At 41.3% G+C, this 288,358-nt stretch overlaps 1 protein-coding gene across 2 annotated transcripts; it reads right to left on the bottom strand.

Moving 5' to 3' along the window:
• Positions 1 to 48,436: 48,436 nt before the first annotated feature.
• On the bottom strand, positions 48,437 to 269,901 carry Etv6 (ETS variant transcription factor 6). Of its 2 annotated transcripts, none has more exons than XM_046435609.2 (8): positions 269,669 to 269,901; positions 177,350 to 177,479; positions 96,431 to 96,595; positions 84,488 to 84,622; positions 69,496 to 70,041; positions 56,546 to 56,688; positions 55,081 to 55,181; positions 48,437 to 51,330 (listed from the first exon to the last, which is right to left on the bottom strand). In XM_046435609.2, exons 1-8 carry the CDS (start codon positions 269,699 to 269,701, stop codon positions 51,225 to 51,227), a joined length of 1,359 nt encoding a protein of 452 aa, XP_046291565.1. In that variant the 5' UTR covers positions 269,702 to 269,901; the 3' UTR covers positions 48,437 to 51,224. The 2 variants fall into 2 exon arrangements, with proteins under 2 accessions (XP_046291565.1, XP_046291566.1); XM_046435610.2 differs by having other exon boundaries at positions 177,350 to 177,476.
• Positions 269,902 to 288,358: the final 18,457 nt, after the last annotated feature.

Raw genomic sequence — 288,358 nt, 5'->3', positions numbered from 1 at the left:
CCTTAGAGGAGCTCACAGGATGGCTGAGAAGTTTGTTCCGTAGGCAAAACTTGGCCACACAAGGAGGCAAGTACCATGTCAAAGGTGGGTTCAAAGAGTGATGACTTAAGAGACTGATCGCCTTTGGTAGGACAACCCTAGAGATGAACATTCCAGGGAAAGGGCACAGAGAAAGTCAGGAGTGGGAAGCACCAAAGAACTGCCCTCATGGGGGCCTGGGAGAACATCCATGTGGCCAGCATAGATGGTGAGTTTATACAGCAGGGGGACTTCAGGAGCTGGAAAACAGATTGGAGTAGATGATGAACCTGGCTCAGGGAGGTGGGAATGCAGGCAGTGAAGGGGTGGCAGCCTGGTCAGGTGGACTGAGGGCCAAGGGGAGTTAAGATGGGAGGAAGTGGGCTGGGGTTATAGCTTAGTTGGCAGAGCACTTGCCTGGCACATGTGAGGCACTGGGTTCGATCCTCAGCACCACATAAAAATAAAGGTATTGTGTCCATCTACTACAAAAGATATTTTAAAAAAGGATGGGAAGGAGTGAATATTAAGAATTTATGCAGAGCTGTTGATATTAATAGAAGCTAATATTATTGAATGCTTTCCAAGTGCTGAGTAGTGTGCTAGGTGATGCATTTATATTTTAAACTCATAGTTGTATGTATGATATGTCAATGCATTCTATCGTCATGTATAACTAAAAAGAACAAATGAAAGTTTTTTCTTTTTTATAATTTTTAGTTGCTGATGGACCTTTATTTTTAATTATTTATATGAAGTGCTAAGAATTGAACCTAGTGCCTTACACATGCTAAGCAAGTACTCTACCACTGAGCCACAACCCCAGCCCTAAATTTTTTAAAAATATTTTTTAGTTGTAGATGGACACAAAACCCTTATTTTATTTATTTATTTTTATGTGGTGCTGAGGACTGAACCCAGTACCTCACATGTGCTAGTCAAGCGTTCTACCACTGAGCCACAACCCCAACCCCATAAATAAGTTTAAAATTTTAAAAATAAAATTCATAGTTGCTAAAGAGATGGGTGCAGAATTATTTTTTATTTTATAGATAAAGAAACTGAGGCTTACAAAGGTAAAATAAATATAATGAATTGCATACATCACACAGTAAGAAGAGAGCTGAGGTTCCAACCCTGGAGTGAGAAGTATCTCAGAACAGGAAATGTGAAGAAAAGAGAAGAAAGTCACTTCACTCATCTTGAGTTATTTCTCTGACCATTTAATTGTACAGTAACCATTTTAAAATATTTTATTTTTCTTCGACAACCCTTCTTTTCCAAGTCTTTGGTAGAACTCTTTGCCTCTACCTTTTAGTATTTACCTCTCTCTGCAATCATTACTACATTTACATAGTTTATTGTGAAAATCCTTTTATGAGGCAATTGTATGAAAAGCATAATGCAAAATAAAAATTAGTCTATAAAATATATCAACACAGAAAGCAGTGGATATTTGTGGTTTTCTCTGTACAGGTAATTTGTTTTCAGTGCTGGGTTCAGGAAAGGATCTCATCCGGGGGTGTTGGGTGTCTGTTTTGTTTGTCCACATTTCCTCAACAGAATAGGGAGGTGTTTGGAACTCATGCGTATGCACTGATGTTTCAGTACTTAACTAGATACAAAGTGCTTGAATACGACAAAAGAAAGAAATGCTTTTTTTTTTTTTTTGAGTCAGATTTGTGTGTTCATGTGATTTGTAAGGATTATGAAATTTTATATATATACACACACTTTTTAGTGGATGGTGGATGGGGAGAGAGGTTGGGGATCAAAACATTCATTCATAGATGTTACAGCAAACCCCAACAAAGGTATGATTTCATGGGTAGAACGTGGTGTCTGAAAAGCTATCTTTGGCCCACCCTGTGGCTCTTCTACCCTACATCTCATCTGCCTGTGAGATGCATGGAAGTCAAGGGCCACACAAAGGTGGGGATTGTGGAGAGGGGTTATTGGTAATTTCCTCTTCTCTTACTTGGGAATATTTTCAAGGGATGGACAGCTCAACAGGAAGTTTATGCACCTCCTTAGGAGTTTCAGGGCCTCTAGACTGGGCATTGTTATATGTGCAAGGTTCTTCAGACTCTCACATAGCAGCAGATGCAGCCGAGTTGCCATCCCTCCTGAAGTGGGTCAATTCATGAAGGTACTCAACCTTTGTCACAGCACTCAGGACAGATGAACTGAGGCAGGCACTCTCAAGCTGTGGGGGGTCACAGAAACCACCACTGGGCTTCTCTTGGCTGCTCATGGGTCAGGGCAGGAATTCTCAAGAGGAAGGATTCTTTGCTATAATACCCAGGTCTCTTGCTATATGTAAAAGCTTAATGGAGTGGGTTGAGAGAGTTAGGAGAAATACCGAGTTGGGACAGCCCTTTCCAGGGAGTTGTACTGGGGGAAAAAATAAATAAAAGATGGCAGTAAATGGCTGGAAAAGTCAGTGGAAGGTTTTTTTTTTTTTTTCAATATGGAAGAAATGATAGCCATGACAGCCATTGGAATGTATGATTTAGAGTTCACACATCATGGGTGAATCTCAAAAGTGTAATGCAGAATGAAAAAAAAAAAACAAGCTCACAATAGGACATACAATATTACATAATTTATTTAAAATTTCAAAATAAAGAGCTGGGGCTGTAGCTCAGTGGCACAGTGCTTGCCTAGCACATATGAGGCACTGGGTTCAATCCTCAGCACCACATAAAAATAAACAAATAAAACAAAGGCATGCTGGCCATCTACAACTACAAAAAAAAATTAAATAAAATTCCTCTCTCTCCTTTCTTCCTATTTTTTTTCCCTCCTGGTACCAGGGATTAAGCCCAGGGGTCCTTAACCACTGAGTCACCTTCTCAGCCCTTTTAACTTTTTATTTTGAGACAGGGTCTCACTAAGTTAGCTAGGGCCTCACAAAGTTGCCGAGGCTGGCTTTGAACTCCCAATCCTCCTGCCTCAGCCCCCTGAGCTGCTGGAATTACAGGTGTATACCACCGTGCCTGGATCCATTGTTTCTTTAGGTGTATGTATGTAGTGATATTTAGGTATATATCTGGTGGCTCCCCCACTAGAAAGTTTATCATTATGGAATTTATTTTTTTCCCTAATAAGCATTTAGAAGGGGTCTGCCTCACATTCTGTGTGGTACATGTCACAGGCACATGGTACACACGCAAGATGGGAAGATGGGGAGCACGGGTGTGCTGCAAAAAGCTTTTTGTAATTTATCAAGATATGAGATCTAAGTGTCTTACTTTAAAAACAAGTCAGAAAACAAGCTAAAGTACCTCTTGGGATAGATTAGGAGGAAGGATCTAGAAAAGACAGAGTGAAGGCACCTGTTGCTCTCATGTTGACTGCCCTGTATTTTCTGAAGACATGATAGAAACATGGCCTATCATTGGGCTAGTTTCATTTCAATTTAAGGAATTTTTTTTCCCCCTTCAAATAATTAAATGTTTATCAGAGCAAGGGGCAACCTCATGCAGTGGTTGCTAAGGAGATTTAAAGGCAGCAAGCTGGGAGGCTCCGAATCAACGAGGTCGTGGTGGTTTGGGTCTGCCCTCGGGAGGGAGGTTTAACTTCAAGGGTGGAGCTTTCCCCACTGTCTTCACAGCTCTCTCTCCTCTCCTTACCGTCCCATAGACACCAGCTCAGGAGAGCATTCTCCCTGAGGATGGATAACATGAATATTCCTGTCTCCCCACCGTGACACAGTAAGGACATTACAGATGGAGATGAGCTGACTGCAAATGTCCTTGAGGTTTCCTCAAAATGTTATTGGATGCCCATCTCTGGACACCTGTAAGCAAATTACCTAAATTCCCCTTTACATGACTTGAGATCACTAAGAGGGAAGGCAAAAGTCACAGTGAAGGCAGTGTTTACACAGAACCCCAAACTGACCTTTCTGGGTTTGGCTGTGTTTCTTTTTGATAGGTACAAGAGTTTAGAGCAGAGCAAGTAAATCTGCCTGCTCACCTGTCATAACTGATCTAGTTGTTGAAAGAACTGAGCTAATAGCCCAACTCTTCATGACCCGTGTCATCTGGAGCGCAGCAGCTAGCTGCCAACAGCCTAGCACAGGGTCTTGGCCCAAGTCCACGTGGGAGTTAAAGTATTTGCCTGAGCATTGCTTAGGACGGGGCCCTTTGGAAGGTCACCAACCAGATGTCCAGGCATACACAGATGGTTGGAAGCTGCTGCTTTGTTATCCTATGATCTGTATCAGCGTTCCAGACCCTTGGAGCTCAGCGGTCAGGGCACTGTCATTCAGACATGGTGTCTGGCCTGCAGACAGGGCAGAATCACAGAGGGGATGGCAGCACCCCTACATAGCTTCAGTGCAGTAATATACTTCAGGACTTCCAGAAAAAAAAATATGAGCAGTTCTTTTCTTACTCATTGGAACTTTGATAATTGAAACTATGCAAGGGTCCAGCATGTGCTATACACATCTGTGCCCAAGAAGAAATGGAAAGAAGGAGCTGGCTTGGAAAGATGCTTGGCACTCATCTTTCTTTGCGGCTCTTCACGTTTTGCAGAACTGCACCACCCTCAAGGCAGAAGCATGCAACACAATTAATCCTTCCTGCAGAGAAGGAGAAGTTTGGAATATTCAAATATAGTATTTAATAGAGCCACACAGATTGCTCCAAATGCAAATTATCTGAGATTTTATTAGCAGGAATGTAAAGGAGAATAAAGACTAATATTTACTTGGCATTATTTTCAAAGCACTTTTGGGAAATTTCTCACCTGTGCCTCTTGACTAAAAATAATCATCATTTTGAGAATATTAAAGTAACTCAGCAGTTGAGGGGCTTACAGAAGGTCACAGATCTAGTGATGGTAAGGCCTGAACTGGACCCAGAGTCCTACTTTCAAATCCCCATTCTGTCATTTCCATGCCAGACTGCCTGGTGTCCCCCAGTTTCTGAACACTCAGTTCTGGTAGGGGGATGTTGGGGTGGTGACTGCATCTATGGACAGGCAAATGGCATGAACATGAGGGGATTCACCACCAGAAGCCATGGGGTAGCCCCTCAAGCCTCTTGCACTGGGCATCATGGAGATGACACTCTACTCATGGTTGCTCCCAAGAATAGGGATTCACTTCTCCCCTTGATAAAGGAGATCTCCAGCACCTTGAACATAGGCACCCCATGAAAGTGAATTAATCTTTTTCATCATCATTTCTCCTGGCAGATTGTAAGGGAAAGAGAGAGTGTTGTGGCCAATGTTGCAGTGGCCACATGAACTATGAAGGGGAATGTTATAGCGAATGTTTTGATGCTTTTTCAGAGATAATAAGTTTCAAATCCTGGCTCTATGCATTGGGATTTTGGGATAGTTAGAATATTGTGTGGATTAAGTGAGATAAGGTGCCTTGGATAATTGGCATTTATACATTAACCTTTTTGTTTCTGACCATGAACTTGAATCACATGGACTACAAGGCTGGTCCCTGGGGAGAAGAGTACTTCCACTTCCCATCCCTATTATCCTTCTGTATCTGGGGAGTTGGGACATTCTTGGCATTTATCTCTCAAGTCTGTCCAGGTTCTGTTGCACATGACACACTCTCAAATAGGGGACACAATAGTCTCTCCTGACCATGGTCACTTCCTGCCGTATGAATTGTTGGAATTCTAAAGGCACATTCCCATCAAACCAAATGTCATGTGGTGTCCTCTTTTCAAATGGACTGTCTCATTGATAAACCAGAGAAAAATAAAATGGTATTTGACAATTAAAGGTACATTTGTTTACCTCATGTAAGGCATCTAAGTTGAACCATTTAAGTTCTATTAGTAATTTCACATGATACAACCCAAACACCACACATGTTCTTTTCTACTTTTGTCTTTATCCTAATTTACTCAACCTGCCTTAATGTATATGCTGTTCAGATTCATTTATCTTTAATTCTATTTTTTGTGTTATAATTACTTGCATTTTCTATTTGTCTTCATAATTGCTGGATGTTTTTATTAACAAAATCTTGCTGAGTCCTTAGGACAATAATTAAGTAGTATTATCCCCATTTTATAGATGTAGAAATGGAGGCTTGCAGAGGGTTTGCCCAAGGTCACAGCCAAGAAGTAGCCAAGCTATTGAACTTTTCCCACTATTCTCCAGTGATCCCTCTCAGTCACCATCAAAGTCATCATCATCATCATCAGCCAAATGCAAAAATATTTGTATTGTTGAGTTATTTTATATTTCTATTTATTTCTGTTGTTTCCTGGTTTTCTCTAGTTTTCCCTGGCAAATTCAGCCATTTGTATACCCAAGGTTACCTCAAGCTGATTTATCTTACTTCATCCTAAAAAGGAAAAGACCTTGCTGTTTGGGTCCACTTCACCTATAACTTCTCCTAGTTTCTTCCCAGACATCTTGACTGTCATAACGACTTTATTTCAGCATTTAGAAGGTGCTCCTGGATTACCTGCTTTTCCCCTGGCACAGCTGACCCCCATCCATGAGGGTAGAGTGATTTTCGCCTCAGTTGTAATAAAAAATTTAATTATTCATCAGTACAGTTGCTGTTAGACAAATGCCCAATTATTATTCATCCATAGCTAAGTAACCTCCTGCTCTTTTTTGGAGCAGAGGCAAACACAGCCCTTTCAGAACTGGCGGAGTGCACCGATCAAAGAGCACGTTATGTCTTGCTTTAACTGGGAAAGGGAAAAAGAGCCAGCACTCCTGCTTGTCCCTCAGCCTCTTCTCTCTCCTGTTCTCCTCCCTTTCTCCCAGTCAACTCCTAGCCTACAGTTAGGAAAGTTGGGAGTGAGGGAAACTTCAAGTCCCCAGGCTTGCAACTGGCAGCTGTAGGACATCTTGCCGGGCCCTCTTCTTCACCTGGCAAAGGTTCTCAGGGCCAACAGCTGCCCCGGGCCTTTTGCCAAAGGAGCAACAGGATTGCCAATGAGAATACAGAGTGGCTCTTGATTAGATCTACCTTGTGGCTGATTCTCTTTCACCAATCCCTGGCCACCTCCCTGCCCTATCTCCTGTAGGCCCAGGTCACCAGGAGGACAGAGCCACAAAGGAGGAAGCTCCCGGGGCAATCCCTTGCTTTCCTGGTCTGCCTTCCCCCATGAGTACCTCTCATCTTGCCTGCTCTCCCTCCCTGATCCCCAGGCCATCAGAACCTGTGGACTGAGTCAGGTCTCATGGGGTGGGTTGGACAGGTTTCCACTTTTTTCAACTTTTCCTCTTGAAATTAACTACTAGGTAGTTGTTAACCAGAAGTTTCTTGGATCCTCTTCTCATCCGGGTGTGTGTGTGTGAAGGGGAGGGTGTCCTCACATTCTGAGAGGTTTCCTGCTGCCCCATGTGCCTCCAAACATCCTGAAACATTGTGAGAACTTGCCCCTTGGTTTCCACATTGGGCCTCAGCCCTAGCCTGGAGCAGGTCTCCTCACTCCACTAACCCGATTATCCCAATGTATTTATTTATTTTTTGTTTTCTGCTTCCTTCCACAAGAATATACACTCCATGAGCCGGGTGCAGTGGTGCACGCCTGTAATCCCAGCAGCTTGGAAAGCTGAGGTAGGAGGACTGACAGTTCAAAGCCAGCCTCAGCAATTTAGCAAGGCCCTAAGCAACTGAGCAAGACCCTGTCTCTAAAAAAAAGTATAGAAAAGGGCTAGGGATATGACTCAGTGATTAAGCACCCCTGAGTTCAAACCCTGGTACCACAAAAAAGAAAAAAAAAAAAGAATGTATGTTCCATGAGAATAGACTTTGTTTTATCCATAAATAATGGAGTGCTCTGAACTGATTAGTACCCCATCCTAGTTCATAGGTTAAAGTTCTAGTCCCCAAGGTGATGGTATTTGGAGGTGAGTGTGTTTAATGGGGGGCTGACAGTGGGGTCCTCATGACGGAGTTAGTGTCCTTAAAAGAAGAGATACCAGAGCACGTTTTTGTTTGCTCTTTCTGTTTTCACCATGTAAGGACACAGTGAGAAGTGGTTGTCTGCAGGCCACAAAGAGCTCTCACCAGGATCCAACCTTGCAGGCACCTGGTCTCAGACTTCCAGACTCTGGGACTGGGAGACATCAGTTTATGCTGTTTAATCCCTGGACCTTTGGTGTGGCAGCCTGAACCAACTAAGGCATGCAGATTCATTATTTGCTTGAATAAATACATTCATGTCCCATGTGGCAGGAGACTAAGGATGGGATTTCGCTGTTGTCATTATCTGTTTGCTCCCTGCTGCGACTGCCACCCTAGCATGAAGTCCTTCCTGTTTCAAGGTCACGGCCACCTGGCTTTACCTCCTCCTCCACCCACTGCCTCCTTGTAGCCCTCTCACTGAGAGCTTTGGGATCTGGCTTTCTTCCTCCTCTTGCTCCATACTGATTTTTAGCCTCCTTGTAGGTGATCTATCTCTCAAATGATTCCTTAACACTGCTACCCATCATCCCCTGGGAATTTGCTGGAGCCATACACACACACACACACACACACACACACACACACACACACACACACGAGCTCCCTGCCAGAACTCTAGACTCCTAGGCTTCCTGCTGTGACCATAATGCCTCTCCTCTGTCTCCCCCACCTCTCATTCCCACTACATGTGCCCTTTCACTGTGGAGACTCCAAGAGGCCAAGAGGCCAAGGGGCCTCCTAGCTCACCTCGGCTAATTATTTTGTATGCAAATTGTTTCTTTATATGTGAGGGGGTCAGTTCTTAAGATGAATGAAGGATTTATCTAAAAAGAGTGGGGGTCAAGTAAATCTTATTAGCACTTTTTTGGGGGTAAACTGATTAGCTAGCAGCTAACACAGATGGCCAGCCAGGGCCTCTTGTCCGTGAAGAGGTTAAAAAAGGAATGTCAAAGAAAACCATTTCAGGAGTTTATACATTCTCCAGAAAAGTCTGGGAGTCTGGCTGAGCAGGGAGGGAGGGGCTGAAATCGAAGTGGCCCTTTGCTCAGCAAGCTGTGCACCAGGGCTGGGTGGTGTCCTCTGGAACAAGGAACACTGTTTTCATCATAAATTACAGAGCTTGCAGAATCATGTGCCTATAGGATGGCGTCTGTTTTGCAGGACATTCTAAAAAATATTCAGGGAGCACAATGTAGGTGAGCAGCCGCCTTAATATACCCTTCAGTGGATGACTGTCTGGACTGTGTGAGCTCTTTCTATACTGTGATGCTTCTCCATGGTGCAGTGACAACCTCCCAGCTGGGGTGCAGAGGGGCAGGGGATAAAATGAACACACACACACACACACACAGTTAATTTCTCAGCCCTTCTTGCTGCCAGAAGCAGTTATGTGATTTAGGTTCCACTGACCTAATGCTCCTGCATGAGACTTTGACTCAATGCTGAGCTGCACAGGGAAGGCAGAGCGGGGCATCAGCTTACTGGGACAATGGTGGCATAAGGAGTTGATTCTAGAGCTGGCAGCTGTGGTGGTCCATCTCTGAATCAAAACTTCATAATTATGGTAGAGGCACAGCTCCTTTGATGGGCCAGTTCTACAGTGGGTGCTGGTGGTGGTGGGGAGTCATTCCTGGAAGCTCAGCCAAGAGTCTGTTTCTTTATATTTCTCAGTGATTTTCTCGAGCTATCTATATCCTTTTCTACTTAAACTAGCTGCAATGGACTCTGTTTTCTCTAACAAGCACATTGGCCCACAGGAGCACCTTCTTTGCCAAGAGACCTTCCCAGCCCAAGTTCTGCAGCCATCTGAACCACTCTCCTGTTGTCACCCTCAAGGTCTTTGCTTTCCCTCCCCATCTTTCTTCTGCACCCACTCAATGAGATCCCTTCCCCTCTTCTCCTTTCCTTTTACTCTTGGGCAATGTTTGCAGAAATCACAAAACCATGCACAGTGCCACCATCTATGTCTCAGCCTCAATTGGTCCTTCACGTAGACTCAGCAATTCTTTTACTCTCTTGTTATGTCTATCCTCTATTCTCCTCAACAACTCAAAACTTCCCCCTTTCCCTGCATATACAGCTTTCTTCACTCTATGCAGACAGCCCTTTAACCTCCTGCTCCAGTGGCCTCACACCCCCTCGGAACCCTCAACCCCACACCCAGTCTATCTGTGTGCTTACTTCCTAAATTTCCTGCAGACCAGAGCACGGGCATCTCCTGTGCAACCTTCTCCTCTGATCCTATTGCCTCCCACCTTCTTGGGGACCTTGCTTCCCTGGTCATTGCCATTGGTTCCTCTGTCTCCTGTGTTCTTTCTCTTGCCCAAAAATGATACAAAAACATTTAGCCTGCTTGACAGCTAATTATTTTGTATGCAAATTGTTTCCTCATTTGTGAGGGAGCCAGTTCTTAAGATGAATGAAGGATTTTATAAAAAGAGTGGGGATCAAGTAAATCTTATTAGCACTTTTTTTTTTTTTTTGCTGGGGGTGGTAAACTGATTAGCTAGCAGCTAACACAGGTGGCCAGCCAGGGCCTCTTGTCCATGAAGAGGTTAAAAAATGAATATCAAAGAACACCATTTCAGGTGTTTATAGATTCTCCAGAAAAGTCTGGGAGTATGGCTGGGCAGCTCTTGTCCTGGGCTCTCTTTGTGATGACTCCACCCACCTCCTGCTGGATCTTTCCTCTGAACCTCTCATCATGTTAATTTTTTTTTTCTTTTTTGCAGTCTTGGGGATGGAACTCAGAGTCCCACGCAGGCTAGGCAAGTGCTCTACCACTGAGTCACATTCCCAATCCCTCAATGGTTTTCATCTTGAAAACAGTTCTTCTCCCTTGACACCCTCCTCCCCCATTAGCAAGCCTCCAGCTTTGTATTCAGACTTCTCTAAACACTCACCTCTCCTCCCCATGTTCACTCACTTGCCTCCCTTTGGCTCCTTATTCCACACAGGTCTGTCTTCTGAACTTTCCAACTCTACCCAAACTCTTGTGCAAAAGTCACTCGTGGCCTATACACCAGGCACAAATGACACTTTTTCATCTTCTTCCTCAATTTCTCTGTTGCCTTTGACACTTGGGGGCTCCCAAGGTAACCAACAGTCCTGGTTTTCCCACGTATGTCCGTGATCACTGAAAGGTGGTCCTGTTCAGATGTCTTCTCCACATCACAACCTTAGAGGTTGTCTGGCATTCCACAGGATTTTTCTTGGACAATTCTCTTCCCTCTGGACTCTCAGCATCATCGAATACTATTTTTTTTCCAGCTAAAGACCACGTGCTAGTGATTCTAAAACCTGCCAAGTATTGCTTGAAAACGATACAGAGAAAAATTACAATCCAGGGGAGGGGAGAGGAGAGATTTGCTTTAACCTAAGACAGAAACACTAACATTGCATGCAGCTCTTACCATTTAGTATCCACCTTTCACTGGGTGGTTACTCAAATGTTTACCAGGAGGCCACCAAGTTTGTTCAGGTGACAATGGGCACCTCTTTGCTTGAATTTGCTCCTCCTTTACTGCAACAGGGACTTTGTGAGGACTGGGAAGTGGCTGTCTTTTGGTTCACCCCATCTATCTGTTCCCTGAGTCCCTCTGTAAATATTGACACTATTAGGCATATTATAGGCAGGAGAATGTTCTCTGCCCCTGGAGAGCTGCCACCACTCAGAGAGGCTTGTGGGGGAGGGGAGAGGCTGGGAATGGCAGCTGCTTCCTATGTCCATACTCTACCAGCAGCCAGGCCACCCGTGAGCCATTTTTTCTGCTATTAAAGCACTGTTAGGATGCCTCATTGTTGTAGCATCAAGAGATTTCAAGCTGGTGTTGCCATTTGGAATTTGGTACCCAGAATTTGTTCTGGGAGCGCTAGATTTCCATGGAGACAGCTAGAGAGACCTAGCTTTAGGATGGGTATCTTCTCTCCATGGAACTGTTACCCCTCTCAGGACAAACACCCTCTACTGTATATTCAGGCATTCAGTCCCCTTTGGCTTGGCATTCTCTTGTCCTCCATCATCTCGTGTTTGGGACTTGCTCCTTGAAAGCAGAAGCTATGGATGTTACATATGGCACACATGACGTGTTCCTAGTGAGGAGAAAGATACAGAGGAAAGAACCCAGCCCTGAAACAGAAAGAGCATGAACTCTGAGTTGGAAAATCTGTGTGTCAAGTCTCTGTTATTAACAAACTGTGAATCTGGGGCAATTACTTATCTGAGTTTGCACTTAGTTAACTACAATATGGAAACAATAATTTTGCTTTGTTACATGATTACAAAGATTAAATGAAAAATCACAGGTAAAGCACCCGGCATTTATTACATGCTCCCTAAAGTAGCTGTTAGTAGTATCATTAGCAGATGCTTTATAAACATTTTTTGCTCCTTTCTCCTGGAGAAATCACTCAATTCTTTATCCCACTGTGGATAATTCTCAGTTTTTGATTGTCTATATAGCACACCAGAGTATTTGCCATTAGTGGTGAATATATATTTCACACATATATTTTTATGTTTGTGTCCTAAAGTCTAATATAAGATTTCTGAAGTTAGAAACCCAATTCATAGTGTTTGAATATCTCCTGGCTCACATAGTGTACCAATCATAGTAGGTGGTCAGTAAATATTTGATGACACAGATGAATAATATTTCCTTTGTTCTGTATTCCCTTCACATTCTTTTATTTGGCTCTAACTCCAAGCAAGGGCCAAGAGTGGTAGTCCAAGCCAGGACAAATTACTGTGCAAATACTTTGCAAAGTAATAACCTACTTGAGGATGAGCAGAAATTGGCTGTATCCTTAGTAGAGTTATGAACAGTCACTACTGACACTCATGAACCTCTAGCACATGGTGGGTGGGCTGAATGGTTTTTCTGTTGGGCTTAGAAGGCATCTTACACTAAAAATGCCACGTCCGTCTATCTGACTGATATCAGCTCCATTGATTTTTTTTTTTTTTTGGTACCAGGGATTGAACCCAGGGATGCTTAACCACTGAGCTACATCCCCAGCCCATTTTATTTCTTATTTTGAGATAGGATCTCACTAAATTGCTGAAGCTGGCTTTGAACTTGTGATCCTCCTGCCTCAGCCTCAGGAGCCACTGGGATTATAGGCATGTACCACTGCCCAGCTGCTCCATAGATTTTTAAATGGAAAATTTCTCTTTCTTCATGACCAAAGAGGGAGGGGCCTTATGAAACTTCTGGAGACCACACGTGGCTGAGGTGTAATATCAATATGGGGTTTTATTTTTCATTTCAAGACTTCCAAGACAAGCTGTGGTATGATGGCAGAAGATAAGGAAAAAGATAAGAAAACCAACTCCTCCTATACTTCTACTTTCTAAGCCACATCTTTGATCTCATGTCCTAGAAATGGAAGCAGAAGGAACGGGATGGAGGAACAGAGGAGTGGAATGGTCCCTAAATCAGAGAAATTACAGCCCCAGAACCCTATACCTCGTTGGCTTTGCTGCTTCATGTCCACGTTACAAGTCTCTCACAAGTTTCTCTTGTGAACAGCTCTACTCAAGGAGACATGGGGAAGGGAATGCTGGGGATACATGACTCCAGCTTAGCTAAATTGACACAGCATAAAGCTACCACAGATACTATGCTTGGTTAGCATCCTAGGAAAGGGAAGTCTAGAAGAGAGAATATCACCTACAGTTCTCAATTGTACAAGTCATTTTCCCACTTTGTAATTAGTAATTTGTGGATAATATGGGGAGATTGTAAGAATATCCTGATTCCCAGTGAAGCTCACCCAGTGGTCCCAGCATCTTCTTTTACTTTCTACAATTTGCCCAAATTGACCAAACACAGTCAGTGTGAGTCCCTTCAGGCCTTGGTCTTTGTGTATTCCTTTACTTTGCAGGGAGGGGAGAGATCCCAGGCTCAGCTTATGTTTTCCAGCTCCAGACCTAAAAACAGATATTTCTCCAAGGAACACTTGTTCCTTTTAATAAAGAATGGTATTTAGAAGTCAAGTTCTGGTTGCTAGGTGTGCTCATTGCTATTGGCATATCTTTGTACCTAGGCCCTTTCAATGGAAGAGATAACAAATATATTTTTAAAAATTATGAGTTCAACTAAGAGCGGTGGCACATGCCTGTAATCCCAGCAACTCTGGAGGCTGAGGCAAGAGGACTGCAAATTCAAGGCCAGCCACAGCAACTTTGTGAGGTACTCAACAACTTAGCAAGAACCTATCTTAAAATAAAACATAAAAAGGACTGGGGATGTAGTTCAGAGGTAAAGAATCCCTGGGTTCAGTCCTTTGTATCAAAAATTTAAAAAATTAAAAATAAATGATGAGTTCATACTAGCATTTATCATTGAAATTTATCCTTACTTGTGTTTTAATTTTAAATTTTTGTTTCTTTTATCACAGTGAAAACTTGGTTCTCAAAGACACGTGAATAGTGAAAGGACTAAATTGAGAGCCCTTCTTCTTTCTTTCTTTTCTTTTTTCTTTTTTACATGTGGATTTCAGTAGTTCCAGCACTGTTTGGTGAAAAGATTATCTTTGCTTCAATGTACTTGTACTGATGTGTGTGTGTGTGTGTGTGTGTCTGTTTTATTTTTATTTATTTATTTGGGGCATTATAACTATACACGATAGTGGGATTTGTTGTTATATATTTCTACATGTACACAATATAATAATATAATTTGATCAGCATTGTATTGCTTTTGATCCTTTGTCAAAAATCATATGGGCCTATTTCTGGACTTTTAATTCTGCTCTATTGATCTGTTTGTCTATTATACCAGTACCAAATTGTGTTGATTGGTAAAAACTTACAGTCTAGAAGTCAGGTAATGTCAATTCTTTGATTTTGTTCTTCTTCATTATTGTAATGTTGACTGTTTTGGAATCTTTGCCTTTCTATATAAACTTTAGAATCAGTTTATCAATTGTCATGAAATAACCTACTTGGATATTTTAGAATTGTGTGTAATTTGTAGATCAAGTTGGAAAGAACTGACATCTTCACAATATTAAGTCTCCTATCCATGAATATGGAATATCTCTATTTAGTTCTTCTTTTATGTCTTTCATTAGTGCTTTGTGCTTTTCCTCTTACTGATCTTGTACATATTTTGTTTGATTTATATCTAAGAATTTCAGTTTTGGGGGGTGCTAATGTAAATGGTTATGTTTTTAATTTAAAATTCTACTTATGCATTTATGGCATATGGACAAACTGTTGAGTTTTGTATATTAACTTTGTTTATCACAACCTTGCTTTCTTGCTTATTTCTTTATCCATTTAGTCCTTCTTGGATATTTTGGATTTTCTACCTAGAAAATTGTGTCATCTCTTCATTTCTTTCTTTCCAATCACTATACATTTTATTTATTTCTCTATTTTACTAGTAGAACTTCCAGTATAATGTAAAAAGCATAATTTTTGGTATTTGCATTTGATCTTAGGCATTACTGAAAAAAAATCTCTATGCCTATCACTCTTTTTAAATTTTTTTTTTAGTTGTAGATAGACATCATACCTTTGTTTTATTTATTTAGTTTTATGTCGTGCTGAGGATTGAACCCAGTGCCTCACATGTGGTAGGCAAGCACTCTACAACTCTAGGTACCCATAACTCTTATTTTTTTATCCACCTTTCCTTGTCAATAATTTTTATTTATTTCTGACTTAATTTTCTATTTTTTTCCTTCCATTGGAGAAGTAAACAAATATATTTGCTCACACTTCTATTTCCCTGTTATTCTTTAAAAAATGGAAAACATGTCCTATATACTCTTTTGCCCTTTGCTTTATCCATTTAACAATATAACCTGGAAATTATTAAAACTATACAGCTCTTTCACATTTTTTATAGCTGCATAGTATTCTGTTGTGTGTGCTTACCCTAGTTTATTCAACCAGATTCCTTTGAGTAGGTATTTGTGGTATTTCCAGTACTTTGCTAATACAAATAACTGTTGTAATTGAATAGCCTCATACTTATGCTGTTTTGTATTTGTAAAAGTACAACTTCAGGGTAAATTCCTAAAAGCATGATTGTTTTTGTCATAGAGTAAGAACATGCATTGTTTATTGTGAATTGTTGAATTTTTCTCCACATCAATTGTACTATTTTGTACTCCAACCAACAAAATAGAAGAATGTCTGTTTTCTCACAGCCTTATCAACTGAATGTGTTCTCAAGAATTTGAACTTTTGTTATCTTGATAGATGAGAAATTATATTTTGGTGTCAACTGAGTTTTAATTTCTCCTATTATTGTATATTTCCATGTGCTAAGGCATACCCTCATTTCTTGACTGGGCTATTGCAGTAGCCTCCTGACTGATTTCCCTGAATTTATTCCTTTTTAATTTTCTGTAGCCCCACTAGAAAATTCTTTCTAACAAAATCAATCTGATTATGAAGCATACTTGGTAAATTATTTAATTATGCCCATTGTTTTTAGGGAAAAAATCTCAATTTTTCAGCATGGCGTACAAAACTCTTTTAATCAGTTCTTTGTCTGCCTTAAATCCAGTTTCTTGTTTGCAAGTACCCCTCTTCCACTCATTGCAAATATATCTTTATGCCTTTCTGTATGTCATTCCTTCTTTTTGGAATCCCCTTCCTCTTGTTTACTAGAAAAACCCCTATCCATACTTCAAAGCCCAGTTCCTTGATAAAGTCTTTCTTAATTCCCAAAGAAGAGCTACTGATTCTCCTGGGTTCTTACAGAACTTTATAATACTGACTTCTAAAACTGCATTCATCAGACTTGCTGTAATTGTTTATTTTAAAAACCATCTCCACTAGTCTTCAAACCCTTGTTTTACATATCTGCCCTCCTTTTCAGGCACTGGGTCAGTTTATACAATAAGAACTAAATAAAATTTGCTTAATGAGCAAATGAGAGTTCATCCTTTTTTGTTTCTGCTGATACAAAATTTGACATGTTCTCTTTATCTTCTCTGGACTTTCCTTTTTCAAAGATGCTAACCTATAGACTTAGCTGGTTAGTATGCATGACCAAGCTTATGAGTTTCACAGCTTAACACACTGCCAGATCTCCTAGGCTAACTTTTCTTAGCAAATGAGGTCATCTAATTATTGAATCTTAGAGGAATCATTTGGTCCCTCTTCTCCAGGCAGAACTGGGGCTTTTGGGCCATTGTAAGAGTGAGGGAAGAGAGGATTTCATGATTTCAGATCTCAGCATCATCTCAGTGTACATATTTCTTTTCAAATATGTGTGCAATAGTAAAAGTCACCATGGCTTGAACAGAAGGGGTTAAATTTTAAGGTAACAAAGTTATTATTTCTTCTCAGGTCAAATAAAGTGCAAATGCCTGATCAATAGAATTGTCTTCATTTACTGCAGATGTTTTTGTGAGGATTATGGTGTAGTCATGTCGACTAAAGTGCCTGAAGAACACAGCTGAGGGTGTTTAAACTGCCCATCTCTTTTTGTCATCTGCTTTGTGACTCCCTTGCGGTTCCACTGGTCATCATAGCAATGTGCTACTGAGCTATTATGGCCCCCATACTAATTTGATTCAAATGGAAATTATTTTATTACTATTCTGCAAAGATGGAGGCTCCACATTATTATCCAAGGAATGTTTTTGATCAAGTTTTTCATAAAACAGTTTCCGTGGCTGGAGTTGTGGCTCAGTGATAGAGCGCTTGCCTAGCATGCATGAGGCACTGGGTTCGATCCTCAGCACCATATAAAAATAAACAAATAAAATAAAAGAATTCTGTTCATCTACAACTACAAAAAAATTTTTTTAAAAAACACTAGTTTTCCTTCCCTGAATCAATGTCTGTATGTATTTTTACTGCTCTATTCTCCCTGCAATATAAATAGATAAACTGTTGCCCAAGCCCATCAGGGACAGGTGCTAGCAGTGTGGAGCGCTGCTCATGTTGTGTCACACATTAGGGAGCTGTTGCCATACATCCCTAATCCTTCACTAAGTTTGTTGTGCTTACTCTGAAAAATGTGCAACCTGGAAAACTGCCCAGAGAGATGCCAATGATCTTTGTATTCCCTTTAGGATGTAACTTATTCAAACAGGTACTGTGCCAGATCCTAGAGATAGAGCATGGTCCTTGCCCTCATGGAAATAATTATCTATGGGGGGAAAAGAAAAGTAAAACCAATGTTTTATCTATATAACACAGTAAAAACAACTTAAAATTTTATGAAGAAGAATCGCTCTCAGTGATGCACACCTATAATCCCAGCGGCTTGGGAGGCTGAGGCATAAGGATCGCAAGTTCAAAGCCAGCCTCAGCAACTTAGTGAGACCCTGTCTCAAAAATAAAATGGGCTGGGGATGTGGCTCAGTGGTTAAGCACCCCTGGGTTCGATCCCTAGTTCCAAAAATAAAATTTTATTGAGGAAGCAAGTAAATAAGTGAATTAGATAATGATAACAGTGACCTTTTGCTAGGTTGATTGAAGGTATCCTGGGGAGGCTGAGACCTGAAGAACTGGAAGGAACCAGCCAGATGAAGAACTGGACAAAAGACATCCCGGGATTGTGGAAGAACATAGGGGGCAGCAAGACCTTGGCTTTTTTCAGTAAGGACTTGTAGGAAAGGAAAATAATGAAGGTGGAACTTAATGAACAAGGAAGAGACTGAAGCAAGCAAGATGTGGTTAAAGGGGTAGCAAGGGTCCAAACAGACAGGGCCTGGAGGTTACCCTGGAGTCACCTTCCTGGAGAGATGAGAAGACATCCGAGGGTTTTTTTGGTGACCTGATTTATGCTTTCAAGACCACTTTTATTGCCCTGAGGTGAACTGTTTGGAGTGGGCAGGGTTGAAAAGAGGGTAACCAATAATGAGCTCTGAGCTGTGGGGAAGAGGTGTTGGTAGGCATGTTTGACAAGGGAAAGAAACCGGTGGATCAAGTAGTATTTTGGGGCTGGGGGCTGCGGTGCATGCCTCTTGGGAGGCTGAGGCAGGAGGATTGACAATTCAAAGCCAGCCTCAGCAACTTTGTGAGACCCTGTCTCAAAATAAGTAAATTTTTTAAAAAGGGCTGGGGATATGGCTTGGTGGTTAAGTGCCCCCGGGTTCAATCTCTAGTACTAAAAATGCAAAAAAAGAAAAAGAAAAGGTTGATGGGTCTTAGTTAATAAATCAAATATTGTAGGGTGAGAAAAAGGAAGTAATCAGAGAGAATTTCCAAATTTCTCCAGTCTCAAGCAAATTAATAGATGGTAGCACTTATATTTTCTTTTAAAATAAAATTATTTTCACTTGTGTGTACATGCTCGTGTACTATGTACACATATATGTTTAAAAATCAGGCAACATGTCAGTCAGCTTTCCATCACTATGAGGAATGCTTGAGATAAGTCAACTTATAGAAGAAAAATATTTAATTTGTCTCAAAGTTTTAGAGTTTTTCAGTCCAGGATTGAGTGGCCTCACTGTTTTTAGGCCTGTGGCCTGGTACCACATCATGGCAGGAGCACATGGAAGAGCAATAATAAAAAGAGCATCTTATGGACAAGATGCAAAAGAAGAAGAAGAAGCGGTAGGGTCTCAATATTCTCTTCAAAGTCATATTCCCAGTGACCAGAAGACCTCCGTCTAGTCCCCATCTATCCAAGGTTCCACCACTTCCCAGTAGTGTCACAGGCTGGAGACCAAGTCTTTGACACACGAGCCTTTGAGGGATACTGTAAACCATTGCATAGCACTAAAAGCATGTATAACCAAGCGTGTTGGTTTCTTTCTATCCAGTTCCCAGAGGCAACTATCTGCAATTCTTGTGGATATTTTCTTGGTATTTATTTCTCAGTTTCTAAATAATGTGTGTACATAGCTATTTTCCTTAAATGTCTGTTGATCCTTGGTCATGTACTTATATATAAAAGGTGGTGCATGGGTTAAAGCTTCATGTACACATCTGGGCCTCTTCCTGCTGACTAGGAGGCTTCTCAGGAGGGAGCAGGCAGTGAGTCAGCCCAGGTGCCACGTCTGAAGATCATTTCTGTGGGTTCATTAAGTTCTTCAAGGAGGAATATCCTAACTTCTTTCCTGGGCACATGCCCTGTTGTTCTGAGAGTACAGCTGGGGAGTCGGGCAGGGTCTGCTTCCTAGCATGATCTGTCCACACTTATTTCTGGTCCTTAATCCCACCCTCACTCCTTTCTATGCCTGCTGTCTGGAGTCCGAGAAGAAAGCTTCCCTTTCCCTTTGATCTCTCATCTGGCTCAGGGAAGGGTTCTGGTCACTTTTATCCTGAGCATGGATGGACAGGAAAAGTCAGGAACTCAAGGTTCGAACGTGTGATGAGATGTTTGTATAGTTGTTTTGAAGCATGTGGGTGGGTTGTTAGGTTTGGTCTTTGAGAAGACTTTGGAGAGATAAGCCTGGAGTCATCGCCCTGGAGGGCATTTAAGGCCATGGAAATGGAGGCCATCATTCCAGAGAGGGGAGGGAAGAGGGGAGGATGTGCAGGGTCCAGTTCTGAATATTTCCAGCACTGGAATAGGGGAGTCTGTGGGCTAGAAGCCAAGAGTAGAAGGAGGGAGGGTGTCCCTCCTCTGAGGTAAGTAGAGGAGAAAGGTCTCCCACACTTTGGAAAGAACTGGTAGCTGAAAAAACAAGTGTCCACTAATGGAAAAAAGGATGAACAAAACGTGGTGTATACATACAGGGGAATATTATTTAGCCTTAAAGAGGAAGGAAATCCTGACACAGGCTACAACACAGATGCACTTGTGGACATTGTGCTCAGAGAAGGACAAACACAGTATGATTCCATTATGTGAAGGACCTAACCTAGCCAAATTTAGAGATCTACAAAATGGAAATGTGGTTGCCAGCCCTGGGAGGAGAGGTAGGGAATGCAGAGTTGGTGTTTATGGACATGGAGTCTCAGTTTTGGAAAACGAATGAAGTTCTGGGAATGGAGGGTGGTGATAGTCATACAGCCACATGCATGGCCTTAAAGCCACTGGATTTTCTACTTTGAAATGGTTAAAGTGGTCATTTCATGTTCTGTATGTTTTACCATAGTAAAAAGAAAGGAAATCAAGAGGTATCAGGTGATGCAAAGATCAATGATGGAATAAAACAGAATGATAAAGAAACCAAAATGGGTTGCTGAGAAAGAGCAACAGAGCCCTGTCTGCTTATTGCATTAATTCTGTCTGGGTCTCCCCCCACGCCAGCCTCACCCGGCCATGGCACTCTGGGGCATCCCTATAAAGGTAGGTGTGGTGTGGGGAGGAAATAAAAGGCAAGGGTAGGAGAATGAGTCAGTTAAAGAAGAAGAATCTGAGGAGGGCAAACATGTGAGGAGAGAAGAAAGAACAAACACAGAAGGAGGGAGGGGGAAAAACCAGAGGGAGAAAAGTGTCCATTGAAGGCATAACAGCCAGGCACAAGGACAGGCCGGTCAGCTGCTCCTTGTCTTGGGCTTGCTTACAAGCATATGACAGGACCCCAGGTGTGGGTCCCCAAGAAAGCCACACAGCTGGAGAAGGTCCAGATAAAGCCAATGGAGGCAGCATTTCTCCACGCTTGCAGAACCGGATTCTCGTGTGAACGTGCCACCAATAAAAATTGCACTTTCACTCACTCAGTCATATGGAGTTATAACGCTTCTTCCATGATGCATCATGTGTAGAGGGAGTTCATGAGAAATAAATGGGCATATTTCCTAACTCTGTCACTGTTTCAAATTCATAAGGAAAATGCATGAAAAATATGGTTTGCTGTAACATACAGAAAAGAATCTTAAGAGAGACCCATGATTTTTCTAAAACACTAATAGTAGGTGGTACTTATTTAGAGAAATGAGGAAATAAAGGTAATAAAAAATGAAGAAAATGAAAACCATCCCCAAGTTCCACTTCCTAGAGTTATCAAGTTGATGTTATCAATTTCTATTTCTCTGTTCTCTGAATCCAGGCAGTCTGGGGACAACTTCAGCCAGTAGAGAAAGGGAGAAATGAGTTAGGCTCTGGACTTTCTGAGGCTGTTCCTTACGAGCAATAGCTTATTCATTGGAACACATGCTCTTGGGTGACATGTGAGAAGTCTGATTACTCCAAGGCCACCATGCTGTGAGGAAGCCCAAGATCACGTATAGGCACACCAAGTGCCAGATGAATCATCCTGGCCTCAGTGCCAGACATTCAAGAAACCTTCATGTTTTTCCAGCCCGCAGTCAGTTGAGTCACAAATTGCCAGTCAATCCCTGCTGGGACTCCAGACACCAAGGAGCAGAGATAGGCATCTTATTGTGTTCTGTACAAATTTTTTTTTTTTTTTTTGGTACTGAGGATTGAACCCAGGGGCACTAAAACACTGAGCCACATGCTCAGATCTTTTTGTATTTTATTTAGAGACAGGGTCTCACTGAGTTGATTAGGGCCTCGCTAATTTGCTGAGGCTGGCTTTGAACTCACAATCCTCCTGCCTCAGTCTCCCGAGCCACTGGGATTACAGGTGTGTGCCGTTGCACCTGGCTACAAATTCTTGATCTACAGAATCTGTGAGCATAAGAAAATGGATGTGGCTTTTTGCCACTAAGCTTTGGAGTGGTTCTTTTACAGAGAACTGAAATACCCAGCTATTAGTTCTTTTTCTTAGAGACAACCACCATTTGCCAGTTTCTTGTGTGTTCTACAGATGACACAATCACAGATTTTTCCTTTTGATGTATTTTTAGTACAACTGGTTGCATACTAAACAAATTGTTCTACGCTTAGATTTTTTTGTCATTTAACAACATACCTTGAAGATAGTTCTACAACCTGAATATATAGAAACCATTCTTTCTATGATTACACAGTATTTTACTATCTAATCATATCATAATTTAAATAACTAGCCCTATATTCAGGAACATTTAGGCGATTTTCAATCTTTAAATTTAATTAAGAGGTACTGGTATGGCCCTTGTAATTTTGGTGACATTGACATTTTTTTTTCTTTTCTGTTTTCTTCCTAACAGAAAGGCCTATGAGTATCAGTTTCTTCACACTGTATATTGTCAAATTTACTTTAAATATCTGCCCAACAAAGTCATAGAGTAATAAAAATATATTACTATAGTTTTAATTATTTTGTTATTTATTTTCAGTAAAGTTGAACATCTTTTCAGTATATTCATATCCAACAGGAGACTGGGTACAAGGCCCTAGGTTCAAGCCCCAACACCAAAAAGCAAGCAAACAAAAAAAGAACCATCTACATTTCTTTTTTGATCAATGCTATTTATAACCCTTTCCCATTTTCCTACTGGACTATGGTCTTTTAACTTTTTATTTATTGAGCTCTATATAGTAAAGATGTAAGCCTTTGAAGTAAAATTTAAAATTTCACACTTTTTTCTCCCCTTACCCCAAATTTTAAACATTTTCATGCTGTCAAATTGTTCAATCTTTTCCTTTTTGATTTTCTGAATTATATGGCATTCTTACTGTGTCACATAGCATTGCAAGTGTCATACAACTGTGAGAAACAAGACAGTGGCTGTGAAGCTTGATCTGGATCATTGGCCTGATTGACTGAGAGATGCCTAGGATTAACAGACTTCTGGGTGTGTCTATGAGAGTATTTCCAGAGATGATTGGCATGTGGGACAGCAAACTGAGGGGGGAGAACTTCCCGGAATGTGGGTAGCACTGTCTGATAGGTTGGGGACCTGGAAGGAACAAAAGGTGGAGAAAGGTGGAAGCTGTAGTGGACAGGATATTGAGGGGCTATGTCCATTGTGGCTGCCGTTGCCCATGGGCATCAGACTCCAGATCCTTTATTCTTCCAGTGTGGATTCTCACAGCAATTCTCCAGGGAGTTTCCAGGCCGTCAGCCATGGACTGGAGCCGCGTCATTGGTCTCTCTTGTTCTGAGACTCCAACTTCTTGGACTGAGCAGCTCTTGGTTCCTCCAGCTCTCCAGCCTGGAGATGGCCATTGTGGCCATTCAGCTTCTGATCATATAAGCCAACCTAACTTTATTTATAATCATACTTATATATACCCTGTTGGTCATGTTCCTCTAGAGAACCCTGACTAATGTTGTTGATCAAGGAAACAGGATTCTTTTTCACGTCATAAGGAGAAGTCTAACAATGGATGGTTGTTAGCATTGGTTCAGCAGCTCAACGATGTCAGTGTCCATGTCTCTTCTCCTACTCTCTCAGCCTTTCCCTTGAGTCCCAAGAGGATTCTACAGGACTAGCCTTTCAGGGAAGATGTGCGCCAGTGTGTCTGTCCATTTTTAGGGGAAAGCAAGAAAATTTCCCAGCACATTTCTACTAATGTCTTACTGGCCAAAATCAATCCACATAGACACCATAGCTTCAAGACAGCCTGGGGAAGTAGAGAACAAGATTGTTACCATGACCCATTTTTTGGGATTGGGTCTCTCGCCACCCTGAACAGAATTGGAGTTTCATTTAGTTGGGAGGAAGAGGGAGGTAAGTTATGGATATGATGAGCAGGCAACTCAAATCTTCTGGCATACTAGAAAGGGCTTTCCCCTCTATGAGATTATAAAAGCAATTTTCCCATGTTTTCATCCAGTATTTTTTTTCATACTTACAATATTGAGAGAAAAGTACCTCTTCATTTTGTTAAGTTACCAAAGATCTGGTTTGATGCAAAAACTGTTGGGAGTTTAGCTTTAGCATGTACGTTTTTTTTTTTTTTTTTTTTAAATACACTACAGCAGTTATTACACATATAGGGCACAGTTTTTCATACTATGTATATAAAGTATGTTCATGCCAATTTATGCCTTTATACATGTACTTTGTTATTTTCTTGCATTACAATTCTTAATACACATATATATCACAATTTTTCATATCTCTGTATATAAAGTACACAATTCAAGTCTTCATACATGTACTTTGTATAATGATGTCCATCACATTCCACCATCCTTGCTAATCCCCTGCCCCCTCCCTTTCCCTCCCACCCCTCTTCCCTATCTAGAATTCATCTATTCCTCCCATGCTCCCCCTCCTTACCCCACTATGAATCAGCCTCCTTATATCAGAGAAAACATTTGGCATTTGTTTTTTTGGGATGGGCTGACTTCACTTAGCATTATCTTCTCCAACACCATCCATTTACCTGCAAATGCCATGATTTTTTTTTAATGCTAAGTAAAATTCCATTGTGTATATATGCCACATTTTTTTATCCATTCATCCACTGAAGGACATCTAGGTTGTCTCCACAGTTTAGCTATTGTGAATTGTGCTGCATTTTTATGGTTTGATTTTTCACTCTTATATCTGTGATCCACTTATTAATTTTAGAACATAGATCCAAATTTTCCCTGAGAGGAAAACCCAGTTGTCTACACTATTTATAAAGTAATCTAGCTTGCCTTCACTTATGCAAAATTCCACCTTTAGCTTACACAAAATTCCTATATGAATTTGAGTACTTTTCTCTTCTATTGACATATTTATGAACCAGTACCACACTATTTTAGTCAGCTAAATTTTGTTAGAATAGTTTTTTTTTTTTTTTGCCCCAGAATTATCCTGGCATTTCTGGCATGTTTATTTTCCAAATAAACTTCTGAATAATTTTGTTTGGTTCAAAAAAATTCTGTTAATATTTTAAGAGAATGATATGCATTTTAGATTAATTTATTAATCTTTATGATGTCAAGTCTTTCCATTAAAGAACATATTTGCTCAAGATATGTTAGGGAGAGCAGGGTTTCCTGCATTGACATTTTATTATTTTCTTGCATTTTAAAATTTACTCCTAAGTGTATTATTATTTTATCTTTTTTTTTTACTATTGTCAACAGTATCTTTCCTTCCATTATAAATTCTAAACAGATATTGTTTGTGTACACAAAGACTTTTGATTTTTGAATATTGATTTTGTATTCAGATAGCTATTTCTTATTTTTTAAAAAAATTAGTGAATTTTGTTGTTCTGCAGGGAAACATCATAGTATTATCAATGATTTCATTTCTCATTGTTTCCTTCTTGTCTAATTGATTTGAATAAAACTTACAGAATAATATTAAACAGAAATCGAAATAATAGTTGAAGACCTTGTATTATTTATGATTAACAGAGAATAATTTTTGTATTTATTTTCCTTGTTATATATATGCAGTATATATGTATATGTATGTAACATTGTCAAGGAAGTACTCAATTATTCCTATTATGTTAAGAGTTTTATCTGATACCTTTTTAGAAGACTTACCGTGAAACATAAAATTGGTGTAAGTCTTTGCATTTTAGATTTATTGACCAGTTAGGGGAAAATACAAACAGTACATCTCTGTAGGTTAGTGAGAAAAAGAGATCTTATCTAGATTTTATCTTATAATAAAATAAAATTTGTAAAGGTGGATATTTTTACAACAAAGCATGTTTCAGGAAAATCATTTTTATTTACGGGAAAATGGGATCCATCCATTTCTGAATTTCTCTGATTCTTAATCATCAGGCTGAATTGCTGCTCATAATTGAAGATTAAATCCAACAAGGTATATTCTGAAATGGTCCTATATCCTTCTAGATGCCAACATTTCTCAGATCTTCCTAGAAGAGAATTTAGTTTTAGAAAGCAGTGTCTCCATTCATGTTTGCTTTCTTGCCAAAATCTTTAAAACCTGTTGACCCTTTCATAAAACCTCCTTTTTGATGTGAAAAATAACCAAACTCTTGAATTGGAGTTTATGAAGGAGAATAATTTGTAGAGAATGTAGAAGGGAAAAAATAATGCCTTTGCTTCTAGAAAGGTCAACGTAGGCACAACAATACTGACCAAAGCCTATTTGATGGTTTCCAGTTTGCAGAGTCAGCGAGTGCTATTTTTACTCCAGTGTTTGCAAAGAGACTTCATGCTTCACTGTGCCAGGTTGTATTTTGGAGCTCAGGAGGCTGAAATCGGTTTTTGTGTTAGTTTCTACTTCCTAGATTAAGCTTCTCTTGGACTTTGGACAAGCAACAACAACAAAGAATGAAGAATGACTGAACGAGGCTGAGAGACTGCACAGGGGATAAAGATGGCTGAGGATGACCCAAGAGAATTGGAGTTGATAAGGATCCCCCATGCTCTACTGTAGCATGAACTCTCCAGGGAGTTCAGAGGATGTGGCAGTGTGGTCTGATTTCCTCTCCCAGCAACTCTGGACCATAGGTAATGAGTAGAAAGGAAGCTCTCATCTTTGATAGTTAAATGCTAGAAATGGAACAATGAGAGCCCTGTTCTTGCATTCCCCGGGCACCGTGGAATGGAAACCCCAGTCATCTCTGTATTCTCTCTCCAGGTGAGGTGACACTGGCTAGGATTCCTTTTGCCCTCTTAGTTGAGTCAGCTTCTGTTTCCCTTGTATTAGAGAAAGTGAATCCCACACTCTTTTAAATCACAAGCAACAATACTGGCTTTGTGCACTCAGCTGTCCCTCTAAGTGCTGCTCCTGGTGAAGGGTGAAAAGTGATAAGCTGGAAACTGTACCCATTGAGCTGGGCTTGGCTTCGAATCAATGACCCCAGGCAAAGGAGTCTTATTAACTTTCAGCAGGTCAATTCTCATCCCTGAACTGTGTCATTTTCCCAAGCTACAGTCCTCCCCATCTCTCCAGATGCAGGTGTCTGGGTGAGGGTTTTGAGGAGGAATATGTCACTGATAGATGCAGGTTTTGGTGATTATCAATAGCAACATCTCCTAGATAAACTTAAAGGTGCTGAAGGAGCTTAAGTTGCTTACTTTTGTAAACACGAAGTGGGAGAAAGCTAAAGAGAAGAAGTTGTTGAAGAAGAGAGATCCAGTCAATATCTATGAGCTAGTTATTGCTGTCTTTGATATAGTTGTATCGGATCAGAGCTTCATATCCTGAAGTAGGGATTTGGGAACTGTAGCTGCCTAGATCTCTGAGTCCAGAACTTCTGTGGGTAAGTAAATCACCCCATAGAGGGTACACAAAATCCCCCTCAGGAACTCCAAGAGTGTGTATCTTAAAATTGAGTGTAGGACTGGGGATATAGCTCAATTAGTAGAGTGCTTGCCTTGCACGCACAAGGCCCTGGGTCTAATCCCTAGCACTACCAAAAAAAAAAAAAGAGAGAGAGAGAGAGAAGGAACTGGAGATAAGGAACAGAAAGAAGAGAAAAAGTAGAGAAAGCCGAATCACCAAAAGATAATGCAATTTAATATCATTTTTTTTGTGGGAGCAAAGAGCAATAAACATGTGTCCGAGTTATCAAAAAAAATTAAAAAATATAAACAGCTGTTCAGAAAGCTGGTAAAGTTTATATCTGAAAAGTTTTAATTAATTTTAAAAAGTTTTCCAGACAATGTAATATTGTACAAAGCTACAGTAATCAAGACAGCGTCCTATGGGTGAAAGAAAAGACAAATAGATCAATGGAACAGAATAGAGAGCCCAGAAATAGAGCCGCATAAAACATCCAACTGATGTTTGACAAAGGAACAAAGATAATACAATGGCAAAAGGATAGTTTTTTCAACAAATTGGCTCTGAAATAGCTGGACATTCTCATGCAAAAAACAAGGAAACTTGACACAGACATTCCACTCTTAACAAAATCACACAGCCCTACACGTAAAATGCAAAACCATAAAACTCCTAGAACATTAGCTAAGAGAAAAATTAGATGTCTTTCGGTTTGGTGGTGACTTTTTAGATATAACATTGAAAACACCATCTATGGAAGAAATGATAAAGTAGATTGCATTAAAATTAAAGCCTTCTGCTCTTGAAAGACACTTTTCAAGAGAATGAGAACACAGGCCACAGACAAGGAGAAAATGTGTGCAAAGTTTACATCAGATGAAAGACTGTTATCCAAAATATACAAAGAATTCATAAAACTCAACAGTAAAAAACAAAAAGCTTGATTAACAATGGGCAAAGACTTGGACATCTCACCAAAGAAGATATACACTTGGCAGATAAGCCTATGAAAAGATGCAGCATGTCATCAGGGAAATGCAAATTGAAACAAGATACACTACACTCCTATTAAGGTGGTGGCCAAATTCAAAGCACTGACTTCAAATGCTGGTGAGGATGCAAAGCAGTAGGGACACTTATTCATTTTTGCTAGGGGAAATGCAAAATGGTACAGCCACTTTGGAAAATAGTTTAGTGGTTTCACACAAAACTAAACATGCTCTTAGCATATGATTCAGCAACTGCAGTCATTAGTATTTACCCAAGACAGTTGAAGACCTATGTCCACACAAAAACTTACACCTGGAAATTTATAACAGCTTTATTCAAAATTGCAAAAACTTGAAAGCAACCAAGATAATTTTCAGCTGATGAAAAGATAAATAACTATGGGACGTCTAGATATCAAAATATTATTCAGCCTTAAAAAAATAAATGAGCCAGGTATGGTGGCGCACACCTGTAATCCCAGTGGCTCCAGAGGCTGAAGCAAGAGGATCATAATTTTGAGGCCAGGTCTCAGCAACTTAGCAAGGTCTTAAGCAACTCAGCAATACCCTGTCTCTAAATAAATTATAAACAGGGCTGGGGATGTGGCTTCAATCTCTGGTACCAAATAAATACATAAATAAACAAGTAAGCAAGCTGTCAACTGTGAAAAGATCTGGAAGAAACTGCAATCCATATTACTAAGTAGAATTCAATCTGAAAAGGCTACACATTAATTATTCTATGATATTTTGGAAAAGACAAATTTTGGAGATACTAAAAAGACCAGTGTGTGCCAAGGATTTGAGAGGAAAGAGAGATGAATAGGGGAACACAGAGGATTTCTAGGGCTGTGGAACTATTCCGTGTGATACCACATTGGTGTCATTAATACATTTGTTAAAACCCTTAGAATGTACACCACCAAGAGTGAAACCAAATGTAAACTATAGACTTCAGGTGGTAACAATGCATCAATAAAGGTTCATTAATTGTAACAAAAGCACCACTTTGGTTGTGGATGTTGACAACAGGAGTATGCATGTTTGGGACAAGGGGGTATATGAGAAATCTTTGTACCTTCTGCTCAAGGTTGTTGCACACCTAAAACTGCTCCAAAAATCCTTTGTTAGCCTCCTATCCATCAAAAGTCACTTAAGATTTTAAAATAGTAATTTATGTTTTCTGAAATTTTTTTTAAAGAGAGAGTGAGAGAGAGAGAATTTTTAATATTTATTTTTTAGTTTTTCGGCGGATACAACATCTTTGTTTGTACGTGGTGCTGAGGATCGAACCCGGGCCGCACGCATGTCAGGCGAGTGCGCTACTGCTTGAGCCACATCCCCAGCCCATGTTTTCTGAAATTTTATAAACATTCTATATCATCAATATGTGCAAAATTGAATGAGTTCTTTAACACAATTTCAATATTGGATTTCTAAATGTATTGGATTTCTAAAATATTAAGAATAGAACAAGTTTGGGGGTTTTACTAAATGTTCTAGTTCTGGGTTTCATGAAGGCTACAGAAATCCAATAGAGAATCTTATGAATATGAGGTGAGAGACTCAGAAAATTCTTCTTGAGTTATTGCCTTATTGGAGCCAGGGAATATGTATCTTCCTTTTTTAGAGAAAAGAAGCATATTCTCTGACTCTCTGCTTCCTAGATCCTCCCACTGCTACAGATTTCTACTATGCAAAAGTGAGAGTGGAGTGGCTACCCCAGGAGCTGAACTTAATTGGTGATTGGTGTGAAGAAGCAAAGGCCTTGCATTAGAAGACGGAGATGTTACCACAAGGAGCTCCACAGGGGCTGCATTTAGATAGCTCATTCTGCCCTGTTTGTTACCTGGGCAGTGTCTCCACTAAAGGCTTTGGTGGGATCTGGGATGAGTCTTTGTATAGCCAGGGCTAAGAATATGGGTTCATTGGTAAAGGTTGAGTTTGGCAGAGGCTGGAGGTCACCCCAGTGGAAGACCTAGTTGTGAAGAGTGAGACCATGGAAGAAAGTAGAGAAGCAAGGTGGAAGAAAGAAGATTCCAGTAGATGACTTGTAATTAAAACTGTAAGTGGGTTTCAGAGACAGAGACTGACACAGGTGTTTCTTCTGCAAAGCTGAACATATTATTGCCACTTGAGCTGGATTCCATGGTAGCATTTGCACCTGACACTCTATCTCTGTTTCTAAAGGGAGAAAATGACAGGGAGGAACAAAGATGGCTGTGGGGCTACAGGGTCTACCCACCCACCTGATGAGGCTGGTGGACTGCTTTAGTCATTGTGGAACCAGTCAGTCCAATAAGTAGCTGAACAACTTGATTGGTTGGGGTCAACTCTTGCTTTTTCTCAGGTACCATGTAGGTAAATCTTTCCAGTAGAAAGTCCTCCTAGATGGATCAGGAATAATAAAAGTGGCCTTTAAAGACACCATGTTTACATTTCATTCATTCCATCTACCAAGTATTTATTCAGTTTTAAGAGAAGGTCCTGGGTCTAACGGGATTTCTTAATTGGGATGACTTTGATTTTTCATTTCTTTAAGTTTCTACAATCAGAGAGAACTGCCCTACAAAAAAGACCTCAGCAGTCACCCTGTGGTGATGTGGAGGAACATAAACCTTTGGGGAGCATCCCTCCTCCTTTCTGATCTTACCAACCAGGAATGATTTCTTGTATATTGATTCATGCACAGCTTGGGTCCCAGAATACCACTCTCCTTCTAAACTTGGTGATTTGGATGATCAGATCAGACTTTCTGCCCCAATTCATTCCCCTAGAGCTCCCACAGGGATTTTTTTTTACTGAAATTTTAATTGGCACATAATAATTGTACATATTTATGGATATAGTGTGATAATTGGATACATGTATGCAATGCACAATGATCAAATCAGGATATTAGCATTTTCACCTCTTTAAACATTTATAATTTATTTTCATAGGGAAACTTCAAACTCCTCTTTAAATGATACATAACAAATTATTGTAAACTAGAGTTACCTTACTGTGCTGTAGAAAACCAGAATTTATTCTTCCTATCTAATTATATTTTGGTACCTGTTGGTCAACCTTCTTCTATCCTCCCTCCCTGCTATCTTCCTATCTCCTAGTGACCACTGTTCTACTCTTTACTTCTATGAAATCAACTTCTATAACTTCCACATATGAGTGACAGCATGCAAAACTTATCTATTAGTTCCTAACTTGTTTTTCATATGTATACATATATCTTATATTTTCTTTATCCATTCTTCTGTTGATGAACACCTCATTGATCCCATATTGTGGCTATTGTGAATAGTAACAGCCAAATCTTTTTAATTTTTTTGTAGTTGTAGATTGACAGAATGCCTTTATTTGTTTATTTTTTAAACGTGGTGCTGAGAATTGAATGCAGTGCCTCACACATGCTAGGCAAGCGCTTTGCCACTGAGCTATAGCCCGAGCTTGTAACAGCCAAATCTTGATCCTTCTTTCCTGAGAATATTTTAAAGCTCTCAGGGCAATAAAGCATAGATGACATGAGCTGTTCATAATCCCATCTTTAAGAAATTGAGGTGGGATGAAGAGCAGCTAAGAAGTGCATAATTCAGTAGATGTCAAGTCAGAAACCATTGAGAACGGATATTAATAGAAAGAAATGATTATTCATTCAATCACTATTTATCAGGACTGATTTGAGGCTTAGTTGTGGTTTGGAATCTAGTTTCTGGGTATGTACTAAAAAAAGATGTTGTTTCTTTGTGGCTGGTGCACTTTCATGGAGTGTCTGCTATAACGGGAAGAGCTATAGGAAAAGATGAGCAGTCACTTCCTGTGAGGTGACGTACACCTCACCATGGAAATGGATTCTTGTGCTAAGTGCTTAGCTATGTCAGATGCTCCCAGTTCACTCCATTGTTTCCCCTCTACTACAGAATGGAAAGTAGGGGACTAAACACAGAGGGCTCAAAAAGGCACCAAGTATGCTTGTCTAAACTGTGAAACAGACAGAGCTCTTTTTGAGTGGAGAAATCTGGTTTTTCTTTTGGATGATACTTGTCCAACTCTAAATTTTGAACACCCAAGATGTCAAATGTTAGGTGGTGCCAGTACTATCCCAGAATACTTGAAAAAAAGAGTTTTATTTTAACTCATGGTTCTGGAGGCTGGGAAGTTCAAGACTGGGCAACTGCATCTGGCAAGGGCCTCATGCTGCATCATAATAAGGCAGAAAAAGAGCAGAAGGGCAAGAAGACACACAAAAAAGAAACAGAACAGGAGGAGTAACCTTGCTTTATAGCAACCTGTTTTTGCAGTAACTAATCTTGCCCCACAAAACAACTCATGCCACCTGCAGCAGCGCATGCTTGCAGTCCCAGCAGCTCAGAATGTCGAGGCAGGAGGATTCATGAGTTCAAAGGCAGCCTCAGCAATGTGAGGTGCTAAGCAACTCAGTGAGACCCTGTCTCTAAATAAAATACAAAATAGGACTGGGGATGTGGCTCAGCCTCCCCCACAAAAAGAAACAGTGACTCACTACAAGATACCACTAATCCATTAGTGAAGAATGGCCTCCATGCCCCAAATAACTCCCCTGAGGCCCTACCTCCCATCACTGTGGCACAGAGGAATTACACCTCAACATGAGTATTGATGGGAACAAACCATATTCACACCATGGCAGATGGTTTTGGTACAGACTTAATGATAACTGAGATGAATCAAGGAGTGACCTTAAAGAGATGCCCTTTAAGAGCAGTCTGTTTACATTGGTTCATTCAATCTAGTGAATATTTATTGAGTAATTGAGAGAAAGTCTGTGGATAGTGTTGTTGGATAGAAGCAGTTAAGATTTTTAAAAGAAAGAGATTGTTCATAGGGTATAAAAAGGACTGACCAGACGTTATTCAGACTTTATTTGGGAGTAAATAAAATTAAGCCCATGATTGACACCTGCCTCTCAAAGTATGTTTCAGCATCTGGTTTATTATATAATTTATAACTCACTGAGATTTTATACCCTCCCTCTCTGTACTCCTGAAAGATCAACAAACTTAGAAGATAAGCAAAACTTCCCTTCTACAGACAGAAAAAAAGAGGGTAAATTCTGGCTACGTGTCATAGTAGACATCTACCATGCATCAATTATTTCATTCAGTCATCCCACAACAGCTGAAAGAATTAGGTTTTATAAAGAAGTGATATAGTGAATAAAAGGTCAACCTCAACCCCCAAATCTTTCCCCAATTTGAAAAACGGTAGGAGCATTCATGGTGAGATTGTGGGCTAGGGATAGGAAAAGCAGCAGGTTAGGTTCCAAAGGCAAAGTTTACCTGTTTACAAATTTGCATAGGGCCAACTCTCTTCTGCAATATGAAATCTGAAAACTGGATGTTTCCAGGACTGCAAGAACTGCGCATTACAAGCTTGTTTGCATCTTAGTCAGTTGCAAATGTTCCAGCATTATGAAAAGCAACAGTGAATTGTTTTGCCAGTATTCAAAGATGCTTTGGGCTATTTCATAATACTTCCTGGAGCTCACATCAGTATTATTATTATTTACTGGATTTGGGATTTTTATATACATTTAATGAGTGAGATTATCTCATAGTTCCCCTTTAAAAAATCATCCTTGTGTGGTTTTGGTATTGAGGTTATGTTAGCCTTGTAAATGAGTAAGAAAATAAGCATATTTTTCTATTTTCTGGACAAATTTATATAAGATTGGATTTTATGTTCCTGGAAGGCTTGGTAGAACTTTCCCACAGGATTTAATCCTTGTTTGCCTTCCTCTGGACTCCTGCCAGTATGGCCATATTTCAGTCCCTTAAAAACACTCGAGCTCTTTCTTCCCTGGGGCTTTGTACATACTATTCCCTTGACCTCCCCACTCTCCTTACCCCCCAGACAGGCTCTTCCTAAATGTCACCTCACCTGAAACCTGACTCTGATCTTTTATCTCAGCCAAGGCTCCCTCTTGTTCATCCTTCTCTATCTCAACATCATGAATGTTTTCTTGAATTTGCTGTGCTTTGGGTATATCTCCCAATGGTCTATGTATTAAAGGCGGGACCCAGCCTACTGTGCCACTGGGAGGAGGTGGAACATTTAGGAAGTGGAGCCTGGCAATGTGGAAGGTCTCCCGGTCCTTATGGACATGCCCTCAACAGGGACTGTGAGACCTCCATCTCTTTCTCTTTCTCTCTCTGGCTTCCCAGCCATGAGATGCTACCTTACCACATGACAAATCCAACAGGCCAACTGATCATGGACTAAATCTTCAAAACCGAACCAAAATAACCTTTTTCTCTTTATAAGTTGGTTGCCTTAGGTATTTGTTAACTGTAGCAAAAGCTCGACTCACACAATGGTTCTTACTATTTCTAACTGGTATTGTGATGTGTGGATTTTTAAATTTGTTTTATCGATACATGTTTCCATCCTTTACAAAAACCTTAGTTCAGTGCCTGGCACATGGAAAGAACTTAATAAATAGTCATTAAACAAATGATTTGTATTACCCATTCATTTCAATCACACATAAAGCTGGAGAGGACACATAACTCAGCGCTCACGAGGTTCTTTGAGGAGAGGAGCCTATTTGAATTATTGAGAAGTTTTCTTTTATCTTTCCTAGTGAGAACCAGTAAATTTGAGTGTGCTCGAACCAAGATGTCTTATTTTCAAGTGGGAATTCAGGGACTAGATGTGCATGCTCTGTCCTTGACTTTTGACTTTTTATGCACTCTAGGTTCTATGTGGATAGGAAACTGATGACTATTTCTAGGGGTTCCCATTTTGTTTATCTTATTAATACATTTTCCCTTGAAGTCTACTTTATCTAATATGAACATAACCACTTCAGATTCCTTTTGTCTACTGTTTTTTCATGGGACTGTTTCCCTATCCATTTATTTTTAACCTTTTCATGTCCTTATAGTTAAAGCAGATCTCTTATAGAAAACATATAGTTGAATCTTGCTTTTTCACCCATTCTGAAAATTTCTAATTTTTTATTTGGGATATTGGATCCTTTTACATATACTATACTTATTGATTTGATTGCCTTCAAGTCTAAGGTTTATTATTTTATTTATTTTAAAAAATCTTTAGATGTTGATGGACCTTTATTTTATTCTTTTATTTATATGCAGTGGTGAGAATCAAACCCAGTGCCTCACACATGCTAGGCAAGTGCTGTACCACTGAGTCACAACCCCAGCTCCTACAGTTTATTATTTATTATCTGTTTGTCCTCTTCTTTTACTCTATTATTCCTATCTTGACTTCTTTAGGATCAGTTGAATAGGTTTTTAAATTCCATTTAAGTTTATCTATTAGTCTTTCTGTATTTTTCATTTAATTAATTTACTTGTTTATTTTGCAGCCCTGGGGGCTTGACCCAGGGCTTCTGCATGCTAGGCAAGCACTGTGCCACTTAGCTACAATTTCAGCAAAGATTTTTGTATTTTAAAAATTGCTTAAACTTTACAATATATATCCCTAACATTTTAGGGTCATTAGAATTAGTATTTGTATTACTTCGTGTAAAAAATAAGACCCTGTTAACCACACAGGATCCTTTGCCACCATCCCTGTGTCATTTATGCCCTGGTTGTCATATGTGTTACATGTTTGTATGTTACGAAACTCACACCACAGTGTTGTAACTTTTGCTCTCTAATCTCATTTTGAGTTTTGCAATTTTGGTCACTAGTCTACTGAACAATTTCTGGGATAAGAGTGAAAACCAAGGCCTAGTTTATAGCCCCAGTGGACTCCTTGTTTCTGAAACTGTCTACATGTATTTATAAATCACTGAGAAGCCTGCAGGAAGCCACTTTGTTGGAATAGCCAATTGCAGGCTTTCACCTAATAAACTATTTTTATTCATCCTCTTTTTAAATTTAAATTGCAGTGAGCATCAAGCCTTCTTTCTCTCATACAAACCGGTTCTCTGTATTTCTTTGTGCAAGATCAAATATTTATGGCATCTACTTCCTTATAACACTCTGGCATCAAGTGGTCCACAAAATTAACCTTTTTGGTTTTTGTACTCGTTTCTGAGACAGCATCTTACGCCTTTTCTACTTTCTGTGTGTTTTTCCTAAGTCCTCTCATGTGTGATAATTTTCATATCTGGACTTGTGATTTCAGAATATTGACCTCTCTTCCTTTTGCCTTCATATTTATGCTGTTGGTTGGTAGCTTTTGAGGATTTTTTTATTCTTTGCCTGTAATTCCTTGCTGAGGTATTTTCCTTCCTGACTCTGACCAAAGCTGATGAACCATACTGAAGCAAGACAGCAATGCCACTGAGCAGCTATGTGACTAGGTCAGTTGCTTGATCCCTGTGATCTCCAGTTCACATAAAACGATTCAAGACTATTTCTAGGCCCAACACATTGTGTTCCTACAACCTGAACCGCACCTTGCAAGGCACACCAACTCTCTCCATCAGCAAGTGGGGCTGGAGTTGCTGTCGCACATGTATGCACATGCAGGTGCAAACATATACACGTGCCCTCCTCTTTTTTTTATCCTCTGACACTTCTGGCTTTGATCACTCTCCCTCTTAGAAACTGTTTTCATAAATCTCTTGATTCTCACCTGCATCTCATTGTCTGTCCCTCGTTTCACATACTTCATGGCTTATGTTCTTGAATCTGTCTTGTCCTCATTTCAGCTACCTGCTAACCCTCACAGTTCTGCTCCTGGTCTTGGATCCACTTTTACCTGATGAGTCACCAGATTTTCCTTCTTCGTCCCTTCCCTACACTTTCTTTTACCAGACAGCCTCACCTAGCCCAGAGGACTTGCTTTCTGCTGTTCCCTAGCCATTTCCAGGGTAGGAATGAACTGGACTACATTCTTGAGGCTGACAAGATTCCTGAGAAAAGGCTGTGGCAATTGTCACAAAGGTTTATGAAGTCATTGTGGTCAAGAAGAGAGGTGGAACTGGCCAAGACCAAATGGCAACGCAGGGGAAGTTTATTTTTGAGAACTCTTCCATGTGCCTTTCCTTCTTTTGGCATCCCACACTCCACAATGTCCAGTGCTCCCCTGCTGCCCGCCTTCCTAGTAGACACTGCCTGCACCCCGGTACCCACATCTATTCTCAGGACTGTCATGTCCACTCTCCCCTCAGTCAGACTGGCCAGCCTGTGATCACTGCTCAAGACCCTCTCTATTCTTTGCCAGGCAATCAAGAAACATCTGTATCAAAGGCTGACAATGGTTTGAAGTTTCTGCTCCTGGATAATATGACAGAATATGAAAAAGAAAAAAGAAACCAGAAAAATTTGGTTTGAAACGAAGCTTTCTTGCTTTCTCTCTATGTGAATTTGACCAGGTAACTTACCATCTCTAGAGCTGACTCAGTTTTCCTTTTCTTAAAATGAGAGAGGACATGTTTCCATGGGGTTTTTGGATAGAGTGTGAGCAAACACTCTTGGTAAGTACTGCCCAAGTGTAAAAGTTGTTTACTTGGGATTTAAAAAAAAATGCTTCTCAGCTTAACCACACACACTATTTGGGAAAGAGATCAGGTTATTTGGAAAAAGATAGATCAGGGGTGTGGGCTGTGGTGCACACTTGTAATCTCAGCCACTTGGGAGGCTGAAGCAGGAGAGTCACAAGTTCAAGGCCAGTCTGGGCAACTTAGAGAGATGCTGTCTCAAAATGAAAAATAAAAAAGGGGATGTAGCTCAGGTAGAGTATCACTGGGTTGACTCTCTAATACTGCAAAAACAAAAACAAAACAACAACAAAAAGTTACATTAGAATAGTTTCTATATATTTTTTTCCCTTGAGCAATAAGAGGGAGAAAACAAACTGAACAGAGAAGCTGGTAAGATTTGATGAGTGTAAAACAATTTTCTTGGATAGAAGATTTCTAATTCAGCTATGCATCCTGTCTGGAGAAAGGACCCACCCAGTTGAATAACAATGAGCACTATTTATTGAATGTCTACTCTGCCAGGTGCTTTGCATACAGTGCCTCTACTTTTCAAGAACACCCAACCTTTTGGAACTATAGAGAAGGAAATAGCCACTGACAGAAGATGAGTAATTCTTACAAGATCATATTCCTGCAGGTGGAAGAGTCAAGGTCCAAAGTCAGTTTTGTCTGATCCCAAGGCCTGTGCTCCCTTCACCAGATGGCTCTATTTTTACTTCCCCAAGAAGTGATCCATCCCAGGAGCCATATGCCACCAGGGCACCTGGGTCTCCTTCGAAGTACATTCAAGAAGCAAAGGGCAGGTGTGTTCCCAAGTAATTTGAAAGTGACTGGTGTGAAGGCCTTTGGCAGGACCTGTTAGAACCGTGCTGTTAGCTAAGAAGTGGCCTCAGAACTGGGTCCTGTATGGAGCACCCAATAGAAAAGGCACTGTGCTCTGGCAAGTCGGAGCCCATCCAAAGGTTGGCACTCAAGATTATAAAGTGTGGGAGACTAAAGAAGCAGCTATATCATGACACTATGTAATTATTTTATATTGGTGAAATTCCTGTTTGACTGCTGGTTAAAGGCCACCCTACATAACTGAAGTGGAAGACTTTGTAGGTAATCATAGAACTGAAGGAGGTGTTTTTCATGGCAGATATCCCAGCCAGGTGACCTGGCCCAGAAGCCCCTTAAGTAGCCACCTCTTCCTCAGTCCTCACTCTTCATGAGGAAGGCTCGTGACCCATAAGGGTAGATTTCTCTTGCACATGTCATCATTGGCACCAAAGCAATATTGAAGATGACCATGATGGTGAACCCTGGAATCAGAATTAAATATCTATTATAAGGGAGATATTTTTAATATACTCTAAATCTTAATTTTTTTATTAAAGCATTTTTTTCTGACTTTTATTCCAGTTTCCAGATACTTAAAATCAAATATAAGTTAATAAAGTGAAGCTAGAGTTGGTAAATTAAATTTTGGTGTTTGGAGTTTCTAACAATTCCTACGTGAGATATGGTGCAATTTTTATTTGCCAAAATGTCAACTTCAGTCTCTCCACCCTGTTTCCCCTGTTTTCCAGTCTAACCTCCTGCAATTAAAGAAATCCTTAGAAAACTCCTTTACTTTAGAATTCTCAATCAATTTGTTTACATTTTCCATATATTTATGATGCATTATAATTATACATATAGCGGGCTTTGTGTTACGTTTTTGTACACGCGCACACTATAACAATATAACAATGTAATTTGGTCGATATTGTTCCCCAGTATTTCCCCTTTACCTTTCCTCTTCTCTACTCTGGTCCCTTGCCTCTACTGAACTGGTAAGGGAGATTTGTTTGATTGCTTCAAACACTGATTATACCTCAAAAGGCTAAACCAAAAACAAAACTTCTCATTAAATGGAAAATCTTTGGTTGGGGGATACAGCCATCTCTGGGGTTTGCCCTCATGTCTTAGGTTTACCTCAGCCAGGGAGTCCAGAGTTTGAGGCTGCAGGGAAGGGAAAGGAAAGAACTCCAAACCCAACTGCCTAAAGCTGATTTCAAATTCCTTAGAGATTTGCATTCAGGTACTGATTTGACTAACCAGCTCCAAGCTGATGCAAATGGCACACACAGATTTTCACTAGAGGGGAGAGGCTGGGGAGAAGAGTCTTGGGGGGAGATTCTTCCTCTGGAAGGATATTCTGACTTTAATGTCATGTTGAAAGGTAACCTGCCAGATATTAGTGAAAGTCTTGGAGTAAGTGTCTTCAGGGCAAAGTATTTAGGTGACTAGAAACAAACGGCGTGAGATAGCTCAGCAGTTGTCATTGGTGATTTTCTCACTTATTCTATAGAATCAGAATGACAGAATTGGGGCTGGAAGGACAGTGGGCATGGGCTAGGGGAGGAGCAAGCAGGGGTAGTAAGGAGGGAAGGGAGCTAGGTGCTAGGATTCCTATACATTTTCTTCTTGAATCTTCTACATGGTGCTTTGAAGAAAATAATTCCATGAGAAACCAGGGCTCCAACCCTAGGTGTGAATTGTCTGAGATAGAGTTGACGTGGGACTAGAACCCAGTAGGACTGCTGTTCTTCCTACTGGTGCATAGGGCGCTTCATCTCCAACTGGAAAGAGAGGAGTCAACCTGCCCCAGGGCACCTTTACCTTTTCTAGCCAAACAGTAGGAGCCCAACAGGTAGCAAGATGGTCAGGAGATTTGTTGGCCCAACCTCCTCCTTCCCCCAACATTCAGAGTTCTAGGGTTTTCTGTAGTCATTCCCTCATGCTGTTCTTAAAAGTAATGTTCTTATTAACTAGTCCCCAGATGGAACCCCACTAACATTGTTTTGTGCATAGGAATGCTGAGCCAGGACATCCTTTAAAAGAAAGAGAAAACAAAATCAAAGAACCCAGAAAACTCATTTAAAGTGGAACGAAACCTACACATTTCCTAAAGCTATTGAACTAGAACGAAACCAGATCAAAATATTCTCAGTAAACCTGAATTGAACCAATATTTCCGTTGGGTAGAGTCCATCACCAAAAGTAAACATCCCCGCCTGCCCAGGTGTTTCTTGAGGCAGAGACCTTGGCCCCAGAAGGGGACAGTGAGCGCCAGGTGGGGCCTGGGCTCAGTCTCCAGAGGGCGTGGGAGGCTCAGGCAGGCCCTCCGGGTGGGCCTCAGACTGCTCATCTGTAAAGTGAGGGGGTTGCAATGGTTCCGTGATGTTCACACCAAAACAAAATGAAACAAAAACAGTGGAAACTTTTTTTTTAGAAGGCATCTTGGGGAATCCCAAAAGGTAGAAATAATAAAAGCAGAGCTGCTCTGAGTGAAGTGGCAGTTGGTAGCTCAGAAGATCCAGAATAAAGTGTAGAAATAATAACAGTTGATAGTTATCACAGTTGCACTTCTCCATGTCCTTTTTCTGGAATCTCTCTGTGATGCTCACAGCCTGCCATTATCACCGTCATCCTGAGTTTACATAATTAAGAGGCTCAGAGGGGTTACGTAAATCTCTCAAAATCACACAGCCCATGAGAGGGGTTGTGGGTTTGGATCCAGGTGCTCAGGCCATGGATAGAACGGGCTTCTCCATTCTGTTCTGTAGCTTTCTGGGGCCAGCCTGTCAGCTGTGCAGGGTACCAAGCTAGACAAGGGACACTGAATTAGAAAGGAACAAATCAGAAACTTGGTGCCCTTGAACTCAGGGCTGTCTAAAATTCCTGATGTAACTGGTGAAGTAGGAGTGGGATATGAAAGCCCAAGAAGACAGGCTTCTCTCAACTGAACAAAATAAAGCACCTTCCTCAAGTATTGTCCCATCTCTGGTGACAGTTTTAGTCCCCACAGAGCCAGTCACACATGTGGACACTGCAGGCTGCTTCCTCAACCTCCAGGCCTCCTCTCGAAAAACGTTACTTTGCTTATAGTTGCAATCAGTGAAATTCCGAGACTGAATGATTCAGTATGCAGTGTCCTTTACCAGGAATGAATGCTTGATTCTTATTGTCTAATTCTAGGATACTTTTCTGTGCTTCCCCAAGAGGCTTTCCGGTTCAGACATCCACAAAGAGAAGGGAAGAAGGCAATGAACTACAGAACATGAGCAGTGTTTTGCCAACATGACAGAAGAAATAATTTTAAAATACATTTTGAAGATGGTTTTCACTACAATAGACATGTAGTGTATCTCTTTTATGCGTGAGTGACTGACACTACCCCATTTTGAATGGAAAGATAGTTATCTTTCAAGATAGTTTTTACATAAAGTAAAAATGTGGAGGTATGTTCAGTGCATGTGATGAACCTTTTATGGGCAAAGAAGAGTTGCATCTTTTTATTAGAAAATTATTTTCTCTCCATCCCAAGTAAATAAATGTTAAACAGTTGAATATTAATGGTTCAAAGGTGTGCCAACTCATTCTCCTTATGGAGTTCAACCATTTGATTCCAGACAGGTCCTTAGCTTTCCGGCTTCATTTCTGAGACATTCTTCTTCCCCAGTCCCTGTGGGAAGTCCCCTGCCCACACGCAATATAGCTAACAGCCAACTGAGTCCAAGACCTTGATGTTGCCATCTAGTGCCACGAATCCATAATCTGAAATTTCAGTACCAAATGACCTTCAATGTCCAAAGCCACCTGTTCAAGTTAGCACCACTGTCTATATGCTGCTGGAGTCACTTCATGATGGCCAAGAGTGAATTGAGGACTGTGTGCTGCTGGGGTTCCTTTTGGGGTATCAATAGTTTGAAAGGTTTCTGAGAGAATTGCAGACTGTTGAAACTCACAGATCTGGGGATTTTGCTGGATGAACAGGATGTGGACAATGATTCCCTTCTGTAATGATGATCTCTCAATGTTGCATTTTTACATTATTAATGTATTTTTTCCCAGTGTTTCTTTGAGTCCTATGTCTCACTGTTGAAGGCAGCCCCATTGTTATGGTTTGCATATGTAATGTGCCCCAACAGCTCATATGTGAGACACTACAAGGACATTCAGAGATGAGATGACTAGATTATGAGAGCTGTGACTTAATAGTGGATTAATCCACTGAAAAGTATTAACTAGATGATACCTGTAGGTAGGTACAATGTGGCTCGGGGAGGGAGGTCACTGGGGACATGCCTTTGGGGTATATATTTTATCCATGGTGAGCAGGTCGGCTTCTTGGTTGTCATGTCCTGAACCTCTTTCCTCTGCCACACCTTTCTGCCATGATCTTCTGTTAGGGAGTCGGTCGACTGTGGACTGAATCTATGAAAACATGAACCAAAATAAACTTTTCTCCTTTACATTTTTCTTGTCAGGTCTTTTGCTCAGAGCAACAAAAAAGCTAAAATATCCATCTACTATAGAACCAGCATGAATTGATTAGATTCATTTTTCTTTTTTCTTTTTTGCATTTTCACAGCTTTTTTGAAGTGAAATTATAACCATAAAGCATAGTCTTTATAAAACTATACTTCAATGAATGTCAGTGGATTTCTAGATTCCTGCAACTGTCATAAACCATAATCTCCAAAAGTTCCCGCCTGCTAGTTTCTGTTCAATCCCCACTCCAACCTCTATCCCCATGCAGATGCTCTTCTGCTTTTTGTCCCTGCTCTTTGCCTTCTTTGGAAATTTTATATAAATTGGATTATGCAACATGTGGTGTTTTTTGCATCTGATTTCTCTTAACCTAGCATAGTGTATTTGAGGCTTCTTCATATTAATGCATGTACAAAGAGTTTGTTCCATTTTTGTTGCTAAATAGTATTCCATTTCATGGATATACTCTATTTTATTTATGCACTTAACAGTGGACATCTGGACTGTTTCCAGTTGTTGTGTTTATAAACATTTGTGTATGAGTCTTTGTGTGGACATATGTTTTCATGTCTCTTAGAAAGATACTTAGGAGTGGAATTTCTGGATCATGTGGTAAATTTATGTTTGACTTTTTAAGAAGCTGCCAAACTTCTTAAATGAAAGTTTTCTGAAATGACTACCATTTTATCTTGCTACTAGCAGTAGAGGAGGGTTTCAGGGTCTCCATATCCTAGCCAACGCTTGGTACTGACGGTCTTTTATTATAGTCATTTTTGTGTGTGGTGTCATCTCATTGTGGTTTTTATAACTAGTGATGTTGAGCATCTTTTTTTGTGTACTAGTAGCCTTTCCAATACCTTCTTTTGTGAAATATCTATTCAAATCTTTTGATCGTTTTTAATTGGATTGTCCATTTTACTATTGAATTGTAGTTCTTTATAAATCCTCCACAAAAGTTCTTTAACACATGACTTAGACAACTATTTTCTCCCTGTCTATGCTTGTATTCTCATTTTCTTAAAAGTGTCCCTTATTTTGATGAAGTCCAGTTTATTATCTTTTTTTTTTTTCCTTTCATGGATTACCTCTTTGGTGTCATATCCACGAAATCTTTGTCTGACTCAGGGTCACAGTGTCTGTAACTTCATTCCCTTATTCAAAGCACTTAATAAGATGTAACCTGTGCCAGGTGCCATGGGAGGAGGGGGCTGATGGTTGAACAAGTGTATTGAGTGCTCCCCCTGCCTGAGGAGCTCTGGCAGGGTTAGAGGCACAAGCGAGGAAGCATTTGGTTGCTTTTACAGAAATGTTTGTAGTTGGAGCAAAAATGAGGGCTCAGAGGAAAAGCAAAGGTCAGCTTGGGTGGATGGTCTGATAAAGTTCTGGTTGAGTCCTCAGAGATCAGACAGGTTAAAATAGTGTTCTGTGGCCTCAGAAGACATTATGCAGAATTACCTAGTGGTTTTTACTAGGAGTGATTGCTGTCTTCAATCTAGTGGGCTGAGCGCCTTCATTTTAATGAGACACACACACACACACAGTGAGAGACAGAGAGAGGAAGAGAGAGAGAATCTGTAACTTTTGACAGTGTGGGCATTGACACAAGATCATCTTCTTTTAACGTTATCATCTTCTACAGTTTGTGTGGGAGACCTGCTCATCCCCTCCCCATGCCTTTTGAAACATCACGGGTGGCACATCTGGATTCTCATTCTTATTTAAAGTTGGTGACCGTGAGGCATCTGGTGATGAGCCTCCAGTATTAAGGTTCAGTTGTGAACGTGAACGGCTGCTCCTTATTTGGCAAAGATTTTAACTGTGGCATTTACTCGTTTCTATCCTAAATAAGAATAAGCAAACTTGTCGGACAGCAAGATTGACCCTAAGGACTATTCTAAGAAGGCATTTTTAAGAAACTACAGCAAAGAGAAAGGCTTACGTTTTGCCTTGGTGTCAGAATCTCAGGGCTTGACGGGAGGTTATTTGCTCTTGCCACTTGCATTCACACCACCTGAACTTATTGGGAATGTAGACTCTCGAGCCCCACCCAGAGAGTAGGGTAGAAGAACAGATCTTCTGGCCATACTTTCTCAAGAGGAGAAGCAAAATCTACTTTGCACCTAGATCCCCAGGTGATTTGCAAGCACTTTTAGGCTTGCAAAATGCTGATCTCCTCTAGTGGTTTTGGAGTCCTTTGCAAATACGCTGGCTAAATGTTCATCCAAGCTCTGCTTAATAATTCCTGGGACAGATAGTCAAGGTCATTCAGCAGATGAGAATGGTCCTTTTAGTTTTTTTTTTAGATCAGGCTGGTTAGGCAGATAAGTGGGCATAAGTGGATAAATTGCTGCGCTGTAATTTGCAAGGGCAGGTCAGCTGTTTGAGTTACACTTTAAAACAGCTCATCTTTATAGCAAACTGCTTAAAAGGTTTGGAGGAAACAAGATGAAGTGTGATTCCCTGTCTGCTTACCTTCATTCTACAGAGTATCTACTTTTAGGAAAATGTAGCATTATTGTCTGTGGGTGGGATTAATGCAAATTGGTTGTCATCCATTATTCTGAGTACTTGTTTAAAATGCCACATGCTTTTTTTTTTTTTTTCATACTAATATGAGCAGATTGATAGCAGTGGCTCTTAAACTCCAGTGTGTGTCTGAATCACCTGGAGATCTTGTTAAAACAGACTGGTAACAATCTGTTATTGTTAAAATCAGATTTGCCCCACTTTTAAAGTTTTTAAAATTTTCTTATTTATTTATGTATTTGAATTAATTATACATAAACTTTTAAAGTTTTTGATTTAGTTTATGGGGTGGGAACTGACAATTTGCATTTCTAGTAATCCCCAGGTGATTGATTCTAATGATGAATTATTAGAAATAGTACCTTCAAATGCATTTTTGGCACCACAGGATCTAGACTCTTCTTTGGCACTGTGTTCTGATGATGCAGAATAGAAGGCCAAATTTCAGCAATCTGTTGTCAAGGGATACAGAGTACCTGGGGCCATTTATAGGAATAATCTAACAACATTTTCTGAGACCATTGATTTCAAACCCTTCTGTTCCAAAGTTACATCTAAGGTGCTAAAAAGCAATGTAGTTTTTCTTCCTTTCCTACTCTGCTCGTTTCTGCCTACCTCTGATGGCAGATGGATAGTTCTGGATAGTTGATCACACCGTGTTTGATCTTGAAATCCTAAGTGCCCACTGGTTGGCTGATCAGTGGCCTCTGTGGCTGAGACCTTCAGCATAGGGCTGGCTCTGAACTAGTGACTTTCAGGTCATTGTAATTACATTTACACCCTTGGTACCTTGTAGGCTCAGACCCTAAGGGGAGAATGCTACCATGTGAGGACCAAGTTCTTGTAAGTCCTGGTACCACCTTAATGAACATCTTCCACACAGCACAGGGCCCAGGCATCTCTGATCCGGGTTTCTTTGGGTGAAATTTTTCCACCTGTGGCAGCTGCTGAGCTTTGAATGATCTTCTCTGACCTTTTTGGTGCCACTTGTCTAGAGATAGTCTGCAGACTGCTAGGTAACAGAGGCTTCCTGCCAGTGCAAACCCGTGACTGCCCTTTACACTGTAATTGAGCGGAGACAGGATTTACCTCATCAGAGCACCTTGCCTGACTCCATTTCATATTATCAAAAACAGAGACCCAGGACTATTTTTTTTTATAAAAAATTTATTGAGATGATGTAATTATAGGCTTTTCTTTAAAAATTATTTGCAACTCACTGGCCCTGAGAAAAGGCATTTTTTTTTCTTTTTTTGTTACATTCATTTGATTCAGTCCCTTATAAACCCCACACCTCATAAACAAGAGATTAGAAACTAGACCAAAAAAAAAAATTCATTCTAGATTCGTTCTGGTTTGCAGGTGGGTGTAGTCACAGAGAATGTTCACTTGACATGTGTGAAAGACGCAGGGAGTTTGCAGTTGTTTAGTGTTGATGCAGATGGGGCCAAAAGAGTATCAGGTTAGTCTTTTGTGGTTCTGACAACACAGGGATTATTGGGTGTCCCTCCCTCCCCCATCCCTCTGGCTTCCTTGTATCACTTCCTTTACTCTAGGTTTATGCTCAGAAAAGGAGCAGACTGAGTGAATGAAAGCTTCTGACTAGCACCGAATGCTTAGGGAAAGAAAACTACCCTTTGTTCTTTGTCTGTTTTTCCAAATCTCTTATCTTCAGTTTCCTGGGTGATAATGGGTCAAATGGGGGAGTGGTCAAGCTGGATCCCAATCCTAATTCTGTCCCTGCCATATTATCTGCTCCAATGGTGACATTACCTCTCTGATACTCAGGCTTCCTTTCTGCAAATGGCAGTTAATGGTTCAAAAACATATCCAGGGCTGGAGCCTAGGCAGGGAAGGATGGACATGGGGGTTATTTAGTCATTTTGACCAATTCTGTTGTAGCCACTTAAATTTCAGCTAAAGGGACATTTTTAGTTGGATAAGGTATCAGCCCTTGATCAGAGGATTTTAAAGAGATGGTTGAAAGGAGAAAATCCCTCAGTTCCTCTTTTCTTGTGGGGGACCTCCAAATGGGATTTGGAACATTGGCAATGCTGCCTAAGGGCAAGACCAAGTGGCCTTGGATCAAGCATATCTGAGAGACATGTTATTACCTTCGACAGGACCCATGTAGCCAGCTACCACTGCTCTCTTCTGACAGAAGGAGACAGCTCAGTGAACTCATGATTTGGGGAAAGGGAATTCCAAGACACGAGCGAGAGTGTCCACCTTTCACACAGCAGTGCCCCTCTGCATTTTCCTTTCCTGACTTCAGATTTTGTGGGCTACGAGTTCCCATGACGGCCACAGAGAAAGGCCAACTATTCAGATGATACATGAACTTTTAATTTAGTCTGGGGTGAAATTCTCATCACTGCTAGTCCTTAGTGTTGAACTGAGAAATTTCACGCTGGACGATCCTGTAGGTAGAATCTAAACTCTCAGGGGAGGGATTGTGCCTGGTTCATCTTTGAATCCCTCACAATGTCTGTTAGGCGATTCCCTGAGGTTTGATAAATTGAATGTGAAATCTTCAGGATCTGCAGTACATCAATACTGTAACTCTGGTATCGGACTGTCCAGCTCTTCTCTCAAAGAACAAGGACTTTTGAAGTGAAGGGAATCAAGAGAAAACATCATTATTGGCAATGTTGGAATGGGAAATTAAGATTATATTGGAATTAGCATCTCTACTTCAAGTGGCTGGAGAAGTCATCCTAAGTCTTACATATTTATAAGATATTGCCTTGAATACAGAAATCCTAGGGGGCAAAAAGGCATTTCCCTCCGTTTTTCATCTGTAAGACTTGGAATGGTAAGAGACTGAGTTCAGAAACTTGGGTAAAGTGGCCAGAATGAGATGTTCTCATCTCAGGGAAGAGGAACATCATGCCCTGGTCTGTTTTCATATTCATATAAGAACCTCGGTAAAAAGTCCATCCTTTCTCTCCAGTTCTTAAACTTGGTGACTTTCAGATCACACCAGGTATTCGGCTTAATCTCTCCATTTGAGATATAGTACCAGTCATCTTAGAGGCTGAAAATATATCACCTGAACACTCTTGAAAGACATTCACAGCTGCTGGAATCCAGCAGAATCACACCCCCCTTCAAGCAGATTGAGACTGAACCCTTCACAATGAGGCCCTCTAGGCTCACACAGAAAGCAGAATGGGGGAAGGAAGTGACAGTAAGAGGAGGCTGGCCGCCACCTGTGGTCTGGTAAGAGGCAGGGACAGAGCGAGACTAATGAGCCCAGATCGGCTCCTCAATTCCAGTGTCTGTGAACCATAGTTCATCTATTGCCCCCCACCCCAGGCTGGTATCCTTTTCAGTAAGGCCCAGGGGGAATTCCTCTTGCTTGTGTGCCCCCAACTCAACTCAGAAATGGCAGGAGGACAAGCCTGGGGCCTGCCAGCTTCACAGGGAACTGCTGCTGGTGGAGCATATAAGTACCTCAGAGAGCTGAGAGACGCTAACCCAATGGAGGAGCCAAGGAAACAGGGAGGAATGGGGAGGGGGTGCTTTTCAAGGCAGGTCTAATTTTCTGAATTAAAAAAGACGGTATTCCCCAAATTGGATATTCGAATCTATAATGGAAGAGTTAATGTGGATGGCTAGAAAAGGAAGAAAAAAATCTAAAAACAGTTTTCTGAAAAATCTGTTATCAACAGAAGTACTAAGATGGCACGACCCTCCTTTTGTAAGACACTACCAACCTTATTTTGAGAGGTGAAAAAGAGCCAGGAATGGATCCGTTCTGAAATACAACGGTGAAGGAAGGAGAAAGTAATGGATCTGAGGAACTTGCTTTCTGCCCAGGCCGGGCAGACCCTGGCTGCATCTGGGACTCCATTCTGGAGTACTCCCCTCACAAATGTTCTGTGTTCAGTGGGGACCAGGAAACTTTAAAAAGGCTAGGAAGTGGGGGTGGGCGGTGGGGAGATCAGGTGCTGTGGGAAACTGACCACAAGATGGCCTCTGGAATGGAGCAGAGAGGAGCTTGTCTTTTTCAATAACCTGTTTCACAAAAACAAATCTCCACTGTAGAAATATTTTTGCCCAGTCTCTGGACTGCCAGGCCTGTGTGGTCTTTTTGTATTTGCAGCACTTGCAAAGCTAATCCCAAGCAGCCGGGGGGGGGGGGGGGGGGGGCCTTCCAAACAACTTGCCTTATCTGACGCTGTAGCTGGTTGGTTCTCACCGTCATCTCAGGGACGGCCTGCTGGAATAGCACTTATCTTTCTGGAGTACAGCAGCATCTGTGAGGGTTCTGGCCTCCCTCAGATGGGTGGCCAGATGCTGGCATAGGGGTCTAATTTTGGCTGCTGGACACAAAGCACCCAGGTCACTGATTCTATTTAGGTGCCAAGAATCCCCAAGATTCTGCAGGAGACTGAACTCGGCTGAAAGGCATGTGAAGTGCAACAGCAGGCGGAGGGGTTGGGGGGGGCGGGACACAGGGGAGCCAGAAAAGGAAGGTGAGCAAGAATGAAAAAGAGAGCTCTCCTTCTCGTGTGATCATTTTTTAAAAGCATCTTTTTTTTTTTTTTCTTTTTTCAGCCAAGACCCAACTGCAACAGAAACAAACCTGATCCACGTGGCAGGAAAAAGAGGAACCTGATCCCTTCTGCAAGTATTCTTTCCTGACCAGCTGGGCTGGCTGTACTTTGTGAGATTTGCAAAAAATATATATATAATAGATATATATTTCCATAGGAAAACAACCTCCGATGTCTTCCCTTATATGAACGATGAAAAGTCAAACTGCAGGTTCTTAAAAAAAAAAACAAAAAACAAAAACACCATAAGACTAACAACAGGTGGAAGGGTGAGGGTGAGGAATTACAGGTGGACAGATTCCAAAGAAGGAAATGTGACTCGCGAGTCCCAGGCTCGTGCCCTCCGCCAGAATTCCAGCCCCGCCTTTGCCGGGTGGTTTGTCTAAGGTGCTCTGGGGTCCCTCTTGGTCTGCAAGAGAAGTGTTCCTGCCATCGCTGGGTCTCTTCCTTTCCAGCCGGCCTCAGCCCACCAGCTTTATCAAGCCTCCAGTGATCCTGGTGGGCAGGGGCTCCCTCGCCCTCAGCCCGCCCAGGTGGCGTGTGGCTGCCTTCAGCACTCGTCCTCCTGGTATATTTGTTCATCCAGCTCCTGGGACTCAAGGTGCTCCAGTCGATCTGTTCGGCCACTCATGATTTCATCTGGGGTTTTCATAAACCTTTGGGAGAGAAAATGGAGGAGTCAAGAGAGCACATTTCTTCAAAGCTATCTTTACACTTCTGAATTCCAACCTATAAAGCGAGGCCCTGTCATCTTACAGTAGCTGGAGAGGTGCTGATCCCAAACGCTAATGCCAACATGGTGCAAATTAGCAAAAGGTACCCCTTCCTCTGATTGCCTAAAAAGTGGCAAAATGACTATAACGTCTAGTGTGACTATGGTGGGGTAGACAGCACCCTTCAGATCTATGGGGCATGTTACTGCAGGACCACGGGGAAACTTAGGTACAGCTCATGTATCTGTGTTTCTGATTTTTTAGAGAATTAGGTTTTACAAAGACCCACAAGAGTCATATATCCATTTTATTACAGACCATGGGGCCAGGGAATGGTATCCAAAACTTGAATTTAACATGAAGGATACAACTGAATATTAAATTAAAAAATGGCTCACTTGGAAATACCATCAGTGACCTGTGTCAACTATGATTGACATGGTTCAGGAAGGTGGCCTGGTTATAAATGTCCTTTCAGTGGGAGTGCTCCTTCTATAGCCCCAGCATGTCTGCATGCTGTTCCCTTTCCATACACTGCCTGCAGCAGACAAACTACCTTAAAACACACATTTTCTCTCATCATCTTTGTTCAAAAAGCCTAAGATGTATCAAGTCAAAGATGTACTCTCTGGCCTGCCTATCTGGGTCTTCTATCATTCCTACCCAGGAAATTCTTATCGTCCACTGCTCACTTCCATGAACCCTCCATTCCAGTCTGCCAGTCTTTTTCTTATATAGACCATCGTTCAGGTCTTCCCATAAATCTTTAGCTTTGTCCTTATCTGGAACCCTATTCACTCCTTTCGATACTCATTCTTTGTGTTTTGCTTTATCATCAAAGAGCTGCTTAATGTGTCAGTCCATACTGAAATCTACCTTCACTCAAAACCTAAACTTCTTTTTCTTTGATTCATTTTTAATTTTTTTAAAAATTTTTTTTGGTTCTTTTGGGATTAAACCCAAGGCCTTGAACATGCTAAGAAAGTGCTCTACTGAGCCACACCCCAAATCCCTTTAATATCTAAAAATCTTATAAAGAAGCCATCATTTTATAGCAAGTTTGGCTTTCAACACTCATTTCCTCAAAAATAACTAATGGCTCCCTCACTAATAGCACTATTCTTTTTTCTTGCTGAAAATCTTTTACTGGAAGCCTATGAACCTTCCAATTACTACTGATTTTCTTCTCTACCCACTATTGCTAAACTTCTGAAGCAGTGTGATGTGTAGCATCAGTCTTCTGCTTTTATCCCTTAGCTAAAACTTCTCCCTCAACATCCCGAAGTCACTAACGATCCCTCTAGGCCAACTCCACAGATAGACTGTACTTGGTTCTCGAAACTACCGCCTTCTCCTTTGGACTACTTTGTCATAGTAATCTTCTGGTCTTTTATACCAAGTTTGTCATGAAATATTTATTGAAACCCTCCCTAAGGTATAAAACAGAGTTATATAAAGTACAATCCTGGGGCTGGGGATGTGGCTCAAGCGGTAGCACGCTCGCCTGGCATGCGTGCGGCCCGGGTTCGATCCTCAGCACCACATACAAACAAAGATATTGTGTCCGCTGAAAATAAATAAATAAATAAATATTTAAAAAAAAATAAAGTACAATCCTCTACCTTCTGGGAACTTATGATCCAGTTGTGGGGAGAAGGATTTCATACATACACCTATTAAAAATAGGAATCAAGGTGTGTTTAAGGGCCAAGGGAACTCAAGAAATGATGGAGGAAGAGCATTTGGGAGAGCTGAAGAAGGCTTTGTAAAGGTAGGAGAACTGAGGCGGGCCTTGAGGGCATGTGTACTTTAAAGGTAAAGGATATGTACTTGAAGCAAAAGGAATCATATCAGTGTCACAGGAACACCAGAAGTGTGTATTATGAATTCAGGAGGCAGGGGAATGGTGGACCAGACATAGAAGGAGATTGCTGAATTAATCCTGGTGGGAACGTTCAAAGCACAGACATCAGCTTTCTTTGCCAGGGAAGCAGGAACAATGCTTTTGCCTTTCCTCTACCTTCCCAATCTCGTGCAAGAGCCTGTCATTGGTAGTAGACTCCAACCTGGCACCATGTGGCATCAAATCCTGGGAAATGTGGTTCCCAGGCTTCTAAGCCTCGGTAACACAGAATGGACAATTCAGTACCATGCCTCACTTAGACACAGGAATTAAAAATAGTTCTAGTTTCAAGACCAATTAAGAATGGTGATGCGGATGATGAATAGCAAGAATTCTGGGAGGAATTTCTAGTTCTTTCTTAATATGTCTGAAAATCTAATGTGATATTTAAGTGGGAGTCCTTAAAGTGTTAAAAGAAGCTCTTGAACATGCACATTTGGAATTTCAAGGAAATTTTTAGAGCTTGATCTAAATTTGGTGACAAAATGGAGGTGACAAATGAAGTCGTATAATGGGATCAATTCATTCAGGAAAAAAAGTGTAGAGTAGGAAGAACAGGGACCCAAGGATTAAGTTTAGGATGAAAGATGGAGAGAAGACATCAACAGAGCCAGAGTTAGGAGGGTTCTTTTGTATTTATTCCATTCTTCCATTATTCATTTCTTGAATAGCCTTTTCTGTTTTTGTGGAAGACTGCAATTATTTTTACTATTCCTTAATTTCCACTCCTTCTCAAAGCTAAAGCCTAATTGCTCTTTCCAATAATTACCACCATCCCAGAGAGCTCATGTGTTCATCCATAGTGTTATTTTCTACCTGTATACAGACAACTCCAAATCCATATCTCTAGTCCCAACTGTGGCTCTTTTCTTTGTCCACTTGCCCAAACTCTTAACCTAAGGTCATATTTGTTGCTCGCATATTCTCCCACATCTTTGATGCCACTGCATCAATTACTAACCATGTCGGGGGACTACTTCTATCTTTCCTGAGTGGTCCTTTATATACCTTCTTTTTCTTTTCTAATTCTTGAAATCATAATATATATGGTAGGATAAATGGCTGGAACTCATTAGCTGTGGGAATTCTGAAAAGAAGAATATCTAGTGCAGGGGCTTTCACACTTTTTTGACTGTGAAGCATTAGAAGAAATATATTTTACATCATGATTCATCACACACACACACACCCACCCCCACACCCCCCACACACACACATACACGGCTGAAACCAAATCTTTGTGAATCAACAGTCACTCTTCATGTGATGCAGTCTGTTATTTTCATCTCTATCTTATCCTGTTTTCTATTGCATTAAAAAAAAACAAAAAAAAGAAAGAAACAGAGACTGACCCATTAAGCCTATTTCATGACTCACTCTGGGTCATGACCTGCAGTTTGACAAACCCTGGTTTATGAGGCTGAGAACCTGGAAGTTCAGGTTTAATTCCTTACTTTGACATTGACAATGGCTACTCTGATTGTTCCCTTTACCTATACTGGACTTTAAAGCCAGACAATACTATTTGGCCACTGCATTATTTTAAAGGTGAGTCAGACTGTGTTTATATTTAGTTTTGGCTTTACTAGAGGCCAGACATCAATATAAAAAGTTTTTTCCCCCCTTCAATCTCAACAAACCATCACCTGGTATCCAATTTGTAATATTTGCAATAATGGCTTTGGGGATCAGATAGGCAGGTAGAGATCTTAACAATCTCCCTCCTCCCCCTTATTTAAAGAAGACAATATCCTCCTAAAAGAAGGAAAGGAAGAAAACGGAAGTGCTACCTGAACAAAAGCCTTTGTCCTGGCTCCTTCCTGATAATGTTTAGTTTGTAGTAGTGGCGCAGGGCTCTGGACATTTTCTCATAGGTCATGTTTGTTCTGTTCTGTTTGTTCAAAGGAGGAAGAGAGAAAAAAAGCACAAAGACACAATGAAATGAACCTCAGGAAAGGAACTGGGGGAGCTATTAAAATAAAAGCTCCTCAGCTGGTCCACGTGGCCCTGCCAGCTTGGGAACACTACCTGCTAACGTGCCACCTTCCAGACCCCTTCGTTCCTCTTCCTTCCCTTTGGCTTTCACATACACTGAGGCCAAGGTTTTCCTTTAGGGTGAACCACCCTTTGTCACAAGGCCTGAAGCTCTGGCCAATAAAACCCCAGCCACCTCCCTCAGGTCCTTCCTCCAAGACTGCTCTCTGCTATGCCCCAGCGATTTCCTGAAGATTCCCACAATCTGGGTCCTCCTTCACCTCCTGACCCATACAGAATTTCTTTTTTTGTTGCCACGACCTTTCTTAAATGTGTTTCTGGTCTGTCATTTTAAGGAAGAGATTTTTGTTGTTGTTGTTTAAATTCCTATTGTGGCAGCAAGAATACAGTGGTTGTGAGCCCTTGAGCCACGGTACAATCTGGGAGTTGCAGAAAGTATTTCTCAGTGACTCACACACTGAAGTGTCTGTCAGTGAGGCCTGGCCATATTTGGTCATGGCCTGCATCAGGTCCTTCTCAACCCAGTCAGAGCATGGACTGCCTTCTTAGGAGGCTGCAGGCCTGGCAGGGCTCAGCTGTGCATCCCTGCCCTTTCAGTCCCTGAGCTGAGGCTGTGCCACCCGGTGCCATCAGGGTACCTCCAGCTTGACCTCAGATCTACCTATGTATTGTCTGACCTGGATCATGATTCTCCACTTATTATATCTGCACATTGGAACAGTCTCCCTTTCTATAAAAGACTTCCTTTGTAAATTCCATTTCCTCCTAGTTTGGAAAACTGTGGGGCAAACTTGCTGCACTGTTTTCTTGTAAAAACAAGGTTTTACAGTCCAGAGACATATTTTTCCATGTAGAAATGGACTTCTGTGAACATGGGAGTTTCCAACTGAGCAGGACAGAAGTGACACTTCCCAAAGGTCCCCCATGAGTCATAGAGCTCATAACACTTCCCTGTCACTCAGTTCCTATGACAGCAGGGGTGGCAGGGCCAGGTGGAGGGCAGTGGCACTGAGGGATACTTACAATGCAGTCTATCAAACTGAGATTTACTGAGTTAGTGGGCATTTGGCATAAGTAACATGGAAAGAGGCATCTTTAATTATTTCCTTCCTTTGTGACGGTCTTCCAATGAGGAATAAACTAAATGATAATGGGCAGACTTAGGAAGTAGAACAGACAATGACCCTCCAATCCAGAGATGCACTTTTTTTTTGGGGGGGGGGCACTAGTTCATAGAGCAAGGATCTGCTGCCCTTTTACCTTATGGTTTCCCCACAGTCGAGCCAGTCCATTGGGATCCACTATCCGGAATATTTTGGATTCTTTGTCCTCCCATCGGATGAAGTTTTCGTACCGGCTGTCAGAAAGCAACTGATAGACGTAATCCCAAAGCAGTCTACAGTCTACAGAGGAAAATGAAGGGAAAATAGCATTGAAAATGTTTCCTGTTGAGGCATGAACAACGAGAATCAGAAAAGAATTCAGTAATCACTTTTGCCAGGTGTGAACTACAGTGAAGAATCTAAGGTCCAGAGAGAGCGAGGGAGACTATGCTGGAGAAGTATGATCTTTGACCTGTGGAGGCTTCGAGATCCTCTGGGCCCACCACCCCCTTTCACAGATGAGGACATCATGACCCAGAATGAGGGAAAGACTTATCCTTGGTCATGGCCAGAACTTGAACTTGAACACAGTTCATTGAAAGATAGAACAAGCTCTACCTGGGAATGAGTTGGCTTTGGTGGACGCCTGCAAACGGGCTAGCAGGGTGAAAGGTGGAAAGAATGTTTTAAAGTTCCAGAGAAAGTGGTGTGTTAAAAAATGGTGGGGTTAAAAGATTCTTTTGATGTTGGTGGAGACACTGAATGGATAAACATGAGAAGACTGGGCTGGGCCAAAACACGGCCCCAAAGCAATGCAAACCTATGTAGTGAAAACCTATGTAGCTTGGTGATGCTGACAGTGGTAACCGTGGCTAGCAGGGTTTTTAAAAAGAAATAGATAACTCTCATGATATCATGCTTTGGAGACCTTTAAAATTGCTTTACTCTACTAGAATCATGGTAGAGAGGAACCTGGTGCAGAAAATCCTTTCTCTACTGGCAGAACCAATGTTTTATTATATAGTCAGGCAACAAATATTTATTAAGTGACTTAGAACAGCCCTGGTTCTGTGCTAAGCCAAAGCTTTTGGCTGTGGATTGGCAAATTAAAAGAGAAGACATGGGATGTACACCCCTCCCCTATTCTGTTTCTTTTTGGGTTTGTGCTGTACAGAGCCTTGATAGGTAGGTGGACATAGATATGTACCTTCTAGGTTTAGATGACACAGGACTGGCCTCCAGATGAGAATTAGAGGTGCCATTTCCAGGTGGTCATTGTATGATTTTGGCCCTAGCCAGAATAGCTGGTAATGGAAGATCACTGAATGACAAATATGTGTTTGGCATGTATAGGTATTATTTCTAATCTTCAAAGAGGTCACAAGAGCTTGCCTGAGGTCACTGGGATTTGAATTCCTGGCTCCTGCACTATAATGTGCTATCTGGTACACTGGGAAGGGCCTGGCCTGGCGCACCTGGGAAGGGCATGTCCAGTTGAGACTTGGAATATCTTATAGTCGGCACATTCACATGCCAGAGACAGGAAGTCACTCTTCTTTGGAGAGAGTATATTTACAAGGGGAATTTAGTCAGGCAACCACTAATCTCCCTGAGATTCTATTTCCTCATTTATGAAATGAGAATCGCAACACTTACTTTACAGGATTATTGTATTAGTGATAATGTGGGTGAAAGGAAAGTAATAAAAATAACAGCAATATTTATTGGGTGCTGTTTGCAGGCACTGTACTGTATCTTCTGCGAGCGTGGTTCCACTTGGCCCTTACACTACCATGAGGCAGGTGCTGTTGCTATTCCTATTTAATAGGCCAGGAAGCTGGGGCCAAGAGGGCTTGGTAATTTACTCACTCAGGGTACATCATGATGCTAGGCTCTGATTGTCTGTAAAGCCTGTGCCATGCCACAGTTTCGGATTCGACTTCTATTCTCAGAGACACTGTACAATGGGTACATATCTGTAAAAACCTAAGGACTTTCTAGGGCAAAGTTTAACCACGTAGTGCATCCTTTGTGAAATCCAGCTTTCTCTCTGAAGGGCAGAAGGAACTGGCAAAAAAATATGGGGTTTTCCAGGAAGCTTGATCCTTTAAGGAACTACCATGAAGCTTAAATTGACCCTAAATCTTTTTAGTATCCCTTAGTGTATCATTTCTTTTGTATTGTCTCTGCCTAAAAATTAATGTAATGTGTGATTTGTTGTGTTTTGGAAAAAGACAAGTGGCATCCTTCTTGAAACAATGATTCCACAATCCTGGAATTTGAACCCCATTCTAACATCAGAAGCTGCTGGGCCCCTTCTTCTGTTCACACCCCTTCTTGAGGGTTCATTTGTTATTGCCCCAGTGTGGGCTGAGGTGGGGGAAGCAAGCGGGCCACCAACCCTAGTGTCAGTGTAAGTACCCTGAGAAGTTGGTACCACACTATTGCAGACAGAATAATCTAGCTCGTTTTAAAAACACTTGGAGAGGATGACTCCAGTTTCTAAGCAAAGCAGAGAAGTAGACTGTGTCTTTACCCCTCAGCTACCTCCCTGTCCTGCCTCACTTTCATTACAAAGGGAACAGGGAACTACTATGGTCTGAATGTCAAATGCACCCTGCCATTCACATGCTGAATCCTATCCCCCAAGGTAATAGTATCAAGAGGTGGGTCTTTGGGAGGGGGTTAAGCCATGGGGCTCCATCCTCATGAGACGGATTAGTGCCCTTATAGAAGGGGTCTGAGAGAGGTCCCATGCCCTCTCATCATGAGAGGACACAGCAAGAAGGTGCTCTCTGTGAACTAAAAGGTGGGTCCTCACCAGACCTCTAATCTACCTGCACCTTGATCTTGGACTTACCAGTCTCCAGAAGTGTGAGCAATGTATTTTTGTTATCTATGAGCCACCCAGTTTCTGGTGTTTTGTTACAGTACCCTCAATGGACTAAGACAAGAACTGAGCTGTGGTTCAATTATCCACTCTTTGTCCCGCCATCAAATGGCAGGCACATTTTCATTTTCCATAGTTTCTTCCAACTGGAAAACATCTGACAAAATCAAATATTATCATAAAAATGTCAGTAAGTCAGGAAGGACAAAGGTGGTTTGCATCTAACCCCTCCCAGGTCTCCTCATACAGTTAGGATCACCTTTACTACAAAGAGTTGAGGATACCTGGATGCCTCTGGAATGAGAATGAATTCTCCAGTGCATTCATTTTAACACAATTTTACATAAAGAAATTACCCAGTTGTGTGTGTGTGTGTATGTGTAAAGAAATTTTACCCATAAGAAAGGTGAGTGAGATGCTCTGGGCTCTGGGCAGAAGGCTTTGCACCCTAGAGGCCTACTGTGAGCTGAAACCCATTGCTGATGGTTCTAACATCCATTACCATCTGCACAGGGTTTCCACTGCTTTGTTTCTATTCTCTCTTTTACATTATAGTGCTTACTAGTTCTCATAAAATAGTAAAATGTCAAGCAGACGATTTCTCCAAGCCAGGGCGACCCAGCACTGGGGTATCATGTTGGATTTTCAGAGGCATCGAACGTGGGTCTTGTTATCATGTTATCTGCTCTTTGGGTGACAAATAAAGGACAAAGCTTACCAGAAAACGAACTTTACCTATAAGTTTCATGGACATTTGTATATTACACACTTTTTTCTTTCATAGACATGGGGGAAAGAAAACCCAAAAAACTAAAACGGAGCAAGCTTCCAATTGATCACTTTAAATGACATTTAATCCAGCAAAGCCAACATTGGTTGAGTAATAAAAAATATGTTGACATTCAAGACATATTGAATTATGCTGTCACTAATGGAGGTAGCAACAGGAATTTTGTGGCATAAAGAAGTTGTTTCAAGCTCAGAGTATAAATGGCTTTTACAACACTATCTGTTTTTTTTAGTTAAAAATTATGTCCAGATGTTAAAAATATCTGCCTAATCACACAACCACCCCCCCAACTCTTTTTTTTTTAAACTACTGAAGTTAAAGCCATGCAAGTTATTTTGGTTTTAAGATTTCTACTAAATAAAAGGTATGCCCTCTTTCGCTCCCTGGATCCTTTGGAAGCTGTTATCAGGGTCTACCTGGACTCTTCTATGTCTGTACAGATACAATTTTCTTTGATCATCAATGAAAATATTTAATACAATTTAATAAAACTCACCTCACTATAAAACAACTGAATATGCATGTGTAAGACTTTTTAAAAAATCACATAGTATTCACTAATTTTAAATGCATTTCTCTTAAACTAAAGGGCTGCCTTCTATATCAAGACATGGTTATTTAGAGAAACGTCCATTACTTGGATTGTCTCTTCCAGGAGAGGAAGCTTATGAAAGGGTTTAGCTAGAATAAAGTTCTACTTTCCAATTGCAAAAAGAGAGTTCTCTCTGTTTCCTGCTGGGTGAGGTACCCTAGGCATCCGCTGCTAAAAGGCATTGTAAAAAAATCCCTTCCTGTGGTTAAAGGAGAAATATTTTCACTCCCACGTCTGTCTCCTACCAGAGACTCATTGTATAAACTCATTGAGCAGAGACCGTAAAAAAGATGGGCAATTTTCACATAACCAACATAGTTTAAAAAAAATATATGCTAGACAAAGCTGATGTTTAAAAATTTTGAGTAGGTCAAGTTATGGACAGAGGGAATGTATAAGGACAATGGCTAATTGAACTTTCAGCAAAGCTTCTAAGAAAATCATTTTATGTTGTTTTAATGGCCCAAATAAAATTTTAGAAAAAGGCTTATAAACCAGAGTACCATGAATATAATCACAAATAGGGTGAGGCTGAGGATCTCTATGTTTTTAAAATTTATTACCTAAGAATTGATAAATTTATTTCCAGTTCAGCAACAAAACAGGTAAAGTAGCATACAAAATTTAAAAACTTGCTACTATGCTTTAAACCAGTGATTCTAAACCAGAGGGGCAATTATGCTCTCAAGGGGGTATTCGGCAAATGTTTGGAGACATTTTTGCTTAAGCTGACAGAGATGGAGAGAACTTCTGGCATCCAGTGGGAAGAGGCCAGAGATGCTGCTAAAATATCTTCTAACGCACAGGATAAGCCCCCACATCAAAATTATTTGGCCCAAATATCAAGAGTGCTAAGATTGGGAAATTGCTTGTAGAAACAGTTTTATAACATTCAGGGGACCATCTGCTACCTAGTCCTTTTTTTCCCTTTTCCATTCTAGATTGGCTATTACCTAGAAGCAGAAAGTTGATAAATCCAGTGCAGCCAACTCTGTGTTGATACGTAGAGGTGTGTTTACAATGGGCAATTGCTTGTGTTTTGCTGTAGCTTAGGAAAACAGAAACCATATGTGCACAGTGGCATGCTGGGGGCGGGAGAAGTAGAAGCAAAGAATACAAATCCATGGTTCCCCGTTTTCACAGAGCAGCAGGTCTGCAGCTGCATACAGGCTGGACCATCCCACCTCAGCTGACACGTGGTGTGGGGCAGGCTGGGGACACAGGCCTCAAACTCAGGTTCCAGTTGAGATTCAGCCACAGCTGGAATCTAACAATACACCAGCCTCTGCTTTGTTCAGGGGTGGGTGCAGCCTGGGATTTCACATCCAGGGACTGCAGAGAGGTGGGGACACTGTTACAGACACATGTACCCTTAAACAAACTGGAATTTCCAGTCTCCTCAGGCCCCTTCTGTTATTTTCCACCCAGCCACAGTTCTGTTGCTGTTTTATCTTTTAAAAACATTGTCCTGAAATTTCCTTCTCTTTAGGGCTCTTTGATTTTTTCAGTCATTCACGCTGATAATACAGTGCTGTGACTCAGCTAGGGTGTGAGAAGTCCGAGCGCCAAGGCATATTCCAGCTGGAATGAAGGATCCTCCCCTCCCCAGTCCTCATCAGATCCCAGTCACATTTTATGCATCTCCAATAGGGACAATAAGCAAAGCCTCAGAGGAGGGGAGGGAGGAGCACTTGACGCTCCAAGGGAATTAGGGGGCTAAGGTGACCCCCAAGGGGCATGCTTTGCAGGTTAGAGTTGCTTGAAATAAATGTGCCACATACAGACCTTGCCTGTCAATGCCCCTGCCAGTTGGGGGATGGGAAGTGGGGCAAGGACCCCTCTGAGATCCACAGCATGGTAGCTCTGTAGTGAGGCAGAGGCGCACTAAACTGCAGAGCCCAGACTTTCCCACAGGCCACTGCTTCCATAGGCACACCCAAGGCCAGTTCAACTAAACGCCAGCTCAAGAGGACTCTGGATTGAGGGGTCTCCAGAGGGTTAAGTTCCCTGGGATAGTAGGGAAACAGCTCTTTCAGCAGATACTAAAAACCTGGAATTCTTTTGGTTGATGGAGGCATCCCATAATATTATCCTTTATTTCCCCCAAACAGAGATATTTACACATATACACAATTGTGCAAAGGTATGCACACCCCCACATCTTACTACTAAGGAACATCCTCCTCTCTTTCATACAATTGCTTTAGACTTCTCTTTTATGACATCCTTTTGTCTTCAAGTCTACTCCTAAGATTCATTTACAAAAGGTAAAAAAAAAAAAAAAAAAAAAAATCCAGTATTTGACCTGAAGCTAATTTTCACCAGCACTAAATCCTGCTGGGGAGGAAGTAGAGATGGAAGCAAGAAGTCAGAGTAGGGCGTGATATCCCCTGACCCTGGACGCCCTTGAGGACAAGTCTCCCACTGTTTTCCCTAGTCCCATCCTTCGGGTTTCTTCATCTGATTTAAGATTAGAGGCTTCCAGGATGGAGTTTTTGTGCATACATACCTTATCTAGTCAAAATAAAACCAAATCACGAAAGCTCATTGAGTCAGGTGGTGAATGAGCATTAGGAGCTCATGTCTCCCTGCTTAGAAGCTTCTGTGCCTATTAAAGATGTACACTTGGTGGATCATAAACATGTTTAAAGGTTTCCTGTAAGGATTGACATGAAGTATAAGAGGGTTGGGATCACGAACCAGGAGGGAGTTCTATATCTTATCTGCTGTAGGATCAATTAACCAACCAACTAATATATGATATTCTCACAAAGCATGAAGAAGTTCAAGTTTTCCAAGAAGGATTTAGAGACTTCAGCAAAAGTTGTGAGATAAACACAAGGAAGGAGATACTGTCTATTTGGGCGGGTCATGGTCTTTGAACAACCAAATTTGTGAGGACATTTAAAATCTCCACTTTCATGAAGCACACATAGGGCTGAGAATGGATTATATGACAATTCTCAGTTTACCAATAATTTTTTTTTCTTCCTGAGTCATTGTTTGGGCCAAGGAACGGACGGACAATCAGACAAGAAGTCTGGTAGCTCAGGTTTTAAGGGAATGGAAGAAATTTATTTAAAAGAAAACCAAAATGACTTAAAATTTTTCTTTTTAAGATTTAGCTTCTAGGAAGGGCAGCAGAATAGAATAGACATTATGATTGCTGTATGTATATAGGTGACTCTATGACCAGTGTGATTCTGCAATCTGTACAATCAGAAAAATGAGAAATTATACCCCAATTGATTCAAATGCATGAATTGCCAAGATCATTGTAATGTCATGTGTAGCTAAAAAAAAAAAAAAAAAAAGATTTAGCTTCTATAGTTAAAACCAAAGTAGGAGCTTGGTTTATTTGATGGCATAAAGCAAGAGGGATACTGCCTTATGTAGGCAAAGACACACAATTTGGCATTTGGTGACAGACACCATATCTCTCTATGGCCTAGAACAATGCCTGGCACATAGTGGATCCATGATTATTTTTTAATAAATGAAAGAATGAATAACTACATAACTCAAAAGTGCAAAGACATGATTTCTTTTATTTAGCCATATTTTATTTATGTTAATGATGCTACTGCAACTATTCTGGATTGTTCTGCAAATGTAGCCTGCAGTCCAGAACTTGTCTACTCTCTGACATCATTTGTTATTGTTCCCTTGACATGTCTTAGACATGTCTCATCATCCAAAGTGCAAGTCATTCCTTGAGAGCAGGGACAGGGTTTCCTATATACGCGTCCTGCACTATGCCTGTGATTCGCAGCCTACTCACCATTCAGGTAAACAACGCTGTAGCACAGGAGCAGCCTTTTGTGTAGAGCTAATTAGTGAACACTTGAGGCTTTGTGGCCACACAATCTCTGGAACTACTCAATTCTACTCCCAGTGCAGCATGAAAGTGGACACACACCTACTATTTTCTACTAACACCTAATTTATAAAAACAGGTGGTGTTTGGATTTAGCCAGACCTTTAATCCTTGCTCCAAGGAATGGACAAGAGACCCAGGGCAGAAAGAAACAGCATTTTGGGAAAAGCAATAGACAGAGGCTGGAGGGTGCAATACTAATGTGTCTGAATGTCAGTTCCTTCATGTGTAAAGGATGCTTCTAGCTTTGAAATTATCTAATCTTAAGAAGGAATTTCAATACAAGTAGTTCCCCTTATCCATGCAGAATAAATTCTGAGACCCCCAGTGGATGACGCCTGAAACTAATACAGGATACCATAGATATGCTGCTTTTCCCTACACATGCATACTTAAGATAATGTTTAGTTTATAAATTAGGCACAGTAAGAGGTTACAATGCTAACAATAAAATAGAACAATTATACTGATATACTATAATAAGTTATTTAAAACTTGTAACTTTCTGGAAGTTTCCATTAATATTTTTAGATTTTGATTGACCACGGGTAACTGAAACCGTGGGCTAGGGGAAACTGCTGTGCATACTGAAAATGTGACTCCCAGCATTACTAGGGTCACAGCTCATCAATCTGTGGTTGCTCATGGCCAGTTAGTCCCTTTGCCTATGAAACACAGGTGGGACACAGTCTACAGTAAGACTTTTGTAGATAGAGAAATGTTCTAGTAGATAGTTATGCTTCCCACTCCTCCACTAACCCTCCAGCAATCCTTTCCTGAAGATAATAAATAGAAAATATCACAGGAAGAAGCAGGTTACTCATTGATACATACATCATTGGTTATTCAATAAAAAAACAGATCCCAGGGAACTTGTCTCTCTCTCTTGCCAGTCACTCCAACTTGTTAAGCTCTTAATAATAGTCCTTATCCTCTCGGGAAAAAAAAAGCTACATGTTATATTTAACTAGATCTAATTTGTGATCTGTCAACCATCTACTGAATTTCCTTTATTAATTACTTTGTTTTTTTCCACATGGTAAATACCCAGGTAAACTGTCACAGCTTTGCATATAGTCTTTTAACTGTACAATGCATCATAATTTCAGAAATATTAAAACATTACAAGAAAGAGAATGTTATGAAAACTGATCCTTTTAATTGACCAGGTTAAATGGTAAATTTAAATCTCTACCTGAAGTAGGAAAAAAAAAATACACAGGGCCTTAGGTTGTGTTTGCTCCTGGGAGTTTTCTCTAGCTGGAGTGACCTCTTCTTCTCTAATCTCCTCTTGTCTATATTTTCAGTGTTCTTCCAAGCCCAGCTAAAGGCTGCCCTCTAAGCGGCCGCCCTGACCTCCTCCAGTACTAAGACACGCATCACCGCTTTACTGTTACAGCTAACTCTGCTCAGCTCTTTCATGATAGAGCTTGTGCCTTACACCTTCATGAACTCCCACCTCACAGGAGCGCAGTACAGTCCCATAAACACAGAAGGTGTCTGAATGTTGAAGTCCTAGTGTATTGAGGCAAATGATATGTGAATGGTGGGAATCCGACTTTGTTTTTGACCCACATCCATGAGTAATGTTGCCATCTATACCCTCCAGCTGTGGCACTCATCAGTGTGACATTTGGCAGTATCTTCATTTCTTTCTGTGCTCTGCTCATTTAAAGAGCCTTAAGGAACTAAGTTTTCTCATCTAACAGCTGCTTTATAGAGATTTAAAGGCTTCTTGTGGCTGCTCAGTCATGACAGAACCTTAAGTTGTACATAGAGATCACTCAAGGAATTCGACCTCCAATAGATGGATCAGTTTTTCAAGGATCTGAGTTGTCCAGAAAGACATCAGGGGCATGGGGTAGGGAGGCAGGGGTACCTGGAGATACCTAACACTGTGACAAGACCTCTTCAGAGGGTTATGGAATAAAGACAGTGTTAGATTGCCGACTTGCAGAGTGGGAAGGAACTTCAGAGCTCTCCCTCTCCAAATCTGTCATTTGACCTCTGAGAAAAACAATGCCTTGCAGTTAAATTCGTTCATCTTGGATTTGGTTCAATTAGTTAATGCATATATTTGGAGATTTTAAAACTTTTGAATATATCATTAGAATAATGTTAATAATCTGTCTTACTGAAGGAGTTAATGCATTGCCCCATATGATCTGGCTCCAGGATTATTTTACATGAACATTCTGACTTCCAAGATCCATAAAGAAAATCAGAGGCTCTTCCTCTCTGTGTGTTCTCAAAGAGAGAGGACATCAGAGATACCACGGCTCATTGCTTGGGTGGTACAAAGTTTGATGAGTGTGCATCCATCAACAAACAATGCTGTGTCCAGGAATGAGATTAAACAAACAAACAAACAAACAAACAAAACAAAAACAAAAAAAGTGACATGGACATTATTACCCTAGGTACATGTATGACTGCACATATGGTGAGATGCTACATCATGTACAACCATAGAAATGTAAAGTTGGCTGCAATTGTACAATGAATCAAAATGCATTCTGCTGTCATATATACCTAATTAAAATAAGTTAATTAATTAAAAAAAAAACAGTGGAATGATTTTAAGGGACAGATGATTTAAAGTTGACAAACCTATTAAACAAGGGGAAACAACTCCTTAAGTCTAAACAGTATATCTTTCCGAATATATGGGCTAATCTTAGATTCCTAAGAAGTCTGTGGTTAAGATGGGGTCACAGAGGAGGTGGACATAACAGATCTTGACTCTTGATGAGGAAGTCAGACCTCTCGAGGGCAGCACTATGGACAGCCACCAATGGGGCAGCAGGCCACCTGTCCTGGGCAAAGGATGTTGCCTCTCTGGGTCTCAATTCCTTCTGTGGTTCAATTCTCTCTGCGGTTTCCCCTGTACAAAGAACCTTTCCACATAAAATGAATATAGCAGTAAAAATCTACCTCAAAGAGCTGCCCTGAGAATAATAAATGAGTAAAGAAGATGTGAAAATATCAAGTAGTACAGACCGTATGAGAAGGGTTTATGTAAACAAAAGGGGTCTTACCTGGAAAGCACAAGAGAGGTCTTTATATTATTCATAGCAATACTCTGAACCCCCCTCTGTCTCCAATATCTGAGGAAATTCATGTGTTTTTTCCCAGGCTCTTTGCTTCTTTATCTCCTGTTCCTTTTTTCCCCCCTACATAGTTTCTTTTTATATTATTAAAAAATCAATGTAGGGCTGGGGGTATAGCTCAGTTGGTAGAGAGCTTGCCTTGTGTGTACAAGGCCCTGGGTTCAATACCCAGCACCACACACACAAAAATTAATATATGTGTAAAAGTGGAGAGAACAATAATGAGAACCCCTGTGCATCCATCACCATGAAACTATCAGCCAGCTCCTGGCTAACCTGTCCTGTTTACCCCATCCACTTCCCATCCCCCAAACCTGTGGGAGGATTTTCAGTTGAATCCCAAAAATATTCCAATTAAACAAAAAACCAAAAAAAAAAAAAAAAAAAAACTCTTTTCAACATATGAGCCATTTCTTGTAGGTTAACAGCCTCCAGGAGTGGTCCACGAGGACCCACTGACCTCCCTCATTTTCTTCCTTTCTGTTTTTTCTTAAGTGCTGGGGACGAAACCCAGAGCTTTCCACATGCTGGGCAAGTGCTCTACCATTGAGCTACGCCTCCAGCCTCTATTTTATTTTCTTGATTCAACATTCCTAATGTAAATCACTTATAACAACAAAAAGAGGCAACATGGGAGGTGTACTTGGGACCAGAGAAAACTCAAGAAACAAACAGCTTAAATAAAAAAGAGATAATGAGTCAAGGTGGAGGTGAAGCAGTCCTGCAGAAATGTCTATGCATCCATATGGCTAGCTGGAGCACCAGCTCATGGACAGAAGGACATGTCTTCTTCCTCCAGGCCTCCCTCCCACTACTGAAAGCATAATCACATCAGTATCTCCCATGCAAAGCCTTTTTTTGGTCCCTCTAGTCAAAATGTGCCTTCTTTCTGCTTTGCTTTATTATTCTGGCACACAGTAGGTATTCAATGAATGCTTGGCACCGAAAAAAATTAGATGTTGAACTTATTTCCTTTTGCCCTTGTATGTCAGTGTTTTTCCTGTTTTGCTTCTCTCACTAAGTTCTCAATTCCCTGAGCAAAAAGATACTGTGTGTTAACAATCAGCCCTGTATGCTGTGTACCTAATGCATTTATCTGTACATAGTAGGTGCTCAACAAATGTCCCATGAATGGACAGACATTCTGGGAAGAGTTTGCCTTGCCCAACAGAGCATGAGGCTTTTTGGAGAGTGATTGTATGTTAATTGTTAGCAGACTAGCAAAAAGGCAAGGCGTAGATTTTTTCTTTTCCCCCTACTGGTTTCCACTGGCTTCTTAGGTAAGCAAATTTGGGCTTGTCATCATAGAAGAAAAAGAATTTGGGAGTGGTTTCCTCTGCCCAAATGACCTAACAACACTAGCATCTACTACCACAATCCAGTTTTCCTCTCTTCCCTGCTCTCAAGGTGAAAGTTACACTGAGTCACTGCCTATAGGATGGAATTACGGCCATGACTCTGAGACAAAGGTTCTTTATGCTGTGTCTGGTCATTAATTAGCTGCTGGAAACTCCAGGACAGGGCCATTAGCATGCTCATAAACCTTTTATTTTAAATGTTTTCGCTTAGCCATGATTCTGGTGTGACTCTCCTTGTAAGCTGTGTGCAGGACATTTGTTTCTTAACATTTCTGAGGCTCATTAACTACGCCATCCCAGCGGCTCATTAACCAGGCCATTAGGGATCCTGCCTCATCTAGGCAGAAGCCTCCAGTTGCCCTCCCAGAGCCTTTGTGGGCACCTAATTGGGAATGGTGAGGCCAACTGTGAGACTCTCAGAGGGCAGCAGAGCTTTGTCAGGTGCCCCTGATGCTGGAGAGGCGTGGGAGGGATGGGCAAGCTCACTCACCTGCTATTCTCCCAATGGGCAGAGTGTGTTCTTCAGGCGGGGACACCGAGACCATGATGTGGTTCATGTAGGCCAGGTCTTCCCGATGAGAGAGGTTGATGGGTTTCCCTTCCCTGTGCAGCCCATCCTCAGAAAGCCTGGACTGTTTGAAATCCACGGAGTGCCGGGGGTTCAGGATCAAAGGGTGCATGATGGGACTGGGCATCAGCTGGATCACTCGGGTGCTCTCCTGCCGGGGGCTGGAGGGCTTTGGGTGGGACTCGGAGGATGGCGGGCAGTGATTATTCTCCATGGGAGACACTGACAAGGGGTAGGACTCCTGGTGGTTGTTCTCCTGGTGGAGCCTCGGTCCCTGGGCCCTCTCGGCTGGGGAGAGGCGGCGGATCATGTTGTCCAGGGGGGATCGAAGGGGCCGCTGCTCGGGGTCAGGAGAAGGCCGGTGGTTTGTCGTGATGGGTGACCTAGGGCGGTGCAAGAGTTCAATGGTGGGAGGGTTGTGGTGCACGCTCTCCACGGATGGCCTGGGGGTCCTCTGGACACAGTTATCTGTGGGGCAGAGGGAAACACAATCACAGACCCCAGTGAACGGGCAGGCCAGGGGTGGGTCTCATGGGGGATCTACAGGCAGCTGTGTATGTCAATGGGGCTGCTTTCTCCCCAGGATGCAGAGCATCCTTTCCATTGCTTAAATGAAATGCAAATACACATACCTGAAATTGTTTCCCCAATGTTAGACAAGTTAGGAATGTCTTCAAACATTCCAATTCCTCACCTAGAAGTAGCTGAGAGACACAATTGAGCCCAATTTCTATGCTTTACTTTTTTCTCACTTGACTCTTCCATGTAGGTTTCAGAGGTGACGGGTCCTTAGGGGTTTCTCTCTAGATGCTCTTACTGACTCACATTTTCATAACCCAATTTTTATACTCTCTCCAGGAACTATTGTTGCTAATAATAATGATGATGATTAACAATGACTAGGTCCTGGTCCTGGATTTTATTGTTTAAAACTTACAATGCTCCTCAGCGGGAAACATCACTATCACCCCTATTCTGCAGATGATAAAACCAAGATATAGGCAACTTACCCAAGGTCACACAGCCAGTTGGCAGATTAGAATCAGACTCTCTCATTACAATATCTGTCACTTTGTCACATAGAAACTAGGACACAAAGTCATAGCAAAACTTGCTCTCAGCATACACTGTGGCCCTAATTTACAGAATGACAATCTTGTTGCCCTTGAAAGAACTTTTAGTAGCACCTTTCCAAGTACATAGACCCCATAAATGCTCAGATTGGAAATCAGAAGGAGGAGGGGTGGATACCCCAAGGACACATGCACCCCATCCTACTTGAACTTATGAGCTGGTGAGGATAGCAGTGCACAGCTCATCAACAGGAGCAGCTCTGGGCACTGGGTTGAGGGATGGACCAGCACATGTGTGGTTTCGGAGCTCCTGCTAAGGCTCAGAAGGACAGGGATCCACCCATGAAAAATGGAGCTTTCTATAGAATCTCACATCCATCTCAATGAGGTCTCTGGCCACATGTGTTCCCAGAACTGTCTCACCAAAAGGCTGTGCCTACTTGCTGATTCCAATTCTGGTCAAAGACTTGCCTATGATTCTGAGTAAAGACAGAGATATCATCTTTTTCCACTAAGACAATCTGCGTAGGAAGAATGCATAAAAGGGATATGGGAATCAAATAGAGTCAGTAAACAGAGACAGAAGGGGGTATTTTCTTCATGTTTCCTACTGGATTATCAGGAAAATAAAGAATTTTTTTGCTTTTTAAGTTCTATTAGATCACATGAGACATAAACAAACGAAATATTGTTCATGATATTACAAGATCATCTTGAAGGCATTCAATGGAATAGCTATCACTATAAGATTTGTTTAATAAATTATAGTATATCTCTAAATAATGGAGTACTATAAAACTGTAAAAAAGAATTAGGAGCATCTCAATACATTGCTAAGGACTGATATCCATGGTAAATGGTGCCATGAAAAGCAGATCTTAGATCTGCTACCACTTATGTAATAAAGAGGAGTTTTAGTTTCAGTAATGCAGAGTGGCTTATATGAGACTACCCTTTCTTCAAAGAAATGTTTAAAAAAAGCATTTGAGCTGGGTGCAGTGGCACAAGCCTGGAATCCCAGCAGCTCGGGAGGCTGAGGAGGAAGGAGGAAGAAGATTGTGAATTCAAAGCCAGCCCCAGCAAAAGCGAGGTGCTAAGCAACTCAGTGAGACCCTGTCTCTAAATAAAATACAAAGTAGGGTTGGGGATGTGGCTCAGTGGTCGAGTGCCCCTGAGTTCAATCCCTGGTAACAAAACAAAACAAAACCAAAAAACCAAAAACCCATTTGAAGATATTAGTGAATGACCAAAAGCAGACAAAAACTGAAGAGGATTTTATTCTTGAGAGAAGGGATGTGCACAGAAGGAGATCAATATTAATACAGCTATTCCCCTGAGAGTACTTCAGTCCACGAAGCATAGGTACGTTAGAAGATGAACAGAAAGTTACTTGAGGTAGATCTGTAGAGGTTAAAATGGCAGAAAATTACAGAAGCAAATCTAATAAAGGAGGGAGACTCAGAGGGAAAGCTACTGAATTGGCATGTAAGAGTTCTAATTTTTGTCTGATTCCTAAACAGTATATGTGCAGGGTAGCTTTAAGGAGTTCACTCAAAAGCAATAGTTGTATGGTTGGTAGATATAAGCAGAAGTCTCAGCAACTGGCTATGACAATAGAAACAGAGTTCAGAGTTTGATTCTCATCAAGTGAGAAGGCTCTGTAAACACTTCTAGCTGTCTACTAGCCCAGAACCGCCATATCTTAGGAGTAGACTCTGCTCTAAGACAAAGGGATCTTGCTGAGGGCTAAAGCCAACAAAGAAACAGATTTGGCCCAATCAAACTTAAGACCAAGCCTCCACAACTCTGAAGTGACTGTTTAATAAATTAGCTGCCTGATAGGACAAAACAAAACAAAACAAAAAAAATTCTTCAGAGGAATATAACATAATCCAAAGTCTCTAAAATGTGTTTATCTATAATTTTCAGAATCCAATAAAAATCTTCTAGACATAAGAAGAAATGTGACCTATAATTAAGAAGAAAGGCAATCAACAGAAACAGATCTTGAGGTAATCTAGATGCTGGAATTAGCAAAAATGACGTAGCTATTATAAATAAGTTCACACACTTAAAGGAAAGGGTGGTCATAATGAGTGATGACAGAAGTTGTGAAAAGAGAAAACAGACCATTAAAAAACAAAATGAGCAGTTTGAAAGTAGCTGGGGAAGGACACAGGTGAGTGTGTGTGTGTGTGTGGGGGGGGGGGTTGGGGGAGGAGGGAGATTCATGTTGAGCATCAGTGTTAATTTCAGATGCTCCAAAATCTGTAACTATTTGAGCCTCAACATGACACCACATGTGGAAAATTCCATACCATGAAATTTTGCTTCATCAACAAAATTATTAAACATATTGTATAAAATAACCTTCAGGCTATTTAGACTTGCATCCCCTCACCAAGTTACCTCATTGTATATATGTACATATTCCAAAATCTGAAAAAAAAATCCCAAATCCCAAAAGACTTCTGGACCCAAGCATTTTAAGTTGGGGATACTCTCAATCTGTAATATATAATGAAAAAAGTTATGCCATTAATGGCTAGCTTAAAAAACAAAAAACCAAGGAAAGAAAGATCATAAGCATGCATGAGAGAGCTCTCAAAGGCTTGTACAAGAAGGATCCACTGTGGATTGAAAGAGACTTAAGAGACACATCAACCCCTTGCATTGTAAAAACTCTTGTATGGATTCTGATTCAAACGGTAAAAATCATTTACAAGATAGTTGGGAAAACTTAACCTCTAATAGGACATTTGGTAATACTGAGGAAATACTAGTTTTTGGTTGATGTGCTAGTTCTATGATTATGGTTTTATTGAGTCCTTTTCTTTTAAGACGTGCTGATGTTTCTACAGAGGAAAATATATACCTGGGATTTGCTTTAAAATAATCTGGGAAGGTAAGGAGAGAGTAAGTGGGGGGCAGAGGAAACAGGCTGGCTGTGATTGATAATCAAAACTGGTAATGGATATGTGGTGCTTCCTTATCCAAGTCTCTCTACTTTTGTATAGGTTTCATACTTTCCATTATGAAAGATTTCCTTTTTAAGTGCTTAATCAACCTCACAAAGACACAGGTTGGAATAACAAGCAGTAACTTTCTCATTTTACAGGATACTGACTATGCCAATGGAGTTAACTTGAATGGATAACTATCAGAATAATCTTATGATAGAAATGATCTGTAATCTTCTGGGGACAAAGTAAGGTTTTTTTTTTTTTTCTTTCTTTCCTTTTTTTTTTTTTTTATGGCTAACATGGACCTCTTTTAGATCTCAATTCTTCTTCCCATAAAAATGGATTTATCTTTTGTCCATGGTTCACTTTTCATCGGTCACAGAGTATGATCATTGTCAGTAACTAGAACTTTCATATATTTTCTTCTAATTGTCATTTACAGAATGTCTCTCTTTACTTAAAAGCTTATTAAGGTTTAAAAATACTTAAGGATGATGAAGACCATATATTGAAGAAAAGTCCCATTTCCTGAATCCATTTCCCGTCTTATAAATTTCAGAATGGACAAAGGCGTTGGTCAGTAATCTGGTTACCTGCAGGCTTTCTTTGATGTCCTGGGCTTCAAGGCTCAGTGTGTGGGCTGCACTCAGGGCAAGCCTTAGGAAGTCTGGGAGGACTATGAGAGGAAGAACTTTCATGCCGAGGGTAAAAGAGGAACTGATGTAATGTCCTGGAGAGATTTCACTCTCCGTTCCTGCCCAGATCTTTGGGAACAATGAGGGAGGGAGACAGTGCTCTAGATAATTCAACTCAGATTTTACCTCTGACTCAGGATCCGGGCAGGAACAGGACTTGGAGGAGCTTGATTTATTTATTTCTCTGCAGACACTGTTCAAAGAGGAAGTACTTGATGGAGTTGATAACATTAATGGTTGAGAACTGGATCTGAGGGTATTTAATTCCAGGCTCCTGGTGGTCTGGGTACAACCACTGTCAAGGCTTAAAGGCTTGCAACAAGACCTTCCAAGCTTTGTTTCAGTTTGCAAAGCATGCGCCCACATACAGAGTGGGCTATGACGTTCCTACCCGGCTGCCTGCTGCCTCTGTTATTATAAGTTGGCAGCAGGGTATGGAAACTTGCGAGACCAGAGCCGGCAGGCAGAGAAGCTCCGGACACAGGAAATGCGCTGCGCGGACAGTGGGTGCATTAAATCCCCCAGATGTAGGAGTCTTCTGTCTAAAACAAGAAGATTTTTTTGGTCTGGCCTTGATGTCTGGGTTTGTTCTTGGTGAGTTGCCCAGCTGGAAAAATGGGAAATGGTCCACGTTGCCCTCGATCTGAAGGTCTTGATATGGGAGGGAAATGCACAAGGAAGAGGGAGGGAAAGCCACACACGGTAGTCACTGTGGACACGGAAGGATGGAGGAAGAAAGCCCAAGGACTGGCAAGGGCTGTCATTCTGGCTAAAAGTGTTTTCCGATCCCAAACCTTTCTCTTTATAGACCTCTTTCAGACACAAATAATTCTCTTCTCACTGCCAAATAACTGGAAATAAATCAGGACTTTAATGTGGTCACTAAATAAAAATATTTGATTCCTTGTTTTCCTTTTACTTATTAGAAAAGTTTCTCTATTTGAAATTTGTCAAAATTTGACCTAATTGAATTATGTTATAGTGAATAACTAGTTAACATAAAACAAACAAACAAAAAAATATGTCATTGGTAAAAGTCCTGGGTTTTGACTGGGCAATGTACAAGGTAGAGCATAAGTTAAGCTCAAGTTTATATCTCACACACCAGGATTGCACTTCCACCTTCATGCTTTCCCTAGGCTACCAATGAAGCTCAGAGAAGGAGTGACACAGGGAGATGCTGTCCCCAGCCCAGCCAGTAACTCTCACTCACTAGCCTACTCCACTGTGTTTCACATTGTTCCAGAAGGGATCATGTCCCAGTGGTTTCATAGAAGACTAGTGGGAACAAGAATGATATAAAGAGCTAAATGAAAGCTAAAGGCTCCAGTTGAAGGCTCTTAAGTAGAATTAAAAAATTTATTTCACATGTACATTCAAGTTCTTTTACCCCCACTGTGGGTTGAATTATGGCCCTCCAAAAATCATATGTTGAAATCCTAACCCCAAGTATAATTCAGAATGTGGACTTATCTGGAAAGAGGGTTCGTGCAGATATAAGTTAGCTAAGGTCATTTTAACATCCAGTACCAATGGTGTCTCCATGAAAAGGGGACTTTGGACACAGGGATATGTACACAGGGATCATACTCTATGAAGGGGGTACAGATCTCCAAGCTAAGGAAAACCAATGATTGTCAATCATACAGAAGCTAAGAGAGCGGACTGGACCAGATCCTCCCCCTCAGCCCTCAGGAGAGACCAACCCAGCTGTACCTTGATCTTGGACTTCTGTCACCTAGTACTTTGTTATGGGCAGCCCTAGCAAACTAATAAATCCCTCTTCTTTGACTCATTTTCTCAAGACTCAACTTCTGATTGATTTGGGGACCTTCTACTGACTTTTTGCTGGCTCATTCTAACCTGTACATCTCAATAAGTTGCCAATGTCACTGAAATCCTTTGTAGGGCCTGAGAAGAAAACTGCCCTAAGTTTGGAGTGCCCGATTCATCTACGTTTATAAACAATAAACTCGTAGGTAAGCTCCTAGAATTCTGTAAGCATTTGATGAAATGGTGCTGAGGCTTAGTCTTCCTTTCTTCGGGCTGGGGGACTGCCTCCACACACACTGCCTCCCAGTGGGTCAGTGCAGACAGCATCTGCACATCTGCACTCAGAGATGGGGCTGGCTTCCAGCTCCTGGCTATAAATCGTCCTGCTCTTCACTGGCAGGATAGTTTCCTTCAATCTCAAGAAAGTAGCCGCAAGAAGTGAATAAAAAAAAAAAATCAAGGATCAGATTTCAAATGAGCCAATTAGGCCTGTGGGGGTAAACCTGTCAATCATTTATAGAGACTGAGGTCAGGGTGGCACAAAGATAAGGCCGAGAGTCTTGGAATGGGGAAGACCTCAACAGAGGTCTTCCTTCTCTGGAGATGAAATCAAACTGCCTGCAAGTTCCTTATCTCAAAGAGATCAGGTAACATTTCCCTATGTATTAAAGGAACTTTCTTGGAGACTTCCTGCCTATCTTGAGAGAGTTATTCATGCATGTAGAGATCTACTGCCCCTAAAACTTCAGGCTTAAAAGGGTAAGCAAGCCTTAGAGCTAATAGCAGCCTCCAGACCACTGGAGGAAGTTGGAGGAGGCAGGGAGGGTGAGCAGAAGACTGAAGGCTCGGATGAGACACCAATGCCCTCTGCACAATCCAGTGCTCTCCACTTTGATAAGGCAAACAAATGCTGCAGTAGGGACAAAGGTCAGAGGTAAAAGGTCATACTGCCTTAGGCCCTGAAACATAGGAAGAAGAGGCTCTTAGCCTTTATTTCCTTACCTACAGAGTAGGAATAGGAAGTCAAAATCTGGACCTGCTCTTAGCCTCTATTTCCTTATCTACAGAGTAGGAACAGGAAGTCAAGATCTGGACCTGTTCTTCTGGTGGAATTTCCCATTATCTGCTGCCAGAATCAAGAATCACAGAATGGAAGGGTTGGGTGGGGGAGAGGGGCAAAAAGGTTAATCTTGTCCTTGAATGTGAGAGGAACAGAAAGAAGATTACCAAAAAGGTTTCAAAAGGGTCATGTAGGGCTCACCAGGTGTCAGGTACTGAGTGGTAATACAAGCAGTGATTACTTCAAAACAGGCTGTGTTCTGAAAGCAAATAAGACTGGTGCTTTAAATGTATTTCCCTGTAGAAATTGTGCTATAGAAGGTGCTTAGTTAATCCACGACGGTGTTCTAAAGGAGGCAACAGGCCTTTCCTAGGCACAGGATGCACAAATCTGGTGCTTGCATAAAGTGCATGAAGTCACAAAAATGAGTGGCTAAGAAAATTGGAATTGGAAGTAAAAAACAAAAAACAATCATTGCACAACAATGTGGATATATTTAACACTACTGAAAACAGTAGTGTTTTAAAGTGTAACAGTACACTTAAAAATTAATAAAATGGTAGGGCTGGGGATGTGGCTCAAGTGGTAGCGGGCTCGCCTGGCATGCGTGCGGCCCGGGTTCGATCCTCAGCACCACAGACAAACAAAGATGTTGTGTCCGCCGAAAACTAAAAAATAAATATTAAAATTCTCTCTCTCTCTCTCTCTAAAAAAAAAATAATAAGATGGTAAATGTTTTATGTGTATTTTATCATAACTCCAAACATTTGCAGAAAAGAGCTGGGTACACATGTATAATCTCAGGAACTTGGGAGGCTGAGGTAGGACAATTACAAGTTCAAAGCCAGCCTCAGCAACTTAGTAACTTATCAGATGCCTAAGTAACTTAGTGAGACACTGTCTCAAAATAAAAAATAAAAAGGGCTGAGGATGTAGCTCAGTGGAAAATTTCCCCTGGGTTCAATCCCCAGTATTAAAAAAAAAAAAATCCAGAAAAAGAAAAGATAGAAAAAAACTAAACCTAAATACTCAATGTAAGAAATTTCAAATGACAATGAGTAATATTTATGAAGTGCTTTCTATCCAACAGGTGCCATTCCTGGGCATTTATCATATTAACTCATTTCTTTCTTACATCAACTCTATGTGATAGGTACTATTATTTTTCCTCTTTTGCAGATGGAAACTGAGACACAAGGATGTGATGTGACTTGTCCAAAGACACATAGCTAGTGAACCAGGGAGCTGGGATTTGAACCCAGGTGGTCTGGATCCAGAGCACACACAAGTACCTTACGCTCTGTAGCTCCTACATGTGTTACATGGCTACAATGCCCCAGTCAGTGACCTCGTTGACACTTGGTCATCAGCACCATTCCACAAGACTGGAGAATCAAGGTGATTTTTACAACAGCCAGTAGGAAGCTGTGGCTTGAGCAGATGAAAACTTCCTTTACTGGTGCCTTCCGAGCAGCTGTCACCAGGGCCAACTTCTAGGGAGTGCTCTGCACTGAGGCCCCAGGTCCAATGGGGAACCAAGGGCAGCACTTTCACTCACAGAAGCCAGTGAGGCACCAAAACCCACCTGTCTCACAGGCTGGGAGATTTCTATCAGGCTGAGTCCATTCATTCTAAAGGAGCTGAACTATCAGGTTCATTCTGTCCAATTTAGTATGGGTTCTTAAAATCATGAACTAAAGACATACTTTGGGATCTCAAAAGTTCCCTGCCATTATTTTGTTAGTTCCCATTTGTTGGTACCATAACAGGAGTGTTGGGACCTACCATGCTGTACTCCGGTAGGTGATCTTATCATCTTGGCATCCTTATCTCCACAATGCCTACTCATCTTTCAATCATTTTCCCTATTTTTAAGGCACTCACACAATAAAACTTTGTAAAACTATTATTTTGGTCTCTTCATTCATACTGCATGAAAACAGCATGGGAGGCAACCCTATGTCGATTTAAATCTTAGCTTTGCTACTTAATATGGGGACATATTACTTTATTGCTCTTAGTCTCTATTTCCTCATCTATAAAGTGAGGATAATAATATTACCTTTTTAATAGGGTGATTGTGACGATTAAATGATTTAAATGTTTAAGAGCTTAGAAGGGCCTGGCATATAAGAAGGACCCAATAAATGTTAGCTATTATTTTGTTATTATGAAATAGATTCACATGCCTCATCTTCTTTAATCATCTCATTAAAATTGTAAAAAATTTCCTTCCACCAATTGGGCACTTGGATTTGGTGATGGTGGCTGGGGTGAGATGGGTAACATTTCCCTCAAGATGGCAATCTCATGAAGAAAACTTCTTAGGGCCATCACAGGATGCATGTGGCCCTCCTGCCTCCCCACCTCCGCCCTCGAAATGACTGCTTTCTACCATCTGGGCCATTCCCGTGTGCTAGAGATAAGGAAAATTGAGACCCATAGTATTTCAATGTTTGAAATTTCTTAACATGCTTCAGATTTCCACGTCTACCTGGTGAAAAAAGCTGCTACCAGAGCAGAACTGCCCCCTTAAATCTGCATCCGCTGTTGCAGAGACAATCACAGCACCTCACGTGTGAATATTCTCATGTTAAAGTGATTAAAACTACCCCTCATAATAGTCTCTTAGATTGAGCAAAGGAAAGGGTGAGACTGAGAGTCTAAATGATAGGAGGGGCCCCAGAGGAGGTGACGGGAAGAGAATGTTAGACAAACAGACCTTTTATGTAAGTCTTCTCCTTACAGACTGTGTGTCTGTCCTGTCTTACAGGGCTCACTCTTACAGGTGGAGTTGGCTCATCTAGTGATTTCAGACTGATGGGAAGCATGGCCCAATGAGCTTTTAGGGAATTGCTATTCAAGTAGTCCCAATACCAAATAACCAGTGGCAACTGGTAATAAAGTCTATCTTTGAAAGTTACTTTTAGCTCTAGGGGACCTGAAAACAACCGAATTTGGACTAAGCTATCAAAAGAAGTTGTCGTAACAAATATATGTAAAATAAATATATTTTATAATCATTTGTGGCTCCAAGATTTCTAAAGATGTTGTGCCTTCTGGTTGTTGTGTGAGAAGCAGCAGCATTGTTTATTTTGTCTCCTTTCTACATAAGCACTCAGCCCCCATCTAACGCATTCTGTAGGTAAAATGAGTCATAATAGTAAAATAAGAGAAACCTGCTTAAACTGAGCTTTTCATTATGAAATGAATGGTGCCAATCTTGGTTTGGCTGCTGGGAGGGGCAATATTATTAGAAGCTCTTGATAAGGTGTGACAAATGAGAACAGAAGAGGTTTTCTACTGTTTCTGAGTAGTGTCAGGCAGGACTGTCATGGTTTTCTGAATTTCTGTTGCCCAAGACCCTGAGGGTGAAGAATCTGTGTTATTGACCTTCACACCGCTTGGACATAATGTAAGGATTTTGGAGCCATCACAGAATTAGAAACTGTTTAGTCTAACCCCATCCTACACCTGGGGAAACTGAAAGCCAGGGAAATGAGAAATGTTGGCGTCATGATTTGTTCTGGCAGAAAGGAGGATTTGAATCTGACTTCCTGACTTCTAGATCCCACCATTTAACAATTTCTCTCTCTCTCTCTCTCTCTCTCTCTCTCTCTCTCTCTCTCTCTCTCTCATTCCATTTGTCTGGGATGCTTCTGATTTATGGGCTTCATAATAATGCTCTAGGTCTTTGTCCTTGTGTCTCAGAACAGAAGAAATACTGTTGACCTAATTATATAACATCCCCTCCCTTCCCATAACTAATAAGGGAAAAGAGTAGAAATAGAGGTTTTCCTGGATGTATGTAGTAATATGATGACTGCTCTGCTCAAGGCCTGACAGAATTTCAGAACAGAGTACATTATAGAAATAACAAGTACTTACAAAGTAAAGGGTTTGAATCAGTGTGATCAACCTTTCCAGGACTGGAAGGGGAAGCTGACACAGGCTTCCTAGCTTCTGGCACTGCCATGTGACTGCTAGCAAGGAAGGTGAGATCTCAAGTAATGCCTCACAGAGGGTATCTGTGGGGGAGCTCTGCTAGATTAAATAAGACACATGTGTTTTGTGATGTAAATTCCACTGTGAAATGATCACTGTGTGAACTGGTTAAGTTGGTGGCTGGGATCAGGTAAATGGTGGGCTGGGGATTGAGTGAAGCCCCCTTTTTGCATTTCAATCTCCAGGCCTCACTGCGCCAGGCTGCTCAGCAGCTGACTTGGGCCCTCTCTGCTGGCCCCATTCTCTTCCTATCCTCTCTTTCATATTCAGGCTGAGCATCCCTAATCCAAAATCGGAAATCCAAAGTGCTCCAGGGTCTGAAAACTTTTTAATGCTGACCTGATGCCATGAGTAGAAAATTCCACACCTGACCTCACGTGACAGGTTGCAGCCAAAATGTAGGACACTGGTAAATTGTGTAAAATCAAAACTTTAAAAATATTTAAAAGATTGTATAAAACTACCTTCAGGCTATGTGTATTAGGTATATATGAAACACAGATGAATTTTCTGTTTAGACTTGTGTCCCATCCCAAGATACTCACTATGTATATTACAAAATCGGAAATTCGAAATACTTGTGGTCCTAAGCATTTTGGATAAGGCATATTCAACTTTGTGTGTGTGTGTGTGTGTGTGTGTGTTTTCAGAGCCAAGTCAATAGTAACATAAAGAGTCTTGGGTTAATATGCTTTTGCATGTATCCCTAATTATGTAAAATAAATCATTGAGGAAGTAATATTGGATGTGTCTAATTTCCCATTGCAGACTCTTTTTCAGGACCAGGTCTTTCTATATGCTAACATATGCTCACATCAATCATTTATTACCCTTCACAATTAAATACAACACTATAGATTCTCAAGACAATTCACACTGAGCTGGATGTTTTTCTTTTCGGAGAAGAAGGGAAAGAGGCTGGCGGTGGTTGGAGGTGGGGCACATGTACTGACTCTTTCACCACTGTACTTGGTCTGTCTGACATTAAGTGGTGGTGGGGGATGGCCTCTTCACATCACCTCTGTGCCTTGGACAGCTCTTCTCATTTGATACCACCTCACAGAGACCTAAGCTTCTACCTTGCTGTGTCCATCTGTACACCACATCTAAATAGACAAAGGGGCAGGGTATATGCTCTCAGATCCTGCTTCCTGTCTGTCAGCCTTAAGGACAGGTCTCTGAGAATGCATTAGGTATTTTAAGGTTGGTTCTGAAGCCGAGCCAACTGGTCTGCAGGGTAATGAAACCTTTGACCTTGGCCTCATTAGCTCCATTCTCTTACCTACTGAGCTCACCACTGAAATAACACTTGAGAGCACAGCTCATTACTACCTATGCACTGACATATCTGTATTTACTTGGTTTGAGAGTAGTTCTCGGAGTAAGACAGCTTTCTCTATTGATGAGCTCTGGCAAATGAGAACTACAAACATACCTACTTATCAGTCAAATCAGGCCAAGGAGAAAGGAGGAAAATTTATGATAAGGTGCATCCACATGCCTCCAATCATATTTGGGAATAAAATGGGGACAGAAATTCCAAATGGGATTTTTTTTTTTTTTAAATAATAAGAAAAGCGAGGGACGCCCATCACACTCTGTATCTGAAGGGGCAGACTAGGTAATGTAATTCTTGACAGTGTCAAGCTTCAGTAAACCCACCTCCTCTTTTCTAGAGTGACTGTTGGCTATTATGCAGTCCGGAAATGAACACAGCAAGAAGAGCAAAAAGAACATTAAAAACTGAATTGGGGGAGGGAGAAGCTGCTAAATTTAGCAGAGGTAAGGCCCGGGGAAGAAACAATGAGAGAAAGATGCAGGGACTGTGCCAGAAATGCTCGTTTATTATTCTCCATCATGGAAGTGAGGGGACTTGCTGTGAGATGCTGGCACAAGGAGGCCACGTGAGCCACCTGGACTCAGGCTCTCTTTGGTGAAGTGTTAAGAAAACACAAAACTTACAAAAATATTAGCCCTGCCCTTGGAGATGATCAATCAATTTAAGAAAATTCCCCAAGGGGAGTTAAGGCCCTGGAAATCTGGTCCTAAGGAAAGCACAGTGAAAAAGCACCACTGTACATTTAGGAGTGTTGCATGGTCTACCTGGCAGGAGAATATAGACACAGTGGTCCTCAGAGGTGAAACTCAGCTCTTCTGTGGAATCAGGCTGAAAGCAGCGCTTTTATACCAAATTCCTGTACCTGAACACCTGCTATCGAACTACGTCCAGGACCACAGTTCCCCCAGTGCCTTCCCATTGTCCATCAGTGCTTTTATGATTCCTGTGAATCACAACAGGAGCAGCAGCTGGGACATCAGCAAGAAGCCCTGGCACTGAGCACAGGCCAATAAACCCCCCTAAGCTTGATGAAGAAGCCCCAACCCAACACTGAGTCCACATGGTCTGGGTTTTTTCTTTCCTGTTTCATTACCTATTGTTCAAAAATCTTGATCATTTTCCCCAAGACTTTCCTTACTAGCCTGGAAATCCCAGTGCTCCACTCTCTGGTTCCAGTTTCACCTCCTTGGATAAGCTTTGCAAAGGCAAGATGTTGATCACTATTGTAGAGGGTGGTGGCTTGCAGGGGTCTATGTATTTAATTTGGTCTATTTGGAATACATATGTAGGTAGGTGTACATGTATTTTTGTGTGTGTGTGTGTCTGTGTGTATCTGCGTGTATACTATTTAAATGTGGTTAACAGGTGGACACAACAAGGTAGGAGCATAGGTCTCTGTGAGGTAGTATCAAATGAGTTGTCCAAGGCACAGAGGTGATGTGAAGAGGCCATCCCTCACCATTTCACGTTTATATACACACATATATATGTATATATATTTGAAAATTTTCATAATAAAAAGGTGGGGTGGGCACAGCACCCGAATTATCTAACTGCTGCATTTCAAGGTCTAGCCCCACTCTTAGTCATTTACTCTGCCTGGAATGTTCTCCACTTCATCATTGCTTATTTAGAACCCTGTTGGACCTTCAAGGAATCCTCCAGAGAGTCCTTCTTTATGAAGCTGACTTTGCTTCCTGTACTTGGACATAACCTCCCCTTCTATTCTATGTCTCTATGGTGTCTACTGTTATAATTGGACTTTTATTCTCATGTGTACATTTGTCTCATGGCTTCAATTAGATTGTGAGCCTCAGAGAGTCAACTCCATCACATCTTATTTATCTAGGCATTTCCCCCAGTGCCTTCCACATTGTAGGCACTCAATAAATATTTGTTGACTGAAAAATGACTTTGCATGAATAAGAACAGCTAATAAAGTTAACAATTAAACCCCAGGGGTTTGTCTAAACCTCAGGTAAGGAAAGAGCAGCCTTGTCCAGTACCTTCTTCGTGGTTCTGATGCAGTAGGACCTCTGGCTGAGTGTGGATAGAGTTTCCAGGGTGGAAGAATGGTGAGAAAAGAATCCGAGGTTTCCTCTGCTTCAGGATATGCTGAAGGAGTTCATAGAGCACATCACCTGGGAAGAAAAGAAATGGGAGAGAGACGGCATACTTATTCCACTGCTGCTGACTGGGCTGAAGCTACGTGCCTGGCACTTCGGTACGGACATGCGGTAAAAATAATGGGCATGCCAAGTGTCCTCGTGGAGCTCACAGGGACAGGACACAGCCCTTGAAACTCAAGACGTCAGAACCATGTGATTTTTTAAAAATTAAACATTTTTGATTATGAAAGCAATATATAAGAATAGTTTTTAAAAATGTGCAAAACCAGAAAGGAAACAAAACCACCTAGATTTCCATTACGAAGTCAGAGAAGCCCTGGTAATGATGTCTACCGTTATGTAGTGAGGATCTGGTTTTAGTAGTTAGAAACCACTTTTTCCCCTCTACCTTAGGTTTTGAGGATGTTCCCACATTACTGAATTGCTTTAGGAGCTGGCTAATGATAGCCTATTGGAGTAACATCCCAGACATTAGGGGGAATTTAAATTTTCCCAACTTAATTCCTATTATTTTTGTGAAAATATCCTCTTTTACATATCTCTTTGTTTGTACTTCAGATTATTCAAAGAATTACAAAGTCATTATGTATGAACATATTTTATGTTCCAATGACAACTCAGATTCTTTACAGAAACCTTCCCAACAGAGACAAATATGCCTTTCTAACTGACTCCAACCCTGGGCAGGAAGAGAATAAAAATGAACAAAATTCACAAGTCCGGTCAGAGGTGCTAACTATTGACAATGCTCTATAAGGAACTGGCACAGTCTGGGATGCTTCCCTCCTTTAAAAATACATATAGGCATTATGCCAAGGTTCTACAAGCTCTAGAGAATTATCTTAAGATGTCAGCCGCTGGCAGAAGATGGTGGGGGCTGGTTTGAGCGGAGGCCCCTCTGTTCTGATATAGTTGGTATTTGAAGTGTCCACTGAATAGTTAATTAGCAAAGTAACTGTCATGGTCTGGTCTACCCCTTTGGCTTAAATCCAAGTTCAAAATGCAGGTGGGTGCTTCAAAACCTTATAAGGATGGGTGATTAATCTTTAAAATGCTGTCCCCCCTACGCCCTTCCCTACACAGAGATATGCAGTCAACAATTGTACCAAACAATGGGCCTTTGTTTCTAATTTTAGCCATTTTTTTAACAGATACTTTAATTAACAACTTTAACTGCATATTCTGGGCTATAGATATTGCTATATTATTTTTTTCCTCCAAATTTAGCATGTATCTGAATTCCATATTAATTTCTTTCTTTCTGCAAATCTCCACTCCACTGTTTGTACCACATGAAGTTCCATGGCTACCTGATCCCAAGAAATTCCTGGGAGAACCTTTTGACCTTGTTTTTAAAAACTTTGTTCTTTCCTCCACCCTTGAATTTTGGTTGTTAATAGTGTAACTTACTGCCACTACTTACTATTTGGATTAAGAAAAGGCTTCAAAGAGATGAAGATGCCCCGTCTCTTGGGTGTTTCATTAAAAGGAAACAGGCAGGAAAATGCAAAGGTATTCTGACCACACTTTTGGAAATGTCATGGATGAGGGAGGACCTGGCACACGTGGCCATGTTTGAGAGCTGGGAAGGGCTTTGGCACTCATGGACTCCAAATCTAGTAGTCATGGTGATGGCTCTGATGAGATGGGGATGCGCAGCCCAAAATACAGTCCTATTTTAATGATTCGTATTTTAATCTCATATAAAAATAAGTCCCTAATCAACACTTGGGTGGTTTTTTTTTTTTTTTTTTTTTTGGTTTAGTGTAATGTCTTCCTGAACTTTTCCTAATTTACATGGCCTCACACTTGCTGGGTTTGATCCTGTGGGTTTGATCAATGTTTTATTTCAGTAGTTGCAAACAGAAAATGAAAACATTAAAAAATGTGTTCCTGATGATTACTATTACTAAAAAAAAATGGTCTGTAATTAGTGTATCCATTTTGGAAGGGGAGGCCAGGAAATATAAATTTAGTGTCTGTGAGGGTGTTGGAGGCTGTTCTTGCAGCAAGGCAGCTGAGGTGCAGTGAGGGGCACAGACTGCGGAGGCAGCCGCCTGGGCATCAGGTCACCTTGAGCAAGTCCCAGGGCTTCTCTGCAGAATGAAATTGTAGCACCTATCTCAGATGCTGGCTGTGAGGGTTACATGAGGGAAATGTCTAGAAGTACCTGGAGCAGGGTTAATGTATATTTACCCTCAGGTCTTCCTTGGAGGCTGGCTCTGGGTTGGAGAAGCTCCCTGGTGGGGACCAGAACAGGGGCTGGAGGGGAGGAAGTCACTCTCCTCTGTTCATAAAGGAAGTGAGGCAAGAGAACAGAATGGTTTGGTCTATGCTCTGAAGCTTAGCTGACTGATACTTCTTTAGGCAAGTCTCTTAACCTTTCCAATCCTCAGTTTCCTCATCTAGAAAATGGTAATCAGCATCCACTCTGCAGGATTTTTGGCAGGGTTCCATGGAGTGACGTAGTCAATAACAATAAGCTCAATGCAGCATCAGGCAAAAAGTAAGCGCTCCTAGCTATGGCTGTCACCACCACCATCACTCACTCTACATTATTGTTATTAATATTCGTATTCAAGGGGCTTAGATCAGCTTTGTAGACCCCTAAAGATGTCTCACATGGAAAACATTAGAGGAGGATCTGGGTCATGGCTGTGGGCTCCCAGGACCCTGCAGCCTGCTTTGCAGGGTCATGCCCACAGTGACACTGACATGTGCTCTGCCTCACACTCTCCCAGGCCTGCTGGCTGGTTGGCTTTGGACTCTCATCCTGGAGCTGGCCAAGAATGCCAGACAGTGAAGCTTCTCCCTGAACATGTAGGAGAAAGCAGGAGGAGGTTGAGCCAAGCAGGACTCTTGCCAGTTTCATACCTAAACTGTGAGCCTATTTTGACTACTGCTAAGATAACAGTCATAAATGCCATCTATTGGGGGTGGCTATCAAGTGAGCATGGACCCAAGTCCCAGGTGGTTGGCCAGAAAAAAATTTAATTTTAAGACTCTAGAGTGTGACCATGACTAGACCAATCCATTCAAAGACACCTTTTCTCAGTAATCAGGATCTTGGTCAGGGAATGTGACTGGATTAGCATAAACATATCACTACCATGGGGGTGTGGAGCAGATGAGCTGTGTAAGAACCATGTGTGTGACTGGTGGTGTGTACCTGTAATGACATGGCATCTTAGGCCTAGAGAGGATTTTAGTGGTTTCTTACATTGACTCAAACTTCTGTTTGGTATGAGTCCCCAGTTACTCTTCCCCTGCCAAGAAGTAGCCTTGGACGAGTATGTCCTGTGATGGGCAGCTGGCCATGGCATAAGCAAACCATATTTGGATGGCTATAGTTGGTAGAAAATTCTGTTGAGTTGGAATCTGGCCATCCCTGTACCTAAGTTCTTAGTCTTGGCTTCTGGAGAACACAAATCATGTGTTTTATCTATAACAGGTTTCTAAATGAAGATGCCCTTCCAACTTTCTCCTGTCCACTGCCCCTTAGCTCTTCCAACACCCAGCCTGTTCTACCAATACACTCTTCAAATCCTCATATACACAGGAGGTCACATCTAAGAAGTATATGAACAAAAAGGCTCTCTGGTATATAGAAGATAATTTTTAAAAGTTATATTCACTAGCCTACTGAAAACAAAGAGCATGAGCCATAGTCTTATATATCTAACTTAGCAAATGACCACTGGCTTAAAGTCAAGTGGCATTTAAAAAAATTCTTTGTGCCTTTGGTTCTTGTAAAATCTTCTCCATCATCCCAGAAAAGATGTAACTATACTAACTAATGCTTTATTGCACTAAGCAATAGAATCCAGGGCTGTAGGTCAAAGGACAATAGCTTTTTATTTGTCCCTCCAAATATCTTTGTGCATACATACATAGTTCATGTACTCATGTGACATGTAGAGGGGGATTTGTCATGAAGTTAGCAAGTTTCGGGGCACTTCACTTGCATAAATCTCTGCAAAGGGTCCTAGACGTATTTGTATCCCCCAAATTATAAGCTTCAGGTCCTAAAATATAGATATTCTTGTGGGTGCCCGCACAAATAGACATAATACACATACCATGTTGACATGTGTATCTTGACGTGACAAGCCAGGATGTACTTTGAGAATCCTAGACTCTATTATTTTATTGAAATTTGTTTCAAATGGATAGTAGATAAAGTGAACAATACCACAATAAGTTGTCTTATCAACCTTACCACTGTCTGGAGACCAAGAACGTACAGATGCTACTGAGAAGGGGGTGTTAAAATTCATTTAAGTTATTTTTACTTTTAGAGGAAAATACTGGGGCTCTGAAGTGAGGTAGTCCCAAGTTTGAGTCCTGGTTCCTCTGTTGTCAGTTGCATGCCCTTAGGCAAGTTATATTCCTCTTTGAACCTCAGCTGAAGGCTTAGTTCAGTATTTTGTGTAAAATGAGAACAATGCCATGGACTTGGCTCGGTACCTAACATGATGGATGCTCAGTAGATGGTATCCCTTGGAAGTATAATTGTTAACAGACAAATCTCAAATACTCCCTTTGCTTCAGTGTTTTTGTACTGAAAGCACATGCATAAGTTTCACAAAGTCATTTTCATATGAATGGCATTTTTTTTGGTCCCAGTTGACTAAATGCCGATTCATATAGGCATTTCTAGTTACAGTCATCACTTTCCATGGTTCCCCTCATTCACAGTCATCTCATCAAATCTCTTCTTTGGGTTTTTTCTTTTAGTTTTTAAGCAGTCGCAAGCCCCCCTCCTCTCTTTTGTCCTCATCCCCTCCAGGTCTTGCTCTCTTTCTCTTGCCCCTCCGTAGTCAAACTTCCTGGACAGGCTACCAACTGTTGCTCTCTCCACTTACTTCTATTCTGGTTTCCCCTTTAACCCTTCCTCCAAAAGGGTCCTCCTGAAATTATCCCTCTGCTATCAAAGTGGTTGGTCCTGGGGAACCTTCTGGCTTCTCTGCAACCTTCATCACCAGGAATCACCACCTCTTTTTAAAAACATTCTTAGGCTACACAGAGTCCTACTGCTGGCTTTCTTCCCTCACCTCTGCTCTTCTTCCATCTCCAATTCTTCACTATTAAGGTTCCCCGGGGCTCTCACTGACCTTTTTTCTTGGCCAATCTTGTCTGTTCCCATGGCTTCAACCAGCCTATGCTAAATTTGCTCCTGCAGGCATGTCTTCTGAATTACAGGACCACATTCATTTAACTCTGGGTACTTCCCCTTGGATGTCACACAGGCTCCACACAGTTCATGTACCAGACATAAAAATCTTTACAAACCTGAGGGAGTTCCCTAGTTCCGTAAATGCTCCATTAGTTCATCAGGCCAGAAACCTGGGAGTAATTCTTAACTCTTCTCTCCCTTTCATCTAACATCCAGTCATCAATACCTATAGACAGCCTTCTAAATATTCCTGGAGTCACTCTTTTCTCTCTGTTGGAGTACCTTAGTTCAAGTCACTGTCATTGTTCCTCCTGTTTAAACAGACTGGCCCACCTCCACCTCTGTACCTTGCCATGCCACTCCTCGGCTTAAAATCTTGTAACGCTTTGCAAGCCCTGCACGATCTACTGAAGAAATAATGAGTGACTAGGTGAATGGTAGTAAAGTTGCAGTGTATTCCATTCTGTTTACCCTCCCTGAGTTTGCTTGGCTGGTCCTACACTGGGGGTGGCTGGGGAATTTCCAGTTTTACTGTTATAAATAGAATTGCTAAGGGCATCATTTTATTTTTGCCCACTTCTGGATGATTTCCTTGGGATATTTTCTTAGACACAGAATTATCAGTGAAAGGGTATGATTAATTTTAAAGTTCTCATTATCACTGCTTGTTCTCAGAAGGCTTGGGCCAATGTTCAGCGTCATCTGCAATGCTTCCGAGAGCCTCCCCCTTGCGGTTCCACAACTTTTAATTTCTCAGTTTTAGTAGGTTTAAAGAAGAATCTTTCAACATTGCTAAAAATTTGCATTTTCAGGTGATGATCTATTATGTATATAAACTCCTAGGAAGAATATTTGAAGTAACACATTCTTAAATTTGCAAACAGTTCTCCCTTCTCTTTCATTTTTATTCAGAGAGTTTTGGTTTCCTTCTGACCAATTCTTAAAAGAGGCATGCCTGGTGTGGGAGGGATATTTTTCAGATGTGTCAGAAAGTTCTCTCTGCTGGGTCTTTCCTGCCTATGATGGGCTCAGGATGAAGTCCCCTGTATCTCATCACAAATTCAACAGAAAGAACACCCATGCAGTCACAGGCCGAGGGGGATCCCATAGGTGGCCAAAACATGACCATTCCTGTAATGGAACTGCTTGGCTTTTTGACTCTGCTTGATCCTAGTTTCTAAGCATTCCATTCAACACATTTTTGTAGGTTAATTGAATTACAAACTTTTTATTCAATATGGAATGCCTTCTGTGAACATAAAAATAAGCTAGTTTTTTTACTTAGGAACAAATATTTGAAATTTAGCTTTAGAGGTATGTCTTTGACACAGGGATCCTGATGAGAAGAAGGGGGAGGGCAGTTAGAAAACAAATATAATAAGAAAATTACCTTGAGCCGGATATAGAATATAAGGTAAGATAAATAATGAGCTATTGAGAAAACAGAAATATTGTGAAATAATTATGTGCTTTATTAAAGGAAGTGCCGAATGGTCTTTTTTATCTGGTCTCAAGACATCACTATGTAACAGAAGGATCAGTTACTGTCACCATTTCACAAGTGGGACAAGTGAAGGACTAACAAATTAAATGACTTTCCCGTAAGTGACTTCTCTAAGCATTTCTCTGATGTGTCATGCTTTTTTTTTTTTTTTTGCTGTATGTTCAAAGACACAGTATGAGAAGGAAGAGCTGACTCTGGGTGTCTTCACTCAAGGAGCAAGGAGCACTTGGGCAGCTCCCACATTTCTGGGTGATAATTCCCCTTCTGTGATCTGGATCCATGGATTCTCTGACTTAATTCTAAAGCAGCCTGAAGACACAGCCATTTAATTCAGCAAACTACTTGTCACTACTTAACTGAAATTTAGGCAAATTGGTCCAAGGAACTATCTGTACATGACTAGTATTTTCAGATTAACTTTGAAATGGGATTTTACTATATTTATGAATACAAGCAAAACATATTTCCAAAGACAAAGGTTCTGGTGGATTGACAAGGGTAGAAATAATTTGCAGAATCACCCTCTGGAATACTAAAAGACTGTGAATTTTAGTACACTAAAATTCCCAATGTGTTTTGGAATCTCCAATAAATTTTTTAATTGAATTGAAGGAATTTTGAAAATATGGTTCTCCCCCCCCCCTTTTGTTTTAGCACTGAATGAGGGTACAACATGAATTAAATTGATACTAACTTAGGGTTTTTGTTCTCATAAAATAAAGGGTGTATAAATCCATTCCACCTGAATGCCCTGCAATGGATAACTCCAAATAAGAGTAAATATGAATGATATCTTGTCTGTTCCCTCTCACTAGTGTATTTTCTCAGAGTCCAAAAGCAGTCCTATAACCAAATATCTCTCTGAGTTCAAATCGCCCCACAACCATTTAATTGTGGTAACTACCTAGTAACCCAGGGAAAAATTATTCTGTTTGGGCGATGCTTTCATAAAATTAGGATCCTTTCACACTTATTCTTTAACTTTGCAAGTGTCATAAGCTTGTTATCTTGTTATACCTTCTGGCCGGGAGACTATTCCAAAAAAAAAAAAGACCCCATTTGTCTTCAACTGTGATACTCTCTGTTTAGAGACCATCTAGCTATTTAAAGCACAGCCCAAGTGCTCCTTGCTTTATTGTAGGGGTGGGAAAGGACGACTCTCCTCCTAACATGAATAAATATGATTTGATGATTTGTTAAGCTAACCAAAGAATACAGCACACAGCATTTGGAGAAGCTTTTGTATTTGAGCTTAAGGTAAATTCATATTTCAGGCAATTATAATGTATGGAGTCAGCTCTCTTCTCTACAGTGTAGATGAATTAGGAGAGCCCAGCTTTGGGAAAGACCAGATGTGGAAAACATGGCTGGGTGGAAGATATGGTCCTCTTTTTATGTAATGGGGCCACCAGGTACTTTGGTTTTATTCCAATAGTGAGAAGAAACTCCCAACTCTGCTTAAGTAGCAAAAAACATTCAAAGATAGGAAAAAAAAACCCAACAACTGTGTAAAGTCTACATTTTACAAGTTGGTTGGGTGGAGGGAGACTGCCTGTAGGGTAGGGTGGTCCTACTGTTCACTAAAGCTTCACACTGTTTCAGTGTTGAAGTTGGGCCAAACTGTTAGTGGTTGAAGGGAGCTTAGGACATACATGGTGAAAACCTCATTTTACAGATGAAGAAACTAAAGTAAGTGATGTGATTTGTGACAAGCCAGGTGGAGAAGCCACTAAACTGCTAACGCAGAAAGCCCACATCAGAAGAAACAATGGCAAATGTTCCTTCTGAGAAAGAAAAAAAAGATTTTCTATCCAAACCATGTCTCTGCCTGAGGAGAACACTTGTGCCCACATCATACCTCATCTGGCTAGCCGGGGTTGCTGGTCACTTCACAAGATGGCTCTTTTATGTGTGTCTTTGTTCTGTCCTTCAGAGCCTGGGATGATACTCCTCTGTAATCTGATAAGCTTTCTTGCAGCCCTTACTAGCAGGTGTCACTTTGCAATTCTGCCCATGGTTTTCTGGCTGATACTATAATTATATTAGCCACAATATAAATAAATTCACCTGTATCCCAGCTCACAACAATCCACCTACTGGGGACAATACTCCTATCTATTATCCCCAGCTCTGGCTTTGTTCTTCGTTCACAGGACACATCTTCTTTACTCTTTTCTGCCTGCTCCCAAATGAACTCTTTCCACAACTTCCAAATCAGCTCCCCACCATAGCTGACCATGTTGTGTCTGAAGCACTACTGGTTGCTGCGTCTCACCAATCCCAGTCTGGACTTCACTGTCTTGCATTAAATTTATAGCAACAGCACTTTCTCTAGCTTTCCTCCTTGTAGTGACCATGACCCAGTAGATCTACCCTCTGCACTGATGGTAAGTGTCTGTCCTAAAGGAAGACCTCCAATCAGGTCATTCTCTTGACCAAAACTTTCCAGAGGTCACCCATCATCTGCAGAATGAGATCCAATCTTCTTCACCTGGGCTTTTAAGGCGCACTCAAGCTGGATCATCATTCCACTAGAGTGCCAACTGGATGCCATAACCTGTGCTAGGTAGTGCAGAACAAAACCCCTGTCCACACTGAACTTTTCTATTCTAGGAGATGGATATGGGGTAGAAACCAGTCATGTATATACTCTGTGTGTGCATGGGTGTGAGGGGCCATGAAGCAGAGAATACTCTGGGATAAAAGAGGAATGGCACCTAACCCAGATTGTGAGGGAATAAGATTCTAGGGACATAGGGTTGTGAGTCAAGTTAAACTTTTCAGGAAAAGTCACACAACTTGAAACGTGAGAAGGGAATCAAACAAGTGAGAGGAGGGATGATGAGTGATAGTGCACAGTTTCAAATGGAGGATGTAGCATGTACCACCTTATCTTTGAACTCTTCTTCCTGCAAAATTGCCCATACCACCTCCTCCTCAACATCCTTCCTTATTTCCCTCTTGTTAACCTTTCCAAGTTTTCAAAGTTCATCTCCATTGCCATACCCTTGAGCTTCATTTAATAATCTAGCTGGACCTCCATACCACTGTTGCAGAGTTGCTCAGTAAGCACTCACGGAGGGAATTTCTACTGCCACCACCTATCTGTGGTCTGTAGTACCTTGTGTCTGGTTTAGGGCGCTGGCCTTAGCTGGCCTTCTTGTCTCCTGCCTCTTCTATGTATTAAGTGGACTTCTTCTTCCTCTTTTTTAACCATCACTCAAATCTATGAGATGAATCCCCTCCAATTACCTCTGCTTACTCAATTCCACCTACCTTTCATGTTCTAGACCAACTCCATTTCTTCTCTCATGTGACCCATCCCTATCTGCTCTCTCCCTTTTCCAGCTGTCTTTGGTCTTTAGGGTCAATGCAATTCTGCCTCTCTAACTGGACACTAACTTCCTTGGGAGCAGGGCCATCTTCCACATGGCTCACCCCAGCAAAGACTTGACAGAGTGGCAAGGAGCCACTGACTGGTTTCACATATCTTTATTCATAGCTTTGAGCAGAGAGAACCAAGAAAACTGAGAGGTCACTGGGGAGAAAAACAGACCCACAATAAAGATGAGCATGTGAGCTACGATGCAGGGGAAATTTATAGGGTCTTGGGAGGAAGGCTTGCCCAGGGTCAAATCCAGTCAGACACACCACTGCATTTTTCTTTTTTTTTTTTTTTGCATTTGTTTTACGCAAGCGGCTTCACTGGAACACTAAAGAGTTAGGGGTTTTTGCCTTCAAATATATAACTTTGCCTCTTTGAGCATGACACTACTGAGTTTCCACTGGAACAGAAAAGGGAAGTATTTTGCAACAAACTCAAAGGAACTACTTAGGATAGTTTTAGTTACATATATGGTTGTTTTATAGTTTTCTTGTTCTGAGATCACCCTCCAAAAATCAATGATTTGAGACAAAATGTTCCTAGTATGTTTGAGTCCCTGATTAAACTTTAAAAATTACCTGTTTCAGAGATATAAACTTTCAAGTTTCAATAACATCTATACTTGGGGAAACTTCCTCTTTAGCATTTCTTCATACAAACGGTCTGCAGCAATTGGGAAAAGGAGGAGATGGTATTCTACTTTAAAGCTTTATCTCACCCCACCAAAATGGGAGATGTTTCCTGACGACAGTTAGTTTATTAATTTCTGGCAGGCCTCCAGGGTTAAATAGGATTGAATTTACTTAGAGGCTATGCCACAGCCTCATGCAGGATCTTTGCCCTTTGCCAAAGAATAAGGCAAGTCACATGGAAGTCGGGTCTGTAAGGAAACTCAAAAGGATGAGGACCTTCTGTGCTTCATAACTGACCCCTCAAGAGAATAAACCCGAGATGAAAGTTCCCCTTTGTTATATGCAGTTTCAAGACAACTATCTTTTCCATATCCATAAAGTGGGGAAAATAAAGTTGAGAAGCAAATCTGAAGTCTTACATTAGCAACATATTTTGCAGGTGCAAATGCTTGTTATTCAATTAAACCTTCTAATGTCATTCTAGGAGTTCATATTGTGACAAATCTTCCTAGTTAGATAGTCTCTAGGAAACTCTACTTTTATTTTTCAGGATTTCTACAAGTCTTACTTCAAAAAACGTGCGGACTCCACGGTAAATCACTCAAGGCCCTTTGAGTTATTGCTAAACTTGCCCTGGCTACTGGTAGCTCCACATTTCCCAGCCCTTACCTCCAGTTCCCTCATTCCTATTTCCTTCCTGTCATCTGGCCTCAGCAATGTCCATGTCCCTTCCTTTCTTGTTGTTAAACGAACAGTTCACAACCTATACTCTCTCTCAGCCATCTCTTAAAAGTCTTCAGAATCAGGAGCCAGGTAGACAGATGCAAGGGCAGGAATGGCATTTTCTTCTTTGTCTGGTGGCACAACTAGATCCCTTAATTTCCAATGTCTGTAGGTCATAAGTGGGTTACCTCTCCAAACCTCAAGTCTCCCCTTGATCTGGAAACTTCTCCCCTAAAACTGGCTTAAGTCAGTGGAATCTTCCTTTTACAAAAGTGTTACTGTCATCTGCCTGTGATGACCGACTGTGGAGGTTCTACAGGTTGGAAGAGTGGTGGCAAAGACCAACCACTGACTTACAGATTTTCCACATGGAGCCCATATGAAGAGTCCAGACTCTCACCTGAATGAGGAGATCGATAGCGGAAGTCCTCTTTGGTCAGCAGCAGGAGCGCCTTGCCATTCATTTCGAATGTGTTGCTGTCAATTGGCCTTAAAGAAAACTCATTTTCAGCCCACTTGAGCCACTGGGCTACGTCATCCCTGCTCCAGTAGATTGGCTGCAAGCCTGTTGGAGAGAGAGCAGGGCAGAGAAAAGAGGTCTTATCAGTTGGACAGTTGGTATAAGGAATAAAGATCTCTGAAGAGTTAAAAAAAAAAACGAGTCTCCATGTCTCAAGAGCCCCGTTGCTAGATTCCAAGTCCCAGGTTAAAACTCAGGCTTCCTAAGTGCTGTCAGATTATCTTTTTTCTTGCTTTCTTTTTTTTTTTTTTTTTTAAGAGGAAACCTTGGCCCTCCCTTTTTAAGTGTCTGAGGGATGGTAAGTCTTAAAACCCTGCCCCAGGGTCTGTATTAATTCCAGCCTAAAGTAGCCCAGGGGCACAGATTTAAGACAAACTTCAGCTAGGCTTTGGAGGGGATCTTAGAATCAGAGCTGATCTGACTATAGCCCAGTACCCTTTTGAAGTGAGAAAGTTTCAAAGTTGGCCTTGACCTTCCAGAGCTGCCAAATAATGAAGTGTTCCCTGAAAACTCTTCCAGGAAGACTTACTCAGCCCCTGGGAAACCATCAGGCTAGCCTCTGGGAATAAGAGGGCAAGGTAAGGATGAAAGATCTTTAGCCTTTTTATTGGACTTGCTGATGTCAGAGCTTCCTGGGGAGGTCCTTCTGAGAAGGATCAGAAGAGGATGGTGGGAGGTCTGGAGTCGAGGCCCAGGGTGGCTCAGGTTGGGTCTCTGGGAGCCTGGCTGGGAGTCCTATATTTTTATATTGGTCTGCTGCTGTGGGAAACCTTTGATATATCATTCAAGTGATTAGGACAATGGTTCCCAAAGTTTGAACTAAAGAACCTCTTAGGGTTCCCAAGACTTTTGCTGGATATCTATGTAGTACCAAGTTTTTTCTTAATAATATTAAGAGATTCTTTGCCTCTTTTTCTCTTTTTTCCTGACCAGATAGTGGAATGCTTTAGTGGCTACATGACAAGTGATAGTGCAACAGATTGAATGCAGAAGACTTGAGAATTTAGTTATCTTCTATAAAGTGAGGTATTAAATAGACTTGTAAAATTGTCTAATGCTGCTACTTTTTGCACTGATTTTCTTTTGTTTTAGAAAACATTTTTTAAAAATATATATTTATATGAATGTACACTTGGCTTACTCTTTTTCAATGTTAATAAGTATTTTTAAAATTCTGTTTTAGTTTATAATATGGCAAATAGAGATAAGACATAATCCACATGAGCAAAAGTTCTTAGGAAGTCTTCAAAAAATTTTTAAGAATTAAAAGTAATCCTGACAGCAAGAATTTAAGAACCACTGGGTCAGAAGAAGCTAGAAGCTCAACAGAGCTTCAGTCTCTAAAATCACATGTTATGACTCAGTAGTTCAAATAGAGAACAATGGAATCAATGTTGGCTAAGAGAAGCTTCAGTCTCTCAGTGTAAGTTACTTAAACTTCCTAAGGAGACTCCCTGAGTGTGTCATAAAAGTGTCCTTCAGTTAGATCTTGGAAAGAATCACCTTTTACCCTGAAACATGTATGACAATGAACTGTGTAGTCTACTTAATGGGCTGCTGGAGTGGGGAACAAATGGCTGAGATTCCTTGGAGAATATCCAGGGTCTGGGCACGATGTTGGCTCCAAGTAGCTCCTCCCTGGAATATCCTTTTGAAGAAAGGTAGTTGGCTTCCTCTGACTCTATGGAAGTCCACTTAAAGCCAGCCATCTTGTAAGGCACCAATAAAACACTATTGGGCATCAAAATCATTAGAGCCAGGCATTTAATTAAGAGTTTTTCTTTTTTCTTTCTTTTTTTTTTTTTTTAAGGGGAGTTATTTTTTTTCACATGGAAAAAAACCAAGTAGCATTATAGAATAATGAGTAGTATATGATTGTTTCATGACCATTAGTTTAAAACATGGCCACTAAAGGATTCAAAGTTTAGGTTTTGACTATTGGCTGAGCTAGAAAGCAATGCCTGTTAAAATGGTCCAGGATATAGGAGGCACCCCGCTCTTTACAGTGACCTCGAAAATCCCTATGGGGAATTATAGTGAGGTGGTAGCTGCTCAGCAAAGTCTCAATTTTTGAGCCAGTGAAAACCTTCACATTTCCTACAGTCCATGGTGTCCCCTCTGAATGGGACCAGCACAGTGATTAGCTGTTACAGATGTCTACCTTTCTGTCCTTCACACAAGGAGCAGGAATACAGTGGCCATTATGGGACAAGTGTCAAGTCCAGTCAAGCTTGGCCTACGAAAGCCCCTGGTGGAGAGAGGGCCAGAGAGTACAGGATGCTCAGGCCAAGCAGGGAAAGCACGGGGCAGCTTGTGGGAAGTGCCGGTGCCAAAGCAGATACAGAACTGAATCTTGCACGGGAGGGGAAATGAAAGCAAAATGCTGAAGTTTCTGCGGAGGACACGCTGAGATGGAGGGAGGTGAGGAGAAGTGGGCGGGGGGATGCAAGTAGTAATTTGAGGTTCTTTATATTCTATGGAAGAAAATACTCATGAGTAATCTTTTCCCTAAATACAAGAAGAGTCACACACTGCAAAGGGTGCTGCTGGTTAAGAACAACTGTTTCTCTTCTCACTTCCCATTAATCGCTCCCACAGCCCAGTCCTTGAGGCAACCAGGACCCCAGCCAGGTGGGAACCCCTCACTAGGAATCCACCTGAGGCTCAAGGGACCCAGAAAGTGACAGAGAATACTTTGCAATCCAAGCAGTTTTACAAAAGTGACCCTGATGGAGAAATCTACCTGCTCGAGGCCACTCAATAAATGGATCAGTCAACTGCTCTTCCATTAGCATAAGAGAGAAGGTGGACAGCTCACTGATCTCAAAAGAGGTCTGCTACACTTTAGGTGTTGGAAGTCAAGTCCCCAAGCGATTTCCTTTTTAATTCCACAGAATAAAAAGGTTTGGTATAAGATGTGCTTTGCAATTCTAATGGAGGAAAAAGAAGCCATTCCCTCAAACCTATCCTTTTGTGTGTTAAAGCTTCTGAGTGGAACAGAGAATAGGACCTGGAGGCAACTCTGGTCTAACTGAAACCATTTAATTGACTAAACAGTCATTTATTAAGCACTTTTATACACCTTGCACTGTTGCAATCACTTTATAAATATTAGTTCATTTAATTGAATGTGCATATAACCCTTAAGATAGGGGCTAAGATTAGGAAACTGAAGCTCAGTACATTTAAGGGATTTGCTCAAGGTTGTACGGCCCTAGGAACAAGATGAGCTCAGATTCCAACCCAGGCAGTCTGATCCCAGGGTCTACATTCTGGTCCATCACTCTACGTGTACATACACATTTCCCTTCCAGATTCAGAATTGAGACTGGTTTTCAACACCTCTTAGGATTCAAAAAAGACTGAAACTGACTCCTACCTATTCAAGATTGAGATCCTTGGAGGCATTCTCAAGCTACCAAGAGAACAGAAATATAACGAAAAAAAAATCTTTAGATCCTCAGAGAAATAGATATATAAATGGGAAGAGGAGGGAGGTATGGATGAGACTCTGCTTTTAATGCCTCCAGAAACAAAGCACTACTTTCTGGGCTGCTTGTTCACTGCACTCAACTGCTCACAGCACTCAACTGCTTGGACTCTTCACATGACATCACAGCTGCCGACAGGACAGAGGCTGCCTGAGCAAGGTGAGAGGCGAACAAGTATAACTTGTTGTACAGTTGTCTCCTGAAACCTTGACTCAACACAGCGAAGGAACATAGGTGTTAATGATTATTAGCTGGGGAGCCCGAGACAGACACTGTATTGTTCTGCACCTATATACTACTTCCTGTGCACATAACAAACCCAGTGAAAGCGATTTACTAAAACCAGCATGTTTAATGCCAACTAATTTTCAGAGACTATTTGAGAAGAATTTTGCACAGAGGAAATGAACTGCTATGATTAAGAAAATCATGCCTAATTCCACTGCACTTTTTTCCCAGGGGGAGTCGAGTCAAGTTCATGGTATCATACCTTATGATACACCCAGGCTCTTAAACTTTCTTGATATCTTTAATTCCATGTTCAAAGTGGACAGCCACATTCATCAGGGCAATCTTACCCTCATTTCAGTCTTTGAGTTATGCTTATACTAAAGATGGAGAGTGTGCTGGGAGTCAGAAGCCTGGATTTTATTCCCAGATCAGCCACTAATTAACACGTGATTCTTGGGACTGAAGATGTGGCTCAAGCGGTAGTGCGCTCGCCCCGCATGCGTGCGGCCCGGGTTCGATCCTCAGCACCACATACAAACAAAGATGTTGTGTCAGCCGAAGACTTAGAAAAAAACATTAAAAAATTCTCTCTCTCTCTCTCTCTAAACAAAAAAAAAAAAAAAAGAAAAAAGAAATTAAAAACAACAACAACATGTGATTCTGGGCAGGCTGCTCAGTTTCTCCCTGGCTCAGGGGCTTCATCTGTAAAATGATGGACTGAGAATATGAGAGCTCTATTCCCTTCAGGGATTAGAACAGTCAGTATGCTCCTATTTTGTTTGAATCTTAAAAACCAAAGACTACAAACTGCCAGGTCCTTAATTTTTCTACAAAATTACTCCATGTTCATGATCATGACCCTGAGATTTTGTAACTTCCTGAAGGATCTTCTGAGTCACGGCAAACAGATTAGTGTTTAAGAGCGTCTTATATTTTCATTCTTGGAAAAATTTGTAAGCCAGCCATAGCAGTGATCAACACAGCAGTTTACATCTTTGGAGTTGATGAGATGCTTCCCCATGTTATCACCTCATGTAACTCCTGCAAAGTAGGTTAGATTCTCGTGTCAATAGAATGGATGAAGTAATGGAGTCAGTAGATGTGGTTTGAGCAATACGCAGTTCAAAGTTCTTTCATTATAGTAGCCACTTAGCAAAATCATCCTTCATCCCAAACTTTATGCATAAACAGGAATTTGCTCTAGATTCTATGGGTAGGAGGGCAGAATTACAAAGTGAGAGAGACAGGAGATGATCGGAGATTGTCCAAACCCTATTCCATTTTAATGATTAGGAAACTGAAGCCTGGAAAAGTTGACGAACTTGCCCCCAGGTACCCTGACTCTTTCCAACATCCCACGTTCTCTCAAAACCTGACTTGATGACACACAATTCTGTAACCCTTGACACAGTGAGGACAGCTATCACTTCCTTGCTTAGTCATCCTACCTTTGGATTAAGCATAAGGTCCAAACACAACCTTTGCATTATAGTTTTTAGACCCTTGTCAACCTGCACATCTCCTGTGAGGATGCTGTTGGGCAGACATTCCTACACAAACTACAGGAATAATGTAGGTTGCACCTTTCCTTTTCTAAATAATATAGTTCTATCAATAACAGTCAGCAATTATTGCACACTGACACTGAATCTAGTCATGACAATGATTATTGTTCTCTTACAGATGAGAAAACTGTAGCATGTGTAAACTGAAGTGGTGGTGCTGGGACAATAGGCCCTCTGGCGCTAACTCTAAACATCCACCATATGACCTCTCAAGTAGCCTAACAGTAACAGCAAGCACAAGAGCTTTCTGTGTGCCACACTACTTTCATAACTCATTAATTCCCACACTAACCCTGTAAGGCAGGAAGTATCACTATCCATGTTTTCAAAGGAGAAAACTGGAGCTCAGAGAAGTTAAGTGACTTTGCCAAAGTTCAACAGCCAGGAAATGGAAGACCCAACATTTGAGCCCAGGTGGTCAGACCCAAAGTCCATATCATTAATTACCTCTGTCTAAGCTTATTTACATTTTGGCAGGACAGAAAGCTCAATTCATAAACTCAGAAAAAAAAAAAAGAAAAGAAAGAAAAGACAAAAAGGAAAATGTTTCACAGCAGTTAAGACTGCAGGCACTGAGCATCACATGAAATTTCTATTTCTCAGCGGTGTGATCTATACAAGTCACTTAACCTCTTTATGTCTGACTTGCTTCAACAGAAAAATAGGGAAAACTTTCAACATATGAATTAAGTGCCATTGAATACTGATGACATGCTTATCAAATTTTTAGATGACATAAAGCCAGTATAAAGTGAAATCCTATAAATAATAATGATGATATAAAAGATATGCCCATATCTCCTATAAAGCAAGCATTTAATACATATCGGCTACTGCTTTTCTTCTATTGTTATTACTGTGACCATGTTTCTCTCACCCTGAGTTGTACTTGTATACCTGGTACTTGGAGCCCAACTGTATTGTACTGTCATGTGAAACTAATTAAAACAAATAAAAAATTAAAAAAAAAAAGAATTGAAAACTTCCCAAAAGCTTAAAATTATGCTTGATAACCAATACTGCAGGATTCTTATCTTCTTAGCAATGATCTTGGTACCCAAATGATTACCCATTAATTAACTCAATTGCAACTCATTAATAAGATTAAAAAAAAAAAGAATGCACGTTAATCAACATTAGACCTCATCATTCCAGTTTCCTGCAGTATCTCCAGATTTGAATCTCTTTCTAGGATCATCTCTACTCTGCAGCTTTGATAAGCATCTGCCACCTGAACGGGTCACTGACAAAGTGCTGATCTGGGGACACTCCGAAGACACCCAAGCCACCTCCTTCCAGATGGATACTGATCAAATGATTGGCTCCCTCGGGGTAGGGTCCTTCTCTTATCAATCTACCTAAGTAGTCTGGTAATTGGACTATGGTTCCCAATATTATTAATAAAACATTTAGAAATTAAACAAAATGCTTTCCTGGTCTCCAGAAATACAACATAAGTATAAAATTTATAGCAACCTTACTGAAGAAGATGAGGATGGAGAGCAGGAGCAGGTGTCTGACTCCAGAGTGATACATTTTCCCTAAGTGCTTGAAACCCAAAGGTTTGAAAATCTGCGCTGAACTTCACCTGGAAATGCTATATCAGGTCAGTTGTTTTACTCTTTCCAGTCTCCCCACCCCCACATACTTTCTATTTCTGGTACCCTTTTCTAATCCTAACACCAGGGAACAATGGCTCATCTTTTTTGCAATTACCTCTTCCATTTTCTGCTCCCTTAAGGGTCACTGTCAAGGGTGACTTTCACCCCTGTAAGTTCTCTGGCCAGGAATCACATATGTCTGGGCTAACAGCTTCAAAGTTACTTAAAAGAACTTGGATTTGAATCCACCCGTCTTGGGCTTCAATTCCTTTGTGTCAGTGTGTGCACTACCTGTTTCAGTCTTGTTGGTGGAAGACAGGGAAGAAGAAGTTGGACAGTTCTGCTTTCCCTTTGCATATGTTAAAGTTACCCCATCTGACCCAATCAGAAGGCGATACCATGCTTCTTCTTATCCTGCCCATCACTCATGGTTCTCCTAAGCGCCTCTCATAGTTTTCAGCTCACTTAGTTTTAACATTCTAGATCTAAGAAATTCGCCTTTATATTTTTCTTTTCAGTAACTTGTTTTTTTTTCACTCATTATATACATCTTTTTAAAAATCCAAGCTCATTAGACTGGTACAAAACAGTGGGAAGATAAATTGGCATGATCTTTCTGGCAAACGACTGAGTGATATTTTAAGAGCCCAGTGAATGTTAACTTCTGAGAATCTACCTTAAAGAAATAACTTTGTATACAGAAAAATCTTTCATGCACAAAGATGTTCATTGTTATTTTTAATATCAAGGGTTATTTTTAATAGTGGAAAACTGAGAACATACATCAGGGAATAGTTAAGTAAACTATTAACAACATCTATAATAAAAAGTATGCAACCAATAACATAACCTTTATAAAGAGTACATATTCATATTGAAAACCAAAATAGTTGTGTGTACTCATGTGATCAAGCTAAAGTCATGCACAGAACCACATTATAATAAAACATAAAAATGTTAACAGCAACTGTCACTCAATAGTAAAATTATAGGTGATACTTATGATTTTTTCTCTTAATTTCCTTATTCTCTATATAAAGCATGCATTGTTTTTATATTTTAAAAAACTCTAGTTAAAAACAACTCATCATATTCTTTCGTTATCTTCCCCTTCTCATTCCAACAAGTCATATGCAGTTGATGAGTCCGAGTTTCATTTTACAGGGTGGTAAGCTGTGATGTAGCATTTCAGGTCATGGGATCATAGGAACTTCTCTACACTTTTAAAATTTGCTATCTTTAAGTTAAAAAAACAAACAAACAAACAAAAAACAACACTTGGTCATGTCTTTCATTTCCCTTCCCTAATTAATTCTGTTTTCACTTTTACCAAAAGTTCTCATCATTTCTACTTTGTTAACCAATTCATCATTTGTCAGTCTTGAGTCCAAATTAGCAGTGCCCCTCACTGCCTCTTCTACATCCTCAGAGATAAAATTGCTAATCTTTTTTCCTCCTACATTTTTTGTTGGTGCATTATAGTTGTACATACTGATGGGATCTGTCGCACATGCACACAGCATAACAATATAAAGTTGCTAATCTTTAGGCACAGATATTAAGAATTAAAATGTGTGTGCATATAGCTGAAGGGGGTTTCTCAGTGATTGCACATGGGGCTAGGCATACAATGGTCCTCCAGTAATGCTAGACTATACAGTCTAAGATCCCCATTATTAGGTGACCCACCTCCGGGCTAGTTCTGCAGCCTGCAACTGCCACCCTTATCCTTTCATCATTTAATCCTGCTGTGGCTTGAACAGTCAGGACACTTTAGATCTGTGCGGTTCAAAACATTACCAAATGCTTCCATACCCATGTCATCTCAGCAAATCCTCTGTGAAGGAGCTAAAGCCGGCACAAAGACATTTACAGAAGAATCTGAAGCTCAGAGAGGTTGAGGGACTTGCCCAAGGTTACAATGAGTCTAGGACCAAAATTCCAGCTCCACCTTATCTGTATCAGTCCAGTGAATTTCCTCTGGGTCAAAGGAAATAATGATATAAAAGCCCCTTGCACTCTCAAATGCACTGTAAAAATATAAAGGATTAGGAATAATGAATGATAAACTTGACTTCTCAGGCCTAGTTTAGCTGTAGATCCTGAATACAGTGCCCAGAGAGCATTTTCTGACCTGCACAGAGGGGCTGCAGCAGGCAGGGTTTACCAGCATTCTTCCCCTCCAAAAGGAAACCAAGTGTCTTCTGAGTCTTGGAGCTGCTTCCAGAGGACGCATCTCAAAGAGCTCCAGCAGCTCATCCTCTAGGCCTGTCTCTAACCTTGGATGTGCTCTTTGATCAAAACTGCTTTCTGTACGCAAATTCTGTCACTAGGGAATTGGAAGCTCCAAACCCTTCTTATTTTTGTCCTCAAGGTTACCCTGAATCTCAGCACTCAGTTTCTAAGTGGAGGCTGGAAGGTTCTCCTCATGTCAAATACCCAAGAACAGGGATTCTTTATGCTCATGTTTAGATCCAAAATCATATACAATTCCCTTGAATTATTTTTTTCTTATAAACTTCATTTTGCAGATTTTTCTGACTTAGCCTCAAAGGGGTTTGGGCAGAAAACCTGTTGACAGATCAGGTGTGCTTTTTAGATCAAAAACTGGCCCATGGCTTGCAACTGACCCTCACAAACATGACTTTGGAGGCTGCTTCTCATTTCCACTTTTGGACAGCAAGCCTGATGTGGGAAGAGACATATAAAAATGGGGCCAAGAATAGTTTTCACCTTCTCAGGCAAATTTAAGTATGAAATGCAATAGTCCTTATAAAGACTAGCACCATACCAGATATGTGGTAGTGCTGTGCATTTTGGGGGGTCAGGAAGAGAGCACAGCCTAGAGAGCAGACTAGTTATACCTTGCCATGTATCTCAGGAGACCCAACTACTTTCTACAGCTCACTGGAATGTCAAAAGCCGGAGCAAGGTTTCTTGTCAACTGTGTGAAGCTCTCCCAGAGCTTTGAGGCCTATGCAGCACTTGAAGAAGAGGCTGGCATCATCAGGGTCCAGACTAGGAAAATGGGTGAAGGGGAGACATGAATAATGATATGTAGTAGGTGAGAGGGTGGAAGAACAAGGGCTGAGCAGAAGCCCACCCAGAGCCCAGACAAGAGGGAAACAAGTGAAGTATTTGCCTTAGGTGTAACATTTAAGGGGCACTTTAACAACCTCAGCATTAAGATAAATATTAAGCAATTAAGATAAATAATAACAGTTTAATGAAACAGTCAGCCCTATGTAATCTATGGGTTCCACATCCATGGATTCAAACAACTGTGGATTGAAAATATTTTTTAAAAACTGCATCTGCCTATGCAGATATTTTTCTTTATTCTCTAAATAATACAGAATACCCAGGATTTATATAGCCTTTACATTGTATTAGTTGTTGACAGGAATCAAGAGATGTTTAAAAAGGATATGGGAGGATGCATGTAGGTTATATGCAAATACTATGCCACCTTGGATTTGGGTATCTGCAGGGGTCCTGGAAGCAATCCTCTGCAGACACCAAGGGTTGATTATATTTTAAAAATTAAAGCTAATGCAAAAATTCATGAAGAACTAAGCATCAACAATTTAATTGAAGTCATACTGAAAAGAGAAATGATGGGGGAGGGTAAAGTGTTAATGGAAAGGGGGGATAGATTAGAGCAATACCTCTCAACTTTTGGAGGCAAATAATCCCTTTGAGAGTTCAGGGAAGAAACTAACCCTCTTTTAAAATGCATAGGCACAGGCTCAGAAATATCTGTCTGCAATTTCAACATTTACGGACTACCTCAAGTTTATGCATGGATCATTGGAGAATCAGTTTAGCATTTTTCAGTATCATGTATGCAAATGAGTAAAAGCATGTGCCTGTGACACAGTGCAAAAACAAGTTAGATTTAAGAAGAGAAATACATACACATATCTCTCCCAATATCTATGGGGAAAAAAACAGAAGAGGGAGGCAGACAGGAAAGGTGTTCTCTTTTTACTCTGAAATGGGAGGAACATGAAATTATAAAAGCTACTTTGGGTGTCACTGGAAAAAAGTACACCTGATCTTAAATGGGAGGATGCCCCTTCCTTGGGTATATTAGAAACCATCGATAACATACTGAAAGTTTTTATTCATACCAGTAGAGATTCATCACTGCAAATTATCTTCATCTATGAAGAGCGAGGCGATATAGGTACACAAGGAGAGAGAATATTGGAAGAGGTGCTTCTAAAGCAAAGAGGCAAAAGGGGCAGAGTTTCCCATACTGCAGTGCAAAAAGTTACCAAATTTATGCCCACAAGAAGGTCAATTTTAAGAAAGAAAAAAAATAAAGAATAAAAATAAATATTAAGAGTCGGAGCCAGGCATGGTAGTGCATCCCTATAATCCTAGCAAAGGAGTTGGATGTTCCTCAAACAGATTTAGTGAGCAATCAAAACCGCTAGTGAAATGCCGGTGTGAGGGTGATTTTGAACCCTCAGTGGAAATGGACAGGGTACAGAAGACACAAAGATCCTGTTGGATGTGCATGATTCACAGAACACGGATGAAGTACTAAGGGCTTCTGAACAAAAGAGAATGAATATCCTTTCTTTCTCCTCTTGCTCTTTTAAGCCACACACAGATGATCTCTTGTGCCCACCACAGCCACAGTCTACAGAACATTTCTCTGCAAAGTGTAACAAGAGTAAAACTCATTCTCATTCTGGACGGGGACCAGCTCAGCCCAATTGCTGGTATGGGAGAGGCTGTCCTTTGTGTGGTTCAGCTGCTCCTGTCCCCTTCCCTCCTGGGCTTCCCTTTATTCTTAGCAAATGTGAAAAAGCAAGCTGCCTTTTCTCAGGACGGAGACAATCCCCTGCTATCACTGAACACCAGAGGTGAATGGGAGGTGAGGGAGGTCTGGGAAGGCAGTGGAAGATTGAAGAAGGATGCGAAGTGTTTAACTTTTACAACACTAACTCCAGAAAATATATATTAGGGCCCCAAAGACAGATTGAACCAGGGGTGTACAGCAACTTAAAACACTTCCACAGCAATGCTTTTCTTGAAATGTCTCCTTTTAAGGAGAATTCCACTCCATGCCTCCTTCCTCTCCTCTCCACTGACTCTTGGGAGAGGAACTCCAAGTGTCTCCAGGGCCCTGCTGGTGGCCTCTGGGTGTTGAATCAAGTCTCCTCTGAGAGGCCATCTGAGCTGACGCTGAATCAGCATCCAAGGGGCAGAATGACAGCACAGGCAGGATGAAATCATTTTAACAGCGATGCTGACGCCTCATGAAACAAAACAAAACAAAACAAACAAAAAAAAAATCAAACTTGGACAAGCAACTGCTATTTAAAGATGATTGTGTTGTATTTGCATGCATGTGCATGTGTGTGCATGCACGCCACATGCGCGCGCCTATCTTCTGTTCCTCACCCCCTCCATCCTTCTTTATTCACTGGGAAATGTCTTCTGTAAATTTGTCCATAAAACATTCTGTTACTAGTTCCAGAGTTGTAAAGGTTACTGATACCCTGGTTGCAGGAGTAGTCCCTTGGAGTCAGGAAAATAAAAAAAAAAAAAAATACAACACAACACAAATTCTGTCACTGCTTCAGGCCAGATCAGTGGTCACAAGGACACCTGAAAGCTCTCTTACTCCATTATTTTATCTAAATTTTACATTATTCAAACTGTGGATGAAGCATGACAAATCCTACGGAAGAGAAAGCTGGTAAAGGGGAAAACTTGAAGTCAGTGTGATCCGTTCCTATTTGGCTTTCATAGGCAGTCAGGGAAGAAGCCAGGTGGCTCTTCAGTGTCAAGGATGGATCCTCAGCTGGCAGGGGACCCTGACAGCCAGGACACATAATGGCACAAGATGCCAAAGAAAGGAGTCCTGGACTTACTCTCACCCAAAGGTGCTTAGGGCTTACAATTGTTCAAAGGTCCTTTTCATTCTACACCAGACAAGAGGTATAAGTTATGATATGGAGTTTGAGTTCTGGAAAGAGACCTCTGTTTTTTTTCTTTTTAAATTTTGAGTTGGGAACCTGAGAAAACTGGGAAGAGAATGAGCGGCACATGGCTGATGGTGCAAGCAATGTTCACTCACATAGTGTAAAAACACTTTCCCTGGGCTGGGGTTGTGGTTCAGTGGCAGAGCGCTTGCCTCGCACATGTGAGGCACTGGGTTCAATCCTCAGCATCACATAAAAATGAATAAACAAAATGAAGATATTGCATCCATCTATAACTTAAAAAATATATTTAAAAAAAACCCCAAAACAAAAAACATTTTCCCAAGGCCAGCAGAGCTCTTGCTCAGATGAGGTCTCCAGCAGATTTGCAGGCTGACCACCTATTCTCCTACTGCTTATCAAAGCATGCTGGCCACTTTCATTTCTTAGCAAGAACTATGGACTTGATGGGACTATTAAAAGTCTCCTTTAGCCAACTTTTTATAAAATAGAGTCCAAATTCAAATTTGAATCCTGTTTGTATTACCTACTAGCTTAATAACTACAAAGGGTTGAATGGTGGGCCACCTCCCCCCCACCAAAAAAAAATGATATGCCCATATCCTAATCCCTGGAACCTGTCACTGTGACCTTATTTGAGAAAGGGTCTTTTCAGATGTAACTTAATCAAGGATGTTGAGATGAGATCATTCTGGATTCTGCAGGTGGGCCCTAAATTCAATGACAAGTGTCCTTATAAGGAAACAGAGGAGAGAGAGAGAGCAGAGGAGATGGCCATGTGCAGACAGAGCCCAGACTGGAGTTACACAGACAAGAGCTTGCTTTGGTTTTCTGCTACGGAGAATCCTATCATCCGCAATAGGGTGAAATTCCTTTGCCTTTAATATGTGTTACTTTCTCTTGAATTGTTTATATTTCTTTATTAAAAATGTTTGTCTTTACCTTTTGTTTCTCTTTAAAACCTACCTTTTAAAACAGATCCACTTTATATTCTTACTAGTTTCTTCTTCATTTCTGACATATTTTTTTCTTTTATTAAGCCTTTCCTAAGTTCTGCCATTTCATATCGAGGTTTTTTTCTAATTCTAATTTAACATTGTCTCCCCCTCCCGTGTTTTAGATCATTTTCTTAATTTCTTCTAGCAAATTTAGAGGTGAGTGACCATTTTGATTGTTCCAAAGACATGTGGTTTGGGCATGCAGGGATGCTCTTCTGCTTCTTACTCTCTTCCTTCTAACTTATAAAAACTGTGTATGGGATTTGACCTCACTACTTTCCTATTACTCATTTTTCATGTGGCATTTGTTTTCCTTGAAATTTTAGGAAATGGCATGTTTCCAACTTAACCTGGCTCTCTCTTCAATTTTTTTTATCACGTAGTGATAAAAATATATGGCAGCTGGCTTTCTGAAATCTTTCCCATCTGTTTTCTTCTGGGGAGCTTTCTCCCAAGTTTCTGTTGTACCTATCCTGCTCCATTTGCTTCCACTCCCAGTAGTTTCTCCATAGCACAGGGCTGTCTTGGGAGGTGGACACAGCTGGTTAGGTGCCCAGAACTACACCCTGCAGGTCCCCCACTCTGCTGCTGGAAAGAGCAAAATTACAGGACTACTGCTTTCCACCATTCCTCCACGTTTCCACTGAATACCTCTCAGCTATTTGGGTTTTCTGTTCGAAGGTCCATTGAAAACTGCACTGCATCTTGGGGTTATACTTTTACCTAGTTTTGTTTATAAGTATTGCCCAAGGGTTTTTGTTTTGTTATCGAGCTACTGTGCTCTTATGTGAAGCCTCTGAGAATTATGCTATTGTCTGTGCTGTCTTTCCAGACTCTGTCCCAGAATATTTCATATTTCAAAGGACAGCATGCCTCCAGTGTCTTATAAAAAAAAAGAGCACCAATCTTCTGTGTCTCTTGGTGAACCGCTGCTGTGTATTGTGACAGCAAGTAAAAGAAATGTGATAATTAATCTCAGGGGTCTCTGGACACAGTAAATGGGGTCACGGCCCAAAGTGCAGGAACCACTACATTCAGGAAGCACAGAGCTCATCCAGAGGGAACATAATGAGAATCAAATGGCTGCGAGGCCCAGGGGGCCCTGGGAGTCAAGGGTGGGAATGCATGGCTTCTCACATTTGAAGAACTAAGGAATGATTTCAGTGAAGATAAACTTTCCCAATGGAGGGAATTTCTGGTGGAGTTTAAAACAACAGCAATAAAGGCACACAACCTTTTGCTATCTTTCATGTCAGAAATATAAAATTTTTAAAAATTCACAAAAACTTGAGTTTAGTCTGTTGGCTGGACACTTCAGCCCCCCCTAGATCATGGTGAGGACCTCCCTAGGTGAGTCCCGGGCTCAGTGACAGACAGCACTGTCAAAGAAATATAGAGTTTTAGTCACTGACTTCCACACACGAGCCTTTGGAGGAGCCTGTCAGCTGCTCCTCTCAGAAAGAACCCACAAAACCAGCGAGGTGTGCATTGCCGGGGGCCCTGCAGGTGCAACTGGCCTTGTTCTCGGGCTCCAACCTGCCTTTGCACTTTTAACCGCCTCCTTTCTCCATCAGGGTTTTGCCCATCTGGAAGACCCAATGCATCCCCAACCTGCCAGTAGCACCAGGGGATGCTGTCGTGGGCTGATAATTTTTAAAAACGGCTTTTTTAATGCGGCCCTTGGAAACTTTGCAAGGAATATATCGATTTGAAACACTCAAGCTGAATTATGGAGCTTTGGCAATGGGAAATAAATCTTTCCTATTCTCCATGCCCGTTGCCAAGCGCAGCTTCCAGGAAGCAATGGCTGTCCTTTCTGGAAATGAAGCAAAACTCAAATATTCTATCCCTCTCCCCTGACTCCCTCCATCCCCCTTCGCTGCAATTCACTGACAAAAGCACTTTACATTCATTGCTCATTTGCCTGAATAGGCATTGGAATTAGTAATGCCCAAATTAGTAATGCCTGGCTGCGGCGGCTTCCTAAATAATGAGGCCTGATGGTTTTGGCAGGCCCGGAGGCCTGGGGAAAGCAAGCACGCAGCACGTCATTAGGTTAAACACTCTTCCGGTTTTATAATCAAAATTTCCCCTACAGACCTGGATGTGCAAAAGTAGAAAGAACATGCTTACTGATGCTGGAGATTAACAAGACCAGGAGTCAGCGCTGGGGTTGGAAGGTGGGGACAGTGTTCGGGAAAGGGGATTCATGCTGGAGTGTTCTAATGCACACGGCAGGATTAGCACACAAACTTCCTGACATCTGCTGTTTCTTTCATTTAAATCTGGGTGATCATCTCACCTGGCACTGTTCCAGGGGAATTCCCGTCATTACCATCAAAACACAGTGTAGTCTAACTGTGCAGAGTGCTCATCTGTCCATCCCTCGGCTCACTCACCCAGGTGCCTGTCCATCTAATGTAGAAGGCACCCACTGTGCATGGCATCTCCTATTAGGGACAGGGACTGTCAAGGGGATGACACCTGGATTTATGGTCTGATAAGGAAGCAAGGAATGTAAAGAGAGGCTTCCCATTAGGGCACTGGTGCACAACCGGGGAAGACTGAAGGATTGGGTGACAGCTTCCCAGACAGGGAGCACAGCAGATGCAAAGGCATGCACGCATGAAACAGCACTACCAGTCTGGGAAACTCTGAGTCATTCAGCAGGACTAGAACATGAGATGCATGCAAGTGTGTGTTTAAATGGGGATGGGGTGGAGGCGACAGAGCCTCTCTCCATTTTGATGCTTAATAGGCATGTTAGACTTGATCACTCCCAAACTGACCTTCAGACAGTGCTCATCCACATCTGCTACTCTGTCTTTCCTGTCTCAAGAATGCCAGCTCCATTCTTTCGATTGCCAAGGCCCTGCACCTGGAGATCATCCTCGTCTGCTCTTTCTTTCACATCCCCTTCCAATCCACCAGGAAATGCTGTGGACGCTCCCTTTCAAATATGTCCAGATCTGACTGCTTTCGTCACATCTGTAGCTGCCTCAACTAGTGAGTCCCAGACACCATCCACTCTCTCCCAGTCCCTAACTGGTCTCCCAGCTTCTACCACTGCTTCCCGATTGTCTATCATCAACACACCTGTCACAGTGATCCCCTTAAAACATGTCCCTCTTCTGCTCAAAATCCCCCAGTGGCCTCTCATCTCAGAGTCCATGCCGAAGTCCTTAAGGTGATCTTTTGAGCTCAACATGATCTGACCCCCTCTCTGAATTACCTCCCCTCTCCTGTTCCAGCCACACTGACCTCTGAGCTGTTCCTCAAGCATGCCAGGCACATTCCTACCCCAGGGCCTTTGTCTTTCAGCTGCAGCATTCCCTTCCTAGATAGCCTCCCTTCTTAAGTCTTCCCTGGATATTCCACTCTAGAATCACAAATCTCTGTTCTCTGACTCCTCCTTATCTTCTCATGTATATTTTTCCTGAGCATTTACCCCTAATCTATCTGTTCTACTACATACCTTGTTTCTTACTCATTTTATTCATTAGAATGTGAATAAATCTTTGTTTTGATTTCTGCTGTAGCTTCAAATGCCTCAAGCAGTCTCTGGCACATTCTAGATCCTTGATGAGTATTTCTGAATGAATAAGAAGCTATGCCACGCAGAGGAGACAGTGTAGTATAGCGATTAGGAGGGTGGCCCTGGAGTCAGGTGACTGGAGTTTGAATCTAGGCTCCCTCACTTAGTAGCTTTCTGTGCCTCAGTTTCCAACTGTAAAACTTGAGATAGTAACAGAACCTTCATCAGGAAACAGAGCATTAAACATGTTGGGTTATATGTAAAGCCCTCAGAACAGTACCTGGCATAGATTGAGCACTTGATGAATGCTGGCTGTTATTAAGAAGGGCCTGTCTGCTGTACTGAGTTTAGACTGTATCCTAAGGCTACATGGAGTCATTGAAGGATTTTAAACAAAGGAGTAACATAATCAGATATTGTTTCCAAGGATCGTTCCAGCTGCAGAATGGAGAATGAATCAGATCAGGGTAAGACTGGTACGAGAAGACTGGTCAGAGGCTATTGCAGAAATGGAGATGACAGATATTGTTAACTTGAACAAAAGCAGAAGGAATGGAGAAAGGATGGGTTCATGATATTATGGGGGTAGAATTGATGGAACCTGGAGATTAATTCAATGTGGAGGAAGCAATGACAAAATCCAGGCTTCTGATTCCTACAACTAGATGGATGGTGGTGCCTATCCACCCTGGTCCACAGGGGCCCGGAGAGGCTAAGATATAGTATGTTTTGTTGAATATGAGGTGACTGTGGGATATCTAGGTAAAGAAGCCCAGCAGGCAGTTGATTGGTGTATCTGGTAGTTAAGAGAAAGATCTAGGGATACAGGTTTAAAAAAATAATTTGCTCATTGCCATGATACTGATGGTTGCTGAAGCAACAAGGGATATACACAGGCTTCAAAAGAAAAACATTTAAGAAGCAAGCAATTTTAAAAAGGTGTGCTCTTGAAGGGTGACGGGACAGCAGGAGAAAAGAGAGTGTGGGAGTGACCATCTTGTGAGCCAAGACAGAGTGAGCTACAGGCAGTGGTCAGACAGAGAGTCAGGGCATGTCCCACGAATGTAGCATCTAGAGACTGCAGCCACAGCAGAGGGGCAGCAGGGGTTGAGGAATTAATGGTTAAGCAAACGAGGATTATGTGTGGATAATTCTTTCCAAAACTTGGCTATGAAGAGCTGGTGTGTCGGGGAAGACTGATGTAAAATCCAGGCAGGTTTCTTTCAAGATGAAGGCGAACTGCATGCAAATGGTAAAGAGGCTGACTATAGAGGAGACAGAGCTTGGGAAAGAACCCCTGTATCCTGGGTTGGGAAGCCCTCTTTCATTATGATAGGAGGGAGTGATAAGGTTGGGAATCAATGCAGATAAGCAGGAGGTAAGAAGCATGAAGAGTGCAGGCTGACCCCTGTGAAAGAGGAGGCTAGGACATGCAGAAGAATGGGTAGGACTGTAGGCCAGACCACATGGTGCCCATCTGTAATAACTGCAGGGAGTGGGCTGACAAGAGGCACCCTACAGCTATACAAACAGTGTATCAGTTAGCTTTTTGTTACTGTGATGAAATACTTGAGAAAAAAAATAACTTAAAGGAGGAAAGGTGTATCCTGGTTCATCGTTTCAGAGGTTTCTGTCTACTGTCACTTGGCCCCATTGCTGGGACCTGTGGTGAGGCAGAACATCATGGTGATGAGTACATGGCGAAGCAAAATGGCTCACCTCATGGCAGGAGGAAGCAAAGGGAGAGACAGGAAGGGGTCAGGGTCTCAATATCCCCCTTAAAGGCACACCCCCAATAACTTCCTCCCACCACACCCACCTCTATAGGTTCCACCACTTCCTAACAGTACCACAGAGTGGGGACCAAGACTTCGACACATAACCTTTGGGGATATTTAAGATCCAAACCATGATAAACAGTGTAGAGGGCCCAGATGAGGGAAGCATTTCCGCTTTTCTATGGAAGCACAGATTTTAGGTTCTGAGATACCAAGCTCCATATTTTAATTGGTATGAAACAAAACTGTAGCAAATATTCAGTGAGAATATACACAATTCCTTGAGAAATCATCCTTAAGAACTATTCCTATTACTCCTTTGATTAAGTGCATTATGGCTCCCCACCAAAGGAATATTCTGGCCCATCGAGGCACTTTTCCAGAACTTCCACCCAACCCTTCCCCACAGCTGTCCTGATCGGCATTCCTCAGTGTGCCTCTGCTCTCAGACATGCTCCCTCTGGCAGACATACGCTTCTTCTCCACCTTTGCCTTTGAAACTCGCCTTTTCCTTAAGACCTTCCTGAAGTCACTCCTTCCAGGAAACCTAAAAAAAGTATTCTTGTCTTTTTGCTTCTGCAGCACTTTGAACATGTGTACAGAATTTCTAGACACTGTTGAAGTTATCAGTGCATATGTACTTTTCCCTAGTAGGCAATAAGCTCCAAATGCAAGCCTATCTGTGTCCCCAGGGAACCCAGCATGGTAAGGGTTCATGCACTTGAGATGGCACAGGAGCTGGCCAGGCCTAAGTGTTCTGTTGGTGGCAACAGCAAAAAGATTTTGACAGATAATAATGATTTGTGCATTAAAACTAAAAGCACCCTACAGGGTCATGATTCTGACTAGAAAACTATATTATTAGTTGGGTAGACATAGAGATTGTCAGTGGAAATCAGTCCTTAGATTTGTAATACAAAGCCAGTGTGGGAGACATTTTTTACCCCCTTCCAGTTAATTGATTTTTTTATTGGCTCTTCTTCCTCCTACATTTTCCTTGTTTGGAATCAGAGAGACATTTTTCTTTCTGATATGCTTTATCACTAATTCCTATTTTTTGAGCTTCCACATTACAATACAGCAGATGTTGTAAGGGCATCAAGCAAACAGGATCTCTAATGCCTCCAGAGAATAAGAAATGAAAGAATACTAACTTCTAGCAAGACTATAATTGAGATTCTATCATATACCCAGTGCTCTGAAGATGCTATTTCATCTTCATAACAACAGAAAGACAGATACTACTGACTCCCTTTTCCAGATGAGAAAATGTAGATACAGTCAAACTTGTGAAGGTCCCAAGTCCAGGAAATGGCGGAACCAGGACTTGCAGTCCAGCCTGTCTGACTCCAAAATTCAGGTTCCCTACCATGTCACAGCACCTCACAGATGTTCCTTAAGGTTGGACAGCAACATCCCCACTGCCATCCTGAGGATGGAATGGCATGTGTTATCCCTGGCTGGGGACTTTGGACATCTGAATTCTAAGTAGGATGTGAGTCCACTGAAGTGATGGAAAGAAGTTGGTGTCTGGTTAGTTTCCATTTGCCATAGGGAAATATCAAAGGAAAAGCAGGAAACCATTTAATTTGAGTGACTTTAATTCTAAGAAATTGTCAGCTGCAGCGTGGGCCCTTCACCAGCTCCCACCCCTTCTAACTCAGCTCTCTGCCATGTGGCACACCCTACCCTTTAGCACAGATGGAGACATGGCTGACTGCAGGTGCACAGCGGGAGGAGCCAGGGCTTCTGAGTTAATGCTCAGTAGTCTCTGCATGTCTTGAGATCTCTCTTCTATGCAATAAAAACTGAGAGGGTCAGGTAGCTGGGAACCAAGTAGGAAATAGCAATCTTTTAAAAATGTAAGGTGGATCACGTTGCTCCTTTTCTTCCAGAAGCCCCCCAAGGCCTCTTAAGCTCCTGCCTCAATTCCCACACTGCCTTCTGGTAGATACGCTTACCCAGACTGGCTCACAGTTCCTAGAGGCACCGCATTCTCTGGCCTTTGCTCGTGTTATACCCTCTGCCCAGGATGGGACGCTTCTATTTTCTATCAGAAGAACCATGCATACTTCAAAACGTGACTATTCCTTAAAAGTCACCTTCTTTGTGAAGTCTTTAATAACCTATACCCAGGAAAGATTAGACCGACCATCCTCAGAGATGTTGAAAAGCAGAGAAAAGAATATTAAAAAGTAAAAACTGTAATGAAACTGCCTTTTGCATCATTTTTGAGTTTCTCACCCTTCAACAATTGCAGCATCCTGTCCTCTGCCCTGTCAAATGAATTTATTTGTTGTGTTGGTTGCCAAATATCCCCCAGCCTAAGTCGGGTTGGACAGCCACACAGAGCTCTTCTCCTGGATGTCCTTCTCTGAACAAATCTTGAGAAATGGCTGGTGACACTTCACAGTTTGTAAAGTGCTTCCATACACATTATCTCATTTGGTCTTCCCAACAGCCAGGTGAGGCAGCCGTGTGGACAGGATTGTTCTTATTACAGCTGGGCAACCTAAAGAGAAGGAGGCTAAGGGGCTAGATGGAAGTTGTCCAACTAGTTAGAGGCAGGTTCAGGATTAGAACTGAGAAGTTTTCTAGCTCTCAGTTTGGGGATCATTGAATACATTAAATTCCCCAAGCAAAGGTGGCATTATGAGTTAGTGTCCTTTAGGAGGACTGTTCATGTGTATCCAACCATTTAAAACCAAGCCCTGGGGACTGGTCACCTTAAAATATGATCCTATACCTTATTATATATCAGAGTAGTGGGGGCATTAGAGAATCACAAAAAGGGATTTGAAGCCTAGTGCTTTGTCAAATGAGGGACTGGACATGAAGGGTCTCTGACATTATAAAACACTATTAAATAATAAGGAACTATTGAATTTTGTAGCATAATGCAACTTCTGCAGCCAGGCATGTGAACTTTTGTTTTGTTTCCACTTCAAGTTTGAAATCTAATCATTTGTAGTTTAGACCCAAAGTATTAACTTTTTTTAAAAATAAAATTTCATTTACAAGAACTAAAAAGGATACAATATTTTAAATTGGTACTGCCCTGGAAAATCATGGTGGACAGACACTTGGATTCCTCCAAAAAAGATCTGGAATATAATAAAACAGACCCTTAACATGAAAAACTCTATTGAATACAACTTAATCTTTCTTCGATTCCTGAGTGGGTAATTTAGGATCTTATAGAACTTTGGGGTCACCATTATAAACATCAGCTGTCATTGTACTGGTAAAATATGTGATGTGCCCGTTAATAATAGCTTTACAATTCACAGAAAATCAGATAATAGAGGTTTTACTGTAAGTGGGATCATGACGGTTAAAAGAATCAATGCATTTTCCAAAAAAGCCTAAATCATTTCTAGGAAATAATTCATGCTCTGTGAGAATAGAGCAGAATTTACAAGGAAGTTCTTGGTGCTCCTTAGAAGAAAGATGCTATATAATTGTAAGCTGTTCTTCGTTAGTAAGTTTTCTCTCTGCATGCGTATTTCTCTGTATTATTGCTGTGGTTGTTAATCCTGTACCCAAGGTTCCCTCCTCTAACTGGAATGAAAAATTTCTCCAGCTTTTCCTGAATCAACACCTACCCCTGGATGGGCCTCCAACAAGTCTTTCAAGGTCCTATTTGAGGAAGAGGGTGGGGTTAACAATTAAAGCAACTGGGCTGGAGTTGGACTTCTCAGCTCTGATTAAGATAAAGCCAGCCAACAGTGAGGTGGGTGGAGGAAGACACACTGCAGGGCCACCAAGGGTAGAGTTTCCACACTGTTTCATTAGTACATGAAACCTATTCTGTTGACTATGAGTCCACTGTGAGCTGAAAAGAAGTTAGCTCACTTCCTTAGCATCTGGGGTCCCATAATTCTGAGTCATGGCCACATTAACTGTGCTACTGAACAGCTAGAGCTTGGCAGTGCAGCCAACCTCATGGCTCACAGTGCCTGGAGCTACCAGGCAGGGAAGCAGGCTCCCGCCAATGCAGGGCAGAGGAGGTGGGCATGCAGAGGGGTTTGTTTGTTTTTAATCTTTAAGTCTTTAAGTGCATTATATTCTCTAGAATCCAATTCTCCCCATTAGGAAGGATGGAAAATTCTGATTTCCTGGAGGGCAGGTTTGCCCTGGTTGTGGGCTCTGGCTTGAAAGAACAGGCCTGACCAAGTAGTCGCTCAGCGAAACAAAGCCGTTCTGGGTGAACTGAGGTTCAGAGCCCATAGGGGCGCCCTTCCCTGGTCAGAAGCAGCCATAGTCCAGTTTCCTAAGGCCTCTTGATCGTCGGGGAGCTTCCTCGCTGACACTTGGGTGGCAGGAAATCACTAAGCTATGAGGATAAAGACCAGTTGGGGTCCCAGTGCAGCTTTAGGGCAGATTTCTATTTCCCCCTGTGGTGGAAGAAGCAGATTCCAAACTACATTCAAACACAACACAGTGCCCAGCATGGAAGAAATGAAACCCTTTAAATCTTCAGGCCTTCATATTGTACCCTTCCTGCTGCTCCCAACTCACAGAAGCCTTCTATTATAATAGTCCTAGGAATGTGTACTTAATAGAAAAAGCAAGGTTTAGTGGTTGCTGTCAAAGAATACCAAGGGAACACTAGGGAGAGGAGACCCGCCTGCTGGAAGAGCCTCTTCCAAAGTCTGATGGCAGCTTGTTACAGAAAAACAGGGAAACCCACCCCAAAACAAGGTACATCACTCCCCCTGAGGGCTACCCCTGAGTGTGAATGTTGGGGAGGCTGGAGTTGAAGGGGCTTTGCTGCTTTGGTTGCTATGACTAATTTGGGGAAATATCTAAGAATTATTCCCATATCACTCCCTAAGGGGCCTGCGTTTGCTGTGATCTAGCACAACAGCATACAGCCAGAAGAGGAAGGGACCCTCATGGACCCTCACCAGCCTTTAGGTGGCAATGAGATTTGTGCCAGACTCTGCAAAAAGTGTAGATATAGTTCATTTCTTCCAAAATGGGGGACTATCTACAATAATGAGCAAGAAAATAATAATTAAAAAAAAAAAGAAAACTCTGAACAAGTGGAGAAAGACTCCTTATAAACAAATACCTTATTACAGGTATTTTTTGGTGTTGTATAAATTTTGGGCTGAAAGAAAGCCAAGGATTAAAATGAATTAGCACTAGGAGAATTTTCTTATCCCATGTGGATGATTTTAAAGTGACACTTTTAGACAGGGTTAGCCTATGCAAAACTCTGAAGTAAGCAATTCCATCTCAGGTTATAGTTCTCTGCCCTTAGCCTTGAGGATGGTACGAGGTCTCCTTGAATAACAGAGGGAACCCAGGCTTTGAATCAGGCAGCTCTGGTTTTGAGCCCCAGCCTGTTCCTTTCTAGCCCATGCCCTGGGCAGGTCACTTAGTCTCAGGTCTTTATCTTCTCATCTTTAAAAGCGCACCCGAATCATAGATACTGTTGTAAGAGTTGTGTGTGTGTGAAGTGCTGGTCCTCCGCAGGTGCTCAAAAATGTTGCCTTTCTTTTCCTCTTTACTTCCTAACTCTCCCCTGCATCGCCCCCAGAGCCTGGGTCTTAGTGATCTGCACGCATATCCCTGTTTCCTCTCACCACCGTCACCCCCATTAAAACAAGCTTCCAGGAAAGGATCTAAAAATGATTAATGTTGTAGTGAAATGACCACCAAGAGTTTAATGAACCATCTCCCTGACCTGTGTGCCTTTTTTTCTTTTTTAAAATAAAAATTCATGCTCAAGGAGTAAACTGCTAATGGTAGAAAAATCCAGGCACGAAAAGGAAGGTTCGGGAAGTATTTTGAAGGCAGCAAATCTTTTCTGGAAACTCTGAAAGCAGACAGATAAGCAGATAACTCCAATGTCAGGGTCATCATAGAATGTTCCAAAAGACACTGCTTCTTGGAATTATCACTGGACTTTGCTAAATTGCCTTTCCTCTTCCTACTGATTGCTAAGCTTTATATTTAAACAGAGCCCTGGTCATTTTTAGTTAGATTCTAAATGAGTCTGGTAACTAGATCGCATCAGAACATGAAGCAAAGAGGAAGACTAGTTAAGGCTGAGCTCCTGTCATAACATCCACATCCAGGGTATTGGATGATGAACAGAGTTGGGGAAGAAAAAAAACACACAGCGGGGAAAACAACATGAAAAGAATCAGTAATTTGCTACATCACTGTTATGGAAATAGTGTGAGGCTTTGTTTTAATTAATGTCATGTATCCAAGAGTTGAAAGAACTTTCTGGAAATTGGTGTATTAAAAAAAAAAAAAAAAAAAAAAAGCAAGGGCTGCCTGTGAGATAGTGAGATCCCCATCCTCAGCAGAGTCTGAGCAGTCCTCAGTTGTCAATGCTGCATAAGGAATGCTGGCACTGGGCAGGGAGGAACTGGATGATCTGGAGCGTCGGTCTGAGTCCTACTATCAATCTAGAAAAGCATCAGCAAAGACAAAATAATACTACAAATGTTCCAGAAGGTGTAGGTTGTTATTAAATATGGGCCCAGTTCAGCCAAATGGGGAAGAGAAGAACAAGGAAAATCTGACACGCGGATCTTACTGTGATAGTCCCACTTATTTTAGATTGGATCTGAAAAGCCAGAATGTCGAGACATCAGAGGTGTTTTTGTTTTAGTGTGGTTTCTCTTAAACTCATCTACACTTGCACTTTCTCTCCTGGTGACATTTAGAAGCCATGGATGGTGACACACAATGTGGGTTCTGAGCTGCAGAGCTATGGGCATTCACCAGGACTCATATGGGCGCCTCCCCCCAAATCTCCCTTTCAAGGTCTCTGGAAATGCACCTGAATGACTGGCTTTCTGTGCTCCTTCTAATATAAAAAAAGTGCTTTTCTTCATTGGTTTACAATGAACATAAACCTAAGGTATGACTCCGTTACCTTTAATTTTACTCTAGGATACCATAATCCAGAAGGAATCAGGAAAAAAAGAAAGGGTTAGAGTTCATTATTTGCTCTCAGGACCAGCTCAGGACAGTCTTTAAGTAAAGTGTAGATTTCATCCCCAATTTCCAGGCAATAGCTGAAAGTAGGCTTTAGGGTGGACAGGGAGACTGGGAGGATCCAGGCATATGGCATAAGGACCAATGAAAGACCATCTGCAGATATGGATCCCTCCCAGCCCACAGGAGGCTGCAGGAGGAGCTAGACTAACGTGCTGATTGTACTGAATCATGCATACACCTCGTGGCCTCTCTGCTTTATTAAAAAACATTTAAAACCACACAGGAAAAGAACAAATATATATTCAAGGTAATTATTAAAATGTACCTTAGGTCAAAATGTTTCAAAACTTTGGAAAATCACTATTTTGGATTTCTCCTTCTTAGAACAGAAAACAGTGATGTGCTTCTGTGGCCATGGTTGAATAAATATGAAACTTGATTTCTACTTTACTTGTTGATTTTCATTCCTCCTGCTTACAAACTTTTTTCCTTTTCCCTTTACATCTCTTTCATTCCTTTTCCTCTTACTGTGCTTTCCCCTGCTCCTTCTGAGCTTTCCTTCCTCAGGTTACTTTCCATTACCCCCTTACCTGTAGCCTTGTTCACCCACCTCCCACCACAATCAAGTATACAGTCCCGCTACCAATGAATCCCTGGATCTCACCCTTCTCTAGTATCCCTCCTCTTCCATGTGCTGCTTGATTTTCACAGGTCCCTTACTATCATTTTCTTTTAGTACCTTACTGCCCATTACCATATTATTTTCTAAAAAATACTTTTTTAAAAACAAATTTAATTTTAGATGAACACAATACCTTTATTTTACTTATTTATTTTTATGTGGTGCTGAGGATCGAATCCAGTGCCTCACACATGCTAGGCAAGTGCTCTGCCACTGAGCCACAACCCCAGCCCTGCTACCATCTTCTTTAATGTAACTTTACTTTGCTTTCCATTATACTTCACTTTGCTTTTCCATTACACTTTGCTTTCCATTTTTCTTATTGTACGTGGAGAAAATAGGTAGTAGATGGGAGAGGTGATGATGGCTAAAATTAGGGAGAAAAGTATGGAATTCACATTAAAACTGGAGTCACTCATATGACAATGCTGGTTCACGGGGCGCAATTTCATACCTCTTGCACCTGTCACGCAGTTGAGAGTTTGAAATGAACTATGCCTGCGACCCTTATGATCAAATATTTGAGAACAATTACCCATGTTGGAAAAAAATTATATTGAAAACTCTAGAAATACCTAGTAGGGTATTCTTGTTCAAGTGAATTTTATGTTTCTTTCTCTTGATACCATCATTGATTTACGGGTGAGTATACTGCTGATGATCATTGCAGAAGTGGCTACAAGCTATGAAGAAGAAAAACATACACTTCTATTATTTTAGAATAATGTGCTGAGATATTAAACAATGTAGGTCAAATAACTGATTTCTCGATTTCAAGAATGAATTCCTATTTTGCAAAACTTGGGGCAAGAGAAAAGGTGGTTTGATACCACCTACAAGCCCCTACCCTCCCAGAAAAAAAGGGAAATAAAATTTCTCAGTCTAATCAAACATCCCTTGCTCTAGTAACAAAGACACCTATGGACAGGTGCATCCTGTTTCACTGAGAAGGTAGTCAGTTTACATAGGACCATTTAGGCAAAGCCTCCCCACTTTAAATATGATATGTTACTGCTTGCCAAGGAGTAAAATCTAAAGTGGGTTATTTGGTTAGTCTTTACATTTGATTTTATTATAAGACTGCCCTTTTCCTTCTCATCTACTAACAGGTTCAGAAAAGAAGAAATAAATTCATTTTTAAGTCTTCATGACACAGTTGTCAACCTCACTGCCGTGGGCTTCACCTGCTTGCTGCCTAATGAGCCTGAAAACTTAAAAGATCCCTGCACAGAGTCACTGCTTCCCAACTGGAAGCCTGACCATGCATGTCTTCATTTAAAGCTGACGTGGCTTTGTCTATGTTTTCATTCGCTTGACCAGTTTTCTCTACTACTACACACGTCTGCAATATGTTAAATAAAAAGTGAAGTTGAAACAGGCTATCAAAATCCACCTACTCTATAGTGTGAATTTATTTTCTTTGAAGTTCTTTAAGATCAAAATTAGGTAGATGCCTGCTTCTCCTGCAATTTACAACTGCAAGTTTCTACTGAGCCGTAAAAAGCCATACAATTACATTCAATCACATCAATCTCATATGAACCACACTGCCTTTTTTGTGGATAACTAAACACACTGATGACTGGAAATGTGTGGGCCTCAGAATCTGCCTGCACCTTTACCCAGAATAAATTCTACAAGCCCCACACAATTCTGCAACTTGACAATTTTGCTTGATGGACTTGATTGGGGGAATATCATCAATACAACCTGTTAAAAGTCACTGTTTTCTTTGAGGAAATGTTCAGTATGTTCAGAATTGTGAGGTCACACAATAAGGCTGATTCCTAGGTTCAAAGGGTATGGGCACAGTGTTGGGATCAATAGCTTCTATGATGTTGATTGGCAACTGCAGGGTTAGTACCACATATGTGCGCCAGTAAGTTCAGAGGCCAGAGACTTGTCAATTTATCCCTACACCAAAGCTGTAGCCCTCTGGCCAATTCTTTAAAGTAATAAGTACATTACAATTCAAATTAAAAAAATGCATTAATGATCAAAAGTCCCTTGAGGACAAGAGCTACCTCTTTAATATCTCATTGTAGATAATCTATAGTGTTTAGGGCATTCTTAGCCAGGCACATCACTGGGAAAACTTTCATTTTCCTCTTGGATTGAACCTGGGGATTGAACCCAGGGCCTCATGCATGCTAAACATATACTATACCACTGAGCTATATCCCCAGCCCCCTTGGAAACCTTTTTTTCTTTTCACATGAAAATCTAAACTGATGGCTTCATTATCAGCTTCAATTACCCAAGACAAAGGCATACAGAGATGCCCATTTTTCCTTGCTGCCTGTTCTCAGCAAACAATTGATAAGCTCCTTGATCAACTGTCAGATAGCATTCAACCTACAGGACAGGTGGAATTCTATCCAATTCTTGTCCTTTGAACCCTTACACTGTCTTCCAAATCTAGCTTAGTCCCAGGCATAGACAGCTGGAACTTCCCTATACCTAGACTTCTGGATCCCAGAACAATGCTTCTCAATTATTTCTGACTTTATACCTTTCACTCAGGTGATCACAAAGATCATTCTTTACTTTGATATCTTGATTACACTGTTCTTCTCCAAAGGGGCTAGCATGGCTTGTCATTGTTCAATAAGACTAAATTCAGCAAAGAATCATGATAGTTAAGTCGATTAAGTATGATCAAGATGTTGTTTAGGGCTCACAACTCTGGGAGGTAGAAATTATTGGGTGTGGTTTGTGAGATCCAGGGTTACACAAGTGACATAGTCCTGGTTGCTTGGGCTTTTATGATCAAGACTAAAATCCTTAATGTAACCATCCCACCCCTCCTCACTATCGTCACCTCCTACAAATCTATGGTGCAATACTCTAGTTTTCCACAGCAAATTTACCACATGCTGGTTGGGCTGACCTTCCCATTCCTTACGGGACAAATCTTCTAGACTCAGGGTCTTTATACACCCTATTCCACTTCCCAGAAGTAATCTTATGTCTCCTTTATTCAATTAACTACTACTAAGGTTTTAAGTTCCCTTTTAAATGTATGCTATAGACTAGACTAGGCTCCTGCACTTTGTGCTTTCAAAGCATTTGGTACTCCTGCATCAATGCACTTGTCCCATGTATAACTAAGCAAATGAGACATGCATGTGTCTATCCTTGCTCTTGCCCAAGGTCACACCAGACCACAGTCAAGGAATAACAAATGTGCAAAACCACAAGAAGGTAGAATGGGAGAGAAAATCATGGCAGTCGAGTGAGGTACACAACAGTTTGGAGACTGGAAAGCCGGTGAACAATTGGTGTCTGACTTAGCAGAATGGAAAAGCTGAACCAGCTTGCCTGCAGGGGGAGACGCCAAGAAACAAGCTGGTTTTCCTGAGAGAAACTCAGAGAAACCTCAGAAAAGGCAGGTCCCAAGTACCTCTGAAGGCAAGAGGGAAGCAGGGAAGGCCACCAACAAGAGGATCTGTATTCCATCCTCCCCGGCCTAGCAACTGCTCCTCCTAGCAGATGGTAGGACACTGACTCACTGGAATCAGGCTGAGTCAGAAAACACTGGGCCCAGTAGAGAGCACAGGCAAGGAGCCCTGAAATATAGGGGACGTCCATGAAATGTACAAGATGAATGATAAGAGCTTGAGCCTCTTCCCATATTGTACCTTCCAAGCGGGAGATCACAGGATTTCTATTTCAAACTCATCTATGACTTCTGGAGTCCCCCCATGAGTGCCAGGCCCCCATGCAGTAATCCTTCAGTTGGACTTACCAGATATGAAGCCCCACCTGTGAAGACAGAACTGACATTGTCAATAGACACTAAGGCTTACCATCCAATTAAAAAAAATTATACATCAAGTGTTGAAAACTGGCAAGAAGGAAAATAGTGCAAGGTAGAGGGGGATGGAGAGTAAAAGAAGGTGCCATTTTGGAAAGAGCTGCCAGGGAAGCTTCTCTAAAGAGAATATTTAAGCACATCCTGTGACATGTGAACATCGAAGGGAGCAGCTTGGCATAGTGCAAAGAAAGGTCCTGAGGCAAGGGCATAGTTGGAGTATTCCAGGACCAGTAAGAAAAACATTTGTTACCAGATGCAGTGGTGCACACCTGTAATCCTAGAGGCTTGGGAGGCTGAGGCAGGAGGACCCCGTGAGTTCAAAGCCAGCCTCAGCAAAAGCAAGGTGCTAAGTACCTCAGTGAGATCCTGTCTCTAAATAAAATACAAAATAGGGCTGGGGATGTAGCCCAGTGGTCGAGTTGCCCCTAAGTTCAATCCCCAGTACCCCCTCACCAAAAAAGAAAGAAGACTAGAATAACTGAAGAGGAATGTGCGAAAAGAAAGATGAAAGAAAATGAGGTGAGAGGTTTATAGTGTTTATAGGTCCAGGTCACATAGGGCCTGGTGATTCATACTGAGAACTCAGAGCAGGAGCCAGTAGAGGTTTTGGGCAGGGAAATAAACAATGTGATTTATATTTCATAATGGATTCCCCTGGTTGCTGTTTGGGAAATGGACTCTGGCATTACCTCCTTGGTAAGCATCTCTCTGCCCTACTACACCATAAGCAATAAGAAAGCAGGGACCTCACAGGTTTTAGACACTAAAATATCTTAGCAATTCACAGTATACGGCAGTCACTCAATAAATATCTGGTGAAAGAATTTATAGAATAGCAAAAATAGCACTAGAAATCAGGTCAGAGAGCCCAAAGCCCTGGTCCTTCTATACTAACCAGACCTCCAAAAAAAGAGGGCAGGACCTAGCAGAGAGTCCCAAAGTACTTTGTGGTAACCTGAGAAGACTGTGAGATGATGATCATCATGATGATGAAGGTACCTTGGCTCAGCCAATAAACATTATGACATCACTGTGATTTATTTTAGAGCAAGTATGTATTGAAAATGGCAATTATTCTTATGTAGCCAAATGGTGCTAATTAGTTTTTATAATGACAGTCTTCTGTTTATAACACATTTCAGTTAATCTCATTCTATGATATAAAATCAAATGTAAAACCAGAAGTAGCCATGCTGAAAAACATTTAAATAGGCCCTGTTCTTATTCTTCTTCTGACTGCCCAGAATTAAATCATTGATTTGCATTTTCATATTAAAAGTTTAACCTAAGGCATTTTTACAAAGATCTTTTTCCTAGGCTTTGTGAGTACATATAGGAAGCATCACTCATCATTGAAAAGTCACCATTTTGAGGATCAATACTCAATTCATGATGAAAGCTAATTGTTCTTACAAATAAGCTGAAAAAAGGAACAACTGTGACATGTTCTAGAGACAACCTGAGTCCAATAACCTGCTCCTTTTTGACTCTTAGGATCCATTCATTGAACAAATATGTACCAAGACTATATGCCCCCAAATTAGAAAATACCGTGGACCCTTAAAGATGAAAATTGTTACTATCTTCTAGAAGTCAATGGGGCTGACTTCTTATTGGACAACCGCGGTCTTCCTGATTAACTGTAATCTCTCTCGTGCTTCCCTAATCTGCAACGTGGACCAGGGATACAACCACAAAACCACCACCTAAATGTATGCCCGGTTCATTGATGTATCCTGATGTTAAAATGATCATTTCCCAAAGATAAGAAATAAATCTCAAGCTGTAGCAGAAGTTTGGAGAGATGGGTCTGGTAGAAGCTTCCATGAAATCCAGTGCATTTTAGAAAGGAAGGTTATGTTAGACCCTAAAACCAGAAAAACAACATCTATTAAGAAACTCAGAGATACCGACTTGGGGCAAATGAAGCAATTAAAAGACATCATTCAAGTAACTGTCAACCTATATGGACATGGAGGACAAAGGGACCATTATTTTTACTATTCGATAAAAGCAGGGCAAATAGTAATCAGCTTACAGGTTATGAGGAAAACTTCAGGCTTATTAGGAGACCAAACTTTTAAACTGAGATGAACTGTAAGAGCTGCTAAGGAAAACTATAAAATTCCTAACACTGGAGATATTCAAACAAAGTCTGACCCTAAGGGATGATTTAGGAACAGTCATCTTACCTGAGTGCTGGCAAACAACAAAATAATCCACTAGAGGTCTAGACCAGGTCAAATGATGAGTTTTGTGCTACCAGCTCAGGATTGGCTATCCTGTAATACATACTGAAAACGACTCACACTTGGTGTTCCCTGAACCACAGTGCATGTGTAGCCAACTACGTCTGACAGTGACAGGATTAATTAAAATTCCCAGCTCATAAGTGACAGCTGAAAATAAATGTTTGTAGTACTCATAAACCCATAATGCTGACGACTAATAGGAACATGTTTTAAAATAATGTAGAAAGAATCAGACCTGGAATCTTGAGATGGTTTCCAGAGCCCCATTAAGGCATTTGCAAACAGTATGTCCCTGCAGATACCACTTTCATTAGGAATCTAAGCAGATCATTTAACCATGGGTTAAATGGCTGATTTAAGAACTGGCTGATCACAGCTGTAGCTTTAAGCTTCTGGAAAATACCACCTGAATGAGACTTTTGGGGCCTCTACACACTTGCCCTTTCTTGCCCTCCCAGACTATGAGAAAGCAGGGAAGGACCACCCCATCCTCTTCAGCAGCTGAGGCTTGGGGTTTTAAGTGGTTCATGTTATCAGCCCCCTGCAGTGGCCTAGCCAACAGGAAGTTTCAGAGTTTCCATCACAGGAAATTTCCTGTTAGGAAGCCCTTTCTGCACAAACAAAGAACCCTCAGCCCCCCACAGAAACTGCAGAGCCTAGGCAGCGTGGGCAGAAGGGGGTGGGTGTGAACAGAGATAGAGGGGGAAGGAGGTTGAGGGCTGGACCGCATAGCAAGAAACGGGGCATGAGGAAGAAGTTATTTTACTTGCCTTGGCCTTGGCTTTGTCCGAAAGCTACTTAATCATGGTCATGGGTGGGCTTTCACCTCCTGACCAGCAGTGTCCCCACAGGCCAGACTGAACTTGGTGAGGGAAGATCTAATGTAGGTATAGGTTTTGCTGGTCAACGTTCACCCTTAACCTGAGTGTGATTCCCTTCTGTACACTAAATGACATTTTGATGATTAAATGAGAAAGATTGCTACATTGCATTAATACAAGTAAAAGGTAAGGCATAGCTTAGCCATAACAATATTTTCAGTTTTCAGCAAGTGCCTGCACCATAGTGTGTGATCTACACAATGACCCTGGGAGGATCCATCTACGTCCCAGTCTTTGTCAAGACAATCCAAATTGAACAGAGCATGAGCTGTACTTTGGCTCACCAGAATGCTCTAGAGATGGAGCATTCTGGTTACTTAAATTTTTTGGCTAGATCAAGATTAATTAAACAAGATAATGGCCAGGGATGGTGGTGCACACCTATAGTGCCATCTATTCAGGGGACTGAGGCGGCAGCATCAATTGAGCCCAGGAGTTCGAGGCCAGCCAGGGCAACAGAGCAAGCCCCTGTCTGAAAACAAACTAACAAACCAAGATTTTATATTTCTAACCAATGCAAGCATTTTCAAAGTGCATGAAATATATATATCTAAGCTATAGCTAGAGAATTGCCTCTTTACCTAAATCACATAACTTTTTTTTTTTTTTCTTTTTAATTTTATCTTTTTCTTCCCAAGCCAAGGTCAGGGTTAAAAAGAATGGCTGGCTGAAAGGTCTATTTTGTTCTCTTCCAGTGAATTTATGTTTCTTTGTTTGCATATTTGACATTCTGGTGCTGGAAGCCTCCTCAGAATAACGTGAAGCAAAATCACATGGAATGAGTAAGGACAAATCTTCAATAAAAATAGCTCACTTTTTATTTCGCTTGAATTTTTGGTTTAATATTTAAAACCATGATGTAATATGTAACTTCAGAGGGTAGACAGAACCAAACAGCATCCAGAAAATGCTCAGAAAATCTTCGCTGCAAAATATTTTTGCTTTTTAATACTTTCTAGTGAAAAACTGGTCCCATATTCTTGAAGAATATTTTAAAGTTTGAAGCCTCATTTATGACAACATGATGGATCAACCTGGAGGACGTTATGTTAAGCAATAAGCCAAGCACAGAAAGACAAATGCTGTGTGATCTCACTTGTATGTGGAATCTAAAACAGTTGAACTCCCAGAAGTCGAGAGTAGCATGGAGGTGATCATAGGCTGGGCAGAGAGCCGTGGCCAGGGAGACATTGGTCAAGGTGTAAAAGTTCAGTTAGAAGTTACAAATCTCTTGTACAGCATGGTGATTGTAGTTAACAACAATGTACTTCATACTTGAAAATTACTTAAGAGAGAAGATTTTAAATGTCCTCATCACTCAATCCACAGCCCCAAAATAAAAAAGCCCTGATCCAAAAGAAAGAGATAAGTTCATTAATATTAATTAGCTTGATCCAGCCAATTCACAATACATACCTGTATAAAAAATCATGCAGTCTGCCGTAAGTACATATAATATATAAATATTGACAATTTTTATTTGTCCATTTAAAAATTAACTGAAATTTAAAATAAATAAAATTTGTTTTTTAGTTCTCACAATAAAATGGGGTGGGGGGATCACTATATTAAGGGACAATAGCTCTTGTTTACAGCCCTGTTGCAAAAACAGGCCTGTGTCTCAAGCTTCAAAAGCAGAAAAGAGGAGAATTAGAAAAAGAGGATAAAAATAAAACTTTATTTTTGAAGACACTGGGGCACTGAAAACGAAAATTCAGAGACATAATAATGCACCTCAGCCAAGTACAGGAAAGAGAACACATGTGTGTGGCCAGCAGAGCACACAAACATGTATTTTTAATAACAAAGGATATTCAGCCTGGTTGTGTGGTGTTGTATAGTACCACCGGCATCTTTTGTTTAAGTCCCATGTTAAAGGCTTCTCTAGACTCTTTCCCCTAAAATCAATTTGATTCAATTTGGTAAGCATTTATGAAGCATGTACCATGTGGCAGATGAGGCCCTCAAGGAGTCCCTCTAGCAGGTGATGTAGACACACATTACTGGAACACAGCAGTAAATTCACATTAGTGATCAGCCCCAGATATGTACAGGGGACGTTCAGGTTAGGATGGAGGGACAGGGTGGGAAGTGGATGGACGATGCACAGCAGGACAGGACAAGCACATCAGCCTACTTCTACGTGGTCCAGAAGATGGCTTGGGACATGGTTCAGTGCTTTCATGGTCACTTATCTCTCCTCCTGTGTGACCCCAAGTCACACAGATTATCAGATATAATCTTCCACCAAGCTGAGACTCTTGATTCTGAAACTCAAACCTAAACCTTGTTTTTAAAGGTGGGAAGAAGGCAGCAATGAAAAGGCACTTGGATGCAGGGCAGAAGGGGCCAGTTTGGGGATCCAGGGGGAGGATGGAAGGCATTAGTCAGTACTATTCTTGAATGAAACTGTAGGACAAGAATGCATGGTTCTCCTCCCAGTTTTGATTGTACTTTTGTAAACCAAATGCATTAATCTAGTTTTTCATCATAATTCTGTAACATTTCTTTAATGTTTTCAGAGTCAAATGAGGTTAGGCTCTGGAGTCAAGGGTTCTCTTCTTTTACACTTAGGACAGAAAAAGATCAGACAACTTCAAGACCTGGACACCAACAGCCAGTGGTTCAGATGCCAAGTAGGGAATTCCAAGTTGGTAGGGTTCAAGAGGAGGGGGATGCTTCATGTGACATGGATGACATGAAAGTGGTTGTTCTTGGGATCCCTAAGAAAGCATTTGGGATGCTGTCGAAGATGGGAGGCAACAAAGGAGCCTGGCATAGTGACCTTGTTACACAGGAGCCAGTTAGTTCACTTGAAAAATTCTAAACCTGTGTTGGCTCCTTCTCTCCTCAGGCTCCGTGGAATAAACGTCTGTGGGTAGCTGTCTCCTCTTCTTCCTCTCCCCGCCCCCTCTGCCTTTAGTTAATTGCAGCTGTGGTCAAGGGCCCACGGCCAAAAGTCCCACAATGCACTCCTCCACAGGAAGTTCCCAAGATCTCTTCCTGAACAGGAAATTTCCTGTGGTCCAACAGACATTCCTCTCAGCATTTATCACTCACATACATTTGTTTTGGCAGATACTGGGTCTTGGGTAAGAACAACAAGAAACGGTTGGGGGGAAGCTACCTCAGGGAAAAAAGTGCAGTTATTGTCAGGGGAAGAAAGTGTGACTGAATTAACTCCTATCTCAAAGGAAAACAAATACTAGCAAAATGGACTCAGAGATCCAAAACGTGTGAGAATGTAAATACCACTCATGCAGCTGTGCAATATTTGAATTTTATTTGTGACTCAAAATGAAGGTGTGCAGGCTTTCTCAGGGCCAACTTCAAAGCATTTAGAGATACTCTTAACATTTTTTTTTTTAATATTATGGCTACACAGTGACTGAAAATTTAAACTTTTTTTCTTTCCTTTCCTTTTCTTTCTTTCTTTTCTTTTCTTTTTTTTTAGCAATTTCCTTACAATGTGTCCTAACATAACTTATCTCATTATAGTTATTTCAATCTCCTCCACTTCTAGGCACCAGAACACCCTTTCCTGAATAATGAGAGCTGCTCACATGGCTCACAAGCCAGCATTTCACATTCGTGTTGCTTCTCTGTAGGTCAGTCTACATTTTTGGAAGCCACTATAGGTTAGGTATCAGAAAAATGCAAGTACTAGGGCATGATCCTCATCATTTTCCCTCATAACTGGACTGTCTGCTCCTGTCTCATAATCCATCCTTCATCACACGTCCCTACCTGAAATCTTTCCATAGCTCCCCTTTGATTTGGGGTAACATTTATCCTTCAGTGTATCCTTAGTACACTGAGCCTTCAGGCCTGTCTTTCCAGTTTTATTTTCCATTACCCCCCTTAACTCCAGCACTGGTTTCTTGAACAAAGCACACCCCTTCATTTCTGCTTCCCTTCCTCAGTTCCTTCTTTCCTTTTACTTGCCTTAAGGACCTAGCTTAAATACTTTCTACTTTCCCAACTCAATTGCTTCTCTTCTGTGGGCTAGTGACCCATAAAATGCACTCATAATCAGCCTACATTCTAATTTGTGGATTTCCCAATGGATGACAAGTTCCATGAAGGCAAGAATGACCTTATTTGTCTTTGGAATACCAGTACAGAATACTGTGCCTGACACATAATGGTTAATTAAGTATTTGCTGGAAAAGTAACCTTGAAATCTTATCCTTGTATGGTAAAAAGTAAAGGAATTCTCTTTTGTTTCCACCATCATATCCACAAACTAATCACACAATCTAGTAACAGCCTATAAGACCCACAGAACTGAAATCCTTTCTTGAACTTACATGGACTTGGAATGTTAATTTTGTCCACTGTAAAAGATCTGTGTACATTTATCTTATTTATTTTACTTGGATTTTATCTGTAAGGAAATGTTTGGTTGTCTGCCACCATGGCCCTACCTTTCAACGGGGCTTACATGACCCACCCATCCCCTACAAATTCAACTCCACCCAGACTCTGGGCCCAATCCCATGCTTTATCAAGAGGAAGCTGAGGGCCAGTTGCTCAGGGAATCAGGGACTCCTACAGCAGGCTTTACTGTGCCTGGCCCTGCCACCTGAAAACAAGCCTTTGCTAGAAGGGGTTCCTATTGAAGTTCCCCACCTAGCTGTGCCTCCTGGTCTTTCTCAATAACAAAAGCATATACCTGAATCCCTATTTCTGTGTCTGGGTTTCTGCCAACCTCCCTGGAGCCCCTGTTTCTGAGGTGACACCCCCTCTCCCCCGCTGCCTCATTACACTGCCTCACTCATTACATTGGAGTCCTGACCTTTCCCCCCCTCTCCCATAATCTGATACTCAACTTCCCCAACGACCCTGACTTTGTGAACACAGCTGAGGTTTGAGAATTGCATTCCCAGTCCCTAGACTAGTGCTAGGAATACCCTACAAATAAAAATCATGGTATCTGAAAGGATGAATGGCCTCCCCCAAACTGAGCCTTACACATGACATCATTTAGTTAAGAGCATCGGAGCAAAGACTAACAAATTATTTCTAGGTTCTTGGTAGAAGAAAAAGAATCTTTCACTGAAGAAATGATATTTAAATGCCTCTCAAGAAGTGGGAGGCCCTTTCCATTGTGACCTGCACTTATTGAGCCTTTACTATGTGTCAGAGGCTGTACTAAGTTCTACATCTATGTTCACGTTTCTTTCTTCAAACAGCCCTATGAAGTGGGCTGCATTATTAATTGGATCCTGCAGATCCTTTAGAGAGGTTAAGTGACTTTCCAAGTTACTCGGAAGTAGAAAGTGACAGAGCAATTCCAAATGCAATTCCCCACGGCACAATATCACCTTTTTATACCTTGGACACTTTTCTCTAGAATATGGGTGGACTAGAAGTGTAGTGGTGCAATTAATATGGACTGAAGCCTGCAGGGCAAGCTGATAAACCTAAGGCTGACTCTCAAAGACTAAGCGAGTAGTTTGGGTTTAGCAATCACTAGAGTTTGGCATGATCTGCATGGGTCCCAACTATAGCCCTAGATGTTCAGCTTGGCTCTAGTGGCCTGATTTCCTTGGACAGTGTCCCTCCCCAGTGCTTTATCATGAAGGCCAAAACAGTATTGTTCTCTGAGTAGGCTCCTATTCCAGGGACAGGGACTGGAGGCAGGATGCTCTATAAGGAAGGAACTGTGCTGAAGCAATCCAGCCACCAGAAACCTGAGAGAAACAATCTCTTCAACAAGACTTTGTCTGATGCATCCAAGTTCATATTTAAAATTATTTTAAATATATTCTGATTAACTGAATAACAACTTCTGCTTTATTTTTACAAATGCACTCTGAGGTTCAACTTGAAATTAGCACTCTAAGAAATGTTTTTTAAAAATAACTGCAGCTCATATCTAGTGAAACAATTAAAACCACACATACACACACTGAGTACTCAGACTATTGTTGAACACACATCTGAAGGAATGAAAAATTAGGTGAATAATATAGTATATATACCATTTGCTAATGGAATGCCATGGACATTAAAGAAAGGTTTTTATGGTCAGTTCAACAGTCACAAGACATATTAAGACGTAGAAGATGATTTATTAAGTTTTGTGGGCACTTAAAATGGAAGTAGAGGACATACTTGTTTTCTTTGACGTATTTACTACTAAATGAGAAAGAACAAACAAGTAAATGTATGTACTAGTAGTAAATACTACCAAAAGGTATCTTACTGCATGGAAAGATAACTAGACAGGAGTATTCTGAGAACACCAAGTAAAATAATGGCTTTCTCCTGCCCAAACCCAGACCCCTAACAATATTAGTACCCACAAATCTGACTGTTCTCTCTTATGTAACTGTAAGAAATGGTCCACATCATAGCATAAAACTAAAATAATCTCAAGAGAGTAAACACTCAGGATTGATAAAATCCACAGGTATGAAAGTCTGGTGCCTTAAGGGAAGCCGACCTCCGTGTCCACTGAGTACTCTCCCTTGGGCCCACCACTAACACCAAGAGCTATTTTTAATGCCCAGGCTCTAGACAGCTGAGTCCAGTTAGAAGAAGATATCAGAGTACAGAGACAGCAGAGAGGCGCCAGGGCCTGGAGCTCACACTGGAAAACCTGCTCGTGCCCAAGCAGCTGAGCCGAGAAGGAGCATACTCCTGAGATCACAGAATGGTCAAAATAGCCCCAGGTCTAAGGGTCAAGAAGGGGTCAGGTTTATAAGGAAGCATCTTCGCTGTCTTTGAGCTTAGCCAGCATCCAGTTCCAAGGGCTATTTTAAGTGCACTTTAGAGCTACTTCACACCCACACTAAGGTCTAGGATGGAGGGAGAGAGAGAGAGAGAGAGAAAGAAAGAAAGAAAGAAGGCCCACTGACTGACTGGGCTCCACTGCTTGTTCTTGACTTCCCTGGGTTCCCGGTGTGCTTCTAAGAAAGTAGGATTCATCGGGCGTCAGTGCTGTGGGCTATATTTATACCATCCAGCTGCCCAGTTGCTGAGCTTTTCACTTTGCAAACAGCAGAATGTGATGCTTTCCAGAGGGACCATTTTCTCAGGGTATTTATTCTAGCTTTCTCTGGGATGATCTCAGCATTTACATCTTTTTTTTAAAATTTTTTTTCTTAGTTGTAGACAGACACAATAACTTTATTTATTTTTTAATGTAATGCTGAGGATCAAACCCAGTACCTCACATGTGCTAGGCAAATGCTCTACCAACTGAGCTACAACCCCAGACCAGCATTTACATCTTTTTGATGAAGGGGGAAAAAAAAATAAAAGAAAGAAAGTGGGGCATAAACAGAGTAGACATAGTTCTTTGCTGCCAATACAATACAGTGTTGTTTTCTTCCATACACTGAAGGAGAACTCTGCCTTTCTGGCTCTATTGGTCATGCAGTCAGGTTCTTGCCTGGGAAATTGACATGATAGTCACACAGCACTCTATACAAGGTAACTGTGAATAGATAGACTTACTCATTCCTGATCTTTCTTTCCTGCCTCTGCAGTGGGAAATAGCAAAAGTTAAAACAGGCTGGGCACAGAGGTGCATGCCTATATCCCAGCTGCTCAGGAAGCTGAGACAGGAGGATCTACAGTCCAAAGCCAGACTCAGCAACTTAGTGAGGCTCTAAGCAACTTAACAAGACCCTATGTCAAAATAAAATATAAAAATAAATTGGGAATGTGGCTCAGTGGTTAAGTACCCTGGGTTCAATCCCTGGTACACACAAAAAATAAATAAATAAAAAGGGAAAAAAAGTTAAAGTAGGTTGAGCATCACTATGTTGAAAAATCCAAAATGTAAAATGCTCTATTCATTCAAAATGCTCCAAAATCCAGAACTTTTTGAGTGAAAGCATGATGCCACAAAGAAAATTCCACACCTGACTCATGATAGTTTAAAATAAAAATGTAGGTACATAAAATAGTGTCTAAAATTACCTTTGGACTATGTATAGAAGGTGTATATGCAACATAAGTGCATTTCATGTGTCCCTTCCTCAAGATATCTCATTGTGTATATGCAAATATCCCCAAATCCAAAAACATTTGAATCTGAAACACTTATAGTTCGAAGAATTTTAAATAAGGGCTACTCATCTACACTAGGAGAAGGAAGGTGCTTGACTGGCTGTAGACTCTGACCTAAACTGAACTTTACTTGAGGGTTAGGGCCACTGTCCATCTGTGTAACTTGATGGAGTTTTCTGAGCCTCCTCTCCTAATAGCCTCCTGATACAGCCACTGTTGGTTCTGAATGAGACTGTGTGGAAGAACAGCATGGCTTCCTTTGGCTTCCTGAGTCTAAACCTTCTACAGCCCAGCCCTGCCCAGATAGCACCTGTGGGAAGAAATTCAGAGCAGTGTCCAAAGTGCCCAAGTGATCACAGGCGCTGTACCACCTTGGGTAGGTTGGCCTCCTGTGCCTCGGTTTCCCCCATCTTAAATTAGGGTTAAAAGCAGATCCTTCTCAAAGAGCTGGACAAGACAAGTCTGTGGCTGGAAAGTGCTTGGGACAATATCTGGCATGTGGTTAGCACTTGGTGAAGCATCAGCTATTATTGCACCAATGGAAAGCTCTAGTATTATTCTGATTTTTCCCACTATTTTGACAGAATCTGAAATAACACTTGGAAAATTATAAAGGATTATGCCTTAGGATCAAGCCTTAAAGGTTTTGAATGTAAATAGTCATGGACATGAATTTGGTCATTCTGAAGTTTTGTATCTCTTGCCTTCTCTTAGTCCCCAGCAAAAGTTTCTATCAAATTATTCTCCCAGCTTTACATTTTGTTTTAGTTAAACAAAAGTTGCTATTAATCCTCAAATAAAATAATCATTTAGAGCCTTCTAAGCCACTTATATGCAAATAAAACTTAATATTTTTTATTTCCTCCTTTCTTCCAACTTAGCTTAGCTGCAAATAAAGGTGGCTTGGATTTACAGAAGATGAATGAAAACTGAGCCCCATTAGCAGATGAGACCTGAATCTGAACAAGGATTAATTTAAATGTAGTTCGTCTCTGAGTCATGTGGGTCCCTTTCAGGGGTGTGGATTTTGTCTGAGCTGAATAAATGCTAGCTGACTCTGGCCAGCACTTCAAAAATGTCTGACACGGGAAGAGCAGGAGTAAGTGCACACCTACACGGGGCTCTTCTGCAGATTCTCCTAACCAGGAAAATCTGATTTAAACAAAGGACAAAAACATCAGAAAGGAAGGGGGGCAACATGCTGCCTAAACATTCTGTATAAGAGAGCCAGGCATAATGCCTGGGTTCCAGTTTTATACAAATGTAATTTACTTATACTATATATATATTAAGTAAATATACTACATATGGTTTTAATACGTTTTATTTATCTTTTTATGTGCTATGTATATATTTTGCCATTCATCTGGGCTCTCGGAGCTGGCACCTTTGCTTCTTCCACCTTTCTGTCTTCCTACACTACTGTCCACATGACAAATTCCATCAGTGATGTGATGACCCCCACAGAGGTTCTCGAAATGTCTCACTTCCCTATTCCCTAGAAAATTGGGATTCTAGTTTGTTATGTATTTGGAACCCACCCCAGAAAACTCTGATTAAGACTGACAAGGGATATGGAATCTTTTTAAAAAGATCACCAGGTGGATCTGTCATGCACTTAGGTTTGAGAATTTATTATAAAAGCCATAGTATGTAAAAGTAGCAATTAACAGTTACAGAGTCCTATGTGCCAGTCATGGATCTGAGAGCTTTACATGTATTAACTAGTTTATTATTAAGTCACATATGTATGCTTTATTAAAATTATAGGGTTTAGTGTAAAAGATAAAACAAAAACCTAACTAAGTGGGTTTTACCCAGATTCTTTCACTGATTTCTTGTAGAAAAGGAGATGTAACAATTTGTTCCCATCAATCCCACACAGGAATTAAAAGCAACAAGTACCCATCTCTTAAGTAGCACCTCACAGAAATTTTCCAAGGGCAACATGAGACTCAAGCAGAACTTGTTCAAAGATTAAAAAAAAAAAAAAAGTAATATCAATAGTAATAATAATGCCAATGAACAAAGGATTTTCTTCCCGAGAAGCTCTAGTTTGACATAAACAAGAACACATCTATTTGGGACAATCTCCCTATGGCAGAGAGACTGTCGAAATTCATCAGAGGAGGAAGTTAATTTTAGCTCTGTTCTCTTTCCCAAACTCCTCTAAAATAACAGTAAAGAGATTTTTCAGAAGGCACAAACCCACAAGGACAAAGACAACAGAAGAGATAAGAGCAGAGTGGGGGTAGGGGGAGAAGAAGGAGGAGAAAGAAAAACAAACCAGGAACTTGAAAGCAGATGAACCAGTGGTGATTTACTTAGCACACCCAAGCAAGTGGAATTCTAAACTCATAGCAAGGAAAGATGTGAAATAACTTTACAGATTTGCATGGCAGCACTTCAAAAAGGTTGGGAACTGGTGGCACCAGTTATATCCAAATCTAGACAGTCAAGTTTCTGCTCTTTCCTTACCATAGCCTATCAGAAGCTTATGCTCTGAAGAGAATGAGGTACAGCAAAATAGCGGAATTAATTGAAAGTTTACTTACTGAGGACTAAAAGAACTCATGGGGGTTGGCCACTGAGAGCTGCCCCCTCAACCTGTGTCTCCCACTGGGCTCCCAGGAGGCTGGAAGCTTAACTCATACCCTCTAGGAAGGGACATCCTTCTCTATGGAATGTGCACAGTCAAAGACAAAAGACCTGGAGATATACACCCAATGGTAGACAAAGAAAATGTGCAGGTGGGTTACCTACTGGGCAGGTCTTCTGATGCAGGCAGAACTTCCAATCAGTGCCTTGGGTTCCCTTAACTTTTAGATATGAGCAGACAGGCAGAGATCACCAGACTGAATCAGAATAGGCAGGGAGCAAAATGAAAAAGCACCTTGGAGAAATTCAGGGAAAAAAAAATTATCCTCAGAGAAATAAAAGGAGATATTACAAATAAAAAACATGAAAAAGATGCTATAATGATGAACCAAGTCAGGGGCTAATGTTGGAAAGAAGAATTCAGAAGTGTTAGAAGAAAAGGATGGAGAATCTCCCAAAAAAGGAGCTTAAAATACACACAGGTGAAAAATAAAAGCAAGAAAATTATCAGACCCACATCCTAATAACTTGAATTCCCAAGAAAGAACTGGGAAGACAGAAGGAATCGAACACCCAGAAAGAACAGGCATCAGTGGCTGAGCATAGGCCCAGGCCAGGGCATAGCTGGGAAGTGTTAGGACTTGGAGAGTAAAAATTCTTCCAGAGGACAAATAAGCAATCCAACAAAAATGTTTCACAGCAAGGCTTCAGGATCAGGAGGATGCGGTCATCTGAAGGAAAAGAGAATGGGACAATGCCTCCAGAATTCTGGGGGGCATTATTGCTTTTCCAGAACTCTATACTCAAATTATCAAACAAGTATGGGGAAAGACTAGAGATTTATTTAGTCATGCAAGTTCTAAAGAAATTTACTTCCCCTCTATCCTTCTGCATGAAGCTATTGGCAACTGTCCTCCACTAAAGCCAGAGAATAAACTAGAAAACAGGAAAGCAAGGAAATGAGGAAAGGGATGTCAACTCAAAGGAGATATAAAGTGCATACATGCCTGAGAAGGCGGCTGGGCACCACACGGGGCTCCAGGCTGGGGTAGGTGCAACGCTCCAGCGTTGGGGCTTGTAGCACCCATCGTGTATAATCTACTGAGGGGAGGGTGAGGCAGAGTTAGAATCAGCAGTACTACAGAAACCAAGTACACCGAGAGAGTGACATGGTGATTAACTCCAGGGAAGATGGAAAGTGACAGGAAAGGAAGAGTAACCACAATTCAATGTATGACTCAATCTGAAATGACATCTATGTACAATTGTAATATGTTAAACACTAAATATTGTTCAGATCAAAATTACGGTGACCAGGATGCTTCCATTGAGGGGGAGGGGATAGGTGTAGAGGGGACACACCATCTCACCTTCCACAGTGAAATGGCACAGAAGGTCTAGAACTGAGAATTCAGGAGCAGCAGTGCGACCCTGTGGTTTAATAACTGGAACTGGAGGTCAGTGACCCAAGAATCAGCTCTGGGTCTCGAGAGGGCGTGGCTCTGGTGAGCAGGAAATCAGGAGTGGGAGCAGGTGCGGGGTCCCGAAGTGTTTCAGAGCAAACCTTGTAGAACTGTTAAGATTTTTCAAGAGCTCATATGTAATAATACCAAAATAATTATAAAGCCTAAATAAACTTATCAGAGGAGAAAGGATAGCACAGAGGAAAGGGGACCAAGAACAAAAGCGTTCGATACTAAATTTCTTTATTTCAATTATACAATTCCTCTAGAGCCATGATGCTGCTGTACTTCCCAGGGGAGTTTTTTATTTAAGGTAGAAAGGTTGGGTTTGCTTACATGGTATGGAGACAAATAAAAGACCCTACTTGTGGGTAAAATATTACTATGATAACTAGCCACATTTAACATTTTATTTGCACAAGATTTTTAAAATATTTTTTTTAAAACTTTATAGAATAAGATGCTGTGGTGTTAAAACAGCCCAGGCTAAACACATATTGCTGGGGTCCCTGATCCTGTGGAAATGAGGCCAAATGAAATGCCTGGGGACTAGGAAACAATTTATTCCTGGTCGGCCTTAATCTCTTAATGGGTATTTGGAAGAGATTCTTGCTGTGTGGAAGGGGAAAGCATGAGGAACACAGGTTGGACTCCTGGTAAATGTTTTCTTATTGTGCCTTTCTCCAGCAATTAATGTTTCACACCAGGGTGTTGAGGTGAAAGAAATCTGTTCAAGAATGAAAATGGGAGAATTTCTCACCAGATCCTTTATAGGAAGGCTTTATTTTACCTGCCCCCACTTCTTTTCTTACTTCTCCTTTCCAAGTTTTTTTATATATGTACACATACATACACACACACCTACACATATGTATGTATATGCATGTGTATGTATATAACACAGATATTTTGGGTTGCTGGGAATTGAAACAAGGGCTAAGCACATGCTCTGTCCCTTAGCTATACCCTCAACCCCAATATATTTCTGGTTGGCTTTGGGATTGGATTATTACAACTTAGAACTTGTGCTTTGGAAAACTGCTAGTATTCAATATGACAGAGTCTCAGCTTGTAACCAAAGCAAAGGTTTCGTAGACTCTAAGTAAAAGAACTTGCTATGATCCCTTGGCAATTTTTGGCAATGGAAAGGACAGTGGTATACTCCTGGCTCAGTTACCACTCACTGTGTGATCTTGAACAAGCAGTCTAACCTCTCTGGTCTCAACTACAGCCTCTTTGCTCAGAAGAGTGCATCCCAACCTTTTCACTACCCAGAAACTTTTTGATTTAGACCAGTGCTTCCAGTAGAGATATAATGTGACCCATATAATGTAATTCAAAATGTTTTAGTCCCCATGGTAAAAAAGAAACAGTTGAGGGGGATGGAGGTAAGGAAGAATGAAGGCACTTTGGGTTGTGCTGAGGGGAATGAGGGGAGGAATGGGGCAGTGGGGTTGGGAAGGATGGTAGAATGAGACAGACATTATTACCCTATATACATGTATGATTACACTACTGGAGTGACTCAACACTGTGTACAGGCACAGAAATGAGAAGTTGTGCTCCATTTGTGTACAATGTGTCAAAATGCACTCTACTATTGTGTATAACTAATTAGAACAAATTTTAAAAATAAAATAAAATTGATGTGTTAAAAAAAGAAACAGTTGACAGTACTTTGAATTAAGCCCAATATATGGAAAATATTGCCAAACATGTGATCGATATTAAATTATCAGTGGGATTGTCACGTTTCTTCCATCCTAAGTTTTTGAATTTTGGTGGTCAGTTCATATTTCCAGCATAGCTCAGTAAGGATCAGCCACATTTTTAAGTGCTCAATAGCCACATGTGGCCAATGGCAACTGACAATGTAGCTACATATATTTTATTTCTGAAAGATTTTGCTTACTCAAGAGCAGTTACTGGGAAAAACGGGTTTATTTTCACATTTTTAACTCTAATCAGAGAAACCTCAGGCTTCCATAGCTTGCCTAACCTTACAATATTGTTTCCAAGTATGGTATTACCATGGGACATTTGGAATACTAAAAATTTGCCTCGCAGAACCACCCTCATTATTCTTTCAGGCTTAAGGAGTCTGGGGGATATAAGTGAACTAGATAATACCTTGTGGTCTCTTTCAGCCCTACCATTTGGTCATTTCAGAGCCTGATCACTGGCAATGATACCAATTATGCAGACACTTAGCAGAAAATATTCAAGGTTTGAAATAAACAGGGAGTGGGTCATCTGCCCAGGGACAGTACTGGAGGGCACTCTCTTAACATGAGCTATTGCCCTCCATGGTCATCCTTATCCTGACAGCCCTCATTAACCCTGAATGCTATAAAGAGGTAGGGGGAGGCACAGATGAATCCCTGTGTGTCTCTGGCTGCTGTGAAAAGGGCTCTTTTCATTTACAACTTAATTCAACACATTTGAAACAAACATCAAGTTTCTCCTTTAGAAACTAAAGGTTTTCATCAGGTATGCCATTTGTGCATTTGAAAATAACCAGAAATCCTGTATTAATCCACCATGAGGCTATGAGGACTAAATCTACCAATTCCTTGCTTTTTATTTTGTAATGATGTTAATCACACATACTATTTTCAATTTTTTCATACTTACCAGAAGTTCTGACTTAGAAGTTCACATATGTCTTTAATTAGGCAAAAGTGGGAAAACAAATGAAGTTGTATTTAATTAATATGGATTTTGTGGTAGACAAAAATATTGCAAAACATGATAATATGGACTTTGTGGTAGAGCAAATATTGCAAAACATGAGATCTAGGCATGAAAAATACAATAAAAATGGAGTTTTGGTATGAAATGACCAGAAATGGTAGCAGCGTGCTGTACCCAGTAAATGGAGGGATATTCAATGAAGGCTAACACATAAGGTCTGGAATAATCCCAAGAGTGTTGAAAATATAGGCATATGTTAAAAAACTAGAACTCTAACCCATCCTCAAAGCCCTAGGACAGCTTCCATATTCTACGCCTGAACCCTCCTTTCCTCCTGAGGATACGTGGTCACTTTTTGTAGCCAATGGCTAAATTATGCAACGAAGCCTGTTAACACAAGCGCCAAAATTGGATGCCAAGCACATACGGCATGCTATTGGCAGCATCATTCATCTGGTTCTCAAGTTCCCAGCAAGCTCCAATGTCCAGAGTTACTCAAGAGTTTAAGCTGGAGGATTGTGAAGAGCGTGAGCACCGTGACTAAAAAAAGATGCAAAGACTGACGCAAACCAAATGCAAGGCTGCTCGCAACACCAGGAGCCAGGAAATCAGCTTCATGGCTTAGTGACACACTTCTACTCTGCACAGAAGATACACAAAGCTCGATGTATTGAGTCTTTCCAAAAAGAGACATATGGTAAAGAAAAAAATAACACTAGCACTGCTGTTATTCTTACTGACTACAATGGTGGAGGTGGTGTTGGTGATAATGGAAATGGAAGAGCTTCACTCACTAATTGATCTAAAGAATAGTTACTGAGTACTGCTCAGCATAGGCCTTGTTCTGGGCATCTGGGGTACAGCAATGCAGAAACACAGAAAACCCCCTTTTCTTATGGAGTTTACATTCTAGCCAGGAAAAGAAGACAAAAAATAAACAAGTAAAATATACACTATGTCAAATGGAGGAAAAATATATTATGGAAAGGGCATGCTAGTGATGAGCTGAGGGTTACTATGAAGGCCTCACACGTGAGCAGATACCTGAAGGAAGTCAGCCATGTGACTGGGAGAAAACCATCCCAGCCAGATGGCAAGTGCAAAGTCCCTGGGGGTAGGAACATGGTAGGCAAGGACACTGGGTGGTCCAATCTAGCATCGTATTTTACCAGACTTAATGTTAGCAGGCTGCCAACAGGCCTCTCTGCTTCCACAAACACCCCCTTTTCTATTCTGCCTCTTCCTATTCTCTGCATAGCAGCTACAATGGTCCTTTAAAAATCAAAATGTCAGTTCTCTGCTTAAAATTCTCATTAATAAATTAAAAGCCAAAGTCTTTATGATGGCCTACCAGATCTTTCCAAATTCCCTTGCCCCCACTCCTTCCAAATTCAACTCTTCTTACCTGTCAATCACTTCAGATACACTCACTTCCTCCCTGGTTGTTTTAATACACAAAACATATTTCCTCCTCACAGCTCTTAATGCACTCTCTCCTTGTCATCTTTTAACCCAGAGAGTCATGTTGTTCACTTTTCACTTCTGTTTGTGAACTGCTGTATCTCAGTGGTATAGAACATGCCTGGTGTGGGACAGCACAGAGATAATTTGTACCAATACAAACCCATGGTCTCCCTGGGAGGTAAGGCTGGGCCCGTGGTGTGCCAGGTGATAACTCTCTGACTCCACGGTGCCCTCTCCCATCTCCTTCACTGCTGCCTCCTCTATCTTTGGGTTTCTGGGGGTGGGGGAATGGAGGCAATGAAGTGGGAATTCCATAAATTATTCAGGCTGCCCTCATGCAAACAATGATCTCATGTTCACAGGTGCCTTTCCTCTAGTTTCAGGGGAGTAAATGTCCATCCTGCTATTGAAAGCTAAATAATACCTCCATGCTTACTGCCTCTCATTTCCCGCCCCCCGCTTCTGTAAGGACCCTATTTCCCATAAACAATCCCCATTCCTCCTATATTTTCAACTCTCTACTCTTAACCAGCAATTCTGCATGGCAAAATATCTTCCATTAAACAAAAATCCAATCAAACAGAAATCTCCCTTCACCGGCAGTTGCTGGCCGGCTCCTACCTTATCTCTCAATTGATCCATAGTCAAAGGGTCAGCTATAATCACTTTGCTTCATATTTCCCACTCCCAGCAATCAGCCCTCCACCTGCCTCTCCCTGCCTAGAGATTGCTGCCTTGGCCACTCATGACTTTCCCTCTTGTCAAAACCAAAGACATTTTGGTCCTCATCTTACCTGAAGGCTCTGCAGCACTTGATGGCGCAGGCTGGTTCTTCCGCTCCTGAAATTTCCCTTCCTTGGTCTCTCCAGGATTCCCTCCCATGTCTCCACTCCAGGCTCTTCCAGCTCATCCTGCCACCCTGGGTACTAGGTTGTCAGGGAGGAGTCGGTCCCACTTCACACCCCTCCCTTCTCATCTGATCACTAACCTTGCCCATTCCATCTACTTAACTTCGATTGAACACCTCCCTCTGGCTCCGCCCCCACTGCAAGCCTTAGTTTGCCTTTGAATTTTTTTCCCCTCACCTGGATCATTGCAACAGCCTTTTCACTCAGCCTATCCTCTGTGTTGCCACTTATGAAAAGTTTCTAAACACAAGTTGATCAGTTCTCTCCCCTATTTAAATTCCCCCTGCAACTTTCAGGGGAAGATCTCAACTTCTTAGCCTGGCATAATCTAGGCCCTTCAAATATCAACTCCCTTTTGAAGTCATCGCTTCCCATGTTGTTCTTATGCACGGAGATCCTTTTGACTCATTTCTTGTATCTACACCCCTGACATTAGCTTACACATCATTTAAAATGCAGACAGAGTAGCACACTGTTTGGATATTATGGTTGTCAATTACCTGTTGAGAATTTTATGTATATATGCACCCACACACAGAGATAGCACATAACCCAGAAAAGCTGTCCCACTTTGAACTTGTTATTATTATTATTATTTTAGTTGTTTAGTTGCAGATGTACACCATACCTTTATTTTATGTATTTATCTTTTTATGTGGTGCTGAGGCCTCACACATACTAGGCAAGTACTCTACCACTGAATTACACCCCCAGCCCACTTTGAACTTGTTAAACAGTGAATATCTATAAAATGGATTAATTCCAAGCACTTCCCAGTGATCCCCAAATCCCTCTCTCTTTCCATTACATTGATGAATATTCCTCGGAGTCCATTTTAAAGAGAAAAAAAAAATGTAAAAACTCTTTTATCACAAGTGTTCAATGAGAGAAAGCACACTGTTTGTTCTGAGTGAAAGAACAAAACTCTCCTCCGTAGATTACTGGATGTTTAAGCCGACTTGCTGGGTTAAAATCCCTGCTTAGATAAAACTAAAATTCTTTTTTTCCTTTTGAAGGCACTAAGAGTAGATGAATGGATTAGCCATCTGTTTACTACCACCGACCCAAGAAGACTCTTGCATAAAAGCCTAACTATAAGGTTTTAGGTTCACTGTGAGTAGATTAGAAAACCAAGAGGGTGCTTGATATAGATTTCCAGGAGAGCCAAACAGCACATCCTTATCTCAGCAAATGATCTGACAGCTTATCTTGGCATTTCCTTACAGAAAGAACCATTGGGTATATTTGCAAAATGATAATGTGTCATTTATAGCATTATATAAGGTATGTGGCATACAGAGATTTATATGTCACAAAACATTCCAAAACTGTAATATACTTGTTAATGATAAAAATCAATCTCTTCCTACCTGGGAGGAAGACTGTAGTAGTATGTCACAGAGCTTTCACTGATCCTGTCCCATTCAATCTTTTTCCTTCCAGATAATTAACATAAAGGCATAAAAGGAATACTCATCTAGTCTGCATGACATGATATAAATAATTAGAAATTATGGAAAAGATTACAGCCATAAGTCAGAATTTCCTTAGTCAATTTAAATGAAATTTAAAAGAGTTAAATGTAAAGGCTTGTATTTAAACTAAAGGGGGAAAAGAATAAGGAAGGAAAACTCTGAATATGGCTAGAGACTTAGCAGATTCGATCAATATGAGTATAACACAGATACTAAAATGATAACACAACTTTATGTTGCATTAATAAAATAACTATCTACATATTCACCCAATATTTAGTTCATACCTATCAGGAAAAAAAAAATACTGATAAAGGAAGTAATAGTCCCAGTTTGGGTAAATGGTAAAAACAAAAACACCCGTATCTGAGCCCAAGGTTCTATCTCTAGAATTAATGTAGAAAATGCATGTCTTGTTTGGTTCCACATGGCAAAACCAGAGCCAAAGAGCAAAGTGACATTAAGGTGAATTTCAGCCCAATTTAAGAAAAGCCTTCTCACGTGCAGCACCATCCAAGAATGAGGTCAGAGGCAGTGACGCACTCCTTGCTGAACATATCAGAGGCTGGACATCCTGCTATATATGGGATGCCTCAGAGATATCCATGATTTGGGTGACAAGCTAAAATATATCATCTCTGAGGTCCTTTGAAACTCGTAGACTAATTGATATCAGAAATTATTAAAAGCAATTTTAAAACATCTTTTATGAATTTGGGAAATAAATACTTCCCAAAAGTTGGACACCAATATATTAAAAAGCCAGGCTCATCTTTTTACTTGCAGTAGGGCTTTGCCATTTTTTCATGATGTAGGCAAGCCATGCTAACAGAATTTGGAAACAAAAACTCATTGGGATTTGCATAATTTTCTAACACCTCTTACATGTAATTGAAAGCCGAGAGAGACAATAACCCATTTGCCTTCAGCGTGCTGACTGTGGGGAATGCAAATGTGGAACTACTTAATTCAGCCATGGGACATAGGAACAGGAGAAACACTGCTACACAATACTTTACAATTTTGTCCTAGATGACTACATGTTTGTCTGCTCAGCATCCACACACCTCTTTTGTATGGGGGAATTCCAAGATCAGCAGAGCTTTCCATTTCCCCAGGCTGTGCATTTGAAGGGCGTCACCAACTCCCCAGGGACGGTGAGGTATCCTTCATGGCCTGGCACCAGTCTCATGGATTCATGTGCTCCCAACAGTCATACCAGGGAGGCATACTGAGAAAGATATCCCTGTGGCACTGTCCTGATGGAGCTCTTGGTGATTAAACTTCCCTTCCCTGATTTCTGCTTTTTTATTTTTAAGTGCAGCCAAACAGCTACCTAACATATATCCAATAAAAGCTTTTAGCTGGTTAAGTTGTTCATAGTTTTTTGTTGTTGCTATTTGCAAGTAAGAAGATATATGCCTCTAAAAGTATCATATTGCAGAGTGCATTTAGGTGAATATTTGCTCTTGTCCCAATACAGCAAAAAAGAATACTGGCTACTGAACCTAAAAAATGTACTCTAATATGAACCCAAGATGTTTGTTTTTCTAAAAAGTTGGCTTTCTGTGGAGGCAGAGATAATCTCAAATTTTAAAAAATCAGCTACATCTATTGAACCAGAGGAAATGACAATTATACTTCCATGAATCAATTTTGTAATAAAATATAACTTCTAGAATGATTCATTCATTCAGCACATGTTTATTAGAAACATTTTCTATGTTAGGAAGAGAAAAAAGAAATTATTCCTAATTAACCTTGTATTTATGCATTTGTTTACTTACTGCTGTGCTGGGGATCAAACCCAGGGCTTCATGTATAACAAGCAAGGGCTCTACTACTGAGCTAAAAGGATCCCCAAGCTCAATTCTTTCTTTCTTTTTTTTTTCTTTTTTGTATCTGTGCAAAAGCAGAGAAGACTAAAGGTAATACATTTGTTAATGTTATAAACAGAAAAAAATGTCATATGATTTATTTCATATTGCACAAAACTTTATTTCTTATAGACTTCATCTACTCAATTATACAGCACATTAGGTGAATGCAAAAGGTGATAATTGGTCACTTCTCAGCAACACTGTTTACATTTTGTACTTCTGTGAAGGAGGATTCTCACAATGCATTGAACTGTCACAGTGGGAACCAACTATACCAACCAATTTTTGAATAAAAACTTGACTCTCTGGAAAACCTAAGAAATGAATCATTCTAGAGATCCACGTTTGCTAGGGTGCCATATACTAAGCACCAAAGGTTATTTGATTATTTTAATGACTGGGGTGGGGGTGTTTCTACATTGTGTTATATATTTTCCTTCTGGCAGAAAAGAAAAAAATAGCAGGCAGGCAAATGGCTGCATCACTTGAACAATGTCATTTCAGTCTTGGAAACGTTTCTGTCCTGATTCCCTAGGTAGAAAAGTAAGTGGGCCTTAGTGTGGAAGCTGTTTTTAGCATCTGTCTTCTTTTTTGAGCAATCCATCCCTTTCTTGATATGAATGATTACCAAGTCTAGCTTCTGACTACAGTTTCAGATCAGACGTCAGTACATCACATGAAAAGTCAAAGGAATTTCCAGTTTTAAGCTAGGAACTTAAAGTTCAGTAGTGTGTTCTAGGGAAGGGCTAATGTGCTTGCTTTCTGCCAAATATATTTGCAGCAGTGATCCTCTAAGAACCATAAAAAGCACAAGCTATAAAATGGCCAATCATTTCTAAATGATGAAGGCTGGGTTTTAGAGGAGGTCTTATTTAGGAAAGCACGCACAGATATACGCAGAGATACACCGTACATACACAAGAGGCAAGTCAGTAGGCCCAATTTTCATGTTTGGTTGAAACCCAAATCTATGAAAAGATAGAGCAAAGAACCCAGATAATAAGAAGACAAAAGCCACACTACCATCTCTATGCCATGTAAATCTGGATTTGGATATTTGGGAGATAAAATAACCACATCCCAAGCCTGACTGTTTGACAATGTTATGAAGCTACAATAATGGTACAGCCCAAGGGCTGTGTGGCTGGAACAATCAGTTGTGTAAAATAATCATGCATCTGATCCTCTAAGAATGATGTATCTGATCCTCTCCCGTCTTTATCCTGAAATCACTCATATAGAGGGCTCCAACCATAGAGAAAGAACTTGTCTTTTACAGCATGCAATACAAATCTAGTATACACAACTGAGCTAGTTTAAAGGTGTTTCAAAGAAGAGTGATTTTTTTTTTTTTTTGGAAAGGGAAAATGAGACCTCTCTGGCCCCACAGGGGAATCATCTTTCTCTTCTTCTACTAAGGCATCAAATAGTTCCAGGCAGAGTTCAGAATGATCTGCCCTCAACAACGAGAAGGCAGAGGGCTGAACACACAGGTTTTCACTCAGTGCCTTAATCTGGTTTTGGTTCAATTCAGCACATACCTGCCAAGCATCTGGCACTGTGTTGGGCCCTAGGAATCTAAGATGGTTAAGATGAACCATTGCCTTCCAGAAACTCAGGATGAGCACTAACCAGATCTCATGTTCTAGGAGAAAAAAAGCTTCTTCAGAGAAAACCGCTGCACAAGTGACTCACAACAGACAGGGAGGGCTGCATTAAGCCTGGTTGTGGGATGACAGCACCATTGTCGGGTTTCTATCAAGCACCAAGCACTGTACTAGGCACTTCCTAAGCAGGAACTCACACAATGATAAATCTTAAGTGCAAGGTGCTGAATACAGAAATGACTAACACTTCTCAGGTCCCCATGGACAAAATAATCCTGGACACCACTCAAAATAACATGGAAAAGAAAGAGGAAAAACATTCTACTTAAAATCCTTTTGCCTAGAGACATGTGCAATACCTAATTTTCCTGCCTTTCCTTTTCATTTCTTTTCATGGGGAAAAAAAAACTGGGATTATTCTGAGGAGAGACATTTGTATCCTGCTTTTTCAATTATATTACATGCGCATTTCAAAAACAAGATTTTTAATTAGTGCATAATATTCTAGCTAATGACCTATTCTAATTTGTTTAATCAATTCCTTGTGGTGGCCCCTGCTATGCCACACACCCATATATAGGAATGTTTATCAGCATCTGAGATTGCTTCCTAGTGATGAATTATTAGGAAACGAATTACTGAGCCAGTGAGCGAAACTGTTCTAAGGTTCTTTAATCGTGTTGTCAAAGTGCTTCCATAAGGTAATGCTCACTGGGGTATATTTTTATGCTCAGGTCACTGCTGGTGTTTCCTCATTTCACCTCCATGAGTGCCTATTGTGTCAATTAGCATAAATGCACGAGCCTATCTCCCTACAGTTCCACCTGTATTGAGAATTAACATCAACATTTTTTCCCATCAATTCAAAAACAAAAATTAGCGTTTTATTATTCTAATAATTTGCATTTTTGGTATTCACTGATAGTTATTCTTTGGTGAGTTATTTAAGTTTGATGCTCAAGCTAAGCTAGAAACCAAGTCCCCATATTGAGATATTCTTAATGCTGCTATGATGGTAGGACTTTGTCCAGGCATGTTATTACCACCTCACTGGCAACTCATTTTAATATAAGAAATCAATTTCCATCACTTAATAACTTCCCTAGGCTTGGTCCTAAGCTCCTTCTTCAAGCATTTGACTATAAGCTGCCAGACTGAGCCTTGAAAATGCCATTCACAGTGACTCGGTTTGCAAATTCAGTACTGTTAATAATCATCCTTTTCTACATCACCAGCAAGCATAATTGGCAGACCTGGTGCCTGGCACTGCCACAGACATGGCAGAAAGTGGATTAAACAAGTCCCTAGAACTTTAGAATCTCAGTGGAAGTCAGATAATAGTAGCCTGGGCAGACCCAAAGAACTACATAAAACAAAACCAGCTCAGCACCATGAAGCAATCAATAACATATGGATGGATACATAACCATAAGAACATAATGCTTAGCGCAGGGAACCCTTACTGCCTTGGATGCAATGCTTGCATGGTTTATCTGGTTCCCTTGGCCCTTCAGCAGCTCACATAGCAGAAACGTTTATCATAAAGGTGGACTCAATGTGGGGAGTAGCCCGAGCAAAGAAAGACTTATAACTAGGGTAGTGATGGTGTTCCCTGTACTCATATGGTAGGGCAGGTGGAGTCTCCCTTGCAGACCGAAAATCCACAAATTGATGAGGAAGCATGTCTGTTCTTGTTCCATATGTACCCACAGTGCCTAGCAGCTACCTTCTGCACAATAGGTGCTCAATTAATATTTGCTGAAGAAATGAACACAATGTACCTAAAGACAATGTCATGAATAATAGAATCGAGTCTGCATCTTTTCACAGTGAACCCCAGCACTCAGCCTGCCACAGAATAAATTTGGTAAGCACTTGTTGTAAATGGCTATTTCCTTCTATAGCAAACTTCCCAGGATCAGAACTGTGTGAAGGAGTCTGTTGTACAGCCTGGGTCCTGTTGCTACCATCCAGGTGCCTTCCTTAGGTCACAGTCCTGGGAACATCATCTTCACCATTCCACATCCCAACATTTTCCTTATTCCCAATCATTAACAGTAAAACTCTTGAATCATAGTTTGACAACAGAAAATTATACAAACTTGTCTCTGGGACAAGACTATCCATAGGCTGAGAATTACAGACACAGCACCCAAGGTTAGCATCTAGCCATACTCAAATCTGAAGAAATACTCGACTTAGAAGGAACCCAGAAGGAAAAACATCTGATTCTGTCTTCCAGTCTGCCTAGAGCCATAATCTTCTATTGCAAATTCAGAATTCCTGGGGGGAGTCTAAGGTAGCAGCCTTAAAAGACCAGTTAATAAGTTACTAGTTGCGTATTTTTCCCAAGTTCTTTCAAGGGGCAGGAAGGTAGTTACGATATGTTCCTCATGTCATGAGTCTGGGCACCCGTTGGTGAATTTTTACATGGGTTTTTATTTTTAGAATATGGTTATTGGATTGGTTCAGGACCTCTGTGGATACCAAAATTCAAGGATGCTCAAGTCCCTTATATAAAAAGACACACAGTATTTGCCTATAACCTATACACATACTCCCATATACTTTAAATTATCTCTAACTTTCTATAATACCTAAAACAATGTAAATGCTATGTAAATAATGCTTATAGTATATTATTTAGAGAAGAATGACAAGAAAAGTCTGTACATGTTCAATACAGATACAAATTTTTGTCAATTATTTTTAATCTGCAGTTAGTTGCTTAGTTCAATCTATGGATGTAGAGCTCATGGATACAGAAGATACATTGCATTTCACCAAATTAATTTGGCTAGAAAAAAGTAATGAGTTAAATATTTCAGACAGACAATAAGTTTGTTTGCTTTTGTGAGCTAAATGAAAATCTGAACACCAATTATTTCTTTTGGAGGAAAAAAAACTTTTCTGGGTACCGATAAAGTTTTGGACCACACACTCTAAGATGCAGGTCATCCTGTTATTTCATATTCTAGCAGGACCTAGGACAAGCAGGTGTGCTGGTCACTTTAACCAATGACATAAAGGCAGGGCGTCCATAGTCTCTTTGCCCAAACTCAGCCCTTGACTTTCTTCTGAGTTCCTCTGTCTGCACCAGCCCCCAGTGTTCTAATTGTAAACTGTTTGTGGTGGTTAAAACACAGGATCTCTATGTAGGCCCTGAGGGAGTGGGGACATTTTTCAGGCAAAAATGAAATCCAGGCAATTTGCTGACTTGGAAGGACATCTCTCAGCCCTGGACCTGCAACTATCCACAACCCCCCGCCCCCACGTCTCCCTCCTTTTTCATTTAACCCTCCTTTCATTAAAAGCAAAACCAAACCAATCAACCACTCTCTTTTCTTCCCTTTCCTGAGATTAGCCAACTTCCTCTTCCACTGGTCTGGCAGTTGGGCTCTGCTCCCAAAGGTCTTTCCCTTCAGGCATCTGGGCTCCAGGTCCCCCCTCAGCTATGTGATGGCAACAATCAGGACTGTCCTCTTAACACCATGTCAGGAGGTGCAAGAGGACAGACGCCAGCACAGCAGTGGCAACCCTCAGGGCCAGTGCACTGTGCTTCCCTGCCTCCCCCATGCCTTCCTTTTCCCATGAGAATCCTGCTTACTTCTGAAAGCTCTTCCAGCCAGAGCCTAAGAAAAGTGCTTTGAAGATCAGCCTAGCAGGAATGAGCCATGTATGAAGTTTCCTTTCAAAGGGTTCACCATTCTCAATAGTCTCTTCTTACCCGCAGAATATTCTACTTAGAGTAGCAGATAACAATAAAACATATTTACATTTCAACTAGATAATCTAATGCTCTGGATCTGGAATTGCACAATAAGGAAACCGAGCTCTAAAATTCTACCTTTCTATCCTGTTCATTCTGAGTTTACTTCAAGAACTTTTCCATTTTCAAATGAAATCTTAGTTGAGACTTGGAAAGAAAAAATTTTAATTAAAAGAATGTAATTTAAAGAATATATATCTTTTATGTGCATATATACATACATAAATATACAATAGGACATATAATATATATTTTTAGATATTGCTGAATTAAACAAAAATTCTTTTATGCCAACAAAGTAAACAATAGGAAGATAGGACAAGAGAAATAATAAGATCAAGATTTTCATATTTAAATCCTGAACTCGAACCTCTCTGAGACCAATCTAAGAAGCAGTGTTATGATGAAGGTAGTCTAAACTCTTTCAAGGCCAGATGTGGTGGCACATAACTGTAATCCCAGTGACTCAGAAGGCTGGAACAGAAGGATCATAAGTTTGAGGCCAGCCTTAGCAACTTAGCAAGACCCTGCCTCAAAATAAAAAATAAGAAGGGCTGAGAATGTGCCCCTGGGTTCAATCCCCAGTACTAGGGGAAAAAAATCATCGAACATTATGATTCTAAAATAAAACATTTAGACTTTTGTTGGTTAAAGATAGATCACAGAGAACCACAAAAGAAACTTCAGGGGAACACTACCCTTCTTAGTTGTTCTTGAAATCAAAGAGTGGTGGAGAAATGCTCTAACTTGGTGGTAAGAAGAAGTTTCTAGGCTCTTTTCCTCAAAAATAAGTCCATAGCTGCCTTTTACAGGAAATATACAATTATTTGATTCATTGTGGTTTTTATTCCCGCATTCCCCTAGGATTAAACTCCTCAGAAATTATTTTCGTTAAAGAAAAAAATTGATCCCTTTAAACGTACACAATCGAAACCATCACCCAATCAAAGAAATCTCACTTCTGAGTATAACCAAGCCCAGTCGGTGGAACAGACCTGACCACTGAAAACTACCTTCACTACTCTGACACCTTTGATCGCTGAGTCATAAGATTCCCCAGGGAAGAGGTACACGAAATTACCAAATTACATAATTGTTCTTCCGAATTCACAAATGTTATTTTGTGGTTTAAGATAAACTAGAGTTTGCTGGCTCTTCCTGCGAATTAATAACCTTTTGTGACCAAGCCTCAAAAAAATTAACCGTTCTGTTGTCTGTCCAACCTCCAGATTTTGGTTATGTTCAGAGATTAATTTTTAACAGAGATGAATCCCACCTTCCACTTTTCAGGTTTAAAAGTTTTCATGCACATAATCATCGTCACACTTTTGACAGTGGAGGGGAAGGCACTCTGTTTTATATTTAGTCAGTCACCCTTTTCACCGCTGATGTAGCACACTAAGGGCTTTTAATAAAATTGGAAGATTATGGAACTGGTGGAATTTGAGAATTTGGAAAATAAGAAACTAGGAGCTGACTTCCTCCCATCACAGTGACAGAGCTGGGTCTGGAACCTGGGTGTCCTGGCTCCAAGTTACATTTTTATTCCACTGCAACATAGTTCTTTAGTATGTAAGGCTATTTAAACCTTGTATGAGATGAGCTACAATTTGAAAGAATACTGTGCAGTCTCTGAAGAGTTTTGGTTTACTCAGAAGGATGTGAGAAGTTAAAATGGATGCATTCTTGGTTATACGGGGCTGGGTTGTGGCTCAATGGCAGAGCAGTTGCCTAGCATGTGTGAGACCCTGGATTCAATCCTCAACACCACATATAAATAAAAAAAAAAAAATAAAGGTACATCAACAACGAAAAAATAAAAATTAAAAAAAAAAAGAAACTTCATGGCCAGAACTCTACAAGGAAGAGAAGTGTGCATCGACATTTCTTGATTTCTTCTCCCCTGTTCGCTGTGAGAATCCCCTTTCTCAAGGGAACCCAATGCTCTGAGAGTGGATCTGTCACTGGCGCCATGTTGATCTGTTACCATGGAGATCACTCTGGTAACACAAACCTGCCACCAGTCCAGACACAAAGTACCTCATTCTGACTCCCAGAAGTATTTCCCTACCCCTACTCCCACCAGTTGAAAGTTCATCTCTGCTGGGATTTTGCTCTGAAGCATTTAGAGTTTGACTTTTAAATGTCATTAAAAGTATGTCTACCCAGAGACAAAGAGGGAGGTACTAAAAAGGTGTCTCAAGATTTTAAAGCAATAAAATTCATATATTCAGCAACTGCTCCCTAGGTTTGAATTATGGACTCAGTTATTACATTACTTGACAAAAACAAAACTTTTAAGGAAAGTAAAATGTGGGGTTGGGGCACCTGGAAGTACCGCCTACCCCTCATTAATCATCTACAATGTACTGTTTACACATTATCCAGCTCATCTCTGTGAGCTGAGAAATGATAAAGCATTACTTGGCACTAATCCTTAAAAAGTGCCACTCCGTTTTCAGAAACTGAAGTTCCTGTGTGTGGCAGGTTGATGGCAATGCTGTCATAATCAGTATCTAAAGGAAGAGACAAATAGACGTGATGTCGGTCACATGCTAAAGTATGTCAGAATCACTCTGGGTCTTATGCAAGCTCATGGGCTCATCCAGGAGGGCACAGCATAGGCACTACTTAATCTTTATTTGCAGAAGTCAAAAAGGCTTTCTTTCTCAAGCATCAAAACAGGTTATCCTTGTGAAGGGACCTTGGTATTTTCCTAGAAAAAGGTCTGTTATAATTTCCTCTAAAGTATAAGGTTACTGAAGACAGAGTAGGGAAAGGAGGGAGGGCTATGGTCCGACAAAACAAGTCTATCACCACACAGATGGTGCCAAATAGGATCCTCTCTACTGGGCCTCCCAGGAGCCATGAAAGGAAGGTTGGCACCACTGTTCAAATCCCCCAGGCTTCAGGACAGGTCTGAACCACCCAGAGACATAATGTTCCTTTAAGACAGGTGCAGGCAACTCCAGCATCTATAGCTATGAGGTGAATGAAGAAAGCAAAACTTTCTGTTTCTGAATTCCCAGCTTGAAACCCAGGACACCGCCCCAATCTCTGGGCCACTTGGGGTGTTGATGGTGTGGGAAACTCTTAGGCACATGAGAAGACACTGTCAACTCCCAATAGCCAAGGCCTGGTGATTTACATGAGGATCTCGAGGCCTGGGGATGGGGGATTGCCCCTTGCCACCCACCAGCTGTATACCTTCATTCTGCTGCTCACCAGCACCTATGTTGGAAGAGCAGAGATGGGGAAAAAAGGTCTAAGTTAGATTTACTTATTGACAACTTATTTTTTTTTAATTAAAAGGAAAGGATACTGACTTCCATCCACCTGTAGGTCACCCTGTTCCTTTTAACATCTCTCCAGCTTCTGCACCTACTGTTATTAGCAGAATCCTCCTCCTAACATCTTCTCCATTACAATGCTGCATAAAAGCTCCTGGTAACAAAAAACACCCAAGGAATCACAGGATTGGGATCCAGGAGATCAAGAACACACAAGTTCTTAAGACAAGTCTTACTCCAAACCATCTACCACCTCCCTTTTTACCCCTCCAGACAAAATAAATCCCCCCATACTCTGTCACTTCTTCACCAGAGGAGCAAAGGTGCATATTAAAGTGTAGATTTGGTCATAGCATTTCAATAGTATTTGCTTTTTTCCATATTAAGTCAAATGGGGAATACAGAGAAATGAAGGCAAGGAATTTTTTTTATAAGACTCCACTGGTTGCTAAAGGCCAATGAAAGATTAAAGTGAGAGATTAAATTTCTCTACAGGAGAAATGACACCATTTCTCCCCTTACTATGAACTCCAAATGACACCCACATAGTGTTTTGCTACATATGCCAAAGAATAACTTAGTACTGTGACTCTTTTATAATAAGGTGCCATCAAAATCATATTTTTTTCTCAGATTTTCCCCTGGATGTCACCTGTATTCTAAATATAGTGAATTGAAAAAAATATTTTGGTCTAGATTAAAAAACAGTTTTGAAAGTCTATATTCTTTGGGAAAGAAGGATGAGATTACAAATTTTTTAAAAAAATTTAAAAGAATGGGATTGATAGTAGGAATGAGGAAAAAATTAATTCTGGAACTATATGCTATTGTCAAATAAGTGAAAAATAATAAAAATTTGGACATACACTAACATACTACAAAAAAACTTGCAAATAAATTCAAACAAAGTATCAAGAACAAACATATATTTTCTCTGGAGAGTAACAATATATGGGCCTGTTGAGTTTTACATATTTGTCTCTTACAATTACTATTCTACCGGGCATAGAGTGTACTCAATAAATACTGGTTTTGATGAATGGTTATTCAGGTTTTTGCTACATGAGACCAAGTTCCGACATTGCTCTTCTTTATATTCGTAGCATTGAGCATGGTGTTTCTTCGGTCAATCCTTGTTGAATACAGTAAGATTTGAATTTTCAAGGAATTTTACTGGGGAAAGGATGAGATCAAGTGCTAGCCACTTCCCTTATCTATCTGGAATGGGATCAGGAGATTTTGTCCTAATATGCAAGGTGTGGTCAGAGCTGAGGTTCCAGGCCACTCTGGTCCTAGGATGAACCAGAACAGACTTTCTTTCAGAGGTGAGGGGCAGGATAATGTTTGCTTAGTTAACCACCCAGATATACTCTTTCCCACAATGGAAATCTGTAGACTTTTCTGCCATTATAAAAGTATGCTGTCCATTAGGTTTGGTTTGTTTCTTTTCAGAGTCCTGGTGTGGGCTTAACTTCATGTCTAAGAATTGAGGTCCATTTAATAATAGTCACCAACACAGATGGAACGCACAGAAGGGATGAAGCATACAGGCATCAGAGCACACAGACTAGGGTTCAAACCCTAGCTCTACCACCAACCAGTTCTGTGGCCTCAGGCAAAGTCTTGAACACATCTCAGCCCTCATTTCTGTATCTGTAAAGTGAAGATAGTATCACCTACCTGCCAGACTTGTTGGGAGGCAATTTACTAAAGCACAAGTAACACAAAGTACACACCCAATAAATTGACCTTAAAGGCAGTATAGGATTTTTCTGACACCTCCCCTTTTTTTTCCAAGTCAAAAGGAATGCTAAGAAGCCTGTTTAGAGGCAAAATTAGTAAGTCCATTTCTAATACAAACTGAAAATTAGAAGCAGAATGGTGTGGCAGTCCTAAAATCATGTATCAGCACATAATAAAATCAAACCACTGGATCAATCACTAGGACCCTACCCTGGAGGTCTGTTTGGACAAGGCTAACTATGATGGGAAAGCCCTAAGGGAACAACCACTTGTATTCTCAGCGTCCAGTAGCAAGTGGAGAAAGCACACCAAAACCTAAGATAGGTTCTCTTGAGGAAACTTCCATGTTCAACCCATAACTCTGGTTATTTTCATGTCCCCATTCACTGAGAAACTCCCAAAGATAAATTGTTACAGCTGATGTAGCTGACAAGCACCAATCTATCCAGTTTACATTAGAGATATTAAAGATGTCTAGCTTTTTGATGCAAGTTTCTTCATTAGATAAGTTGTTACACAGTGCCTATTTTTTCCCTGATCTTTAGAATTAATCTTATAAACAATTGCAAAAGGCAGGGATAATCTTATAATAGATTATACAATGTTGGCATTGGATAGCATTTATTAAAGTCACAGTTTGATTTCTGCCAGTTTTACAGATGAGCACCTGAGGCTCATCATGGTTAAATAATTCACCACAAACAACACAGCTATTGAGAGGCACTCAGGATTAAAGTCTGGCCTCCTGTCCCCAAGTCCAAGATTCCTCCTGCTTTATGCTATATGGTCACTAAACTTCACACTATTTCTTTTCCCCCACTGAGCCCAGCAACAATGCATACAAAGAAAATTCATATTTGCCAAGTTGATCCATAAATTCTACACTTTCTGTTATCAGTCTAATATTATATTTCAATTCTACAAAATCCCAATCAATTGTGGTTTAATTAAAAGTACCAAGGTTTTAGGAGTTCATAAAGTGTCTTTGAAATCAAAAACTATTGTCCACATAATAATGTGTTATACCCATTTTAGAGACAAGAAAACCAAGGGTAAGAGGTGTAGCGACTTATCAAAGTTACACTGCTAGTGATACACTGCTAGAGCTGGCACCTGAATTTAGACATTAAGTTCCAAATTCTGTGTCTATTCAATTTTATTGACCTAAGCCTAATTAATAATAAAGTTCTTAAATACTAGGAGAAAGAATGATGATAGTATTATTTTTCCATTAAAAAAAATTGGTTCATAAGGAATCCACATGTCAACTAAAAAACAAACAAACAAGAACAATATGCAGGCTGACTGAACTGTAGAAAACCTCATCTGCCCAGCATTGAGCCCTATTTCCTTCAACAAAGTGACTTTAGACCCATCTCTCAAGCAGAATATTACTTGCATTACTGCCTACAAGATTTTAAAGGCCAGCCCAGGGAAATGGCTGCACTTCCTCCACTGCTGAAGACATCTTCAATCATTGCTTTATGTCACAGGGGAAGGAAGGAGGTCATTCCTGCAAGTCTTGGCACACAGGGCTGTACCATAACCCAGAGGGCCTCCAAGTAGGTTGGGGATGGGCGAAGCCACAGGACAGGCAGCAGGAAGGGAGCACAGGCCTCATGGGGCTGCTCCTGAGCCTAGTTAAAGATAGGGATGGTGGCAGCTAATGGCGGGGGAGGGAGGAAGGGAGGATGAAGGAGGCTGTGAAGGAAGGTGTGGGGGACGGATATAATCCGGCATACAGAAACCTGTCAGGATGGGATTTATTTTTGTTCTGTGAGGGAGTATAATAGGGCTTTGCCTGCACTCTCAATAGCTGTTTTGAAGTGAACCCGGCTGGTATGTCTTTAATTTGTCATTTCATTATGAAACTGTTTCCCTTCCAAGAAACCTTCAAGTCAGGAAGCTCTGTCTGCCCACACAGGAAATTCCTTTGCTTCAACTTCCCCAAAAAGGAAATTTCCCTCAGAAGTGAGCCCAGCATATGCCTTTGAGCAGAGCTGTTTCAAGAAACTTTGGCAGCTGAGTCCTGAAAACACCCCGGCTTTCTGCTACTGCTGGGAGGGACAGGAGCGACACGGGCATAAACAGCTGGGCTCTCACGCAGCGGATGGGGACCCCACCAAAACCTGACGCTGGCCCGCCTCTTCCTTGTCCTTCTTGGTTCTCTAGGTGCCCTTGCCCTCTCTCACATCCTGTAAGACACCAGAGTTTTAACTCACCAAGAGGGAACACGATCTGCAGCTTTCATGAGGAGAGAGACTTAGCCACACACACACACACACACACACACACACACACGCACACACCTCTCTCACACTCACACTCACAGATGTGCATTCCAGTTATCACAGGGCCAGGTCAACACAAAGCCCTTACTGGTAGCACACACAAACATGAAACTTCTGGCAGAGAGACTACAGTATTTCAGATGAAGAGAGCACAGGACAGCAAAAGGCCAATTACAGTTCCTCAAGCACATCTATTACCCAAGTGCCTTTATCTGGGGTAGTGGGTTTTTTCTAAACCAGCTTTCCCAGAGATGATACCCCCACAACATGGCAAGGGATATGTCAGACCACAGCCTTATGAAAATGCTGTGAATACCTAAGTGGTAAGAGTCCAGCAAAGCTGTGCTGAAGTGCATGGCAACATACAGTATTTTATGAAGTTTCTTAGCAAAGAAGTGACAGATTTGCACTTAAGTTTTTAATTTTCTATTTCAAATCACTTCATTAAAAAAAAGTTGTGAAAAGGAAACAACACAGAGACCTAAAGCACAAAAAGTGGAAACAGTATTAAAGTTCAAATTGTGTATCAAGCAGTGGTCAGAGAGAGACACAGATGAGGGACTAAGGCAGCCCTGGATTTTCACCCTGCAATTAGACTGCACTGGAATGGTAGCATGGTAACATCTGATCTTATTACACTATTTATGAGCCAGGGTTCTGGAAGGGATATTATTTACCAGGAAATAGCAATATTTAAGGGACTAGCAAGAATCATATAGTTCACTAAAAGCCAAATATATGAACCCTGAGGTTTTAGGTTATGGTAGATATTTTCTGTGGGATGGCTTTAAATTTTTTACCATAGTGAGTTGCCCTGTTTTTCTAAAGTTTATGAAGTTTTAAACACAGTTGGATCTCACAGGGGGGCCCGATCCTGTTTTTCATACTCTCCAAGAGCACAGTCTAGGGAATAGAGCTTTGGCTTACACTGGGAGAGAAGGTGTAGAGAGGAAAGAGTCTCACGGACAGACCTGCCTAACCGCCAACCAGCTCTGTGACTTTGACCAAGTTCCTTCACCTCTTTAAACTTGACTTTTCATCAGTAAAGTGAGGATAATAAAATCCATTCAGAAGACTGTCAGGAGGATCAAATGATATAATATCGAGTGCCTACCATAAGCACTCGATACAGAGAAGTTATTACTCTACATGGAAAACTATGAAGGCTCTTTCCCCCAAATTCCACACACCTATTCCTCATCACACATATAAGTCACCCTGCTCTAGTGGCTCCTTAAAGCCCCCCCCCCCCCCGGGCGTGGATTTTTCTTGATCACTTCAACTTGAAATTTGGATTAACATGCCCCGGAAGCATCTGTGAGGCAAAAAGATATAGTTAGAATTGTTGAAAGGCTTAAGGATTCAGATTTAGGCCCAACTTTGGCCAAGATGGATGCTGAAAATCAACAGCTATGCATGGTAAGAGAGGATGACTCCTAGTGGCCACAGATGTTCAGGTTCACAATGCTTCATCTAAACCAAGGGACCTGGATTTTCCAACTAATTTTATGTCTTTTATCCCCCACCGAGAAAACCAGCCCTCAGCAAAACTATGGGGTTTACTTCCAACTCTGTCTCCTCCCTAGGTCTTCCTTGCTGGCTATGATTCCTCCTTTGTAAAAGAGCCAAAGGACTTGGTAAACTAATTCTCATTTAAAATATTAGGGACTTGAGGTATTCATTATCCCTGTCTAAGGTACTATGGTCATAGCTCCTTACCTTTTGAGGTGGAGCTAGGTAGAAACAATGCCTGATCTTCAAGGAATGTCTGTCTTCAATGGTGGAATCTGAAGCACCAAGGTAGTTCATTGTGGGAGATAATTACATTCAAGACACTCTGAATCACTACAACTGGACAACCACATTCCCTGCTCAAGTGTAACATTGGCCCTGTTCACAGACAATAAGCCCTCTGTCCTGGGCCCAAAGTTGAATGCTAGCTGGACAATACAAGTTTAGAAACCAACCGATTTCAGAATCTCGGTACTCCTTCTGCAAACAAAGAAGTACCCGACAAATAGCCACACAGCTGTATGTCCACTTGGCACCACAATATCCTATTGTATTTCTTCAAGTTCTTCCTTGGATTCCCTCACCTGGGTGACAGTGAAGCAGACCTGGAGTAATAACTGGAATAATCACAACCACACACATACATTCATCTGAACTAAAAATTTTCTTTGCCTAAGAGTCAAAAGAAAAACTTCTTTCATAAGGTCCAAAAATATATTTGATTAAAAAAAATTCTACTTAAGTTTTGGTGGGTCTCTGAAGTTCTTCTCAGGCCCTTCATCAGGGCACTAAAGTCCAGTTTTAAGAGGACATTTAAACCCCAGAGTTTCAAGTGAGGAAAAGCTTTCTCTGGGGAATTCTAGGCTTGTGTTCCTAAAAGATCTTTAAATAAAACCCCAAATCTCAGGGTGAATATGTGAATCACGACCAAGTTTTAAGGTCAGCAAGAGCCTCACACAGAATGCTCAACAGAGATGTAAATAGGGGAACAAGGACTGTGTGTCCAGGGAGGGGATTTTGTGTGGTGGCTTCACCACTACCACACACAAGAAGCGAAAGGAGTTTGTGTGAGAGCCCAGCATTTCAAGAGCAGTGCTGTGGAAGGACTCAGAATGACAAAGAAAGGACACAGAGTTTCCTCCCGACTCTGTAGTCATCTGGTAAAAAAACTGCCCCCAAAACCAGATTAGCCTTCCAGCCCATGGGAATAACAGGTTTGAGAACTCGGACTGCCTTAGGGCTCTTCCCAAAGCTGGCTATACAGGCAGGAGGAAGGAGAAAGAGTGGTTTTACTTCCTCAAGCAGGTTGGCACCGAATCGTTTCCTCGTTTCTCTTTATATAAAGAGTTCTTCATGTTGGGGATCCCAGCATCACCGAGGGAGACAGCAGAAAAACCTTATCAGCTTTGTGCACCAATCACTGCTGCTTGGGGCACTTCTTTTCTCCCTAATCTTACATCCCCTTTGCACAGCCTGTGGCAACGGGGAAATGATTCAAGTAACTGGTTCAGGCCTCTGTTTAGAAATAGTTTCTTGGGTGTGAGTTTTCATACCCAGGGGACAGTATAAGTGTCAAAGATTCTCTCTGTTGGCTGGGGCGGATGGGGATGTACTTTAAAGCTCAGCATCAAAGCCTCCACTTTAGAAGCTGAAAGCCTTCATTCCCTTGCCAACTGTGCTTTTTTTCCCCATAATTAATTAATGCAATATTAATTGTGCATGGGCTATGAAGCTGGCTGAAGGAGGATCATGAGGCCTATCCATGCAGATCAGCTGGCTCTATAAAGCCCCAAACCCAGTGGACACACATCTGAGAGGGAGACAAATGCAGAGTGTAACTGTTAAGGTTACAGGAAGAGCAAACTCGCCTTAAATTGCGGAGGGGATTCCCACCAATCACACAATTGGGGTCACGTAGTTACCAGAAGCCACACCTGTGCGTAATGCACTGGGCAAAGGGCCAACTCACAGACAAGATTCAGGCCAGAAAGCGGGGGTGATGGGTATGAGAACAGGGGGGCAGGGCTTCACAACAGGGGAGGGGCCTGCGATTCGGCTATTAGTTCCCGGGAACCAGTACAGGATGAAGGTGGCAGAGGCAGTTTCAATAACCCCTCAAGGCCCAGGAGTAGGTGCCAGTTCCTATCCCACAAAAGCATTTACCCCATCTCAGCCGTAGGCATCCCAGGGAAGTATCCCACAGAGCTGGGCACCGGATTTCCATATTTCTTTGCAGAAGAGCATCCTCAAAAAACAATCACAGCTGAAGTGGAAGACAATTTCCTGCATCATCAAAATACCACTGTCTGCACTAAAATTGGATGTTCAACACTGGAAATCAAGTGAAATAATCATGATACGTAGTATTTATAGATAATGCTTCTCTTGGTATCCCTTGAATTTTTCTTCTGGAATCAGAATAATATAAATTGTTTAAGTTGGAAAGAGCCTCAGGAATCACACACTTGGTTACAGATAAACAAACTGCTGTCCTGGAGGGAATGAATAAATATGATGGGATGACCTAAGTAGCATTCACATGGGGCCAGGGGCAGGAAACATCCTGTACTTCATACCTACTGTATGGTGTCCTGGCAGGTATTCCATGTGGGGAAACTGAGGCACAAAATCATCAAAAAATTTTTCTGAAGCATATCAGCTTAACACAAAAAGTCTGTTTCGATTTGTACACTCACTAATATAACCTGTTTTTAAGGACATCTCTATTCACAGTACTATTCTGTGAAGTAGATCATCTCTTTTAAAAAGAAGGAAAATCAGGTATAATAGAAATCTCTTTCTACTTCATTTAATTTTGTTTCTAACATCCCACAATTTATACAGATACTTGAAAACATGTGACAGATAACATTTGTGCCCACAGGATTGGATCTGGAAATTTATCTTCCTCCAAGTTCAAAAGATAATTTGTTTCTATCTCTGAATTCATCCCTTTGGGCCTTCTTGTCAGCCATTTATGTCAATTTTGCTTGAAATTTTTTCTTAAAAATAAATCAACATGTTGACTTAGATTTTCTCTACCTAACCAACAGCTAAAATAAAACAACTTCCACCAGTTCCACACTTTTAAAAAGCAATATGAAGTGGGAAGGAAAAAAAAAAAAAAAGGCCTGGGTTTTGGAATGAGATGTGTATTCAAGCTGTGGTTCTCCGTGTGCCCCTGGGGAAGTAAAGGACCACTTCCAAGTCTCAGATATAAAATAAATATAATATTTATTTTGCAGCATTGTGTTTATTTTGAAAAGTTCCTGGTTTACAGAAAGTGCTCAATGCGTAGTAGTTACCATTATTACTTATTCCATAAGACCTCACTGGCCAAGGTAAGCCAGTCTTGGGGAAAAAATGAGCATTTAAATCATCACCATGACTTCTAAAGTGGAGCTACATAAGTTGCCTGATATCCTTATAATGTTTTTTAAGATGGTGGTACTTACTTCTTCAAACCTGTTCTGCATGCCCTTTTTTTTTTTTTTTAATGGTTGTTACATCTTTCTGTATAAATCTTCAATTTCCTCAATGAACCGCTCTGGTTAATATTCTAACCCCAGGAGTTGAAAATCCAGCCTCAGCTGTACTAATGACATGGAGCATTCCCTGCACAGGCCTGCATGAGTAGAATTTTCCTTCCAGGCACCCAATTTGCATCCACTACACATCCATAGTTCTTTATCCATTATCTGTATCTCCAATTTGTATTTCTATTACTGGAATCTTAGAGTCTCATTTGAGGGCTATTAGTATCCATGATCTATACGAAGCAGAAACAGAGAACAATTTCAAAAGAATGGAGCTTATTCCACTCACCTAAGATGGAAGCAGGAAATATCAGGCCAGGGTGACTAATTATACTTGGGAATCTCCAACTGGCCTGTGGCCAGTGCTACACTTAAATCTCTTAAATTCTGCTCTCCACTTGATTCAGAAGAGACCAGAAAAAGAACCCCTAAAACACTCATAGCTAGCACAGGGAACTGAGAATGAGAACCCACCAATGGCAACAGTAAAATCAGTAACATCTGAAGATCTCTGCTAAGATTTACCTCTGAACAGCTTAAGGTTGAAGTTGTCAAAGTCATTCCTGCCAGAAACTCCAAGAGTGTGAGCTACTGATGAGGTGTAGCTCAGGCATGAAGCGAAATGGGAGAACATATATCTGCCGTTGGAGAAAGGAAATTCTACCATATTTGTATATATTCAACTCAGCCAATGCTTTCTGAGAATGAAGAGGAGATAAGCAGAAACTCAGGAAAGCAGGGTACAAGCCAACATCAAATTGAATCACTATCATACCTGCTAGCAAGTATTATGTTGATGCAGGTGAGGTGACAACAGAACATAGAGACAGGACCCCTCACTCTGCAGAACACTGGTGTGCCAAGACAAAGACCACGGAGGTTCTGATGGTTGGAAAAATCGAAGGGAAGATAGCAGAGAGGAGAAAGAAGAAATGAAAATAAGGTTTCTTATTTCCTATTATTAAGACTCAACTCATAAAACTGGTTCTCAATGTCTTTTTTTTTTTAATGGCTCACTCTCATAGTCTATTATCAACTTTCAATGTTGGATTTAGAATAGAATTGGGCATGTCTGGGTTCATGGATCTAACCCACAGCACCAGGTAGGGACAACCTAATTGCCAACAGCTTCCAAATATCTGATTCAGAATGCCAAGGAAATTGAGAGCCCACCACATGGAAGAGGAGGGAGCCAGCTCTCCCCTCCCCCACAGAATTAGAGCCACTTTGTCAGAGTTCATGCTGGAGGAACTGCCTTAAATGTACACAGAGCTCACTGCATGAAATGTGAAGTGAAAGAAAAGGTCAATAAACCTCTGGTTATATATTTTTTTTAAAAAAAAGACATCTATAAATAGCTGCTTTTATTGAAGCTGCTTCCTTATCAGGAAGCACGGAGCTAGGAATTAACGTCTGCCTGCATCGGAAATTCTTTCAGACAGCAAACCCAAAAAGGAAATTTCCCTTCCAAAGCATCCAGGCTGTTCTGCTATGGACTATTTTTTTTTTTCTTCAAGCCATCTGAAGCAGCTAACTGGGCCCTTGTACAGCCCCATGTGCAGTGGAGAATAGAAAGTCTTTAAGCATTTCAATGCATAAAGGGAAGGTGCCCAAAAGAAGGTTTAAGGGGAAATAAAATAGAAAAATGGCATTGGCTGGCCAACTCTGATAGAAGGCATTACTGCTTCGTTAAAGACACTGAGAATTAAATCTCTTCCCTGTGTCCTTGCCTCAACTCTGCTGGTGATGTCAGTGCACGTCACAGGCAGCTGTGCGAGGAGAGGCCATTTTTGGAACATTGATAATGGCAAAGGACTCTAGGTCCTTTCTTTGAGAGGTCTTAGGAGACAGGCAAGGGCTGGGGATGTGGCTCAAGCGGTAGCATGCAGCCTGGCATGCGTGCGGCCCGGGTTCGATCCTCAGCACCACATACAAACAAAGATGTTGTGTCCGCCAAAAACTGAAAAATAAATATTAAAATTCTCTCTCGGGCTGGGGATGTGGCTCAAGCTGTAGCGCGCTCGCCTGGCATGCGTGCGGCCCAGGTTCGATCCTCAGCACCACATACAAACAAAGATGTTGTGTCTGCCAAATACTAAAAAATAAATATTAAAATTCTCTCTCTCTCTCTACTTCTCTCTCACTCTCACTCTCTCTCTAAAAAAAAAAAAAAACTCTCTCTCTCTCACTTTCTCTTAAAAAAAAAAAAAAAAAGAAGAAGAAGACAGGCAAGAGCCAAGGAAGGAGACATAGATTCAGGCAGGAGTGTGAAGACAAAGTCCCAGACTGGAGACAGGTGTGAGGAAGGAAAAGGCCCTGGAGATGGTGCCAGGGCTTAAGTAATTTACTTACTTAAATTGTAAGTAAACAATTTACTTTACTTACTTGGGCCACAGACACCTCCTCAATAATGTGTTGTCTCCATTGTCTCTTTCTTGAGAACAAACATAACTTAAAAGATACAAAACATGGCTCTAGTCAAGTAAAACAAAGGCACTGTGTAAGTGCCTTCTCTCTGGGCCTTACAGCAGAGCTGGGCTCACAGCTGTCACAGGCAGTAGTAAGATAAGCTTGCTTCAATTGTGACTTGGAAAAATCAGGTTCGACTCTATGTAGACAGAACTCTAGGTCTTTTCTTTAATGAAGCAGACACATAGGCACATGCAGGTTTCCTTTGGCCATTGAATATGGGGAAACCACTTTCCAAATTGGCTATCATCAGCACTAGAAACTGAAATGGAGCTCTAGTGAGTTATCTGGCCATTGCGTGACAGGCATCATGCCAGGTGTCACACATATAAGCTCTGCTATTGATGAGAAAGCCTCCTCAGTAGATGTTATTTTGCTAATTTGAGGCTTAAATTATCTTAATTTAATGTTAAATCATCTTTCTAAGAGATAGAGGCTGCCTTAAATTCAAGCATATTCAGATCTATCTGGACTTCCGCTAACATGTTTTTTCTTTTTTTTTTTTAAAATTTGGAAACTTCAAGAAGCAGTGGCCCCCTGCTGCCAGGAGGTCAAACCCAGTGAAATGCTGTTGAAGGTGGTGTTTGGTTGAGCTCCATTCTGAAAGCTGGTCCTCTAAAGCCTTTACTACCAGCCCTGTCATTTTGGCTGCAGAGATAAATCGAATTTCAACCTGAGCTCACAAGAATATAAAGAGAGGGCAGCTATAGTAACTGACAAGTAAAACCAGAATAAACTATTCATTGTAGAAGGCTCCCCTTCCTACTGAAAGGTAGATGTGGGCCTGTTGGAGGTTCAGCACATATTAATGGTCAAGTAGCATCTCTAGAACCTTGTCTGCTCCCTGTCCTGCACCCACTGCTGCCTAGACACCAAGAGTCAGCAGCACTTTAACTTTCAAGTTCATGAGACTTTGCCCACGTGTCTTCTCCCAAGAAAGTTAGAGGGTGATTTTCTGAAGTAGAAATCACATTAGATCCTTCACACGCTAGTGAACCTGAACAATTTAGTTTACTTACTTGGGCCACAGACACCTCCTCAATAAAATTGGATCCATAACACCTGCTTCAAAGACTGTCACATGATTAAATGAGATACTAGGTAAGAACACATTTTGTTACTTACAACAACATAAAACATACTATGGTTATATTTAGCTTCCAATGTCTCTTTCTTGAGAACAAACATAACTTACAAAGATACAAAACTGTGGCTCTAGTCAAGTAAAACAGAGGCACTGTGTAAGTGCCTTCTCTCTGTGCAAGTTCTAATATACCTCTGCTTATCACATGTCTGTCTTAAATTCAGTTACTCTGCTGAGAATGCAAAACGGCTGGATGAGTGAGCAGTGAGGTAACATATCCAAAGGAAGGCACTGAATTAAATTATTAAACACACACAAGCAGGAGTAGTAATCTAAGAATTTTGAAAGATTCACAAGGAAAGGAAGGAGAGCCAGGGGACTATTTCTGGTGTTATGATGCTAGAATACTCCCAGCAGCTATTACGACTATTTATTAACCCGCAACATCGTAAACTGTAACCCTATTAAATATGATGAATGAGTCCTGGGTCTCAATTTTTAATCATCAATTTGCAGATATTTTAGAAGGCCAAACGGACACTGAAGATACAGTCTTTGGGCCAATGGCATAATACTCCTATGATTAGATGTGATTAAATCAATTGGATGTGGGATGATAATGTTTAAAAGAAATTTAAAATAAATATATTTAATTATTTAAATTCTGCTTCATATCTGAAATGTATTTACATTGTTATCATATTGCCTGGCATCGGCATCACTGTTGGAGGCCCAGTGTCAAACAGAGTCCCTGTTAACATACTGCAAGCATGTTATGGTATGGATGTTAAAAGTCTCCCAAAGGCTTGGTTGCCAGTCTGCGGAGCTATTGGAACGTGCTGGAACCTCAAGAAAGTAGGGCCTAGTAGGAGGAATCAAGGTCATTGGGGAGGGGGATGCACTTGAAGGGGTTATTGGGACTCTAAACCCTTCTCTTCCTCTCTTTCACGTCCCCACCATGAGGTGAGCAGCTTTGTTCCACCATGCACTGCCTACCATGAAGTGCTGCCTCAACCCCAGACCCAGAAACTTATGGAACCAACCAACCATGGACTGAAACTTCCGAAACTGTAAGCCAAACTTCTTTTAAGTTGCTTATGTTAGGTATTTGGTCTGACTGACACAGAATCTTTACCCTAAGCAAGGTGCCACTACTTCATGATGTGACTTTTGCTGCTCCCTTTAACACCTACTTCCCCACAAGTTTAGAAGAAGGTAGCCTTTGGACAGATGGATTTTAAAAAGTCCCTCCCTCACACAGCAAGGCCCCTGGTGAGAATGGGGAAACAGCATCTGTTCTCCAGGCCATAGCCCTCCTCAGCTTGCAAGGTCAAGAGTGACCTTGACTGAGCACCCTTGAGGGGTCCTTGCTCTTTCAAGTGTTCTCAAGCTGTGATGGAAGGCTGATGGTCCCTTTAAAGGATGGAACTTATTTTTTCACCTGCCCGCTATAATTGTTGTACTTCAGCCCTTCTACCTCCAAGCATACCAAAAAAAAAAAAAGTTTATAAAAGAAGAAGAAAAAAGTCATGTCCTTTCTATTTTCTCAGCAAACATACTTGTGTTTGCTCCCCTAGTGAGCAGCGGAGCTCTGCTGCAGGACTGTTGAAGGGCACCATCCTGAAAATTTGGGCAGTGAGTCAGTCCAGCATGATAGGCCTGGCCCTTCTTCCCTTGACTCTTCTCCTTCCCTAGGGCCAGACTGCCCCCACCATCCCTTCAGTCCCTCACAATCACCACTTAACACAATGCTCCATTTATCACTTGGCTTTTATCACAGGCAAATAAAAGGGAGAGCATCACTTTCTACTTCTCAATAGCATGCTAATTTGTTACGCTGTGTCTTCAGTTTAGGTTTAGCCTTGTGTTTGCAGAACAAACTGGTGAGAAACTCTGTATGAGAATCTTAGCTTTTATGATCTCTGCCCTCCTCTCTCCAAGGATAAGATTTTGATTTAAGAATGAAAGAAAGCAAAAAAGGTAAGAGAGAGGCTTTATCTGGAGATCAAGTGATAAATGGAGAAAAAAAGCCACTTGGAGCCATCCCAGTCTGGTGAGTATCTCTTTAAAACAAGCAGCTAAAAATGCTTTCAACCCAGTAATACCATAAATGTCCTGCTGCTGTCTTGGCTTTCAGATTCTTCCCCGTACTTTCCATGAGCATTCCACTGGGAATTGTCTGGAATCCCAGATTAAAACAGCAATAACCCAATTCCCCTGTTAGAATATTTATTTTCACTAAGGTTTGGAAACTCAGCTGGGATGCATCTTCAAGTGTGTGGCCCCAGTCTTAACCTTCTATTTGCCTTTCAAACAGCATGACAAGCAGTCAAGTCCTGAACAGGACGAAGGAAGCTGGGCCTTGCTCGGAAAGCCCCAGCTGAGGGCAAACAGCAAGAGCCTGGGAACCTCTACTTTCAGAGGATTTGTTCCAGATGTTGGGGCCATGGTATCACAAAGGGACTCATGCGGATTACCAAGGAGAGATATGTAAAGTTAGACTGCCAGAGTATACATTCAGGCAAAGCCATTATCCTAACCTGAATCCACAATCGAACTACTGATTATGCACCAAAGTCAGCAGTAATGTGCTACAGCTGGATGATTGTCTATGTGAGGATCCAGGCACATGTCCATCCAAGGGTAATATGCAAACTACTCAGCAACAGACAGAACAAGTTAGAATGGATTCCAGCCATAAACCAATGTTGTGGCCACATCAGTCATAAGTCTAGCCAAGTATCATCCCTGAATTCATCCACCCATCTTCAAAAATATTTATTAAACACATACTTATATGGTGGCATAATGGATAAAAGCCTAGGCTCTGGAATCAGGCATAATTGAGTTTGAATCTTTATCTCTTATGAGTTTTGCAATCAACCTTAAAAAATTACTTAAATTCTCTAAGTCCTTATGTGTGATATGGAGATAAAAGAAGACCCACCTTACATTGCGTGAATGAAATAAAATAATTTATATATACAGAATTTCACAGCGCCAGGAACAGGATAATCCCACAGTTATTAGCTATTATGATTGTATCCTAGGCATATACTAGGAGCAAGTAATTACTGGTAAGCGGCACAGAAGTGGTTCAATGAAAGAACTGACACTAGAAGAAATCAAAGTGTTGGTATTGAAGAAATGGTTCCAAGGAGAAGGAAAGCTTATATGAGAACTGTGTATTTTAAATATAGTAAGGATCTTAAATATTTTCTACTCCAAATGTGGTCCCACATGATTGGGAAACTGAGTTAAACGACTGACTGCAGTCAAACAGCAGAACACTATGAATTAAGACCTCTTGACTGCTGGTTTGGCTTGTCTATTTGCTTGCCTGCTTCTTTGTTTTACCATGATAACTTTTTAGGGAGAGAGTTCCACAGCAAAAGAGCTTACATATGTCAAAGGCATTCAGAGGTGAACCATGAGTTAGGGCCTCCTTGGGGGATGTTGCAAAATATAAGAATACAAAGTTATGAAAGAAACCTCAGCTTGTTTGGGACAATTGTTCATTATCTCATTTCTCTCTGTACTAGAATTTAAGCTCCATAAGAACAGGGAGCTTTGTCTCCTGTCTTTGTTTCTGTATCCTGATCCTAGAAGCAGATAATCAGTAATTACAAATGGAATGAACAAATGAATGAGATTAGGTGGTAGAAGTGTTCTGCCTACATGGCATGAGTATGTTCTACCCTGAAGTGAATATTCCTGAGGTAAATATACTGGGCATAGGGGCTTATCTGGAGAGAAATCTGCTATTGTCTGCCCACCATTTCTTTCCCAGTTCTGTCCGCTGCGACGGTGCCCTAAAACTCCAGTCTACTAGGACAACAGTGCCCACAGTCATGACCATGGCCTTTAAAGTTCCAACCTCCTTTTTAAAAGTTCATTGTAGAGGAAAAGATGGTAGAATGGGGCTGTGTCCTTTACCTCTCTATCCAGAAATGTCTACACTACAGTAGGCAGCAACTTTGTAATTACCAACAGACACAGCAAACTGAAGAGGGGAAGGAGTTTCATGTTGCCAGTTCCTTGCAAAAATCCCAGCAACCATCCTCACTGTAGGCAGAAGGGATAAACCAGCAATGTCTCCCAGGACCCCTAGCATCAGTCATCTGATTCTCTGATTTATCAGAGAGAGAGAAAAGGAGAGCCTGGGTCCCCTGTTTCCTGTTTTATTTTTCTGTACTTTTAGTAAGCAACCTTCTGAGGAAGGATGGAAACAAAAGGAGAATAGCCTGAAAGAGATGGCCAGCATCACCGTACCACCATTTATGTCACTGGGAATCAACTAGGGAAGGGTCAAGTTGTCCCCAGGAACCTCCAGAACCTGGACTTGTGCTCTCAGGATATCATCCAAGCCGGAGAATGTGGCATTTTCTTGGATACCACGATCAGGGTGGGAATCACGTGATTCATTTTCTCCAGTTGCCCCAATCACATTTTATCACCTGGACTGAGTGGCAGTACAGGAAAGACAGATCAAAAACAGAACTGGCAGATGTCAATGCTCTGGAGGTTGGCATCAGCAGCACAGGTGTGTTGGACCCGATGTCTGCCAAGGTTGCAGCTGAAAATTCAGATGGAAGGTGGTGGAGGCAAGGAGTAGGGATGATTTGGGAGAGGATGGTGGAACTACTACAAACTAAAGTTGCTGAGGCAAAGCAAACCCAAGCAGAGAGTAGAAGAAAAGAGGGGACCAGGGAAAAGACATATATCAGCATATAAAATGTAACCTGCCATGAGAAAAGAAGGGAGGGGGAGTCTACAAAGAAGAGAGAGCACCAGCTTAAAAGCAAAGCAGGGAGTGAAGTGAGTGAATCAGAAACTAAACCTCATTCAGATCAAAGAAAACTTTAAAGGGGAGTAGGTGAATCTAGGAATACAGATAAACATGGCATAACAATAATAATCTGCCTCCTAGGACACTGAATTGACTCTGCCATATAGTACACATTTCCAGATTTTTTTTTTTTTGACATATCATCAGACATGAAATAAATACACTGAGAAATAAGCGACAAGAATCTCAAACTTTAAACGGCCATTATGGGGTGGGGTCAAATGATTCCAAAGCAACCAAAGCGAACAAGGCAGAGTCCTGTGAAAACGACCCCAGAGTCTGCCCCTCCATGGCTCGGAGCCCTCTGCCTCCCCCGCCCCGTGCGGTCCAGCAGCCTGGCTGTCAGTCTGTCCTTCCCCTTCCCTTGGCAGCCGACACTCACGCAGGTGCGCTGGCAGGCGGATCGAGTCTTCCTCCATCCTAAGCGCTCGAGGCACTGGAACATGAAGTGGAGTCGAGGAAGCGTAACTCGGCACCGGGCTCTCTGGAGGTGTATATGAAATTCGTTCCTGCTGTTAAAAATAAGGGCAGGAAGAGGCGAGGGGGTTAAAAAGGCAGTGAAAGTTTGGAATGGAGGTGTGAAACTACCCAGGGGTGTGGGAAGCAAAAGGGAGGTGGGGCATTCGGAACACCTGGTTCATAAGTTGTCCTTTAGATGCTTCACATTTGAGGTTTATAAAAAAATGCAGGAAAGGTTGAATATTGATTGGGCTCTTTGGACTGAGGTCAACAGATGTGCACCCCTGTGGTTTGTTCAGGTAATGAGGAGGGACACAGGTGAGCAAATGGGGAGAAAAAAGTCCAAGAGAATAGCTTAAAAGCAACTCTCTCAAAAATTATTTTTCCAAGTCACATATCAATGTCACCAATGCATTAACACCACATTTCCTCTTCTCTGGCGATAACTCCAGCTTCTAATCAAAGTATGATTCTATACTCAGATCCAGTAAGAGTATATTAAATAGGCGAAGTGGAAAGTAATGGCTAAAAAGACCTAGGTTTTGTTAATAAATCTATGAGCAAAGTTTTTCTATCATCTTTCTCTCACAAAACAATAACCATAACCAAAAATATCCAACATTTAATTTCTTCCTTCCTAAGAGAGAATGATCTGCAGAATTAGTAGGTGTCTCTTTGTTCCTTCATTTCCCATCAGAATCTGTATTTCCTTTCCCTCTAAAATATTTCATACATCTTCAAAGAATTATTTGGACTAAGGAAAGCATTATTTAAATGAAGATGCTTAATGACAGTAGGAGGGGCTTCAGTAGTTTCACCATTTGAATTCAAATGAGCAGTGTTTGCTAGATCAATTAAAAGAAACTGGATGGGTGTGAAGGATTATTTTATTATTAGTTTGAAGTTAAAATATTGCAAATAATGGCAAGAAACCAACTAGTATATTCAGATAGAACAGTAGTGCAATTTGCATCTCAGATCTACACACCAACTAGTTTGACTTGCAGTCACATACATAAACATAACTTCCGTTAGCTTCTGCGGTTTAACTGGGCAAAGTAGGACATACAAAGTCCAAAAATAAGTTGGGATGAAAAGACCAGTAAGATGCCATTATGAAAATTTTAAAAACCAGGAGCAAAAGAAAATCCTAGATTAAAGTAAAGTGAAGACGGTATTTACTTCTTGGAAGGATAGTTCTTTCAACATTTTACATCTCTTCAAATGTGCAAAGGGAAGCAGGGGAGTCCCGTGACCCTACAACCAAATTAAAACTTCTCTTCTGCTCATGGCCTGGAAAGTTTGGTGGTTGTGGCAGGAAATTTCAATTTTAAATGAATATATACATATTGTTGCAATTTCCAGATGGAATTGCTACACCTTCCCTAAGGCATCCACTAGCAGAAACTAGGGTGGGTGGAATATTTCTGTTTAAACATACATCTTAAAGTTTCCTGGTGAATTTGTTAATTCAGGGCAGGCCCAAATATCCTAGATTTGATTTTTATGTCAATCAAGATGTCTTATGAAAGGTCACCCAGAGGCAAAACTGTCAACTTCACTTTTCTCGAACTTTATCAAATATCACACATAGTTTGAGCAACTCTAACTTAAGGAGGAGTTACACTTTTTGGTGTTTGTGTTAGGATAGTTTAAGAGGCAAAGATATATAATCACATGTATGGGAAACATTAAATTTATTTAGGGGTTTTGCTAGGTGAGATGTGCTTTTAAGCATTTCAAACATAATCTGTTTTTCTAGATTAATTTTTTTTCTAAATTCTCCATTCTCCTCCACCCTCACATGATCCCCCAATCTCATCATACATGTAGATGTTTGCTGTTAGCTTTATTCCCAGAAGTAGCTTTCTGTTTTGTTATGGTTTTTGCAGAAGCGAAACAGTTGGTGAAGAAAACACTGTGCAACCAAAGGGTCTCCAAAGGGCATGGCATGAGTACAAGAAATAGAGAGGATGGTATTTCATAATACAATTATTTTTCCCTTAAAGCAAGGAGAAACAAGGTCCTCTAGCTTGTCTATGAAAACCAGGCCAGCTCATCCCTGCCTCCTCAACTCCATCAAGGACAAGCTGGAGAAGCCCAGTCCTCAAAATTACTTCTACTTTATTTCTTGGGAAATCTGCCTCCCGCCTACTGATAGGAATCCAGGGAGGCTTCACCTCTGCAGTGTGTTAGGTGCTGGCTTGCGACATTATATTTGTGCCTTCATTTCCCTGAAGTTTCTTAGGAAGAGTTTTTACTTCTACATGGTTCCCTCACCTCACAGCTACACTGACATAGCACACTTGAGCACCTGCCTGGATGTTATGTCATCCTTTCCCATACCCATCCAAGAAATTGTAAGAGACAACTGAACTATTTCATAATGAAACCTACAGAAGGCAGGCCAGAGACTGAACAACTGTGACCCTGAACTCCACTCATTCCTGAGGATAGCTTCCACTATGGTGAAAGTCAGGATTGCAACCTGCAAGCTGAGAGCAGGAAGCTCTTTTTAAAAGGTTCAAGGAAGAGATCTGTCAGTCACTGAAGAGAGTTTATCTTGACCATGTGGAGGAAAGCAAAATGCGCTTCTAGAACCTCAAGCAATCTGCCAGCAGCCAACACAACCTACTGGAACCCTGGGTTCAGCAGACAAAAGAGCCCCAGGGACCCCAGGAAGGATGTTGCCCAGTGCACAAACTTTTTTCTGAGAAGAGAACACACAGCTGGGAATCCCATACTTCAGAGTTAACTCCTTTTGTCTCTCTTTGCGACTCTCTAGTGGTCCTCATTTTTTATTTGATTAATATAACCATGTACTTATCTTCTATAATGGCACATCAGCACACTACCAGCAATTAGAAAAATCATACAAATACCACCTGCTCAGATGGAGACAGCTAGACAGAGGAACTCAGGGAGACTAACAGCCAATGTCCCAAAGAAAGGGAACTCTATTCTCACAACTGCTTCTCTGGTCTGATCCCAACAAAAGAGGGGGCTAGGTAGAGTTGACAGCACACTCACCTCTAAAGCAAACTGTCAGTCAGATGAAAACCAGAGGTGCTTTATTTTAACATGGGGTGGGGGAGAAGGGAGTAAGGATTTTCCCAGGAGGATTATAAACACAGCTCTAATTAAATTAAAATGCTGCAGACAGTGATATTAATGCATTCGAGTGTTGTAGGGGCATAAACTGCAGGTGTAGGTCAATGATGTGACTAAAGATGCAGTCATGTGGTTATGTTATTGTTTAGATGCTGAAAAACGTAAGTAAAACAGGCTGCTCTCAAATTTGTAAACCCAATCTAAACCAACTGGCTGAACAGAAGCAAACGCACTGCAATTTCTGAGGGTAATCGCAATACCTATAGGGACAGTGGCAAGGAGAGGTAGAGAATAGCTCAAAGCTCAGAAAAGAAAAAATAATTTTAAGCAAAGGGTATAGAATGGTACCAAATTCAAATGGTACCAAATTCAAAATGACTTACATTTCTCTCCTCCTTCCTTCTCCAAACCATGAAGGCCAATGATAGATACCCATCTAATTATGCTTCTTTTCATATTAAATACCTAGCAACCTGTGAACCTGTGACTCCCATGTAAACCACCACGTTTACCACCCCTTCTTTTCTGGGGGGTACCTGGGATTGCACTCAGAGGCACTCTCCCACTGAACCACATCCCCAGCCCTATTTTGTATTTTATTTAGAGACAGGTTCTCACTAAGTTGCTTAGCACCTCACTTTTGCTCAGGCTGGCTTTGAACTCATGATCCTCCTGCCTCAGCCTCCAGAGCTGCTGGGATGACAGGCATGTGCCACCACACCTGGCAAGGCTTACCACTTTTGTGCTCAGCAGGGGAATGGCATCCCCACCACAGACTGCACATTATGGAAGAGCCAAACAGAAAAAATATTATCACCAAAATAGTCTTTCCTTTTCAAAATTATTCAGTATAGAACTTCTACATATCTTAAGGATCCCCCTAGGACATTTATGTACTTGTTCCTGTACAATTGACCCTTTAGGTTGAAGGATTGGGAAACTTGGGAGTTTATTGTTAATTAAATACTAATTCTCTGGAAATAAAGCATTTTGGCAATTGAGACAAACAGAAATAAAGTTGGTGTACTTCCACTAAGATGTTTTGCAGGTCATTGCAAAGATTCCTAAACTGAAGAGCCGAGATGTCCTGATTTAGGAAACATTTCTAGAAATTGCCCCATCCCCATTATAAATGCCCAGATTATTCCCCCATGCTGGTTTCTGAAGCCTGTGTAGGCAGTCCTGAGGAGGAAGAGTGTCACAGAGGTATGATAAGAATGCCACAGGAGCCCTGCCATGCTGATGTACTTTGGTGTCCCATCACTGCAATGACAAGCTGCAACCCAGACAAGATGGGAAACAGCAGGCAGCAAAGAGAGTGCTTGCACTGGCCACGTTCTACCCGTTCTACCCGGGAGGGGAGGCTGACTTTCTCACCCTGAAGGTTTTCAGGAAAGCTGCTTGCAAAGCTGAGGCTTGTACTCTCATCAGCCTGTATAGACTGAACAGAAGAAATCTCTCCTCTGGGAGGCTATTTATTGAGATTTACTAAATTAATGTCTGGACACACAGTTTCTCAAGTACACTCTTCTGGCTGGAGAATGATCCAAGGTGGTGGTGCTGGCTTTCATTAAACAGGTTTTCATTAAGTGAGCCTTTATTAACAAGCTATATCTACTCATTACCAAAACACTGAATAAGCAGAAATTTGCCTGCACTGTATTCTAGGTTTTTGGCATCATGGATGCAAACAGACATGAGAACCTAAACTAATGTGCTCCTGAGAGTCCATGTCTTTCACTGGAAAAAGAAATTCATTGAATATTTTGTCCACCCCAAAATTCAGTGAAAGAAAGAACTTGAGAAAAGATGCAAATGTGGCCACAGATAATCAATTTTTGGATTCTCCCCAGAAAGGAACAGTATACCCTAAGATCTGGGGTGAGGAAAAATACTCCAGGTATTCAAACAAAAGTTCTGAAGTAGAAGACCAGATTCAGAAGTAAAGTTGTGATGATTTCTTCCCACCCCAGGAAGGTTCTAGAAGATGCCTAAACCAGGGATCCAATTTCACTTTCTTCCTGGTGTCCAGGGTCCCTCTTGAGAAAAATATCTTTCGGGAGACTGTCATTATTTTTTTTCAAACAAAATGTTTTTTAAGATGCTTGCAGGATGTATATCAGTACTTTCAGCGGGAAGAAAATGGGAGGGCCCTGTTGAAATTGCGGTGGTTGGGAAACACATTCCTGGTCTCTGGAGCTTCCTCCCTGGGCTACCCAAATGGCCCTCAGGGAGAGGGAGCACCTGACAAACCACACTCAACACTAGGCCAGGGCTCTTCCTTCCAGCCTGGTTTCTCCAGTGCCCTTTTTCTGTAAGTTTATGAAAATGTTTCAGGACCTTATATTTGTGGATTCTTGTTTAAAGCTGAAATAAACAAGGCAAGGAGTCCCTTGTCTCCTCTTTTGGACCAGGGACATCCTAAAATCAGAAGACAGTGAATTGCATCTGCCAAACAGCACAATTAAATCAAAGCATCTTAGGTTTTCCTTTTATCCAGATCTGTTATCCATGCACAGTGAGGTTTAGAAAAGAAAAAGAACATTAGCAACAGGCCCTGCAATCAAGCCTTGCTGTAAAAGGTCATTGAGACTTCTTCCTCCCTATGATTAAGAAATACTTCAACATTCATTTTGTATTCGCGATAAGCCCAGGCCTGTAAGAGGCATTGCAAGTTATAGAACTATAAATCCTAAGGATTTCCATGATGGCCCCAAAATTTACAATTCTGTGCAGGGACTGGTGATGTAGCTCAGTGACAAAGCACTTGCCTGATATCCAAGGCCCTGGGTTTGATCCCTCGCACTGCAAATAAATAAATAATTGAAAAATTCCCCAGGCATGGTGGCACACACTGGTAATCCCAGCGACTCGAGAGGCTGAGGCAGGAGGATCAAGAGCTCAAAGCCAGCCACAGCAAAAGTGAGGTGCTAAACAATTCAGTGAGACCCTATCTCTAAATAAAATATAAAATAGGGCTGGGGATGTGGCTCAGTGGTCGAGTGCCCCTGAGTTCAATCCCTGGTCCCCCCAAAAGATCCGGTGTCATTTTACCGGTAAATATGTATGAACACTCATATATACATTACTTATACCTCTCAGACTACATCCTAATCTTAGTTGGAAAGCATAGACATTGTAACAACCAGAAAAGGGAGTTTAGCATTAAGGGAAGATGAGGTCTGTGCTTTCTGTGGAGACCTTAGGGGCCTCAACAACCACAACAAAAAAAAACGAGGCAAAGAAGGCATCCTTGTCTCCACTCCACAGTAGGGAACCTGACCAGAAGATCACAGGGCTCAAGCAACCTGTTCCAGACACCAGCTCATGACCCGGCTGGTATTTGGGTACAGATAGTCTTATTCCACTCCTCTGAACTGTTTTTAATAAAGAGGAGCAATAAGAAATGGCATTTAAGTCATGCTGGCCAGTCAACAATGGCTTCCCAGCTCATGGGGAATTCCAAGAGATAAGTTCAAGCTTGTAAGAACTGTAGCAACCTTGGAATATTTCATGGCTCTGAATCTGTTCTTGAAATTCCACCTGGGCCCCTGAGGGTCACTCAGCAGAGCTGCCTAAACCAGGGTGTCTACTTTATTCAGCTTGTTGCTTATCTCACAAAGAGAATAGATGGAGGGTGTAAATGCATTTAGCTAAAGGAAAGGGACTAACTATGATGAATGGGAAAGTTGTTTCAACCTCTGAACAGGAGAGCATCAGAATTCATCCCAGGATGTGTATTTACTGCAGGACACAATCAATAGGGCCACTAGGACATTTAAAGATCACTTGTGTAAACGATAACTTTACCTTGGACAGAAATCTCATCTTGGATATTAACAACAAGAAACCATTTCCCTTACTCAACTCTTGCCATTTATCTAAGGGCAGCAAATCTAAATGTACAGGTGAGATAAATAGAAGCACTGAGAAGGAAAAGACCCTGTCAACATTTATTTGGTGTCTATAGTGGTTAGATCAGTGTGCCAAGAAGCCATGGAGTCCACCTCTAGAATTTGCAATGGCCACAGTCCAAGCAAAGCTCCATCAACAGCCTGAAGATGCACATTCCCAAATGAAAGATGAATGAAGGCATTGATGATATACCTGGCTTGTGGGGCAGAAAAACTAAAGGGTCTGCAGAGATGCCTTTAAATATTGGAAGGGCAGGTAAAAGTAAAAGTTGAGGCTTATTTATTGTTTTAGTCAGCTTTCTGTTACTATAATAAATTCCTGAGATAATCAATTTATAAAGAGAAAAGGTTTATCTTCGCTCACAGTTTTGGAGGCTCCAGTTCAGAATCAATGGGCCTTTTGCTTTGGGCAGCACAGCATGGTAGAAGCACATGGTAGAGCAAAGCCACTCACTCAGCTCATGGCTGGGAAGCAAAAGAGAAAAAGAGGAAGGGGCTAGGGTTCTACTTTCCCCTTTGAGAGCATACCCACAATGACCCAAAGAACTCCCACTAGGCCCCACCTCTTAAAGGTTCCACTACCTCTCAATGGCATCACTCCAGGGACCAAGCTTTAAAACACATGGGCCTTTAAGGAGACCCTTATCCAAACCACAGCGCCTGTATACCCAAAGAGAGCAGAGTCAGCCACAGACGGGTATACCAGAAGAAAAGCCTAACAGCTGAAGCCTCCAAAGGCCAACTAAAGTCCCCCAAAGCCAACTGAAGTGGAGGGGAGAAGGTTACTCTAAAGGGCTTTCCACACAGGGAAGGAGCTCAGGCAGGCTCCTTAGAAATCCAAGATGCCGCTTCTGTACAACCTTCTACACCCTGGTGAGGCAAAACTTATTAATGACAGTGTGGGTGCGGCAGGCCCAAATGTAACATGAACACCAGGCCCCCTTCTCTACCAGTGAGTTCCCAAGTCCCCTCCATGTCCTAGAGTTCCATCAAATATAATCTGAAAAAGCACTGGTTTCTAGAACTGGGATTACCAAAGCAAAAAAACTCAAACAGATTTCTTATTGCCCCAACTTTAAAACATTTTCATTAAGATCCTTTCCACTCCTTAAGTGCCATGAGTTTTTTTCCCTCTGTCTGAATTTCTCAGACATTTCTGACATGAATAGTAAGCAGAATCTAAAGCTGTGATTCCTTTTAATGCCAGGTTGTGGTTTCCAGGGAGTTCTTTGGAGCTGGCCCAGCTCTAAGGATGCACGGATGGTTAGCTCATTTGGCTGGAACCCAGCGCTGAGGCACAAGGAAGCAAGGTTACAAGCTTCAGACCTGCATGGGAAAATTAAATTCCCTCCATTCCACAACCTTAGACGACACCCCTCATCCCTGCCATGATGTAGACAGCGGCTTTTGCTCAAAGCATGGTTCATTTGAGCTCCGCAGAGCACATCACCACTCCTGGGAACGCCAGGCCAGTGCTATCCACGGTGGGTCACAGCTTCACTTCAGGACAAGGTGGTGTGGCTTCATTTACACCAAACCATCATGTGTACCTCTGGAAAAATCAACGCTTGCTGTTGGATTTACCCAGAAATGTCCCTAGGTTTTTGATCTGCCTTTTAAAAGAGGGTCACTGAATCCTTTCTTTCCAACTGTTTCCAGCAGCAGAAGGAACAGGTACTTAAATTAGCAGCGGTTTGTATCCCTGGCAAAACAAAGTGGCCAAGTGCAGCTCCTTATTAGCTGTTTTCTCCTCCATTAATGCTATTCCCTTTAATGGTTTGGCTATTACGATTAGCCAATCTGCGTTGTCCCTGCCTGGGGCTAACAAGTAATGAACTGAGAGAGTTGCCATTTACTTGCATCAAGGGCGCCATTAGAGAAAGCTTCTCAATTTCTCCCCACAAATGAGAGAGACCTTCCAGGCATGTCCCACTGCCACAGGACTGCTCCTGTACATCACTGTGATGCCCTTGGAGGCAGGAGCTGCCCCTGGGACTCATGGGACTGAAAACCTGAGCAGAGAGGAGGTCGAAGGTCAGGCTCCTACAGACCAGGATGGCCTCCAGGGTTGCTTTGAATTCCTCCCTCCCTTCACCTGCTTTATCTGGCCTGGTAAGTCCCTCACCTCCTCCAATAGCTTTCTTCTTTCGGTTATAGCATTACTCTGGGCTCTGCTCTTTTTTATTTCTTTCTATATCCTGGAAGTCTGGTAAAAGGAAGAGAGAGAAAGAGAGAAGCTATGGTTCAAACCCACAATCCCAGTGAGTTGGTAGAAAAAAGTTGAGGGAGGCAAGTCAGACCTCCTTTAAAAGGAAAAAAGATTTTTTGTGTGTGCTGTGATTTATCTTTTCAAAATGCTTATTGCTTAAGTGGACCACCCATGCCTAATTAGAAACTTTAGGTTTTAAAGACCAGACAGCAGAGCAAGGGGAAAAGGTTTGCATTCTAATTCAAATGTGGGTAATCCAGAGTAATGCGGAAAGATGCTGTGTGCTTTGTAGTGCTGGCCCAGGCTCTAGGCAGCCCCTGGGGAGCTGTTTTAATGAAACCCTACAAGGCCCTGATGCCCCTACCCCCACCCACAGGGCAGAGAGCAGGAAGAAGGTGAGTAGCAACCATTACCATGGTCAAACTAAAGAGATGCCCTAGCTCTACACCTATCAGATATCTCCTGGGTTACTTCGAACTGAGAAGTAAAAATAAATAGAAAAAGCCCTGCAGGGGCTGGGATTGAGGCTCAGCGGTAGAGAGCTCGCCTAGCACGGGAGGAACTGGGTTCGATCCTCAGCACCACATAAAAATAAAGGCATTGTGTTGTGTCCATCTACACCTAAAAAGTAAATATTAAAAAAAAAAAAAGAAAAGAAAAAGCCCTGCAAACTATACCTAGAGAAACAAGCACAAATTCAATCAATAAGTGAGTCCACATCTAGTGTTGCTATCTGAGGAACCGCAATAATGATGATACTCAGCCTCTTCTGTCACGCCATGTTATTCTAAAAATGAATGGGATGAAGCTTGTACCATATTTTAAATCAAAGGCTCTCCATAAACACAAGGCATGATTATGTCAGGAATTTGAGAAGTCCCTCATGAAGCATTACTTTCAATGCATGCTTTAAGAATTACACCTGTCTTAATGGTGTAAAATGGGAAATTAAGTTAATTGAAAACAAGAGTGAAGACTGACAACGACCTTGCCATATAACTAAGAAACGAGGACAGAATTTATCTCCTCACTTCTTCCCAGGCTCTATGACCCTAAAAAGTAACATACAGACCATCTTCTACACTGATCAGGAGTGCTGCACATCTGTTTTTAGATTTTCCAGAAGTAATAACCATCTCACCAAGTCATTTCTACCTAGACATGTCCAAAAAAAATCACAGACATTCCCTGATTCTTAGACACAAGACTCTGGATCAGAAAAGGTCTCTTCCCCCTTCACTGTGGTCATGGTTAGAAAGACCTGGGAGTTTTGTTTTTTAGTTAACTAATAACGAAAACAAGTTTTGCTGACAAGCATTACTATGAAAATTCCACTGGCATTAATATTCAAAAAAGTAAACCGAGAATGAGAATGCAATATACAAGAGCCTGTGTGTGTGTGTGTGTGTGTGTGACTGCAAGGGTGAGTAACAAACTATGAAGCAGCTTGAAATAATAAGGAAACTTACATGCTGCCTTGTGGAGACTAATAGTTCATTTTACATGTAAAAAAAAATGCTTGAATTTCCACATACTTCAGGGACTCAGGATCAGATAACAATTTAGGAAACACATTTTGAATCAGGTATTCTGAACCTTAGATGCACGTCAGACTTATTCCAAGAAACTAAAAAAAAAAAAAAAAATCCCAGTATCCAAGTAAATCAGAGTGGGGTTGTGAGCCAGGCATTAATAATTGTTAAACTTACTAGGTATTCCAATATGTAGAGTCAAGGTTGAGAATCACTATCTTAAAACGAAACATAAAAAAAAAAAAATAGAATAAATCAAGACATATGGTAAGTGATTCTCTTTCACAATAGAGTTTAGAAACCTTATTAATCAATTTGCTAATTGTCCTTCCCTCCTGAGTAAATTACCACTGTCCTGCCTTTAAGCATAAAACAGTAATCAGTGTAATACAGGAAGTTCCTGAATGGTGACTACCTGACCTACATATGAACAACTGCTCCACGCAGGTGAGTGCAGGGGTTCCTATTCTCTCCCAATTGCCTCTGGAGTTCCTCTGTGGCCACCACAGAAGGCTGCTCGGCCCCACTTTCTGGAGCTTAGCACAGAGCCCTGATCCTCAGCACTGGCTGTACTTCTGTGTGACAGGAGGACAGGTTAATGGAGGTGAAGGGAGAGGAAATGAAACCCATCCCCCTCTGGCCTGCACTCCCTCCCAGAAGGGTCAGTGTCAGTCTTCATGTTCTCAGGCCCCAGGACCCCTTCTCCTGCTGAAGACAGGACCCACATCAAATAGCTTTGGTGACTGGAAAGCCACTGTTTCCTGGTGAGGGGAATGATCGCCAAGGTGGCTGCTACAGAGATTACCTGTGCCATCTTAAAGTGGCCAGTGGGACACATCTTTTCCCCCAAGATACCTTTCTATTCTAATGGTTAGCACCCTCAATGCTCAACCCCGCCCCCCACCCCCAGCAGCTGACTTCTTAGAATCCTAAACTATTAGACCTTGAGTCTGCAAGGGCTCTTTGCCAAGCCCTAAAGTCCTTCAATTAAAACATGCCTCCACATCCTCTCCACAAGTAGGAGTCAGGCCATAGAAACTAACACAAGACTGACTTGACAGAGGTAAAAATTGAGGCTGAAGTGTTAAGAAAATCCTTGAATGAGGCCAGACATGGTGGTGCATGCTGTTAATCCCAGCGACTCTGGAGACTGAGGCAGGAGGCTGGGGAGTTCAAGGCCAGCCTCAGCAACTTAATAAGGCCTTAAATAACTCAGCAAGACCCTGTCTCTAAATAAAATATATATTTAAAAAGGTCTGGGGATGTGACTCAGTGGTTAAGTGCCCCCGAGTTTAATCCCCAATACAAAAAAAAAAAAAAAACTTGAATAAACCACATAACTTTCAGGATGGAGCTAACATCCTAGGTGTAGTAGGACACAATAACTTTATTTTACTTATTTGTTTATTTTATGTGGTGCTAAGAATGGAACCCAGTACCTCACACATGCTCAGCAAGTGCTCTACCACTGAGCCACAACCTCACTCCCAACATTTTTTAAACTCTTGGTTCCTCATGATTAAGTCTGTACACAAATTGGCTTTAAAGGGTAAGGGTAGTTTACATAAGAACCTAGGCAATTTATTTACTCTTTTCTTTCTTTCTTTCTTTCTTTTTTTAAGGAAAACCTTTGTAAGAAAAAAAAAAGCCACTGGAAACTTAAGTTCTTCTATAAAACAAAATTTTCAGCAGTTTCCAAGTATCCTGATTTTATCAGTAGTTTATCTCTTCTTTCTTGAAGCAAAATTCAGTTCTAAACTGAGAGGATTGTAGCATGAATATGGCTTTAACAACTGAAATTCACTTGGGTGTTAAAGCGAGTAGAGTGGGTTGTAATTCTCTCTGCATCTTCAGAAAGCAACTTGCAAACCAAGCTGTGATGGCAGGCTGTATCACACCAGTCACACCTCACCAGGGGCTTCACCAACAGGCCTAACATGTAGCTGCCAGTGACTGGGATCTACAAAGAGAAAGATCTGCAAAGTTTAACAAAACGCTGAAGGAGGGACACTGAACATCACTCAGGGTTGAAACAGGAGCTGGAGAAGGGCTGGTATTTCCTTCAACATCATGGAATTCCCCTCTGGTTGGATTACTTTATATTCCTTGCACCAACAGATCAAACCCATGCTGACAGTCCCCAAGATTTCTGCCTGGAGAAAAGGTGAAAGGATCAAATAGACACAAATGACAAAGCACTAATGTAGTTCTTTGTTCTCAGGAGAATCAGTGGTTTCTGAGTGCTTGAAAATGCACTTGAAAATCATTCTGATTAACACAAGGCAGAGCTATCTTCTCAATTAACCTGCTCTTATTAAAACCTATTTTCCAACCCTCAATTCTCATAAACCCATCCACATAAAAAAGCATGTTAATAGAAGAGGAAAAATGATTCTCTAGCTTTTGCAGTCTAGCAACTTTCCCTAGAAAGTCTGGCTGCCCCTCCAGATAGTTCCACAGGCATTGTATAAACTAGCACTGTCCAATAGAAACAACGCAAGTCACGTGCAATCTAACAATTTCTACTCATCACATTTAAAAAAAGGTAAAATTGATTTAAGTAATTCATTCCACTAAATACAATATAGTACAAATATTCTTTCAATATTAATCACTACATAAAACTACTGAGATCTTACCTTTTTTAAACCATCTGAAAGTGAGCATCTAGTTGCATTACATCACATTTCCAACTGAACAATAGCTTTTCACTACAAACATTTGACCCATAGTGATTTAATAAAATTTACAGTTGAAATAGCAAAATCACATACCCAGGCTACTGCAAATATTCTTTAATAACTGATTTGAGTATGTTTTAAAATTAAATTTAATTAAAATTGCATAAAGAATTCCACTTCTTGGCAGCACTAGCCATTTCCAGTACAAATGGTAACCCTATTGTACACCCCAGGATAGATCCTACTGTAGCACCCTACAAGGATGAGTGGGGGCTACAAGAGGAAGCCCTGTCCCCATCTTTTCAGAAACATCCTAGACTGGATAGACAATGACTACGCATAATCCATGTTCCTCTTCTTCATTTCTCTTAACAATAGTCATTAGAATTCTCCAAGCTGGAAGCCACTTACAGAGAAGGATAAGGGAACGGGGCACTTTCCACCTGCCCTCTGTACTCAGAGCCCAGGAGCCTTATGACACTGAACAGGAAGAATGCAACAGGAGGACCCTTGATGAGATACGCCCCCACCATACAACCAATCTCTAAGATTTACCTTACATTTATTCTTGCATTTAGTCTTTCACCAGTCCTAGCCATCATTATCAGTATAACTTCCCCCTCCTCTCAAGACTAAAAACAATACAAGTATGAGCCTGAACAAACACCCTTATTACTTCCTCCACAATGATTCTTCCCTCTAAAACTAAAGGGGTGTGGACCCACCTGAGTCTCAGTTTCCTTGGATCATCATCATGAAATTGAAACAACTATGCTGGTGGACTGATAAGATTTTGAGTAAATTAAATAAGGTCAAAACATGAAAAAGGGAAATGCAAACCCTGACCTATTATTCTTAAGCAACAGCTTCCATTTCTTTCAGACCTAGGTTCAAAGGCAAATGCCTCTCCCCTTCTCCACTCCTTCAGTCAAGTGCTTTAGAAACCTAATGTGTATTGTCTTACTGCATGATAACATTCTACCCTTTATGTACATTAAGTCCCTGTGAGATTGAAGAATGGGTAGTATTGTTCTCAGTTCAGATTGGAAAAATCATTCTATCTAATTTTTAGAGACTGGCCTTGGATATGTCACTTTTAGATTATAAGGAAAACACAAAGGGAACAGAAGTCTATGACCCTGAGAATCCTGAAACCTAAACAAAAATCTTGCTTACATTTGACCACTGTTAATAAAAACCCTCTAGTTCACAAAAGGTTCAGAAAACCTCTTAGAGTTGACTGCAGGGTTTTAACTAGCATCCTGGCTCAGTGCTTTACACAGGTAGATCCCTTGCCATCTGGACTCAGCCTCAGGTGCTCCATTCAGGAGCCTGGCGTGTCCTGGGCCAAGTCTCTGCCAACGCCTGCCCAGCTTTAGCAGACCAGGCAAGTCTGGATCTAAGTGTGGTTTGGATCTAAGTCTTATTCTTCCCAATTCCTTGTTTACCTGTTGATGGTTCACAGGAGTTTGGATATTTGATATTTCCATTGGGGGTCAACCTCATCTTTATCTGCCTCTCATACCCACAAACAACACAGGAGCCCTAGGCTCTTCCACACACCCTGCAGGGTAGGTCATCATGTGAAGTAACTCAGCATGAGCGGGGCCTTGACTGTCTTGTTCAATGCCATATCCCTTCACCTCTAGAACAGGACTCACAGTGGTCACTCATTGAGCATTTATGGAATGAAGGAGCCTCCTCATGTGATAGTTTCACTGAATTATATGAAAAAAAAAAAGTTCACTCAAAAAATATTGACAACACAAATTCATCTTTTGTTCTGTGTTCTCACTTAGGATCACCTGGCTGACTTATTAACAAGATTTGAAGCTCAACCATCTACCAAAAAACCAGGAAGTACTACCAACCACCATCCTGTCCAGGAAAGGCAATTATCTGCCCTATTATTCAGTTCTTTAACTGATCTTTAAGGCTTCTAAGCTGTTCCAAGTTTCTGAAACATCTTGCCTACTATGATCCCATCCCATTAAGTCTGCTGCCTCTCAGGATAGAAACTTCATAATGCATTTATACATATTTCAATAATGCCACTGTTCCTTAAAATGTACTTCAGAGGGCTGGAGTTGTAGCTCAGTGGTGGAACACTTGCCTTGCAAGTGTGAGGCACTGGGTTTGATCCTAGCACCACATAAAAACAAATAAAGGCATCAAGTCTATATACAATTTTTAAAAAATTTAAAAAAAACTTTAGAAATACCTTTCTTAGAACTTTCATAACCAATTAAAGAAAACTGTTTATTGCCATTTCTGACCAAAAACATGAACAAGTCTTGTCAGACTTGACAACAAATGATGTCAGCTATTTCCAAAACTTAAATCCCACCTCAAGGATCAAAGTTGTTCATTATGCTAATGGTCTCTGTAATGTGTCTTTTCCAGTTAGACTAACAAAGAGAGGACACTGATTATGATTGTGTTCACCTGAGCACAGTACCTGATACACTGCAGATAATCAATAATCATTTGGTAAATAAATGAACAAATGATCTGAAGACTTTTATAAAATATTTTTCTTTGATTCAACAAATATATGCCTGATACTGCTAGGTGCTGAGAATATGGAAATCAATAAGAAAAGAATAATCTCTATTTTATTTAAGGAACTTATTAATTAAAAAAATATATTAAGGAGAAAGGAAAGGAAACTATCATCTATTGTCAACTTTTAAGTGATGAGAGGATATATTACTTCATTTAAACTTCCCAGGAATCAAATAAATAGGACATTTTGATTTCCATTTTAAAGATCAAAAACTTGGGATTTGGCAATGTTACATAACTTGCACAATGTTAATAAGTGACAAGCCAGGTTTGTAACCTAGGGCCTACTGGCAACAAAATCTTGGTCCTTTCTTTGACTATATGGAGCAATGGTTGTACAATTCAGTTAAATGGTCCTTTAAGGTGATGGGCTTTTGAAAAGCTGGAGGAGACATCAGTTACACGGACATCTTCCTGCTTCTCAGTCCTACCCCATACCACTCAGAAACCCTTAGGTGACAAACTCTGACCTCATCACTGATAAAGTCTTAGAAGTACTCCAAAGACCAACTTCCACAGCTCTAATTTACATGGGCATCAAGAAGGCAAAGGCTTACTCAATCAGAGGTTCACGACCCCCTTTCTGTGTAAGGCTGAGGCGAAGGTGCATTTAACAGAAGCTGGCGTGTGAACGCTGGTGGATCCACAGATGTCTACAGAGGGGTGGGTGGATTAAGTAGCAGATTAACCCTGGCACAGGTGGAACTGGAAGGAAGAAGAAGGTTTAGAAACAGGAACTAGTGTTACTAAAATGGGCTACATTTCCACGTTTGGGACATCCGCCATAAATTAACAAGACATTTCCCCCATTCTTAAGTAGAAGATGAAGAATGAAAACTTTTCAAGTTTCATTTCAGTGGTTTGGAAGCACCCAGGCTCATTTTAAATCTTGGCCCTGGCACTTGATGTCTTACTTTGACCTCGTCATATCTGAGATGGCTTAGTGACTCTACCAGTGCCAGATTCAAGATATCACTTACTTACATAGTGGACTATGTAATTAAACAATGCAATGCTCATGTAAAACTATTATCTGTTGCAGAATTTAAGTTACTCTCAAGCTCCTCTGCAAATTATCTGTTTTTAAGCAGGAGAAAAAAATAGGATAAATGGGTAAATGGAAATCAAAAGGCCCGATTTCTATAAAGAAGCCGAACAGGAAAAGCGGTTGCTGCCAGGTTTAGGTATCCTGGTTTGGGTAGATATTCAAGGAGGAATAATTCAAGGCAACTTCTGTAACACCATTACCCATGTTCTACCCAAAGGGAGAAAAGGCATTTGCTTCTTTTGATTAACATATTAGTGGCTACAGGTAAGACATCAAGTCATCTGCTGAGCAGAGGTTTCCCTGCTGTCTGATAGAACAATGAGTGTAGTATGCCATCTGTCAGCATCAGCTTCACCTGGATTGGCAAATCAACTCTTCAGCATTGTTGAGCATAGGAGGTGAGTGGTGGGGTGCAGGGGGTGTGTGTAGAGAAGGTGTCTGCATTACTCTAATAATAAACACAGTTCATTGAAGTTCCTGGTTCTTTGTTAAGGATACCTCTTTTATAGTTGAGTTCCATAACCATACAGGGGAAACATGGCTGACTGAGTTGTCAGGAGGAAAACCTGATGTAATGATTCATAATCACCCACTCACTCTCCTTTACCTTTTCTATAAGCTTACACCTTTCCTATGACCTCTGAGGTTAAACAGAGAAGGATGATACAGTGAGAATTGAGGGGAAGAACTAAAGATTACAAAGAGGTAAAATAGTGTACTGAGCAACTTCTATGTGCCAGAGACTCAAGGAGTTCTTCCTTTCTGTTTTACAAAGGGAGAAACAGAGCCTTGGTGAGGTTACAGAACTTGCTTTCCAATGCCACACAGAATTTGAAGCAAAGTATGTCCGATTCCAAAGCTATGGTATTTCTACCTTTTCTTCCCAAAATGAAAAGGAAGGAAGGATCTTTGGCCAAATGAAAGTGGCTCCGTGGACTTAGGGAAGATGGCAGAAAATGTATTAAAAAATGTTTTTCAGAGTCGTAGCATTTAACAAGATGATTACAAAGCAGGGATTAGGTGATCTGAACAATAGATGGTGTCCAATGGCAAAGTGTCCGAACAGCAAGGGTCATCCTAGGTCCTCTGGAGGCAGAAGGGGGAAGGGACGTTGGTGTCCAGCATGGCAGGTGGCAGCACCAGGGCAGCCCCAGCACCAAAAAGTAGGTTTCAAAACCCCATGTATGCTGGTGGGAAAGGACTGGTGGAAGGTGACAGATGCAAAATATACCCTAAGTGTGTTAAAAGTTTATTCAAATGGAAGGAAAATGTCCTCTTCCTGCACAGAGCTGAAGGAAGGAGAGGGAGTCCATTTTCTTTTAACTTCTCCTGCTTTTTACTTCCTGCTTCTTTCCCCATGGTAAGTCTGGGCAGGAAGAGGTCTTCGAAATTGAGACCAGCATCCTCCTTTTTCAGATGAAAAATCTGAGACCAACAGAAGTATCTGAGATCACACTTCTTGTTTCAGAAATCAGGTAGTTATCAGTTCCTCTTTTTGTTTTACACTGTACTAAAGAGAGAAGGGTAGGGGCTGGGGTTATAGCTCAGGTCCAACACTTGCTTCGCAAGTGTGAGGCACTGGGTTCGACCCTCAGCACCACATAAATAAATAAAATATATTTTAAAAAAAGAGAGAGAGAGAAGGGTAGATGAAGCACAAGATGCCAGAAATTTTACTTAGGGATACTCCTATTTATCTCAAATTTCCCTCATTCCCGGACCCTGTGCTTTGAGTCTTCTACCACTCGGCATTTAAGAGCTGCACCAAGCTATTCCCATGCTACTGTCTAGGTCAGTTCTACTGTAGCTGGCCAGGTTGAAAGTCAGAACTGAAGGGTGGAATACTGTCTTTTTATGCAGAGCTTCCTAAACTGGTTACCTTCTTGGGTGACCAGCCATCCTGATTTGTCTGAAATTAGGGGAGGTCCCTGGGATGTGAGATTTTGGGTGTTAAAACCACGAAACTCTAGGGAATATGAAACAACTTGGTCACCCTGTCTTCAGTAGGGCCGTGTTCTCAGCTGAGCTAATGAACCCAGACAGGTATCATGCATTTAGCTGTTAAAACACCAGTGCAATGGTAGTCAAGATTTCTGGTTTTGTTTTGTTTTTTCTTTCCTTTTTATTCCGCTTCAGAAAAGAAGCAGGATAAAGATTAATGACTATAAAGGGCTTTGAGCCCTTGGGGAGGAAGGTATTCTCAAAGTAGGAAGTGCTAAGTCCATAAAAGAAACAATATGAGAACGCAGTGGGGCTTTTTCATACCTAACAAGTATGACTAAACCTCTGAACACTTCCTGTTCCGTCCCATGTTTTTCTGAAATTTGCTTTTCCTTATAGGCCAAGAAAGTAGAAGAAAAAAAAAATGCTCTCTCGCTTCTGTTAAGAATAACAGTGGGAAATTTCAAAATCTCCAAAGACTTCTAATCATTTAACAGACTCTTGCTTTTATGCAGAGTTATGGAGAAACAAACAACACTCATTTTTCTCCACAAGCCTCCTCAGTTCTTGTTACATGTAATTTTGGGCCAGCAGAGAAACATCTGATTAGAAAAGATAAACTTGCACTTAAGTAGTGCTCATGTGTCATCCCTCTACTTACATATTCAATCAAAAACGCTTCTCTATTAAGCACTGTGCTAAGTGCTGGCAATACAACGTTGACTAAGAAGAATATATTTTTATATTCTATATCACTGTTTCCTAAAGATCAAAACTGACTTGTTGGACTTATTTGTGACTCTATTTATTGCGGTGGAGAAAGAGCTGCCTGCCCCTAACAGAAAAGCCTACAAATCACCTGTCACTTGGGCTGTCAGCCCTTCTCATTCACAAAGCCAGCCTCACATTCTCCTTTTCTGGGTCACCAAGACACTGGAGGCGCAAGGCCCTGACTAGGGCAGAAGGATGTGAAGCCAAGGAGGGGGTCCTCAGGGAGAGTGCTCCCGGCCCTATGGACAGAAACATCCTATAGCACCCTGTACACGTCTGGGAAAGGCATTCTCGACCTTCTCTGGTATACTAGAGGCATTACAGGTATACTATTGAGTAATTTTCTGGGGAAAGGCAAATGGTAGCCCTTTGAGGAATCATAGGAAAGGCTTTATTTCCTTCTGCTTCTTCTCTAAAGGCTTGCCTGTTGTATCTTCCAAAGCAAAAGAGGAAAATCAAATCTAGCTCACAAACTCACCCACCTTCTACAGTGGGGAGAGCTGCGGACACCATCATCTGCACCTGTATGTGGAAGTCTCAAGGGCTGAGCGGAGTGGGTGTTGGGTTAGCAGAGCAGGGACAACTATCACACGTCTACCCAGTGAAAGGGCCACCTCACCAAGGAGCCCACAGTGGTTAAACTCAGCTCTTGCCTGGGCTGCAGTAGATGGAGAGTTCCAAGGCCTTGGAGACTTGCACCTTTGTGCACAATACAATAGGCTCCTTTGAGTGTGGCAATCCCAGACCAGAGCCTTATTGGACTTCCTCTGTTTGTCCAAGACTTGTCAAGCAGGTTATGCTGCTTTTCTGCTACTTTTCTTTCCAAACGCCTCTAAAATGCTGAAATATCAGGACAGGAGAAAGGGATAAGGTTTTCTCACTACAATCCCAAAGGCCTATGCCTGCTGTTACACTCTTAAATGAGGGGGTATATTTTTAAGGATTGTGAGGGAAGCATTATCAGAAGTAAGGTCAAAGTCGAATGCACTTTGTTTCTATCATTATTGCTGGCCTCTTTCCAGAGGGAATAAAATGCAAGCCCTGTGGTTGTATCAATAGTAATTTTCACTTGCACACTTTCCAGTAACACATAAACAGTCATGAACCTCTCTTTCTATTTTGTGGATCTAGAAAACATGGTAGAGAGAAATTAAATAATGTCTTCACAAATCAAAAAACCTAGTATAGAACCCAGGACAGCTGGTCTTCCTGCCTTAACCCACAAGTCCAGCATACCCTGGGAAAATGGTTATTCTTTCACTACAAAAGAGATGGCCTTCTACTTCAGACATGCAAGGTTAAAAAAAAATAAAATAAAATTCTTAAAAGATACTAGTTATTTTGTAGAAAGAAGAATTCATGAAACAGTAACCCCTCAGCACATTTTTATCCCCAAGAGGTCGAGATGATAACTAACCAAGGTCAAGATTGCAAAGGGCACTACCTTCCCCATACTATGAGTCAGTCATATTGAGATTGCTTCAAGGTTAAGGAGGAAATCATCAAACAGCTGACAGTCACACCAAAGAGTGCTAGCAAACTGGCCACTCCTATCACCTCTCCTTTTGCATTCAAAGTGACCCAGGGAACAACCATCTCAGATCCCAGGAGGCTCAATTCATCAAGTATGAGCACACACTTACTACACTGTGACCCAATCCCAACCCATTCCAAGATGGCTGCCTAACAGCTCTGCAGACCTTCAGATAGATTATGCAGAGAAAGACACAAAGCCTCTGAACAGGCTTCCATCTCAGTGCTCCCACCCACAGGAGTATACTCAGGAATACACCCAGAAGAAGAGAGAAAAATTCTGAAAGCATGGGCAAAGTTCAACCAACAGCTGCCCCTGTGAACTAGCGCACCTGGCCATTTGGCAACCATTCTTTTCTTTAGCAGATTTTACCTGCCTGAGCAGGAAACAGTGATAGGGCTAAAGCTAGTTCATATTGCCTGTCATGGTTTCTCACAGTTGAGCAGAACCCAATTTAGAAAGAGAGCTTTAAACTGTGGCTTCAGTTCAATGTCATTAAGCCATCAAAAATGAGAGATAATGTATATTTAAGTGTTCTGTAAGCTATACAGCTCAACATATAATATTACATTATACGATTTTTATATTAAATAGTGCTAAAAACAGAACATGAAATTATAAATAAACATTGATAATTATGGAACCACCATCTAGGCATAGGCTAAAGACTTAAAGAAATCAGGGCGAGGAAGTTAGTTATTATGTAAAAACAAAATAAAAAACACAGTTTAAAAAAATCTTTTAAAGTAGTTTAAATATTTAATAAATAAATAAGTTTAAACGGGTTCCTTTAACAAAAAAAATGTGTATATGCAATTCACAAGTAAAGCTAATGCCGTAAATGTCAGCTTAAAGGGGATCTCCAGACAGCCTCAAGCCAGACCTGCCTCCTCTATAATGAATCTGATTTTTTAAGGTACAGACTATTCTCAGGTAGACTGCTCTCATCTCATGTGAGCAATTGCACAACTCCTCCTTAATCTACTCTTCTGTGCTTCCAGCTTGAAAGAAGAGTGGACAGGAAGAGAAGCTTTGCATAAACACCACCCCCCAAAGAACAGTTCACCACCTTCCTTAGCAGCAAAAGAGCCACTTTCTCCTACCAGGGTCACCTCTTTTGGCACCTCAGAGGACATGTGGTTACAGCACCCTGTACACACTTGGGCTTCCTCCCCACATGTGTGACACAGCCTGCTTGAACACGGCTATCAGGCTTTCTTCACTTAGAAGGATGGATATCACTGATTCATTTCCCTCACACTTTCAATCAGGCCTCTCAACACAAAACTAGCTCCAAGTAAGCCTGAGGCTGTTCTTAGTTCTTATTCCCTGTCTTTATAATTCCTCTCAGTGACTTCACAAGTGAAACCAAGGAGGGAGATGAGGAGCAAGGCAATGTAAAACAGAGATACCATGAAGAACAGCGAGCTCCCAGGATCACTGCCACTACAAGGAGAGGGCCCCAAGACACAAGTTTTAACCTATACAACAAAAGCTGGGGCTGTGAGATGTGCCATTGGTTTGCCTGGGAATTCAAAGGATGCAGGGCATGGCTGTTATATAAGGTTTCTTCTGTGCTGCTCTCTATGGGAGAGTCAGACAAACTCCCCTTTCAACAGCTTGTCTGTCCTGGGTGGTGTTTATAGCCATGTAAAGGATAGGCCAACTCTCCAGGCCTCTGCATCCTGGAGTTCTTCTCCCTTTGCCCATCCGTAGCTTACCAAGCCCCACAACATACACAGCATAGACAAAGTCTCTGCCCTGACTGCAAAAGCACTGTGTGTCCCCTTTCTCTGAGCTGATACACCCAGGTTCAGATCCTGGCAAGGACACGTGCTAGCTGTGCTAGCTGTGTGACTTTGCAAGTGATTTGCCCTTGGGCCTCAGTTTCCTTGCCTGTAAATTGGGGGTGGAGATGCCTATCTTGAAATATGTGCAGATTACAGAAAGCCACAGGTGTATGCCAAAATTCTTACTGTGATATTGTATACATCTAGACCATGAGAGATTTTGTTCTGACCCTCTAGCTGAACTCCCCAGGTGCTTAATCCTGAACTGATTTGTACTTTTTAATTACTTATGTTGTCATATTATCTCCCCACCTAGATTATGAAGGAATCATATCACTTAAGTCTTTACTATCCACTGTATGAGCTATGTGCACAGTAGGTACCTACCAAATAACTCCAATCTAGACTACTGAACAAGTGGATCATTTCCCTACACCCAGTAAGATCTGGTAACATTTTCTAGGGAAGAGACTGTGGGCTCTGGAAACAGCTATTCTCTCCTCTACCCCTTTGGCTCCTTGTGTCTCTTCTTCCAAACATACCCACTGCCATTTGGAATGCCGTGAAAATCTCTAAGCCAAATTATCCATTCACTTGATCATTTCTCGAGTACATACCATGAGCCAAACACAAGAGGTACTTTGGACATAGTATTATTGAATATAGAAATGGTAAGACACAATTACTTACCTGCCCTTGAGACAACTAGAAGGAGTCAGATGGGAAGGTAACTAATACTCCAAATAATATGTGTTCAAGTAAGAGTGTATAGGACACATATGTGAATCCTGTGGAGTAAAGGGGGAGTCATAATTCATTCTGAGAAGATTGCTCTGAAACTTCAAAAATATATATGTTGCCTTTGAGATAGAACATCAGTGCACTTTGTTGAAATAATAGATAAAAGGCAAATCCCATCCTAACCTGTTACAAAACGGGTCAAAACTTATTAGAACAAATGCCATTCCAAAGAAAATCTGAGGACTGCCAAGTCTTTGTCACTGCCTTTTATCATTTTAAGCCATCCATAATACAAAAGAATTTTCTTACAACTAAAATTTTGAATTCTGACCAACCCACTCACATACATATTCACAGCATGACATCCAAGTATGTAGCACTATACTAGATGTTGAAGAAAATAAAAGAGAAAGAAAAAGAAGTCTTAACAACTCCCTGTTGATTCCTGGCAGAGACTGGGTCCGGGAGAAAAGATGTCCCGTGACTCGAGGGGAAGATGATCGGGAAAATAGGCAGAGAAGTGGATGATAATCAGTTTATGATAAAAGAAATACATGGTGATATGGTTTGGACATGGTTCATTCCCCAAAAGTTCATGTGCTGGGAGCAGAGTCCTCAGTGTGGTGTGTTGAAATGGGGAACCTTTAAGAGGTGTGGAAGGTAATTAGGTTATAGGACTCTACACTCATGAATAGTGACTAGTGACACCCCTCAACCCAGCTACATTACAGCATGATAGAGGAACAGAGAGGGAATTGGCCATGTGCGAAAGGGACCAAGGTGTGGAGTGGCCTCCCTTTATCCACTCCATACCTTGGTCCCTTCCGCAAACGGCCAATTCCCTCTCTGTTCCTCTATCATGCTGTAATGTGGCTGGGTTGAGGAGGGTCAGTAGTCACTATGTTGTTTGAATTTTCCAGCCACTGCGATTATGAGCCAGATAAGCCTCTTTTCTTTATTTTTAACATTTATTTTATTTATTTGTTTTTATGTGATGCTGAGGATTGAACCCAGTGCCTCACATGTGTTAGGCAAGCGCTCTACCATTGAGCTACAGCCCCAGCCCAGCCTCTTTTTTTTTTTTTGGACTAACAAAAATGGTCATGAAAAGCCAATATTCCCAAATGAGAAGTTAGAAAACCTAACAGCAGGATTATAAGATCTAATTGTACAGATACTGAACTGTCCTCTACCCAAAACCTTGTTGTGATATATTAAGGAAGGTCTCATGCTAATACAAAGCACTGAGTCAGAGGTTTGGGAAACTTGCAAGGGTCTCATGCATGGACCACACAGCCAGACAAGCTCCATATATAGATACACATCCATCACAAATATCTTAAGAAACTGTTGCAACAAATTTCTTAGTTAATACTTTATGCCTATTTCTCCAAGGCTTATCATTATTTTTCTGCCCCCCTTTCTCCCCCAACTCTTTATTCCTGTCATCAACCCAAGCCCCTATTGATATAGAGCATAACAAAGGTTTCTTAAGGACTAGATTTTCTCTCTCTATCCTACTCTCCATCCTCCCTAATATCTAGCAGAGTAACTGGCGCATAGCAGACCTTCAATCAATGTTTATTTCCTGCTCAGCCATAGGGTAAGCAAAAAGAAACAATGAGAAAATAGACCCTTGAAACACCACATAGTTTACAGATTCTCCCCTGAATATAAACTCTCCTAGGGCTAATGGGCATAGACCCCACTCCATGATTGGCTCCAAATATTAAAGACCCGTGAAAATGCCTCACAGCTTCCTTCCAAACCATCAGAATATACTCCCTTTCTCTAAGAGCTGCCTGCCAAAAAGGCTGCACGTGGAAACCTCAACCTTGTATAAGCCCTGGTCACATCAACTGTACAAAAGCAGCTCCTATCAGGACCTGTCAGTGAGAAACCTGAGCTACAAGAGTAACCAGAGACTGGGGCAGCTGACCTGCTTATGATCCAGAGGTACTGGCTGGGAGTTTAAACCAACTGTGACTGGCCAATACCTGACAATGACGTGAACTAATGTGCAGCATCCCTTATGTTGGGAGCTGGGGAAGGAGCCAGCACCAATCCCACCTGAGAATGCAGGGTGGTCTTGGTGGGCTTGCTCTCCCTTCAGGGGCACTCAGGAGTGTGAGCCCCACCCTCCCATGGTCCTGCACTCTACCTGGTGGTTCTCAAGGACACCAGGCTTTGTCCCAAGGTTTACCTATTATTAAGATTTTAATGAGTGGTCCAGGTGGCAGGCATTGAAAAAAAAAACAAAAAAAAATTTTTAAAATGGTTGACAATGTCACCTCATCTGGGTTTATGTGACCCTGTAGCTGGAGGAAGAAAAGAGCAGAAGCTATTACAAATGTGTCACTCAAGGAGAAGCCAGAACAGGATGAAGAACTAGAAGGGAACCCTGATGGGGAAAGGAATCAGCTTGATTTGTAGGATAACAGTGTTCATGCAATAAATCTTCTCCAAACACCTACTAAGTGTCTGGTACCATTCTGGGATAAGATTTTTTTTAAAAGGGCAGGACAGGGTCTGGGGTTGTGGCTCAGAGGTAGAGCGCTCGCCAAGCATGCATGAGGCACTGGGTTAGATTCTCAATACCACATGAAAATAAAATAAAGATATTATGTCCACCTATAACTAAAAAATAAATATTTTTTTTTTAAAAAGGGCATGGTCAGTCCTCCAAGAACTCATACTCTTAAGGTCACACACAGTATGTGATAAGAAATGTACATATAATTTTTATTTAGAATTTTATTAATTTTGTTACAAATTGTTTATGAAGGGCAAGAAAGACAGGAATGGAGAAAGAGAAGAGCTAATAGAAAAAGGAAGACAGCAGGCAGGGAGGAGGAGGAAGACAGGGTTGTGGGTATTAAATATGATTATCTTTGTCACATGCTTATTCTCTGTCATTTGAAAGTGCACAAAAATATTAGCATTATGCTCATTGTTCCAGGGAGACTGTTAGAAGGTCATAGAATTCTACATTGGAGATATGTGTGTGTGTGTGTGTATTTATACATATATATATATATATATATATATATACACACACACACACACACACACATATATACACACACACATATATCTTCAATATATATATGTATAAGTGTGTGTGTGTGTATATATATATATATATATATATGCATATATATATGCATTCTAAGGGCTCATCATGGATTAATGCATTTAACATTCACAATCCTATGAGTCATGAGTATTTCCATTTTATAAATGAAAAAAAACTTAGGTACCAAAAGATTACATAAGCTACAAATTACCCAGGCACAAAACTATCAAGTAAGAGATCTAGGATTCAAACCCAGGTAATCTGACTTCACAGCTCATCTTCTTATCCATTACACTTGTGGTTCTCAAAGTATGTCCCCTGGAACCTGAGAACCCCTCAGATTCCCAGCCCAGGTCTACTAAACCAGAAACCTGAGGGAAAGAGCTCACCAAACTGTTTGAAGAAGCCACTGAGGTGGTTCTGATGAGCACCAGTTCAAGCCCCACAGTGTTAATTGTGTCACAGTACTCTGCCGTGTAACAGCTAAATTAAGGCAGAGAATGAAACACAGCTCCTTCACTGGAGCAGGCCTCACCCAGCAACAGGCAAAGATCAGAATACGTGGATTGTCAGTTTCTGCCAGCTTAGGGAGTGGCCTGGGATTGGGACTTGGGAGAGCAATCTCAATTCTCTTTATTTCCAGAGAACTCCAATGGGCTCTTCTAACTCTGTATTTTGATGTAGAGAGGCTGGGACAGGGAGGGCGAGAGCCTGGGGTGCTCTCAGAATGGCTTAACTCCTTCACAGGATGCAAACGTCCATCAGTAAATGCAACAGGCCACAGTGGCCCAAAATATCTGCTGCCAGATTAAAAAATTAAATTTCAGGTGGAAACCCTTTCCTCTAATGTGCTAGTTTAGCTTCTAACGAAGCCCAGCAGGTAAATCTGTCCGTTCTTTTACTAGAGATAGTTCAATTATTCAACTGACCACCCGGTGTGCGATGGTGGGATGGTCAGAGCCTTTGGCTGCTTCCCTGGTGGTGCTACCTGTTGGCCACTTCACTGTTCATTAGCACCTCTCCTGAGGACAAGCAGGGGGGAATAAAAGGTGTGGAAGCTCAAACCGGTCAATTTCTCTCCTTGTTAGCAGTTCTGGTAAAGACTTGGTGGGAGAAGAATTGTTATCGGCTAAAACGAGACACCAGGTTGCATGTGGGCTCTTCCATGTTCTCCCTGTCCCTGATTATCAGATACAGTCAAGCCAGCCTAACCAAGTCTACAAGAGAACACAAGTGTAATGAGATTTCCACAGAAATGATATCTCCTTCCTGCAATTACAGTTCTTAAAAAATGCCAAGGTCACAAACAAATCTTCAGAGTCAACTTCCCAGCATTCCAACTTTCCATGACTATAAACTCTTATATCTTTAACTCATCAGAAAATTAAGAAAGTTAAGGTTCATTACATGCTAATAATATCTTCAGAAATCAACTCTTCCCCCTTCAGTAATCACAAATGCAAAGGACAGTCAGCTTCCATTCCTTTGCCATATCTGTAACACACAGCTACCAATCCTGCTCAGGCTTCTGATTAGCAGGAGACCAGGCATTTCCTGCAAGGTGGAAGCCAAGGCCATGGTGGGAGAGGAGGCAGAGAGACACACCCTCACTTCCCCAATGACTCAGAACCAGCAAGTGTGCCAGTGCCCAGGTGGCAGAAGCCCATGCCCTTGGTATTACCACATGACCACTTCCTACTTCAGGGAGGGAAGCTGCAGAATGGCCCAGTGTGAGAGAAGAAGGAAGAAAGCAGTAGAGACTCTGCTAACAGCTCTCTGTTGCTATCCTCCATTCCCCCACTTCTGCTCTTGCCTCAGCCTCCCTCCACCTCACTGGAGTTTGTGCCTGCTGTCTTGCCCTTCACCTCCCCAAGTCCAGGTGCCTCCTGTGACTCTGCCTTGGCACCCCCAAAGAAGCCATAGCACGTGAGTTTGTAAGGGACACTTAGGTCTCTTTGTGCTAGCCAGATATAAATGCATCTTTAGCCAGAGACCTGTCAAATTAGAAAACGTGTCCCCTTGTTACTTGTCAGCCTGTGAGGGAAAGACAGGTTGGCATGATCTGTCTCCATGCAGGAAAACACAAGAGCTTGTTCTTGCATGAAAGTCTCTTCACATCTCTATCCACAGCATTTATTATCTCTATCACATTCTAGACCTAAAAGATCACTCTCTTTCATAGGTCTAAAGTTTGCAGTTTTTAATATGTACTGTATTGCCCAAAGAGATTATAAGATAATTTGGGACACAGAACATCTTTCCATCACCAAAGAAGATCAATAAGATGTAAGACACCCAGCATTGCCTCCTACCTCTATATGCAGGCCTCCTGCCTACAACAAATGGATTCCAGACTCTAGTACTCTGGCTCCGGCAGCCAGGGCTTCAGGTCCCCACTCCCCAATGGACTTGCAGACAGTGGCAGCTTGGCCAGTCCTTGGGTATCATCAACATCTTTGATTCAATCTGGTCTGCTTCCAGTTGGATGCCAGGGAAACCACACTGATCGCCCTAACAGACTGTATGAACACTACGCACATACATTCTGCACAGCCGCAACAACTTCAGAAAAAATAGGCAAGCCCAGACCCTGGGCAATTCCTGTCTGAGTGACTCTTTCTGAATCATGGGGCAGGGATCTGCCAGAAGCTCTCACAGTGATTGGACTGAGCGAGTGTCGTAGGGCAGCCAGAGCCTTACTCCTGCTTCTTCCAACACACGGTTTTGAGCACCAGCCGCTGCACAGGCATGTGACCTGTGCAGTCTGCACATTTGCGCTGGTTCACTGCTCTGCTGTGTCTGTCCTGAAATTTCCGTAATTTTTAAACAAAAGGCCCTGCATTTTCTTTTTGCACTGTTCCCACCAGTTATGAAGCTGGTCAAAGTCACTTCAAAACATCTAGCAATTATGGGAAGCTGTGCCAAGAGAAGCTGTGATCAAGCACTCTGTGGGGCTTTAGGCCGAGGGGAGGGAGCTGGTCAGCATGCGAAGCACAAGGTGCCTGAAAGCAGGCAACAAGGACCAATCCAGGCACCACAAGGGCCTCACAAATGTACGCAGAAGCAATGCCTATTTTAAAGCAGCATTTTTTGAAAACTCTCCGTATCTATGTAAAATATTTAATTATGGGTCTCTCTCTTTCTCTCTCTCTCTAATTTATAAAAAGTCTGGCTTCGCCCCTAGATTTTACAGAAGTCTGTTCTAAAGGTGGTATTCTAATTGTTTGTCCTTTTCAGCTTGAAAGAAAGAGATCTGCCTGAGATAAAGGGCTGTGGAGGCTGCAGATTGCAAGAATTCCACTTCCAGGTAGTTCATGCTCCTTTGAAAGTCCAGGCTCAGCTGGAGAACTGGTGGAGGTAGAGGAACTCAAGGTCAGTCCCCAACATTCTGGATAATCAGGACCAGAGGTGGGAAATGCTAGGGGCCAGTCACAGTCTAGAGTCCCTGGGTACAAATTCCTGGCTGAACATCAACAATAATAAGCTTTAGGAGTAAAACCCAAAGCATAATCTCTAAGAAGTGGCTTTGGAAATGCTTCCCCAAGTGTTTTTTTTTTTTTTTTTAATATTTATTTTTTAGTTTTCGGCGGACACAACATCTTTCTTTGTATGTGGTGCTGAGGATCGAACCAGGGCCGAACGCATGCCAGGCGAGCGCGCTACCGCTTGAGCCACATCCCCAGCCCATCCCCAAGTGTTTTTAAAAGGAATGCTTCCATAACTGTCTTGTGATCACATGCAGGCACATGGGGGGAGACCTTGTATCAATGTTCATGATAGCTAGAGATGGATGAATGGATGCTCCTTCACACACACACACACACAAAACACAACACAGTATTACTGCATTATACTACAGGGTACAACAGCTGTTAACAAAAAGCAGTTATTTACTTATTAGAAATGAACATTCCATAGCACCCTAGCATCCTGCTTGTTACTTTGGTCTGTCTTAATCCCTGTGCATGGCCTCTCCTCCAGAACTGTGAAATCAGCAGGAAGCAGGTATGTTTTATGGCCTATGTGTCACTTAGTGCCGCCTATGCATCCTAATGGGTGATGAAATAAGGGAGCTGAAGCAATTGCCATCAAAGGTGAAAACACAGCACCCTGAGTTCCAGGTTGGTGCATTCTCAGGAAAGAGGAGCTACTTGCCTGCTTTTTTTTTTTTTTTTTTTTTTGGTGGGGGGGGGATGTAGCTGAGCAGACACTGCTATCTTTGGAGTAAGCACACAACCTTAACACACAGGGCGGGATGAGCAACCACACAGGCAGAATAAAGGTTTCCCTGAGGCTCAGGAACAGCCAGCTGCGTGCACTGCAGGCCCAAAATACCCTGGCACCATCTTCCAAAGCACCTGCTCAGATGAGAGCTTGCTGTTTACCACATTGGCCCTTTGACCCTTAGAATCAAAATCACCTCTATTATTTTAGATCTAAGAGATAGGAATCTCTACCTATTCATAAGGCTGGGATAAGTGGCTGAGCAGCTTATGGACTGTGAACAACTGCTTTAAGGCCACTGGGGCTGTGCTTAGTACTGGATGACATGAACAAGGGGTTGAATCACAGAGATCAGAACAGGGACAGATTACTTCAGCAGTTCAAAATGCTATTTCACCCACCATGGAAAATAAAAATCACAGACTGTAAGAGCTAGAAGGGGAAAGAGTGATCATCCTGTGTGGGTCCTTTATATCACAGACAGTGCTATGGAGATGTCAAAGGGGGCCCAGCTGCTGCTGTGAGCATCCTGAGAGGATTCCTAAAACAGGGGACGAAAAAGAAGAACCACAGTTCTGTTCTGCCCATGTCCACCAATTCCAGCTCAAAGTAGATCAAATTCTGAACCAGCCCAAATGGACCCCACTCACTCAGGTCATAAATCAGTTCTGATTCATTGCCCCAATTCATGGCCCCAATCTCCACGTATTTGGTTCCAAGTGGTCTTAAACACAAGGGTGATAAGCAAGATGTTGCTTTCTTTCAGCTTTTTGGTATCAGACCCAGAGCACGCAGCAACTTCCCTCAAACCAAGACTGACTGCATGCTTGATACAGTCAGATCAAATGACACTGCTCTTCCCTGAGCTCTCCTACGCATGTGAAAAAAGAATTGCTGAAAACTATTCTCCTCCCTGTTCCTAAGGATTGAACCCAGGTCCTTGCATATGCTAGGCAGATGATCTACCTCGGTGCCACAACCCCAGTAATTTTTATTTTGCATCAGGGTCTCCCTAAGTTACCTGGGCTGGCCTTGAACTTGCGATCCTCCTGCCTCAACCTCCCAAGTAGCTGAGAGTCAATATTTATTGATTATTGTAAGAAATCTAATCAAGAAACCTAAGAGAAATTATCTGATTGGAGTTAATATTCCTCTATCCTCTCTCCTAATTAAGTTATTTTAAGGAACTTGAAGCCTTCACTTTCAAAGATCTCATTGCGAAATTATGACCAAAATTACAGAGAGAAATCAGCTGTCATAAATCCTCAATTCATGATATTCAGAGAAAACCAAACTTTGATCAAAAATAAGAAAAACAATGCCTGGCCTGCTTTATAAGATTCAGAGGGCGACAGGGAACAGCATGAAGAACACAATGCAGGCAGAATGGACCTGGGTTCAAATCTCAGGGAAGCCACTTATCAGCCGTGTGACCTTAGGTAAGCTACTTAACCTCCTGGAGTTTTGGGTTTCCTCATCTTTAAAACAAAAATAACATCCCCTATTTCACAGGATCATTGTTGGGATCAAAGGAGACCATGTGTATATAAACCACAGGGCCCTCAATGAATAAACAGTAGGCCTCTTATCTGCAGTTTCCCTTTCCTCAGTTTCTGTTACCTGGGGTCAACTGCAGTCCAAAAACGTGAAATGGAAAATTCCAGAAATAAACAATTCACAAGTTTTAAACAACTTTTATTATGGCATATTGTTATGATTATTTTGTCATTAGTTATTGCTGTTAATCTCTTACTTACTGTGTCTAATTTATAAATTAAACTTTATCATAGGTATACTGTATTGGAAAAAACACATTACAGTCATGCACCACCTAACATTTCAGTCAACAATGGACAGAGTGTCCATAAGATTATGTCATTTATGCCAGACATGACGCAGGCCTGTAATTCCAGCGACTCGGGATTCTGAGGCAGGAGGATCTCAAGTTCAAAGCCAGCTTCAGCAACTTACTAAGGCCCTAAGCAATTTAGTGAGAATCTGTCTCAAAATAAAAAGTAAAAAGGGGATGTGGTTAGTGGTTAAGCACCCCTGAGTTCAATTCCCAGTACCAAAAAATAATAATAATAATTTAGTGATGTCATAGCCATCTGTTTGTATAAGTACACTTTATGATGTCCACACAACAATAAAACTGCCTAACAACACATTTATCAAAACATACCCCATGTCATATGAGACATGATTTTATACATGGTTTGGTACTGTGGATGGTTTCAGACATCCACAGTGATATTGGAACATTTCCGCCAAAGATAATAGGGAGTGCTGTTAATCCAATAATGGTTAGCAGGACTTCCATTCATGATGATCACTTTATATCTTGGTTTTGCGTTCTTTCATTTTCAAAATAAATAATCACTAGGGTCCATCCCATCTCAAAATTAGAAGAAAACAAGAGAGCTCAACTCCATTAACCCAGTCTATCTGATGGCCAAAGAAAGAGAAATGATGTATAATTTCATAATATTTCAGTTTTCAGTGTAAATATTCATAAAATTATGAAACTGTATGTCCCTCCAAGAATTCATTCTTATTTGGGTTAAATTAAAGAAGAAGAAGAAGGAGAAGGAGAAGGAGAAGGAGAAGAAGAAGAGAGGAAGAGGAGGAGGAGGAGATTTTTCACATTTGAAACACTCAAACACTCAAAACTATTCACACTTTACAGCCCACAAGCACTGCACAAGGTCAGGCCAGTCATCTAATCTGGATATTATCTTTAATCATGTCCACCCAGAGCCTTTCTCTAAGCCACCTCCCACCACCATCAACCAACCTGTTAAAACACAGAACGAACTGTCCTTCAATATCATCACTACTTTCCAACTGCCCTTGTGATAGCCCAAACCCATGAGCACACCTCCTGTGCTCTGTGTCCTAAGCACTCACATACCCACTCAAATGTCTCCTGCCCACTCCACAAGGAGGGTTACTCTGATTCCTCAATCTGAATCAATCACTTACTCTTGACCTTCTACAGCAGTCTACCTACATGCCTACCAATGTCTTACGACTAATGTATAGCACTGACTTTTTTTTTTTTTTTTTGGCCTCAGATAATAATTACTGTAATGTCTGTCTCTATAGCTGGACTATAAGTTGCATCTTATTCATCTTTGGTTCTTAGTCTCTTGAGCCTGTGTGTTAAGCCATGCATGCAGGAGGTAGTCCATAAAGTCTTACTGAATTATTTATTTAATTGGTTAATTGGTTTCAGCAGGCCCCTAATCAAATCCATGCTTGGAGAGAAGAAGCAGGACTTGGTAGTTAGGCAATTCATTATCACAATATCTTTGATTAGTCAGCTATCATTTTGGAAAGCCCAGAAAACTGAAGTAAAGCCCAGGAGATGCTGGACATGAGGCTGGTTGATTTTCTACTGGGAGCTGGGAGCAGGAAGCAGGGAAGAGCAGCACTGGGTACACCTGTGCCAGCAACTTGGCACAGTTGTTTTCTTCCTGTCCCCACCCCACTCTCTCTGACCTCTTTTCCTTATTACCTGTCTTCTCCTAGCTCCAATTTCACTCATTCAATCACTCACTCATTCATTCATTCATTCATTCATTCATTCATTCAATATGGAACACTTATTCTGTGCTAAGGGCTTTTCTGACACTAAGAATGCAGCTACAGCAAAAAGGAGCCCCCAGTTTACATGCTAGTGCAGTGTACCCCAAGTTCCGATGTCAAGTGAATCCTCCAGGGATCTTGCAGAGAGCAGAACTGGATTTGGTAGGTGTAGTAGGGTAGGCCCAGGAACCTGCATTTCGCATAAACTCCCAGGTGATGCAGATGCTACGTAGGCACATTCTCTTAGTAGTAAGATTCTAAACTAGACACTGGTTCTCAACCTTGGCTACATGCAGGGGTCACCTAAAATACTAATGGCTGGGTCTCTTCACCAGAGTTTCTGACTTAATTGTTCTGGAGTGCAGTATGTCATTTATCTTTTTAAAAGCTCCCAAGATTGTTCTAATAAACATCCAAGGTTGAGAACCACTCTTCTAATGGGAGAAAATGATACTATGAATTTAAAAAAAAAAAAAAAAGATAAGCTTAACAGAAAGTAAGAGTGTATACTACTTAATGAAGGGAGGTCAAAGAAAGTCCTCCTGAGGGGGTGACATTTGAGCAGATGCCCCAAAAGAAGTTAAGGAACAAGCCATGCAGTTATCTGAGCTCCATATAGAGGAATCAGCACATGCAAAGGCCCTGGGATAGGTGTGTGCTTGGCATGTTTGAGGAAGCAATGGAGATTCACTAGGAGATTTTATGGAAACTACAGTTTACAATCATAATAAAATAACTAATCTAAACTCCATGGGAAGTTTAGGCACCCAAAGCCTAAAGCAGATCAATAAGAGCAATGATTTAAATCTGAAAACACTCTAAGATGGGCAATTACCAAACATCTGGAATTGAGGGACATGCACATGTGTATGTTAGGTCACAAGAACTGTATCAGACAGAAGCATCATTCCCCACTTTAGAGTAAGTGCTCAGAGGCTCACGGAGGTGTGTTCACTTGCCTATGATTGTGGAAGAGCTAGATTAAGTCCAGCATGACTTCAAGACCTGTCCTCTTGCCACTATAAAGTAATCACTCATCTGGCTACTCTCCCTTATTCTCACCTCTAACAACTCAGGCAGTAGGTAGGAAAGGAGGGCAGATGTCAGACAAAGGAGAAGAACAGTGAAAGTGAGGGAGAGAAGAAAAGAAGTGCAGGAGACAGGGAAAAGGCAGAAGCGGCCTCTGCCATGCCTGCCCTTGTCTGATGACTCACTTGTGGTGCTCACAAAAGCTCTGAGACATGGTGGGTGGTTAACTGATATTAACCATCAAGTTGGCCAGGCCAAGGTACCTGATATTTGGTTAAATATCAGCCTAGATGTGCCATGAAGACACTTTTGAGATAAGATGAATATTTAAATGAGTAGACCTTGAGTAAAGCAGACTGTTGTCTGTAAAGTGGGTGGCTCTCATCCTTGAAAGAAAAAGACTGAGGTCCTCCAAGAAGAAGTCCAGGCTCCTGACAGCCTTCGAACTGAGGTTGCAACATCAGCTCTTCCCTTGTCTCCAGGCTGCAAAAGCCAATTCCTTTAAATAAACCAATCTGTCTGACTCCCTTCTTTTTGCGTGCGCGTGCGCACGCACACACACACACACACACACACACACACTCCTCATCTATCTATCAATATCAATATCAACATGGATCTCTGATGGGCTCTGTTGCCCTGGGAAACCCTGACTAATCCAGACAGGCACAACTAATAATTCCCCCGCAAAGGTGGTGATGCATCTTTCAGAGGTTTTCCAAGGCCACATTTCTAAGGGATTGGGCTCAGACTGGCACTAGGTCTTTACTCCACACAGGACCTTGTGAGAGCTGGCATTTCTTCTTAAATCTCAGACCAGGTGAAAATGCTAAAAATCTGTGCACATGTGGAATGTTGGACTCTTTTGAACAGGACTTCTATCCCTTAAGATGGATCAGGTAAATGAAATAAGGACTAAGGTGAATAAAAGAAATACACTTTTGTCTATAGTGGATGAGATTATTGTCCTTTTGGTCTCTGAAACTGCTTAAAAGTGAGGCAGGAAAGTCAACATTTACCAGGGCTCAAACCTCCACCTGAGGTCTCAACAAAATGCTTTGTTTTTATGCAGCTTCTTTGTTAGGCTAGAAAATAATAATGAGAAATTAACACAATCACAGATGCCAGGCTAAAATTTCAGGATTAAAAAACATGGAAGAAAGCTGGAGTCTGCTGGTGTCCTGACAAAACAGGAGACAGAAAATGGGGGAAAAAATAGAGAAAAGTGATTCAGTGATGCAATTCCACCCACGGGAGAAGGTTGGGAAATACCATATAATTCTTCCTCAAAAATGTTGATCAAAATACTTTCTGGTTCAAAAATAAGAAAGCAAGGAAATGACATATAAATCACGACTTCAGACGAATAATCCTCTCTGCATTATTCATCTTCAAGTCACAGGACCCAGGGACCATTGTTCCCTCGTTTGAGTAACATTTGAAAATGCTTTAAGAAGAATGTTTAGAAAGTGAGGGAGCATTGTGGATCTGACATGGAAAACCAGGGCACACACAAATATGCACACTATTTCAAAAAGGAACCTGGGGTCAGAAATGATAGGTCTAGGGGGGCTGGGGCTATAACTCAGTTAGTATAGTGCTTGCCTTGAATGCACAAGGCCCTAGGTTCAATCCTCAGCAGCACACACACACACACACACAAACACAAATATATATATATATATATATATATATATATGCCTAGATATTCATGTCTACATGCAACTTCAGAAGACAAAGGACTGGACAGGGATATATGAAGAGAAGAGAATGGAATAACTTCTGCTTTCTCCATAATCGGGATACAGAGGACCAACCTCACAGAGAAACTCCTAGAGCATTTGATGTGCAGTCTCTGAATGTACTTCCATTAATAAAAAACTGAATTAGACCCCATGAAAAGAGGAGGGAATGGGTTGTATGGTATCACATCCCTTCTTACCAGACAGGGAAAGAGTTAAAAACACTACAGAAATAACAATGGACTGAGTCCATATTGAAAATCTGGAGAAGAATGGTTGGGAAAGGAAACTGGGAAGCAGAGGTAAAACTCAAAGCCAGGCTCCATTCTCCAGGGACTGCCGTACTCCTCAAGGATGGGCAAAGACCTTTCATGCTGTTTGCCCAACACGATCGATTAGGAGTGGTCCCACTGAAGAGTGCTATGATTACTTAACATTTGCTGTGGTCCTGGAGTGGGAGAGGAAATGCCAAATATTCACTAGCCTGCTGAGGCCCCTAGCCCTCCACACTCATGTGTCCTCACCTGAGTCAAGTATGGGGCTTCCAAGGGCTCCCCTGCAGCCCCCAAGGGGTGTTCAAACACAAAGGAGGGGATGGTTTTCTTGATGAGACCTGGGAGGAGGCTTGTTACCCTAACCACCCACTAACATCTTGTCCCAATGGCCTCCAGAGGACTCTAACTGGGGCTTAGGAACTGCAGCCACCAACTACGAGGCACATGATGAAGAACTAAAGCTTTCTAAGAAGAGCAATGCATCCCTACCAATGACCTCATTAGCCTGGATCAGCTCTGAAAATGCCCAAGGCAATGGGCACATTTTAATAATAGCAGTAGATATTGGTAGAGTCCTTTCTAGTTTATATGCTTTAAAAGTCCCAGGAGCAGGGGCCATGAAGTCAGACTACTTGGATTCACAGCCCATTTCTATGACTGCCTTGCCCTCTTCTCCCTGCAGAGTGAGTATCTTGATTGTGGCTACGATTGGGGTGGTAGTGTCACCAACACAGGATAACAGCACCTGGATTCATATGTGGCACATGACAACACACACTACAGACTGGTGACTCCCTCGATCCTGGACATGTGAGGAGACCGGAGCTCAGAGGAGGATAATGTCTCCCCCAGTGACAAGCATAACCAGGGCTCCACACAGAAGGCGTGGGCAAGCACAGCTGTGAGTGTGCAAGTGCATGGAAATGGGATGGGTGAACATGTGGTCGGGGCAGGGAGTATCTGAGCACCCAATCAGTCTTGGAGGTTTTAGAGGTGGGGCAGGGAGCAGAACAGAAAAGGAGAAAGCACTGGCTGTATCTTTACAGAGAGTCAAAGTTTCTCTTTCATGGCCTAGGTCAGAATCATCCAAACGCTTTCCTGGAATGTGACTAACATACTGCTGATCTGCTGACATAAGAATACTCTGCAAATCAATTCTATAACGCTATCTATGTGGCATGCAGAGAAGTGATGTGCTGTATTTGTCAGGGTTCTCCAGAGAAATAAAACAGATAGTGTGTGTGTGTGTGTATGCGCACACACAAACCCAAAATGCACTCGTGTCTGTAATTATACAGATATATACCCATCCACGACATGGAGGGCAATCTGCTTTACTCAAAGTCCACTGATTTAAATGTTAATCTCATCCCAAAAAACACCTTCACAGAAACATCCAGAATAATGTTTGGCCAAATATCTGGGCACTGTAGCCCAGCTAAGTAGACACATGAAATTACCTATCACCTATACCCTAGGTATTTTGCTCTCAGAGATCCCATATCACAGAAAATTGTAAGGTCTCCAGAGAAAACACGTGAGTTCTACTAAGACTTTCAAAAAGAGGCAGAAGGGAACAAGAGAACAATATTCAAGGCAATGGCTAAGTGGGGTGGGCAGGTGAGGGTAAATTGAGGGTACTAGTGGCACAAAAGCAGGGCAATAGTGTTAAGTCCTTAAGTTGGGTGAAAAATTCATAGGCATTCATTTTATCCCTTTGCTTTCTAAGTCACACACGTATTTTCTTGTGTTTATATCAAATATTACAAGAGAAAAGCGGGGGGAATCAATTCTCCAGGCCAGATGAGAGAATCCACACATCAAGGAAACTGCCCCTGACCATTCCAGACAGATTTCCCTTTCTCAGGTCATACTGTCTCCTCTCCTTACGGCCTGATATTGCTACCTGGCTTTCCACGTGCTCAGGGCTTGCCTCCTCAAATGGACTTTAAGTCCCATAAACTCTGGGGCAGCTCTGTACACAACTTTTTATTCTCCCAGAGTCTGGCTGAGCACCCAAGGAACTCAATAATTACTCAGTGATGGCTGAAAAACAAGGGGATGGGGATAAGAACAACAAAAATGAACCTGCAGAAAGCAGGGTTGCATGAGTGGCACTGGGTTCCAGCATTATGCAAGATGCTAACAGGTCCAAATGCTAGCTGAGTGATCAGAAACCAGGCAGGGTCACATATCTGATTTTTTTAATATCCCTACAGTGAAACACCCATCCCCTGCAGTGGTGTGCTAGAACCAGTCCCTGTGTGAACACTGAGAGGCTTGTAGAAGGGGACATACTCACAACAGCAGTAAGCCTAGGCTACCTAAATGCCCGGGCTGCAGGAAGCCAATGGAAAGAACCTAGCAAGGGCAGGGCACATAAGCCCCAAGTGGAACAAAATGAGTCAAGAAAACAGTTATGGCCCCATGACACTTTAACCATGTCCCCAAGCAAATTTCCAATCATTCAGCGGGCTTCCCACTCTGTCTAGTCAATAGCTGGAAAGGCAACAGGGCTCCCCAGCAGAGTACAGGGCCAACTGCCTTAACCATCTACGCTCTTATTAACTTTCCTCATCAGGACTTCCCAATCCTGAACTTGAAATGCTCCGATTTGTCCCATGAACTCTGGCTCTGACTTATTTCAGTTTTGCTTAACAGTGGTCAAGGCTGCAGTGAGAGAGCTTGCTCTCCCTGCAAACAAAGGTTCACCTGGGGAAAGAGCAGAACAGAATGCTGGAGTGGCAAGTTTCCCTACTCACCGAACTTGAAGGAAGGCTGAGAGAACCATAATAGACTTCACATGCTTATGAACTGATTCTGCTAAAAGGTCACTTTATGTACCATAGTGTAGAAGGGGTAGCTGGGATTGAAATGGCCATGGCCACAGTACAGTCCTAACAGGTAAACATGCTGTGTGAGGAGAAATGTCAGTCACTGGCAAAGGATAAGGACAGCCAGGTATAACCACACCATGGACAAAGCCCTCTGCACCACGATGTACCCTAGGATAGATCATTTTGGCCACTTGCCCATATATGGCTTCGAGCTTGTGTAGCTGGCACAGAATCAAAGAAAGGCCCAGATAAGAACATAAATCTATACGGAGGAGGTTGGAGGGTAACAATCCTGGAGAAAACAATTCCTTTCTTACTGTAAGAGAAGGGAAATCATTGGGGGTTAAACCACACTGAGAACATCCCAGGGACCCACAACTAGGGCCTAAACATTGCTTCCAACAATTCCAAAATTTCTGACATTTAAAAGAAAACACTCCTTCACGATGACAAAATTCTCAACACCAGCCTGCTGTCTGGAACAAGAGGGAACAAGTGAGAGTGTGAGCTGGATCGATGGCAGTGCAGTATGCAACCAGAACAAACAAAAACGATGTCCAGCTCAGGTAGCGAAATCCTGGCAGTTCAGGTAGAGCGTGATTCCCACAGGCACGCTCCCATGCTAAGCTTGGAGACCACCTCTAAGAGGGAAGCTGCCCACGACGTCAGTCCTGCTCGTGGATAATGAGCCCACAGCTCACGATCTCTTTATTATTTTTAAAACTATGCATCTGAGAAGCAGGGAATGAGAATTCTTTTTCTCCTCAACACATTGTTTTCCTCTCTAGCCTCCTTTACACTGCTGTTCTTCAAGAATCTGAAATTGAGCTCTGTTGTTTACTTTCTTACGAGTTCCCTGAGGTTTGACTGTTGGTGCCTGTGCAAATCAGTGATTAGCATTCTGACTCCAATTCCTTCTTCAGAGTCGGCCAAAGGAGTCCAAGAAGTTGGCCACAAACACTCCCGGGGAACAATAGGCCCTTTCTACAAAATACAGGTTTGTCTTCCTTTGCAAAAACACAGGAGCTGGTCCTCTGGCAGAGAGGCCTACCTGAAGGCACACACTGTTCAATGCAAAGCAGAGGGCTCCCCAAACAAGAAAAACCAACCACCAGGTCATATGTCCAACAGAGTCAAGATTCTATCCCTGATTCCATTTATAGACCTGGAAAGGTAAATTACATGCTCCATCAGAAAGCAAGCAGATACAGCCATGAAAGCAACTGTCCTAGAAATACCTGGCTTTTAACAGTCTGGGCCGAGAAAGGCAAGGAGGCAACCACACAGTGACTCTCCTGCCCCCCAGACAATCTCAGAGCCCCATAGTACTCAGGTCTGAAAGACTTACTCATCTGTCCTGCTCACAAAAGACAGTCCAACTGGCCCCCTCCTTCTCTAGCACCTAAACATGAGGTCATTAGAAAACTCAGTGCCACCTAGATGAGGCCTGGGTGACCTGGGAGGCAAGGAGGTCTGCCCACCAGATGCTCAGAGCATGGCTATTCACTATTTTACTCTAGAAAAACAAATAACAGCTTGTAGAAGCAAAAGTTCACAGCATCGGGCTCTCTGCTCTTTTCTGTTTTTATTCAGGACTGTTTGATGAGAGACAATCTTGCAATGTGATACAGTCGGGCTTTCCCAGAGAAGAGACAGGGTGTCTAGTCCCTGCTCTGCCCTTCACCAACCGGGCAACTTAACCTCCCTGTGCACTGCTTTCTCTGCGTGTGCACAAGGACGATCAGAATGCCACCCTGCTTTTTCTCACACGCCTGATATCAGGATGGAATGAGATAACAAAAGCAAATATTTTAAGAGCTGCTTAACAAATGGAAGGCATTGTTATTTTCATTCTTTGCACCAACTGGAATCAGAGCCTGGGGACATAGAGAACTGGGATACAAGGCTGATGCACATCAGCAGGAGGAACACTGGCTGCTTATCATCCCTGTCCTGAAGAGGTCTTGGCAGAGGACCACGGAGAGGAACTTCAGGGCACCTCTGAGCCATGTCAGTCCAAGGAATCCATGGAAGTGCAGGGGTTGGATCCATAAGATGGGACTCCTGACGCTCGGATAAGTCTCTCGAATACTCTGGATAGGCTTGTGAGGTCAAGGCTCTGGCTTTCATTTCTGTGCTTCCCAGCTGTTAAAAGCACTTAAACACAGGCAGCTGGACTCGCCCCAGCCTGCTCTCCCCTGGTGAGGAGAGACAGTGTGGTGAGAGTTTGGGTGGGCTGACAGCGGGCTGAGCTGTCCTCATTGCCCTGTAATCTTCCCCTGGGAATATTTTTCTCATTATGAGGGAAACCTGCGGTTCAAGTCAACTGCTTCCCTGAAAAGCTCCATCACGTGGAACAATGTGCAAGGTAGAATTATTGCAGTTTGAGGAGGACTGTTTGTTTGTTTGGAGAGAAATGCTTTTGTGTGTTTGTTTGTGTTCTTCTATTTTGCTTTACACTTTTGTTAGTGTGTTAGTATTAGGTTAAGCGTCCTAAGGTCTGGGGCTTCATGTCCTTAAGTCAGACTACAGCAGACCAGACTAGACTAAATTGAGATATTTTTTTGGCTACTCAGGCAGAGAAGAGCTGAAGTCCAAAGCACAGAGGCAGCGTACTGCAAAATCGCTCCATTATCCCAACACAGATAATCTCATCTAAAGCTGCTCAAAACCATTTGAAGGCCAGGCCAGAATATACATATAGGAATCATGCTTGAAACACACACACTCCACTTGAATCTCCAGATGATTTAACAACAAGGAAAACTTGAATTTTTTAGAGAGTCTTTGGCCAATTTAGACAAAATTCACAGACTTTACTCTGTGGCAAATCATGAATTGTTTCTAGCATGTGGGGCTCGAGACCATTTTGTCTCCCATCTTTCACATGACATGGTATATCTCCCATTCTTGGCACATGCATAATGTAAGAGCAACGACAAAAGGAAAAGAAAGAAAAAAAGGCCGTGTGAATTCACTCCTCTCCTGGTTTCCTTACTTCTTTCACCTCCAGGCTCCAGTCCCTTCTAAGTGGTCGCCATTCACTGACAGGTCTTTGTACTCTTCGTGACCTTGGCAGCCCTCATTCACCCATCCAACAAATATTTCTTGAGTGCCTACTATGCACCAACCCTGAGCTTGATGGTAGAAACACAGAAAGCACTAAGAAGACCCAGTACCTGTTTTTGTGGTACTCACCTTGTGACCACGAGACAGACAAAACTAACGAGTAAACAGACAAAACATCTGAAAGTTGTAATAACTTCTAAGAAAGAAAGAAACAAGAGTCTAAGATTAAAAGCTACAGAGCGATGCCTAAAAATCCTTTGCAATGATAAGACAGCTTTCCTCCCTCCCTGCCTCCTTTCCTCCTTTGCTCCCTTCTCTCTCCAAAAATATTAGAAATATATGTTCTAGGAGTTGATTCACATCACAGGACAGTCAATTACCTATCTCTTCCCAAAGTCTATCTCAAAACTTAAGCTAAAGTCACTGAAAACAAAGGATCTAAGATCTCTTCAGTTCATCTAAGAAGCTCTCCAGCTTTCCTGTCAACCTCCAAGAAGAAATCTCCTCTCTTCCCAGTGGGTACTCTAAGGAACTCCAGTGGGCTAAGGACCATCCAAACTATCTCCCATGCACTGCCCTTGGGAAATAAAAAAATAACTGCAATCAACTGCACAATGAAGATCTGGCCACTAGATCAAAGCCCCCACTAAGGGTACGTTGTGTGTTTTCAACTTCTTGGTATCAATCACCCTTACTGATGTGTACGTAAATATTTTTTGGGTTGTTGTTGTTTGTTTGTTTGTTTTTTAGTATTGATAATGATAAATTTGGCCCACTTTAATCTCCGAATTTCTCTAACCTTTACTTTTAAAACCCACGTTTCACATCTAAAATTATTTTTATCCCAATGTCTTCTATATTTATATATCTTTTTAAAGTGGTGACTAAAATGGGAGGGGGGGGGGGAATAATAAGGAACTGACTAATGCAAAGGTTAGCAAAAGGATTATTTTCCTTGAAACTCACATTATTTTTAGTATAGTTAAACACTTTTTCCTCAACAGCTTTTAGTCAAATAATGACTAGTAGGTATTTTTCTTTCAATACTTGTACCACATAATATTTTCCCTTTCTCTATTTGTGTATTTAAGTCCCTCCTTAAATATCATTTTTTAAAACACTGACTGAATTCATTTTTTTCTAATGTTCCAGAGTAATTTCTGACATTTTACAGCTTAGAATATAAACTGCACATGGGCAAGACTATGCCTTTCCTGTTATGCTTACTATCAAATCACTTCACGAAAAACCAAGTCAATTCTTTACAGACCATTAGATTGGCTCCAACAGCTGTGTCAATGGTTTCTGAGGCCAACCCAGCTTTGTTCTTCAAAGCATAAACTTATATACTTGTATGAAAGTTTTGTTTGAGCTCTTTTGTTAGCAAGAGATCGCGAGGTGTACAGTTCCACTGCAGCTTGGCTGATCTGTTCTAACTAGTTATATTCCCTCTATGCTGTATTACTCATAATCTTAACAATTACATCTTTCTACATGTTAGATACCACATCACTTGGTCAATAGAAGACTGGGACAAACTATCTTAGCAAGTGCATTACTGAGTGAAAGCCTGAAGGTAGGAACCCGTCGAGCTGCCTTTTGTCAATTCACTCTCGTCCCTATGGCTACAAGAAGGAAATATCTGATGGAGATTTTCCAAAAACAGAATTCTAAACTGGAGTTGAAACATAACACTTTCAGAACATAAAAATAGGCAGGATGTGGGGGAGTGGCTATCAACAACTCCACTACTCACCATGAGCAGACCCTTGCTCATGACCTTGGGCAGGCCTCAGCATCTCTTGCCTAAAATGCTGCAAGCACACAACCTCCCCTTCCCTATCCCTACACACTGGTTTCTAGTCCCATGTTCTCCCATCCCAACTTACCCACCACAGATCTAACTGGTCAGCCCAACTACATTTCCTGGTCCGCAATTCCTGAGCACAGTGTTCAAACACCTTTCAGCCTCCTGCCATTCTCCCACTCTCTACACTTTCTAGTCACATAGAAATTCTTGCTTCTTGCAATTCTTTCAACAAATCATCTGTTTTCACTGGTCTGAGCTCAGACCATTCGGGGAATGCCATTCCTTCTTCTCTACCTTGAATGCTTTTCTCTCCTTTCAGGCTCATTTGAAATAAGCCCTCTTCTTTGAACCTTTCAAAAGTTCCTCAGGGTTGTCAGCAGATGCTGCAGATCCCTCCCAGTCCTCCTTCAGCACTTGGCAGGTGGCACTGTAGTTACTGCAGTACCTGGCTGTTACCTCAATAGACTGTGTGCTCCCTGGCCACATGGAAGGTGCTCGTCTGTTGCACTGACATTGCCTCAGTTTTGCTACTCAGCTCCCCCAAAGAATACCACTGGAGAAGACAGGACATCCTTTTGGGAGATCATTCCAGAAAAAGGCCAGGGACAAGTGTGGAAGAAAAATCCACCTCTCGCTATAGAGACTAAAAACACTTCCAAGTCTTTGGACAACAACTGACTTTAAAAGGAATAAAATTCTGATATGTGCTACAATGTGGATAAAGTAGAATTAGTCACAAAAGGACAAATGCTATATGGTTCCACTTATATGAGACATCTGGAAAAGTCAAAATTCACAAAGAACAGTAGTTATTAGAGGCTGAAGGAAAGAAGGGCATGTTAGTGTTAGAGTTTCAGCTGGAGAAGATGTAAATGTTCTAAAGATGGACAGTGGTGATGGTTGCACAGGGATGTGAATGTACCTAATGCCAATGAATTGTACTTAAATACAGTTAAAATGGCAAATTTTAAGTTCTGTACACCTGAGAGCTCAAAGCAAAATTTTTGTGAAATGGGAATATAAAGGGCAATGATATAGTAGATTTGAATTTGTTCACCAACTCAGATTACTCAAATGAAGAGATTGCCCTCAAAGCCTTAAAAAATTGAATAATTTTGTAACTAATGACTGGAAATTTATCTTCCAAATAAATATTTTCCAAAGGGAAAAATATGTGAGATACACTTAAATACCTCTCATTTGACTCAACCAATATATATTGTCCACCTCTTTTAGGCCGCATGCTGGACACTGAGCAGAGGTCAAAGTTGATTAAAAGTCATCGAAGGCATCCCAGGGAGAATGAGACATATACACAAATAACTCTAGTGCTGGACTGACATGGATTGAGGTCTGTATAAAAAAATAATAATAATACAAATACAGTTTAGGAGAAAGGACAACAGGAAGTTTAAGGAAGTTTTCCAACACAAGTTCAGAAAAGGCAAATTATAATCTCTTACGAAGGGAGTCTAATGCACAACCCTGTCCTACCTGCACCTTTGTGTCCTCACCAGCAAATGAAGGGAGGGCTTGGCATGCTCAGAGGTCCTTCCCGCTAGGGGACTCTGCCACTCTCCATTTACACAGTGTGGGGACAGGCACAACGCTTCTGGATGTTTGGCTGGAGCTGACCCAGGAGGTCATTCTCTCACCCTGCTGACCTCCATCCCACAGCTGCTCCATTCCACCACTCACAAAACAGCTCAATCCTTAACGGACTACCTCTGCATTTTATCTCTCCTCTGTACTCACAAAGTTAAAGCATCCTGCAGAATAGCTCCTTGGGTTTCAGCAAATATAAAAGAAACACACACACACACCTACATGTTTTGTGTTTCCAACACTCAAATTAAATTTGTACATCTCTCTACAAGATTCATCTACATATGGTTTTATAGTTTAGAAAAACAGTCCTATTCTTACTTTTCCAGATTTTTCATGCTTTATGGAATAATAAAATATCTAAAAGAAATATTTTACATTATTTAAAATGAACAAGTTTATATTCTATCAACTTTGAGGAACTCATATTTGACTTTTTGGATGTGTACACAGCAAATGTGCTTGTAATATGTACGAATCCTACATATTTCCTTCTATTTTTCTCAGATATCTTCAAAAAATAAGAAAGCCTGGTTCAAGTAAAAACAATGTTACCTCACAATTTTATTAATGCATTTTTAAAGGTGCAATTTATTAGAATTATTCTTTTGCAATACTGCAGTGACTTAAGTATCTGACAAAAAAAAAAAAAAAATCCTGAACATGGGCAACATTATGTCCTAGTGGAAAGCTCTACAATGCAATTACAGTGGCTTCTGGATCTCTCTGCCTGTGTTCTAATCCGGGCTGTGCATTTCCTGTCTGCAAATCTTAGGCAGGTAATATAACTTCTCTAATCCTCTATCCCTGCACCTCTGTTAAGTTTAGGTAGAGTAATACCTAACTCAGAGGGTTGTACCAAGGCTGAAACACATGGACTGACTTAAAGCTCTTAGCACAGTGCCTGACATGTAGCCAATATTTAGTAAATAATTTGTTACCCATCAACTTGTATTCTTATTCTATGCAACCATAGACATTTTCATTTAGTAGTTTTGCATCTTGGTTCTCCTTACTTCTGTCTTGCTTAGAGGAATAACATGGGGAAAACTGAGGTCACAACTATAAAGAAATGTGAGCTACAGGAAAACACAGAATTCCTTTGCTGGTTTTAAAGGAGCAAGCTCTATGTTATAGAGTCCTCTGTTGGGAGGTCACATGGTAAGGGACTGAGGGCAGCCTCTGGATAACATCTAAGAAGAAACAGAAATCCCCTGTCCATAACCATGAGATGCTACATTCTTCCATTGAAAGCAAGTTCTTCACCAGCCAAGCCCCGGGTGAGACCACAGCCCTGGCTGACACATTAATTACAGTCTTATGAGACCCTATGTGGATGACCCAGATAAACTAGGTTGAGATTTCTGATCCTGAGAAACTGTGCAATAATAAATATGTTGTTTTAAACCATTACTCCTGTGGTAATTTGTTATACAGCAATAGAAAACTAATAAAACTAAAACCAATGTAGTCATTGGGAGTAGTGTAGGCAGATACTCAGAGTACAAAATACACACATAGACACACACAAACACACACAGAGAGAGAGAGAGAGAGAGAGAGAGAGAGAGAGAGAGATAGAGAGAGAGAGAGAGAGAGAGAGATTTCTATGATTCTACCATTCTTTTAGGGATTTAGCCTTATTGGAACACCAAAGCAGGAAAAGACAAAGATCCAAAGTCAGTATTCTGGATTCAGTGGTAAAATATTCTCCATTGTCTTATAGTTTTCTATGACATTTCATCAAACAAGTAGTAACCAGAGGTTATTATTTGTTTTTAATTTTCTGCTTTCGATTTATCCTCAAATTAGGTAAGTTAGCCTTTCCGGAAACCAAACTGGGCAACAGACTTTGTCAAGGTCCAAATCCTCTTGCCACATTGCATTACCTATGGGCATGACTGGATATTTCTCAGGGCTCAGTTACGGGAAAGGTTCACAAATCAGTCACCCAATGTTGATAGCCAACAATGTAACTTAGTTCACATAAAATATATTCACACAAACCAGGAGATCAGAAAGCCTTTTGTTAAAACGTAGGTTCTGAGTCCTTTTTCTACTTAATTACTGTAATTTTCTAGCTCCTCTCACAAACAGATCCTACATGCCATTCAGCCACTGCCCCGTGTTCTTACAATAACATCCCCTTCCATTTCACCAGTGTCTCCACTTAATCAGACTGGGGCCTTCATAAAAACTTTCCACAGAATCAGGAAATTTAGAATAAGACAGTTCTGGAGTAGGATCCAGTCCTACTCTCTAATTTTACCAGAAGAATTGTGTGGTCCATGGAAGTCCAATGGTGGGCTCAAGTTTGAAAGTATGATCCTTTGAGCCTTCCCACTGCTTCCTGAGAATGTGGACGAGGAATGTTTTAGTCAGCTTTTTCATCACTCTGACCAAATTACCCAGCCAGGGCAGCTTAGAGGAGGGGGAGTTTATTGGGGGTTCATGGTTTCAGAGGTCCCCATAGATAGCTGACTCCCTTGCCCTGGGTCCAATATGTTGTAGGTCATCATGGCAAAAGGGCACAGAACAGGAAATCTGCTCAGCTCGTAGTGGGGTCAGGAAATGAAGAGAGAAAGAGAGAGGAAGGGGACACAGGGAAGATGCACCATTCCAGGGCACACCTCTAGTGACCCACCTCCTCCAGCCACACCCCACCTGCCTCCAGTTACCACCTCATCAGTCCATTCAATCTACAATGGTCTAATTCAGTTCGTTCTCACAATCCAATCATTTCACCTCTGAACATTCCACATTAAACACAGGAGCTTTGATGGGACACCTCATATCCAGATCATAACAAGGAGTATGTTTCTCTCTTGACCTTCTCTTCCACCTTGTCCTATATCTGTCTGTTCTGATGGCTGTCGCCTCTGCTAAGTATGCCTTTTGCCAGAGACACATTTCTGTGAAGCACTGTCTATGAATGGAATGGTTCTCAGGAACCTCCTGAGACACTCATGATCCACCCCAAATTATTGCCACTGCTGTCAATACCCAAAGTTTCAGCCAAAACTGGCAATAAAAATAAACTACTAGTTCTACTGCCTAAGTGATGAGCTAATGTACAACATAATCCTACTACTCCCTGCAGATTCACCAACTGCAGCTCAGGGGGAAAAGTCAGGATGGAAATCTATTCATTTAAATTTAACAAATATTTGCAGAGATATTGCTTATAATTTCACTATAATTTATTTAGTTATCTACTCAACAAACACTGAATATCAATCATATGACAGTCAAATTGCTACTGGAAGTAAAAAGATGATATAAAAAAATCTCTCTCTCTCTCTCTCTCTCTCTCTCTCTCTCTCTCTCTCTCTCTCAGTTTACAGTCTAGTGAAGAAGCCAAATTTTTAACAATTACAATAGGAGCCTTCATTGAGCATTTACTATGTGTCAGGCTGGTTTGAAGTGCTTTAGATGGATTAATTTCCTTAATTCTCATTTGAGGTAGGCATTATTTGTATCCCTGTTTTATTCATAAAAAAAAAGAAAGGTTTTTGTCCAAACTGTATACTTTTATTGTTTAAGCAGATATTTACCTACTAAGGTAGAGCCAGGGCTTTAAGTCCTAGGGATACAGTAGGGAACAAGAAATGAAAATCTCTGCTCCCTTAGAGCTTAGAAGGCCACAAATATCAAACAAAAAGTAACTAAATCAATGTCAGAGAGTAACAAGAGCTATACAGAAAAACAAACAAACAATACTTTGCACCTTTGGGTTATTTAGCATGATGTGTGCTGTGTGCATTAATAACCTATTTTTCTCTTGTTGGTCTGTTTTTCATTAGCCTAATTTACAGGACTCAACTGGAAAGCCTAAGATGATGGCAGAAAAACATTTCCTTTCCTCCCCTGCACCTGTCACTTCATCTCTCCAGGTGTTAGGGGTCCTCATCTCTAAAATGGAGGAGTTAGACCACAGGGCCTGCAGGTCTTTCTAACATCCCATAAGTGACACCTGGGAAGAAGGAAGATGTTACTGGTGATATGGAAAAAGCCAATGAAATATCTTATGAGCTGCTGGACACGAGACTCCATAGCTCCTGAACCCAAGGCTGGCAGAGAGGACATGGGGAATAGCAGAAGTTTCTCCCAATGGCTCATATGCCCCAGGGTCACCAGCACTGGGGGGAAAAGTGATAAGGAGGTGCCATGAGAACACCCCCACTCCCACCTGGTGACTAGACAAGGACAGCATGAAGGTGAGAGCTTGAAGCTCCTCAAAACCAGAACCTGTCAGATGAAACATAGCTAAGAAAAGGGCCTTTCCAAGGTCTCAGGAAACATTAATTAAACTGGCCCTTCTCCTCCCAGCTTGCACCAACAGTGTCTGCTCCACTCCACCCCCTTGAAGTGTGAAGCTCGGCAGGGCTTTAATACAACTTCCTTCAATCAGATCTTCCTTTAATCATGATCTGGTGGAAGTTGACAGAACCCAGGGTACAATGGCTGGCAGGAAGAGCTCCAGCATCCAGTGAAAGAATTTCAACTCCTTAAACTCAATGGCCATGGCTGTGTTGTTCCCTTCCTCTCCTTATTCTTTTCTCCGCCTTTCTTCATACTGTTCTATGCCAGTCCTTATTCCCCACTTTCTTATTTCACTCTCAAAAATACTAATTACCTAAGGTGGAGAAATCTCTATTCCAATTCGATAGAATCTGTTCATATCACAATAATTGTCTAAGTAGTCCAATGAATTGGAGCTAGATTTGATAATATCATTAAAAGAATGGACAATTCATCTTCAGTTTGACGTTCATGAAAATGCCAGAAAAAATAAGAATGTTTCACACAGGCTGGTCCTCAGCATCCTTTGACAGATTTCAACAAAATTCAGTATACAGAAGTTACAGAAATGATGTTGAACAACATACGCCATCTTTTTATGGCAAGTTCTGTGTTTTGTTTGTTTAATCACATGTCAATCAAAGAGAAGGAAGCACAGTGATAAACTGATACATAATGAACTTGGAGCCAAATTATCTCCTTGCTCTTTAAGGAGAGGGAAAAGAGAATTTCCATGGGGAAGGGAAAGAACATCTTTTTCTATGCACCAGCAGGAATATGTCTTAGAAAGAGAGAGATGGGACAAACACACAAAAAAAGTACATGTAGACAAACGATTATGACTTTGAAGAGCTAAATATATGAAAGCAGAGAGAAGGCCATAACAAACACAGAGACAATAACCAGGTGGAAAAAAGAGGTGTTGCTGGGAAAGCTTCATAGGGAAGGATATTTTTTTAAAGCTCTGTTTTGAAAGTGAGAGACAGCTACGATCAGATGGAGGTGCCCATCTACCCGCGCACTCACTCTCCCACTTAACCTCTGCACTGAATGACACGAAAAATCTACCATTACAAAACACAGTCCATTGGGCTAGGAGATGGCCATCTGACTGACTCATTTAGCAGGGGAACTTTTTATAAAAGCAACAAATGGGTCCCAAATCCAAACAACTCCATAAAAAGCTCTGATGAAATATTTAATATGCATTTCATACATCTTACATAACCCTCCTAATAACCCACTGTGAGTGCTAGGTATTATTAGTGGCCCATTTTCAAATGAGGAAACTGAGCCCCAGAGGTTAAAAAACATACCAAAAGTCACAGAACTAATATGCTACTGAGGCAGAGTTCAAATATAGGTGTATCGAATTTTTAGAGTAGGCGTTCTTAACCCCCATGCTAGATAGGTGCAGGAATATAGAGAAATCAGATCTCTAATGAGGCAGACTTAAAATAAAGACTGGCACAAAGTCATCCAAGACATAACACTCTATTATGCCATGGCATAATACAATGTGTTTCTCTACCACCATCCATTCCAATAAAAATTTTATTTGGTACAACTCCATCCTTTCTTCCCGAGTGTGTGTGTTTGTGTGTGCAGAGGCTGTATAATTTCTCTAGTTAGAGGGAAAATTGGTCACAGAGGACTCGCTGTTTGCACTGAGAAGAGAGACTCCTGCTGTCCTCCAGCCCTCACTGGTGCTCTTACCCAAAATCATCACTCCCTCTGCTAGCCATAGAACCTCTGAGAACAGATGGTCAGGGATGGATGTGGGTGAGGCATCCATCCCTGTAGCCTCCCAAGTGCTTCGTCACTAGAAAACAAACGGATGGAAGTAGCTGGGGACAGAGACAGAGTGGAGAAAGATGCTGAGGCAAAAAGACACTAGGAGAGGCAGTGGAACTTCCCCACAGCATGTACTGTTACTTTCCCTGCAATGGAGTTAGCTTGGTCTAGTGCCTGAAGAGAAAAACACTAGTCCATAAACAGACTATTCCTGAATCCCATTAGTGTCCAATGAACAGGCAGACAAGGACCAGAAGACCTTGGGGTCTTCTCCTTACTCTGCATGTGGTCAGGCTGCCCTCTTAGCCAACTGTATGTGCCCTGAAGGGAAAGGGAGGGAGGATGTCACTAAGCAGTACAGACTTTGGTGACAAGTTGCGGGACAGACGCTGGGAAATGAGCATGGTCTACCTACAAATATCAGAATTGGAAAGACATAAAGATACAAGCACAACATTTGATTCACCTTAACTGCTTCCACTTAACTGCACATACTGCTTGTTTCATTCAAAGACAACAACCTGCCACAGCCTGAGTGTGTCACGTTCTCCTATGGCTTCAACTGTCTGCCTCCCTAACCCATCTTGGGAATTCTTGCTCATTCTCCAAATATGAGGTCCAACACTATCTTCCCACTCTGACCACCAGAAGTGTTCTCTCCCAGGTAGGCATGCTCACCCTATGAACTGGGTATTATGTACATATAATAACATTATGATGCACCATTTGCATAAATCTTGTTCCCACTAGATGGCAAGTTCTTTAAGGGCAGAAACCAGCCAGGTCTTTTAAAGATGGTATCTGCCACTAGTTCATGTAGACACTGAATAAAATAGTGCACAGAACTCACCTGATTACACAAGGAAGAACAAAAAGTTTGGTTTTATAGAATTTAACATAAGATTAAATCAACAAGCATTGATGACACTGAAGTCAAATTCAAAGTTAGCACTTGCTGTGTACTCAGAGCTGCTCTAAGCACTGAGTAGGGCTGAGAAGCTAAGGGGAGGAAAAACATTACATAAGATGTGTCCTCTACAAAGTATGGAGTAGTATACACAAGAGTCTCTTGCACATGGACAAGTGACCACATGTATGTACATGAATATATTTACAGCACACTTGTTCACAAGTGTGAAGCCCAGCACTAACCTGCATATTCATCAATGGGAAAGTGAGTGAATTAACTGAGTACAATCATATACAACAGAACATCATATGGAAGATGAATTAAATGAACTAACGTGGCATTAAGCAATATAGATGAATGTTAACATTACAATATTAATAGAAATAAAGGAAATCCCCTAATCAAGAAGTGGGAAAAAGAACTAAACAGACATTCCTCAAAAGAAGAAATATAAATGGCCAACAAATATATAAAAAAAATATTTAATATCTCTAGCTGTCAGGCAATGAAAATCAAAACTACATTGAGATTTTGTCTTACTCCAGTTAGAATGGCAATCATCAGGAATACAAATAATAATAAAATCTGGTGAGGAAGTGAAGAAAAAAAGTACACTTGTTCATTGGTGGTGGGATTGCAAATTAGTACAACCACTTGGGAAAGAAGTACAGAATTTCCTCAAAAAGCTAGGAATAGAACCACCATATGACCCAGCTATCCCACTCCTTGGTATTTATCCCAAAGAACTAAAATCAGCATATACAATAATATAAAAGCTCAGTTCACAATAGCCAAGTTATAGAATCAGCCAGGTGCCCATCAACAGATGAATGAATTAAAAAAAAAAATGTGGTGTATATTCACAATGGAGTTTTACTCAGCCATAAAAAAAAAAAATGAAATTGTATTATTTGCTGGTAAATGGATGGAACTGGAGACTATCATGCTAAGTAAAATAAGCCAGACTCAGAAAGCCAAAGGTCGAATATCTTCTCTTATATGAGGAAGCTAGAGCAAAGTAACAAAGGAAAACCAGACAAGAGGGGGATCCTATGAAATAGAAGGGAGATGGATAGAGTAGATGGGAGGGATTGAAGAGCAGGGAAGAAGGATGGGAAGTTAAAGGAACTGCAGAATGAAACTGACCAAACTATGCTGTGTACATGTATGAATACACCACAGTGGATGCCACCTTTATGTACATCTATAAAGCATCAATTTAAAAAATAATAAATAGAAGGAAGATCAGTAGAGTAGAGGGAGAGGAACAGGGAAATGGAAGAGAGGATGGAAAGAGGAAATACTGGAAATTGAAATGGAGTAAATTAATCCCACTATTATATACAACTATAATGCATGAATAGAAATATTTAAAAAATAAATCCCAAAAGATTGTATATGGTTATTCACTTTTTAATAAAGTTTAAAGACAACTAAAATATGTTGTAGCAATGCATAAATTTTATATGTTTTGTGTTCTCATATATTTTAGGACTACCTATAGGGGAAAAAAAACATGAGTGGGGAGGGTAAAGAGAAGACACACTTAGGATTGAGATGAGGGTCATCCTAGGTAGGAGAAGGAAGATGTGAGCAAGACCACCCTCTGGTCAGATATAGGTTATTTTGAAAGCCCTAGCTTTTGTTTTGAGGATAGGTGTAGAGTCACTCTGGCAGAATGAATGTTTTTGTCCCCCAAAAGCATGTTCTTCAAATTCTATTCCCTAATGCAATGGCAACAGGAGGTAGATTGCAAGGCAGTTAGGTCATGAGGGTGGAGCCTGCCTGAATGGGATTAGTGCCCTAATAAAGGGGACCCTTCTACTACGTGAGGGCACTTGTGAGAAGAGGCAGTCTGCAGCCCAGCGGAAGGCCCTCACCAAAACTCAACTACATTAATACCCTGATCTCAGATTTCCAACCTCCAGAAGTGAGAAAAATCAACCTCTGCTTTTCATAACCCTCCTAGTTGATGGTTATTCGTTAGAGCAGCCCAAACTGACTAGGAAGTTGCTTATTATATTGTTTAAGTAAAAATATGAAAATAATGTGTCACAAAGGATTATAATCAATTCAACTCTTTGCAAATAAAGTCAAATATTATAAATAAACCAAAAAATGAATTTATAAGAAAATGATAATATGGTGCCTGAATCACATAAAACTAAAATTAGAGTCCTAAAAGGATTGAGGAGGGGGACAGAGAAAACATTCCACCCCAATTCCACCAGTCGACGATGTCTAGATAACCAGCTGAAGGCAGGCAAGACCGGCCTCTGTCTGGCCCTGTGTGGTGTGCGCTCTCCACGTTCCTCCGCGGTGTGGTCTGAGGGGCCATCTCACTCCTCTTGGCATCAGCAGAGGAAACAAGCGCTGGGCTGCGCCAGATACATTCCAGTTGCCTCAGCAACCATAAAGCACTGGTGGCCCAGCACCAACCTCATCTTTGAATATTCTGCCCCTTTTCAAACTTCATGGTAAATTCGTGCTTGTGACACTGAGTATGCGGAGCTGCTGGCAAAAACATCACTGTGCGCCTGCCTGTGTTTGCGCATGAACATCAAGCAGTTCTATCATTCAGAAGTTACACTAAGCAGAGGAGCTTGGACCGTAGGCCCTGAAGAGAGTGTACAGCAGATGTCAGAGGAAAAGACAAAGGAGCCGGAGGGGGGAGATCCCCAGAAGGGACACTGACTCTGGAGAGAACCCGCCCCAGGGAGAAGCATGGTCTGCCTGAGTGCAGAAACACACCCATAGTCCACCAAAGGCACAGGAGCTCCCACTTCTCCCAACACCCTCAGACCAGGCCCCAACAGGAAAATTTCAGTTGATGCCAGCTTTTTTTTTTTTTTTCTTTTCCCCAGATATAGCTGGGTAATCAAATGTTGAAACTAGAAAGGCAAATTTTATCTCTTCTCCTAAACTTGCGCTTAGCGTAACTGTGGACATTTTTAGTCAGGCTCGATAGCAAATGAAGTTTTCCTCCTGGATAAGACTAGAGAAGAGCTAGATATGGTTTAAAATTAAATTAAATTTAAAAACAGTAAATGCGGGACTGGGGTTGTGGCTCAGTGGTAGAGTTCTCGCCTAGCACGGGTGAGGCACTGGGTTCAATCCTCAGCATAAAAATCAATAAAAATAAAGGCATTATGTCCACCAACAACTAAAAAATATTTTTAAAAAAACAGTAAATGCACTGTGTGGTGTCATTACATATTCAAAACATAGCTAAGGAGCAGAGTTCACCTTTGAGTTCTACCCTTCCACATCTCAGCATGGGTCTCTAGTTTCAAGTAGACCCTTTCCTCGGCTTATTCTGGTTCCTCTTAGTGACAGACAACTGTATAATGGTGATCGCTCTCCTGCAGGCACACAAATTCAATCTACTTCCATACTTCAAAATGCTCTCCTTACATACTCCCAGCAGATACCCTACATTTCCCCTGCCTAGCTAAATCCTGGGCCTCCTTCCCAGTAAATAATCTTGGTGAGATCTTGCCAAAATATTTCTTAAACACATATTTTCTCTTTTTAAAACAAGTTATAGATGTAGTATGTAACCTTTGTTCCCAGTTCTTGCCATGTTTTCAGAAGCCCTGTGTCATTTAATGTTAAGCTTGTTTGGCTTCTTGGAGCCACCAGCAGTTATAGTTTATTTTAGAGCCAGTATTTAAATTCCAGCTCAATCTCCATGAAGTAGAGTTACTCCTCTAACCTTGCTCTCTAAATGCATGCAGTCTTGACCAGGTGATCACAAAGGTCTTCTAATCAGCCTGCAGGGGACTTGAGGCTGGACTTCAGGGGGCAGCTAGGGCTAGGGTATCCTGCAATAGCCTCCAGGCTCCACCACTCTCCACCAGGGTTCCTAGGGTTGCCCTGAAATGTGGGTTCTTTGGTCCCAATCCAGAGAAGCCTAAAGAGAAGTGGTAACAATCAGCTGGCTCTACCTTATGCCATCCAAGATGGTTCTGCAGCAGGATTTAGGCCCATGTGAGTTGTGGGGAAGCCCAGCAGATGGCCAGGGGGATAGTGAGCTCCTACTCTCTGATGACTGAGATCTGGTAGTTACTGACACCTTAAGGTCAAGGGAAAAATCAAAAGAACCACTGAAAACTAAAGCAGAAATGATTAGAAAGCCCCAACTTGAACTGTAGGGGCTACCCAATGTTCCTGTGTGACACTCATCTCCAGCTGCTTCTAGATCAAGTCCAAGTGCTTTCCCCGGCACTCAGGCCTTTAAACATGGTGCAGAAGCCTCACCTTTCTCTCTTTCCCTGTACCCAGCAGCCTCTTCTGGAAGATGGTCTCCTTTCTCTCCCCCAAAGGTTCCCCCTTCAGTCAAGTCTTCCTCAAGCACCCTGGTGTGGATGAGACGATGGGCCTGGCTAGAGTCAGAGTTGAGCAGCCCAGAATCTAACAAAGGCACCACCATTTCCCTAGCCTTGCTCAGATTTCTGTAAACAGGAACAATAGAAATGCCTATCTTACATGGTTGATATGACTATTAAATGAGTGAAAACCTATATAATACTTGATCAGTATTTGGCACATGGCAAGCTCTCCATAAAAGTTGGCTGCTGTCACTGCAATTATTATTATTCTAATTCACAATGAACTCTCTCCCTCTTTTTAAAACTCCTTCAGCACTCATTTGCATTTGACATTGATCACAAACTGCTTTGTGTTGTCAGGTATCTTTTTACACATGCATCTTACTCAACTAGGCTGCAAGTTCCTTAAAGGTAAAGGTCAGGCTTATGTGCTTTCCTTTCTCTACAATGCTTGAAAGTGTCTTAAACACAGGAACCCAACAAATGCTTCTTCTTTAACAACAACATACAATACTTACAAAGCTCTACTTCAGCCAGAAGTGTGCTAAGTCCTTCAATTCACTTCATTTATTGATTTCTCATACTTAGGAATCTTGAGTAAATAAATGTGTGCACCCAATGGTGTGTCTACCTATTTCTTATTTTTAAAAGATTTTTTTGAGGAAACTTTAATTTTAAGAACTGCAAAGCACTAAGATTCAGCAGACAAAGTTGTTGATGTGTAATCTCTGTGCCACTTCAATAATATTCCAGACCCCTTCTAACAATCAAGGTGTGCAAAACGGTCTCTGAAGCGCACAAAAGCTCATAAAAGACAGAATGGCCAATTCCTGACAGATGTAAACAATAATCTCCTGGTTTATCACTGAGCTCCAGGCCCAAAAGAACATTTGAGGAAATGAACACAAACTGAATCCATCATAACCACCAACTGGTGTCCCACTTACTGGAAAGGAAAACCCATTCGTCCCTGATGAATACAGGGCACTGATGTCAGCAGATCAAGAAGACAAATAAGTAAAAAGAATAATTTCATAAACTATAAGAACAGCACCATTCTCAGGAGTGACAGAAGATAATATTTTAAACTGTCTTATGATACAATGGGATTTCACTTTGGGTTAAATTCAGTGGTAAATACTAATCATGAAGATTTCTTATAAAAATATCCACTGTGTACTACATGAAATATCCATGAATGTTTAGTCTGACTGGCTAGCTGTGTCTGAGGAAGGCTGACATACTCTCTATGGATTTAAAAACTGTTTCTTTCACATTCTTCTTTTAATGGCCAAGAAGAAAAAGGTTGCAATCATCCACTTCTGTTCAATCATATGAATATAATACCCCATTTTATCTTAATAAAGATTTAGATAAGAATGTATTATAATTTGCTGATACATTTAAATTAAGTTTGATAAAGACCACCTTCTCTGTGTATTCTTTTTCTCCTTTCTGTTACTCACATATAAATTCATATGTATGGGGGAAAAAGACTTTGGGGGCATGCACACACATGCTCTTGTGTTTTTTTATACTTGTTTCCTATATCTTGGTTTTCACCTAGAGAGAAAGTAGTATTAAAAAGCCATAAAAAAAAAAAAAAAAAGTTGTCACTTTTATTTTCCAGAAACAACCAGGAAGTGCCCCAAATCTCAGGAGGGAACCTGTCCTACAGAAACTAGAGCTCCATTATCACAGACAGATAAGGGTCTGTGCCCTGAGGGAGTTATATATTTCAAAGGGTCTTTAAGCAGCATGGATTTTCAGTTTCATTTTTTCTATACTGTCCAAGGACAATTAAGTATAACTGATAAACAAATCAGCCAAGAATTATCAGAAACTTCAATATCAGTGTTTTTTGGATGGCTCTTTCGGGTCTGCCTGTTGCAAAAGCCAGAATTAACAGTTAAAAACAAAAATATTTTTTTTCTGGGTTAAATGACACACCAAACTCTGTGAGCATCGGCAAGTCCCCCTGCCTGGGAAGGCATTCCTTGGGCCCCTAGGGTCAGGTCCTTCTTTTCAGCTGGCCTCGGCTCTCACGTCATCTCCTCAGGGCTTCCCAGACCACCCTACCTGGAAAAGCCATACCTTTGGTCTGGTCTCACATAACCCATTGTGTTTCTTTCAGAGCCCTGATTATTAGCAAAAATTATTTTGATTTTATTTCAGTTTTTTGTGTTTCCTCACACTAGAGTATTCCTGAGTACTAGAATTTACAGACTTTACTTTTATAGGTTGTATCCTCAGTACACAAATGGTGTATTATAATTAGATAATATAAAGGAATGACTGCTAGCTTCATAAGATGTGATAGATATGATAATGTCATTTTGCTTTTCTTTTTTTTTTTTTTTAGTCTGTTAAAGACATACTTACTATATAGATGAAATTACGAGGGATTTATATAGTACTTCAAAATAACAGGGTAGAGGAGGGGTGAAAGGTATGGAAGAACACAGAACAAGGTTAGTTAAATATTGATAATTGTTGAAGCTGAGTGATGAGTATATAGAGTTCATTATACCATTCTCATTGCTTTTTAATATTTGTAATTTCTGTAATAAAATCTTAAATTTAAACAGAAATATAAAAACATGTAATATTTCATATATCTAACTGATCTTAGGGTAAAGAAAGACTTTGTAAGCAAAATATCAAAGGAAAGGAATCACAGAGAATTTTTTTTAAAGCTAACTAAAGTAGATATTCATTCAATCTATCAAATTAGCAACAATTCAAAAAATGCCATAAATCAGAAGCCATGGATTCTTAGAGGTAATATATGCTGCTAAGAAAAATACCCACTTTACAATTAATAATTATTTTTATTTACTGAAAGAATTGTTAGAAGCACACATGATGTTTACATTCATCGTGTGTATACAGTAAAAGAAAATTTAGTAAAATTAATTGGTCACATTATTCCTGCACATTTTCACACACAAGACCAACATGCCTGCACTTGTGACTTGGCTGTCAATGTCTATGGCAAGTTGCCCTCATTATTCTCACGGCAATACATTTGTACTGAACTAATTACCAATTAATTTTATTTAGAAAGGTCAGGAACTAAGCAGAAAAGGTTGTGAGTCAACTTTATGAAGTACATATGAGAGGATCTACCAAAAGAAAAGGTAACAATAAGAAAAAATGTAACAACAACTGGAGAATTTTTGGAGAATTTTTCTCGGGACAATCTGTTTCTGAGTTTACCGTCTGCTGACATTCCCAGGAAAACAAACTCTAAACTCAAGCTCACAGGCTGCTTCAGTTCCTGGAGAAAGGGGAGTTTCATAATCAGCCAGACTTAAAAAGAAGTCCTGAGATGGTGACGTCCTCATCCCTCTTTCTAGTCCTGGCCTTCTGAACCCACAAATAAATGAGAAAGTAACACGGTCCTGTGCTATCTATGTCATGGTCCAACAATGACCACAGTTAGGGGCCACAGAAAAAGAATGGGTAAATTCACTTATTAGAGCTCTTTTTGCATTTAGTCATCCATCTTAGTTATTTTATAGCTTAAATGAAAACTATTAGCCTTGACAATAAACATAAATTCAAAAATAACTCAGATTTACTCATTGAATTGTGATCTGATGTCCTTGGCAGTGATGGAAGTGAGAATCATACTTACAGTCAGGAACTTGCATTCCTAACTTCAGTCCTATCTCCTATTTTCTGCAACACCCCATGGAAGCCACCAGATTTAGTGGTTCATGATACATGAAAACAAAACAAAATAAAAATATACCTGGAACCTCAGCAGGAAGACGATGAATTTGCTAAAAAAAGTGTAAACAGCTAACTTTATGCAAAATGCTTGCCTAAGACCACAGAACCCAAATCCTTAGCACATTATAAGAGAAAAGATGGGCCTATATCTGCCCCTGAACATATGACCCTGAAAAACAAAGAAAGCCAACAAGCTTGTTAGTGCTCTAGGTACAATAGAACCCAGATGCAGGTAGCTTACAGCCACCTCAGTAGCTACGATGATAAATGACCTCTTTACCCATGTGGCAGGTATGCCAGTCAATAGTAGGAGGCTATTAGGTCTAGTCTCAGTGGCATGCAGAGGAAAAGGCTTCCACAGAAGAATAGAAGAGGTCATCTTCAGGTTGGGAATGTAGCTCAGTGGTAGAACACTGTCCTAGCCTGTGTGAGGCTAATGCCCAGTACTAAAAAAAAAAAAAAAAAAAGAGGTCATCTTCTCAGAAAGTGTTGGCCAGACTTTGATGGCCTTGTGCACATTTTCCTCTTCTGCCTTGAGATCCAAACACAAAAGAGTTGTTTTGATTTTGTTTTTGTTTTGCAGTGCTAGGGATCAACCCCAGAGCCCCATGCACGCAGGCAAGTGCTCCACCACTGAGCTACACTGCCACCCCTCAAAGAAGAATTTAGGGAACAAAAAGTGAGGAGAAGGAAAGTGTAAAGGATATTCATAGAGGAGTAAAGCCTTAAACAAGCCTGGATCAAAAGGTCTAAGCTTTATCTGAAGGAAGGAACCCTTCAACATTCTTCTGTCAGAAGGAAAGGGGTGAGAAAGATGGAAAAATGGACAGTTGCCATATGGTAGTTCCCGCCACGTGGTAAAACTGAGAGACCAGGCGTGCTCAAATTATAGCAAGAGGAGAAGTAGATCATCCACACCATTGGGGAAAATGCTCTAATTAGTTTCAAAGCAGATCACTTTGCTAAGGTGAAATAGGGACAGTTCGTGGTTTTAACAAACTCTTTGCTATCTGTTCTTCCCCCTCATAAGTCTTCAATGGAGGGAGTTAATCCCTGGCTGTAAGAAGACCAATGTTAGGGCTGGTTCCAACCATAGAAGCGATGACCCTCATGCACCCTCTGTTCTAGATGAACAAGTATTATGGACCTTTGGGGACAAGGTCAGTGACCACACCATCACTAAGGTGGTAGGAGTTCTTGGTCAAAAACAAAATACTTCACCATCAGAAATAGCTTAGATATGAGAAAAATGTAAACAGTGATAACATTAAACGATACACATGTATCCACTTTGCAATTTGATTTCCAGCTTATTATTAATAGATCTGAAATAAAATGGTAATCCAAAACTATAGACTTTTTGTTTCTAGCAGGTTCTATCTGATAGGACTAATATGGTTCCCTTTGGTTGTCAAGGAAATGCAGAATTTTTTTAATCCTCACTTACCGAGCTGACCAAAATGTTCCTGTAAAGGTAAGGTATGAAAGATTGGAACCTTACCTGTATCCTTTCAGCATTCAGAGATCAAATGCTCTTATAGCCAAAGGACCATCAGATTGGATGTCTCAACCTATGGCAAGAAAAAACTAAAGGCCAAGAATGGGAAGTGTTCTACCCACAGACACAGCCAGTCCTGATTCCCAGCTGTGCTGGTCTCACCACACCATAATATCACACTACAGTGAAATCAATGAAAAGAGATTAGTAAACTCTAGAAGAGTAACAGGTGAGGAGGTGTGTGTACACAGACTGTCGTCATGGTGGATGCCAATGGAAATGCGGTTGCTCTCACGGAGTCTGGAACAAGCATGTCTGAAAGCAAAGAACTATGTTGCTCCTGCTCTGATATATAGTCTACAAAAGACACAAATCATCAAATGGTGCAGACTCTTTCTAAATGTGCCATTTCCCTGTGGGAGGAGAGGAGAAGAAGAGAGCAACAAGAATAAATAGAGTCAGATCCCATGATGGCCCTATTTTTTTTTAATTAAAGTATTTATTTATAGATTGGAGAAACATCAAGACCATTTAACATGCTATACATGAACTGTGTGGCAGGCAAGTCTGGCAAGGATAGAAGAGTTCACTCCATCCCCCAGTCTGAAGAAACTAGGGGAAGGATGAAAAGACAGTGTGCAAAGAATTAGCAAGCTTTGTCCAAGAAGGTGAGTTCTTCCTCAAAATGCAACCGTTCATTCATTCACTCACATATCAAGCACTAAGAGCCCCCTCTACTTGGAACACTACGTAACTATAGAGAGTGGTTGTTTCCTCCCAAACTACTATCAGTCTTTTATTTCAACATGGAGAGTGAAAGAGGTGGGTAAAAAGAAAAAACTGATCCTTTGGGAAAAGATCCTTTCCCCAAGAGTTTATCCCTTGTTTCCTGTATTTTCAGATAAGATTTTACACACACACACACACACACACAATGGAAAAGAACATTCTCCTTTCAAACAAATGTTATTTGTTATTAATAATTATGATGGTTAATTTTACATGTCATCTTGACTGAATCATGGCATGGGGTGGCCAGATTAAATGTTGTGGTGCGCGGCCTATCCATCTTCCTATTCTTTTTCAGAGATAGCAAATATATGTGTCTATGAGGGTGCTTCTGGGTGAGATTGCATTTGAATCTGTTGACTCAGTACAATAGATTTCCTCCCTAGTCTGGGTGAGCATTTTCCAATCCACTGAGAGCCTGAATAGAATAGAGGCAGAGAAAGGAGGGATTCACCAGTCACACCCTTTTTTCCTGCCTCACAGCTTGTACTAGAACATACACTCACAGTCCCCAGATGAGGGTTACACTATCAGCTCCTCTGGTTCTCTGACCTTTGGACTATGAACTACAGTACTGGCTTCCCTGAGTCAATGAAATATCTCCTACTGGTTCTGTTTATCTGGAAAACCCTACTAATACAATAACTCATATCAGTTCTCTATTTAAATAGACAATGGAGTGGGGAGGCATGGTCAGAGCAGAAAAGAACGTGATTCACCTTGCAACATTTCTTTCTGCAAAGTGGGGAGAATATTAGAAGGAGAAGGTACTGCTGTCATGTAAGGTATAGAAGACAACATAAAACCATTACAATGAGCCTTCTATTGCCAACCACCTACATCTGTTAGTTTGGGAAGCTAATGCTTGACCTCTGCATTAAACATATAGATGACTTCTCTCCCTCAAGAGATTTTCTTACCTTGGGCAATCGGTCAGCATCCATGACAAAAAGTAGTACACATTTACAACGTTAAAATTAAAACTGGGCATTCCAGGGTCTCCTTTGATCTCCAGGGCCTCTGTTTTCTTGCCCAAAGTGCTTATCATAATGATGTGTCAGGTAGAGCACCTGCCATTCCTAACCCTTGTTCTTTAATTCAGCACCAAAAACATCAAGTGCTGTGTTCTGGACACAGTACTGAGCCCTGGGATTATAGAGAGAGTACAATGTGGCTCTTCATCCACAAGAACCAAGCACAGGAACAGGAACCAAAGCAGAACAAGGCAAGACGGGCAGCAGCCTAGCAGAGACCACCTGAGGAGAACACTACTGTGCCAGAGAAGGTCAGAGGGCTGAGGGCGACCTGATAGGTGTCAAGAATGAACAGGTGTTTGTCAGGTAGCATCTGACAAACATCCCTGGAGATACTCTCTGCCACCATGTGAAATAGGTGTTATTATCCTCACAGCAACCCCTCCATAGGGACCACCATCCTCATTTGATAGTTAAGAACCAGGTAGTTTAAAGAAATGAGAAGTTTAAAGTGGTTAAAGGATTTGCCTCCCAAAATTACAGAGCAAATAGCAGTAACTTGACCCCATTACACAGCAAGCCTCCTTCTTTATCCTAGTAATTCCAATAATATCTAGCACATCATAGGTGCTTAGTAAGTATCTGTCCAGTTATTCCAAGCCACTCATGTTCTTTTAGCTGCATTCTAATAAACTAAGAAAGATTCAGATAAACATAAATAGAGGTATCCATCTGCTTAAGAAACAGGTCTCTGGGTCAGCCCATCATGTCAGGTCAAAGGTAGAGTGGATGTGTGTATGCATGTGTGTACCCAAAGAATCTAGATTCATGTGCTATCTATGTTCTATTACTCAGAGTCAGGAAATAAATTGGATTCTCAGCATCACTTCCATTCAGATTTGTAATTACTAGCAAAAAGAGAGAAGAAGGAGGAGGGAAGAGAGAGAAGAAAAGTTTATCGCAAAGCCAGGCTCATCCATCTTCTTCTTCGTTTTCAGAGATAGTAACTAGAATTGATCTGTGATCATTTTTCCTGTTCTACAGGAACATTCAGAGAGCCACAGTGTCCTTGTAGGGAGAAGCAAATGATAAGGAAGACCTTCCTTTGTTTAATTTGGTTAGGAGTTCACTATAAACAGAAACTCAGTTTAAAAACCAAACCACTGCAGTTTATGTACAGCTCAAGGTTCTGAATTCACAACAAAAAATCTGAAATTCCACATTGTTCTCCCTACGTAAGCAAACATCTAACAACCTGGCTCCATCTGACAGTACTGCAGGCATGCCTTTTCTTCAGCTAATAGTCCTCCTGAGTCTCGGTCATTGATAAGAAGGCTCAGAAGAGCATCAGACACTGAGCCAAACACAAAGGGATATGTGATCATATTCTGTTTTCAACAGGCTCCTTCATTCCACAGACATTTATGGAGCACCAACCCTGTGCCCAACACTGTGATCATAAGCACAAAAACAAGAGGGACCTTGACATCATGGGCTCATTGTCACATGATGGATATGACAAGAAATTACAAAATAATGTGAGAGAAGTTTCAAAATGGATGTAAAGAGGGGCATCTCATCCAGACAGAAAATCCAAGAAGAGGTCCTGGTAAATGAGACCTGAGAATAAGTGGTCAGTTGGAAGAAGAAAGACAAGAATACTTCAATGAATGGCTTGTGCTAAGATCCAGAAGGAAGAAGATGGTACCTCTGCAAAGTGCTGGCAGTTGGTTTTCATCCCAGGAGAAGAGATGAGAGAGAGACGAGGCCAGAGAGGTGAGCAGGACCAGGTCCCCCAGGGCTCTGTAGCCTTGTCAGGGTTCCCTGGGCTTTCACCTGAGTTAAACAGGGAATCGGTGAAGACCACAAGCAGTCTGACACAGCATGGCGATAGGGGATTAGGGAAAGGGAGAGGCAGGCTCAGCTGTGCCACTTTAGCACCTGCATTTGTAAGCTGAGTGCGGACCAAAAGAAAAAGGCACCAAGTCCTGTACCCCATCTCGTGACCTCACTTGGCAGCTGGCATCACCCAGGCTGGGCCCATTCCAATATAACAAGGAAAGTGACGTGAGCACCGTCAGAGACTGGGGTGAGAAACACAGGGCACGGAACAAGAGCCAGACCTTCAACTTCCCTTCCATGACTTTTTCTTTACAGCATTATTTCATTTCACCATTTCTAGGTACCTGTTGCTCCTCCTCAACTACTTTTTTCAGAGATGGGGGGGAAATACTATGCCTTACTTCAAATTAACATTTCCTTTGATGTCCATAATGCCCCATCAATAACTTCAGAGAAGTACATTATGATGCTTGAAAGAGTACATTTTTAAAACAGATGACATGTATAAATGACCATGCTCAGTAATACAACGTTACTTCAAAATATATATATATATATATATATTATATATATATATATATATATATCACTATAACTAAAGGATTTCCTGAGGCTTTGTTTGTTTGCTTGCCTTATTTTTTGTCCTTTACAAGCAGAGTACAAAGGGTAATATCTACAAGGTCCTCAAAGAATGTTTTCTGAGAAATTCTGAGATCAATGTCAAAACACCTGGGAGCTGCAGGTGTTTGGGGCTACAGAAGAATATCTTTTTTAAAAAATCTGATTGTTCTTGCTCCTTTTGGTAATAAACTTTCACAGGTTGGAGAACTAGGTTCCCTCCTGTGATTACCTCGAGGTCTACAACTATTTATAAATATGTGCATGCAAAAAACCAAAGTCCAACCCAGGGAGCTAAGGGAGGGCTTGGATGTCCCTACATACACAGGCCATGATGCATTAAATGTCTTCAGCAAATGCTAACTGGGGTGGGTGCAGGCACAGCCCACTTTTCTCCAGTGTTAGAAGGGCTGTGGCTCTCATCAGATGATCACCAGATTCCCTTCCTCCCCTAGGGAAGCAGGGATTCAGCCGATTCAGACACAAAGTCTTCCTGAGCATCAGGGGCCTTGGCATCTAGTGCAGCCAAAGAGCGGCAGTCAGAGCTGTCTACTTCCCGCCCATGTTCGCCCCATCATCTCTCTAGGAGAGGGACATGCATGCTGTCCTGGAAAAGAAGAGCAGGAAGCAGCTGGCCCTTGAATGCAGGGTTGCACAACTGGGTCATCATGGGGAAAACACCAAAAACAAACCTAAAAACCCCCTAGGCCCCGAGCCATCGTGCACAGTTGAGCAGGGTCACACACAGGGAACTGGGTGTTTGTCATCTAGGGCTGTCTTCTGCATATCTTCCCTGCAGTAGAAACATCATCTCTTAGGAGGGTAAACTCTTGAGGGCAGGCATTCTAGGATCGCTTTTGGAATTCTTCACCTTGCAGCTAGGGTACTCCTTAATGAAAACTGTGCAAACAAGAAAAATGGCTTTTTTTTTTAAGCCTGGGCTTTCCTTCCTAGGTCACCGGCTGGCCATCTGCTCCATGGCCCAGAATTCCTGCTTTCCCTCTTCCTCTACACACCCATCTGAACATCCTCTGGCATTTTATATTGCTATGTCCCATGGCCTATGGAACTAACAAGTGAGAACTTCCCAAAAATCAAGGCGAAAAAGGAAGGAAGCTAATGATCTGGCCACGCGAGCGTGGGGCTCTTTATTGTTTGCTGGGTTCCGTGCATTGTATTTGCTGGGGTGGTCTGCCAGTCCCCAAGGTGAAAGCCAACTCATGTATCAAATGTGTATCACCATTTGTACCTTTCAGAGAAGGAGAGTGTGGAGGCCACTCTGAATTCTGAGTAAAGAATTACTCAGGGTAATTTGGGGTGGATTTGCTTCTACACCTGCTTTAAGCAAATTCCATAAAACAGCCATTTCTTTCCCAAGCTTTATAACTGAACTCCACTCATCATAGCCATGAATCACAGCCAAATCCCAATGTGGACACCCTGAGACTGAGCCTGACTGGGCTGGGGAAAGGAAAAGGGTGGTTCTAATAGCAGTCACTGGCATATCTGGCCAAGATCCGATGCAGAAACCATTAGGTAAGAAAACAATTGAAAATGCAATACACCAACGAAATGAGACAGTTACTTTTAACACAGGAGATAAACTGATGTATTTAGGACAAATTTAAAAAAACCTAGCAGGGAAAATATTAATTTCTGCAGGAATGCATCCCTCGCACACTTCACATCTGAGCGTTGTATAACTAAGAAGTTCAAGGGTTAGACTTGAACCTACTGCCTTTTGGCATGTAGAACTTTTTTCTTTGGTCTCCCCTCAACTACTTGGGCAGCAACAGATTTAATATCCTTACAGTAATCTCCCTTTGAGAATAAGACCTCCTATCTTTCATTCTGTCTCGCAGTCTGAGCTTCTGACTCTTAGATCAGCCCACTCTCAATGATCTTCTAGATTTTTTCCCTTATGGACATCCCCAGATTGTTTCCCAGCAGAGTAAACTCATCTCACATCCTGCCCCACCAAATCCCCTCCTCCTTCACCACTCCCACCTGCTCCCAAAGCTGCCCCTTCTGCAGTCTGGATCAACACCCTCATTTACACACCCTCCAAGCACTGCGGCTTGGCACCATCAGAGCCACAAACGGCCTGCTGCGAGAGCAGCCACACAAGTACCCAGCTCCAGCAGCTGAAGCACTCCCCCTTTCCCTTCTGTCACTGGATGTTCAGGTTCAAGGTTAGTGACAAGTGCCAGATCTGAGTCTGGAAAGTCCTCCAGTCAGTGAAGAGTGGTGCGAGGTTTCCTTCGTCACCAGCCTTTCTGCAGCAGTCAGATGTCTATCGTTTTTGCTTCTGGCTTAATGCAGGGTTTCCCACAAAGCAACAGCTCTGGGCTTTTCCTATGTTCTGTTCATCACCTTCCTTCCCCCAACCCAAGGGCATTTTACTACCAATCTGAAGCTCAGTATCTTTGAGTGGCTCCTTATCAAAGATTTGGTAACTCTGTAATGGCAAACATTTCATATAAGTGACCCTCCTGTTAACATGGGGTGGGGAGTGGGAAGATTTCAATAAGGTAACTTTCTGCTATGGGTAGCATGGTTTATGGGCTATGATACTGATTACCTCTTAAACTCTATTTTAGCGCTGAATTTTGGTGAACAGCACTGTATATTATATGCAAGCTTTGTTTCACCCCATTAACAGAGGACAATTGTATTAGCCATATGAGTCTGAGTTCCCATGCTACTTAATTGCTACGCTGTTGTGTTAACGAAGTTAGGAGGGGGTTTGGCAAGAGCGTAGATCACCTTCATGTACAGATATTTGTGGTTTTATTTTTCCTTTTGCCAGCTTGCCTCTCTGTTTCAATTGCCTACCATCTGCCTTTGAACAATCTAAGTGCGAGCAGATAGATTTTATTTGGAGGATGAAATGCTTTGAGCTCATCCTAGAAAAGCATTTTCATACACTGGTGTTTAGGGCATTTTCTGTTTAATAGGATCTCAGAGGCTATTTGGTTTGGGTTGGGTGTTGGTTCCTTCCCATAGTCAGAGTGCACTATAAAATCAACAACCTCATGATCACTTTTTTCAATGGAAGAACAGAATACTCAGGGGGTCAGAACTCACCTGTCACCCTAAATGAGCACTGAAACAGCCCAACAGGGTACAGGCAACAAGGCAGAAGAGTGGATGTCGTGGTTATGCATAGTTAATTTCCTACTTCGCCATTTTGAGGGAAGAAGGGAGGGAGGGAAGGAAGGAAGGAAGGAAAGAAGGAAACAAAAATAGATTCCAAAAATGAAGTGTGCAGGGCCTGCTGACTGGTGATTTTTTTTTTTTTTAACATGACCAATACACACAAATTAGCCTGTTCATCTACTTCACTAGTAAAAGTGATATGACTGGAACTGATCTGACATTTTGAAAATACAGCCTTCATGGGCTGGGGTTGTGACTCAGTGGTACAGCACTCACCTCGCATGTGTGAAGCCCTAGGCTGGATCCTCAGCACCACATAAAAATAAATAAAATAAAGGTATCATGTACATCTACAACTAAAAATATATGTATATTTTAAAAATCATGATTAACATGTTAAAAAAAGAAAGAAAGAAAATACAGCCTTCATTAACTAACCACTGAGTCTAAAATTAATAAGATGGCCAGAGTCAGAAGACCTGAGTTCTAGTTCTAAGATGGCAATCATGGCCATGGGACCCTTGATGGGCCACTTAGCTAAGCTGTTGGGCATCAGTCTGAAATTCCTCAAAACTATAGTTCTAAATGTGTAAATCCTGTCATAGTCTTATAAAATGACTGTCTTCTGAATTAACTGTGAAGCAGTCAGAACTGACTGGAGAGATGTCATGCTGCTACTTGTGATGATCCTTTACGGTTGCAACAGGAAGCCCAAGGTCTCAAGAAAGATGAAGGAAACAAGGCTGCCACTTTGGGCCTCTCTTAAAACCTCCAAGATCTGGTACTCCAGAAATAGCCAGGCTGGAACCCCAACTCTTAACCCCACAAACAAAACCACATTGGATTCCCCAGTCTGAGTAGGCTCACTATTTTGGAACTGCTGCGGAGACTAAAACTGAGTTCCATAAAATCAATAGCTCTCTCCTCATCTCCTTTTTGGAAACCACCAGGTTGTGAGTTGGAAAAGGGTATCCCTGCCAGAAAGGAGAAAGCCACCATCCCTTTTTGGTTGTGGGTTTTCCCATTAATTCTTAGGAGAAAGATAGATAAGGAAAAGTAAGAACAACTTATAATTCCTGCTTACACACCTCTCTTTAAAAAAAAAAAAAAAGGGTGGTTTTAATAAAATGTGTGACTCTTTATTATTAGAATTCAGAAAAGGGTATTTTAAAAATCCTACAAGGCAAGTTTTAAACTTAGGGTCATACTTATAGAAATTTCATGCATTAGGTATGATAATATTTCACCTACCATATTAAAACTATTAAGGGCAACTTCTTATCTACAAGAAGGAACTAGTATGCATGTCTGTCCCTATCTTAAAACAGATCCTAAAAGCTACCTTTCTAACTCTTTTTCCTGTTATTGTTAGGAGAATGTGAACTTCACTTTCTTCCTACAATGACACAGTATAATGCTACAGTAGAATGACTCAAGTGGCCTTCCATACCTCTTTCATCTTCTCCCAGAACAGGAGGGTGGAGTCAATAAGATGACACTATCCTTAAACGGAAAACCCTTACAGTCAATAGTAATAAAGGGTCAAGAATATGGCTGCCTCAGTAAAGCATCTAGGAAAGGCTATTTAAAGAAAAGCAGCTTCACTACTTAAATACAGCCCAGCACACTTTAGAAACTACTGTAAAGGGAGAAAACTGTAATTCCACACAGTACTGGATCATAACTTTTGATGCACACAGTAATGAATCATAAACAAAAAAATTTCAACATCCATAAATTAATAATTAGTTGTTGAAATTACAGCAATAATTAGTTTCTACGGTCACTATTTGAAAGACTAGTACACTTAAACTGGGTTTCTTACTCAAACTGAGTTAGATCCTTAACAATTACAAAGATTAACTTATAGCTTATAAGATTAATGCATGAACTATTTCTCAGTTTTTGTAAGATTGGAATTATTATGATATTAAAAGCTGCCAAAAATCTACTTTTCTTCCCTTATTTCTAAAAGATATGCTTCATGCCAAATACGATTATGTTCATTTAGTAAATTCAGGTAATAAAAACTGATATAATCTCCAATGAACAGGAATATCTATGTATCTCCAAAAGAGTAGGAAAAACTTAAAAGGGGAGAAATGAAAACAATGAACCATAAAATGAACAAAGCAAGGTGAACAATCAGGTACTAATACAGTAATTTGGGGAAGAAACATGAGATAATCAAAAGCAGAAAGGCAAAAAGATGATATGAAGATGAGCAAGCGGCAGGAAGGGCCGGAGAGCCCCAATGCTGTGGGTGAACTCACTTCGGTACATTCTGCTCCAAGGGTTTACAGGGCAGACGTGATGTGCTGGAGGGTGATGGTTTCTATTTTGGGCACATGGATGAATGCATGATGCGATGCAAGAGGAACAAAATTATTTTGCATTAATAAAGAAAAGGAAGGTTCACGTGTGAATGGAACATGAAAGCTGGCAAGCTGGCTCCCTAAATACCTCTACAGAGGTGAAGGGAGAAGTGCTGGAGGGAGATAAGGAGGGGAGCAAGGAGAGGTGGGGAACTGAATGGCAAAGCTAAGAAAGCTAATAATAGAGACAGAAGGAAGTACTGCACCACAGGAGATAGAGATGCAAAGGAAGAAAAGCAGTGAGCCTGGGAATCGCTGGTAATTATCCTACTGCACAAGAGGCAACACAGCCAGAGTCTTTTAAAAAAAAAAAAAAAAAGAGGAAAAAAAGAGAAGAAAAAGTTTGTCCCTGTCCCTCCCCTCTCCCTCAGGTTCCTTTGGACCAGACCTCCAAGCTACTTAGAAGAAAAACTTGAGACTGGCAACTGCAGGCACTGTGGTAAAAGAATTCCACTACTATTTGGGGACCATATTTTGATGTTCTGGGCATGCATATGAGTTTTATGTGGTGTAGAAACTAAAGCAAAGCCTAGGAAAGGGGATCGAGTTTTACAGAAATCAACTGAAAGATATGTGTACATGTGCATGTATGTGTGGGTGTGTATATACTTAGGCACCATTTTAAATCTCCCACAAAACGAGAGCTAAAAGGGTTGCCGGCATCTGAAGACATGGCCTGAGCTCAGCACAGCACACAGAAGAAGGAGCAAAAGGAGACTTCCTTCCATCTTAAGAGTACAGGGACTTGCCAAATGAATGAGGCTGCTGTCTACAAGGTCCAACATCCTGCTCTGAAAATGGCCAGTATGGAGGCAAGTGCTTGTATGCTTGTGTGTTTGTTTAACAGGGGTAGAGCACCTGGCTGGGCGATTGTGTAATACAATACCACAGGGGGAAATTTTCTTCCTGATCTCAGCTTGTGATCAGATTCTGCCCTGAAGCATGAGGCTTAAGTGTCCTTGCAACTTGCATGCAGAAGAAAGACAAACATACTAATGAGCCCTTCTCAGTGCCAGTCAGGGATCATAAAAATGGAGGAAGTTCAGAAAAAGACGCTTGGCACAGGTGGCATCCTTGGTAACTGAATGTCACCTTTACCACATGGAAGACTGGTTGGAAGTGAGGCCACTCCTTAACAGTCTCACTTTTTATTTTCAATTTTATTTTATTTTATTTTTAAAATTTTTTTTTAGTGTTGATAGACCTTCATTTTATTCATTTATTTATACGTGGTGCTGAGAATTGAACCCAGTGCCTCATACATGTGAGGCAAGCGCTCCACCACTGAACCAAGACCCCAGTCCCTCAATTTTATTTTTGATGGGAGCAATTTGTTAAAATATAACAGCATACTCTTTTGTAAGGCTTGTCATATAAATTTTAAAAGAGAGAGAAGTCCTTTACCAGATCATACATCAAAAATTTAGGTTTGTAAAATACATCAACTTTTGCTGGAGTGGGGAGAGGGAACAGTGCCCCTCCCACACAATGGCACAGGGCACTTGTCACTCCTATTTACACTACAACAGCTCATGGAAAAAGGTTCTGAAGTTTTCTCCAAAGCAGGTCAATTTTTAAGCAACAACAAATAAAAATTATGACCAGTAGCTCTAACATACTTGCAGAGGTTCAAAAGTTTGTTACTAAAACTAAGACAATCACCCAAACAAATTAAGAATTGCCCACACAACTAAACGGAGGATGGTCTCAAGATGAGAATGTGACACACTAATTATCAGGAACACTGGGTCCCACAAGTGCTAAGCCCTAGATCTCCATGTTCCATGAAGAGCAGGCTCACCATGGGGTCTGGTCAGGCTGAAAGTGGAAGGGGGAGGAAATGGGTGCACAACACAGCCTTGGCATGAAGGCATGGAGACCGGATCTTGGTCGTACTTGTAGAAGGAAACTGGACAGCAGCATGTTGGGGGATGAGCTGTATATACCAAGTACGTAAGAGCATGCCCCAAGTGGCCAGCCTCTACATCAGGGCTTCCTCAAAGTTCCATTTTTACATTTGCACACAGATCTATGCTTTTCTGTTTCTCAAGTAGCCAAGATTAGCACCCCGTAACAACTCCCAAACTGCTGCAGGAATCCTGTGTAGCTCATCCCCTGATCTTGTTAGAGCTCATTTTGAGAAAGACAAGGGAACCAGAAGGCTCCATACAAGGACAAAGAGACTAAGAAAAGCAGCCTGGGGACAGACCCACCTGCAGCCAAGGTGAGGTCAAGGGCAACAGGGCAGGCAGGCAGCTGCAGCGTGGGTCTGGAAGAAAAAGCCCCAGCAGGTGGTCAGGAAAACTCGTGACAGTTTTGAGGGAACTGTAAAAGTACAGTTGCTGAGGTCTGGTTGGTTCAAGAAGTTGAAACTTTTCACATAGCTTAAAGCCTCACATCCCAGCTATGTATCAATGGCAACAAGAATATGGACAAAATGAGCCCTTTGGACTTGTATGGAAGGCCCAGATATGTCTACTTCAATCTAAAAATATCTGACTTCTCCTGATTGGTCCATTTCACCTCATATCAGCTGGTACTTATCAGATTCATAGCCCTAAGACACTGTCCTAGTGTAATGCCAGATTCGTGGGACCCCAATAGACCTCCAGGAGCCGAATCCGATGCAATCACACAAGAGTCTTTATTGCAAGCTCGAGCCTGGACTCACAACCGTTCCCAACGCAGCAGTCCCAGGGAATGAGTAGCGGTCCTTTGTTCAGTGAGATTTTATAGGTTTTGGGGGGATACTCTATGTGTCACAACATCACATAGCAAATCATTCCCAACAACTCTTAACATTGATTAGCACATTCACTGGCAGGAACAAGTTGGGTAGGGGTGATTGGTTAGTACAAGAGGGGGATTCCTTTGAACTGATTGGTTTAGGCCATGAGGGGTGTATGTGCTAAACTACATGGTTTCCCCACATGTTATCAACCACCATAAACTACTGGGGAATCATCTGGCATCCCAGGTATTTTCTCTATCTCATGCTGATTGGTGGTTGCTAGGGGGTTGCTATGGGTCCTACCTAGCCTAACTGAGTCAAGGACACCTGGTGCTGCAGATCTCTCCTGTTATTTGTAGACAAACAACTCAGCAGGGTGGGTATGTGCCTAGGAGTGCTCTGTGGGTTTTTCTAAGGACAAGGGTCACGCCCCCTTCCTTAGGACAGGCTTTGCTCTAAGGTAGAGGCTGGTTACTCAAAAATGGAGTCACAGCAGTTTCTCACTAAGAGTCCCCTCTGTAGGCAAGTCCCACTGAGCTGTCCACAGAAAACAGAAATGCTAAGCCGCACACCATCCATAAGCCATGCCTCTGGGTTGTTTTCCTAGTGCTGTGGTACATTGCATCATTCTCACTAGTTTAGTCCCCCATAGGAAGCACAGCAGCAATAAAATAAGAGCTCCAAAGAGATCTTCCTCCCAGACAAGTGTGGAGAAAACATGGGCTCTGGAGAAGACTGAGAAGAGGTGACCCAAGGAAAGGGTTGGCTTTGTCTGTCTACCTGGAAAGGCAATCACAAATTTCATAAAAGGCTCAGGAGGTGGAGCTTCTTTCTGGTTATATAGAAGGGTAAAGAGGAGGGGAACAACTGGCAGCACCAGTCAATCTTGACAGGCCACTGGTTCCCAGAGCATTATAGCCAGCAAAGACCAACTGCCTGTGGCTACTGCCACAAATAGTCATTGGCTCTCTTTCCCTAGCCCACACCACAAGAGAGATCAGTACATAAATGTTATGGTTTAGATACAGGCGTCCCCCAAAAGCTCATGTGTGAGACAATGCAAGATAGTTTAGCAGTGAAAGGATTAGGTTTAAAGAGGTTTAACCTATCAGGGCATTAATCCCCTAATAGGCATTAACAGGATGTAACTAGGCACGTAGGGTGTGGCTGGAGGAGGTGGGAGGGGGTACCGCCTTTGGGGTAATATTTTGTTCTTGGGAAGCAGAACTCTCTCTCTGCTTCCTGGTACTATGTCCCACAATAGTTTCCTCTGCCATATACTTCTGCCATGATGTTCTGCCTTACCTTGAGCCCCGAGGAATGGAGCTGGCTGTCTATAGGCTAAGACTTCTGAAACCATGAGCTCCCCCCACCCACCCCAAAATAAACTTTTCCTCCTCTAATTGTTCTTGTCAGGTCTTTTGGTCACAGCAACAACAACAACAAAAAGCTGACTAAAACAATAAGTTTATTTAGAGCCAAGCTTTTCTCGCATATCCAGCCCAAAGGCTATCAAACTTTTTTTCCAACTATCTATTTCTCTCCTAAAGGTGAGCCTCAAGAGGGAGAATAAGTGGATGCTTTGTGTGTGCAGTACAGAAGCCTCCCAGGAACACATTAAACAGTGAGAGTAGCAATGTGTTAGCCCTATTCTGCAGTTCTGATGTGGCTTTAAAACATAAGTCTCAGTCCAGACACATTTTAGTGGTAGAGTCTTGCTTAGCAGGAACAAGGCCCCGGATTCCATCCCCAGAACAGAAATAAGTAAATAAAGTAAGTCTCTATGTGACTTCCTTCCTCAACTCTCAAGGGGTATTAGATTAAGATTCCAACAGTAAGATCTTCATGTTACCTATAACCAAGCCCAACATCCACTAAGCCCACAATAAAAGCTTCACAAATACTTTGGTTTTTAAAAAATTCACTGAACTAGGGATTGGGGATATAGCTTAGTTGGTAGAGTGCTTGCCTTGCATGCACAAGGCCCTGGATTCAATCCCACACCACACTAATAGGCTTATCCCAGCACCACACACACACACACACACACACACACACAAATTCACTGAACTAAAATACTTTGGCCTGCCTTTGTGCCAGGCACTGCACAAGACACTGGAAATATAAAAATGAATCTATCTGACTCCTGCCCTCAGTGGGCTTTCACACTAGTGAGGACAATAAGCCATTGATCTATAACTGGATCACTGCCAAAGAAGCCTGTTCAGTGAATTGCAGGTACTGTGCCTGTCAGCAAAGAATAACAGATGGCTGTCAGGCAGAAAAATGATCAAGGGAAGATTCCAGGCATAAAAGCTTATCATGTGGTTTGGGACAAGAGCAGGTACTACTTGGTGGAACATATGGTGGAAGGGGAAATTGGAGATACTAGAAAGTAGAACATCAAGGGCCTTGCATGTCATGACCAAGCAGCTGAGATGGAGTGGCTAATTCAAATTTTCATTGGCCAAGAATCATTCTAGGATGGACTGAAGGACACAGGAATGAAGGCTGAAGGAACAGATAGGAGACACCCAGAGTCTGGGGCCAGAAGCAAGTAAGCGATACCCAGAGTGAAGAAGGTCAGCAGGTGTGGTGTGTGGCACCAGACTGCCTTGCGCCAGAAAGACAGCACATCCACCTCCCCGAAGCTTTGAATCCAGAAGCCTTAAGAAGCAACTGTGGATAAGCCTATTAGTGTGCCACGGACTAGAGAAGTGTCATCATGCACTACCCTTACCCTTGGCTGACTTTTGTGGCAGTGCTGGCTTTAAGATGGCCCTTAAAGAATGACAGAGAGGTGACTTGGCAGAACTACTGGTTTACTATCCTTGGGGGGGGGGGGCGGTTCTCCCCTGTGATTTATATCCTGAATGGTTTTATTTAGCCCTGTCTTTATGATGACTCTTCGGCAGATTCTTGTAACAGACACCTCCACCAAGAAAAGCTGCCATCTCCTTGCACAATAATCCTGCTCATCAACATCTCTTGGCAGGAGCTGGCTTACATGGCACATACATACATACATACATAACAACAATAATAAGGCTTTGCCAGGCTAGCAAACTGATGCAGTCAGAAGATTAGAAGAGACCCCTGTTTTTTAATACAGCCGCTGCTAAGGTAGTGGAAGCATGGCATCCTAGTAACAAGAAAGAGCTCTTTTCCATTAAAGATCCAACAGTGGCAGAAACAGGCATGGGCCAGCTTTCAGTTATGCCACCTAAGTGTGAAGTTCAAATAAGACCAGACACATAATGAAAACCCTGATTTATTGAACTTGAGAATCCAAACGCTAGAGTGCTGATGGCAAGGCAACTTACCTATTATTCAGGTATTCTGAGGTAAGAACCCCTTCAAGCATCTATCATGAACCAAGGGTGATATCATAAAACATACACTTTCTGAAGTTTGGTTGATACATATCCTGTGACTGATCAAATACCTCTTCATGTAAACCAGCTTAAAAAACAAACTAAAACACTGCCCTGTTTAGAAGCAGACACTGACACAGGAACAAATAAACAACATTTTAAATTATCTTCTCAGTCCATTCACCACTGAACGAACACACACATACACACACACACACCCCTCCCAACATATAAACACCACAGACTAACTATTTCATAGCTGCAATATGTACACATTACCTTTTCAGACCAAACCAGGGAGATGCTCTTAGAAACAGCTTGTTAACAGCCCCTCAGCTTGCTGTTTAACAATCCGTTTATAGCCCATCACAAAGCCAACCCTCCAAGGAGATATATTTTACATCTATACGTAAGGTTCCTTTGCCACAAGGCTGAGGTTTGTGCAATCTTTTCCTTTCTATGCTAGAAAACCGATTATTCTATAATTTCTAAAACTTACAATACTATGAGCACACAGTACACATGCATATATGCAAAACCGTGTCCCAAGACCAAACCCTGGAAATAAAAGTAGAATAATGCCCCAAAATGCACAAGCCACACCAGTCATGCCCACAGCTAAGCACAGCACTTGAAGGCACTATGTCAACTACCCTCGCACTGTTCTCTCTAGAACATGTTCATTCTAACCTCCAGTATGGGTTCCCAGGCTTGAGCCTTTAGTGACCTTACCTGGGACCCCTTCCCCTACTCAAAGAAGCTACTTCACAAGTGTCAGTGTGTGAAGAAATCTTTCAATGTATCTCATTTATGACATCATTGATACACACAAGTGTAGACAAAGACCAAATCTGAAATTGTGAATTTCCCCCCAAACCTAACATTTGTGCCCTAGGGACCAGCTGAGAGACGTCCCTTTGGGCACATGGTACAACAGAAGCCCCTGAAGTGCCAAACATGATCATCAGTCAAGTGGGCAGCCACATTGCCTCAATGTGCAGAACTTCCCCAAAGCAATGCAGACTGCCCCACAGAGGTTCCAAAATAATTACAGGAATAAAACTCAGGTAATCCAAGATGCTAAGAAGAATCACAGACATCAATTTGAGGATGAGAGCTATGAAGTGAATTCTTTCCAACAATCCATTTGGCACTAAGCCTGGTAGTCCCCAAATGTGTGCATCAAGATAGGGTACCTAGGCTTGCCCAAATGAGGCTCTGTAGGTCATTCTAAAATGCACCCAAACAAGAAACAGGCTGTGCTGTGAACTCACATTCACCTATAACCTAGATATAAACCAACCACAAGGCAAGAGGACTATCTTCTCATCCACCCACACCTCCCCATGGTAAACCTTTCAAGACCACAGCTGAAATGAAAATGTACACAGATCATCCTTCCCTTAAATCAGACTGCTCAACACGAGGACTAACCACAAAAGCATACACAGGCATTCCCCCTGCTGAGAGAAGCTCCATTTGGCCATTTTGCCAAGTTTTTCAAGTCAGACAAATTCTCACAAGAGCTGGTTTACATTCACAGTGGTAAATGCCACTGGGCCCACCTCTTCCGTCCTTGCTGGAATAACAAGGCCTATCTGGGGGTCTACTGGGCTACCTTTCTTCCTTCTTGCATTTTTTAAGTTTGTTCCCCCTTAAAGTATTGCCTCACCTACCTCTCAGCAAAGCACACCACATTGCACCCAGAAGATGCTAAGTGAATACACTGCTGTCAATTTCAGTGGCTCCTTATTCATTTTCTAAGAGTAGGTAGCTCAGGAAAGTCAAAGTACTGATGGGCATGGTGGTGCAAGCCTGTAATCCCCGCTATATAGAAGGCCGAGGCAGAAGGATCACAAGTTTTAGGCCAGCTTGAGCAACTCAAGGAGACCCTGTCTCAAAATAATTCTTTTTTAAAAAAGGGGTATGAATGTGGCTCAGTGGTAGAGCACTTGCCTAGCATGCACAGTGCCCTGGAAAGTATCAGGAAGGGTGAAAGTGTGCAGGTCAGATACACTAACAGGTGTCCAACTTGAGATGTAAGTTAACACCTAGGTCCCTTTGCCCATCTCCCAGCCCGTCTAGGTGAAAGTCAAAGATACCCTTACAGCATGCTGAAAAAGACTAGAGGATCATCACTCCAGCTTTACTGTGCTCGCCAAGATTCCCGCTGGATTCCTGCGTGTTCCAAAGCTGTGTCTGACCTACAGCAGACTTCTGCCTGCAGAGAAATACACCATCACCTCCTAATTCAGCCCTGCCAAAGCAGAACATCAGAGACACAAGAAAACAGAACACAAAATCCAGAAAAGGAGCCTTTGTTTCTCTGGTGAGAGAAAACACTCTTACCTTTACCACTGGTACGGTCTCTCCTTCCCACCTCCCCTCAAAGTGTCAGAGTCAGCAGACTAAGTGCAGGACTAAGTGGCACCAAGTCAAATAAAGAGCTGGCACCTTTCCAGGGGGTTTGAGGTATACTCAGCCAAATCCAGTCATTCAGGTCCCAAAGTCATGGGGAAGAAAAGATTTACCCAGACTGGGGAATCTGCTCAAAATCACTCAGATTTTATCCCCCAAATAACAACTCTCCTACTTTGAATAAAGATCACATCAAAAGGCACCAAGTGAGAAGCCCCTGACCTGTATGCCCACTATCATTGACCATTACTGTCAGGAAAGCCATGGGTCTCAACAGCTCAAAACACCAGTCAAGCAAACTCATGACATGGATTTTATAAATCTCCCAGACCTCAAGTCAAAAGGACACAACAAAAAGCACCAGAGGTCCATCAGTCAGATTTGTCATTTTTCCAAAACCAGCCACACCAACCCGATGGCAAGAACTTTGGCACGAATACACACAAATGTCCAAAGAACGGAGAATTCACTTCTGCCCCTCTGGGTGACTGGACTGTGATCACAAATCAATACATGAAAACAATTAGCTGAACTACAGGGAGAGTCAGGAGACGCCACAGTGTGGTTTGCTTCAACAGGAGTCTGATTTGATGATAGAGAACAGCCTGGGAAAGACAAATGGTCTAGACAAAAACAACGAATAATGAAGGAATTAATGTTGAGATGTTTCCTTCCCAAGTCAGAGCGCCTCAAAAGCAGTTAAAGAAAAAGCTTAGCAAAACCCTGCCTCCCTCTTTATGAAATCTACATTCTATTTCCTCCTACCCACTCTGGTACTGATCTATTTGTCCAAGTATTTTTAAAAATTTTTATTATGTCCTGATTGGACATAATAGTGGGATTCATTATGCCATATCTATACACACACATAATAATTTGATCAGTCTCATTCTCTAGTACCTTCCCTTTCCCATGCTTCCTCCCTCCCGCATCTGCTTGTTCTACTTTATCAATTGTTCTACTCTATCAATTTCTCTTCTATTGTTATTATTATTATTTCAATTAGTTCATTATGATTATACACACACACACATGCTCATGAAATTCATGTGGTATACTTATACATGGACATAACATAATTTGGCAATTTTGTCCCCCAGTATTTCCCCATGCCCTCCCCAGTTTGCCAAAATATTAATGATTAGGTTTGAGACAACACTGATGCTAAGTCGTCCCTTGAGCTTCCTTCTTCATCAGGGACACTAGCACTCTTGGGGCCACACCTGCAGTGAGGTGGGCAGCCTTTGGCCCTTCTCTCTGCTTCTCTCTCGGTTCCAGAACTTTAGCTGCTATGCCTAGACTCCTACTATCACTAGGCAGCAAGCGGGAGTGTTTGGGGAAATGGGTAGCTTCAGAGACAAACAGGCTGTTCTTTTTTTTGTTTTTTAATTACAAGACTGATTTTTATCGGCAGTTCATTTCTTCCAGGAAACATAGAGCCAGCTTGCTCATTTATAGGAGACGGGAACAAAGCAAGGATCTCTGACCTCGTCATACAGATAAGTCTAAAGAAAGATAGTTACGTGGCCCATCATAACCCACAGCAGAGGTACCAGACTGCTGAGAGGAGGGAGAATCACCCATGTCTACTGGTGGCTTTCTTCCAGTGGGAGGACAGGGGCATGGTATCCCTCCAAACCTCTTTAATCATCTGAAGGCCCCATACCTGTGTAATGGGGAAGAAGAGAGCAGTGAACACTCTCTCCACTATTCTTCAAAAGGGTATTTTTCCAGCCTCCATCTCATCTTCTCAGGTAACATGCATATGCAAATGAAGATTTGGATTTTAAGTCCACTGCAAAAAGAATAGGGCTGCTGAAAAGAGATACTTCAGCCCCTTAACTTACACTGGAAACAAAGGTTCCCTCATGCCCCAAGGTAACAAATTTGGCTTTTTCAAACTCTTCCATGTAATTAAATTTCCATGAAGGCCATCTACTCCCAGCTTATGAAACTGGAAATTCACCACCCCACCGCAAACAGCGTCTGTTCTGTGGTCAGACAGACATGGAATTGCCTGTGAAACAAAGCAGACTAAGAATTGATGCCGTCTTTCAAGTCTCACCCCAGTCACAAATAATAAGTGACTGTATGAACAAGCAGATCCCTGAATACGTTTGAATACTTGAGTGCTGAGTAATAGTGCTAGTTAGAGTCACTGTACGGACTTAGGTTTTTTCCTTTTCTTTCATCTCTGGAAACTTATTCAAAGCCACACTAGCTATTTCCCTCAAAATTCTGCTGCAAGATACAAAAGGCATGTGGTATGGTCGCAAAACTGCAGTTGGCTCATCTCTCCTGTTGTCAAGGCTTGAGTTCAATTAAAGTTAAAACAAGAGCTTTTCTGAGCAGGGTGACCCCAGCCCTAAGGAAAACTCCAGGACTTCGATGACAGCACAATGCTGGATGTCACCCAACTTGGGAGACCTAGGTTTTAGCCCAGGCAGGACCACCTGCCAGCCCTGTGAGCTTGAGCAAGACTATCAACATCTCTGGCATCTGTATTCAACTCATAATGAACTAGAAAATGTCTAGCCCCTTCACAATCCACATTTAACAGATGATATATAAAAGGGAAGAATTCCTTTTAACAGCATAATACAATTTACATATCCTGACAACTCTAAGAGGTATATAGTTTTATCATCACTAGGTTCATGATTAAGAAACTCAAGCTAGTTCAAGTACAAGGACCAGGCTTCACCAGCCTGTCTACTCCAACATCTGTCTCCTCCCCCGGGGAGCACATCACATTGAGTGGATCCCTCTTCTCAGTCACTTATGCTACTACCCTCTATAGGAAGTTGACTTTATGGGTAAGAACCAAGGAACATAAGACAGAATAAAATCTGAATCTAAAGCGGTGGTGATTTGAAGTACATTACCAGCAACAACCAGCAGCATTCACGCCGGCAGGGTAAAATGTCCTTTTTGGGTCATTCAGGAAATGAAGTTGTTTTCCCTATGTCTGACTCCCACATACAAAGAGAAAATACCCCCAAGGAGTACACAGGGCCCCAGAGCACTGCCAGCTCTTTCACTTCTCCACTGGAGAATAATTTTATAAATCATGTATCCAGATAAGTGAAGCTTAGCCTTTAAAAACTTAACGTTATTTTTATGCCAACCTTTTTTGTAGGATATCTTTCCAAAATATACTTCATTCTTTCCTCACTTCTTAAATCTCATAATTTAACTTGGGAGTCATAATTATAAACACAAGCATCACCATTCTGCAGTGCCGTACAGAGGTTTAACCCTACAGATGAGTCATACCAGGGAAGCTCTGCTGTGAATCCTTGTCTGCTTTTTATGATTGCTCTTCTGCTGTGGGGTTCGAAGGACATAGGCCTAGGACAGAACACCTGATTCTGACTCTGGCTTGGCTACAGTTAGCAAAGTGTTCCTGGGCAAGTTACTTAAATGACTCGGTTTCTTCATCATTTTCATGAAAAGTTTGGGTCGTGCTTCCTAAATTCCTTTGTGATATTTCCATGCTACTTTTCCCTCTTTCCTCCCTCCTTTTCCTTCTCTCTGCAACCTTCCCTCATCTCCTCTAAGACTATCTTTATTAAGCGGTTTACATTCAGAAATTGATGAAGGGAGATGGCCAAAATTTTCTCTTCATTCAAGGAAGTTAGAAAAAAATAAGGCCAATATGCGCAGGCTGTCACGAGAAAGGAGAAGACAAAAAAATTGTTCCTCTGGTGGTGGAGGGAAAATCAGGGAACATTGGCAAAGACTTCGAATAGATCCCCAGAAATCACATGTACTAAAAATGTACATGAGGGATGTTTTAAGAAAGCAAGGAAAATAGCCATTATCCATTATGTTCATGGATTGAGTAAAAAGCTGTAAATCAAAAAGTTGTGCAAGGAGAAGAGACAGAGTAGGACTGATGGAGACACAGAAGGTGTCTGACCCAGAGGCTGGTCAAACTGAGGACAAAACCCCACAGACATCCAACCACTCAATCAAGGAGTAGATAGGCACAAGGGGAGGTATGAAACATAGAAAAGGAAGAGAGAGTTTCTGAGCAAAGCATAAGGGCCCAAAATGAAACTTGTTGAGACAACACATCACCATGGGATATTCAGGATTGGGGCAAAAATGGAAGCCATGGACATCCATCCCAGGGTAGATAGCTCAGTGTGACTATCTGGCTGTCCCACTACCTGAGGAACGGCTAGGAATACCCGCCTTCAGCAAAGATCAGCTTACAGAGGAACCACAGGAAAACTGCAAGGATCTCTTCGAGTGTTACTCCTGCCTATCATCTTAGCTCCCATGAAGAACTACGAGTCCTCATCACTCTGAGTTTCTAATTTTCTTCACAAAGATGGCTGTCCTTCGTAACAGAGTCATGAAAACACTTTGGAACTGTAGTCCTATGATATAGACTCTGGCCCTCACATTGCTCCATATAGTCTGGGGATCTGAGTCCAATATATCACTCAGCTTCTCTGGGCTTCAGTTTCCTCGCTGTCAAATGGGGAGAAAAACTGCATCCTGGAGAGAATTGTGAAGACTAAATGAGATAATGTAAATAAAACACTTGGCACAAGGACCAGCACATGTTAGTATGCAATAAAGGATGGTGCTGATGAAGGAGGGAATGGGGGAGGAGGAAGAGAAGAAGAAAGTGCCTCTGAACAGTAAATCATCATACAGCTGCAGACATGTACTAGTTGTTGCAGGAGCAATGACCATTAAAGCAACAGACACTTTCCAATTAGATATAATGTATAAAGTTCTAAAAATGAGAGGGCTCTAAGACTGTCTTTATTAAGCTGTTTACATTCACAAGAGTAGTGCACAGGACTGTATGAGTAGCTGAGCTCAACGGAGCAGCCCACTCTGACTTCAGGGACAGACCTTCCTAATCAGGCCTCTCACCCATGCTGTGAGAATTCCAGATCACTGCAACAAGACCCGGCTAAACTGTATATTTTCACTACCTAAGATGAAAGGGCCACCAAGAAAATTAACAGGGCACATAATAGATCTGTGATAATATTGCAACTCTAAAGGAATAGTTTGGAGCACGTGGTAGCACTCATTCCTATCCAATACATGGTGGGGAACTACAAGTCATTGGGACTATTTGTTGGGGTTCATCCTGAGATGCCCCAGTAAGCACCACTTTATCTGTCTGGTTCCTGTATGTTCAGAAAAAAATCAATTAAAATCTGTCCACTCTTTAACTGTCTGTAATTCTAACTTTCACTAATTTAGACTGGCCTTTCTCTCCCCAAATACTAGGTTTGTCAATGAATGGGCTTCAAGCTGAGCCCCTCTTAGCATGGGAATTCTGTTCTTTTCAACAAATACACACAGAGATTGGTTCCTTCAGCACCATGTAGCACTGTGTGTTACAAACACAGTGGCAGCAGACTGTGCCTAAAAGCAAGCTAACGTGGTATCCACAGAGAAAAATGTATCACTCTGTACCCCACACTCTAGAGTGCCATTTGACACTGGTTCCCTCCGAGATCCACACCAAAGGGCAATTTCAAAATCCATAATAAAATGAAATTGCTCTTCAAGTTACTCCCATCCACCTCTTACCCCTGACCTTCCCTGGTGGAAGTAAATGCAGTTTCACTGAGAGAATCTTAGTTCTTCCTGTCTCTGGTACTCACATCTGAGGTATTTTTCCCCCTGCCTAATCTACCCTAAGGAGAATACTTTCCATAGCCACTTCTCTAGGATCAGCTGCCATTTCTGTAGCTTTCACTGTTTTTAAACAGGGAACTTATTATACATCAAGTGGAGGTATAAATAGGTCTGGCTGACCCTGGATAAAAGAGCCCATGGCCCCCTTGAGGATCCTCACAAGGGACCTGACAGCAGGTACCAGTGCCTTCAGCCCAAAACAGAACTGCCTGGCACTTACACACCATTAAATATAAATATACATTGCAGCAAATTGCAGTGCAAACACAAGTCCACCAGGCCCTTCTTCCTTCATCCCTGCCTCCTACTACTTCCTCTTCTCACACCTGACAAGACCCTGGCAGCCCAATGCTCCCACACACCATCTTCCTTGGCACATACCTCTGTGCCCTCACACCAGCTGGCTTGTGATTAAAATGGACCATGCTAGGAAGTGCCGGAGAGAGTGAAGCCTATTGTATCAAATTTCCTTGGCCTTTTATAGATACACCATGAACCCAAAGAATGTGGTGCAATGGCCTGAGACCCTATAAGCCTGTGTTCCTCCAAATCTGGCTCAGTCACCCCTAGGCTAAAGCAAACCACTTAGCTCTCCAAACCCCCTTGAATAAAACAGGAGGTTGGCCCAGGGTATATTTAAGATCTCTCAACTCTGGATGTCTTATATTTTTTGATGAAAAACTGGAAGAACTTAAGACACTTGCTAATCTGAACTCTGACAGTGATTCCTTAAGCCCATTTTCTCTATTTTTTGCTTATTTAGACAAAAACAGTTTTTGAGGATTTTATCCTCAAATTTAATAAAATAGATTTGATATCATAATAAAATAGAATCATATCAAATTTATTAATAATAACTTTTGGATACTCAAGGATAGCTCCAATAGAGGGGCCCTATTAAACACTTCTTGCAAGCCCCAGATGAAGGTGTTAAGTCACCCTGAGGTAACACAGGGAGGAAAGGGCATTCAGCTCCTCCACACCTCACTTCAAGTCAGTAAACATGACAGAAACGTTTCTGCACCAGCTGCCAAGCAAGGTACTAGGTCATTAAGATAACCATCACTAAATCCAAGGAGCTTAGAGTCCAGCAGAAGAGATCCAGACAGTTGCTCAGTTCGCAACAAAATTAGAAAAAAAAAAAAAAGTCCATTCTGTTATGAAAGCCAACCAACCAGGAGGGCAGAGAAAGAGGGGGGCCAGGGACATTATGCGACTAATTTTTGTATTGTGGATTGTCCTGGCCAAGGAAAGCACATGCCAAGCCTTGCAAAAGACTGTCAGCTGGGCCATCACCATCTTCCGCTGCAACTTGGCTAACTTTAAAAACTGAACAGGTGACTTAAAGGTGAAGGCTAATGATGGAAAAGATGGGTTCTTCCCTGATTCTGTGATCAGTGTACACCTCTGAAAAAACATTCAACTTTTTATGGAAAGGAATAGATCCTGTTCTTATAGTTAAAACAACCCCCAAATGGTCAGGGACTGAAGTGTTTAAATTCTTGTGACAAGAGTGCCAAAACATGAAGAGGCTCAAGTTAGACTGGGTGACCCTGGACTGGTCAACCTCTCTTTACAAAAGTATGTTTCTGATACTAACTTCCTAAGGTAATGGGAAGGTGCTTTTGAAGAGAGACAGAGAGAGAGAGAGAGAGAGAGAGAGAGAGAGAGAGAGAGAGAGAGAAAGAAAGAGGATATAGCTCAGTTGGTAGAGTGCTTGCCTCACATGCACAAGGCCCTGGGTTCAATCCCCAGCACCACAAAAAAAGATAAAAGCCCTTATCAGGCATTCATTGTCAGCCACCCACCTAAAGGTGTCACCAACTGACCAATTCAGAAATTTCACCTTGGAACTCCACCCAAATCAGACACTACTCTGCTTTAGCAGAACAGACTCTGCTCAGAAGTAAACAAGTACTTCCCTCTGTGGTCACCTCTGGCCAGGCTCCTCTGTGCTCCATCTCCCCAGCTACTGAGGAATTTACTACCGGCTGACCAGCTGCTTATAGGGCAAGAGAACAAGTGAGGAAGATTTCAGGAGTGGCAAGGAGGAGGGAAAGAAATCTCTCCAAGTACAGAGAGCCTTCCATGTCACTCGTCTTCAGTACATCAGGCTCATCAGCTCATTCCTTGAAAGACTGACATTCATTCTCTACTCCACAGAAAACTTTATTGTTTGCTGAATTCTAGAAGCATTGACTCCAGAAGAAGCAACTTGTTTGTGGGTTACTAGCATTTCTTATTATGTACCACATCCCAAAGACTAAGTGAAATGCTGTGCATATCGCCAGAACATTTTCAGATGACCTGGAATAATCCTGCTCGTTGATCTCTAAGGCTTGTTGTTAGAACATCATGAATTCAACAAACTCCATGGAAAGATACTTTTCACATATGTGCATCCAAACACGTACAGTTTCACCAAATATTCACAGATTGGTTCCATAACAATCCAAACAATCCAAAATAAAAGTGGTACTTTCATGACTGGTGAAGAATAATAAATCTATTTTGATCACACAGAAGTACACAGTAATGAAAAGAGGCATCTAAAAAAAACTAACGGGCTCGTGTGTAGCTCAGTGATAGAGTGCTTGACTAGTCTGAGCAAGACCCTGGGTTCAATCCCCAGCAGGAAAGAAAGAAAAAGAAAGATCAACCTGAGAGTATAAGCAATAAGGGGAGAAATGATATGCAAATTATGGACACAATTTTTATGTCACATTTAAGAAAGTGCTTTGTTTCTTTGGGTTTGGTTCTGCATGTATAAAGAACCGATGTACTTTTTCCACAGTACAATGAATAACTATTCAGGACACTTCTGTCTCCAGCACAGAACTATAAGCATATCAGAACAGCAGAGAACAATCTCTTTATAAGAGGGACGGACCAGAGGTCACAAGAATGGATTGCTTTTTGTTGTTTTCATCCTAAAGTTAAAGTTCAGTAGCTGGTCCAGATTTTCCTGATGGCAGGTTTATTGCTATCCAGCCAAATACAATTTACTGATTTAATTCCCTATTATTTAGTTACCTCTGTTTTTGTTATGAAGTGTCAAATAAATTAGATTATCTATACCACAGGATTTTCCTGAACTAGATGTAGAATCTAATTTACATTGCAAAAGAAATTTAGGTATCAAAGTATCCGAGTTCTTTACTGTGGCACCTCTCTATGCATACCCTGAGATATGTAGGAACACAGAAGCCCAAAAGTTCCATTGGTCATTTCTGTGAGACAAAAACAAAGAAACCCAACCCACCTTTTGAGTTCACATTGGCCTTACTTCAAACCCATGACCATCTTTCCTGATAAGTAACACTAAAATCTGATTATAATTATGAAAACCTAGAACGCAATGATTAAAAAAAATGCCGCCTTTCCCCTGCATACATCCTAGTTGAAAAGCGGTGTTAAAACGGGAAAGATTTTTCTAACTCCCCTTAGACTAAGAAAACAGGTTATATGTCCATTGTTTCTGCAGTGTCCATTCAATGAACATATTAAAATAGGCCAAGCCCAAAACAAACTTCAGCAGTTTCAGCTTCTCACTGGAGCAGAAAGCTTGCCACCTGGGTACTGATGGAACCATGAAAAGCATAAACTGTAAGAAATGCAGAGATGGGAAAAATAATCGGGGGAGATGGACAAATCATCCTGCCTCCCAATGGTGGCAAACTTTACAACTTTTTAAAAGCAACAAACCGAGGTACCATAGCCTTTTTAGATTACATATCGCGACTACTTAGAAGAAAGCACTGTGTATTCAAGCATCTATTCTGTCTTTACAATACTGCAAAACATGGCCAGAGAACCGGGAGATTGCTGCTCTTAGATACCCTCTTTGCACTGTCAAACAGAGAAGGTCATTTTGCCTGGTCACTTATTTTTCCTCCCTGCATCACAGGAGTTTTCTACTTTTGAGATTGCTCAACTTTCATATGCATTGGAGTAAAAATAACTATTCAGCAACTTTATTCACCTTGGCTTAAAAACAACAACAACAAAAAAAAATTCATTGTGCAATGCCCAGGAAAAGCTGACACCAAGACTGTCTCTCCAAGCACCAAGACGGTGCTTGCAATTACAATGGGGGGGGGGGTGGATCCTGTGTGATCAAATCCAAGGAGTCCTTTATAAAAAAAGAAAGAAACGATTCCATTTCCGATAGGGGCTGGAGAACTTTTTCTCCTAAGGAGACCACCCCTCGAGAACAAAAGTTACATTTTAGTCACATGTTAGGTGTGGGAATAAGGAGCAGGATTTTTTTGTTGTTGCTGTTGCTGTTGTTTTTTAAGCGCACTAATCACGGAGGTGTTTAACAGCTCGGGAGAACCCGGGTTCCTCCTAACCAATTGTGACGGGCATTTCATTGTCAAAGAGAAAGGGGGTGGGGTGGGGGCCCAGGAGCGGACCAGGGGGCTCGTCGGCTGGGAGCAGCAAGGTTACGCTAAAGGGTACAGACGCTGCCGCGAGCTGCATCTCCTTGCCTCGCGCCCCAAATAATTTACTGCGAGCAGACCAACTGCAACAGCCCGCTCCGAGGAGCCCGGCACGACTGCCCTGGCCGGTGCAGCTCAAGGTTTTCCGACCACCGAGAGGGAGGGGAGCCGATCTTTACCTTAATGCTACACTGAGCAGGAGTCTCAGACATGTCTCACAGCGAGAGGGATCAGGAAGTTCTCAGTTTTTTTCCACTTTCCTTTCCTCTCCCCAACCCAGAAATGCTCCGCGGGCAGCCGGACGCGGTCATTTAAGAAGTTTCTTCCAGCATCTCTCGGGCAGCCGCCCCGGGGGTCTGCGAGCGCGCCGCGGGCGGGGCGGGGCGGCCGGCAGAGTTGCGCGCGCGGGGCGCGGGGGCGTGGGAGCCGGGCCGAGCGGCGGCGGGGTCTGCGGGTCGCGGCGCGGCGACCCGGGCTGCCCGCCGGCCTCCCGTCTCTCCTCCCACCCGCGGCCGGCGCGCCCGCCCCCGCCCTCCCGCCGCTCTCCCTCGCTCTCTCGAATGTTTTCCTTCCTGGAAGAGAGAAACTGAAAGGCAGAACTGAGAAAGCTCTTTGCTCATTGATCTTGAGAGTTTCAGTGCAGAAACTGACGTGAATTCCCAGCACAGAGCTCTGCCTCTTAAAGGAGCCACCAGGAAATAAAAGCTCGGGTTACAGCCCAGCATCGGGGAAATAAAAGCCGGGCGGGGGAGGGGCGGCCGAGGGGGCGCGGGCGGAGGACGCCCCGGAGCTGCGGCCCCGACTGCGCCGCGCAGCCCCCCAGGGCACCCCCGGCACCCGGCTCCCGCCCTCAGCGCGGGCTACCCCCAGGCGGACGAGCCCAGCAGGCAACTGCCGGCTCCTGGAGGACACGTTTACAAAACGTTACATTGTGGCCCCAGAAACCGCAAAACAGGTTTTATTCAACTCCTCCGGCCTCCCCCTACCTCCGTTTCTTAGATACAGGGAAATGCACCAGGGCTTTTAAATAGTTTCCCTGCGCGCCGTTGCAAAGAGTATACGATATAGGAAGGGGCATTCCGGGAAGGACGCGGAATCCGAAGGAGGAAATAAAACAATAGCCTTTGTTCTGCTTCTCGACCGCTGCCGCTTTAAGAGAATCCACCAGGAAATGGGAGATCGGGTTACAGACTGCACACGGGGAAGTGTGGGGAGCGAGCGCCGGAGCGCGACGCCGGAGACAAAGCCGGGCGACCGCGCCGCGGGCGCAGGGCACTGCTGGGTGGGGGGATTCCCCGGGAAGGTGGGCGCCCCTCAAAGAGGAGGCGCCCGCGCCGGCCCGGGACGCGGCCGCCGCAGGCGCTTCCCCAGCCGAGCACGCGCTCCGGGGAAGGAAGGCTGCCGGGCAGTTATCAAAGGCAGCCCAGTTCCTTTTCCTGACCCCCTCCCTCCGCGTTTCGAAATCCACTGCCCTTTTAAAGAAATAGCGGCCGCTACCAACCGAAATAGGTGACTCGACTACAAAGTTGACAGGACGTGTTCCCACAGATAACACACCTCCCCAGAACCCTCTCCGAAACCGTCATTGGCCGACGGCACGGCCCTGGGATCCGGCGCGAGGAAGGTGGGCTGGGAAAGCAGTGGAGAGGAAGTAGAGCGGTGGGGCGAGCGTTCCAGCCTTGAGCTCAAGTGGTCTGATCACTCCGTTATTGTTATTGATAGTCTCTTCAAATGCTCTCGAGAGTCCACCGCAGGCGACTGAGTACATTGTAATTGTGTTTGAATTCTGAACCCTGCTAATACATAATATACAGGTTTGATGTGTGAACGGAAGGCTGAATTTGTTGTAATTTAATCTTTTGATAGTAAATATCATATGGATGCACATGCATAAGTGTTTGCCTGTGTTTACTTATACACACACTCTCATATTTTCAACACCCGACCAGGATGGATATCCCAGATCCTCCCCACCCGGTGGATTTTCCCTACCTACTTTCCTTCATGTCTCTGCATTATAAAATGTGTTCAGACTTTTACAAACAATACTTTGGTTCACACATTCATTGGAACACTAACACACAAAAAAAAAATGTAAAGGGTTGGGTGGCAAAGTGTCCTGTTGCCAGAAAGGTGGAAATGGGTTTCTCTGAGCCTCCAGGAACTTTAACAGTTTTTTGTGTCACCTGGTAGACCTACCTTCCCAAAGAGATCTCAGTCTTATCCACAAAAATTCCTGTCTTTGACCCTCCACGCACACTCGTGTACACACACACACACACACACACACTTCCCCGATTATTTATCTTTGTTTCTCTTCAATGATATTTGCAGACATTGGTTCCGATTGCCCATTGCTGAGTTAAATCTTATAGTCCCTTACGAACCTTTACATCACTTATTTATCAATATGATCTCTGACAGCTCATTTTCTACTCTTCCATAAAATGAGGAGGGGGGAGATAACACATAACTAATAAGATTCTCACATTAAATGAGAAAATATAGAGAATAGAGCTCTCCATTCCTTATCCACAGAGAATACATTCCAAGACTCTCGGTGGATGCCTGAAACCACAGATAGTACTGAACCCTGTGTATATTATTTTCTCATACATACTTTCCTGTGATAAAGCTTAACTTTGTTAGTTAGGCACAGTAAGAGATTAGCAAGAATTGACAATAAAACAGGACAATCACAACATATAGTAATAACAGTTATTTAAAACTTATGAATTGTTTATTTCTAAAAATTCTGTTTAATACTTTCAGTCTGTGGTTGACCACAGATAACTGAAACCATGGATAAGGGGGACCACAGGTACAAAATGTTTCTTCAGCAGACTGCCATGTATTATGTGTGTTCAATTAATGTTAACTGCAACTATTATTTAACCTCAGGACTAAATTAACTTTCAACTTCCTTTCCTTAAATCCTCTGTACTTCTTCAAGTTGTTCATAGAAGTAGCAGTTTGAGATAGAATGTGTATGGTTCCAAAGAAAAATACACAGTAGTAGCAAAAACTGCACTTAGACTAGGAACTGACAGTCTCTGTAAAAGGCCCAATAGTAAATATTTTAGGTTTTGTGGACTAAGAAGAAAAATAGAGGGCATTATGTAGAAACTTATATAACAAGGGGGGAAATGGCCATTGTTTTTTGTTGCTAAAATGCAAAGTGTAATAAAAATAGCAATTTTAATACAGGTCTAATGAGAGTAATGGGATTCTGTTTGCGGGGAACAGTTCATTTACATGGGGTTCAAAGTAATTGTTCTCTTTCATCAAATCCATTGCAAATGTTCATCTCATTAATGCTTTTTATGAGATTGTACATATTTCATATGTTTCCACCCAGATAAGTACTGCTACATATTGATATGTATCCATGAGTCTATAATTTTACTTAAGCATGTTCAGTGCTTAGAAGGTATTTCCAAAATTCTATTAGAATTCTTCAAATTCTCTTGATGTTTTCCCTTTAGCATGCCATTACAACGCAGATTAGTCACTTCCAGTTGAAGGGTTAGGTAGAAGCTCCTCCAGTTGCACAGTTAAGTGCATTTTAAATAAGGAAAGTTCTTTGCACTTGTATTGAAATCCAAAAGACATTTTTGTAACTGTAGTTTGAGTTCAGAAAAATATAACTGCTGCAAATTTGTGTTGGAATGGAGATCTTGCTTCTTGTTTTAACTGTTGACAGCATGTTCTGTCCAAAGGCTTTTACAACAGAATAAGTTTTGCTTACAAACTCTATTTTGTCTTGTATTTTTGGTTTAAATTCACAAAGAAATATTACCAGGTCAGTTGCAGAAGCTAATTTCCAAAAACTATTCAGTGTTCAATAATAGTGCTTGAGCCCTAGAATGGTGGCACAGGTCTGTAATCCCAGCAATTTGGCAGGCTAAGACAGAAGGATCTCAAATTCAAGATTAGCCTGGGAAATTTAGCACAAAACCATGTTTTAAAATAAAAAGTAAAAAGGACTGGGGATGTAACTCAGCAGTAGAGTGCCCCTGGGTTCAATCCCCAGTACTGCAAGAAAATAATAATAATAATAATAATTATTATTATTATTATTATTATTAAGGGAAATTCTTTTCATTCATCTATTCCATTTGTCAATTGTTTCTCTATATCCTGTTTCCTGACTTCTTTGAGATTTTTTTTTAATATTTCATTTAAATTTCTGGATTATCTTTCTAGCTTTTTATTCTTAATGTTAAATATAATGGTTGCTCTAGAAAATTACAATTTACATCTTTATCACCATATACCTCCAAACAATATTATTCTACTTTGTGGGCATATAAGACATTTACAACCTCATAATTCCATTTATTCCTTTCCCAGTCTTTATGATATTGTTTTCTTGTATTGTATTCCTACACATTATTTAATCCACTATACACTGGGTTTTTTTTAAGAAATGTCTAAATATATATGTGGGCAAATATATATATATATATATATATATATAGATAGATAGATAGATAGATAGATAGATAGATATGATGTATTAGAATATATGTCTCTTTTTAATTTGCCAGATATTTCCTTTCTTGTACTTTTCTACCATTTCTTACTGATCTGGTTTTCCATGTGGTCTCACTTCCCTTTGGCCTCAGAACTTCTTTCAGCATTTCTTATAGTGCCATTTGTTGGAGATGAAGTCTCTCAGCTTTTGTTTGTCTAAGGATATCTTTATTTTATGTTCATTTTTGAATAAATTTTTTACTGTATATAAAAGTTTAGATTGACAGATTTTTTTTTCTTTCAGCATTTTAGCATGTCATTCCTGTTTTGTCTTTGCTATTTTGATAAAAATTCATTTGTGGGTCATATTTTGGCACCCCTGTGTGTGACACATGCTTTCTCTGGCTGTTTTTAAGACCCTCCCTTTAAATTTGGCTTTCAGAATCTTGACTATGATGTGCATAGGTATGGTATACTTTGCATTTATTCCACATGGTGCCAGCTGCAATTCTGTATAAGTTGATATCTTTCATTAGTTTTAGAAAATTCTCATTTTTTAATCTATGAATATTTTTTTCTGCTTATCCTCTCAATCCTCTTCTTTTTTCACTCCAGTGTTACAATACCATGCAGTATTGTTCTATAGGTCTCAAATACTGTTTTATGTATCTTTTTCCTTATATTTCAATTTATCAATTTACCTATTTGCAAGTTTTTTTCTCCTCCTCCCCCCAATTACTGATAATAAGCTCATCCAGTTATTTACTTCTAATACTGTTATTTTATTTATAGCATTTCCCTTTGGTTTTTAGAATACTTTCCTTGACTTATTCAATTTCCCATCTCTGCACATGGTTTCTACCTTTTCCTTTAAGTCCTATGGCATTTTTGTCATATTGTCCTAATTTTAGGTCTATTTCTGGGTTAACATCTATCAATGGTATCTTTTCTTGACCAAGGACCACACATTTGTTTTGCTTTGGTGTAAGTTTTGATAGTTTCTTGACTGTATGCAATTTTATGTAAAACAACAGTAGACAAGGAATTGAATATTTTCCCTCCAAAAGAGGACACCTGGCTTCCCTTACCAGGCCACTAAGTCAAGGCTAAATCAATATGTCCGGTTGCTGAAATGGGTTTGGACTTTGTTATAGCTTTTGTTTGATTCAGTTTATCACTGACTTAGTTATTTTGAAGACAAGATCTGAATTTTTCTCACAAGCAAAAATTGTCTTGGAACTATTGTTAGCTTTTCTGTTCTACCTGATATCTTCTTTACCTTCAAGTCTTGGAAGGGGATGTCTCCTCTCTCCTGCACCCACCCACTTCCCCTAGTCCTCCTTAAGTGAAGACTTAAAGAGTACTGGGATTTTTCTCTTAGCTTTTCTGCCCCTCTACAAATCCTTCTTAGCTGACAGCCAGTGTTATCTCTGAAAGTTTGTGTCAGCTCATCTTAACTGCCCTTGTTTTTGTGGTCCTATCCCAGAGTTAATGAATGTTAATAGGAAAGAACTGTAAGGTTGTATGGTTGTGCTCTGGGCATTCGTGGATTCTTATTTGTCACATCAACCCACACACCACATTAGCATTTGTTAAAATCAGGCTGGTTTCTCCTTATCATCACATATGTTGGATTCCTCCTCCTTTCACTGTAGTCCAGGAGAGGACCACTGCAGATCTTGCCTCTCACAGAAAGCATTCACTTCCTGAAGTTTAGTCCACTTACCTTTCACCGTGCTCTCATTTCTTTGATGTTTTTTTAAAAACTATAATTAAGTAGGTCATCTGGTTTGTTGGGGTGTTAGGGAATGATCTATGGTCCCTTTTGACTTTCTATATACAAACTGGATGAGGAAACTTCGTGTCTAATCTTCATTCTTCAAAAGAGTGGTGGAGAAGGGCAGAATATGGGCAGCAATGAACATTTAAGAATATGTGGAAGTTAATGTGTTTAATTTAAAAACTTAGAGCCAGGATTATAAAACAATGTTATACTTGAAAAGTAGAAATAACATATTAAACAGTACAAACTTTACAAACCACTATCTGCTGCATACCTATGTCAAAACATAAATTCCTGCTAATGACAAATAATCACAAACTTGGCTTACACCAATGAGGTGAGCCAACATTAATGACAAAATGTGTGAACTACAAAATTCTGCTTCATTTCCATCCTCCAGACCACAAAGACTCTCATGGCCCACCCTAACTGTAACGACAGGGAAGAAGGTTCAGGGAAGGCAGCTCCACCTAGCCAACTTGTCACATTACAAAATCACGTCACATACTAATCAGCTTTCCATCAACCCACTCTTTGGCAGTTATATTTTTAGAATTTTCAGGACTCCTGCCACATCTTTTCCCATCTAACCTTCAAACTCTTGTCTTCTGTATGCCTTTGTATAGTTTCCTCAACTTCCTTATTAATACCATCGATTATCAATCTCCAAATTAATGAACTTCAAGATAATTTTTGATACACCGCTTTCTATGTCATATAGATTGCCAATTCCTAAATGTTTTTCTTTCATAGATTCTCTTCTATTTTTCTAGTCATCTTTCTAGAAGCAGTTTTTCTCTAGTTTGGATTATTGCCATTTCCCTTTCTCTATCACCAAATTTCTGTAGTTTGTCTGTTATTACTACCTAATCATTCCTGTTAAAACCCCATATTAGTGCTGTCCAAAGAAACAGCAACAATAGAGTGGATACACACACACACACACACACACACATATATACACGTACATAGTAATATGAGTATACATATATATACACACATATATATGGGGGGAGGGAGGGAGAGAGAGAGGTGTGTAAGAGGTACCCTTGTGGAATTGGCCCACAGATATTAGAAGCTGAAGTTTGCCATCCATAAACTGGAGAACCAGAAAAGCAGTGGTGTAATTGAGTCCAAGTCTGAAGGTAGGAAAGCAGTAGTGTTAAGTTTCAGAGACCAAAACCTGATAAACTGGAGCCCCAGTGTCTGAGGGCAGAAGAAGTTGGATGTCTCAGCTTGAGAAGGAGAATTTGCCCTTCTACTTTTTTGTTCTATTCAAGCCCTCAATGAATTGGATTATACTTGACCTGATTGGTGAGGGGGCAATCTTCTTTACTCAGGCTACTAATCTTTTTTGGACACATCCTCACAAACACACTCAGAAATCAATGTTTTATCACTTATCTAGGCATCTCTTAGCTCAAATCAGGTTGAAGTATAATATTAAATGAATACAAACACCTTATTTTATTATTTCTGTTTTTATTTTTAAGCCTTGTTCTATATTATTCAAAACTCCATGTACACATTCCAACAAAAAAATATTTGTTTTCTGTCAAATAGTACTTGAAAAGCACCTCTTTCATAAGTCCATCTCATATTACTATAAATAGAAGGCATTCAAAATGAGTTAACATGCTGGAGTAATTCAAAATGTAAAAATTGCTCATCCACCCACTAATTATAACCTGGGACACCCATAAGATACTCTCCACTTAAAGATTCAAGAATTGTGTTATTGGAACAAACACCAGCATCTTTGTAGAGTTCTGTAGTAGCCAATCTCTGAATGTCAGTAGTGCCTAAATGAAATTGGACTTTCTCAATTTATTGGGGAGTGTGAGATATTTTATCCGGGAGTGGATACTGGAGTGACAGGCACTAAGTGACATCACTCCACTATCTTACCTACCAAAGAGGAGGGGAACGTGGTTAGCATAACGGACAGCAGAGCTAAAGTGATCTTCAGAACATTTTGATGTTTGGTATTTGCTAATTTATTCTGATATTCTTAGGATTCAAATAAATGGTGAGTCTTCTGAAATCTTAAGTGATCTGCAGGCACAAAGAAAATTGTAGAAGTGGAGTAGAGAAATCTCACTTAAATCCCATAACAGACAATCCCAAATCCTCAACTTATTCCCAGACCAGATTCAGTTCATAGAATCCTTAAATTAAGCCGGGGCAAGGCCCCTTGAAGAAGAGTACCAACAAAGAAAAGTATAAATCTTCCTCCTGCCCTTCTCTGAATGGACTGTGGCTACTTAGCAGAGTGATCATGCAATGAAGGAGGGAAAATAATCAGAACTAGAGGAGGAGAATTCCTGCACACCAGCTCTGAACTGACACTGATTCCTGGAAACTGAAAACATCAGTGAAGCTCGAGTCAAGGTAAGGCCCCTAGGAATTCAGTGTAGCTTTGCCCTGAGTTCACCTCACTTTCAGGGGCCTGCCTGATGGATACCTGAACCTACCCCATGATTATTTTCCCAACTCTGAAATGCAGAGGAAAAATTTTCATATTCTGCAAATGGAATGCCCAGATTGATCCCCCAAATTCTGAAGTGAGGTTTTTTTATGTTAAAGAAGGCCAGGAAGAAGTTCCTAGGACAGTTTCTACTTGTCAAAACAATAAACTAAAGGCAAAATAGAATTCTTGGAGGGATTATCGAGAATAGTGCTATGGTAAAGGGCTCAAAGAATGGATGATAAAAACCACATAAAGCAGTAGGGTATTCATGCTCCCACCTCACATCTTTATGAACTCTCCAACCTTCTGTCATAACATAGTCTGAAAAGACACTGATTACCTACCTCTCCATTCCATGGGTAATATTCAAATCAATTGCAGTGATGATGCTATGTTGACTAGACTTGAAGAAGCCAATAACCAGAGAGTGAGACATCAACTTCACTAAGGTTTAGGAGCCTTCCACCTCAGTGACTTCCTCTTCTGATCTGGGAATGGTCAAGGTATCTCTTCAAAGGTGAAAAACATGAAACTACACCTAACCCTTACTACCCCCACTCCCCAAATAAGCACAGCACCTAGTGAGTTTCCAATTTTGAAACTAGACTAAGAGAAATAAAGTCCAAACTGCATGCCTGCTCATGTGCCCCCTTAGCCCTCTGACCTAGAAGATCCTCTGACATTTAAAATCTCTGTGATAGACAGGATGCTGTATGGGACCCTTGGAAGGACCCTAAAGGAGAATTGCAGTACTGACCTTTTGGATTTTGGAGCAAAGTTACACTGTCTCCTAAAGATAACCATTATTCTAGGAAACAGCTTCTGATTTGTTACCGGACCCGAGAAAAGACTGAATGTCTGACTTGGACTATCAAGTTACCATGCAGTCTGAACTTCCCATTATGAACAACTAAACTGAATGGTGGACATGCATAGAAACACTCCATCATGAGCTGGAGCAATATAGACAAGTTTGGGCATAAGCAGATCCCAAAGACACAAGTAAGTTGCATGAGCCCCTGCTCAGATTCCTATGAGCTCCTATCCCTACTAAATAGTCTTCCCTCTCTCTCTCAGTCCACACCTTTGACCTCATGGGAAATTCTCTATGTGCACCTTACTAAGAAAGAAAAAGTTCAGGCCTGATTACAAATGGTCTTCAGGGCATGCTGGCACCATCTAAAAGTGGACTCCAGAAGGCCCCAAGGGACAGTGCTTATGGGAAATCCTTCCAGTGGGTAGAACTGGATACAAGTTGGTCTTTTTCTTTTCTTTTTTTTTAATGATCTGAAAAAGCTACTATCCTTTGAGGACTTACAAAATGCCTTATTCACGCTCTTAGAATTCCTCATTGCATTTCTTCTGACCAGGAAACTGATTTTATGTCATATAAACTACAGCAATGAGCTTATCATTGTTCCCCATCACTCTGAGTCAGCAGATTGGTCTTTTGGAGACTCCGTTGTGGGGCCAGCTGGATGGTGACACTATGCAGGGTTAGAGTAACATCTTCTTGGGATGCAGGATATGCATTGAGTACATGACCGACCACCTGTTGGTGCTTCTTTTTTTTGGGGGGGGGGGGGGGGGGGGGGGGACTGGGATTAAACTCAGGGGCACTCAACCCCTGAGCCACATCCCCAGCCCTATTTTGTATTTTATTTAGAGACTGGATCTCACTGAGTTGCTTAGTGCCTTGCTTTTGCTGAGGCTGGCTTTGAACTCGCGATCCTCCTGCCTCCGCTTCCTGAGCCACTGGAATTAAAAGCGTGTATCACTATGCTTAGCTGATGGTACTTTTCCTATCTCAAGTCAAAGAATTAAGAGGGGAAATGGGATTAGTTCTTATTGTGAACATCCATTGTCCACTAGCAAAACTTGGGCTTCCAGTCCTCTCAATGTCGTGCTCTGTTCTTTTAGAGGTCTTAGGTCCCAAAGGAAGAATGCTTCTCCTGGGAGGCAGAAACAGTCCTATCAAACTGGAAGCTAAGAATGCAACCTGGGCCTTTTAACCTTCTCATGCCACTGAGCCTGTGCCAAAACTGGTGGCTTACTTTACTAGCTAATGTGACTGATTCTGATCCTTTAGGGAGAATTAGGTTGTTATTTTGCCATGGGGATAGCACACCCAGTGCAGCAGGGTTGCAGATTATACCAATCCTTTAGGAGTGCAGGTCTGGATCATCCTCCAGGAAAGCTGAGGTGCTTGCTGAGATCCTACTGTGTGGCTAGTGGGAAGAGGAAATTATAAGTGCCAGTTATGACCATGTGAATTGCAGAAATTATGGTGGCAATAGTTACTGCATATATTTTTTCTTGGGTAGGAATATATTCAAATATGTGTGTGTCCATACATACATAAATCAATTTCTTTCTCTCCTACCTCTATATGGTCTAACATAAGACATTGTTAACTTTATACATTGATATTTAAATTACAGGATATCAAAGGTGAAGTTAGAGTCAGTTAAAAAATAAATGGACATCAGCCAAAGACAGATCTCATTCAGATATCCTATGGGGAGGATCATATCTTCTCAGTTATATGAGAGATAGTTACATCTTATTATATAGAAGCATGAAGCATGAATTTGCTATTATCATTATATGAAAGTGCTTAAAAGAGGATGTATGATTGCCAGATTAGAAAATGAGGACTCCACTGAATTGTTCTACTGTCATCCAGAATTCCCTTTTCCTTATGGTTCAGAATTATAGTTGGCCAAAAAAGGAGCCTGCATGAAATCTGGAAGGCAGAAGTAAAGTAGTGGCTTTCAGGAGTTCGTTGCAGTTGGATATGGTGAAGGATCCGTGCAGAGGTCCCTCTTGGATCCCAGCTTGTCCTCACTCCCCTTCAATTTCATGTTCAGAGGCAATGGCTTCCTATAAGCCTCTCCAACAGTCCCTCTCTGTGGTCTCATTTGTGCAGCTGGATATGATTGGCCTCTTGGGTTCCCTTGCAAGTTGCAACGTGTCCATCTGTTCCTGTGTTTCCATTTGATTAGTTATTGACTACTCAGTGGGACAGTGCAGGAAGGAAAATCAAGATGAATGCTTCATTTGTTTTCTCTTCATTCAAATAGATCCTCGTAATTTTCCCAAGGAAATCAAATAGTTTTCCCCCAAAAAAATCTAAATTCATGATTTAAACATATTTGATCTGTTTCAATGCATTGTAATTAGTGCCCTTATTAATTGGCCATCCTTGGCCCTCTCTCAAATACAAGTTTTGTTTTCATTTACTGTTATCCTTTACATGTTTTCTTAAATTCACATTATTATTCCTCTTTTAACCCATGCATTGTTTAAAATTATGGCTTCCTTTTAAATTTTCAAGAGTGTGGGATGAACTTTTTTTGGCTTCATATTTAATTGCATTACGTTTTGGAGATTGTTGTTATTTGATACTGATATTTTGAAACTTGCTGGAATGCCTCATGTCCATGTACAGAGGTCAACAAACTTTTTCTGTAAAGGGCCAGAAAGAAAATATTTTAAGCTTTGTAAACTGTATTCTCCTTCCATCTTATCAATGTTTGCTTTATATAACTTGACACTATTTTATTAAGTACAAAGAAGTTTAAAATTTTCTCTCGGGGAATTGAGCTTTTAAAAATTATTATTAGTGAACCTTTTTATGTCTAATAATTTTTATAGTCTTAACATCTATTATTTCTGATAAAAAGCAGTTTTGTTTTAGTTGTATTTGCCTACTGTGCTCCCCCCTGCTTCTTGTCTTATTTTTGAAGAATTATTTCTTCTAGTATTTTAGGTGGGTGTTTTCTGAATATCACATAACTAGGTTCAAATATTCCATCTTGACATTACCTTTCTGCTTTTTTACTTAGGAATGTTGTGATTATAGATTTATCTGGACTTGTTTATGCTGTGCCACTTTTAAAATTTCTATTTTTCCATTAACTTTTTATTGCCACATGTTCCTATGTTTTTCTTTTCTCCTTTAATGACAGAGACAGTAATAATGAGCAAAGTTTCCTTGTCCTGCCCTAACTGGACACCTCCACTTGGGGGAAGGAACGCAAATAATCTTGGGCAACAGGAAGGGGAGGGACACATGCCACTTCTGGCCCAAGCCTGGGAAGGCTGGTTTGAGTTCTGCATGTGTTCTTACATCCTGTTCCCACCACTCACAAAGAGCCAGATAGATAGGAAGCCTTCATCCATCAAGTCCTCAGGTGACTATGTAGAGTTGGATTCCCCACAAGCCTGCATGGCTTTGCAGCATGAGTGAGAAATAAATTTTGTTTGTGTAACATGAGATATTAAAACTAATATATCCTCACAGCATAAAGTGGTTTATTGTGATTAACAGATTATCTTGAAATCTTTGGTATGATTGTTTTTAAACCTCCCCCCACCCTGGTTTGGAATGTATCTATTTTTAATTTTTTTTAATATTTATTTTTTTTGTTGTAGTTGGACATAATACGTTTATTTCATTTATTTATTTTTATGTGGTGCTGAGGGTCAAACCCAGGCCCTCGCACATGCTAGGCGAGCGCTTTACTGCTGAGCCACAACCCCAGCCCATGGTCTATTTTTGTTTACTTTGTGGTTAGTGGGGGACAAGGTAGGGACTGGGGAAGTGGGTTGGAGATTTCTATTACTGCTTGTGAGCTCAACATGGTATTAAAAGTGTGTCATTCAGGATTAGATTGTTCCCATTTGTATTATGAGGTCCTTTATAGTGTCTGGTGTACTGAGCTGGTGCACATGGATTCCCATCTCCCTTTTCTTTTGCAAATACACAGATGCTACCACTGGTCTCCTGTCCAATGTCCCTAAGCCAAAATGATTTAGCCAGATATGGTTCTGATTTCAAACATTTGAATTTAGAAAGGTGATACAGTATGCCTCCAGAGCAGACATTCAAATAGCACAGCAGCCCAATGTGTGATTGTTCCAAGCAAATAGGATAAATATGGATAATTAAATATCCCCCAGTGGTTCACTCCAGATTCTGCCATCAAATTAGTTATGGGAAAAAAAATGGACTTGTTTTTCATAATTTTCTGGAATTTACAGGTAAAGAGCCATATTTTTTTTGTATATCTTTAAAGAAGCTACAAATTAATTAACTTATTGAATTGTAAGTTATATTTTAATCCTTAAGATACCTTCTGGTCACTTTAGTGAAAATTCATGTTTTTCAGGCTTTTAGCAGCAATATCAAAGTCACTAAAGGAGGTCATTTCCAGGCTGGGGTATAGCACAAGGGGCCCTAGGTTCCATCCCCAGAACTGTCCTCCCTCACATGACCCCATTTCAGCATCATGTTTATTGATTATAAAATTCAGTACAAAAATTTAAGGACAACCTGGCATGGTGGCACGTCTTTAATCCCAGCAGCTAAGGAGGCTGAGACAGGAGGATTGTGAATTCAAAGCCTGCCTCAGCAAAAGTGAGGTGCTAAGCAACTCAAACCCTGTCTCTAAATTTAAAAAAAATACAAAATAGGGCTGGGGATGTGCCTCAGTGGTCGAGTGCCCTGAGTTCAATCCCTGCAATAATAATAATAATAATAAAAAATTGCATCAACATATTTTCATAGCAGGTCAACTAGAATAATATAAAGATCTGGAAGCTCTAGCATATGACAAATATTTGAACAGACAAGTACCTTATGAAGTATAAAGTTGTGGAGAACATCAAATATGCTATAGACTTTTAGAATTTTAGAGGGAACTTCAGAGGCCCCTTATTCTAACCTTCTATTTTCTATAAGAATGTTATTCTAATACCTCCCATTGAATAGTGACTGCTCTCCCCTGGAACACGTGAACTCACTACTTTAGGGCAAACCTTCACATTTTTAAACTGCTGAACTAATAGTTAATCAGCTTTTCCTGACACCAGGTATCTTATTACTCTTACCATCAATCTTCTGAGACACACATCCACACACACACACACACACACACACACACACAAACACACACATATGCACGCAAATCTATCTCCAGGTTAAATATACTCAATTTTCTTGAAATATGTAAGGATGGAACTGTTCAAATCTGTAAATGTCAGAATTAATATTCAAAAGGGGAGGTGATAATGTGACAGACTAGAACTCACTATAAAAAAGAATTTTCTAAATTGAGATTTTTCAGTAACGAAACACTGGCACAAGTTGAGCAAGAAAATAACGATTGCAATGGATGATAGCCCACAGAAAAAATTAATATCCATGAGCCCATATTTATAGGTACAACTGAATAAATAAGTCAGCAAGGGAAGGAACAACTCCTCATTATTAATTCTTAACTAATGTAGAAGAAATGATGGGAAGAGAAAAATCACTGTTTGACAACCACCACAATAATAATAGATATAGACAAGAACCATTAGTGGATGCTAAAATTAGTCAGCAAGGTGTATGTGAAGTGAGATATTCACTGAATCAAGAAACCTCTCCTCAAAATACTTAGTGATGCCGGGCATGGTGACACAAGCCTGTAATCCCAGCAGCTTGGAAGACTGAGGCAGGAGGATCGCAAGTTCCAAGCCAGCCTCAGCAACATTGGAGGCACTAAGCAACTTAATGAGACACTGTCTCACAATAAAAATATAAAAAAGGGCTGGAGATGTGGTTCAGTGGTTAGGCACCCCTGGGTTCAATCCCTGGTACCAAAACAAATAAACAACCAATCACAACAACAACAACAAACCCTTGGTGGTGTCAAACGGAACAACAGTGACATTACAGTGAAGATCAACTGAGCTAAGTGGTTACTGGAAGGAATGAAACACGCAGCACCTATATCCAACATGCACGGAAGGCACTACCTCTCTTCTGGTATTTTCTTGCCCCAAGTGCATAACCTAAATCTAATCATGAAGGAACATCAGACAGACCCAAACCAAGGGACAGTCTGCAAAATAATTGCCAGTACTCATCAAAAGTATTTAGGTCATGAAAGCCAAACTGAGGAAATGTCACAGGCCACATTCAATGCCCCATGATGTCCTGGACCAGGAAGGGATGGTGGGACAGTCTCGAATGCTGAGGATCTGTAGGTCAGTCACTGGCATGACATCAGAGCTGATTTTGTGATGTGATTCTTTTCTAAGGCTCTGTATTATATCATTTGGGGAAGCAGGGTATACCACTCTTCCTACTTTTGTAATTTTTTAAAAATTATTTTGAAATGAGAAGTCAAAAAGGAGGAGGAGCAGCAGCAATAGCACATGCCTTCCTAGAGTGGGGAACATCTGAGATTTGGTGGTAATAAACAGTGTGAGGACAGTTTGATTTGAATAAAAAAAATTCCTGCCCTGGATAGTTTGCTGACTTAGATGTTCTTCTCCATTTCCAAATTAACTTGATTCTTTGATTTCAAATGGTTGGGCAATAATGAAACAAAAAAAAACTTTTTTTCAGTCTTCTTCCCTCCATGAATGAATAATTAATTAAGCTCATACCAAAACATTTTTCCTACAGCAAGACCTGAGTTTGTTATCCATAGTTCTTTTTTTTAAAATAAGTAAATATACTGCTGTCATATATAACAAATTAAATTTTTTTAAAAAGAAAAAGAAGTAAATATATTACTTACTTCTTAGTTTGAACTTAAAAGTCAATTTTTACAAGAATCCCAGCAGAGATGCCAAATATTGATTTGGTGGTTGCCAGATAGAGTGTGTGTCTTGAACTAATCTGCAGTAAAATGCATTTCATAAAGTCAAATTAGATTTTAAGAGGCACTTTAAAAATATTTTGAATTGGCTTAGATATGATCCTATGGCTACTATGGAGAAGGACTCTTTTCTCCTGTGATACATTATTGCTTTGTTGTCAGAAATACTGTTACCAAAGGCGAACAATGTGGGGTATGTAAAGTTTCATGGAAAAGCATCACAAAGGATGAGAAGTTACTTCACATAAATCTCAGTAAGCACTAGATAAAATACTACAGAGATCTCCTTATATCACAAGATTGGCACGAGTAATTGATAGTTCATTGATAAGAAATACTGATTAAAATGGCACACACATATCTTAAACACATGTTTCACCTTAAAACATACACATAAATGTTTTTTTTGATGTAGGGCCAAAGCTTTAAAAATACACATATTTTATTTTTTGTTTTCAGCACGGCTCTGCAGATGAGAGTGAAACATCTTTCTCTCATAAACTAGACCATAATTTATGGTCTATGATTTCTAACTTGAGTTTCTTTAAAGTGAATCAAGGACTTCAAAACAAATTTCACAGTAACTTGAATGCAAAATCTAAGGCTTTCCATTTTTCTTTCCCAACCTCTTACAGCTGCCCCAACAAAACTAAATCAACAGCTATCTCTAGGTCTTACCCTTTTCTAATCTTTTCAAAGTGTTGAACTTTGTTTTCTAAGAAACTGCAACCTTCTTTGTTTTTACACTATTTCATCAGTCTATTTAATAGTTATTTGGATAATTGAAATAACAAGTCCAGTGGGTAGAAATCAGTCTGGGAATGAATGGGACTGCCCAATATATTTGGAGCCTCACTGGAGTGGGTGGAGGTGCTGTGGGGTGGGAGTGCTAGACAGCATCCTACTGCTGGCCTGGGTATACACATGTACACATGGGGTGTACACATGTACTTGTAAGTGCATTTCACAGAGGGAACGAGAAGCATGTGCTAATCTAGACTACCTTAAGAGGAATTTTTGTAAGAGAACCACCGTAGTGTCCGGTGTGCCCATAAATACAGTGCAGGATTTCCTGGGGTGCTTGCAGTAAGCTTGTAGGTGTCTTTTTGAATTAGATATCCTGTAGCTCAGAGTTAGGAGGGAAGCATGAGTAGACTTCAGCCTGTTCAAGATGCTACTTGGGCAGCCCCTCTATGCAGGGCACATCCTCCTATCTGACACAGTAGTTCTGGTTCCTGGAACAGAAGGTGGATTATAATTAGGGGAAGGGAGAGAGGAGCTGATCTGTACTCATGCATGAAAAGAGTGAGCAAAGAAGCAGGGGAGAGAGTTGCCCTGTGTTCCTGGAAGAAACTTCACATTTCTGGATGTCTACACATCCAGATTTCATGAAAATGGATAGACCATCTTGCCTACCCAAACAACAAGTAGTCCTTCCTGAGGGAGGAAGTTTTTTAACAAAGGGGCCAGTGCCATCTGGATTCATTTTGCCAGTGTCCTGCATGGTTTTCCCTCCAGTGCCTCTACTGTTCTACCCAACACTACCCTTCCCCACTACTCTAAGATGGTGAAATCAGATCTACTCTCAGGGCTCTCTTACTGACCTTGGCCTTTCTGCTCCTTTCAAAGATGTCCCTACTTTTTAGGTGATACCAGATCTCCTTTTATGGAAGGAAGGACCTTTTGTAATAGAATTATGAAAAACAAAGTGAAAACAGCACATTGTGGTTTACTCATATGCATGTATTAATGGCCAATAAATTGACAAACATCATGATTGACAAGGAAAAGACAGAGCAGATACTGAAAGTGAAGGGGAAGGCCAGAAAGGGGATGATATAGAATGTGAACAAATCTGTCAGTTTTGAAATTTTATTTATCTTTAACTATGATTGGGGGAAGAGAAGTTGATTTTGAAGCAAATGTTGTTGATTTTGCTTCTTGGCTTGTGTGCTTTTTTGCTTTGCTTTTGGGTATCAAAGCTCACCTTTGAGCCCTGTGACACCCTTAAGTCTTCTAATGAACCTTAGAAATGCAATTTTTTTTTTAAAAAATAGCAATATCAATATAAACTAGCCAATTATAAAGTACTTTATTAACTGAGCTATAAGCATGTTTTTTTAAAAAAAAAACTTTAGAACTTTAACACTGTAAGAAGGGAACTTTCTTCTCTTTGTTGTCTGTACACTGAAGCAGTCCTAAGATGTATGTTCCTTCTTATGGTGACTACCACCACCACACATGTGACCATCTATGTTAGTCAACTTTCCATTACTGTGACAAAACACTTGAGAAAATCAACTTAAAAGGAGGAAAAATTGAATACTCGTTGCTATAAGGAACCTAGAGATCATCTGGTCAGAGGCTTCCTGTCAGAGGCAGAGCGCTTGCCTAGCATGTGTGGGGCACTGGGTTCAATCCTCAGCACCACATAAAAATAAACAAATAAAATAAAGGCATTCTGTCCATCTACAACTACAAA

Source organism: Marmota monax, unplaced genomic scaffold, assembly GCF_021218885.2.
Source record: "Marmota monax isolate L192 unplaced genomic scaffold, Marmota_monax_Labrador192_F-V1.1 WCK01_AAM20220418_F8-fsc00012, whole genome shotgun sequence".
Classification (NCBI taxonomy): domain Eukaryota; kingdom Metazoa; phylum Chordata; class Mammalia; order Rodentia; family Sciuridae; genus Marmota; species Marmota monax.
The sequence above is the reverse complement of the archived record's forward strand: the minus strand, read 5'-3'. Positions and strand labels throughout refer to the sequence as shown.

What these genes read in the sequence shown, in the direction of transcription:
- Etv6 (XM_046435609.2), bottom strand. Translation starts at nt 269,701, where the DNA reads ATGTCTGAGACTCCTGCTCAGTGTAGCATTAAG. An exon ending in GCCCATTGGGAGAATAGCAG is followed by an intron (nt 56,689 to 69,495) that starts GTGAGTGAGCTT and finishes TTTCCTCTGTAG; the next exon opens with ACTGTAGACTGCTTTGGGAT. An exon ending in GGACAAAGGCTTTTGTTCAG is followed by an intron (nt 51,331 to 55,080) that starts GTAGCACTTCCG and finishes TCTCTCCCAAAG; the next exon opens with GTTTATGAAAACCCCAGATG.